We start from the raw sequence: 212,503 nt of genomic DNA, 5'->3' as shown, positions 1-212,503 counted from the left end.
GACTTTTTGCATGCATGAGGTCACAAAAAGTTGGACGTGACTGACACACACTTTCACACTTTTAGCAGTGTCAGGTTTTCCAGGAATGGGTGTTCTGTGTTTTAGCAGAGGCGCAGGTGCTCACGAGTGCTCCCTTTCATCTCCTGATAAATTCAACCTGGGCTAGATTGTTGAGAGCCTTGCCAATAAAAGGAAAATTGCTCAGATAATAAAGCCAGCGTAGAACTGCTTTCAAGAACGGTTAGGCAGTGAAGGTACTTAGAATAAAATAGCACCTGGTACATTGGAAGGACTGATGCTGAAGCTGAAACTCCCAATACTTTGGCCACCTGATGCGAAGAGCTGACTCATTGGAAAAGACCCTGATTCTGGGGAAAGATTGAGGGCAGGAGGAGAAGGGGACAACAGAGGATGAGATGGTTGGATGGCAACACCGACTCAATGGACATGAGTTTGAGTAAACTCCGGGAATTGGTGATGGACAGGGAGGCATGCTGTGGTTCGTGGGGTCACAAACAATCGGACACGACTGAGCAACTGAACTGAACCAAAGAGAAAATAGTGATTCCCTGTGGACACAGGGCTAACCAGTGTCTATAATGAAAACTTGACCTTACTTCAAACTTTTCTAAGCTTGGGTGAAGCTGGTTGGGGGCAGGGGTGGTGGATTTAAAAATCTAGATTGCTCTAGGCAAACGTTCCCTTTGACTTCAGTAATGACGGACAAAAGCAGAGGTTACTGAAAATTCTTTTACCCTCCCTTGATGCCCTGTGTACAGTTAAAGGAAGCTTGCCGAAATCTGTGTGGTGCTTGGAGTGTGAAAAAAAAAAAAAAAAAAGCGATTATCCACTTCACTTCCCCTGTTGGGGATGGGAGGCTGCTGGTGTGAACTTTGAGTTTTAAAATAGTTTTTGCTGCCATTCTGATCATTGTTAACAGTTTGTAAGTCAAATAGAGGAAAGAAATTACCTTCTAACATCTGAAGTTACAGATGTAAAACAAAGCAAGGAATAAATACTTGTCCAGAAATATATAAGTAAATGAAACAAACCCACAGTATTAGGGGAAACTGCAGTCTTTAAATCTTATTTTGGTAGGAAATGTTTTATTTCTTCAAAGTTCTTAAAAGTGATAACTAATGTTCTGTGTACTGTTTCAAACTTAATACAGACGAAAACTGTGATGTATAGTCCTTCCAAAGAAAATACTGCCATTGACATTCTTGTATATATTTAATAGATTTCTCAAGAACATATGTACATGTCTATAAATATAAGCATATCAGCAAGGACATAGATTTAAAAGATAAATATGTAGCAAGGATTGGGAAGAACATGATTCTAGCCTAGAAGGGGAACTGTACTTAATCAGATACCAGGAGCAACTTAAATGTCATCAAAATATACCTCGACTGCAAACTCCTGACTGTAAGTTTTCCATGCTTTTATTTTATGGGGATTATCCAATTCACTTCTTGAAAGATAAAGCCTAGAAGAGAGAAAAAAAATTTTTTTTTACATTTTATTTTAGGGCTAACAGAAAAACCATGCTGTAGGGCACCCTTGTTTTAAAGACTCGCTGGCCACCATCAGTCTCAGCTCCTCTGCATCTAGTTAGCTTTCTAAGCTCACCTCTCTATTAAGAGACAAAGTATAATAACCTTGAGTCACAATGTGTCACTGATTCTTCTAATATTGCCTTTGGAATTAACATCTGTACTTAATAAATTGTTATGGGACAAATCAGACTGGATGTATATTAAAACCCAGTATAAACAAGTGTCTTTTTAAATTATGAAGTGGGCATTTTGGATGAATTAAGTCTTATAATACAAACAGCTTCACTCAGTAGTATAGAAATCTAAATGTTAAATCTTGAGGAACTATATAAAAGCGAGGAGAAACGTGATGGAACTTGTTGCCTCTCTAATACAACCATGGTGTCTTAAAGGAAAAAACTGTCCCTCAGCAAGAACCGCTTTGCAGAAGTAGCACAAAATGAAATTCCACCCAGATGTCGATTTTGAGGGATTTTGCTCATGAGTCAAAGTTTTCCATCTGTGAAACGGGGGCTTCCCTGGTGGGTCCATAGTAAAGAATCTGCTGGCCAGTGCAGGAGACTTGGTCAGCCAGGAAATTTAACATTTTAGATTTCCATACTACTGGGTGAAGCTGTTTGTATTACGAGACTTCATGCATCCAAAATGCCCACTTCATAATTTAAAAGACACTTCGATCCCTGGGTCGGGAATATTCCCTGGAGAAGGGAATGGCAACCCACTCCAGTATTCGTGCCTAGAGAATCCCACGGACAGAGGAGCCTGGTGGGTTATACAGTGCACGGGGTTGCAGAAAGTCGAACATGACTGATCACAAGCACATCCAAGTGGAAAAAAATCGGTAAAGTTCCATCACATCTAAAGTGCATTCTGTCGAAATCCACTAAGTGTGTGTGAGTGTTGTAGGTGTATTGTTGCCTTCCTGGAACTTGAGGTGGGAAGAGAGGGCATCCAGATTTGAAGAAAAAGCTAGAATTGTATGTCAAGAGAACTATCAACTCAGGCCATATATAATCACAACCACTTCTTCAAAACTCCTGTACGATTTTTTGTATATTGTTTTTCCTGGGATGGGATGGGATGGTGATACCAATCCAAACTTTCAGCACCAAGGACAAGAGAAGTGGGGAACTTCTAGATGTAGGAATGAGGTTCAGATATGATAGGGGTTCTTTGGCATAATCTTCAAATCAGTAGATTATCCAATTATTAGAACATTTTTTATGGGAGACTATTCATAATTTTTTTAAGCTGTCTTCATCAGTACTTACTGTGGATTATAACTTTTGCCCTACATATAGAAGTGTAAAATAGAAGTGTGTCAGCCAGCTTTTAAACTAGCCAAAGCCTCCCTGGGTGATGCCTTACTATGGTGTAGAATATGGTATTGGTTGGTCATCAGTAAATCAGCATGTACTGAGGACCTGCCATATTTGAGGTGCTAAACAGATTCATATTGAACTTTCACAGGAAGGACTTGTTACCAGTCAAGATCTGGTTACAGGATGTTTTATAGCAGTCCTACGGCACGGATCTTGAGGATAATGCATCAGTGGATCTCAAGAATAGCCCCATTTTTAAAAATAACCAGATCACAATAAATAAGGCAGTAAAAACGGGGATTTAAAAGAATTTTTGGTATCTATAAACTGGGTTTGAGTAATTAGCAAAAGACTTGTCAGGGACTTCCCTGGTGGCGCAGTGATTAAGAACCTGCCTTAAAATGCAGGTTCGATCTTTGGTCGGGGAACTAAGATCCCACACGCCACGGAGCAGTCCCACAGGTGGCAACTAAGCCTGTGTGCCACAGTTAAGACCCAACACAGCCAAGTAAGATAACTTTAAAATAAAGGCTTGTCATTACCCCTTACGTAGTCATTGGAGACTAAGCCGTTCCTACTGGATTATGCCACGGCCATACCTGTTATTTTGTATAAAAGACATATGGAACCAGAAGAAGAATGCACAGTTGTCGTAGTATTTAGGAAGAGCCTAAAAAGACATGGTTTAAAACAACGATTAGTTCTCAGTATCCATGTAACTGTGAAAAATAGTCATTCCAGAGGGATTAAAATTTCTTCCTTCATTTGTGTGTTCATCAAATAGTTGTAGTTATTAAAATGCAGCACTTCTAGTCAACATTATACTCAAGACACCTAGGAGGAGACTTTAAGAGATTACCATTCCTTTCTCTTGTCGTTTCCAGCAAAATTTTCAAGGAAATGTATTTTCTCTATGACAGATATTTATAAATTTAGACACTGGTATTTTAATCTGGTTTGGATAGTGCCAAACAGAAGCTACTAAGGACTATGCGGATTTCTGCCCCAGCGTATCATCCATTTTTACAAAGAACAGCTACATTAGATAATTAACCGCTATCGATAATGATGATAGAAATAGCTAGAATTTCCAAAACAGCTTTCATCTCACGGGCCTGAAAATCACAAAGGCCAGATGAAACCAACATCCCCACATTAGCACTTCTGCTTAGAGACCACTGATGAAGAGAACTCAGACTGGCTCCATTACTCAAGGGGAACTTTCCAAGTCACTTGCTTCAACACATTTACTGCTTCAAACTTAGTCAGTTCTCCCCCAACGGGGAGCAACCGGGGGATGAAGGAAATAAGCTTTAAATTGAGCAACACAGTTATCTGTTGGCAGTTTGGTTGATGATATTATAGGAAAATGAACTGGCAATTGAGGCTTAGAAGTTTACTATATACAGATTATTGCCATATACAGAATAATCAGACATTTGCTAACTGGTCAACATAATTATACCCTCATGATAATGTAATGACTGTGGCAGACATTATATTTCATAAATATTGGATTAAATATACTATTTTAAATGAATTATACATCAATTCCGAGGAAAGCAAAACCTCCCTCCCGTTAAAGTATTTTATAAGTTATGGGGAGAAATGTGTTTTAAAGATACAAAGCAAAAATATGATCACTGCTATGTAGTAAGATATACATTGTTTTGTTTTTAACATCCTGGTTTTTGTATTTTTTTCTTACTCGAAAATGAACACATGCAAATTGTACAGAATTTAGAAAATAAGCAAAAAGGGTTTCCTTACATATTTTCTGATTTTAAAAAATTCTTTATATTAATCTGACTTGTTTTCTTCCCCTCCCCAACTTGGGGTTGACATTGCCTGTCATCTCGCTTATTGGGAATTATAGTCAAGGAAATCCCAAATCGGAATCATTCACAAGACTAGATGAGATGAACAGCATAGGTTGTTTCTTGATTACTCACCGAAGAAGACAAAAATTTCACTTTTACCTCATCATACAGAGGTGGGCAGTTAGAGAGCAAGATGATTACTCTGTCTGTTTCAGCATCATGAAATATCTGGATGAACACATAGAATTCAGAATTATCAACCTGATAATGAGACAATGAAGTTCATGTTCACTTTATGCAGCTTCTAATATTTAATCAAGTACTCTTGTCATGTAGCTCAGTGACTAGTAATCTTTAAAGTTGCAATACTGTGGTTTACATTTTTAATAGGCCAATGTGATTGAAGGTTATGGTGCAGCACTGTTGTAAAGTGTCCAGTTTTCCATTAGACTTCAACCAGGTTAACATTACGGTTGAATGTCTATCATCTGATTTTCCTATGTTGAGAATACATTAGAAGTTCAATTTTAAAGCTAGTATGCACATTCAAAAAGCAATGCCTAACGGGTCACATTTTATAAAAGATGTATTTGCTGATGGGATTATTGGCCTTGTCTGTAGCAAACAGTTAGATGGAATAACCAAGGATAGGCCAAGTTTCTGGAATGAATGACTTTGATGCTATACTATTTCTTTGTTCTTGATACACCCTTGGGTGAGGATGGCACCCATAGTGGGAAAGGTCTGTGCTTGGTCCTGTGGAAAAAATTACAAAAGGAGGTGCAGACTCTGATGATGAGTTAAGCACGCAAGGAGCAATAGCAGAATGGCAGGTAATCACGTGTCAAGCTGGAAGATAAAGACTGAGGGTGCCATTGTGGGCTTCAGGGAGGTTAACAGGAGGTGAAGAATGAGAGCGCTTCCCTGAGGCGGCAGATGCTGAGCTGGGCATGGAAGGATGTGTGTCGGTGAAGAGGAGCACTGAGGCAGGATCAAGATGGTGGAGGAGGAGGGTGCCCAGCTCACCGGCCCCCACAGACACACCAAAACTACAGCTACCTACGGGACGACTCTGTGAATGACCTGAAGACTAGCAGGACAACTCTGCTACAAATGCAGATATGAAGAGAAATCCACGCTGAGACAGCAGGGCAGAGATGGGTGGTCTTAGACCTGTACGCCCTGCTTGACTACTACCCGCAAGTGGGGGGGGCTCACCAAGGTGGAAGTTCTCCCTGTGGAGAGGAGGGGTTCGAGCCCCTCTCATCAGGCACCCCAGCTCTGGGGAAGATGAGCCCCCAGAACATCCGGTTCCAAAAACCAGTAGGGCTTATATCCAGGAGAGCAGGAGGGTGGTGGGAAATGAAACTCCTGCTCTTCTGACCAGAGACGTAATAATACGTCTTCTGCTACCCAGATGTTATTGATCAGAGACGTTTCAATATTCATTTACATGACAAATCACCGGCCACAGGCATTAGTTATCTGCAGAAATCCCCCAGTCGATAATGTGTTAAAGGCCACGTGCACAAACTCCCTCACGAGGAGCCCCAGTGCGGAGGCTGTACTTCGAAAGGGGCCCTGGCCATATGTGAAGTACGTGTATAAACTTCAGGGTGAGTGCCACAGGGGCAGAAGCTTCCTCTGGAGAACAAAGTGCTGGCAGGCATCGTGTAAAAAATTCCCCCTCCACCTAGCTGGCCCAGGTGGCGGGTGCCACTTCAAGCGTCTGCCATCTACCTGGCTAGCACCATGCACCCCACCCCGGTGTTCTCTTGCAGACTCGCCCTGCCCCACGTGCTCACCCTAGGGGCCAGTCCTCCAAAGCACCTCCCACCCTAAGGGACCAAGCTCATCACAACTGTATCTGCAACTGTTGTGGCTGGGCGCCAAGCCAGCCACACTGAGGCCCTCCCTGCCCACCAGTGAACCTGCAGCAGGCCAGGCCTCATAGGCAGCCAGCCTGGGGGCCAGCGCCATCCACTCGTGTGTCTGCAGCTACAGTGGCGCTACACAACAGGTGGGCACATACAGCCCACGCTAAAAACATCCCTGGCTCTGGTGACGAGCCAGGATTGCTCTTCTCAGTCCCATAGGAAACCCTCTACCTAAGGCCAATTCTTCAAAACCTGATGTCGGTGATCCACCTAATTCATAGAAACAAACTCAGAGTCAGGGAAAATGAGGAGATGGGAATATGTCCCAAATGAGAGAAAAAGACAAGACCTCAGAAAAAGAACCAACAAAATGGACATAAGGGATCAACCTGATAAAGTATTCAGAGTCATGCCCATAAGGAAATTCAGACTTGAAAGAAGAATGAACACAGTAAGAACTTCAAAAAGAGATATTAAAAAGAACCAATTAGCACTAAATACAATCACTGAAAGTAGCAATACTTTCATCAGACAAAATAGACTTCAAAACAAAGGCCGTAGAACAGCTATGTGTAAAAGAACATTTTCTAACACCCTGTACAAAAATAAACTCAGAATGGATTAAAATCTAAATGTAAGACCTGATACTATAAAACTCCTAGAGGAAAACACAGGCTGAACACTCTTTGATGTAAATTGTGGCAATAATTCTTTGAATTCCTTGGATCTGTCTCTTAAATGAAAGGAAACAAGCAAAAAGGAATGAATGGGACCTAATTAAACATACATGCTGCTGCTGCTGGTGCTGTTGCTGCTGCTAATTCGCTTCAGTCGTGTCCGACTCTGTGCGACCCCAGAGACGGCAGCCCACCAGGCTCCCCCGTCCCTGGGATTCTTCAGGCAAGAACACTGGAGTGGGTTGCCATTTCCTTCTCCAATGCATGAAAGTGAAAAGTGAAAGGGAAGTCGCTCAGTCGTATCCGACTCTTCGCGACCCCATGGACTGCAGCCTACCAGGCTCCTCCATCCATGGGATTTTCCAGGCAAGAGTACTGGAGTGGGGTGCCATTGCCTTCTCCGAACATACATGCTCTTGCACAGCAAAGCACACTATCGACAATACAGAGACAACCAAAACGGAAAAAATATTTGCAAATGATTTGACTGATAAAGTGTTAACATCCGAAATATATAAGCAGCTCCTGCAACATTAAACAAGAAACCAAAACAAGCAACCTAATTAAAAAGTGGGCAGAAGATCTGAATAGACATTTTTCCAGCGGACATCCAGATGGCCAACAGGCACACGAAAAGATGCTCAACATTGTTAACTACCAGATAAATACAAACTAAAACCACAATGAGCTATCACCTCAAACCCATCAGAATGGCTATCATCAAGATGACAAATAACAAATGTTGGTGAGGACGTGGAGAAAAGTGAAACTTCAAAAACTGTTGGAAAAGTAAATTGATGCCGCCACTGTGCAAACAGTATGGAGGTTTCTCAAAAAAACAAAAATATAAAACTATGACCCAGCAATCTACTTCTTGGTATATATCTGGAAAAAAAACCATTAATTTAAAAATATACATGCACCCCAATGTTCATAGCAGCATTATTTACAATTGCCAAGATATGGAAGCAGGTGATTTTCATGGGCACTGAAATTTCAGAATCAGTGCCATATAATACAATGACCAGGAAGAACAGGACATGGCTAAAAGTGACCAGAGGCATGAATTTAAAACTCTGATAGGTTTCTGGGAACATGCTTAGCATCTGTGGAAAAGTGAAGGGCAAAGCACCACTCTGAACCAAAAGTGTATTCTGGAAAACACCCTGAAAACAATATTGAACAATCAGTGTAACACCTGACTCACATCCAAACCCAGGGACACCAAGTTGGATGGTAACCAGAAAGCGACATGGCCTTTCCCTATGGTGATAAATGGTTTGGGGAGGTCAGTGTGCCGATTTGAGATTTAAAACAAATACCAGACTTTTCAGTTCACGTGCTTTCTCTTACCCTACAGTTTCTGGAAGCAGAACAGAAAAAGACAGTCTTTCGTTGCATTATTATTTGTACTTTTAGATCATGTCCATTGCCTTTTCCAACACCTGAATGAAATTAAAGGTTTAGACCGGTTAGAGCAAAGACCAGAATGTCTAAAAATCAACAATATGAATTAGAAAGAGGAAAAATGAACCCAGCTAACACTGAGTTAATACTGAATCATTTGGATCTTGCCTGGATTTTGTCTTTGAAAGACAAAGCTTCAATCCAATTCTGTCCCCCAGGCAGAGTTTATAAGGCTGGAGGGAAAAAAAAAAAAAAAAACCCCAAAACAAAAAGGACACAGTTCAGCTTCTAAGACTTAGAATCTTACTGCTCACCTACCTAGCAAAAAAATTAAAAAATTAGGGACGGGGACTTGAAACTTTTCTTACTGATGTATAGCTTTCAATCATGATGTTTCTTAATAATAAACTAAAACTCCTCTTGCCTTAAGTCCAGTTTATGCAAAACACAGGATAGCTGTATCCAAACATTCCTGCTGTGTTCAGTATATATTTACAGACAAATGGTTTTTTGCCCCACTCTGGTTTTTCCAATTTAATCGACCCACTTATTTTAGTATTTCCTCAAAGAGTTGGTTTCTCAAACCTCCAATTATCTTGTCTTGCTTTTGTTTCAACCCTGTATATTTCATTTAAAGATGCACAGAACCAAAGGCATAGAACTAAAACAAATATTCTAACAAAGTCATTTATCGATCATTCTTGATTATTTTCTCATATTGTTTCATGTTCATTTAATTTTGTTCTCACTGACACTGAAATACTCATTTGTCATTAGGAGCCATGGCTTTGCCTCAGTTCTCTCTGTCATATCCAGTTGCAGAACTCGTTTCGACTAATATTAACTAGAATTCAGGAAATGCAGAGCTAAACATTAAGATATTTATCAAGGGACAAGGGCTTTGTTTGATGAGCTTGAATTCCCACACATTAAAAAGTTTTAAAATACTGTAAGTATATCACATGATTTAAAAATAAAATATAAAGATGAAGAGTGTCCATTTCACCTATCTCCCACCTGTTTAGTTTGCCAGCCCCAACAGATAACTCCTATTATTTAGATTCTGTTTTTATGTATGTATAATCAAATTTATTTTCTCCGAGTTTTATATATTTTATATGTGTATATATATACAAACAGGGCTTCCCCGATGGCTCAGCACATGAAAGAATCCAATGCAGGGGATGCAGGAGATGTGGGTTTGATCCCTGTGTTGGGAAGATCCCCGAGAGAGGGAAAAGGGCAACCCACTCAAGGATTCTTGCCTGAAAAGTCCCGCAGAGGAGCCTGGTGGGCTACAGTCCAAAGTATCACAACGAGTTGGACACGACTGAGCAACTAAGCATCATACATACAAACATAAATAAATATATATATATTGTTTTACAGAAATTGTTGCATACCATAGCACTGTCCTGTACTTGTACTTTTTTAACACGTCAAAAATCTTATTAAAAGAAAAACAGTCAAATCTTGTAGCTGGTTCAAAGTACTGCATTCGCGAGCAGATAAGGAATGATGAAATTAATTTACAAATAGATACCAAACAGGTCAATAAGCAATTGCATTCTACTAGACACAACTAATTTGCATTTCTATGCCTAAAAAGTTTGCATTATCATCATTTTTCTATGACTTAGAGTGGTAAAATAGCTTAAAGACCATGAGCGGTGAAGACAACCCTGGAGAAGCTACAAGCCTGGAGGAGATGCCGTCTGTCCCTTTTTCCCGACAGTCTCCCCACTCTCTCTCTGTTATGATCATAATCTCAAAGGAAGATTATTCTTTAGAGTTCTTACAGATTTTTTCCCTTGTTCTTTCCTCTGATACTCCTACCTCCTCATTGTGTTTAACTTGCTCTGTCTCTATGAAATCAGGTGAATCAGTTACCTATCCTGGTCTTGAAGGCGTGTCCTTGTGCGGAAGCATCCCTACCCAGCCTAGGTGTGCCCGGTGGCTTTGGTGGGACAGCTGGACCGGAAGCGAGCGTGGGTCCCATCTCTCCCCGAGATGCTCTGAGAGTCACCACCTTGGTGGGGGGTGGGGCTGGAGATGGAGAGGCTACAGCCAGAGCCAGGCGCAGCCCCGTGTGTGTGTGAATGAGTGAGATGGCAGTCTTCGCCTTGGTTTGGGACACATCAGGGGCTCAGGGCTTGTGTGCAGGCATGCTAAGTCTCTTCAGTTGTGTCCAGCTCCTTGCGACTCCGTGGACTGTAGTCCCTCAGGCTCCTCTGTCCATGGGATTCTCCAGGCCAGAACACTGGAGTGAGTTGTTTCCCTTCTCCAGGGGATCTTCCCAACCCAGGGATTGAACCCATGTCTCTTATGTCTCCTGCACTGGAGGAGTTCTTTACCACTAGTGCCCCAAGGGCTGGAGGCCACAATTCTATGCTGGTTTCACCTTTTGTCCCTGGTGAGAGGCTGGGTCGGGCTAGAGACGTTGGTGCCTCACTTCTGGGCTGGTTTCTGTCTCACCAGCAATGTCAGTCACTGCCCCGGAGTAGCTTTGCTCCTCCTAAATGTGGGTAGCAACAGAGTACTGGCCAAGGTTGCCTTCTCCCTGGTCAGTTTCCAGGCTGCTGCCTCGGTTGGGATGGTGTATTAGCCACCACTTTGCTCTTTAAGAGCAGGGCTCTCAGTGTTTCACAGCCTCCCCTCAGCCCCACTGGCTTTCAGACCTGCTAAGGGGATACAAAAGTGTGGCTGACACTTAGCTAACATAGAATCAGATGCATCTAAGCATTCCAGCATCATTTGTGTTCTGGTATGTGAGTTACCTCTCTACTAACATTTTCAATTCCAGAGACCACAGTGATTTGTTATTTTCAAGCTATACCATTCCACAAACAGACTGCAGATGCAGGATGACTATGTGTAATGATGTGGTGAGTCAGCCAATTTGAAGCTGACATTAGTGTTGCTTTAATAGGATTTAATAGTTTTTTAAAAAAACTGATTCTCAGGTAATGACTAAAGATAATTAAGTTAGTATTGAATTTTACATAGAATGGTAAATTGCAAATCAATAAAACCACTAATAAAAATAAAATATTAAAAAAAAAAAAAACAACCAGCCAAGGGGACCCATCTTCCTGGTGCTAGACCATGAGTTGGGGTGCAGCTCAAATCCCTCACTCCTCTGGGAGAATCCCTAAGCCCATGACACCACCCCTCTCCTCTTCTGGGTCTCCCACCAAGGGTGCAGGTCTTAATCAGATTGCTTCTCCTCCCTGCCAGACTCCAGAATTGTTTTCTTTACAGACTTGGCTGTAGAAGAGCTTATCTACCCTGGGTTGCTCCACAAGTTGTATTTTTGACGTGTTCTTGGCAGGGGGTGGGAGCAAGTAAACTCAGCACCCTCCTACTCTGCCATCTTGATCTCCCTCAAAGGAGAAAATTCTTATTCCAAATGAGGGCTGGTATCCCTGAGTTTGGCCTGCTTATTTATGTGGGCGCAGCAAGAATTTTAGCATGCCAGGCATGCCTTCCTAAGTCGGCACTGCCAGCCAAGTCCCACACCATAAGAACAGCTGCGAAGGGCACAAGCTTCTGTCTGGAAGCCTCTATGAGGGGTCTCAAAGTAGACTTTTAAAATCCACTACTTTATGTCAGCCTGAGAAGTGAAGTGCAAGTCGCTTAGTCTTGTCCAACTCTTTGCGACCCCATGGACCATACAGTCCATGGAATTCTCTGGGCCAGAATACTGGAGTGGGTAGCCTTTCCCTTCTTCAGGGAATCTTCCCAACACAGGGATTGTACCCAGGTCTCCCATACGACATGCGGATTCTTTACCACTGAGCCACCTGGGAAGCCCTGAGATGAGGAAACTAAACCCATAAATCTCTCCACCAGTTTTTGCCCTGCAGTGCTTATAAATTTGCATTAGTTCCAGATCTACACTTAACAGTTTTAAGAGTATCTCCACAGAGGTTAAGTAAAACTCAAAATATTAAGAACCGTCCACAGTCTTAGGACATGATATCAGACTGAGACAATTTATGAAACGCTAGAACTTGTTAAAACCATTTTCAAGCTTAGCATTTTGAGAAATGACTCCTCTTCTCATGGTTCATGTTTGAGCAATGCATCAAAACTCCATCAGACTAAATGCCTATTTGCCTGTTTGGAATAGCTTCATACTCACAGAGGTGTGTGCAGATACTGTTACAGGCATACCTCAGGGATACTGTGGGTTTGTTTCCAGACCACTACAACAAAGCGAATATCGCAATAAAGCGAGTCACGTGAATTTTTTTTCTGTTTCCCAGTGCATATAAAAATGTATATTTACACTGTACTGTAGTCTATTTACGTCTAAAAAACACTACATACATTCATTAAAAAAAGACTTGATTGCCAAATTGCTAAAAAATGGTAACCATCATCTGACAATGCAGAATTGTCACAAACCTTTGTTTTTGTTTTTTTTTTTAAAGCAACATCTGTGAAGTGAGATAAAGGAAAGCATGATAAAATGAGGTCTTCTCGGATTCTCATCATGCACCGAGAGGGCCCTGAGGGAGACGAGACACGCAGGTATAAACCAGGCTCTCATGCCGCCGACTTGGTTTTACAGCTGAGTTTAAAATTTCGAGAGAAAGCAATTGCTCCACCAGCCCCCTGTGTTGTCTCTCACACTGCAGAGAAGAGCAGTCTGGCTCTTTCTGCAGGGAACGATGCAGAGTGAACCACCCCTGTCCCTTCCTGCCCACGAGCCTGGCTTCACCCCAGGGAGGTCTGAGGGCAGCTGGCATTCCGAGCGAGACTCCACTCCAACCCTGTCCCTCATTCATCACACACACATGAGACGGTCAGAATGGACCTGTAAAGAACTCTGCAGTCCACAGAGCCTTCTCACAAACAGTTACTCCTTTATACACAGAGGCAGGCTTGTGCAGGGACAGGCTGGGTTTCCAGGGTCTGCCTGTGCAATGCTTGTTTGGAAATCTAGACCAAAATTGCCTATAGAACCCCTGCTCCTGGGTTGAAGTTTGTTTCTAGAAGCCAGAAACCCACGTGATCTGCTTGTGGTTGGCCCTCACAATTCCTCACCACCACTAGGAGGTGGTGGTGGTGATGTGAGGGTGTGTGGGTAGGGAGGGAGGAATATATAAATAATCTGAAAAAAAGCTTTTTCTATTTAATAATTGTAATTTTAACTATGCAATTTTTACATATATTTTGAAGGAGTCTCTTATTACTGAAGAATTGGATGAAGCATTAAAAAATGTCTAGAGAGTATTTTAGTGAAATGTCAGTCGCTCGGTCGTGTCCAGCTCTTTGTGACCCCATGGACTGTAGCCCACGAGGCTCCTCTGTCCATGAGATTTTCCAGGCCAAGAATACTGGAGTGGGTTGCCATTTCCTCTTCCAGAGGATCTTCCCAACCCAGGGATCGAACCTGGGTCTCCTGCACCGCAGGCAGATACTTTACCATCTGAGCGTCCAAGGAAGCCCTGATACTGGGGGAAATTGCAGGCAAAAGGAGAAGAGGGTGGCAGAGAATGAGATGGTTGGATAGCATCATCAACTCAATGGGCATGGATTTGAGTGAACTCTGGGAGATGGTGAAGGACAGGGGAGCCCAACGTGCTGCAGTCTATGGGGTCCTGAAGAATTGGACGCAACATAGAGACTGAACAACAGCAACAGACAGGATTTTGTGTGACTCCTCAGGGGACTAAAAACACGGGGCTGTCTGAGTGGAGACTAGCACCCTGGCCCCACACCACCCGGGAGACTCTAGCAACACCAGGTGCTCAAGCTGGTGATGCTTTCGGGGATCAGAGCCAGAAACGTCCCCTCCTGTCACACCCCTGGCAGTGGGGGAGCCCCATCCCTTCCACTGAGGGGTCTCCGTCTCCTGCCTCCCTGAGACCGTGAGGTGCAGGGAAGCCAGGCAGGTGAGAGAGAAATAGAACATGGGGCTTGACCTCTATTCCTCTCCCCCTCCTTCAAGTCCCAGAGATGAATGATCCGACCAGTCTCCCAGGGCGACAGCAGGTCCCTGCCTTTCTCCTTACATTCGTGAAGCAGGTACAGCCAGCTCTTTTGAAATTTAAAAGGATTTTTACTCCCAGTGAGAACTGGTAAGAGCTAGGGTACTGAGAGACAGGCCCCCAGAGACCAGGTGTCTCTGAACCCTTTTCCGTGTTCCTGTAGGTTCAGGGAAGGAAGACCCAAGTGCTGTCCTCTCCAGGAAACTTTCCAACACTGCTGTCAGCTCTCCATTCACGTACATTCCTCTCCTTTGCTTACCACTCACGGGCTCCAGAGAAACATGAGCCGGGGGCCTGACCCAAAGTAGTTCTTGGGAGTTATTCGTAAAAAAAAAAAAAAAAAAAAAAAAGAATCATGGTAACAAAATGCATCTGCTGTTCAGGTATTTAAGACATCCTGATGGAGTTTCTGGGGAGAGAGGGCTATAGGAGAGGAGGGTGGGTAAAGGGAGAAACTTTTGATGGTGAGCAGAAAGTCGAAGAAAACCAGATGATGAGGGGGGGAAAAAAAAAAAAAGGAGGATCTCTGAACGGAGAAGGAGAGAATGATCCAGGGATGTCTCCGCCAAGACAAACCCTGAGCCAGAGATGAGGTGTGAGAAAGAAGTGGTCTCCAGCCTCACGGGCCCGTACTCCCTTTAATCTCAGAGGTCCTTCTCTGAAAAGGATACTCTGGGCTGAGCCCAGAGCTGCAATGAGAATAGGAGAAAGGGAAGGGGGTGGATGGAGCCCCTTAAACTGGGAAAGGAAAGGAGAGGACATCCGAGTGGTGGTAATGTGGCCACAGGGCTTCCCAGGTGGCTCAAGGGTGAAGAATTCTCCTGCCATTGCAGAAGACGTGGGTTCGATCCCTGGGTCGGGAAGATCCCCTGGAGAAGGAAATGGGAACCCACTCCAGTATTCTTGCCTGGGAAATCCCACAGACAGAGGAGCCTGGCGGGCTGCAGTCCACAGGGCCACAAAAGAGTCAGACATGACTCAGCAACTGAACGATAGTGACAATCTGGCCACAGCAGTACAGGGCTAATGGGCAATTCCAGGGGGAGGAACTGTCTGTGTATATAACTGTGAGAAAACCCTCCCAAACAGTAAGAACACTGGCCCTCCTGCCCATTTCTCCAATTATACATTCAGCACTTACCATGAATTGAATAAATCACGATTTTTTTGATTGTGAGTTTTTTTATTGGAGGAAGAGTCAAATTGTAGATATTTTTCACCATTGCAAAATATCCAACGAATCTGTTCTGCAAAACAACAGAGGTCTCAATTTCAATGGAGGTGAAAATTCTAAAGTCAGTATCCCCGATTTTTTTTAAGGAAAGTCATGGCTGAAGGAAACATTGACTGGGGGCCATTAGAGAAGGCACTGTCATCTCATGGCTGTATATCGACCTTAAGGGGGAAAATACTGAACTAAAAGCAATGCAGAACAAGAAAGGGGCCCGGTGTCCTGAGAGGCAGCTGGGACCAAGAGCAACTAACCAGAACCAACAAAATAGCTACGACAGCATCACAGCAAGATGCAGTTAACCGCAAATGTAAGAGGGTAGGAGCTTTGTGGGGGCTGAGTTACAGGAAGGTTTGTGCCCTGCAGGGAGAAGGAGCAGCTCTTCAGATAAGAGAAGAGAAGATGTAAAAACTCAGGGGGAGGACCCCCCCACCCCACCCCAGGCCAGCAGCACATACGCATTCTTCTCCAGTCCCAGTCAGCAAGCAGTTCCCCACTGGCCATTTCCCCAATCCCATTTTTGCAGCAAAGCCCTGCAGATTCTCTCAGCCTAGTCCTCCTATGGCAAGTCGCTCACAAGCGCTCTGCTTGACCTTTTCTTCTAGAAGTCGAACAGTTCTGGATGGAATCAGCTGGACTGAAAAGTTCACAGGCTCTTCCCCACTCGTTGGGAAATATTAGTAAAAATTAACCACCATGCTCTTCATTGGAAAGGGCCAGTCAAGCTCTTCAGTCAGGGATGGGTGAAATGTGTGTAGTGCATGGAATGACCCACAAAGCAGGGCCAGGAGGGGATGGTGTCTGAGAATTACCGCCACACACACGCCCGAGAGCCGCAACTACTGAAGCCCAAGGACCTAGAGCCTGTGCTTTGCAGTAAAAGAAACCATCACAGTATGAAGCCCAGGCAACGCAGCTAGAGAGAGTCTGCACGCAGCAACGACCCAGAGCAGCCAAAAATTATTAAAAAAAAAAAAAAAAGAAAGAAAACAAAACCAAACCAGGAAATAGGTGCCAGTCTTAACCTAATTACCCAGAGTGATCCCTTTTAAAGAAAGAACACTTACCTGAGAAGGAGTCTCTACTCCCTGAAACTTACTGCTAGTGGATTTGTCTGTTCGCCGTTCTCCAAAATAATACAGGCTGTCCTATAAAAGAGGGGACAGTCCAGTCATGGGTCATCTGCACTTTCCTTTCCTGTAGAAGGCATTAGAAAGTTTCCAAGGACATGCGATTTCCTAAGGTCAGCGGTCTCTGGGCAGAGGCTACCCAAAATAACAGAACTAAGAAACACATCAAGGCCTACTCTCATTCAAAGATTCATAAAGACAGGGACTTTTAGAGCTGGAAAACTTCAGAGAGAATCTGGTCCTTCTTCCTTTCTTACTATTTTACAAGAAGAAGATTAGGACCAAAAGAAAATCAAGTGACCTACCATGGAGATGTATGTAACTGATCAGTCAAAGATAGCACAGGCCTGAACACTGGCCTCTGGCTCTATCCAGGGCTTCAGACCAATGGCTTTCAAACTTTTCTTTTCCTTTTTTCGGCCGCACACCACGTGGGATCTTAGTTCCCTGGCCGTCTGTGCTGGAAATGCGGCATCTTAACCACTGGACCATTAGGAAAGTCCTCAGACTTTTCACTTTCAAAGCTACAATCCACTTCCATAAACCTGGGAGATGCACACACACTCTCTCATGAACACACAACTGAAACGAAAGTTTCACAAAACAATACTCACCTTTTCTAATCTATCCCATCTTATAGGTAGATTTGGTTGCAAGTCACAACCCAATGAGTTGATTTCACAACTCACTGATAAACTCTGATCCACAGTGTGAAAAACACTGTCCTAGAGTATCCATTGTCCTAACCTGTGCGTCTCAAATTAGAAGCAAAGAGGAGGGTGGAATCAGAGCCCTGGACCCAGCGCATAACCCTCAGCTTCTCTTATCTGGGCGGCAGACCAAAAGAGGCCAAGAGATGCTGGGAGCATGCCCTTCTCCGTAAGATCACGGCAGAAAAAAGAGAATGAGATCCCTGCTTTAAGACACAGCAGCAGCCCATCCTGTCTTCTCAGAAATTCCCAGAGGGCACAGACCCCACAGCTATTGATTGTGCAAAGATAGTAATGTCCAGGGGAGCTTTTGTTCTGGGTTGGAAAATGAAGACTTTTACCTACTGAGCACTTCCAAGGATGTTCAAGGTCCTTTACAAAATTTCCCTAACCCATCTTCTTATTCTTGTGAGGAAAGCAGAAAGCCAGGAGTTGGTGGGATTCTATCAGAGCAGGGGTGGGTCTGGGGGTGGCATGTCAAGTTTCTGGATTGCTGAGGGTTTTTGTACTTGCATAACTCAATCTTACTCACTTCACATTAACCCTTCTTCTACTGGGTCCTGTCTTTAATCAAAATATTGACATGGTACTCATGATGAATGTGGGTGCATTAATTTTGATTTTATAAAAAAATATTGCGTTAGAAGATTATTGATCCTAATTACTGAGATTTTTGGCATTCTCTTAAATTTTGTGCCCAGGGTGAGCATCTCAGCAACTTTACCCTCATCCCAGCCCAGAGGAAGAGGCACTGAGGTCAGTTACCAACCAGTGCCAATTAAACAAGAAAGTATCCAAGCCAGGTGTTCTAAAACCACCTCTCCAATAACAATTCCATGAAGTACAGTGACTCAATGGACATGAGTTTGAGCAAACTCCGGGAGATAGTGAGGGACACTGAAGACTGGCATGAGGCAGTTCATGGGGTGCAAAGAGTCAGATACAACTTAGCGACTGAACAACGCACACACACCATGACTTAAGGAATCATCCTAATATCCTACCCATGAGCTTGCAAAGCTAGCAAACTCAATAAGCCTAAGACAGAGTTTATAGGAGCATCTTTCATACCTCCGCGGTGGCAAATATCTCACTGGCAAGGAGGTAGGCACAGATCATAGTTCCAGTTCTTCCTAGAAAAGAAGTTAGTCCATGAACCATTGTTCCTGAGGGCACTTGATATAAAACTACTCTCCAGAGTATTGAAAGAGCTCATTGTGGATTGATTTTTCTTTCATGCCACAAGTACAGGTTCCAAATATTTCAGTGCAGAGACAGCCGGAGCCGGGACACTGCTTGTTCTGAGGGTCTGCCTAGAGCTCTCCGTTGCTCTTGAATCATGACCCCTGGGGACTGCAGTAACAGCCTCTGCTCTAGGACTCTAAAGCTAAAGTGATGCTCACTGATCAAGAGCTAATTACACACCCTGTTTCTCTCCTAATGTAAATAAAAGAAGCTATAAAAGATAAAAGATGGACAGAACCCACACCACCACTTAGCATTCGTAATACCCACTCCTATTTCAGCTAGAGTTATTGTGTTGTAAAGTATACATGAAAATAGGAAGAACAGCGTAATAAGCCCGCATACACCTGTGCCCCAGAGTCCATAACGATTCACTGTTTTACTTGTTTCTTTTCTTCCCTTATCCTTCTCCCCCTCCTTCTTTCTATGCCCTTCCTGTAGCATCTTACTTTATTATTAACTAATTTTTATTGGGGTATAGTTGCTTTACAATGTAGTGTTAGCTTCTACTGCCCAGCAAAGTGACCCAGCAAAACGTACACATATAGCCCCCCTTTGGATTTCCCTCCATTTAGGTCACCACAGAGCATTAAGGAGAGTTGCTTGTGCCACACAGTAAGTTCCCGTCAGTTGTCTATTTTACACGTAGGATCAATAGTGTGTATATGTCAGTTCTCCCAGTTCCTCCCAATCCCACCCACCCTCACCCACCTTGTATCCGCACATTTGTTCTCTAGGTCCGTGCCTCTATTTTTGCTTTGCAAATAACCTCATCTACACCATTTCTAGATTCCACATATATGCTTTCATCCCCGTACCATCTTAAAGAAAACTTGATTTCATGTCATTTCAAGCTCAAAGTCTCATGCTTTTTGTCCAGGCACACAAAGTGTGAGCTGAAAAGTACGTTGCTTCTATTATTTCTACAATGACCTATGACTTTTGTCTTAGCTAGCGTATGCTGAACTTATTTTATGTAATTCCAAACTTAACCTTTTACCTTGAGATAGACTTTATTTTCTATTCTGTCCGTCAAAAGATGAATGTTTAAATTTATTTTCCAATCCATAGTTTGAAAAACACTACTCTAAGCCAATAACTTCCAAAGAAGGCTACTGACCATTAACAACCTGGCTCTCTCTAGGTTAACATTTCAAATTTGTTGGACATCTATGAGTCTCCACAACCCTTATATAGTCCCATTTGAAAAAAGAAAAACAAAACCAACTTTTGTAGATCCATGTCCTGGTGGCTGTGGATAAGCACACACACTCTGCCGTAGACGGAGATGCCACCCTCTCCTCCAAGCAAGGAATCATTAAAATGCTTTACATTTGTCTTCAGTATTTTAACTTAAAACATAGGTGTATATTTACTCACTAAAATTTCGCTATGGACAAAAGTTTTACCCCTTTAAGTATGATGAAAAGAATCTATGAAAATATGTACCAGATTTACCATATTAATGATGAAACGAATATAACATTCCTTCTAAAGCCAGGGACTAAACAAAATGTCACCATTGGCTGTTTCTATTTAACACTGTGCTACATGGCTCAGCCAGTGTTGTAAGGTAAGAAAAAGAAACAAAACGTATATGAATAAAAAAAGAAGAAACAAACTATTTGAAGACTAGAAAAATCCAAGTAACTCTATAGGCTAACTCCTAAAACTGATGACAAGCGTTCAGGAAGATACAAGGTCAACACTAAAAGAACAAACAAGCAAACAAAACCCCCAACAAACTCATGGCTAAATAAAGGATGTAGGTTGAAATCTTTAGAGTAATTCCTAAGGAATATAAAAAGAGTATATGACTTCCAAGCAAATGGTGGGGGTGGAAAGAAGTGAAAAATTCAATCAAAATATCAGTAAAGAGATAGAATATGTGAATAAAACAATGAACAAACAACCTAAGGGTACATATTGAACCCTGTTCAGAACAATGCATAATACACTTATTTTTCAAGTGCAGAGAAAACATTTGATAAAATTGACCAAATTCTGGGCCATAAAGCAGGTTTTAGAAAAGGCAGAGGAACCTGAGATCAAATTGACATCTGCTGGATCATCGAAGAAGCAAGAGAGTTTCAGAAAAACATCTATTTCTGCTTTGTTGACTATGCCAAAGCCTTTCACTGTGTGGATCACAATAAACTGTGGAAAATTCTGAAAGAGATGGGAATACAGACCACCTGACCTGCCTCTTGAGAAACCTATATGCAGGTCAGGAAGCAACAATTAGAACTGGACATGGAACAATGGACTGGTTCCAAGTAGGAAAAGGAGTACATCAAGGCTGTATATTGTCACCCTGCTTATTTAACTTCTATGCAGAGTACATCATGAGAAACTCTGGGCTGGAGGAAGCACAAGCTGGTATCAAGATTGCCAGGAGAAGTATCAATAACCTCAGATATACAGATGACACCACTCTTATGGCAGAAAGTGAAGAACTAAAAAGCCTCTTGATGAAAGTGAAAGAGGAGAGTGAAAAAGTTGGCTTAAAGCTCAACATTCAGAAAACTAAGATCATGGCATCCAGTCCCATCACTTCATGGGAAATAGATGGGGAAACAGTGGCTGACCTTATTTTTCTGGGCTCCAAAATCACTGCAGATGGTGATTCAGGCATGAAATTAAAACATGCTTACTCCTTGGAAGGAAAGTTATGACCAACCTAGACAGCATATTAAAAAGCAGAGGCATCAGTTTGTCAACAAAGGTCCATCTAGTCAAGGCTACGGTTTTTCCAGTGGTCATGTATGGATGTGAGAGTTGGACTGTGAAGAAGGTTGAGCGCCAAAGAATTGATGCTTTTGAATTGTGGTTGGACTTTTGAACTCCTTGGACTGCAAGGAGATCCAACCAGTCCATCTTAAAGTAGATCAGTCCTGGGTGTTCACTGGAAGGGCTGATGTTGAAGCTGAAACTCCAATACTTTGGCCAGCTGATGTGAAGAGCTGACTCATTGGAAAAGACCCTGGTGCTGGGAAAGATTGAGGGCAGGAGAAGAAGGGGACGATGGACTATGAGATGGTTGGATGGCATCACCGACTCAATGGACATGGGTTTGGGTAGACTCCGGGAGTTGGTGATGGACAGGGAGGCCTGGCAGGCTGCGGTTCATGGGGTTGCAAAGAGCTAGACATGACTGAGCGACTGAACTGAACTGAAACAAATTTCAAAGAACTGAAAAAATATATATGTTCTCTTACCACAATGCAATATAGACAGAAATCAGTAACTAGAAGACAATTACAAAATCCTCATGTTTGAAAATATAGTATATTTCTATATAACCCATGAGGCTAAAGAAACAAACACAATGGAAATTAGAAAATATTCTGAACTAAATAATAATGAGTACATATAAAAACTTGTGTGATGAAGCTTCACTAAAATCTTCATTAATTCTGATAACTTATCTGTAAATTCTTTTGCATTTTATTGCACAAGATTATATTGTGTGAAAATAAGGAACTATGTTTTTTCCTTTTCAATCTTTTTTTTCTTTAGCACTGGCTAGAACCTTTGGTACGGTGTTGAATTAGTAGTGATGATCACAGGCACCCTTGTTCTCCTACTCTCAAAGGAAAAGCTTTCAATAGCTCACCAATTACTTTAGCGGGCGTGTGTTTTTTACCACATTAAGGCATTCCTTTCATTTGCTAAGAGTTTTTATAATGAATGAATGTTGAATTTTATCAGAAACTTTTTCTGTATCTTTAAAATAATATGATTTTTTAGCTTTATTAATCTGGTTGATTACATGGATTGATAGTAAACTAACCTTGAATTCCTGGAATAGACACAATTTTGTTGTGCTGTAGTATTTTTTAATAAATTGCTGGTTTCTTACTATTTTCTTAAGAATTTTTCTATCCATGTCATGGGTAAGAGTAGCTTTAGTTTTCAGACTTTGGCTTCATAAACTAAAATTAAGTTGCACTTACTCTTTTTTTTCAGTCTTTGGATGAATTCGTGTAAGCTGACGTCTTTCCTCTCCTTCCTCTTTCCTTCTCTTCCTGCAGTCTTTTTATTTTTTAATCTAATTCATTTTTTAATTGGAGGAAAATTGCTTTACAGTGTTGTGTTGGTTTCTGTAGCGCAACAACTCAAATCAGCCATAATTATACATTCTTCCTTCACTCTTGAAGCTAATTTTTAAAAATGTCAACAGCAATTATTCCTGGTTCATAGCAGTACATATCTTGTTGATGTCCCTTATTAAATGTTTCAGATTTCTTTAGAAAAAGAGAAATAAAAAGAAGAAGGTCTTTACCTTTTCCTCCTTTACAGTGAACCACTATGATATTGTCCTTGTCTTGGGCCATCCACTCTCTCACTTCCATGCAGAACGCCACCATCTCACTGATTTCAAATGAAATATTTTTGGTTGAATTAAAATGCTTCCAAAGAAAACCAAGCCCTATGTATTTGACCCTCTTCTGTTAGTCAATTTGGCATCAAACATACCTCAGAGAGGGGACGTTGTGATCATCAATCAAGTATCGATGGACCCTATGATGGAAGTACTTAGGATCATAAGCTCTTTCACCTGAAATAAATGATGCATAGGTCATATCACTAACTCCAATTAACAGAGCAAATGAGCAAGGTGTGAGTAAGTTATACTTTTTAGAGACTCCTTATCTACTTTTAAAAAGAGATTTCTGACTGGCTCCTGCTGCTCCAAAAGGGTCTCAGAAACATAAGTGCTTTCTCCATCTTGAGTAACATGAGCCCAAATTATTTGGTTTGTTTTACTTTTGGTTTGCCTTACTTTTAATTTTCTTTTTACAAACACCTTTTCATTTTGTTTTGCGGTATAGCCAATTAACAATGCTCTGATAGTTTCAGGTGAACAGCGAAGGGACTCAGCCATACATATACATGTATCCATTCTCTCCCGAACTCCCCTCCATCCAGGCTGCCATATAACGTTGAGCAGAGTTCCATGTTCGATACAGTAGGTCCTTCTTACTTGTAATTTTCTAGCAGGCTACTCATTACTTTATCATAGGGTTACATAAGGCAGAAGCAAATGTGGCCACCAGAATAAACATTTGCCTCCTGAAAAATATCCATTTACTATATAGGAAGAGGTGAAACTGGAATATAATCTGTTTTCTACAAGGATTTGGATTTATTTTTTCCATCAGGGCCCTGGTCTCCTCACACCTCATCCCTAGTGGGTTAGAGCATGCAATTGTTGAATTGTCTTCCAAACACAAGCTGGCAGGAAAAACAGAAAAACTTTCCTAAACCTACCACCACAAGAGCTGACTCTTTCTAAAATGTCTCTGCCTCTAGTCTCCTGCCTCTCTCACAGGGTACGTTGTGCTGTTGAGCTTTCTTTTCCTACTAAATAGGGCCAGCATAAGATGGAGATTTTAAAAAATTCACTTCCTACCACCAAATACTTATGATTAAATGAAATGTAAAAACTCAATCATCTTCTTGCATGCAGTGACCTGTTTCCTATCATAGGAGCAAAACATGGAGTCGTGTACATACTGCAGAGGTTATAGACTTGATAGTGGTTTGGGTGCTTCGTGTCCAGGAACCGCACAACTTCCTAAAAAAGATGGACACACATCTTATACATGCCCATGGTGCACCAACATAAACCTTTCCCTCCTACTAACCTAGAATGATTATTACCTTTCATTCACTTGTCCCTCACTTAGCACCTTTTAGGGGAGATTCAATGACTAAAATGCATTCCAAGTTATATCCAAACCCTTTGCGAGTTTTGAAATAGCCCACAAAGTTGTACTTTTATACTCGCATTAGCGTTTACTATAAATACAGATTGTTTAAAGCTACCAGATAAGGAAATTAGATGGTTAATGAGCTTTAAGGAATTGTAATTTGTTCTAAACTTTGTAAGGAAGTAAGTGAAGTCACTCAGTCGTGTACTGACTCTTTGCGACCCCGTGGACTGTAGCCCACCAGGCTCCTCCATCCATGGGATTCTCCAGGCAAGAGTACCAGAGTGGGTTGCCATTTCCTTCTCCAGGGAATCTTCCTGACCCAGGGATCAAACCCACATTTGCAGGCAGACGCTTTAACCTCTGAGCCACCAGGGAAGCCTAAACTTTGTATGGAACCACAAAAGATTCCCAAAAGCCAATCTTCAGGAAGAAGAACAAAGCTAGAGCTTTACTGCTCCCTGATTTTATCATGCTCCCTGATTTTAGACTATTAATACAAAGTTGAAGTCATCAGAACAGTGTGGTACTGGCACAAAAACAGACACATAGATCAATGGAGCAGAATTGAGGGCCCAGAAATAAATCCACACATATATGAATAACTATGCAACTTAAAAAAAAAAAAGAAAAACAATTAAAAATGGGTAGAGGATCTTCTCTAAGGGATCTTCCTGAACCAGGGATCAAACCTGCATCATCTCTTAAGTCTCATACATTGGCAGGTGGGTTCTTTACCACTAGCACCACCTGGGAAGCCCCATATTGATAATTAACTTATGATAAAGGAGCAAAGAATATACAGAAAGGATGGTCTCTTTAACATACAGTGCTGAGAAAACTAGACAGCCACATGCAGCCATTATCTCACATTACACACAAAAATTAACTCAAAAAGGACTAAAGACTTGAATGTAAGATGCAAAAACATAAAATTCCTAGAAGAAAAAATGGCTGGTAACTTCCCTGACATTGGTCTTAGCAATATTTTTGTGGATCTGACTCCAAAGGCAAGGGAAACAAGCCAATATAAACAAATGGGGCTACGTCAAACTAAAAAACTCCTGTACAGTGATAGAGACTATTACCAAAACAAAAAGGGAGTCTAACTGAATGGGTGAAGATATCTGCAACTCATATATCCAGTAAAGGGTTAATATACAAAATTTGAGAACTATACAATTTAACAATAAACAAAGTCTACAAGCAATAAATGCTGGAGAGGGTGTGGAGAAAAGGGAACCTTCTTCCACTGTTGGTGGGAATGCAAACAAGTACAGCCACTATAGAGAACATTGTGGAGATTCCTTAAAAAACTGGAAATAGAACTGCCATATGACCCAGCAATCCCACTGCTGGGCATACACACCAAAGAAACCAGAATTGAAAGAGACACGTGTACCCCAATGTTCATCACAGCACTGTTTATAATAGCCAGGACATGGAAGAAACCTCGATGTCCATCAGCAGATGAATGGATAAGAAAGTGTGGTACATATACACAATGGAGTGTTACTTGGCCATTAAAAAGAATACATTTGAATCAGTTCTAATGAGGTGGATGAAACTGGAGCCTATTATACAGAGTGAAGTAAGCCAGAAAGAAAAACACCAATACAGTATACTAACGCATCTATATGGAATTTAGAAAGATGGTAACGATAACCCTATATGTGAGACAGCAAAAGAGACACAGATACATAGAACTGTCTTTTGGACTCTGTGGGAGAGGATGAGGGTGGGAAGATTTGGGAGAATGGCACTGAAACATGTATATTATCATATGTGAAACAAATCTCCAGTCCAAGTTCATTGCATGATACAGGGTGCTCGGGGCTGGTGCACTGGAATGACCCAGAGGGATGGAATGGGGAGGAATATGGGAAGAGGGTTCAGGATGGGGAACACATGTACACCTGTGGCAGATTCATGTCAATGTATGGCAAAACCAATACAATACTGTAAAAAATATATAATAAAGTCAGTTAAGTGAAAAAAAACAGGAAAAATTAAAAATAAAGAAAACAATAAAAAATAGGTAGAGGATCTGAACAGTTTTTCAAAGAAGATATACAGATGACCATCAAGCACATGAAAAAATGTTCAACATCACTAATCCATAGGGAAATGCGCATCAAGATATAACCTAACACCTGTTAGAATAGCTATTATCAAAAATAAGGAATAAAAATTGTTAAGAGAGGATGTAGAGAAAAGGGAATCCTTCAACACTATTGGTAGGACTGTAAATTGAAGTAACTTCTATGGAAAAAAGCATAGAGATTCCCCCCCCCCAAAATGAAGACTAGAACTACCATATGATCCCAGCTATTCCATTTATGGGTATATACCCAAAGAACACAAAAACACTAATTCCAAAAGATACATGCACCATTCACTGCAGCATTATTAACAATAGCCAAGATATGGAAACAACAAAAATGTCCATCGATGGATGAATAAAGATGTGATACACACAACCACACGTGTACACACACACACACACACACACACACACACACACTCCTTATTCAGTTATAAATGAAGTCCATCATTTGCAGCAACATGGATGGACCCTGCAAGCATTATGCTAAGTGAAATTGTCAGGCAGAGAAAGACAAACAGCATATGATTTCATTCACATGTGAATCTAAAAAAATAAAATGAACAAACAAAAGAGGACGAAACCAAGCATGGATACAGAGAACAGATTACCTGGTTACCAGAGGGGAAGGGGTTTGGGGTGTGCCTGAAATAAGCAACGAGGGTCAACTGTTATGGTGATAGATAGCAACTAGACTTGTGGCAGTGATCACTTTGTAGTGTATACAGATGTTGAATTATAATGTTGTACTCCTGAAATTTATTAGAAAGAGAGAAAGAGGAGAAAGAATAGGAGTGGAACAAAGGGAAGGAGGAAGTAGTAAGGGTTTGCCTGAGAGCACAGTCAGCAAAAGTTTTGACCAACTTATAGCATGATGAAGACGAAGATCACAGTGACTGACATCTGGATCAAAGGATTCCTCAGTAAGCCGTATAGAAAATAAACTTCCAAATGAAGATGGTCTGGAAGCTGAGGGGCATGAGGTTAAAAAAATACTCAAGTATGACAAAGAAAACGATGTCAGAGATGGCCAAGAAACTTCTAGGGACATGTTACGGCAAAAGAGACAGAAGAACCAGCTCCAACTAAAAATAAAGACAAAGCGGATGAAGAAGAAGAAAGTCTTAAACAACACCAACAGAAAAAAAAAAAATCAAGAAAAAGAATCTGATGATGCCTTAACTATAAATGAGTGACGGACCGCGCAGAAGCGTGGCCGAGAGGAGCTACCCCTCGCCGAAGGTCAGACGCGCGACCACGGAAGAGCAGCCGAGAGGAGGCACCGCACGTCCTACCTCGGGGGCGCCGAGAGAAGCTAGTCCACGACCCAGGTCAGGGGCGGCGGCCAGGAGGAGCAACCCCACGTCCAAGGAGCAGTGGCCGCGCGGGCGCAGGAGAGCCGAGAGGACCTACTCCATATTCAAGGTCAGGAGGGGTGGCCATGAGGAGATACCCCTCGTCCAAGGTAAGGAGCAGCGGCTGCACTTTGCTGGAGCAGCCATGAAGAGATAACCCACGTCCAAGGTAAGAGAAACCCAAGAGAACTGGAAAAGGTCGGTTTTAATTCCAATCCCAAAGAAAGGCAATGCCAAAGAATGCTCAAACTACCGCACAATTGCCCTCATCTCACACTCTAGTAATGCTCAAAATTCTTCAAGCCAGGCTTCAGCAATAGGTAAACCGTGAACTTCCAGATGTTCAGGCTAGTTTTAGAAAAGGTAGAGGAACCAGAGATCAAATCACCGACATCCTCTGGATCATGGAAAAGCAAGAGAGTTCCAGAAAAACATCTATTTCTGCTTTATTGACTATGCCAAAGCCTTTGACTGTGTGGATCACAATAAACTGTGGAAAATTCTGAAAGAGATGGGAATACCAGACCACCTGACCTGCCTCTTGAGAAACCTCTATGTAGGTCAGGAAGCAACAGTTAGAACTGGACATGGAACAACAGACTGGTTCCAAATAGGAAAAGGAGTACGTCAAGACTGTATATTGTCACCCTGCTTATTTAACTTATATGCAGAGTACATCTTGAGAAACGCTGGGCTGGATGAAGCACAAGCTGGAATCAAGATTGCCAAGAGAAATATCAATAACCTCAGATATGCAGATGACATCGCTCTTATGGCAGGAAGTGAAGAGGAACTAAAAAGCCCCTTGATGAAAGTGAAAGAGGAGAGTAAAAAGTTGGCTTCAAGCTCAACATTCAGAAAACGAAGATCATGGCATCCAAACCCATCACTTCATGGGAAATAGATGGGGAAACAGTGGAAACAGTGTCAGACTTTATTTTGGGGGGCTCCAAAATCACTGCAGATGGTGATTGCAGCCATGAAATTAAAAGACACTTACTCCTTGGAAGAAAAGTTATGACCAACCTAGAGAGCATATTCAAAAGCAGAGACATTACTTTCCCAACTAAGGTCCATCTAGTCAAGGCTATGGTTGTTCCTGTGGTCATGTATGGATGTGAGAGTTGGACTGTGAAGAAGGCTGAGCGCCAAAGAATTGCTTTTGAACTGTGGCATTGGAGAAGACTCTTGAGAGTCCCCTGGACTGCAAGGAGATTCAACCAGTCCATCCTAAAGGTGATCAACCCTGGGATTTCTTTGGAAAGAATGATGCTAAAGCTGAAACTCCAGTACTTTGGCCACCTCATGCAAAGAGTTGACTCATTAGAAAAGACTCTGATGCTGGGAGGGATTGGGGGCAGGAGGAGAAGGGGATGACCGAGGATGAGATGGCTGGATGGCATCACTGACTCAATGGACGTGAATCTGAGTGAACTCCGGGAGTTGGTGATGGACAGGGAGGTCTGGCGTGCTGTGATTCATGGGGTCGCAAAGAGTCTGACGCGACTGAGCTGAACTAACTATAAATGAAGAGACTTCTGTGGAAAATAATCAATGGAAGAATCTCCTCTGTCTCAGGATGAAAAAGACTAAGATTCTGCAGATAGTGAGAATAGAGGCCCTACAAGTAGGATTCCAACTGTCATGAGATAGAAGAACTAGGAGGATCCAGCGCCAGCAGAACTGGAGAGGCCCTCTCAGATCATCCACGGGAAATGGCTGTGAAGTCACAGAAGTCACCGATGAGCCGACGGAACAAGACTCTTTAGAGTCTTGCAGGAGACCACACTCAGTTCTAGTTTTACATTCTTTGAAATTTTTATGTAAACAAATGGAGTTTTAGTTTTACAAGAAAAGAAGGTCATAAAGTATTTCATGGGATAAATTCTGAAAGAGTTATTCATGTAGAAAACTATGAATATCAGCTCTACTGGGTCCTGCTTACTAAATACTTTTTGGAAGGTGGGAAAGGATCTGGTTAAATCAGCAACTCGTTTTTAGATTTTTTAAAGTTTAGAATTAAAGTGTTTAAACTGGAAAGTAATAATTACAGTCCTTAATTCTTTTGGAGAGTATTGTGTTCAGATAATACATATCCAAAAATCTTCCAGTCTTCTGACAGCTCTGGCAGTTTTTATATTTCAGTTGTAGTCACCATATGGTAACCATAGTTACCACAGTCACATTTACCATATGAGTTAAAGTGCTTCATGGTAGTTATATACAATTTTTATTTATAATATAAATTACATATATGTTCATCTCTTACAGAAATACAAAAATAAAAAATTTTCTCCCTTAGAATAATATATGTATATTTATGTGTGAAAAAGTATAAGTGTTAGCTGTTCAGTCATGTCCAATTCTTTGGGACCTCATGGACTACAGCCTGCCAGACTCCTCTGTCCATGGAATTCTCCAGGCAAGAATACTGGAATGGATTGTCATGCCCTTCTCCAGGTAATCTTTCTAACCTGGGGATCGAACTGAGGTCTCCTGCATTGCAGGCAGATTCTTTACCATTTGAGCCACCAGGGAAGCGCATATTTATGTGTAACATATTATATGTTATATATATATGTAAGATCATGCATAGCATATAAAATAAATATGATATATATTATATATAACAGAACATTAGAAAGAACTATGTATAATTATATAATTTCATATTATATAATATATAAATTATAAATTTGTATATACCGATAGTATTACATATATTAATATATTCAGAATATATGTATATTTGTATATTATATAAATGACAATTATATAATATAAAAACTATTATATAAGTTTATAATTTTATACTATATAGTATACATAATAAATCATATATAAATATACATATATTATTATAAAGGGGGAACTGTTATATTTTTGTTTCTATAAGAGTTGAAATGCATACTATATATGTAAATATTTATAGATGGAATATTAATGTTACATAAAATTGATATATATTTATATGTGATACATAATTATATATGATATAACATGATATATATTTAATATATTAATTTTTTATATGTTAACATATATTTAGGAGATCCAACCAGTCCATCCTAAAGGAGATCAGTCCTGAGTGTTCATTGGAAGGACTGATGCTGAAGCTGAAACTCCAATACTTTGGCCACCTGATGCAAAGAACTCACTCATTGAAAAACACCCTGATTCTGAGAAAGATTGAAGGCGGGAGGAGAAGGGTATGACAGAGGATGAGATGCTTGGATGTATTCACCGACTCAATGGACATGAGTTTGAGTGAACTCTGGGAGTTGGTGATGCACAGGGAGGCCTGGTATGCTGCAGTCCATGGGGTCACAAAGAGTTGGACATGACTGAGCACCAGAACTGAACTAAGTATATACTATAATGTATATTTTATTTAAATAGATATGATTTTAAGAGAAATATTATTTTAATATATCAATATATAATATACAACTGTATATTATCTAATTTATGATATACAGTATATATAATATATATTATATATCATTTACACACATTATTCTGAGGGGGAAATGCTGTGTTTTCTGTTTCTATAAGATACCATGCTGAAGCTGAAACTCCAATACTTTCGCCACCTGATGCGAAGAGTTGACTTGTTGGAAAAGACGCTGATGCTAGCAAAGATTGAAGGCAGGAGGAGAAGGGGATGACAGAGAACTAGATGGTTGGATGGCATCACCGACTTGATGGACAGAGTTTGAGCAAGCTCCAGGAGTTGGTGATGGACAGGGAGGTCTGGCGTGCTGCAGTCCATGGGGTTGCAAAGAGTCAGACATGACTGAGGGACTGAACTGAACTGATAAGATATGAATTGGATACTCTTTCTAGTTGGTAACAAAGGAGTAACATTTTTCAAGACAGATTCTCCTCTAAGTAATTTAAAATCTGATCCTTGTTAATGCTTGGAAACCTTAAGCCTGTTGAAATTATGAAGTTAAACACATTCTGAGAGATCTATTCAAACTAAAATTCTTTTTGTACACTTTTGTGGTGAGAAAAAGTCTTCATTATTTGTAAGAAAATGTGCTTTACCTTAGAAATAGTGTTCAAACATTAGCTTACTGTTTTGTAGAAGGAATGTGCTTATGAAGCTGACATGAGATTGTTTCAGACGAACTGGGCAGGTTTACAGTTTTTGCTTGCTTTTCTGCACATTTGCGAATATTATACATTTCTAACATATTCCAGAGTATGCAGATATTAATGTATGAAACACAAGTATACAGGAAAAATTAATAAATTACTTTAATGATGAACTTGAGCTAAATGACTGAATATCATATTCACAGATTTAAAGTCATGAGATGTGTACAACTTCTGCGTTAAAATTACTGGCTGCAAAATTTATATCTATTTCTTCAGATGCACCTCTTGGTATTTAGAATTTTGAATTTTCTGAATTTTTAGAATGTGATGTGTTGGCTGCTTTTGTGAAGCAATGTATAATTGTATAATTTCTGTAAGTAAACTGGATGCTTGGGCTTCCAATCAATATTCCAGAAGCAATAAATATTAATGTTATGCTATTTAGAAAGAACTGTACTTTATATAATTATATGTACAACTATTATATTACCGTACCCACAATAATACTGGACAAATCTCACGGAATTTATTGTAAGCATAAAAAGCTACAGTATGTGATTTCATTTATGTGAAATTTAAGAAAAAGTAGAACTAATCTGTTGTGACAGAAGTGAGAACAGGAATTACCTCCAGTATGTCAGGGTATTGACTGAAAAAGAGAAACAAGTGTTCCACATTTTGATAGGGGTGTTGGTTACCTGCATACATACCTATATATAATTTTAACCAAGATACACATTTAAGGTTAGTGCAATTTACAATCTTTGTTTGCCTCAAAGTATAAAAACATACCCACGTGTATATAGGTACACTGATATATAGACATACACACATATACATACATAATTACATTTTACTGAGATATAACAAATGGATAGACACTAATGTGTACACATCCACAGGGCTTCCCAGGTGGCCCAGAGGGTAAAGAATCTGCCTGCAACACAGAGACACATGTTCAGTCCCTGCGTCAAGAAGATCCCCTGGAGGAAGGCATGGCAACCCACTCTAGTATTCCTGTCTGGAGAATCCCAAGCACAGGGGAGCCCAGTGGGCTATTCTCCATGGGGTTGCAAAGAGCTGGACATGACTGAAGCAACCGAGCATGCGTGCATACACATCCACACACATATGAAAACTTCTCAAACAATTACTTTTAACTAGAATTTCATAGTAAACATCATTTGATGTTTGAACTTAATTTATTTAACCTATAGAACCTGAAGCAGTATGTATCCACTGTAATTTAGGATCTCAACCTAAGAACAGACATTTTTAGTTAATTCTCCATCTTTCCCCCTATGACAGACCATGAAAAATGGCCACAGTTCCCCACAGATACAACAGAGATGGTATCTGTTGTCTGTCTGAATCTGAACTGGGTTTGTAGCTGGCTTGTCTAATAGAATGAGGTAGAAGCCACATTACGCTAGTTTGGCGCCTGGGCCTTTGGAGGTTTGGCATTCTTTGGCTGGATAATAACGAGGTCCTTCCCACTGCTTTATGCGAACAAGCCTGAGCTAGCCTGTTGGAGAATGAGAACCAGATGGAGCTTCCAGGCATGCCATCTTAGACTAGCCAATCCTTAGATGCCCAGGTGCTGCCCACAGATGCATAAGTTAGCTCCGCCAAGATTAGTGAAGCCAGTTCCTGATTGGCAGAGCCAGCCAGTTAAGCCCAACTCAGATTTACAAACCACATTTTCACAAGCTAAGTCAATGTTTGCTGTTGGAAGTCACTGAAGTTTTGGGGTAATTCAACAATAAATTCATAAATTGGTAGGCAATTCACAGCAAAAGCTAACAGATAACAACCCATGATTATTATTATTTTTTTTAATCTGAAAGAGTACATTTTTAGGAGAGTACTGCTGTCTCTGGGCCAAGGTTATCTTATGACTCCAGAGTCTATGTTTGCTAAGAAATGTGAGCTTCTGTTAGATAAAAACCTTTACCTTAATGGGATTCCTGTAGAAAGACTGCTTTCCAGAAGATGGGAATGACATGGCAATAATACGCTCTGGAAGTCAAAACATTCACTATTACAAATGTTATAGGTGTGAAACAACATATGAAAACTCAATTTACATATAATCAGACTCCTTTTCCATAGAAAAGAATTCTCAGGATTGAGAATGACCAAAGAAAAAGCTAACTAACCCTCAGGATAATCAGCATAGCATATGAAAGTATTCACTATTTTGATCATTACACTTAATGTTTCCAAGACTCAAATGGTTCAAGACTTAAGCAACAGATTTGTCTGTTCAAATGGTTGAAGAATTAAGCAAAAACTTTAGTCTGGAGCACCCTCTATGGCTGGAATTGGTTTCTTAAACACCAAAAGAAAATGAGAGATCTGGGCTCCAACAACGTTAGGAACTCCTGGGATGTTTCCCAGTGTTCCCTTGACTCAGAAACCTGAGACCTAAAAGCAATGACCTCATCGCTAGGGTTCCAGCGAGAGAAGAGGTTTCTCTGAAAACCTTGAGACCAAGGATAACTACTAACACTTAATAAATTCTAAACCAAACAAATGGCTTCAGCTGAAAACCCATGCAACTTCCCATACTATAACCAAGTAGCCCTGACTGGAGATGAAAATTAAGAGTTTTCCATTGTCAGGGTTACACTCCAAATATGTCAGTGCCATAGTGGCGTAAGTCTTCATGGACAAAGAATGCTTTGCAAGAACATGGCTTAGGGCAAAAACTAAACATATAATTACTCACACACGCGAAAAATATGATGTTAATACGGGCAATCAACAGATAAACTTCACAAACCAGTAACATAAGTGAGGTCTAAGTCAAATCCATCCTTCTTGTACCGCCGTTTGTTTCCTGAAACCTAAGAGTTTATAACAGTCATTCACTTGTAATATATAAACCAACATTTTAAAAAAGAAACAAAGAATATATAGATATCTACACCCTAGACAGTATTTCCCAAAATACAAACATTTTTTTCTGAAAAGTAAGCATATTTCACCCACTTACCATCCTTCTGGTCAGCATTTCAAGATGTCTTTTTTGATAAGCCAGATGAAAAACTCTTATCAGAATGACAAGTCTTACAGGTCGTAAAACAATTCTCAACCTAACAATAAATTTAAAAGATCCAGTTTTGCTTTAGAAACAGAGGATTTTGTCAATATAGACTAAGTCTAGAGCAGCAGCTTCTTAACCAAGGGGCAATTTTACATACACCCTCCACCCCACCCCAGCTTCCCTCCTGCCCACCCAAGGCATATTTGGCAATGTTCAGAGACATTTCTAGTTGTCACAACAGCCTGTGGGTGGGGGTGCGGGGGGGGCGGTGTTGCTACTTGCATCTAGTGGGTAGAGGCTAAGGATGCTGGTCAATACCGATGCATAGGACAGCTCCCAATACTTGGACTTCCCTGGCAGTTCAGTGGTTAAGACTGTGTTTTCACTGCAGGGGAGCTTGGGTTCAACTCCTGGTTAGAGAACTAACCTACATGGTCAAAAGTTTAAAAAAAATTTTTTTTTAATTCAAAAATCAAAATATCAATAGTGCTGGGTTGAGAAAACTCTGGTTTAGAGAATTCCTGTTCATCTCTGTCACTCCCATGAGCAAAGGGGCTCACTAGAGCTGGGAACATGCATCACACAGGCAGCAGATTGAGTTACTTTCCAAGTGTGTCTCCTACTGTCGGGAGGAGACATGATGGCACAGAAGTGATGGTTTGGGTGAGTGCTTCTCTGACTCGAGCACACACACTGATTCAGGAGGTCGAGAGTGGGCCCTGACGTGGTACTGTTCTTGTATTTCTGATAAGCTCTTCACTGATCCTGACATTGCCTGTCTAAGGACTACACTGGCTTTGGCTATTTTAAGAAAATCTCCAAAAGCTTATCATATTAAATTTTGTTGGGACCTGAATGAAAGTCCTTAGATGCCAGAGTGCAAAAAGAGCAGTACACTATTTGACTCATGAATAAGCCTAGTGAGTCACCCAACAGCCACATCCCAGAACACTTTTCTTCTTTTTCTTGCTGCCACAGTAGAAAGAAGAGGAGGAAAAAGAAAAAAGCCATTGGTCTCTCACACATTTTTGTTTGATCCCTAACAGTTCTAACTTCATCTCAGCTTACATTTTGTCAGTTCAGTTCAGTTGTGTCCAACTCTTTGCGACCCCATGAATTGCAGCACGCCAGGCCTCCCTGTCCATCACCAACTCCCGGAGTTCACTCAAACTCATGTGCATCGGGTTGGTGATGCCATCCAGCCATCTCATCCTCTATCATCCCCTTCTACTCCTGCCCCCAATCCCTCCCAGCATCAGGGTCTTTTCCAATGAGTCAACTCTTCTCATGAGGTGGCCAAAGTATTGGAGTTTCAGCTTTAGCATCAGTCCTTCCAATGAACACCCAGGACTGATCTCTTTTAGGATGGACTGGTTGGATCTCCTTGCAGTCCAAGGGACCCTCAAGAGTCTTCTCCAACACCACAGTTCAAAAGCATCAATTCTTCGGCACTCAGCTTTCTTCACAGTCCAACTCTCACATCCATACGTGACCACTGCGAAAACCATAGCCTTGACTAGACAGACCTTGGTCGGCAAAGTAATGTCTCTGCTTTTGAATATGCTATCTAGGTTGGTCATAACTTTCCTTCCAAGGAGTAAGCGTCTTTTAATTTCATGGCTGCAATCACCATCTGCCGTGATTTTGGACCCCCAAAAATAAAGTCAGCCACTGTTTCCCCATCTATTTCCCATGAAGTGATGGGACCAGATGCCATGATCTTCGTTTTCTGAATGGTGAGCTTGAAGCCAACTTTTCACTCTCCTGTTTCACTTTCATCAAGAGGCTTTTTAGTTCCTCTTCACTTTCTGCCATAAGGGTGGTGTCATCTGCATATCTGAGGTTATTGATATTTCCCCTGGCAATCTTGATTCCAGCTTGTGCTTCTTCCAGCCCAGCATTTCTCATGATGTATTCTGCATAGAAGTTAAATAAGCAGGGTGACAATATACAGCCTTAACGTACTCCTTTTCCTATTTGGAACCAGTGTCTTGTTCCATGTCCAGTTCTAACTGTTGCTTCCTGACCTGCATATAGGTTTCTCAAGAGGCAGGTCAGCTGGTCTGGTATTCCCATCTCTTTCAGAATTTTCCACACTTTATTGTGATCCACACAGTCAAAGGCTTTGGCATAGTCAATAAAGCAGAAATAGATGTTTTTCTGGAACTCTCTTGCCTTTTCTATGATCCAGCAGATGTTGGCGATTTGATCTCTGGTTCCTCTGCCTTTTCGAAAACCAGCTTGAACATCTGGAAGTTCACGGTTCACATCATGTCAACTATACTGCAAAAATTCTACTTCTGTGCTGCCACCCAAGTCACCTGATTTTCTGTTCCATTTGTTCCTTTTTAGAGAATCATCATGGAAGTCGCTCAAATTTTGCATTAACTCAAACCAGTCCTCTCTGGGTTACAGGAAAAACCCAGGAATTTCACATGTGAGAAATCTGTGGTTGACACACAAGTGGAAACTTAGTGGGAAGTTCAAGTTAGGACAAGAGGCAAGTCCCCAGTTTCTTTTTTTTTGGAGGCACCATCTTCTTCATTCAGTGGAAGGTACTACCCTTTGCTGGCCCCTAAACACCACCATCCTTTTGTTTACAAGTATGTGGAAATTTATCTAAACATTTCATTTTGTAGCATATTTAGAACAGAATCAACACATTTACAGTTTAAAAAAGATTACATAAAATGAAAGTCACAGATACTAGCTTTTTAAAAAGAAAAACTTTGAGAGACAAAGCATATGTTTCTTACCTGGGGAAAATTTTACCAAGTGTAAAGTCATAAAAAAGATAAGCGATATCAACCAGTAGAGTCACAATAATAATGGCAGCATCTAAGGAGTTAAATATATCAGAAAAATATGGCCGTATCCTATAATAAAAACAAACAAAAAATGCAAGCTGATGCTTCCCCAAAGAAATCAGGATATTTTAAGAGGATAAATTTATTTGACTCATCCCCCCCCACCCCCAGCTTAATTCAGCTTTAATGAATGACTGAAAGTACATTGACCAGACTAAGAGAAAAAATATTCATACTCATTATTTTAGATTTACATATGACAAAAGCATCCATATTGCAAAGTAAATACAGTAAGAGGTATAACCAAACCCCTGAACAAGAGGCAAGCACTATCTTCACAACAGGTGGCAGAGAAAGATGAGATGGTGGGTTGAGCTATCAGGCAATGAAAGCTGAACATGTCACAGCTCTAGAAACACGGACTGTGAAGAGGGCACAAGAGGAGCCTGTGAGAAGGAGACATGTCCACTGCTTTGGCCAGCAGACTCATCCCTGGCTTCGTACCCACAGTGGGATTCCAGTGGGCCGGTGAGGCCTCCTCTGGGCAGAGGGGAACTTCTGGTGTCTGCAACTCCCTCCCCAACACTGGCCCCTTCAGCCATGGGCAATGAGGCTCCAGAGAAAGCCTTTTGCAATGCTGGAGTAGCCTTTTTTAGGCTGGGGGTAACCTGGGAGTGGGCAACTGTCCTAAGCCCAGAGATCTGAGAGCAGAGGGCTCAGCTGGAGAGGACCAAATGTTCTGGTGAAGTGAGGCTGGGGAACTGAGTCCCTGACTTCACAGCAGTGCAGCTCCGAGGCTGCATTCCCACCTTCTCAGGAAGCCAGAGGCCAAGAAGGCCAGTTGCTGCCTCTCTCCTGAGCACTACCCCGTACTGGGATGTGTGTCCCTCAGCTCTTCGGGGACCTTATTACAAGTTTCTATTTCAGCTGAGGTAGGGACCTGTTCGTGATCTATGACCTGGTATTTAATACACTGTCAGCTGATGCTGGGAAAGAGTGAAGGCTAAAAGGAGAAGGGGGTGGCAGGGGATAAGAGAGAGAGAGAGCATCACCGACTCAGTGGCCATGAATCTGAGCAAATTCCGGGAGATAGTGAAGGACAGGGAAGCCTGGCGTACTGAAGTCCATGGAGTCCCAAAGAGTCAGACGCGACTGAACAATGACAGCTTCTATTTACAGTCCACTCTTCATGATGCTACCAATATTTATGCTTCATATATATATTCCTCTTAATAATATGCATGTAGACATACTAGCTGCTTGGTCCCGTTCTTCAAACCCTTTAGCTTTATCTGTTAAAGGAACCATCTAGAATACATGGTTTGGAGACTAGAGTGCCAGTTGCAACCATAATATTAAAACAAAATCTAGTAGAAACTGGGATTTGGACTATCGTTTCTCTTGTTTCTCCATGCTTCAGAGAGATTTATTTTGACAAAGAGGGGCTTATTTGGTTGCACTGACCTGCTAATTACTTGGGGATGCCTCTTATAGTACAAAATAGTTCTATGTGTTTTTAAAAAAACTAGTAAAACTTACCCTTCTATAAACACTCGAAGAGAAATATCCATTAAAAAAAATGAAGCAATAGCAAAAGAAATTGAACGAGATTCCAAAGAACTATGTACCGTGCCACTAAGGAAAATTACATCTTTGATGATGAGGGTCATGTCCACAAAGATCAGCAGGATTGCAAATATTCTGTAACAAACAAACAGACTGAATAAGGATAAAGTGGTTTTTACACCGACAGACTAATTTCAGCCCAATGATCTGATATCAAAATGTCATTATTTTGAATTAAACTGTTCGGTAGTGGGGAGAAATGCTCGGCTTTAGAGTCTCAAATTACTCTGAATGAAGTTATGGTTGCCTGGGGGGAAGGATGCTTTTGATGCTTTTGAACTGTGGTGTCGGAGAAGACTCTTGACAGTCCCTTGGACTGCAAGGAGATCCAACTAGTCCATCCTAAATGAAATCAGTCCTGAATATTCATTGGAAGGACTGATGCTGAAGCTGAAATTCCAATACTTTGGCCACCTGATGCAAAGAACCAATTCATTGGAAAAGGCCCTGATGCTGCGAAAGATTGAAGGCAGGAGGAGAAGGGGAAGACAGAGGATGAGATGGCTGGGTGGCATCACTGACTGGATGAACATGAGTTTGAGCAAGTTTCGGAGTTGGTGATGGACAGGGAAGCCTGGCATGCTACACTCCATGGGGTCGCAAAGAGTTGGACGTGACTGAGCAACTGAACTGAACTGAGGAGGTAGGATGGGGGAAAGGGAGAGTTAGGGAGTTTGGGATGGATACACACACACTGCTATGTTTAAAATGCATAACCAACAAAGACCTACTGTAAGCACAGGGAAGGCTGCTCAATGTTATGTGGCAGCTTGGATGGGAGGGAAGTTTGGGGAGAATGGATACATGTATGTGTATGGCTGAGTCCCTTCACTGTTCACCTGAAACTATCACAGCATTGTTAATTGGTTATGCCCCAGTACAAAATGCACCATTGTTAATTGGCTATGTGTGTATAAGTCACTTCAGTCGTGTTCAACTCTCCGCTATGCTGCAGACTGTAGCCTGCCAGGCTCCTCGGTCCATGGGATTCTCCAGGCAAGAATACTCGAGTGGGTTACCATGCCCTCCTTCAGAGGGATCCTTCTGACCCAGAGATGGAGCCTTCGTCTCTTACATCTCCTGCCTTGGCAGGCGTGTTCTTTACCACCTGTGCCACCTTGGAAGCCCTAATCAGCTATACTCCAGCACAAAATAAAAAATGTTTAAAAAAATGAAAACATGATTTCTATTTTCAAAAAATAAATAAATGACTCTGTTTTCACTCAATAGAAGCAGTCATTAGGAAAATAAATTTCCACTAAACCACTTCATGGTATTGTGCCTTTTATAATAGACACATCAAACTAACACTCCAAGACAAAACAGGCAAACTACATTAAAATTACATGTCTCCACTTGTACACGCTTCAAATTTGAAACTGTCAGAAGCCTCCTACCAATTTTTCATAACAAATTAAACCTCATTAATCTTTATATTTTTATAGAATTTAGTAATAAAAAGTCAAGTGAAAGCATGGCTAACATAAGCCCTTAAAAAAAACACTTTGACCAGTAAGACTTATCATCAGTGAGATTACCAACAAATATGGGCTTCCTTGGTGTCTCAATGGTAAAGAAATCTGCCTGCCATACAGGAGACTCAAGATCAGTCCCTGAGTTGGGAAGACGCCATGGAGAAGGGAATGGCTACCCACTCCAGTATTCTTGCTTGGAGAATTACATAGAGCAGACTGTCGATTACATGTTAATGGATGGTTCTGGGCATGTAAGAAGGAATTCAATTCCATAAATACATACATGATTGAATTATAAAGAACCTCCTAAGCCTTTCTCTTATGTATGCTAAACCCATTGTCTATAAGTTGATTATACTATTTGTATAACCTGTGAAGATAATCTTCAAAGTACTTTTTCACAATTGTAATGCAAATTAAAATATTAGTACTTTAAAAGGAAGTAAGTCTATTGTGTGAATCTGTAACACAATATGAAATCTTACTATCATGTAGAAATGAACCATCTAAGTAAAATGAATCCAGAATTAAGGAGTAATTCTAGATGAATATTTACTAAAACACTTCCCTTATAACTATAGAATTTTGAAATGCACATTTCATTATTTTTACTTTTACAGGTAGAAAAAAGACATGTTAATGCATTACTATTAGACTTGGGCAAATCCAATTTTTTAGCAATTCTTAATATTCAGCTTCAATTAAAATTCCAAGATAAATTAGATTGCATTAAATGGGGCACAAAGGTTATTTAGCAACATGTTGACAGTGGAAGTGCCTTTCCCCCTCCCAAATCTTTCACCATAAAAAATATTGATAATAAATGTAATACATCCTTAATTACTTCCGTCTCTAAAGTCTCACATACCTAAAAGTGAAGGATGATATAATTAAGTACACAATTCTCTTTATCTTGTTGCTGCAAATGGAAGTAAAAATAAGATGTCAGAAATTATTTTTCAGGAAATTTTTTTTCAAGTGTATCAGATTTCTAACTTGTAGTATGAATTTAACCAACAAAGGCCTTTATATTAACAAATATAATTTTTAAAGTACCTAGAAATTGCCCAACAAAATGCTTATTAGTAACCATGGCCTTCGCTGGTGGCTCAGTGGCAGAGAACCTGCCTGCCAGTGCAGGAGACTCGTCGGGTTCAATCCCTGGGTCAGGAAGGAAATGGCAACTCACTCCAGTATTCTTGCCTGGGAAATCCCATGGACAGAGGAGTCTGGTGGGGCTACAGTCCATGGAGTCGCAAAGAGTCAGACACGACTTAATAGGTGAGCACAAGGACACATAAAAATGTTTCCTGGTTTTTTCTTTTACTTTCCTATATAGAATATATGTGAATAAAGCACTAAATTTTGAATGTTCAACAATACTTCTCTTGACTGTAAAGCCCTAACCCCAACTTTACAGTAAGATTAAGCTTAGGGTCATCAACCAAAGCAACATAGCATGGAAACAGAAGGCAATGGTATAAGCTCAGTCTCCCATGAGTAAACTGTGGCATCCTGCACAAGTCATCAAACCATGGCCAGACCTGTTCTATAGCAATAGAATAAGGGACTTCAGGGAAGCTCTCCTCTTGTAATATTTATTTCTTGAAATAAGCCACCCCATGAATATGACAGTTAACACTAATGAGACTCACACTGGGGGTGGTAAGTGCACTATGGGGGTAAGGAATTTTAATAAGATGCACTTCAAAGGAGAAACACCCTAGAGGCCAGGCTCCTTCAGTTAGTAGGAGAAGGAGACACTTCTATAGCAGCAGCAGTTAGGCTTCATTTTATCACATGACAGCAGACAAGGCAACCATCGGGGAACAATTTCTTGCCCTGCTAAAGCCTCCCACATGAGAGCCCAATTCCACCCCCAGTAGGATTTGATCCCAAAGCAGTGCTCACAGTCTGTGCCCAAGACCAGAGAAGGGAGAGGATGGAGGCTGCACAGAACTGGGGCACTGGCAAAATGGGCCACAGATGGATGCTCTGAGGCTAAGCTGAGTGGTGAGATCTCTCCACTCCCTTTAATTTCTCCCTTCTCCATCAGCACTCATCTTCCCTACCCAAGCTTGGGGAGCAAAGGTTGATGTTATCTGAGACAACAAAATCAGAAAAGCTGAGGAGGAAAAGATGGAACTTAGGTTTTTAAAAAATGTTTTGGTTCTTTGTAAATTACATCATATGTGTGAAGTGTGCTGAACTCAAAAGGCTGGAAAAAGCAAATAAAACAGATTCTGGAAAGACTCAAAGTAAAGACTCTAATAGAGATGGATTTGAAAGTCATTGAACAAGATATAAATTTTTTTCAATAATGGGTTCATTCATTCAAGCAAACTCAGTGAGTGCCTACTATGTGCCATGACGCCATTGGAAGCACTGGAGATACAGCAGTTAAAATGGACAAGATCTCCTTCCATCAGGATGTTTGCATTCTGTCTCATGCAGACAATATAATAAATATATTCCTGATATGTCACTAAGTAATAAGATTATTTCTAAAACAATGTAAGCATGATACCATACCCATAAACAAAAAATTTATAAGTCTGAAGAACCTAGAAGGGCATCTATTAAAAATTAGGGCTTCCCTGGTGGCTCAGATGGTTAAGCGTCTGCCTGCAATGCGGGACACCCAGGTTTGATCCCTGGGTTGGGAAGATCTGTGGGAGAAGGAAGTGGCAACTCACTCCAGTATTCTTGCCTGGAGAATCCCATGGATGGAGGAGCCTGGTGGGCTACCGTCCACGGGGTTGCAAAGAGTCAGACACGACTGAGTGACTTCACTTTCACTTTAAAAATTAAGAATGCCTATTTATTACTTGTATTTTCTGATTTTCCTAATAATTAACTTTTGTTGTTTGATTTTTGGTTTTTAGTGTAAAATGTATTTATGGTGCTTTAGCATTTCAAAAGCATTTACATATTATTCTACTTTTATTTTTAGAAGGTGGTAAGTGCAATAAGGATCACTAAATTAGGGCAAGGACAATGGAGGAAGGTACAGTCGTGATGCTGAGATAATGAGGTACTCACCTGGGAGAAAAGTAGATTCTTACATTTTAATACTTAATAGAAAAGAAATTCTGGGCAGATATTTTACTTTAATGTAGAAAATAAATTCAAAACAGATGAAATTTTGGAGAATATATTAGAATCATAGGTAGAGAAAGACTTTCTGACACTTAAAGCATAAATAATAAAGAAAGGTATAGATACATTTGACTGTGTGAGGATTATAAACTTCTATGGAGTGAAAAATCTAGGCAAAATGGGAAAAGCTACTTGCCCTTTTTGTGATATGAAAGTGATATATTTAACTTTTCTATCCAATGGCAGTGATAAACACCCCAATTTTAAATGGGCAAAGGTAGATTGAAGACAATGAAATAAAAGTTCTATGAAAATAAGTATAAACAAAAACAATGTCAAATGAGCATTAGAACAAACATTCATTGACAATGAAGAGATCATTGAGCTAGTGTGGGAAGGGAGAAAAAGAGTACACTGCCTCTTCGTGTGGAAAGGCACACGGAAATCAATAGCCTCACAAACATTTCCCTTGACAAAATTTCCACTAAGGAGAATTTTTATTTTAAAGAAATAAAATATACAGAGATTTGGTCTCAAAATTAGTCTTCATTTTTTTGTAATAGTAAATGTCCTAAACAGCTTAAATGTCCAGAAATATCTGACAATTTAAATAAACAACAATTTAAACATTTACCATGAATTATTATACAGCTGTCAAAAAGAAGATTGCAAGTTTAGAAATCAATAAATATATAATGGTGTAAATGCAAATGCATGGAAATATACTGATGATATATCACTAAGTAACAAGGTTATTTTTAAACAATGTATATCCATAAATAAATAATTCATAAGCCTAAAGAACCTTGAGGAGCATCTACTAAAAAATAAGAATGCCTATTTATGGGAGGATTTATTGCTTGTCTGTATTTTCTGATTTTCCTAAAAATTGACCTTTGTTGCTTTATTTTTAGTTTTTAGTATAAAATGTATTTATGGTGCTTCAGAGTTTTAAAAGCATTTACATTTGATTCTACTTTTATTTTTAGTGTTATTGTATGACACCCAGTAGATATTGTAGATAACATTATTATTAGTTTACAGATAAATGATCTAAAATTTAAAGTGGCTTAATATTTCACCAAGTGTCCAGTGTATATGAAATGCCAAAGTGTGTTTGTGTTAGTCGCTCAGTCATGTCTGACCCTTTGCCACCCCATGGACTGTAGCCCACCAGGTTCCTCTGTCCATGGGATTCTCCAAGCAAGAATACTGGAGTGGGTTGCCTGTCCCTTCTCCAGCAGATCTTCCCAACCCAGATATCGAACCTGGGTCTCCTGCATTACAGATGGATTCTTTACCAACTGAGCCACCAGGGAAGCCCATTTAGATACCACAGCCAAGCACCAATTCCAAGTCTTACTCCAAAATCGAGTATCTTCCCCCTAGCCTGAAACACCAGTGTCTCTCACACAGGGACTATTGCAAATGCCACACAAATCTATAGAAACATGTGTCATTTAAAAACCAAACTAACACTTTCTGTTTGTAAAAAGAAGGAAATGCTTGTCTTGCTCAGTCTTCTCAAATTTTGCCCCAGTCCTAGGCAGCCTCATTGCAGAAAATATAGTTAATACGCAGACACATCATTTAATTAAGTAGCAGAGTGAACTCTTCATTGATGGCCCATGATGAAAAGACATAGAAAAAGGAAATTCACGGGTATGTTGAAGAACTATTTGTATTCATGAGTCACCCCTTTATTTTTCATTTTATCTTTGTCTAGACACCAACAGATTGTACCAGTAACCAGTTAATTTCTTCCTTAGTGCTACTCACTTTCCACCACAAATTCGAGTTGCTGAGTGGTTAAATAACTGGCCAAGAGGAGGAAAAATCTCAATGAATAATTCTGAAGTCCAGACATATAGGATTTTTTAATTGTGGTATAATTGATTTACAACATTATATTACTTTCAGGGGTATAGCACAGTGATTAATAATTTTATAGATTGTATTCTATTTAAAGTCACTGCAAAATAATGGCTATATTTCCTTGTGCTATACAATATATCCTTGTTGCTTATTTTATACATAGTAGCTTGGGGGAAAGGTCGAGTCAGACACATGAGATTTTAAAAATGTGTCCTTGCAGTCGAGTACAGATGAAAAAATGCCTTCAGATGAGTGCAACAAGAAGTACTCTCATGAGATTACTCAGAAACAAGTCAAAATTAATAAAATCCCAGTGGACATGAAGAGGTCCTTAATCAGCAAAAAAAATTTGCTTTTGCCGTCAGTCCTATTTACTCTTAGACAAAATCAGTAAAACTAGGAATTAGAACATACCCAAATGGCAACCCACTCCTGTACTCTTGCCTGGAAAATTCCATGGACAGAGGAGCCTTGTAGGCTACAGTCCATGGGGTCACAAAGAGTCCGACACGACTGAGCGACTTTACTTCACTTCAACAAAAATGAGAAAGGAACACAACTGAAGAGTAAGTAGCGTTCTGGATCCTTGATTAAGAAATTTTGTAGGACAATTCATATCTACTGAGAATATGTCCACATTTAAAAACTAGAAGAATATTCCACTTATGAATATGTAGAAATATTTTTTCAAGCATGGTACTTATAGGCAAATTCAAATACTCTCTACCCTCTGTCCCAAACATTTTGCCATCTTGCCACAGTTTTCCTTTTCACCTCAGCATGAGCCCCATCTTCCAAAAGGTAAGAAATCCATCAACAGCTCCCTTCCTCCAAACTTCAAATGGACTTACTGTTGTGGATTGAGAAAGTCAATGTCTTCATCAGCATCACTAATCTTGGACAGCTGTTCTATTATACTTCAACCACCAACAAATGCAAAAATACATCATTAGAGACTTGCTGCGTGGAAGAGTGATGTGAAAAATCTACTTGAACAAAAAGAATTCCTTAAATCTAAAGGGTAGTCAACATGACTTAGCTCACTGGAAGACCCAATCTTACAGAAAGAAATGTAGAATTATTGTCTAGAAAATTCTGTATTCCTAAGAATCCTTCCAAGACTGAATTTTGCAAATCTGTATTTCTCCCTCCGTCACTATAAGTCTGTATAAATCTCTGCCTTTCTCACTTTTTCTAAGTAGACTGAGAGATTAATACTCTCTAGAGAGCACTGGCCCAGGTAAATGATCTGAACAGTCTTGGATGGCACTGTCATTGAAATAGAAGCTATAACAGAGTAGTCAAAGACCTTTGATGTCAATTTATTCAGGTCAATATAAAACGTTAAAAATGAACCTAGCATCAAATGACTTAACTTTTTTGGCTGAAATTGGATACAGTTGCTCTAGAACTTAAAAACTGATTAAGCTCTAATATATTTATGTTACTTAGCCATTTGGAACCTGGGTCCCTGCACCACCTACTTTTCACATATGGATATCTTGTTTTCTCCTGGAATCAGGAGACTGCCTAAGATGGGGACTCTGACTAATTGGATTTCATGAATTCCACTGTCCTCCTTCCCCTTTCCCCCATTTGTATCTCACCTTTCATCGATGTCTCTCATATTACACAAGACAGAGCTAAAGGATTAAAATGGACAAAGTAAGACTCCATATGTTTTATAGATTTTTAAATACAAGTTAGCTATAATTACTCTGCAATTGATAGTCTAGTTATCTGAAAAATAGCATTCTAATCAGTTATTTAAAACCTGGTATTTCATTTTTCTGTAGAAATGAACATTATATCTCAGTAATGAAAAATCCTAGTCATGTGGAAAAACTTAATACATCAAATGTATGTACTTTACCCCTGAACCCAATCCCCAAGGGTAACACCATTTTGTGATGAAATTTGCTTCAAAATTCACCTTTGGTGTGTAGGTACTCATCTCACTGGTTCTATCATTTTCTGCCTTCTCAAGTCCCTTCACTGTCCAGTAACCCCTCATGAATCATAGATGTCTTTCCTGCCCTTGAGATACGGTCAAGACAAGGCAGGGGCTCCCTCCAACGCAATGGTGGGTTTGGGTTACCAGCCTCACACAGAGGCAGAGCTCTGGAAGGACCTATGAGATACATATTTTTCCTGCTAAGGGCTCCCCTCTGCTCTCTGTCCACCAAGACCTTCTCCTGTCCTCTCCTGGCCCATGCATGGGCAATCTGATACTTTCCTCAGGGCTGTGGCTGATCCTAACTAACAGTAAGAAAACAGACCAGCAGTAAGCACACTCCTTTTATGACCTGTTTATTTTCCCCCAAATAGATCCACAAAAGAAAGTAGCATGTTGAGGCTGGAAAAAACAAACAAAAATCTTAGCTAAAGTGTCCTGTTAACTCTGTATTGCCAGTAGCTGCTTCTCAGCATAAATTTCACAAATCTCAATACCCACCCCTTACTCTTATCTATATATATATCTCACCTTTCATTGAAGGACTCAGGATAAGTTACTTTTTTCACCTTGCTCTGGTCACAGCTAAAGGATCATAAATGCACACAGTAAGACTTTACATGTCTCCCTAGACTTATTTTTAAATGCAAATTAACTACAGAAAGAATAGTAGACTTAGTCACTCAGTTTTGTCTGACTCTTTGCACCAATCCCATGGACTACAGACCACCAGGCTCCTCCATCCATGGCATTCTCCAGATAAGAATACTGGAGTGAGTTGCCATTTTTTTCTCCAGGGGATCTTCCCAACCCAGGGATCTGCAGATTACCTACAATTACTCTACAATTTGGGCTTCCCAGGTGGCCCAGTGGTAAAGAATCTGCCTGCCAGTGCAGAAGACCCGGGTTCAATCCCTGAGTCAGAAAGATCCCTGACAGGCTACAGTCCATGGGGTTGCAAAGACACACGCGCAGACACACACAGACACAGATACACACACACACTACAATTTAAAACCTAGTTGTCCCCAAAATAACACTCTAATCAGTCATTTGAAACCTGTTAACCAGGCTTTATATGATTATAATGAAAATCTTGGTCCTGTGGGGAGAATGGATCAAGTTTATGGGTATTTCTTGACACCTGAGCCCCTTCAGGAGTACAACCTTCTCCTTGCTTCAAAATAAGTTTCTCTCCTTTCTTGGCCCACTTTAGTAGAGCTTCACACAGGCATTTGGATAGCTTCCTAGGGGGTTTGACTGCTCCTAAGAAAGAAAAGGGGCTTTCCTGGTGGGTCAGTAGTAAAGAATCCGCTCTCCAACGCAGGAGATACGGCTTCAATCTCCAATCCTTGAAGAAGGGAAAGGCTACCCACTGCAGTATTCTTGCCCGGAAAATCCCATGGACAGAGGCGCCTGGCAGGCCACAGACCATGGGGTCGCAAAAGCAACACAACTTAGCGACAAAACAATGAGAGAGAAACAGATGATTAAGAAGCATCTCTGTTATGACCTGTTTCTCTTTTATCCGACAAGATGTTTTTAAAAAGATAAGAAAGATATTTACACAGGCTACAGCGAAAAGATTCAGAAATAACATCAAAGGTGCTGTTATATCATGAATACTCCTAAAAATGAACCTCTCAAATAGCAACCTCTCTCCCCTTTCCTCTGTTTCTCTCTCTCCTGGGTGCTCTCTCTCTGCATTTATGTGTTTTTTTAAACACTTGTGTTTAAATCTATCTTTGTTTCTATCTCACATTTCAGTGGTAGGTCCATCAGTGGTAGGTTTTCCTGCTGTCAATTCAGTCAAGGTAGTGCTGAAGGATTAAAAAGGCACATAGTCAGATGCCAAATAATTTTCCAGATTAAACCTTTTGGTTCAAATTAGTTTAAATTATTAGTTATTATTATTAGCTTTAACTTACAAACCAGATAACCCTTTAAAAACCAGTGTGTAAATCTATTATTTGAGGCCTGGTATGTTATTTCCCCAGAAATGAGGCTTTATGAAAAGTCACATATATTTAATAGGGTTTCCCTGATGGCTCAGCCGTAAAGAATCTGTCTACAGTGAAGGAGACAAGGGTTCAATCCCTGAGTCAGGAAGATCCCCTAGGGAAGGAACTAGCAACCCACTCCAGTATTCTTGCCTGGGAAATTCCATGGACAGAGGAGTCTGGCAGATTAAGTCCACGGGGTTGCAAGAGAGTTGGCCTCAGCAACTAAACAACAACGAATATCTTAAACCTCTTAAAAAGGTAACGACTCAAGATTTAAGTTCAGTTCTTTACTACTGAACCTGACCGAATGTATAACAGCCTTTAGGGGTGGAATTTATTTCACATTCATTTCGTAGGTACCCATCTTTCTTGACCAACCTAACTTCCTGACCATGTCTGTGTTCTGTAGGAAACATGCTGGTTTTTCCTGCCCCGAGATACGGTCAAGTAACCACAGGTCTGAGTCAGAGTCTCCATCCAAAGTGATCATGGGCTTGGATTTGCATTATCAGCCTCACGTGGTGGCTGAATCTGGAGGCTAAGGGACAGATCTGGGTCTATTAGCTCCATTTTTTTCTGTTAAGGCCACCTCTGCTTCCTGTCCACACTGTTATGCTCTTACTTACTAGTTAAAATTTACTATTATTCTCCTTGCTCCGGACAAGCTTTTCTCTTCCCCCGACCCACTCCAGCAGAGTTTCAGACATGGGCAATCTGATAGATAGTTTCCCAAGACTTTGCCTGCTAGTAACTGAGATGTTAAGACCAGGAGTAAGAAGACTCCATGTCTTGCGTCTCCTTTTCTACTTCATTTCAAAAGACAAAGAATAGGGACTTCCCTAGTCGTGCAGTGGATAAGAGTCTGCCTGCCAACACAGGGGACCTGGGTTCTACCCCTGGTCCAGGAAGATCGCACGTGTCTTGGAGCAGCTAAGCCCGTAAGTCACAACCACTGGAGCCCGCATGCCCTCGAGTCTGTGCTCTGCGATAAAAGCAGCCCCTGCAGTGAGAAGCCTGCGCACCACAAGGAGGAGGAGCTCTTGCTGGCAACAATTAGAGAAAGCCTGCAGGCAGCAGTAAAGACCCAGCACAGTCAAAAAATAAATAATTTTTTTTATAAAAGACAAAGAATATTCCACATAGAATCTCATCATGAGAGCACATCAGAAACAGTATCAAGGGAACTCTATACCCCCATGGGTGCTTTAAAGGTGAGCATCGCAAATCTTAATCTCTCTGTGTTAAGAGAGATATATTATAATTAAGATATATTATGCATGTATGTGCATATGTGTGTACATATTATATATGTATTTATTGTATCTCACTTTGCCATTTGGAATCTTGCAGATGCTGCTCCTGTCAATTCAGTGAGGGCAGTGCTAAAGGATGAAAACCAGAGACAGTAAGATATCATATGACTTCCAGACTTTTACTTTTTTAGCTCAAATCTGCCACTGTTACTCTTGAACTTACTCTTAAACTGGCTGGCTCATAGGAAATATGCATACAAATCAGTTCCTTGGAATCTGATATCTCATTTTCCCTAGAAATGATTCTATATAGTTGGTAATAAATATTTTTGACCTATCAAAACAGTTAATGACTCACGAATAAGTGCATTTCTTTACTACTGAATCTAACCCAACGTACAGCAACCTTTTGGGGTGGCACTTCTTTCAAGTTCAACTTCAATTTGCAAGTATACATCCCTCCTCCTCCACATAATTTCCTGTTTCTCGCGTCCCTTCATCACCCTCTAACTCCCACCTATCATGGTTGTCTTTCCTGGCTCTCAGACACTGTAGATTAACTGCAGGCCTAAATCAGGGGCCCCTTCTATGTGATGTGGGTTTGGGTTTGGGGTACCAGTCTCACATGGTGAAAAGCTCTGGAGGGTCATGGACAAACTGGGTTCTATTAGCTCCATTCTTTTGCTGGAGATTCCTCTGCTCCCTGTCCACAACTAATTCCTCCTTACTTGAAAAAGTTTCTCTCCTCCCTTAACCCAGTCTCGTAGAGTGTCACTCATGGTAATCAAAGGTGAGAAACGTTAGAATTAAAAAGACCCCCTCTGGGACTTGCCTCGTGGTCCACTAGTTAAGAATATGCCTGCCAATGCAGGGGACACAGGTTCAGTCCCTGATCTGGGACAGTTCCACATACTGCCAGGCAACTAAACCTGAGCACCGCAGCTACTGAACCCATGCACGCGAGAGCCCATGCTCCTCAACGAAAGAATCCACTTCAGTGAGAAGCCTGTGCACTGAAATGAAGAGTAGCCCCGCTCACCACAACCAGAGACAGACCCTTGCACAGCAACAAAGACCCAGTGCAGCCAAAAATAAACATAAAAATTTTTAAAAGACCCCCTTTATGACCTGTCCATCTTTTTTCTACTTCAATTCAAAAGACAGGTGGGAGGGAGGTTTAAGAGCAAGGGGACATACGTATACCTACGGCTGATTCATGTTGATGTATGGCAGAAGCCAACACAATATGGTAAAGTAATTATTCTCCAATTAAAATTAAAAAACAAAAATTTTTCAAAGACAAAGAATGTTAGATATAGAATCTTACCATGAGAGAACTTCAGAAACAATATCAAGGGAACTCTGGGTTCCCGTGGATGCTCCTAAAGGTGAACATCCAAATCTCAACCTCTCTGTATATGTGTATTATGAATGTATGTGTGTGTGCATATTACGTATTTACTCATCATGGCTCACTTTGCATTGGAGAGTACTTCAGAGGATGCTGTTGTCCATATACTCGGGGAAATGCTAAAGGATTAAAAATAGACAAAATAAGATACCACAAGACTTGTAGACTGCAACCTCTTTAGTTCAGGTTGGCTATAATTGCCCTTGCACTTATAAACTGGATAACTCTTAGAAATTTAGAAAATTCACATGTAAATCAGTTATTTGGAATCTTATATCTCATTTTTCCTAGACATGATTCCATATACATTTGTAATAAATATATTTGACCTGTCAAAAAAGTTAATGACTCAAGAATTGGCTAGTAGTTACTAGGAGGAAGGATTCCTCTTATGACCTGCTCCTCTTTTATTCAACTAGATTCAAGAAAGATAGAAAGTTACCAATAGGTATTACAGTGAGAAGATTTAATAACAATGTCAAAACACCTTGTCATAGATACTCCTAAGAATGAATTTGAAAATTTCACCTCTTTTTCTTCCATATTTGTGTTTATATATTTGTGTTTGTATTGGTAGAGTATATGTGTATACATGTACACATAAAATGTACTGATCTTTAAAATTCATTTATATTTCATGTTTCATTGGTGGCTTCCTCCTAGGTTTCTGATGTCCATTCATTCAGGGCAGTGCTAAAGGATTAAAAAGATACATGGTTCACAGTATTTGCAGGGCAGCAGTGGAGATGCAGACATACAGAACAGACTTGTGGACACAAGAGGGAAGGAGAGGGTGGGACAAATGGAGAGAATGGCATGGAAACATACGCACGACCATATGTAAAATAGCTAGCCAACGGGAACGTGCTGTATGACTCAGGAGCTCAAACCTGGTGCTGTGACTGATTCACGTATGACTGATCCACGTTGATGTATGACAGAAACCAACACAATATTGTAAAGCAATTAACCTTCAGTTAAAAAATAAATTTAAAAAAAACTAAAAAAAAAGAATACATGGTTCACACACAACATGTAATTCTAGACTTCCTTTAACCATCATCATACTGTCTTGATTATCATAGCTTAATACTAAATTAAGTTGGCATTGTCAGTCCTCTGACTTTGCTCTTCAATATGTGGGGGCTATTCTGGGTCTTTTGCCTTCCCATTTTTTTTTCTTTTTTTTTTACTTTACAATACTGTATTCGTTTTTCCATACATTGACATGAATCTGCCATGGGTGTACATGAGTTCCCAACCCTGAACCCCCCTCCTACCACCCTCCCCATATCATCTCTCTGGGTCATCCCAGTGCACCAGCCCCTAGCATCCTGTATCCTGTATCGAACCTAGACTGGCGATTCATTTCTTACATGGTAGTATACATGTTTCAACTTTAGAATCAGTTTGCTAATACCCCAAAAATAACTTTCTGGGATTTTGATTCAGATTGCATTGAATCTACAATTTGGAAGAATCAACATCTTTACAATACTGAGACTTCCTTTACAGAAGATAAAGTCTCTGCCATGTATTTAGTTAATTTCATTCATAAGAACTTATTTCTCCTCATATACATCTTGCACATTTTACTGGGTAAATATATATTTAGGTATAAATCTATTTGGGGGATTCTAATTTAAATGGTTCTCTGCTTTTAATTTCAAATTCCACTTGTTTGTTACTGGTATATGGGAGAGTAATCAGTTTTTGTATCAATATATTAAAGCAATTAGACAAGATTACAGGACACAAGCTTATTAGGCCCAGAAGTTTTTTTTTTAATCTATTCTTTTGGATTTTTCTTCATAGACAATCATGTCATCTGTGAACAAAGACGTTTGTTTCCATTCCATTGTGCATACTTTGATTCTTTCTCATTGCTCATTACTATAATTCTCCTTGGAATTTTGAGTATGATGTTAAAAAGGAGTGATGGGGCAGGGAGCATCCTTGCCTTGTACCTGTCTCTGCAGAAAAGTTTAAAGTTTCTCACCATCACATATGATGCTACCTGTAGAGATGGCTGGATGGCATCACTGACTCGACAGACGTGAGTCTGAGTGAACTCCGGGAGCCGGTGATGGACAGGCAGACCTGGCGTGCTGCGATTCATGGGGTCACAAAGAGTTGGACACGACTGAGCCACTGAGCAGAACTGTAGGGGTTTTGGAGAAGGCAATGGCACCCCACTCCAGTACTCTTGCCTGGAAAATCCCATGGATGGAAAAGCCTGGAAGGCTGCAGTCCATGGGGTCGCTGAGGATTGGACACGACTGAGCAACTTCACTTTCACTTTCATGCACTGGAGAAGGAAATGGCAACCCGCTCCAATGTTCTTGCCCAGAGAATCCCAGGGATGGGGGAGCCTGGTGGGCTGCCGTCTATGGGGTCGCACAGAGTTGGACATGACTGAAGTGACTTAGCAGCAGCAGAAGTAGGGGTTTTATGGCTGGTTGTTTTTTTTTTTAATCAAGTTGAAAACATTCCTCTCTATTCCTAGTTTGCTGAGTTGTGTTTTTTTTTTTTTAATCATGAGTGTTAGATTTTGTCAAATGCTTTTTCTGCATCAATCATTTTCTTTTCAGCCTGTTGATGTGATGGATTACATTGACTGACTTTCAAATGTTGAACCAGCCTTGTCCATCCAAGTCCCACTTGGTCTGGGTATAAAATTTTTTATTCACATTGTAGGATTCAACTTGGCAACATTTCGTTTAGGATTTTTGCCTCTTATGTCCTATGCTTTTTTTTTTTTTTTTTGTAATGTTCTTATCTGGTTTTGGTAATGCTGACTTTAGACAATGAGTTAAATTTTCCTTCCGTGCTTCTACTTTCTGGAACAGTTTAGAAAACTGACATCATTTCTTCCTTGAATGTCTGGTGGAATCGACCAGTGAAGCCATCTAGGCCTAGGGTGTGTTATGGAAGGTTTAGTCACTGATTCAATTTCTTTAACAGATTCAGGCCTATTCAGGATGATCTTTGTATGAGCTTTGGTAATATCTTTTAAAGCATTATTCCATTTCATGTAAGTTATCAACTTCGTGGGCTTGGAGTTGTTCATAATATTCCTTTATTATCCTTTCAATGTCCTGTGATCAGTCATGATCATCTTCATTTCTGACAACAGCAATTTGTGTCTTCTGTCTCTTGTTTCTGTTAGTTTGGCCAAAGAGATACAAATTTTATTGCTTTTCAAAGAACCAGCTTTTGGCTTTGTTGATATTCTCTATTGCTTTTTTGATTCCAGTCTCATTGATTTCTGTTCTTTTATTATCTCCTTCTGCTTTTTTTAGGTTTATACTGGTCTTCTTTGTTCAGAAGGAGAAGGGGATGATGGAGGATGAGATGGCTGGATGGCATCACTGACTTGATGGATGTGCGTCTAGGTGAACTCCAGGAATTGGTGATGGACAGAGAGGCCTGGCATGCTGTGATTCATGAGGTTGCAAAGAGTCGGATATGACTGAGCAACTGAACCAAACCGAACCAAACTTCACTGTGGTCTGACAGCAAATATTGTGTGATTCCTCTTCTTTTAAATTTGCTAAGGTGGGTTTCATGTCCCAGAATGTGATCTATATTGGGGACCGTTTCATGTGAGCTTAAGCAGAATATATTGAGTTGGCAAAAAAAATTGTTCAGGCTTTTCCATAGGCTGTTATGGAAAAATCTGAATGAACTTCTGGGCCAACCCAACATTCTCTGCTCTTGTTAAACGAGCTGTTCTATAAATGTCAATTAGATGCAGTTGACTGGAGGTGCTGTTCAGTGCCACTATCTTTATTCTCCATAGTTATCTCTTTTCTTCTTGCCTCAGCATAAGAATGAAGCATCTCCCCAATGATGATATCCACCAACAATTCCCGCCCTTCAAAACTTCACACTGACTTATTCCTATGAATTACCAAACTTAGGGGCTTCCCTGGTGGCTCAGATGGCAAAGATTCTGCCCACAATGTGGGAGACCAAGGTTTGACTGTTGAGTTGAGAAGATCCCCTGGAGAAGGGAATGGCAACCCACACCAGTATTCTTGCCCAGAGAATTCCATGGACAGAGGAGCCTGGCAAGTCCACGGGGTCACAAAGGGTTGGACACAAGTAACTAACACTTTCACGGAAGTTAACATCTTCATTACCACCATCAAGAAGAATTGTTCTATTTTACTTTAAATACCAATAGATAGAGAAACATCTCATTAAAGATAGTCTACATGGAATAGTGATATAATGAATTTATCTGAATAACGATTCCTCGAATCTAAAATACATAGTAAACATAACTGACTGAAATTCCTATCTTTATAGAAAGAATTCTAGATCGTTGTCCAGAAAATTCTTCATTGCCATGGATAATCCCAAGACTAAATGTCTCCACCCCATCCTCCTGGACCCCTCACCCCTCAATAAATACCTCACCTTTCATAGATGGTATCATCATGGGTTCCTGATGTCAGTTCAGCTGAGTTATCTCTAAGGAATTAAAAGCATACCATCAAACTCGAAATGACTTCATAGAGTTAACTAGCTACAAATAGTCTTCAATTTGTAAACTGGTTTTTAACTCTAAAGATCTGTTTGAAATTTAGTTATTTGGCAATCAGTATTTCAATTTTCACTACAAACAGGGCTTTATTATAGTTGTAATGAGAACTTAGGGCTGTCTAAGCAGCCTGGCAAAGTACAATTCTTTACCTCTAAACCTAACATTATGTCTAACTGCATCAAGGCTGCGTTTACTTAAAATTCAACTTCACTGTGCAGGTCTACTATCTTCCAGCCCCTTCTAGGTTCCCGATTATCAAGTCCCTCCCCTGTATCCTTACTTTTCTCGTATCCTGTAGTCCTTTCCTCAGTTTGGATTAAAGAGCTACAAGCCTGGGGCAGGGACTCTCCATCATGACGGTGGGTTTACAGTTGGGACACCAGCTTTAGATGGGAGCAGGGCCCTGGAGGGTGAGGGCTAGAGCTGAGATCTATTAGGGTTTGCTCCTTTCTGCCTCTTTCCTCCTCTCCTGGCGCTCTGTAGCAGAGTCTCTCACACACACTCTTATAGTTTCCCAGGAGTTTTGGCTACTAGTGAATCAGGGTCACAAACAAGACTGTGAGTAAGGATTCTCCCACTTATGATCTCTTTTTTCCCATCTAGACCCCTAAATAAAGTTACTTATAAGAATATCCAGTCTTTTATGAAAAGAAACCTTCCTTGGCCATCAACACTCCCAATACTTTTTCACCACCCACATCACGCACCTCTTGTCAGCGCTGTCAGAGGGAACTAAAGAGGCATCCATAACTCTGCCAAAGAGTGAAAACAACATACAAAAATATAAAGTCAGGGAAGGCAATTAGTTTCTTCTTTCCAATAGAATTTCAGAACATGAAATGTAAAATCATGAATATGGAAAAAATTGAAGAAAGAGTTTCAGGGTACAGCACTGGACTTCTGGAGACCACATCTGCGCTATGTGTGTTTGTGAATATACTGGAAAGAGAAGGAAAGAAGGGAGGTGTAGCATTAATTATTAAACCTTTCTTTCCTATTTTGCAAACCATTCACACACTTGGGAATCAATTTGGGAAACCAGAAAGAGCTGAGAGTGTAGGAACGGGGAGATGGATCCAGTTGATAACTAGTAAAGGGATACAGGAAAAAATAAAATGCCAGAATGACAAATATTCCAATGGCAAGGACTTGTCCTTGGTCACCATTTGGTAGAGAAGAAAGGTAAGTAGGTAAGTAGGTCAAGGATGGCCTACATAAAACTTTAATTTTTTTTTTTTTCTGACGTGGAAGTAGAGCATATTTATAATGATTCCTTTTTATTCTTCTCTGAATTATTCCAAAAACACACCTGGTTATATTATCCAAAATCAAGACTTCCCACCACCAAATCACTGGCTTTATTAATTTAATCTCTCTACAACTGAAGTTTCTCATGTGTAAAGTAAGACACATGAAAATGCACTTTGCATCCATCAACTTCAGAAAATAGTATTGAATAGTCACCATTTCACAAATAGCGGGTTTTAGGCAGCCTACCTTCTTCAAATGTCATGCCCCAAAAACTCAGTATATATTTTAAATTTCAAAAACACCTCAAGATTCTAAAATAATAACACTTCCATAATTCCCTGGGAAATGCTGGGTTTCTATCCAAGATGAGAAATAGCCCAAAACTACTGATACCAAAGTCAAATGAAAGTATGGATTCCAAGAAATAACACAAACCCTGGAAGGCTAAGAAGTACCTTAGCTGGTGGACAGACAGGGGCAGTCTGGAGTAGCCAGGTGGGAGGGGAAATTTTAAGTTCAGTTCATGCCTTTCCCTTGAGTTGCTTGGAGACAATAAATGCCTTCTCAGAAACCAGTAGCAATTACCCAGATATTGTTAATATAAAACGAGGGTAGCAGGGCTTTCCTGGTGGTCAAGTGGTCAAGAATCCACCTGCCAATGCAGGGGACACAGGTTTGATCCCTGGTCTGGGAAGATCCTACATGCCTCAGGGCAACTAAGCCTGTGCTCCGCAGCTACTGATCCTGCACTCTGCAGCCTAAGCTGCTGCTGCAGTGAGAAACCTGCACACAGCTAGGTAAAAACGGCCCCCCGCCCAAGCTCACTTCAGCCAGAGAAAGCCGGAGTGCAGCAACGAGACCCAGCGCAGCCATAAATAAATAGGCAAAAGTGTTAAAAAGAAAAATCAAAAGAGGGTAACATTAGGTTAGGTGATGAAAACAGGGAGGGGCCGAAGAGCAATACTTCATCCTCCCCTCCACCTCCCTCCCATCTCCTAAGCTCCAAATGACAACCTAGGGTGACTACCTTCTCCCAAGTTTCCTTGCCCAGAGCTTAAAGGTGGCGGTATGAATTGATGCTTTCAAATTGTTGTGCTGGAGAAGACTCTTGAGAATTCCTTGGACAGCAAGGAGATCCAACCAAACAATCCTAAAGGAAATCAACCCTGAACATTCATTGGAAGGACTGAGGCTGAAGCTCCAATACTTGGGCCACATGGTGCAAAGAGCCGACTCATTGGAAAAGACCTTGATGCTGGGAAAGATTAAAGGCTAAAGGAGAAGGGGTCAGCAGAGGATGAGATGGTTCGATAGCATCCTTGACTCAATGGACATGAATTTGAGCAAACTCTAGGAAGATTCCAGATGCCACAGAGCAACTAAGCCCATGTGCCGCAACTATTAAGCCTGTGCCTCAAAGCCTGTGCTCTGCAACAAGAGAAGCCATTGCAATGAGAAGCCCATGCTCTGCTGCTAGAGAGCAGCCCCCGCTCCCTGCAACTAGAGAAAGCCCGCGCAGCAACAAAGACCCCGTGCAGTCAAAAATAAAATCATTAAATAAAAGAAAGAGAAAACCCAAGAGGAAATGTTAAGTGTAAACGTAGAATTGTTGGATATAAAGAATCCATTCATGGGATATTAAGTAGTTTGGGTACATGTCAAAAGCAAAATAGAGTTGGAAAGTGAGATTGAGAAGCTCCCAGAAAATAGTAGAAAAGAATAAACAGAATGTCAATGGGTTATGTTCTTAGCCTCCGTATCTAACGTCTGGAATACAGACATCTGAGAATGAGAAAACACGGAAAAGAAAAGGCTGAGAAAAAATAAAGATAAATTTCCCCAAATTATGCCAAGAAATTATCTTTCGCCTTACATTTTTCTTCAAATGTACAATCCAGGGATTTAATCAATTATAGAACATTTTCATCCCTTATGTTCACTTATAATTAATCCTCTTCCCACCCCTAGCCAACTGTGAATCTACTTTGTCTCCATAGATTTGTCTTTCCTAGACATTTCATATAAGTGGAATCACACAATATACGGTCTCTTGCATCTGACTTCATTTCACTTCACAAAATGTTTGAGGCTCACCCATGACATAACATGGATATAGTCTACTCCTTGTAATTGCTGAACTGTAATCCCAATGTTCACTTTACAAATATTTAAATGATATTTACTAAAAAGTGCCAAGCATTATGCTGATACTTCCCAAATACTACCGCAATTGGACCTCAATACATCTCTTCTTCATGGATAGTTACAATTCATGGATCTCAAAAATTTGTGTATTTCCAACACCCATTAAGCGGGATTGGAAAATCTCACTAATAAAAACGCATTTGCAGGAATTAGCAATGTTTCAGGTTTTCAAGGAAATAGAACAACTGAAGCCCTTGTTGTGGCCACCCTTGGAAATGTTCACCACCCTAGACCGAAATTCCTCCAGTAAGGCAACCAGTCACCCCTAGAGAAGTTTACAGGGGCTATGACTGCCACGTGTATGTTATTACTGGTACACTGCTTAAGCTGTGGTATTTTTAAGGAAAATACAGGCATACAACAAGGTCTTTAAATTTTGAATTTGCCAAGTCATTTTCACACAGTTTACATTTATTATAAAAGAAGGTACAGGTATATTCCCTATTCTATTAAGGGCTGAGAATTATGCTTAAAATTCAGCAAATTTGAATCTTATCACTTACTTATTTTCTGGATGCATGAGCCAGGCATTTAAAGAATTCTTCTTTACTCCCTGCATGGTTTGTTTCACGGTTGAATTTAATCTACAGTTAATCTAAGAAAAGCAAAAGCACACATCCATTATATATTTGATATGTTTAAAACACATATGATATCCCCCAAATTGGGAAGAAAGTCACACATAGGACTTACTAGGTAAGGATCAGCATTTCTGAAGTCTTGAGTCCACAAATACAAAATCTGCAATACTGTGCAATTTTATATATCCTGTGAGACACGCATTGTGCATTTGCCCTTAGAATTTTAGCTCAAAAGATAGAGGGAAACATTTTGTGTGTGTGTTCAATAAAATCTAAGTTTAGCTCAAGCACAGTTCAGTTCAGTCGCTCAGTCGTATCTGACTCTTTGCGACCCCATGGACTGCAGCATGTCAGGCTTCCCTGTCTATCCCAAACTCCCAGAGCTTTCTCAAACTCATGTCCATCCAGTCAGTAATGCCATCCAACCATCTCATCCTCTGTCGTCCCCTTCTCCTTCTGCCTTCAATCGTTCCCAGCATCAGGATCTTTTCCAATGAGTCAGTTCTTTGCATCAGGTGGCCAAAGGACTGGAGCTCAAGCACAGGACTCTAAAAAAAATACCCACTTGCTACCTGGTACCCAGAAAGTGAAACAAAACCATTTCAAACCAATTTTACATCAGAGTGACTTATATTTCCATCCTAGAATATTCTCTGTAGTATAAATCACAGTAATGAGAAAGCAAAAAAATGGGAACCTCAGCATTTCACAGGGCAGATTTCATGCACAAAAACTGTAAGTCGCAGAATAAAAGCCACTGCCAAGTATTAATACATCCCCAAGTTAACAAGTAGTAATATTATGTCCACCTGAGGCAAGGAGAAATGTGCCACAAGCCCCTCAATTCTGGGCAAGGAGAGAAAAATAAACAAATAGAACAGAAATTTTCCCCCACAACAGACCAATTTGTCCATCAATGTTGACTTTGAGGCTTGGGGTCCAGCCATCTGTGAATTCCAAACCTTTGAGGGACACTAGCTCATGCGCAGTGGGAGTATGGAGCCCAAAGTTTGGACGCTGTGGCCCCGAGAGCCCAGATGGCCATGGGAAAGCCAGCCTGGTTCTGGGGGGCCCCACCCCTCCCTGCTGGCATGGCATCTGCTTACCTGCAGGCGAGGCTGTTTTAGTGGAGGCGGTGCGTCTTGGACGGAGCTGGGGCTGCGGGGCGGTGGGGTGCATTTTGTGACTTGGGTACTTTTCCTAAGCAGGAGCGAACTTTACTCAAGATCCTGGTAGCAATTTCTCTCCTGCTGCCTTTCAGGATAATGCCTCCCTCCCCGCATCCTTTTTCCCATTCTTTCCTATTTTTTAATGTCCCCAGATCAAGTGCGGTAAGTCCAATCTCAGCCTAATTCCACAAAGTTACTGTTAGTTGCTCCTACAGAAGCCTAGTGCCCCTACTCCCTCCACGCCCATGACCCCTGAGGGTGAGATAGGGGGGCTCTGCAAATGCCCTGGGAGGGGAGATGAATGATAATTAGTGTTCCCCACAGCTAAGCACAAGGCAAGCCTTCCTGTCAGCGGGCCCAAAGACCCCCATCCTGACCCTTCCCCCGATCCTTCCTCTTCCCCCTACCCTCCATCTGTCCCTGTAAAATGTTCTATTCCTCTTACTCTGTGAGGGTGAAAGGGCAACATTAGCTACATAAAGGGCAGAGGGTGTGATGGGACGTCCTCAGCCAGAGGCCCCCACACTAGGTCTTTACCTGCTGCTGCTAACAAGGCAGTACTAGAATAAGAACCCTGTGTCCATGGCAACCCTAGACAACAGATTCCAGGTGGTCCTGAGATGGAGTAGAGTGAGGAATGCAATGAACTTGGTTCCAGGCGGCAGTGACTTAAAAAGAGACTTTTCCTTAAAGATGGGTGTAGGGGTACCAAGATCAAAGATCCCAGGATAAGCATCTCAGAGCCCATCTTCTCTCCTGTTACTTTCCCTTTTGCAGCTAATGAAGGGGCTTCTTCTTCCATATTCTGATTCTGAAGATTATATTGAGCTTTTGGCTTCCCCATAGGTTGGAGAGAATGGCCAGCGAGCTGAATATTTTCTGGCTAATATTAACTTTAAGTAAAATAGATTGATATAGGAATAGGTTGATATAGGAATGAGGAGCACAAAAATTCATTTTACTCAAGCTATCAATTCATAAGATTGAAAAGAAGCAGTCAAATATTAGTTGTAAATTAAAACTATACCCATTTTCCTGGTAGAGTAAATCTGAAAGGTGTAAATGAATACCAAACAAATGAAAAAAATGTGGAAAAAAAGCTTTTACATTTCAGGTTTTTTTTTGGCTTTTTTTTTTTTTGGCCACCCAACTTGTGGGATCTTAGTTCCCCAACCAGGGATTGAACCCAGGCCATGGAAGAGAAAGAACCAAGTCCTAACTGATGGATTGCCAGTGAATTTCTGGGGGAAAAAAAAAAAGTTTTTAAAACCTTAGTGAAACATTAGCAATTTTGTATGGAAACTACAATATAAAAGTTACCCCCAAAAGAAGAATAAAGATCAGTTTGACAGTCTGTGTTGGTACATGTTATGAAGCTGTAAGTGGTCAGTTGAAGAGATAGAAAAGAGATTAAAGTCATATTAATTTAGTAGTATATCTATAAAGCACTTTGCAAGTTACAAAAATTAATAAAACATGGTCACTGACTTCAGTGTCAGATTGACGACCTTAAGGCCAGACCATTTTGAAATATGCCAGAGCATCCTACTTCCTGTGAGAAAGACCTGCCCTAAAGAAAACTCGACCAGAGCCTCATCTGACCTTGAAGAACAGTAACACAAGCCCAGCCCATCCAGCTTTTCCATCTCACATAAGAGAACGGAAAAAAAACTAAGAAACCCTTCTGAAGATCACTGCCCTTGTTTATGTCTTAATTTTTTTGTTGTTCAAAACTAGACTTTTAAAATAAATGTAATAACTAAAAATCAGATTTCCCCTTTTCTCTAGGGTTTATTGCTGTTTGTTGTTAAGTGACTTTTCTGAACTCTGTTCTTCGTACAGTATGACCACTGAAGTCAGCTTGGTCAGCTAGTAATTAGAGATTCCCTCAGGTGCCCAGAACCAGTAAGTCTCTCAGTGGTTACCATTCCAGAAAGAGAAACTGGCTCCAGGCGCTATCTTGTCTCTCTCTCTCGGCTCCTTGTGCTTAGACCTCTGGGGCCATCTTCTCCCTTCTATGCTACCTGCTCCTCCTCTCTACCCTCACTTCCCCACACTAATTCTTGCTTAATTTTGCTTTTTCTCTTAAACTCTCCCCCGTCTCCCTTTTCCTCTGAACTTTTCAGAACCCATCCCTATAAAATTAGGCCTACTGAGGATCCAGAGACCAAACCCTTAATTTCTTCTACTCTCTGAACTAAAGCTGAACTTTGAGCTATAGTCATGGATTTTTTTCCCTCCACAGTAACCCAAAGAATCTCACAGACTTACAGAGGAATTTTATGTTACTCAAATTTAGCAACCTGGTATCTCTGACTTTTACCAGCTAGTTCATATGCTTCTTGGCTAAGGATAGGCCCAGCATTGAATTAAAACTGCTAACTGGGAAAATGCTGAAAGGTACCTAGAAATACAACTGGTAAGGTGTTACTGAACCAAGGTTGTTTGCCCAACATGCAGCAAGCCAAATGCTGAGACACCGAAGTTTGCAGCAAAGAAAAGGTTTACTTACAAGGTGGCCAAGCGAGAAGATGGAAGTCTCAAATCCACTTCCTCAAAGGCAAGGGGCTGGGGGTATTCTTTGGGATAAAACTGAGGCTAATTGGAGACAAGAAAATGTGAGGTGATCTTCATTCTGGCCTAGATACAACTAAGCTACAGGCTTCTTCACAATACTATACTCAGAACATGCTCTGCGGATGGAGTTTTCAGCCCTCTGAAGTCAAAAGGTCACGGAGCATGCCCAGTTGAAGGGTCAGTGGTCTTAACTAGTTAGAGCTCAAATTGTGCTCAGCTGATTCCAAGTTCCTGGAAAACAACTCAGGCAAACCGCTTTTGTTTAGGCTACTTGACTCTTGGAAGATCTGCATGTTTTTATAAAAACAATTAAAAGGAACTTAATCAGTAGAAGCAGGTTTCAGGAGTAACAGATCTGATGACTACCTTCTGTTTCGAGACTAGCCTGCTAACTCATACAATCAGGCTCAACAATCACTAGATGGCTTCCTAGGGCATTCCTAGGGTTTTTCCAAAGCCTGTTGAACAAATTTCAGTTTTGCAGACAAAAATCTGATGAGCCTGTTCATGAGTATTACGGTCAATTTCAGATAGTTTTAAATGATAATTCTGACCTTCCTTCAGATGCTAATTCTAATCAGGTAGATTTTAACTCTATTTACAGGCTAAACCAGGACATTTCCCTGCTAGTAAAAAGGACCAAGAGAAATAAGAAACTATGTCCACTCCAAATTTAATTAATCTGACAAACCAGCTCTCTTGAGTACTACAGGAGTCACCTGAGCGGAAGGCCACCAAAAGTCTTAATCTTCAACTCCAGCAAATGAAAAGCAAGACCCTCCTAGTTTCTGCTAGGATTGCAGAGAGCCAGGACTTTGGGAAAGAGACAGTTAAACTCTTCAGGTACTTGTAACCCTCTAAGGGGCCTTTCCAGCTAGCTCTCACTTCTCAATGATGGAGCCCTGAGGAGTGACACAGGCTCTTCGCAAGCCTCCCTCCAAGTGGTTTAGAGACACGTTTCTCTAAATTGGGGCTGAATCTCCTCCAGTCCTAATTGACATCTGAGTCATGCTCATGGTGTACAAGCCCACTACTATAAAGCAGCCCCTGCCCTGGAGTAATAGAACAGTTCAAACAGTGGAGACCCCAGTGAACCTCGAGATGCTTCTGTCTCTGAACCTACTTGCTTCTGTTTAGGACCTTTGAGAGACACACACCCTTTCCTCCTTAGTTCTCCCACTGCTATCCCTGTATAAGCCTGAGACTTCTTAAAGAAGTATCATGCCAGAATTTCCTTCTCTCAAAAGGAGGGGGTGGGGAGATGATTCTATAATTTGACAGTACTTATCAAAGCAGCCAATCAGATGAGTTAAATGGTGCTGTGACATCTTTTTTTGCTCTGTCTAGAGCTGATCCTGGGAACACTGATTATTTGTCCCTATTGAATCAGCTATCACCCTCCTTACAGACAAAATCTCCACTGATATTGGCAAAATTCACAGTGTACCTCCCATCAGGATTCAAAGAGATCCCTGAAAACCACTCCCCAGAATTAATCAATAGCCTATGAGTAAAGAAGCCCTTCAAGGCACAAAGCCCCTAATAGAAGATTCCAGATTCCAGAGTCTCTTTCTCGCTTTTATTAATCCCTGTAATATTCTTATTTCACCTATGAGGAAACCTAAGGGTGAGGGTGGAAGTTTTTCTAGGACTTCTGAACAAGAAATAACATTGTTCTACCTAGACACCATAGTGTTCTTAACCTTCATATATCACTATCATCCACTTCCACTGGGAGCAAATTCTTTACATAACAGTTTTTTTTAAGGTTTTTATATATCTTTATTTTTATTGACATTTAGTTGATTTACAACATTTTGAGTTTCGGGTGTACAACACAGTGGTTGAATTTTTCAAGGTTATACTCCATTTTATAGTTACTCTAAAATATTGGCTGTATTTCCTACTTTGCCATTTTCACTGATACTACTTCCCAAAGTACTTTTAAATACATTACTAAATTCATAAGAAAGTAAAGGAAGTACTAAATAATCACACAGACATAGTCACACTTACTTATACTTGAAAGTCGCTCAGTCGTGTCAGAATTCTCTAGGCCAGAATACTGGAGTGGGTAGCCTTTCCCTTCTCCAGGGGATCTTCCCAACCCAGGTCTCCCACAATTGTGGGCAGATTCTTTACCAGCTGAGCCACAAGGAAAGCCCAAGAATACTGGAGTGGGTAGCCTATCCCTTCTCCAGCAGCTCTTCCCGACCCAGGAATCGAACCAGGGTCTCCTGCATTGCAGGTGAATTCTTTACCAACTGAGCTATCAGGGAAGCTCTACTTATACTTACTCAAGTGTCAAATCAACAGAAAAACAAGGAATGTCCTGGAAGTGTTCTAAAACCCCAAATCTAGAGTTCTGTGGTTTAATATTGTGGTTGCCTGAAGTGGTAGATAGGAACTGAGGCAAACAATAGGCTAAACATAATGTTTACAAAAAAAAAAAAAAAAGTGAAATGAGATATCAGAGAGGACTTTGACACATTCCTGGGAATATAGAGTTCTGTTAGTTAACCGAGTAACAGGATTTGAACCTGACAAAGTGGGCAGCTGAATCCAGCACCTACACATAGATTACACATAGATCCAGGCACCCAAATTGGCTATATATATTAATTTCCTCAGTATATTTTCTGGAGACTGGAAGTCCAAGGTCAAAGTGTCAGCAAGGGTGGTCTCTCCGAACACCTCTCTCCTTGGCTTGCAGACACCTTCTTTCTGGTTCTCAGAGTGCATGGCTTTTCCTCAGTGCACACTTTTCTAATGGTGTGTTTTGTTATTTTTTGATTGGGCTAAGTGGCTTTATTAGAGAAAGCCAGGATTACAAAGGATTTGGGAGTTGACATCGGGGCCTTTCTTCTTGCCAAAGGTGGGCACAATATTGACAAAGCTCCGGTTGTACCGCATACGCCTCTTGGCCCGGCCCATCTCTTTCTCCTGTTTGGCCACCTTGGGAGTCTGACGTCTTACTTACCCAGCACCAGCCAGGTGCCACCAGGATATGGTGGCAAAGTGAACCAACAAACAAATCAGTCTCTCTCTGCTGACAGTGGGTTTAAAAGTATTAATAAATTTATAACCTTCCCCAATGTTTTGTAGCTAGCTTGACTCTCATGCTGGGATTTGATTTTACTCCACCTTCAGAAATAGAACTACCATATGATCCGGAAATTCCACTGCTGGGTATATATTCAAAGAAGGAAAAAACATTAATTTAAAAATAATTCATCCCAATGTTCACAGCAGCATTATTTACAATAGTCATGGAAGCAACCTAAGTGTCCATTGACAGATGAATAGATAAAGAAGATGTGGTGTGTATATATATATATGATTGAATACTGCTGCTGCTGCTGCTGCTGCGTCGCTTCAGTCGTGTCCGACTCTGTGCAGCCCCACAGATGGCAGCCCACCAGGCTCCCCCGTCCCTGGGATTACTCAGCCATAAAAGAAAAAAAATGGAATTTTGCCATTTGCAACAAGATAGAGGGGTTTGGAGGATGTGCTTAGTGAAACGAGTCAGAGCAAGGCAAATACTGTATGACATTACTTACATGCAGAATCCAAAACATAAAACAAACTAGTGAATATAATACAAAAGAAACAGACTCACAGATATAGAGAACGACGCAGGGACTCGAAGAAATGAAAGTGTTAGTTGCTTATTGGTGTTCAACTCCTTGCGACCCCCATGGACTGTAGCCGGCCAGGCTCTTTTGTCCATGGAATTCTTCCGGTAAGAATGCAGGAGTGGGTAGCCATTCCCTTCTCCAGGGGATCTTCCTGACCCTGGGATCAAACCCGGGTCTCCTGCATTGCAAACCCAGGTCTCCTGCATGAGCAGGCAGATTCTTTACCATCTGAGCCACTAGGGAAAATCACATAGTGATTACTAGCAGGATTTAGAGAGAAATGCTGGGCACAGGGAGGAGGATGTGGGGTTTAATGGGGTTAGAAAATTAAGAGCTACAAATTACTATGTACAGAATGAATACATTACAAGGATGTATGGCACAGCACACCAGCAGAGTGGCGCAGCGGAAGCGTGCTGGGCCCATAACCCAGAGGTCGATGGATCGAAACCATCCTCTGCTAAGGTGGGGCTCTTTTCCTCCTGAAGAGATCTTTAGGAGTAGAGAAGAGAGTTTATTAAGAAAATTTGCCACTGTATATCTTCTTTAGTGAAGTGTTTAGGTAACTGTTCTGGGCTTCCCTGGTGGCTCAGATGGTAAAGAATTTGCCTGAAATCCAGGAGACCAGGGTTTGATCCCTGGGTTGGGAAGATCTCCTGGAGAAGGGAATGGCTACTTACTCCAATATTCTTGCCTGGAGAACCCCATGGGCAGAGGAGCCTGGCAGGCTATAGTCCATGGGGTCGCAAAGAATCAGACACAACTGAGTGACTAACACTCTCACTTCACTTTTCACAGGGAATATAGCCAATATTTTGTAATGACTGTAAATGGAATATGTAACTTTAAAATGGAACCACTATGTTGTACACTTGAAACTCATATAGTATTGCAAATCAACTACACATCAACAATGATAAATAAAAATATATAAAAACTTTAAAAACATTTAAAAATAAATTAAAAAAAATTATTGATGGAACAACTACCAAAAGATACTAAAATTTTGGACTGAAGAAAATCCTATGGAACATTGTGTTCTTTACATTCTTAAAGCCCTATATGAAAGAATTGTATTTGCCTCTTTTTTTATGCTACTAGACTTTCTCCACCTTGTCATATTCAGTGTTATTTTATTAGCATAATATGCCTTATTATAAGTATGCTTATGTATCTATTTATACCAAACAATGTTTGTTAAAATATCACTTGACGTTTTTTGTTTTAAAGCATAGCTTTTATTGAAGCATAGCATATGGTAATGCTCATAATATTTATCATCAAATTTTGCATTTATGAAAACCTAATATATATCACACTTAGCTGAGTCCCAAAGTAGAATGTATATGGAGCTTACATCGTAACTATTTATTTCTTTTGTTTAATTTTTCTTTCTTTCTTTTTTATGCATATCCTTATATATTGGTCCTTCATTTCTCTAAGAATATTTCTCAAAAGTGGAATTATTGGATCAAAAAATATGTACATTGAAGTTTCGAAGCATAACAATAAAATAAAAATCCACGTGCCCATGACCTCACACAGAATGAAAACATTTCCAATCCTGCGGCAGCCACTGGACGTTTTACTCTGATCCATTCCTCTTGTCTCTCCACAGAGGCGACCACTCTTCTGAAGGTTTGTTTTCTGGTAGTTTGTCTCTAATTTTTTGGCAATGCTGCGTACCATGAAGGATCTTAGTTCCCTGACCAAGGATCGATCCTGAGCCCCCCTGCAGTGGGAGCGTGGAGTCCTGACCACTGGACCACGAGGTAAGTCACTCTGCTGAAGTACTTCATGTTCATGACTCCCGTGCTTTGCCTTATAGTCTAAGAAGACAGATATTTAAACAATACACCATTTTGCTATGATATTTTTAAGTTTTACAATAATGGGTATCATGATGCGATGATATTTATCCTGAAGCACATTTCAATCACTAAAAACCACTTGATAAATATTAATTAAATTGGGGACTTCCCTGGTGTTCCGTGGCTAAGACTTTGCCTTCCAGGGCAGGGGGTGTGGGTTTGATCCCTGGTCAAGGAGCTAAGATCCCACATGCCTTGTGGCCAAAAAACCAAAACATAAAACAGAAACGATATTATAACAAATTCAATAAAGGCTTTATTTTTTTTCTATTTTTAGTTTTTATTTTTCTTTTATTTTATTATTTTTTAATTTTAAAATTATTATACTTTTTTAAATCTTTTTTTTTTTTGCTCTTTATTTTTAATTTTTTTTTACTTTACAATACTGTATTGGTTTTGCCATACATTGACATGAATCCGCCACGGGTATACATGAGTTCCCAATCCTGAACCCCCCCTCCCACCACCCTCCCCATATCATCTCTCTGGGTCATCCCAGTGCACCAGCCCCAAGCATCCTGTATCCTGTATCGAACCTAGACTGGCGATTCGTTTCTTACATGATAGCATACATGTTTCAATGCCATTCTCCCAAATCATCCCACCCTCTCCCTCTCCCACAGCGTCCAAAAGTCTGTTCTATACATCTGTTTATAATAGCCAGGACATGGAAGCAACCTAGATGTCCATCAGCAGACGAATGGATAAGAAAGCTGTGGTACATATACACAATGGAGGATTACTCAGCCATTAAAGAGAATACATTTGAATCAGTTCTAATGAGGTAGATGAAACTGGAGCCGATTATACAGAGTGAAGTAAGCCAGAAAGAAAAACACCAATACAGTATACTAAGACACATATATGGAATTTACAAAGATGGTAATAAAGACTTTAAAAATGGTCCACATTAAAAAAAAGACTCAAAAAATTAAATTGCTGGGGGTTTTGCATTGTTTACAAAAATGTTATTCCATAAAATATCTAAATAGTATTTTGTGTTAATAAATATCAGTGGCTCTTTGATTTAAAGGCAGTAAAATATAAGCTAATTGTAAAAGTTTTCCATATGTTCATATTATTTTCCAGTGACATGACACTGCCCATATATTTAGAAATAGGTTATTTTGGCAAGAAAAAGACTGTTGAATTCTAGAAAGTACAAAGTAGACACAAATGAAGGTTTTTGAACCTAGAAAGGGAAGGGTCATTTTCTATAGATGATTTTTTCACTGTTTCTCAATGGTACCCCACTCCAGCACTCTTGCCTGGAAAATCCCATGGACGGAGGAGCCTGGTGGGCTGCAGTCCATGGGGTCACTAAGAGTCGGACACAACTGAGCGACTTCACTTTCACTTTAGACTTTCATGCATTGGAGAAGGAAATGGCAACGCACTCCAGTGTTCTTGCCTGGAGAATCCCAGGGACGGCGGAGCCTGGTGGGCTGCCGTCTAGGGGGTCACACAGAGTCGGACACGACTGAAGCGACTTAGCAGCAGCAGCAGCAGCAGCATATTCATGCAGTTATCTTAATTACTGTCTTGCCAGTTGGCTTCACTAGATGGAGCTATGGCTGTGCTGTGCTTAGTCGCTCAGTCCTGTGTGACTCTTGGCTACCCTATGGACTGCATGAAGCCAGCCAGGCTACTTGGTTCATGGGCCTCTCCAGGCGAAAATACTGGGGTGGGTTGCCATGCTCTCCTTCAGGGGATCTTCCCAAGCCAGGAAGCAAACCCAGGTCCCCCGCACTACGGGCAGATTCTTTTCCATCTGCGCCCCCAGGGAAGCCCAGATGGAACCACAGGCATAACTACAAATGCCTTCAAAAAGTAAAAATAACTCAATATCCTGAGATTATTATTTGTAGAGGAGAAACTATCACTTGTAGATATCATTTTAAAGGATATAATCTTCTATCACGCGGTTTGTCATGAATTGTCCGCTCCAGGGAGAAACATCTGCTTGGGGTTGACAATGAGGAGTTTACTAGTTAGTAACAGTTCTTTAATGAATTGAGCAGACTTCTTCATTTATTCACCTGGGCATTTATTTTTTCATTCACTGACCAAGCATTTATCAAGCACTGAATGTGCCCAGCCCTGATAGGCACTGGGGATATAGAAATAAACCCCACTGGGACTGTAGACACAATCCCAGTCTTCAAGAACCTCACAGCCTAAGTCAAGTATGGGAGGTGAGTACACAAAGCATCAATCACAGTATATTTGGGAGAGAATGATAGAATCAGTTAACACAAGATTCAGTGGTGGCATCAAGAAAGAAATGGCCAGCTCTGACCGAGTAGGAAGACATGCCTAGAATGAATTTTAAGGGATGAATAATTCAGAGACAGTCAAAGACGGAAAGAAACCTTGGTGAATGCTGAACCAACTTAGTACTCATGGGGACAGAAAGGTGATGAGGAGGAGGAGACAGGTTATGCTGGACATAATGGCTAAATGATTGTGGGGATCAGAGGGGAGGAAGAAACTCCCTAAATCCTTCAAGACAAGTGCTGAGGGTGTCAGGATAAAAATTCAACGTGACTCTGAGAAATTGAAAATGATTTTAAGAAAGCACCTCTTTCATATCTTAAATCATAGACAGCCTCCCCACCCTTCCCCTGTTCTTGGGATCTCACTCCATTCTTTGTTTACTCTGGCGTGTGAATTTGTTCTTTCTGCCAAATGAGTCAGTGTCAGATTTGTGCTGACATGTATTAAATTTCCTGTAAGAAACCAGTGTGTCATATCTCTTTCACTGTTCTCTCTCTCTTTGAGTTTCTTTCTCTCTGTCACACACACACACACACACACACACACACACAGGAGCAGGTATGTAGAAGAAAATGCAGTGTCATTTGAAGACAGTTAAAAAGATATAGAAGCACTGTTCCTACAACAGCAAAACCATCCCTCACTAAAACCCCAGAACTACTGTATTTGTTACCCTTACGTGTTCTTGAATCTTGGAATGGCACATGGGCTTTATTGCATATATTCACATTATGATACATATTCATCTCTTTGAAGTTTTCTACGTTGTTTTTAAGTTGCATTATTTATGAAAAAGATTAGAAAACCAGAAGTTTCATTTCTATTTTTCCAGTCTTCCTTTTAATTTCCACTGTGAATGTAGCTCTGTTTTCAATTAACATCTCTATGTATAACTTTATCCATCCCCTAACACAGGGAGTGTAATAACACTTCCTCAATGACTGTGTGAGACTTAGCCAGAAACCAACTTGCCGCGACCCCAAAAATCAGTTCGAACAGCTGCTGGAGGCAAGAGAGAGAAAGGGAGAGAAGGAAGAGAAGCCAGACTCACAAAGAGCAACTTCCCTACAGGCAGAGTGGATCAAGTGCCAGAAAAATTAAGGACTTCGCTGGTGGTCCAGCGGTTGGGATTCCATGTGTCTGCTACAGGGGCACAGGTTCGATCCCTGGTCAGGGAAGATCCTTCATGCCACTCAGCGTGGCCCTCCTCCCGCCACCCCAAGAAAAACCAAACCAATAGAATGGCATGATCAAGTTTGTTCATTATAGCCACGGACTCAAGAACACATTGAAAATCACTGAGGAAAGTACATCAACTATACGTCAGTTTAAACAAACAAAAACCTTGGACTGAAAAAAACAAAACAAAAACTTAAAACTTCAAAAACTCCAACTTCCTTTTGCAATGTTTGTAGATTTTCAGATCTGCCTAGTCGTGTAGCAGAAAGAACTCAGATATGCATATTTGAGTCTCGTGCAGGGTCTCCCAGCCTCCGCCTCCATTTCTTCATCGATATCCACACCGTCTCCTTTTCTGTCCTCCAGCCACTTCTCTGTCCTCCCACCCTCCTGCTACCTCAGGCCCGGATCATCCACAATTAACGTGGACAGAGGAGCATCAGTAGTAACCACAAGCCGGTGCTGAATGACAACTACAAACCCCACCTACCTGTATAGTGTGTTTCTGAGAAAAGTGTACTAAACGGTCAAGTCAAATGTGTTTAAGACATAACATGAGCTGAGGGAAGGAGCATAAGATGCTTATGACAAAAAGTCTTGGCTCAGAGGGTTCTTCAGAGAAGCAGTTGATTCTAGGGCTGGGGTAGGCAGAATGTAATTGAGCCTGGAAAATCATGTGTCAGAAAATAAAGAAGTACTCGAACTTCCCTGGTGGTCCAGCAACTAAGACTCTGTTCTCCCAATGCAGGGGGCTGGATTCAATCCCTGGTCAGGGAACTAGGTCCCACATGCTGCAACTGAGACCCAGCACAGCCAAATAAAGAAATTGAAAATTTAAAAACATAGTCTTTAGAAAAAGAAATGAAGAAAATAATGAAGTACTCAAACCAGCAACATAGTCCCACAAGCAACATAACCCCACAATGATGAGGCATGACAAAAGGATATATGAGCCAACCTAAAGGACACCCCAGTGGCCAAAAGTTGGAACAATTTGAGCAACAAAGTAAATAATGATAACACTGGGTTATGATCCACAGAATAAAATAAATATCCATCCAGCTATTAGTACAAAGATATCTCTATTTCCATCTGTCTATAACAAAATCACTATTAGGTAAACATTATAATAATAATTGTTGCAGGTAGCATCCACTGCTGCTGCTGCTGCTACTAAGTTGCTTCAGTCGTGTCCGACTCTGTGCGACCCCATGGACAGCAGCCCTCCAGGCTCTTCTGTCCACAGGATTCTCCAGGCAAGAACACTGGAGTGGGTTGCCATTTCCTTCTCCAACGGATAAATACTAAAATCTATAGGTGAAAGTTTGAGGAAAATTAGGATATTAGCATCATCTCAATGTAACTCCACTAAGATATTCATCAATTACAAAGGGGAAAATAATAAGAGTAGCGAAACCTGACAGATACCATCTCAACCAAGTGATCAAGGATAATATCACCAGTAACAGGACATACCAACGTTGTATATTTTCCAATATAATGTACTGAGAAGGACACTTTGCCTCATGCATAAACTCGGTCTAATGGTGAGGAAACATTAGACAAACCCCAAATGAATGACATTCTACAAAATATCTGGCCAGTACTATTCAACAGTGTCAAGGTCATGGAAGACAAAGATTGAGGAGTTCTCCCTCACTGGAAGAAACTAAGGAGGTATAATAATTCAGTGCAATGTGAGATTCTGAATTGGATCCCAGAATGACAAAGAGAGGCTAGGGGGGAAAATGATGAAATTCAAAGGTCTGTAGTTTAATTAATAGTACTGTAACAATGTTTTCTGATTTTGATCACTGAACTGTGGTTGTCTGTTAACATTAAGAGGGGGTTAGAGGAAGGTAGCAGAGAAGGCAATGGCACCCTACTCCAGTACTCTTGCCTGGAAAATCCCATGGACGGAGGAGCCTGGTAGCCTGCAGTCCATGGGGTCGCTAAGAGTAGGACACGACTGAGCGACTTCACTTTCATGCATTGGAGAAGGAAATGGCAACCCACTCCAGTGTTCTTGCCTGGAGAATCCTAGGGATGGGGGAGCCTGGTGGGCTGCTGTCTATGGGGTCGCACAGAGTTGGACACGACTGAAGCAACTTAGCAGCAGCAGCAGCAGAGAAAGGTAGATTTGAATTTTTTTCTAAAAATCTAAAATTATTTAAAATTAAAAATTTTTAACACCTTGGGTCAAATCTCAACAACAGAATTTATTAGTTCTATGACCTTTCTGGGCCTCATTTTTCTTACTAATAACAGGGAGTTAGGAAGGATGATCCCTAAGCCCATTCTGGAAAGTGAAGTGAAAGTGAAAGTCGTGTCAGACTCATTGTGACCCCTGGAGTGGGTAGCTGTTCTCTTCTCCAGGGGATCTTCCCAACCCAGAGATTGAACCCAGGTCTCCCACACTGCAGCTGAGCCACAAGGAAAGCCCAAGAATACTGGAGTGGGTAGCCCACCCTCTCTCCAGCAGATCTTCCCAGCCCAGGAATAAAACTGGGGTCTCCTGCTTTGCAGGTGGATCTTCACCAACTGAGCTACCAGGGAAGCTCATTCTGAAGAACAGCAGAATCGCTTTCTTGCCCACAGTGTTTGACTTGCTTTACTTCTGCAGACCACATGCAGCGGATGTTGAAAGTGGGGAATCTTGAAAACAGTCGTGAAATAATAATTGCAGATAATTCCTCTTTGCAGTTCAAGTGTCCAGTTTAAGGCAGAATGATACAGGACTGGAGAATTGTTCCCAGCTCATTAGGATTTAGAAGCTGCTTCAATAGAGATCATGCCAAGAGGAAACTTACTCACTCAAAAGTACTGCTAGAGAAAGAGAGTTTTAGTTTTAGTCCAGAAGAAAACATAGAAAAATAGAATATTAGCTGTTGAAGAGTAAAGGAATTATGAGAAGTCACTTTGTTTCAAAGTTTCCTTAATGTCACCATTGTCTTTTTAGAATTAAAGATACATCTGCCAAAATTTTTTCTTAGTTCTTGTACTTGTAATGGATAAACGTACTGTTGAAACTTGCCATCTCTCTAATCCCAGCATCTTGGAAGAATGTCCTAGGAATGCTTTGGTAGTTAAAATACAAATCAACTTGGCAGTGTTCATTTCCCCTGATACCCTCCCACACACCCACACATGCATTTCTCTTGACCACTAGGACATTCCAGCTCTCTCCTTCCAACAGCATCTGCCTCCTCGCTCTCATTCTCCTGCGGGCCCTTCATCCCTGAGAACACACGGCATTCTATCCAAGCGTGAATCTGAACTCAAGATGTTGTTGTTTAGTTGCTCAGTTCAGTTCAGTCACTCAGTTGTGTCTGACTCTTTGCGACCCCATGGACTGGAACACGCCAGGCTCCTCGGTCCATGGGATTTCCCACCCAAGAATAGTTCTTCTCCAGGGATCGTCCTGAACCAGGGATTGAACCTACATCTCCTGCATTGCCAGGCAAATTCTTTACTGCTGAACCACCAGGGAAGCCCAAGGATACGACAACTCAAACTAGGCAAGATCCCTCTTTTATTATACTTTCCAAGTTCAGCAAGGTTTTCTTTAGTCGCTGACAGTCAGAAATTTCCGTCTTATTTATCTACCTTTTTCTTTCACCATTTCAAAGTTCTACTCATCCAGGGTCTTTCTCAATCGAACAAAAGCCAATTGTTTTTGTACACTTTCTAAGTGTTATAGGAAGTTGAGTTTTAAGTTTACTGGAAATTTTCTGCAATCAAATCTCTGTAGAGTATGAATTACCCAGAAAACTCTCCAGGAGCCCATTTAGAATTATTTACTTTCAGAAAAACTAGCAAGACCTTCTCATGAGTCTTACCCTATGGGGTTTTCATAACCAGATGGCCCACAGAAAATGCATGTTTGCAGTATTACTCAGCATCCTTATAGGGTAAGAAAGCTCCATGTTGGTGATAAAGGTGTTAAATCAGAGCTTATTGGGATTACATGACCCCTTTCAGTTGCCTGGGACTCCGCCTGGTTGTGTAATAATAGCCATCTACCCAAAGGCAGCTCCTTTGCCACCAGTCCTGGTTCTACCAGGGACTGGCTTTCATCCCAGACTGGATTAATCTGGCTATTTGAAGATTTATCCCTTCATGCACCAAAAAAGAAATATGATTTAAATTGTTCTCTATGAAATGTTCATGTATTTACCCTTTGCTTTTAAAATAGAAGATCAGTTCAGTTCAGTTCAGTCGCTCAGTCATCTCCGACTGTTTGCGACCCCTTGGACTGCAGCACGCTTGGCCTCCCTGTGCATCACCAATTCCTGGAATTTACTCAGACTCATGTCCATTGAGTCGGTGATGCCATCCAACCATCTCATTCTCTGTTGTCCCCTTCTCCTCCTGCCTTCAATCTTTCCCGGCATCACGGTCTTTTCAAATGAGTCAGTTCTTCGCATTAGGTGGCCAAAGTATTGGAGTTTCAGCTTCAACATCAGACCTTCCAATGAACACCTGGGACTGATCTCCTTTAGGATGGACTGGTTGGATCCACTTGCAGTGCAAGGGACTCTCAAGAGTCTTCTCCAACACCACAGTTCAAAAGCATCAATTCTTTGGCGCTCAAATTTCTTTATAATCCAACTCTCACATCCATACATGACTACTGGAAAAACCATAGCTTTGAATATACTGCATATGATTTACCTAGGTTTAAATAGAATATACTGCATATGATTTAACATTTCTGGATGAACCCTATGACAAAACGTGATGCCCTGTGACTACGGAAATGTATAACATTGTCTGATTTTGTTTCAATCATTCCAGGCTCACACTCTTTTGGATTCTTAGGTCATACTTTCAGTTTTTTCTCCTTCACTGCCAAGATGTCACTGTCACCACTGTGCCTTCTAGTGTACACTGCAGCTACTTCTTATCCCCTATGGGTGAGGGAATGAGATGTCTGTTATCACAATACCACATATATTAAGAAAATAAGTCTATCGATCCAGAGGGAAGCCTGGTAACCTCTCACATGATTAACATACATGAGATTTGAGTATGATTCAAAAGAAGTGACGGAAGCTACAAAGGAAATAGAATGATGCGTTGGAGTTGATTATGGAAAAATCTCTTTGAGCAGCCAAATTACAAAAACATAAGACTGCATTGTTCTTTAATTAAGGTGTATTGCATACACAACACAATGTGCACATCTTCAGTATACAGTTTAATGTTTTGACAAATGTACACACCTGTGCGTGCATGCTAAGTCACTTCAGTCGTGTCTGACTCTTTACGACTCCATGGATCATAGCCCACCAGGCTCTTCTGTCCATGAGATTCTCCAGGCAAGAATACTGGAGTGGGTTGCCATGCCCTCCTCCAGGGGATCTTCCTGACCCAGGGGTTGAACCCACGTCTCTTATGTCTCCTGCACGGGCAGGTGGGTTCTTTACCACTAGTACCACCTGGGAAATCCAGTATATACTTATGTAACCCCATTACTCAAAGCAAGATTCAGACCATTTCCAAGATGCAGAAGTTCCTTTGTGCCCTTTCAAGCCAATGCCCTTCCCCCTGCCATCACACATCCCCAAAGACAACGGTTGTTCTGATTTCTGGTGCTATAGTATTTATTTGCCTGTCCTTGGACTTTACATAAATGGAATCATGCAATATACTCTCTTCTATGTCTGGCTTCTTTTGTTTAATATAATGTTTTGGAGGTTCAAGCTGCTGCATGTATTGGTGGCTTATTCTTTTTTATTGTTGAGTAGTGGTGAATTACAGGGCTTCCCAGGTGACACAGGGGTAAAGAATCTGCCTGCAATACAGGAAACATGTGTTGAGTCCCTAGGTTGGGAAGATCCCCTGGGGAAGGAAATGGCAACCCACCCCAGTATTCTTGCCTGAGAAATCTCATGGACGGAGGAGACTGGTTGGCTACAGTCCATGGGGTTGCCAAGAACTGGACATGACTGAGTGACTGAGCGCACATGGTAGGGCATTATACATATACAGCTCAATCTGTTTATCCAGCCTTCTGTTGATGGAATTTGGTTTATTTCTAGCTTGGTGCTATTATGACTAGAGCCCTATAAATATTTAAATATAGGTCATTTGTGGACATGTTTTTATTTCTCTTGGGTAAATACCTAAGAGTGGAATTTTTTTAAATAGGCCAATCTTACTACTTGTATTTATAATGACTTCATATACATAATCATTTCTTAAACGTTATTGATTGGCTTTTCATTTTTAGTTAATCTATAACAAAGCCAGTGAAATGTAACTAGAGTTACAGGAGAGAGAAAACAGCAGAGAAGAGAGTATAGTAAGTAGAAGGAACAACACTTGCAAAGGCCCCGAGGAGGAAAATATCTGATGTATCTGGGGAGTTGCGTGAAAGCTTTGTGGCTGGAGCAAATAACGTCTGAAGGAAATGGTAGTAGGAATCGAAGCTGATGGGACGGAGGGGTCAGACTACATAGGGTTTAGTAGGTTGCATTAAGCATGCTAGATTTGGGAATTCTCTGGTAGTCCAGTGGTTAAGCGGAGAAGGCAATGGCACCCCACTCCAGTACTCTTGCCTGGAGAATCCCATGGACGGAGGAGCCTGGAAGGCTGCAGTCCATGGGGTCTCTGAGGGTCAGACATGACTGAGCGCCTTCACTTTCACTTTTCACTTTCATGCACTGGAGAAGGAAATGGCAACCCACTCCAGTGTTCTTGCCTGGAGAATCCCAGGGACGGGGGAGCCTGGTGGGCTGCCGTCTCTGGGGTCGCAGAGTCGGACACGACTGACGTGACTTAGCCTTAGCCTAGCCAGTGGTTAAGACTGCATTTTCACTGCCAAAGGCCCAGGGAATTAAGCTGCAAGGCCAAGAAAAACCAATGCTAGATTTTATCTTAAGATAAGTGCATGCAACCAGTGATTTCAGGGGGTCAAATAATATTTCAGGGGAGGAGATGGAAGTATATAAAGGAAGAAGCAGACAGAGCTCCTTAGTAAAGCTTTGGAGAGATGGGCAGGGCCATAGTTGGACTAGAGATGAAGAAATATGGGCTTATTGGAGACATTTTGGAAAAAGAACTTGAGCGCATGGCATCTACCAAGTAAATATCGATGTTAAAAAAAAAAATAGAGCAAAATTTCAAGAAAATTTCCAAGCATTATTTTTAAAATCTTAAATTCACCATCTCTTTTGGTGTGGGCTGATTTTCTGTGAGACATTAAAGGTATTGCCAGGACAGCTGAAACAAATGAGACTAAGGAGAAAAAGTAAATAAAAGAGCAAAGAGTGAGAGAGAGCAAGAGATTGTTCATTTAATTTCAAGTATTAGGAAGCCAGCACTAAAACAGAGAAGTGGGATGACAATGAATGATACCTTATCGTAGCCCAGGCTCATTAAGTTTTCTAAATGGCTGGGCTCAGAGACCTATTTCTTCTTTTGGTTTCACATCTGCATCTTCAGTGAAATAGGGAAACATCCAAGCCCTTTACTACACAGTGGTGTAGAAGTGATAATGTTCCCAAAATACATTTATAGCATGTGCATCTGAAATCACTCTAAAACACATTTTTTTTTACAGTGAAACAGGTCAGACAAAGAAAGACAAATACTATATTGTATCACTTGTATGTCAAACCTAAAAAAGCTGCACTCACAGAAACAGACTAGAATGGTGGTCACCAGGAGCTGAGTGGTCGGGGAAAAGGAGGTGTTGGTCAAATAGTATTAATGCAACCTACCAGTTACAGGATGAATAAGTTCTGGGGATGTAAGGTACAGCTCGGTGATCATAGTTAATAGTAATGTAGTATATACTCGGTAGTTGATAAGAAAAGTAGATCGTAAATGTTCCCACCACAAAACAAAAAAGAAAATGACATCACATAAAAGAAATGGGAAGTATGCGACAGGATGCAAGTATTAACTAATGCGATGGTGGCAATCGCTTTGCAATGAGTGTTTCCGATCAACACTCGTACACCTGAAACTTACACAATGACAAATGTCAATTATGTTTCAATAAAGCTGGAAAAAGTAAGAAAGCACATATATTTCACTGGATTCATGCAATTGGAATCAACCAGTGGCAGTGCCAAAAGGGTAGAATAAGGAAGCTTTAGTCACCCCCATAATCTTCATTACCCCTATCAAAGCCCCCCCAAAAATATACAATCTAAAGAAGGACAAACATGCTCTACAAATGAACTTCCCTCGTCCGGCCCTGACCACAGAAACACTTAACCACTGGGAGGGCATGAGCACTGCAAGGACACTGCCTATAAATAACCAATAGGGGTATCCTAGCATGGACTGCGGGTACCACATACACATCTGCCCTCCTCCATCCACTCATTTTCCTCCGAACTCTGATAACATTTCTTGTTTACTGCTGTCTCCTGCCCATTCTGCTTGTCCTTAGGTGCATGTGTCTTGTTGCACTGCTTTACTATCATTTGGTGGGATTTCAGTATGCATTGAAAAGCTATGTTTAGCAAAAAGTCTACAAGATGCTCTATTCTGTTATCACATTTGCTCCTTATACCACCCTTACGAGAAAGGTATTATTGCGGAGAGTGAAAAAGTTGGCTTAAAGCTCAACATTCAGAAAACGAAGATCATGACATCTGGTCCCATCACTTCATGGCAAATAGATGGGGACACAGTGGAAACAGTGCCAGACTTTATTTTGGGGGGGGCTCCAAAATCACTGCAGATGGTGATTGCAGCCATGAAATTAAAAGACGCTTACTCATTGGAAGGAAAGTTACGACCAACCTAGATAGCATATTCAAAAGCAGAGACATGACTTTGCCAACAAAGGTCTGTCTAGTCAAGGCTATGGTTTTCCAGTGGTCATGTATGTGAGAGTTGGACTATGAAGAAAAATGAGCGCTGAAGAATTGATGCTTTTGGAGTGTGGTGTTGAAGAAGACTCTTGAGAGTCCCTTGGACTGCAAGGAGATCCAACCAGTCCATCCTAAAGGAAATCAGTCCTGAATGTTCATTGGAAGGACTGATGCTGAAGCTGAAACTCCAATACTTTGGCCACCTGATGCGAAGAGCTGACTCATTTGAGAAGACTGTGATACAGGGAAAGATAGGAGGCTGAAGGAGAAGGGGACGACAGGGGATGAGATGGTTGGATGGCATCACTGACTCAATCAACATGAGTGTGAGTAAACTCTGGGAGTTGGTGATGGACAGGGAGGCCTGGAGTGCTGCAGTCCATGAGGTCACAAAGAGTCAGACACGACTGAGTGACTGAACTGAACATAAGGAAACCAAGGTACAAGCATGATTACAATTCCTACTCAAGGTCGGATATTAATAATTATAATGGAACAATATTCAAATTAGTCAATCTGGTGACAAAGTCTATGCTCTTTCCTCCCAAAGAAGCATCTCCCAACATGCATGGATGTGATTGCTATACTTCTCTCTCCATATTAATATGCTTTCCCCAAACTTCTGCTAGTATCATGTTTTTCAGAAGTGGATCAACTGTCCACTTGTATCAGAAGCATTTGGATGTGATTATTTCAAATGCGAATTCTGAGTTCCACCCCAGGGCTACTGAACCTCGACCTCAAGGAGGCTGGGGGTGGGGATTTGCATTTTAAGCTATTCTCTAGATGATAATGCCCAGACAATGTTGAGAAGCATTGCTCTAATTAATGCATGCCTCTGCAAAGCAATAACACCCACCATTCCTTTCTGGCCTGAATTCCTTTTGCTGTTGGGATAATGTATTTATATCTTGATAAATCCAAGCTGTTTCACAGTAATATTAGAGAAGACCATGTCAGATAATTGAGGGGAAATATCGAGGAGTAAACATTCCGTCACTTTTTCCAGTATAGAGTATCTAAAAATGCTGCTACCAAAAACTGTAAGTATGTTACAACAGAAAACATAATTTTAAAAGCTAGATGGGGTCCAAAATCACTGCAGATGGTGACTGCAGCCATGAAATTAAAAGACACTTGCTCCTTGGAAGAAAAGCTAGGACCAACCTAGACAGCATATTAAAAAGCAGAGACATTACTTTGCCAACAAAGGTCTGTCTAGTCAAAGCTATGGTTTTTATGTATGGATGTGGGAGTTGGACTATAAAGTTGAGCGCTGAAGAATTGATGCTTTTGAATTGAGAAGACTCTTGAGAGTCCCTTAAACTGCAAGGAGATCCAACCAGTCCATCCTAAAGTCCATCCGATCAGTCTTGATATATTCATTGGAAGGACTGATGCTGAAACCAAAACTCCAATACTTTGGCCACCTGATGTGAAGAACCGACTCACTGGAAAAGACCCTGATGCTGGGAAAGATTGAAGGCAGGAGGAGAAGGGGACGACAGAGGATGAGATGGTTGGATGGCATCACTAACTCCATGGACACGAGTCTGAGCAAACTCCGGGAGTTGGTGATAGACAGTGAGGCCTGGTGAGCTGCAGTCCATGGGGTTGACATGTCCAAGCGACTGCACTAAATTGAGACTGGGATAAAACTAGTAAGAGGACCAGAAAGGACTAGAAAACAAATCCAACGGATAAGCTAATGTTCACACCAATCCTGCTGGCTGGAACATCCCTGGGAGCCAGCAGACACAGTCCGAGGATTGAGCAGCTGGGACTAAGGCTGTACCCCACACAAAGCCAGGCTGAAGGAGGCATCTTAGTGAATGAACTGGTCACGCACCCTGCTAATGTTGGTCGTGAATCTGTTAGGAGAGCGCGTGTGTGTGCTAAGTCACTTCCGTTGTGTCCAACTCCACCAGGCTCCTCTGTGCATGGGATTCTCCAGGCAAGAACTGAAGTGGGTTGCCATGCCCTCCTCCAGGGGATCGTCCCAACCCAGGGATCAAACCCGCGTCTCTATGTCTCCTGCAGTCAGGCAGGCTCCTTATGACTAGCGCCACCGGGGAAGCCCCTAGGAAGGGATTCTGTGAATAACTTTGCTGTGAGTCCTTTCAGGGGTGAGCATCCCTGATTCACCATGCTAGAAGCCACGCATCGGAGAGGCAGATCTAACCCTGGCTAACAGTGAGAGCTCTGGAGGAAATGGCTGGAGTACTAGCTTGATTCCATCATTCTCCCAGTGTGAACTTGGACGAGCTCTTGACCCTCGCTGGGTCTCAGTGTCCTTGTCTGAAAACATGTACCTGACAAGGTTGATGTAAAGATTAAATTATTTAACACATGTAAGTGCCTTTACCAATGTCTCATAAGTAGCAAGCTCCCAACAGATATCAACTGTGTTAGAGTCAAACACTGGTCCCTGCAGCAAATCCCAAGCAGACAAGCCTCTTTGGACTTAACCTTTAAATGTCCAAGTTATACCCATTGAGTTCTAACATTTAGATATAAAAACAGTGGTATTGATCTTTGGTACAAACACTGGCAGGTTATTTCTTTAACATTCTGGAAATCTAAGTATATATAGTATATCACTTTGCAGCTACTTTTCCATAGAAGTGTAACTCTACATGCTAATTTCAAGCATTTCAAGCTAATTTCATTTATTCCAACTTGGCCTAGCACCTCCTTCCTGTCCTCCATTCTTATCTCCAGTCACTGGCCCATTGCTGCCAAACACTGCCTCGGGAGGGTTTCCAGCCCCTCCCAAATTCAAACGTTCCCCAGTACTGCTGCTGCTGGAGTTTTTTTTCCAGCTTTGTTGTTGGTCAGTTGCTCAGTCATGTCCGACTCTTTGCCACCCCATGAACTGCAGCACGCCAAGCTTCCCTGTCCATCACCATCTCCTGGAGTTTGCTCAAACTCATGTCCATTGAGTCAGTACTGACATCCAACCGTCTCACCCTCTGGTGCCCCCTTCTCCTCTTGCCCTCAATCTTTCCCAGCATCAGGGTCTTTTCCAGTGAGATGGCTCTTCACATCAGGTGGCCAAAGTATTGGAGCTTCAGCTTCAGCATCAGTCCTTCCAGTGAATATTCAGGGTTGATTTCCTTTAGGATTAACTACTTTGGTCTCCTTGCAGTCCAACGGACTCTCAAGAGCCTTCTCTAGCACCACAATTCAAAACCGACAATTCTTCGGTGTTCACGTTCTTTACGGTCCAACTCTCACATCCGTACATGACTACTTGCTTAGCTTTTTAAAAAATACTCTCAGAATTTCTGCTTTGCCAAGCTTGTATAACTTCTGCCTACAGTTAATAAGCAGCTGTTTTTATAGTTACCACACCCTTTTAAACTCTAGAAAACAGTCAAAATTCCATGAAAGTAAATTTTGTGCTTTAAGATTGTTTATAAATGGGGGAAAGCCTCCTCTTTCACTTAAGTTGTTTCTTATGGGATGGGTCATAAAACTTAAACTAGGTAATAGAACTTTGGATAGGTCATCCTAGCACCAAAATTATATCCTGTATTCCATCCACTAATCACTTCCTGATGTTATTAGAGGCTGGACAGGAACACCCCAAAATGAAAAGCAGTGTTAGGGATCTGGGATATCTTTTCTCTTCTTCAAAAGCTTCCTTGAGTCTTAAACCAGATTTTAAATATATGAAAATTAAGTTAAAATTACTTATAATGACTTTTCTCTCTTGACTCATGTAAATTTCAAACATTCACTATTCATGACTCTTACCTCTTTAAACATCAGAATCAATTGGTTTTTTTTAAAGGTAGGTCAAACAAGCATCTTTGTCATAACATATTTTTTTTTTTAACGACAGTGAGCGAGGAACCCATAGTAAGTTCCTGCTACCCCTCCTATTTTAGAAGAAGTCTTTCCTGCAATAGCTCAAACTAGAAATTTAAATTTTTTTTCCTGGGACTTCCCTGGTGGTCCAGTGTTTGGGACTTCGCCTTCCAACGCAGGGGGTGCAGATTCCATCCCTTGTCGGGGAGCTAAGACTCCATACGCCTCTCAGCCAAAACAACAAAACAGGAAACAGGAACAATATTGTAACACGTTGAATAAAGACTTCAAAAATGGTCCACATAAAAAAAAAGAAAATCTTAAAAAAATAATAATAATAAAATAATATTTTTTTTCTGTCATGCTAAAATCCAAAGGGGTCACACGACTGATTGAGAACACAGCACAAATGCCTCAGACGAATTGTGTTTTAATAAAGCATGGCTCAAAATAGCCAAAGTCCAACCTCCATAAAATACTGCTCTGCCTGGATGTTCTTGAACAAAGAAATTTCAGTTGGAAAACATTCATTGCAGGGTCTGTGCTCGGAGGTTTGGAGCATCTGGACTCAGCGATGGTTGGACAGAAACAGCTGGTGATCTACTGGGAGCAGGGCTGGGGCTCTTGCACTGCTGATCACGTATAGATTATAAAATTACTCTTCTGCTCTTTAGTCAGCTCAGCCGCTCAGTGGTGTCTCTGTGACCCCATGGACTGCAGCATGCCAGGCTTCCCTGTCCATCACCAACTTTCACTTTTCAGCGTCCCCCAGAATGATGGGAAATCATGTGCTGCCTCAGGGACCTGTGGAAAGAACATGGTATTTCGTCCAGGAGACCGTTCCTGGCCTGGACGATGGTTGTACCGTTGAGCAAATTCTTGTTCTCTGAGCCTTCCACGGCCACACAAATTCAATAAGACAGCATACACCTATGCAGCTACCTATTAATAGAAACACACAATAAGTGCATCTTCATTACTGGGAAAAAAACATGTCTCTGTAGGGTCTTCTGGGAAATCACTCATAACAAGCCCTTCTTTGTAAACTGTTTCCATAGGTTGTAGCAGTCAACAAAGCTCTTAAGAGAAATCAGATAAAGACACAATGCCCATAAGTTCTGAAATCTCGACTAAACTAATGTTGAAGACTAAATTCTAATTTTAGGCCAGTTTGATGCCCAGAGGTCCCTCTCTGGTTTCTGCTTCCTGTAAGCCTGGGTTTCCTGCCTTCAGGAGTCTTGTGCAGTCTGTAAATGAGTGAAGCAAGATCACAGGGAGTATTAGGAACTATGGAAAACTGGACTGTTATCGGCCCCATCAGAAAAAAAAAAAAGATTCTAATTTAAACATTTTGTCCAAAACTCACCTGTAGGCTAAGGCCAAGTCTCAGGCAAGCAGACATTAGCTTTTCAAAAAATTTTTTATTTACTTATGGCTGTACTGGGTCATTGCTGCTGTGCTCAGGCTTTCTCTAGTTGCGGTGAGCAGGGGCTACTCTAGTTGCGATTCACAGGCTTCTCCCTGTGGTGGCTCCTCTTGTTGCGGAGCACGGGGCTCTAGGGTACATGGGCTCAGCAGTTGTGGCACACAGACTCAGCTGTCTTGTGACACATGGGATGTTCTCGGACCAGGGACTGAACCTGTGTCCAGTGCAAATTCTTAGCCCCTGGACCACCAGGGAAGCCCTGCTTTTGTTCTTTAATGGGTATACCTTAACAGGATGAAGTGGGCATTAACTGACATTCAGTCTCGTAGTCATACACAGTGCTTTGCTAAACTTTGAGTACTAAATTCCTAGATGCTTACTCAGGTTTGGCCTTTCTCCTCCTCCATCATCTAGCCAGTATGCTAACACGTCTTGCAGCTGCCAGCAGGAAGACATTATTAAAGGATGTGTGGCCAGCTGGGAGCTCATTCAAGCCTTATCCGGAGGAGTAACTGGACTAATTCAACAGGAATTTGTAGAGCACCTACCCTGAGCAGAACCACACACCACACATGCATCTAGGCAGGTTTCCCTACTTTTCAGCCCCTATTTTACTCCAAGGATTTAGATTTAGCAAGATTAGCAAGTCATGTCATCGGTTTCTTATTCCTTTAAATCAACAGGCACCTTCCAGTTATCAGCAGCAAAATGTTTTGTTGTTGTTATTTATAAGTAGAATCACAGCAAATCTGCTTCTAATCTTGTCATTTCTTTTGTTTTTTAAATATTTATTTTATTTATCTGGCTGCACCAGGTCTTAAGTTGCGGCAGATGAACTTTAGCATACGAAATCTTAGGTGGGGCATGCAGGATCTAGCTCCCTGGCCAGGGATCGAACCCTGGCCCCCTGCATTGGCAGCGCAGAGTCTTAGCCACTGTACCACCAGAGAAATTCCTCATCTTGCCCTTTCTGAGCTTGCTTGAAAGTTGTTCTGAACTCTGCTTAAGTCACCCCAGCCAGTAGAAACGATGCACCAGGCACTCTGCTCAAGCACTGCAAGGCTTTACGCCCTGCTGGAGTTTGTGATCTGACATGACCACCTATGACTCTGGTGAGCACAAAATGGATAAACGGACTTATAAATGCCCTACAAAAGCAGGCAAAATACAGAGAGTTTAGAATGGTAAGATGTATACACTGGTGTCACAATACACCTGTTGGGATGCAATGTAAAATAATGACTATAAAGTTCCAGTGAGCAAGGGCAAAGACCTTGAAATTAGAGTGATTTTTTTACTGGATCTCAGTTTCAGTCTACTGGAGGTAAAAGCCAGATGCAATGAACTGAAGAGGGAGTGGGGCAGGGAGAGAAGAAAAGAGCTGATAAAAGGGGAGAAAATAGCATAGATAACTCCTCCAAGAAGCCCAGTGGGATCAGAGAAGGCATGCGATCCTTAGCACAGGTAGAAGGGACAGCAAAAATGTAAACTGAGAAGGGTTTGGAAGCAGACAGTTAGTAGTTGGAGACCAGGAAGCAGGGCTTCGAGGTTGCACAGCTCCTGAGGACTTGGTTCACGGTGTAGACAGTGGGCGTGTTGTGCCCCAGAGTTGTGAAACTGGGTGTTTCCATCTCACTCTCTCCATTAACTCCATTTTCGCTCTAAATTAAGAAGTAAGAAGAAAAAAAGAAGTAAGAACACCTATTTCCAACAGAGAGCACAGGGATAATCATGATGGTAGTTGCCTGGTTGGGACAAGGTAATAAAGAAATATGATCTCTTTCATGTTTTCCTGGTGGCTCATACGATATCAAATCTGCCTGCCAATGCAGGAGACCTGAGTTTTGATCCCTGGGTCAGGAAGAAGATCCCCTGGAGAAGGGAATGCCTACCCACTCCAGTATTCTTGCTTGGAGAATTCTACGGACAGAGGAACCAGTGGGCTATATTTATAGTCCATGGGGTCGCAAAGGGTCAGACACAACTGAGTGACTAAAACTATACTTTCAAATATGTCAAGTCTATCAAAAGAGTTGATGTCATGGGAGGACATGGGAGTTAATCTTGGGACAAGTCAAATGGTGGCCAAGGGACACCAAGAGCTTGGAAGATGGCTGGACCACACGCCGGGGTCCTTCACTCACAACTTCTCACTCAATAGTATCAACAGTCTAGCAAGAAGAGATGGTTCTTCCTTTATGGATAAGAAACCTGAAGTCCATAGTGGTGAAGTCCACACGCAAGTTCATGCAGTTGGGGAACTTGGCAGAGCCAAGACCCCAGAGACAATGAACCTTCCCCCTTTGAGTGCTTCAAGTGCTGCTTGAGACACAGAGGAATAGTGTGTCCGATCCCTGCCCCCAGCTCTCACATGCTGTTGGGAACAATAGCATATGAATAACCATAAAGCAATGAGATGAATACCAAACTGGTTTATGAGCAAAGTACTGTGGGAACACAGGTTTAGAAATTCTCCCAGGCAGCTGTATACTTGGCAGGGAGGGAGAGTGAGAAAGGGATAAATGATTATAAAATATTGACTTTTTAAAACCCCATGAGTTTATGGAGAGGGAAGGTGGCCATCACCACTTTCATCGAGTGTTTCAGCATCGCTAATTATGGGACACCTGTGCCTCCTGCTGTGATGGGACACAGAACACCCCAACTCCCCAGGAGTCTTCAAATGAATCCAAGCAGGGCTTTAGACATGACTTCCTGGTTACAAGAAAGACAGAGAAAGAGGAACACATTACCGCCGTCAGCAGGCAATCAGACAAATCTACACTTGACAGGACAACTGGCAAAGTCAGCGTCATTTTTTTATGTATGTGGAGGAACAATCCAGGACACAAGAAAATATAATCAAATGCAAAGCAAGAACCTCAACTACATTCTGAGTCAGAAAAAGACTTTTAGGGGACAACTGGGGAAATCTGACATGGACTGGATATTATTTGGAGGAATCATTTTCTTTGTTGTTCAGTTGCTCAGTGTCCGACTCTACAACCTCACAGACTGCAGCACACCAGGCTTCTCTGTCCTTCACCATCTCCCGGAATTTGCTCAAACTCATGTCCATTGAGTCAGTGATGCCATCCAACCATCTCATCCTCTGTCGTCCCCATCTCCTCCTGCCTTCAATCCTTCCCAGCATCAGGGTCTTGTTTTCTTATGTGTGATAATAATATGGGTTTTGTAGAAGAATGTCTTTATTGTTAGTAGATACATTTTAAAGGATCATGTGTCTCCGCAACATATTATTTTTCCTTTTCATTTTCTTTCTTGGTCACACCTTAGAGTTTGTGGGCACTTAGTTCCCCAAGATTAGGGATGGAACCCCTGTACCCTGCAGTAGAAGCGTGGAATCCCAACCACTGGAATTCCAGGGAATTCCATGCAACGTAGTTTTAAATTGTTCAGTAACACACACACACACACACAGGATTGAACTATAGGAAATTATTTATATTCAACTATTTTCTATTACAATTTCATGTGGTCCAACCTAATGAATAGAAGAAATTTCCCAGTTGGAGCAAAAATATGTAAAACATGAAAGTATGGAACAGACACACACACAAGATCAATCCAGGGGGTCCAATAAGAGAGAAATAACAATTCCAGGAAGAACAGAGAAGACTGAGGGGAGAAAGACACCAAAGACACATCACAAAGAAAAATTTCAGAACTAAAGAGACATGCTTTCCATTAAAAAGGGCCTCCTGAGTTTTAATTAGGGGGAATGGAAAAAGCCACATTTCATTTGGAAGATATTAAGGAGGTTTTACAAGAGAGGTCTTAAGAGTTTTTCTGGGACTGGGAAAAATCAACTTCTACAAGAAAGAAGGGGCTTCCCCGGTGGCTCAGTGGTAAATAATCTGCCTGCCAACGCAGAAGACTCATATTCAATCCCTGGGTCAGGAAGATCCCCTGGATTAGGAAATGACAACCCACGGACAGAGGAGCCTGGGAAGTTACAGTCCAAGGAGTTGCAAGAATTGGACAGAATTTAACGACTGAACAAGAAGAAGAAACAAGGTTAACAGTGGTATTTGATTTCTCATTAGCTACACTAGAAGCACAGGTCTAATAGCTTCAGAATTCAGGGGGAACACTGGTTTTCAATCTGGAAAACCCATACCTAGTCAAATTAGTTGTGAGGGCAAAATGGAAGATTTTTTTAGTCGTGCAAATACTCAGAAAGCTTCCTTGCCACAAACCTTTTCTTGAGAAGTTATCTGAGCACCTACTCCATCAGCAGAACAACGTGACCAAGATCGTCTGCTGTTTGAGTAGATGAGCCACCAGTTCATAGTTGAGCCAAGAGAAGGGCTCCAGGAAAGAAAGGGGTTTCATAAGATATAGAATCAAAAGAACTTACACATGCACTACAAGCAGAGGATGTCTGGAAAGAAGAAAAGCAACTAGAATTTCTTTTAAAGACTCTAGACAAAAGTCCCAGTACAAATATCAATCAAGTTAGAAGAGGAAATCAACGGACTTCAAAAAGGAAAAAAAAATTATTCCAAGCAATAGATAGAATGGGAAGAAGGTACAGATGTCCTCTTTCAACAAGAAAACACTAGGAAAAGAAAAAAAAAATTAACCTTGATTTTGAGCACTTGAGAAGCATAGGGTTGTGATATGTTACAGAGCAGGAAACGTACTTCTCGTCTCTGCAATGAATTTATATCATCAACAAATTAGCCATCATGCTGTTTATTGGTTACTGTCAGACTAGACCTGACAGTAGAGGCTACTAGACTCTCACCTGAGGACAAATTTTCTAAGACTTAACTGTGCTCACACACTAGAATGCAAATATCCTCAGCCACAGAAATCTGAGAGTTAGAGCACAGCTTGATGAAAAGTTTGGAGGTGGAAGGATAGGTGGAGAGTCTAGAAGTCAGGAGCTCAAATACCCTCTTCTCATGAAATAGAAAGCCAAGAGATGTTGTCTATATTTAGGAGAAGAAAAAACAAAAGTTCAAGGAAATTAAAGTTGCAAAAGTAAACAACAGAGCTAAAAATAGTGATGTAACAATCATGTGTACAGGGGTGATATGAAGATGAATCTTTATCAACAGGAGTCAGTAAGCAATGTCATAAAATAGCAGCTCCATCATTTTAACACAGTTGGAGAGCTGCAGCATTGGTGCCCTTGCAAAGTGGAACTGAGGCTTCGGAATTAAAAGGAACCATTGCTTCCTGTTGTAAATTTTCCTGTACTATTTGTCTTTTTAAAAACTCTGACCAGACCAAACCAAACATAATAATCATATCTTACAGGGTTATGGGGACAGTCAGGGATAATCTATTATGAAAGCCTGGAACTTTAATCAGGGCCATCTTGTAACTGTTAGGAGTGGGATTTTCTCCTAGTGTTATTATTGGATGTCCAACCTCCCTCATCCTACATTTGTTCCTTCCCTGGGGATCCCAGATGGCTCCACTGCCCAGCTGCCCTGTCAAGCCTACTGTTTCTGCAGCACTCCAGCTTTGAGAATGGTCTCTCACTTCCCACCTCTACTCTGATGCCACCTCCGCTGCTGGAGTGAGTGAGTTCCCATCCTGTGCTTACAGCTCCTGCCACTTGTCTCCCTCAACTGTTGCCAACGCACATCAAGCTGTGTCTTACTATTACACATTGACTGATATAAATTTATCTGTTCAAATGCATGCACTTGAAAACTTAACTTTAGCGTACATTTTGTTTAGTTGCTAAGTCATGTCCGACTCTCTGCGATCCTATGTACTGTAGCCCTCCAGGCTCCTCCGTCCATGGGATCCTCCCAGCCAGAATACTGGAATGGATTGCCATTTCCTCCTCCACACCATCATATAAATACTCAATTAAAAGTAGAGCTAATAATATACAACACTTCATAGCAGTTTTTGCTGTTTCTGAACTTTACCCCAAAGGACTGCTTTAAAAGAATCTCTCCTTTCAAATAAAGCAATATAAGCTCACTATCATTTGAAAAAAACATAATTGCTTCATTCCTCTTCATCAGCTTGGGATACAAGCAGACGTCCTGTTTTGTTAAAATTAGATGACTCGGAGTCCCTACACCACTTTTACAGAAGAGGTCATTCTTTCCTCTTTGAATCCTGTGTCCTGAAATGATTCCCATCCCCCTTTGGATTCTTACAGCTCCTCTTCCTGAGATGTCATGCTGGCCAGAAATTTAGAAGCCATGCTTTCCTCTTCACTCTTCAGATTTGCTCAACACTAGGTCCTTGGGTAAATTAAGTACTTCACCCAGGTCACACAGCTTTTGGTGGGTGGGCTTTAGGAGCCAAAATCTAGTGTTTAGGTTGGTTCCAAAACATGCTGTTCTTATGCTTCTGGGGAGGCGTCATGGGGGCGCCATGGAGAATCTGGGTAGAATCAAGCGTTCCCCAGTTCCCCTTCCCTCCCCAAGAACCTTCTTCCCTTGGCATCACTGCTGTCATACAGCTGTGTGTGTGTGTATGCTCAGTTGTGTCAACTCTTTGCCACCCATCAAGCTCCTCTTGTCCATGGAAATTATCTAAGCAAGAATACTGGAGTGAGTTACCATTTCCTCTTCCAGGGCATTTTCCTGACCTAGGGAATTGAACCTGTGTCTCCTGCATTGGCAGGCATATTGTTTACCACTGAGCCACCTGGGAAGTCCTATCATACAGCTACTAAGTGTCAAAAGCAAGACAGTGCATTTTTATGTGAAACTATTACCTTTTTTTAAATTTTGCTATTTCAAAGTTTTATTAATGAAATTCCCAAGTATCCAGAAAAGCTGGAAAAAAAATAGTACAATAATACAGACATCCACCAGGAGACTTCAACAACTGTAAACATTTGCTGCGCTTGTTTCATTCATCTACTGATCTAGCTGTTGAGCTCGAGTTCCTTTCCCAAGGGTTCCTTCTCATTTTGACTCTTCCTTTTCACAGCATCATGTTTTTGTTTAACAGATGTAACGTCATTTCACATCTCTTTAGTGATAAGTAATTCATTTTGTAGGGTTTTTATTTGATTCTTCTCATATTCCCTGAATTATACATTTCTTCTGGGGTCAGTTTTTCTCTTTTTAAAGACCTTTCTTTGCCATACTGTTCTCAAATGTTTCATGAATCCAGTAGTTGTCAGGCTCTTCTTATGAATGAGCGAGGAGAAAAGCCGACTAGGACACCAAGTACATGTGCAGGACGTGCTGAGCGGCAGGCTTCAGCTGAGGGTGAACAGTCTGAGATCTGAGTGCTGAGGCTTCTCAAATGCTGGAATGAGATGGCTTTGTGCCAGGTTACCAATGACAACTACTGCTGTTCAAGTTTCCTTGGAAACAGGCTTTGCTGTCTTTATAAAACTCCTCTCTGGTCATTGGTTGGTTGGTTGGTTTTGGTTTGGTCTGTGGTTGAACATCCAGTTGCTGGGAGCTCTTGGCACCAGTGCTGAAGAGTAGGAATGGAGGATGACCGTTTCGTACAGAGATCTTCACTATTCTTCCATCTTCTCTTCACTCCAATGACTTTTCTGAGTCCCCAACCTCAGTGAAGGGCTAGCACAGAGGTAGGGCCCCCATCTTCTGGAAGACCCTCTAAACACATCCTGGGCTAGAGCTTCTTCCATTTCGTGTTCTTCCATGAACTTTGTTCTCTAGAAATCCATGGAAATCACTTCATCTCTTATTCTCTCAACTGCTTTTGGTATTATATGTTTTATATTCGAATCCTAGGAGGGTGAGGAAATAAATATATATGCTGAAGTCCTCATCTTGAACCAGGAATGAACATTTCCATTTTACAGAGGCTCATGTGATTAAGTGACTTACCTAAGATCACACAGCTAGAAAGGGAGGGGCCAGAATTAAACCTGTGTGCTTTTGACTATGCCAAATACTTCTTTTTGTACAAATTATGACTCAGCTGGTATGACCTGGAGAAACAAGCCCTTACATAATATGATATGTTTAAAATACACTGTCATCTGTGTATAAAAATGACTCATAAACTTCCCAGACTAAAAATTGTACAATTTTTACAAGTTATGTATCTAGAATAAAATTTAAAAAAAATCATAAAAGTAGTAAAACAGCAGTTTGATATTTTTTGGGTCAGGTTGGAGTGGAACAGACCTTGAGGAGAGAAAATTGGGAGGAAGCATAGGTCATCATTTGGGCAGTAGTGGCAAGGGCTTGGCACACTGAGTGTTCTTGGTTCTATGAAATAAATCCCCTTTAGAAGTCACATCTGGACAGCAACTGACCAAACGAGATGGTGTGGACTCCAGGCAGTGGGGTGAGAAGAAGACTTGCTAGGAAGACAGGGCACCCTGTCCATGTGGAAGCCACTCTCTCATATACACTCAATACTTCCTTACTTGCACAGACACTGCAAAATGCTCTACAGATGCCCTCATCTCTTTGCTAAAGCATTATCTGGAAAAGTTAAGGATTTCTTCATTTGGGGATGCTTCCAGAAATTAAAAAACCCACATCTCACAGGAACCCATCCCATTCAGAATGGTTTAAGATTTAAAGTGTCTTAAGAATTGTCCCAATTCAACCACAAATACAGTTTGAGGGCTTTTGAATAGCTGGTCATTTATTCAACAAATCTTTATGGAGCTCCTACTCTACGGCAGCCACTGGGGCTAGGACCCAGGGACATTGTGGTGAGGAATAGGAGATTATTTCTAAGGAAGTTAACCACTTCTCCATCGAAGACAGTGCTGAAACATCCACTTTTCTCTTTTTCAGACAGAGGCCAAATTAGCTTAATTCTGAAACGTAGAGACTGACCCACAGAAAACTGGGCTAGGTGGTAGGTGAATATATTACATGTCGTTATCAACTCCCTGTGACATTAACACACTGTGACATTAATTTAGATGCATGATATACAGGGGAAAGACATAAGTTAACAGAAAATCTTTCCGTTCACAGTGTTTTTCTCTAATTTTCACCTTCCCCATAGCTGCTTTTACCTCAGTCAGATGAAAACAATTTTTTGGAAATCCATCGTGAAGTCCAGAAGAAGCAAGCACACCCTCTGTTAAAGGTTGGCACATAATCCTGTGAGCTCGGAAAGAGAACAGAGCTTTCCAGTAGGACAAACAAAGAAAAGGGAGGTTAAGAAGTCTGATTTCCTCCTCTTCCCATCAGCTGTCAGATACCACTGAATAATCGATTTCTCTTGTTCCTGAAAAGTAGATAGCTATTATTAAAGCATTTCCAAAAGGAAATATATTTTGGTTTTCATTAATAATAGAACAAATGAAGTGGTACTGTGACAAAATAAACTTTTTAAGGTACACTAATTGCATTTGTGATTTTTCCTTTTCCCCATCTAACTGCACTCTCTCCAATGGTCCCTGAAACCTAGCCAGCAGGCTGACAGCCTGATAAACTCTAAAAGGAAGAAGGAAAACAGAGTCTAAAAGGCAGGGTGGGTGCGGCAGCTAACAAAGGTCAAGATGAACAAAGAAGAAAGTGCAGTCACTCAAGTGTGTGCAGATAAGGCGTCAAGTTCAAGGTCTGAGAGGAAGTACAGCAGATTGCAGTGGCCACATGGCACCTGATGACAGGCCTTCAGGGATGGAGCCCAACCTCTAGTTTCTTCTCAAACAGGAGGGAAGGGGGCAAGCACAGCATTTAAAAGAATGACACACTCCGAGGACTGGACATAAACTGATTAGAACCAAATAGGTCCAAGACGGCAGACGAGTCCAGTTCCACTAGACTTTGAGCCTCAGTGTATGCTCATTGTAACACATCAGCATGCTAAATGCCACACTCACAGGCATCATGACAGTTCCAAGGCTGATCATAAAGATCAAAAAGTGGGTGGTGGCCCAATTTCTGGAAATCCCCACCTCTTTCCAAAATAGCTGGAAAACTCCTTCCACTTCTTAGCTTATGAAATTACCCACCCCTATAAAAACTATCTTTCCAGGTGGCACTAGTGGTAAAGAACCTGTCTGCCAGTGCAAGAGACACAAAAGACATGGGTTCGATCCCTGGGTTGGGAAGATCCTCTGGAGTAGGAAAAGGCAACCCACTCCAGCCTTTTTGCCTGCCAAGTTCTATGGACAGAGGAGCCTGGCAGCTACAGTCTATGGGGTGACAAAGAGTCAAACATGACTGAGTGACAACATGTGTGCTAAGTTGCTCAGTTGTGTCCAACTCTGCAACCCTATGGACAGCAGCCCGCCAGGCTCCTCTGTCCATGGGATTCTCCAGGAGTGGGTAGCCATTGCCTTCTCCAGGGGATCTTCCCAATCCAGGGATTGAACCCGGGTCTCCATAATTGCAGGCAGAATCTTTATAGTCTGAGCCACCAGGGAGGCTCAGACATCACCCAATTCTCACCTGAAAGCTATTCTGGAATATCTATGGTATCATTATTTCTAGGTAGCCTAGAAATAGTCATCAATGACAATCAGCCAAATATGAAACCTATTCAATACCGCCTGTGCAGGAGTCAAATTCTGAAATGTTTCTAACTTAATAAATTACAATTCACAGTTGTGTTAGCGAGCTTACTTTGTTCCAGCACTTCTTACAGTTGAAACGCTCAGATGTGTTTCCAGTTGGAAGCTGCCAACGAAGTGTTCGTAGCATTTCACACTCACATGCTGTATCTTGTCATTTTTCATGCTCACATGAGAGACCGAGCCCTATTTTGCTCTTGTTTAAATTTTATTATCATAGTTAGTAGTGATAAGCTGACAGAAACAGGCTAAGGAAGGGAAGAAGTTTGAGATAACTTCTTATAAACTGAAACACACGTGCACACTTGTGAGTTACCACCTGGCCCACATCCTGCCCTGCTGTACTGAAGAGTCCACACTAAAAAGAGTCCACAGAACATTGTAAGCAGCCGATTCCTGGATCTGGGCCCAGGACCCCGCTGTGTGAAGTCTCGGGGGTGAGGTTGGTCTAGATAACCAGCTTCTCCACACTCAGCGTACTTGTGGTTTCATCCTCTTCATTTGACCCAAAGTATCCCGGGAGATCCAGCATCCGCTGCTCTGCCTCGGTGAGGCCGAAGGATGTATTGTCGTAGAAGGCGAACTCCGGGTGGGCGGGGAAGCTCTGACACTTGTCTTTTCTGCCCTGAGAAGGGCTCAGAGGGCTGACCCTCTGGTAACCATCTTTGGGCGCCGGGGGGGAAGGCTGCTTCCTTGAGACACTCCTGTGACTGGGGGACGGCCCCCTCCGAGCCCGGGGAGGCTCCGGTCTCTCACCTGCCCCCACGAATCCGGCCTGGCGATCCCCCAGGTCCGGTTTCCTTGGGGGCGGTCCCAGGGAGTGGGGTTTGGGGAGAGGGCTTAAGGGACCACTGGCCCCCGCGGCCCCTGGGCCGTGGTCCCGCTTCTCCGGGAACAGCGCAGCGCCTCGACTCGGAGGCCGGCCTCGTTCTCCGGCCTGGTCCCAGGTCCAGGCCCTGGGGCCGTGGGCGGGGGTCGGCCGAGGGGTCAGGGTGGACAGGCTCCTCTCCCGGAACGGCCGGGCCTGCCTGGCCTCGTGGAAGCTCGCCGTCCTGCGAAAGTGGGACCCCCGGGAGTGGCTCCTCACCTGCGACTTGCGGAGGAGGGTCTGGCTGGGGCTGACCGCGCAGCTGGCCGCCGAGAGTGGATGGTCCAGCCGGGAGGGGGGCCTGTCTCCGGCGCCCACTGCAGGGGGCTGCTCCAGGAACGGGGATTTGATCCGGAACTTGCCGGCCGTGGCTTCCTCGGGGCTCTCGGGCCCTCCAGGGGATGCTGCTGCTGCGGCGGCAGCGGCGGCAGCATCGATGGCCGTGTCCGTCAGGGGGCTCTGGGACACGTGGTACACCTTGGTGGTCTCCGTCAGGCCTTTCTTCTTCATCTCCTTTAGCTGCTGCTGGGCCAGGCGGTAGCTGAACAAGGGCGGGATGATCTTCTGGGCGTTGGCCTGGAAGCTCTCGCTCCCCGAGGCTTCGTCATCGGGGGGCGCTGGCACGCTCCGCCGGTAGGTCAGCGGGATGCCCGGGTCCCCGGGGCTCCCCGCCGGCCCGTCACCCACATCCGAGAAGCTGCCGCGCGGCTCGCTCAGCTCACAGATGTTCTCCTCGTCGGAGTTCTTCCGGCAGCCCGGCCCGTGCAGCGAGTTGTGGCGGGCGGGCGTGCTGCACTTGGGGGCGCGGCCCAGCTTCCGCCAGAGCGTGATGAGCACGGTGGCCACGATGATGAACAGGCACAGGGATATGCCGGTGACCGTCACGACGTTGTTGGACTTCATGGGAGCCTGGGGCTGGAGAGGAGATGGGCTGGATGGTTGGAAAGCTACCAAAAAAAAAAAAAAGGACAAATGCATCCTCTGGTATCTTTCTCTCTGCATGGGTCTAAGGTCTCTGGGTGACTGGCTCTAATTATCTGGCACTTAAAGAAAGAAGTGAAATAAGCAAGGACTAGGACTTCTGGTCATACGTATTTCTACAGACAACTTAAGTCAAACTGAAAAACACAGACCCGTAGAAAGAAGTGCGGTGCCCAGATGGGCCACAGTCAGGGTGACTCCTGGCCACACTCAGCGTCTGCTGACACTTGAGCCCAAATTTCTACATAGAAGCCTCAGGAGGAGTCTTTCAAGGTAAAAAATCAAGGTTTTTCACTTAAGGTAAGGTAAATATGGGCTTCCCCGGTGGCTCAGTGGTAAAGAATCTGTGTGCAATGCAGGAGACTTAGGAGATGTGGGTTCAATCCCTGAGCGGGGAAGATCCCCTGGAGGAGGAAACGGCAAGCCACTCCAGTATTCTTGCCTGAAAAACTCCTTGGACAGAGGAGCCTGGCGGGCTATAGTCCAAAGGGTTGCAGAGAGTTGGACACCAGTGAGCACTGGGCTGCTGCTGCTGCTGCTAAGTCACTTCAGTCGTGTCCGACTCTGTGCGACCCCAGAGACGGCAGCCCAGCAGGCTCCCCCATCCCTGGGATTCTCCAGGCAAGAACACTGGAGTGGATTGCCATTGCCTTCTCTGCAACTGAGCACTGCTACTGCTAAGTCACTTCAGTCGTGTCCGACTCTGTGTGACCCCACAGACGGCAGCCCACTAGGCTCCACTGTCCCTGGGATTCTCCAGGCAAGAACACTGGAGTGGGTTGCCATTTCCTTCTCCAATGCATTAAAGTGAAAAGGGAAAGTGAAGTCGCTCAGTCGTGTCCGACTCTTCGCGAACCAATGGACTGCAGCCTACCAGGCTCCTCCGTCCATGGGATTTTCCAGGCAAGAGTACTGAGTGGGGTGCCATTGCCTTCTCCGAAACATGGGAAGAGTTAAATGTACCTTTGAGATGAATGTTGGAAAATTTCCAGTAACACTTGAAATGCAAAGTAATTTAGACAGGTTGCAGCTACATGCGCACATCTCAAGAGAAACTGATAGGTGAAAATAGGTCTTTTGGCAATATACTACAACTCAATTTTTCTCTCCCATGTCCAGGAACTGTCTTTCCTAGGTACTGGAGCCTCTGTTTTCCCACTTCTGCTTTCTCAGCTCTCTTATCTCCTCACTGCCTTCCACGTGGTGCTGATTTTCCTCCTTCTTCCCTGGTCTCTCAATCTGGTGTGTCCCACAGTCATCAAAATGTTTCACCAAGACTCAGACACCACCTGGGACCTCAGCCTGTACTGCCACTAAAGTACTCAGGAACCTGAGCCCACCCAGTTCCACCCGGCAGGACCTCTCTTTCAACTCTTAGGCCACTGTCCATCATTTAAACCCTTCCAATCACCTGTCCCCTCTCTCTTATGTGGTGTGCTGTGATTCATGGGGTCACAAAGAGTCAGACACAAATGAGCAACTGAACTGAACTGAATTAATGTATGCATAAGGAGCAATCAGGGTCTTGCAAGTCATGATCACGTAGAGCCATTAACCACGAATCATGCAAGCTCCAATCACCACATTCTATTCTGCCCTCCAAAAGGGGGAACAGGTAAGGATTAGCCTACCAGATGATTTTTTAAATTTACTTTTAATTGGAGGGTAATTGCTTCACAGCCACAACGCTGTGCTGGTTTCGTCTGGTGTCTTTCTCCCCCAGTCGTACCCCCAGCTGTGTGAGTCATCTCCTGGACCCATCCCCAATGCTTCCCTCCCCTTTCCACTGCACCCTATGAGACACCTATAGGCAAAGACCTCACCATCCAGAAACTTTCCACAAAACACTGTTTGTCTACTTGCCTGACCTGAGGATGGGCCCTCCCGCAGGGCAGAGCCTCCTCCACCCACTCTTGGGTGGGAGCTTTATTAGAAGCAGAGCCAGCGGCAGGGCGTGTCCCTCAGCCTCCTCATCCCTGGCTGCCATCTCAACCAACCCTTTCACCTCCGTGTATAAGTTCTACTCTTCTGATGCCCGTGTCCATCTGCCTAGACACTCCCCTACCCCTCCCTCAACTCTTGTCATCTCCCCACTTCCAGGCACTCATCAGTCAGAGGTACCCGGGTCCAGTCTCCCTCACCATCCCCAGAGCTGGGACCCATCCATGCAGTTGCCAGCAACAGAATCCTAACTTTCACCTGGGATGCTCCCCTCTCCATGCTTGCCACATCCAGAGTTGCTAAATCCTCTCCTCCGCATCCCACTGCCTTGGGTCACTGACAAACTCTTTTAATAGGCCTCCCTGTAGCCATTCCTGCCCCTTCTGATTTCTACTCCACACTGCAGCAGAAAAAGCCCTCTACAGCACAGGTCCAATCTTTCAGGGGCACTTAGGATCTGGCTTGTCCAGCCTCATTGTGTGTGTGTGTGTATTTTGCAACGCTGTGCAGCCTGCAACATCTTAGTTCCCTGACCAGGGATTGAACCCAGGCCCTTGGCAGTGAAAACACCGAGTCCTAATCACTGGACTGCCAGGGAATCCCCCTGTCCAGCCTCATTTTTATCCCTCTTTCCTGACACTGTCCTGCAGCCACATCAAACTGTTGTCTGTTCTCTGGGTTTCTTAAGGTGCCCATCATTTGCCGAACTTTCATCCATTGCTCCCTTTCCTAAAACTCCCTTTCTCACCTCGTACACCAGGTGACACTTATTCAGCTTTCAAACTTCAGCTCCCATATCACTTCTTCCAAGAACAGAGGTGTTCCCAGCCTGGGTTGTCACCAAGTATCCACAGCAAGCTGTGGATATCTTCTATTGTACTGGACGCTACACCTGCTTCTGTGTCTGCTAAGTTACTATATCATCCGCCTCTTCCAGAGAGACATGGCTTACCTATATATTTCCAACTCTAGTCAATAACTGGCACAGAGCTGGTACTCAATCAATGTTAACATTCAGTAATTGATTCATTATTTTAAAGGTAGTAACAAAATGTTCAACATCCCATCTGATGGAATGTGGGTACATGGCAACTGAATCCACCCACTGCTGCGGTGAACAAGAAGGGCCAAATTAATGTAGAACTTCACTCAGACCTTGGCATAAAAACATCCTTTCAAAACCAAACAGAACTCTAGACTTTGAAACAAGTGAAAATAGTCACATGATGAAAGATTTGTTTCCTGGCTGATCATGTCTTCGTCTGCAGCGGCTGCCCCATCAGTGGCAAACGTACATGACAGACCTCTTAGCTGTCACCTTGGATTCTGGTTGGAATCCTTCAAAACCACAGCTGGAAAAAAGCCCCAGAGGTGCTGACCTCACCCATCTCTGCCTCATCTCATCTTTCCCTGAAGTGAAGGAGAGCTTCCTGATGCTAAGCAGCCTGCAAACAGGTCTTTACACTTCCAAGGAGTGGAAAACAGCCTAAACCGGAGACAGAAACACTTGGGAGAAATGATCATTTTTATCCACATGAGCATTTATCTGAGGACCACTGATGGTAGAAGCAGGGTGTTTGTAATACTTACCCTTTTTGCTAATTTATAATGCACAAATTTCTAGTTCCCACCCAGGATTAAAGAGATTAAGATGCCAGAACATGAAATAATACCACACAGCCGCAAAAACTGATTGCTAATTCCAGGATGCTTTTAGAAAGCTAGACTGACCTGTAATATTTAGAGGCAAAGTATTCAAGTTAGGGAGCTTAGGGTGAGGCCAGATCTAGTCCCTTGCTTTCTAGCTCTATGGCCTTAGGCAGGCGGCTTATCCTCTCTCTGCTACAAAGTTCTTACCTGCATATGGAGACAATAATGGACCGACTTTATACATGCAAGGCACTTAAAAAAAAAAATGCCTGGCAGCATCAAGCTCTCAAGATCTGAGCCCAGCATAAGAATCCTTGTCTTGTAGAATTATTATGAGTTTTGAGTGAGACATGTAATAAATGGTTGATATTGCTGTTGCTGCTAAAGGTGCAGCAGAAGTCAGGGGCAGTTGATTTTTAATTCATTTGAGTATCATGGAACTCTAGATGGAATAGCTTAACACAGCATGCCCTCCCAGAATGAAAAGCAAGAAGTTACACACAAGGAAGGCGCTATGGAGAGTAAGGGGACTTATAAAGAAAAGGGCAGATGGAGCAGAAAGCCTTAGAAGACAGTATGAGACACAACTGGAAAAACAGATTTGGGGTGGGGCCCAGGGCTGCTGAAAGAGGGCGGGAAAGCTGGGGCCTGGGAGGAGAGCCTGCATCTGAAGCTGTAATCGGAAAACCACAGAAGACAGAATGGCCTTCGGAGGCTGGAATAAAGGGAACAAGGCCTCCAGCACTTGCTGCAAAGAGGAGACAGCAGGATTCTGGAAGGTCACAGGTGAGGACACCGGTCAAGGTGCTGCCAGATGCTGGTGGTTTGCTCAACAAGGTGCTCTGAGATCAAACACAGAAAACATCTAACTCCTCCAGGCCCCAAAGGGGCAGGAACTGGGGATGGTTTTCAACCTGGAGTTAGAGAATGAAAGAAGTCAGGACTGGAGAGAGGGGCCTCACCTAACGGTCAGGACCAGAGCAAAGGCTGGTCAACTAAATGGGGAGCTGGCTGTGTCTCAGATGGGGGATGGTGTGTGCAAAGAGCAAAGATTCCCTTTTACTGTAACCTGTGGGAAATGAATGGGATTCAGCTCCATAAGCTGCGGCAAACCCAGCTGAGTGACCTGAGCACCCCACCACAGACCATCCACATCAAGTCCTCACTGAGCACCTGCTGGTGTGGGCCTTCGAGATGCTCAGGAGGATGAAGGACGGGCCAGTCTCCAGGTGATGGTAACATGAAATGCCCCACCTTCTCCTCCTGGGCAGGGGAGTGAAGAATAAATATAGGGCCCTTCAGGGGATAAGGCAGGGCATCTTGCCTCATTTTGGACAATTGATCTATATGGTTCCCTGGGACTTCTTGGAGATGAGGAGGAGAAAAACAATTTTTTAATGTTTCCCCACAGTTTTGATGGAGAGAAGTTAAAGGAGGGAGAAACAGCAAGAAATCCTGGGAGAAATGATCATCCCTCCCACTTTTTGCATTTTAAAAAATGATTTTGTATGTCTGAACCTTTCATTTAGACCGATGTCCTTGTCACGTTCCCATTTGACAGTGTTACGTCCCGGAAGCCAGCCCCAGCTGCGGACACACTGAGGGGCAGAGTCCGTGCAGCCAGCAGCAGCGACAGTGCAGCTGAGTCCACTCCTGAACTCAGCCTGGTGGCGACTGCCAGGCAGGCCTGAGTGCAGCAGCCCCTCCGGGAGAGGCTCGGGCGGGAGGATGGATACCTACCAGCACAGTCCTCCAGGGAACACAGGGAGGTCTCCGAGGACATTCCGGGGCAGCCAGGTCGGGAGGGGGAGGAGGTCAGGCACACACGGCGACGCTCTCTGACACCATCCCCGCACGAGGCGCTACACTGGCTCCACGGCTGCCACAGCCCCCAAGTTTCTGCAAGGACACCGGCCAGGCTTTTAATGCCAACTCACTTGGAGAATCAGAATGTCAGCGCACCCAAAGAAAGCGGCAAAACTCAAATCTCAGGCCACGAAAAGTCAGTAACATGGAACATTCCCAAAGATGGGCAAAGCTGGAATATTGCTGCTACCCTTACGAAAAAGGAAAGTGAAAATGTGAGTAGCTCAGTTGTGTCTGACTCTGTGCGACCCCATGTGCCCTCCAGGCTCCTCTGTCCCTGGGATTCTCCAGGCAAGGACACTGGAGTGGGTGGCCATTCCCTTCTCCAGGGGATCTTCCCGACCCGGAGATCAAACCCAGGTTCTCCTGCATTGCAGGCGGATTCTTTACCATCTGAGCCACCAGGGAAGCCTGCATAATTTATAAAATAGCAACCATTCTAGAACTCATCAGTCAGCAAAGGTCACAGGACAACCAAATGGCCTGAATTATAAGGAAAGACAGACTCCTCCAAGGAAAGTCAGGATGAAACATTATTTCCTGGGGCAGACGCCAGGCCTCACACTAGCTGGTGAAAAGAAGTCATCTAAAAATGTAACGAAGGGGCTTCCCAGGTGGCTCAGTGGTGAAGAATCCACCTGCCAATGCAGGGTACACGGGTTCGATCCCTGGTCTGGGAAGATCCCACACTAGGCCTGTGAGCCACAGCTACTGAGCCCGCATGCTGTAACCACTGAAGCCTGCAGGCCCAAGAGCCCGTGCTCCACAATGAGAGAAAGCACTACAGTGAGAAGCCCAACAGAGCTTACCGCCATCGGAGAAGGTCCACACGCAGCAACGAAGACCCCGCAGGGCCATAAATTAATTAATTAAGTTAAAAAAAAAGTAACAAACTGTCAGAGGCCTGGCGCAGGCTAGTAGGAGAATACAGAACCCCCAGGAGCCACACTACCCACGGGGGATTTGTACCCACTGGCAGGCTCTTTGCCACCGAGCTCACCAGATGTTCACAAGGAGGTCTGAGGGCAGGTTCAAGACCGGAGACAGCCTCCCTGAGGCGGAGGCCGAGGAGGGGAGGAGCAGCTTGTGGGAAAGACAGACCTCATCCAGATCCTCCTCTGCATCTGTCAACAAGAGCCCCAGCCACTAGGGACAGGGCGGGAAACCCCGTCATTCTAAGAGCACCAGCTGAGACCTAGTGCTCTCAAGGAATGGAAAAAGAAGAGAAAGCTTCACCCTTAGAGACGAGACCCAGGGCCGAGACTAACACAGAGTTTCTACCCCTGGGGAGGGGCGGCATCATCACAAAGACCCCACCTGGTGATAATGTTAAACATAAATAACCAAACCAAACCAAAAGACAAAGATTGTGCAGCTGGATAAAAAAGCATAACCCAGGGACTTCCTGGTGGCCCGGTGGTTAAGATTCCACACTTTCACTGCAGGGGGCACAAGTTCAATCCCCGGTCAGGGAACTAAGACACCTGCAAGCTGCCCAGCGTAGCCAAAAAAAATGATACAACTACATGCTGTTTAAAAGAAACACACTTTAAGTATAAATACAGAAACAGGTTAAAAGTAAAAGGATAGAACAAGTTATACTTCATAAACATTAATGAAAAGAAAACTCAGTGGCTATATTAATATCAGACAAAGTAGCCTGCAGAACAAGGAGTATTAGAAAGAAAGTGAAGTTGCTCAGTCAAGTCTGATTCTTTGCAACCCCATGGACTGTATAGCCTACCAGGCTTCTCTGTCCATGGGATTTTCCACGCAAGAGTACCGGGGTGGGTTGCCATTTCCTTCTCCAGGGGCTCTTCCCAACCCAGGGATCAAACCCAGGTCTTCCGCATTGCAGGCAGACCACTTTTTACCCTCTGAGCCACCAGGGATGCCCACTGCAGAACAAGGAGTATTACCAGGGATAAAGAAAGACATTTACATAATGATAAAAGGGTCAATTCAGCAAGGAGACTTAACAACCCTAAATAGGGATGCACCTAACACCAGAGGGCTTGCAGAGAGTCAAGACATCTGAGTGATTGAGCACACGCACTAACATCAGAGCTTCAAAATACATACAGAACACATCCAACACAGTCATTATTGATTGGCAAATGCAACCTTCTTCCCCAAGCATACACGTAATCACTGCCAGATAGAATAATTGAATAACCCCCTATAAATAATTATCCTTCGTCCCTTCTCTATCAACACCCATTCAATCCCAAGATCTATCAGGTCATGCCCACACTAGGCACCAAAACATCCTGTGCATAAAAGTCTCTCTTCATTACAGACAAAAACTCATCATGCAGTCAAGGGTCTAGAAAGCACTACAAAACCATAAGGAGAACACACAGGGCAGATACATTCTCAGGAGAGCCAAGTGGTGCAATCCTTGGAGTGAGTCACGGAATATGACTTCTTTACAGCAATTAAAAGTCTCGGATTTTCACAAGAGTGGGAGCATTACCAACCAGTAGCCTGGACCAATGTCAAGTAAGGTGTGGTAATTATGTTCCATCCAGAGTTCCAACTGAACACAATATTGGTTCTGTGTCTCCCAGATCACACCGCAGCTCCTCAAATGGCTGAACAACAAGCCAGCTTTGTCCTCGAGCTTCAGAGCTGTTCAGACACTAAGCTTCCAGGGCTTGTAAAGCTTTGGGGAAGCTCCTAGTAAGTCTCTCTGAGCTAAAGTACTGTGATTTATTTCTGAAAAACCTCCTGGGAATTCCACTACTGTGACCTCTAAATAGCAAATTAAGTCAATGTATAGTTTATCCTTCTCTTGTGCTTGTATTTAAGACCACAAAAGGTAAACTACAAAAGCCAAGAATCCTTTTGTTATTCTTTCTTAACTCTTCTACTTTACATGCGCTGTTTTCATTTTTTAATCTCTTAAGTCCCGTCCGACTCTTTTGGGACCCTATGGACTTGTAGCCTGCCAGGCTCCTCTGTCCATGGGATTTCCAGGCAAGAACACTGGAGTAGGTTGCCATTCCCTTCTCCAGGGTATCTTCCCAAACCAGGAATCGAACCCAAATCTCTTGCATTGGCAGGCAGATTCTTTACCATTGAGCCACCAGGGAAGCCTACCCTTTATATTACATAGATATTATTTAAATACATGGTCATATGTCAAACCAAAAACAAAAATTCCATTAGTATGAGCCAGAAAAAAAAAAAAATCAAAGTTCTGGTAAAAGCATGAATCTTAATGTCAAAAATCTCATTATGAAATGTGCCTTTTTCCTTTGAAAGTAAAATCATGACTGGTAGGATCATTAGCCAATGGAAAAAAATAAACATTTAAACTAAGTTTTAGTTCTTAAACTTCTAAACCAAATTAATCGAACAGAAAACAAGAGAAATCACTCAAAGCAATAAACAAATTAAATCAGGCAAAATGTTTAATGCCTTAAATAACTCTATCTGTTCCCTAAAGATGTCTGTTAAGAACACTGAAGAAAATACTTAGCAAAATGGGGACTGACTGGATAGCTGTAATAAACATGGTAGAAATGAAGAGTAAGATGACCAATTTTCTAAATAGTCTTCCTTCATGAATGACAGGGTGTTTGTTTTGTCCTGTTTAGATGTCCATACATCATACTACATAGCAAACCTGTTTGGCCAGGATAAATGCTTTACAGGCCACTCTATAGGATATTAAATCTGAATGAGCAAAATGTGTTCAGAATATGAAAAGGGAGATTTGTTTCCACTCCAAGCATATTTGAAGAGTGGGAAATATTCACATTTGCAAGACATTTTGCTTACGAGTCTAACATAACCAAACAAAACATGCTTATAAGAAAATTCAAGAGACTTCAGTGAGTAGCTAAGAGCAGCCATGGGAGCAAAGACTCTTGGATCAGCAGTTCAGATTTTCTGTGGAGGACACAGGCTCAGTCACATGGGACCACGCATGCTTATACCTGGGCCAGCGGGTTCCAAAGTGGGTAAGATGTCTTCAAGAGGGGTGGGCAGCACAAGACGGACCAATGAGGTGCGGAGGAAAATACTGGAACTTTTTTCAATCAAAAAGTTTCCTATTACTTAATATCTGGATTGATAGATGACTGTATAGTAGGCAGCACGTAATATCGGTAATGTAACAAATGCTGGACTTCCCTGGTGGCAATCCACCTGCCAATTCAGGGGACATGGGTTCGATCCTTGGTCCAGGAAGATTCCACATGCCACAGGGCACCTAAGCCTGTGTGACACATTACGGAGGCTGCACCCTAGAGCATGTGCTCTGCAACGAGAAGCCACTGCAACTAGAGAGGGGCCCCTACTTGCCACAACTAGAGAAAGTCTGCACGTGGCAATGAAGACCCAGCACAGCCAAAAAAAGGCTCAAGCCAGCTAGTCACCAGCAGTTTTTAAGCCACCAACCTAACCTTTCTATGCCTCCCTTTCTTTACCTGTACGGTTGACAATAAAATAAACCTAACCATACAGTTATTGCAAGGATTAAATGGGCTAATATTCATAAAGCACCCAAAACAGCTCTTGGTGCAAAGTAATCACTATATAAATGTGATTATGCCAAATGGTCACATAGAGAATGTCAGCTATTCTTAAAAAATCCCAAAGGAAGAGCAGGAGTTCCACCAAGTGGAAGGGTTTACTGGTTCCTTCATTGTCAGAGAACTGCAGAGTATTTAAGCATCTAAGGGCCTGCTTATATTAAATTGTATTTTCCAGTTTTAGGTAAACTAACTGGATGAGTAGTTTAAAAAGATCCTGGCAAAGAATTAAAGATGAAACAGTGATTAAGCGCCTGCAAATAAGACAACAATAACAGGATGACAGTACTCCTGTTCTTGACAAAAGTTCTTGTCCAGTCACACTGGGAATGAAAAATAAGACCATCTATCTAATCAGAGAAGCAAGAAGATAGCCAACAGACTTAAATTATCAAGAAAACTATGTGCTGAACATTTACAATTTTTACTTGTCAAAAACACTATGTGACTATGAATTTATACCCTCTATCAGTAATTCTCAACTTAGCCCTAAATATATGTATTACATATATATTTGCCTTGAGAAACAGGATCCATTATCCCTTATCTGACACCATTGGGGCAGATGAGTCCAGAATTTAGAATTTCTCAATTTAGATTTTTGCATATTACTGCAGCACCTGTGCCCGATATTACTAACACTCCCCTCGCAGCATCTCGTAACCACACATATAACATTTCTGCAGAGAAACTCATAAACATTCACACTAAGTAGGATAAATGAAGATCGCAAATAATCATTTTTGACATTATCCTATTCCTATAATTTAGTATGTACATGTTTAAGGTCCTAAGACATATTTGGAAAAACAGAGAAACATATCAAACCCATTTTCCCTTTTCAAAAGGAACTAATGGGAAATGCACTGTGCGTCAGTGAATCACAGCTCATGATGGGCTCAGTGGGGGTGGGGGGGCCCCTGAATGATGCCATTTGGCAACAAGGACAGTCTTTACTGGTCAGAGCCGGGAATTTAAATGGAAAATGAAAAGAACTTGATTTAGTCATTAACTTTTATACCAGAAACAACAAAGGCACTGAGTTTCCATCACTAGCATAAATTTCATTGACCAGCCAAGCAGAGCCCTGCTGGGTGGCCACACACAGAGAATCTGGGGTTTCCAGGACCGTTTAGCCCCTCAAGGTTCTCCTTCCAGCCCTACTGCCCAATTGTGTCTAGTGGCTGCAGCCCCAGAGGGAACCCTGAGCACCCTCAGCCTGGACACAGCTCTACTCCCTGTTCTGCCCACCCCCCACCCCAGGGTCTTCCCTCTGCCGCTGGGGGGCACTCAGTCTTTAGACGCCAGTGGAGGAGTCAGCGGGAAGCCCCACAGTTGGGAGAACAAACCAACACGGAGACCTCCTGCTCCCAGGGTCCTTCAAGTGGCCTGAACGCCTTTGCCCGCCCATGGTTTGTTTCCTTTGTGTGTGTGCTCAGGTGCACAGTCATGTCCGACTCTTTGCAACCCCATGGACTGTAGCCCACCAGACTCCTCTGTCCGTGGGATTTCCCAAGCAAGAATACTGGAGTGGGTTGCCGTTTCCTTCTCCAGGGGGTTCTTCCCGACCCAGGGATTGAACCCGAGTCTCTTACGTTTCCTGCAATGGCAAGCAGGTTCTTTACCGTGGGAAAGGGCCACCTGGGAAGCCCTTGCTTCCATTAAATTCAGTCAACTAGAATTTTTTTTTCCCCTCTTAGCAACTTCTTTTGAGACGGCAACCACATCTTGAATGATTAAATTAACATAATTGTTTTCCCATCGACACCTAGCTTAGACCTGTCACATCAGAGTACAACTTTCCCTTTACTAAATATGTACTGAGCACCTGTTAATGTGCCAGGTATATAAAGTGGGCCAAACAAAGATCATAAATAGCTTCATGGCAGCACAAGTCGGCTTTTGTCACCAAATGAGCTTCTGCAACCTGGAGTTCAGGGAGGTGTGGAAATGTGGGAGAAGGACACTGGACAAGCAGTGACAGACGGGTAAATGCCAGGAAGCAGGGTCTACGGACGCTGGGCCAGTTCATACCAGGGAGTTTACTGAGCCTGGGATCGAGGAAGAGTGCCCAGGAGGAGACTTGGGGGATGGGTTCATGTAACCAAGTGAAGGTAGGCAGAGGGGTACCCAGTCTCCAGCCCATGGATGGTGACTGTAGGAGGTGGGGGGCAGCTGGCCACGGAGAGAGCATGGATGCTCATCCTCACAGGTGAGGTGTCAAGTGAGGTGATTGGCAAGTTTCAAGGAAGAGAATAGCCCTCAGTTGACCTGAATTTTCAACAATCCCTCTCTGGCTGCCTGGAGAGAATGAAGGGGATGGGGGAAAAACACTAAGGGATCTATTAAAAGAGTCCAGGTGAGGAGCTTCCCAAATGGTGCTAGTGGTAAAGAACCCGCCTCCCAGTGCAGGAGATGAGATGTGGGTTTGATCCCTGGGTGGGGAAGATCCCCTGGAGGAGGGCATGGCAACCCACTCCAGCATTCTTGCCTGGAGAATCCCACGGACAGAGGAGCCTGGCGGGCTACAGCCCATGGGGTCGCAAAGAGTCAGACAGGATGGAAGCACCCGAGCACACACGCACTGGGAACTAAGATCCCACAAGCCGCACAGCACAGCCAAAAACAGAGGCCAGCTGGGAGATGGTGGAGGCTTAAAGCAAGGGGTGTTGGTGGAAATGAAGAGACATGGAGAGACTCAGGGATTTTTTTGAAGAGACAAAATCCATAGGACCTAGTGATTCATTCATAGGAGGTGAAGAAGAGGAAGGCTCCTGAGTTTGGGGTTCAAACAATGAAATGGGCAGAGCCTTGTACTGAGGAGCAGTGTTGGGGGGTAAGCTGCTGAGTCCAATTCCACGCTGCTTCTGAGGGGCCTGGAAGACATCTGTTCAGCTCTTAAGATGCAGGCGAGAGACGCTAGCCTGGAGCCGTCAGCAACAGGACAGCGATCACCTAGCAACTGTGAGAAGAATGAAAAAACGCAGAGGTTCCGATAGAAGATGCAGAAGGCCAAACAGAAGACTCGGAAGTCTGAGGCTTAAGGGATGTGACGAGTGGCAGAACAGGCTGGCAAGGGAAGGAACAGCCAGGGAGGCAGGAGGCAAACAGTCGAGTGTGATGTCCTAGAATCAAGGTCAGCGAAGACACTGACGAGAAGCATCCCAGGTCTGGGGGCCTTGAAGTCATTCACTGGCTGCTTTATTGAGAGCATTTGCAGGGCAGGCGTGTGAGTCAGGAATGGGGTGCAAAGTGAACGGGGGTGAGGAAGTAAAGCCCAAAGCACAGCTGACTTTTTCAAGACTCGGGGCTACACAAGGAAGACGAGAGGAAGACGGAGTGTTCTGGGGAGAATGAAGAGGCGAGGGGCAAGTTTGTTTTGTTCTCAGATGAGATGACTAAGGACATCTCAAAGTGGATGCGGATGAGCCAGTAAAGAAGGGACAGTTAGAGATGGGGGAGAGGAGGGTAATCACGATTAACAGAAGGTTCTGGAGAGAGCAGAGGGGCTGGGGTCCCCAGGGGAGAGGAGGGCTGACCTTGCACTGCAGGAATGACACTGCTTCTCTGGGGACAGCAAAGGAGAGGACAGGACGGCTGCCGGCAGGCTCATGGGGATCTCAGTAGGAGAGTGAGAGGCACGCCCCTGATGGCTTCCAGCTGCTCTGTGTGGCTGAGTGAGCTCTGAGTGTGAGGCAGGGGTGGGGGTGAGGACAGGGGAGGGCGAGCAGAGCAGCAGGGGCGCGAGCGGCAGGGGCTGGTATGCTGGGTCCAGCAGGAGTGGAGGCACATGCACCCCCAGGGGCCCCCTCCGCCTGGGTGCAGAGGGCAGCTGGCAGGGGCATCAAGACAACGAGGCAGGGGCGTTTGGGGTATTGGTAGGGGAGCTGTCAAAGGAACAGGCCGCGGAACTTAAGCTAGAGAGAGGTAACCACAAGCAGGGAAGCGCCAGTGGTAGGGACGGAGTCACAAGCATCTCTCAGGAGAAGTAAGCAAATCTGGAGCAAGAAACACGTGGAGCACCAAAGATCCTCAGAGGCCTGGGCCATCAGGGAGCACAGGGCCTAGTGGGAAAGTAGATAAGGGAATGTGTACGTGATCAGGAACGTCTCTGCTGGATTAACCTCTTGCCAAGACGAGGCCTGCACCCAGGAAAAGAGAAAGAAATGCAAAGAGGAGCCTGGGGCCTGGGTGGAACCATAATAACCCTACTTCTTTGTGCAAAGAATTAAGAATCTGAAGAAGTTTCTAAAAATCTGCCTGTGAACTCTCACTAAAGAGGTGTCATTCTTATAACAAGGGACGCATGACAGCAAAGAGACAACCTTGAAGACACTCTCTAGAGGAGACACAACATTACTCACTACAATTTGGGATTTAGCTTTGAATTCTGACTTGCCATAGGCAGACGCTTTAACCTCTGAGCCACCAGGGAAGCCCCATGATGTAATCATATAATCTTTAAATACATACAAAAGGATGAAACTAGAACATTCTCTAAAACCATACACAAAAACAAACTCAAAATGGATTAAAGACCTAAATGTAAGACAGGCTACTATAAAACGCTTAGAGGAAAACACAGGCAGAACACTTTGATATAAATTTCAGTAATATCTTTTTGGATCCACGTTCTAGTGTAGTGAAAATATACACGAAAATAAACAAATGGGAACTAATTAAGCGTAAAAGCTTTTGCACAGCAAAGGAAACCATAAACAAAATGAAAAACAACCCACAGAATGGGAGAAAATATTTGCAAATGAAGCAACGGACTCCAAAATACACAAATCGCTCATGTAGCTCAATATCAAACAAACAACCCAATCAAAAAGTGGGCAGAAAATCGAAACAGACATTTCTCCAAGGAAGACATGCAGATGACCAATAAACATATGAAAAGATGCTCAATATCACTAATTATTAGAGAAGCGCAAACTTAAACTTCAATGAGGTATCACTTCACACCGGTCAGAATGGTTATCACCAAAAAATCTACAAATAATAAATGCTGGAGAGGGTGCAGGGAAATCCTCCTACACTGTTGGTGGGAACGTAAATTGGTACAACCACTAGGGAGAACTGTACGGAGATTCCTTAAAAAACTAAAATTGGAACCACCATGTGACCCAGCAGTCACACTCCAGGGCATGTATCTGGAGCAAACTGTAATTCAAAGATACATGCACCCCAAGGTTCATGCAGCGCCATTCACAATAGCCAAGACATGAATGCAACCTAAATGTCCATCAACAGAGAGATGAATAAAAAGACGTGCTACAAATCAAAGCAGCCAATCCTAAAGGAAATAAACCCTGAATACTCATTGGAAGGACTGATGCTGAAGATGAAGCTCCAATACTTTGGCCACTTGATGCAAAGAGCCAACTCACTAGAAAAGACCCTGATTCTGGGAATGATTGAAGGTAAAAGGAGAAGTGGGCAGCAGAGGTTGAGATGGTTGGATAGCATCACCAATTCAATGGACATGAACTTGGGCAATCTCTGGGAGATAGTGACAGAGAGCCCTGGTGTGCTGCAGTCCATGGGGTCACAAAGAGTTGGACATGACTTAGTGACTGAACAACAGCAACGCTATATATACAATGGAATACTACTCAGCCACAAAAAAGAATGAAATCATGCCATCTGCAGCAACATGGATGGACCTAGAGATTATCATCCTAAACGAAGTAAATCCAGAGAAAGACAAGTATCATATGATCTGACTTATATGTGGAATTGAAAAAAATGATACAAATAAACTTATTTGCAAAGCAGAAAACAGACCTACCAACTTTTAAAACAAACTTATGGTTACTAAAGCGGAAAGGTGGCGGGAGGATAAATTAGAAGGTTGGGATTAACATGTACACACTATATATAAAAAAGATGATCAACAAGAACCTACTGCATAGCACAGGGAACTCAGTATTCTTTAATAACCTGTATGGGAAAAGAATCTGAAAAACAAGGGAGATAAACATACATACATACATACATACATACATATATATATATATATATATATCTGATTTATTTTGCTGTACACCTGAACCTAATATTGTAAATCAGCTATACTCCAATATACAATAAAAGGACAAACATACCTAAAAAATAAAATACAGTGTAATCATAGCTGAAGTTTATCAGTGCTTCCTACATGCTAGGCACCATACTAAGAAATGTACACACTGATTCCCCTTAATTCTCACAACTCTCCGAGGCAGATACTCTTATTATCCCCACTTTACTGATGGGGAACCTGAGACCTGCAGCAGTTAGCAGTGAGCTGGGTATGCCTAGCAATATTCTTCATTTTTCAGATAAGGATGTTAACATCATTTGGAACATTACGAGGAGTGAACCATAAAACTGATGGCACAGTTCACAGAACATTCAGGCATGACCTAAATCAAATCCCTTATGATTATACAGTGGAAGTGGGAAATAGATTTAAGGGCCTAGATCTGATACACAGAGTGCCTGATGAACTATGGACGGAGGTTTGTGACATTGTACAGGAGACAGGGAGCAAGACCATCCCCAAGAAAAAGAAATGCAAAAAAGCAAAATGGCTGTTTGAGGAGGCCTTACAAATAGCTGTGAAAAGAAGAAAAGCAAAAAGCAAAGGAGAAAAGGAAAGATATACCCATTTGAATGCAGACTTCCAAAGAATAGCAAGGAGAGATAAGAAAGCTTTCCTCAGCGATCAATGCAAAGAAACAGAGGAAAACGACAGAATGGGAAAGACTAGAGATCTCTTCAAGAAAATTAGAGCTACCAAGGGAACATTTCATGCAAAGATGGGCTCGATAAAGGGCAGAAATGGTATGGACCTAACAGAAGCAGAAGATATTAAGAAGAGGTGGCAAGAATACATGGAAGAACTGTACAAAAAAGAGCTTCACGATGCAGGTAATCATGAAGGTGTGATCACTCACAGTCACCTCTGCCAGACATCCTGGAGTGTGAAGTCAAGTGGGCCTTAGGAAGCATCACTATGAACAAAGCTAGTGGAGGCGATGGAATTCCAGTTGAGCTATTTCAAATCCTAAAAGAGGATGCCGTGAAACTGCTGCACTCACTATGCCAGCAAATTTGGAAAACTCAGCAGTGGCCACAGGACTGGAAAAGGTCACTTTTCATTCCAATCCCAAAGAAAGGCAATGCCAAAGAATGCTCCAGCTACCACACAATTGCACTCATCTCACTAGCTAGTAAAGTAATGCTCAAAATTCTCCAAGCCAGGCTTCAGCAATACGTGAACCATGAACTTTCAGACGTTCAAGCTGGTTTTAGAAAAGGCAGAGGAACCAGAGATCAAATTGCCAACATCTGCTGGATCATGGAAAAAGCAAGAGAGTTCCAGAAAAACATCTATTTCTGCTTTATTGACTATGCCAAAGCCTTTCACTGTCTGGATCACAATAAAGTGTGGAAAATTCTGAAAGAGATGGGAATACCAGACCACCTGACCTACCTCTTAAGAACCGATATGCAGGTCAGGAAGCAACAGTTAGAACTGGACATGGAACAACAGACTGGTTCCAAGTAGGAAAAGGAGTACGTCAGGGCTGTATATTGTCACCCTGCTTATTTAACTTCTATGCAGAGTACATCATGAGAAACGCTGGGCTGGAGGAAGCACAAGCTGGAATCAAGACTGCTGGGAGAAATATCAATAACCTCAGATATGCAGATGATACCACCCTTACGGCAGAAAGTGAAGAACTGAAGAGCCTCTTGATGAAAGTGAAAGAGTTTAAGAGCTGGCTTAAAGCTCCGCATTCAGAAAACGAAGATCATGGCATCTGGTCCCATCACTTCATGGGAAATAGATGGGGAAACAGTGGAAACAGTGTCAGACTATTTTTCTGGGCTCCAAAATCACTGCAGATGGTGACTGCAGCCATGAAAATTAGAAGACACTTACTCCTTGGAAGGAAAGTTATGACCAACCTAGACAGCATATTAAAAAGCAGAGACATTACTTTACTAACAAAGGTCCATCTAGTCAAGGCTATGGTTTTTCCAGTAGTTATATATGGACGTGAGAGTTGGACTATAAAAAAGCTGAGCGGAGAACTGATGCTTTTGAACTGTGGTGTCGGAGAAGACTCTTGAGAGTCCCTTGGACTGCAAGGAGATCCAACCAGTCCATTCTGAAGGAGATCAGTCCTGGGTGTTCATTGGAAGGACTGATGTTGAAGCTGAAACTCCAATACTTTGGCCACCTGATGCAAAGAGCTGACTCATTTGAAAAGATCCTGATGCTGGGAAAGATTGAGGGCAGGAGGAGTAGGGGACGACGGAGGATGAGATGGTTGGATGGCATCACCGACACAATGGACATGGGTTTGGGTGGACTCTGGGAGTTGGTGATGGACAGGGAGGCCTGCCATGCTACGGTTCATGGGGTCGCAAAGAGTCGGACACGACTGAGTGACTGTACTGAAGTTCAGAGAGAATCAAGTTCATCTAAATTCAAAAGAATAATTTTGATTGCATGAAGATACCAATTTCATTTAAAAAAAAAAAAGGTTTTAAAATTGCAATACCAACCTATACTTCTCCGAATTAGCATGCACTCCTTCTCCTTTGCAGAAAACTGGCTTCGGCTTGAAACACCAAAGTCAAAGCAGTATTTATTCCTCCCCATGTCAAACAAAGTGCAGTTGAATACTGTTCTCCTCTCTCCCAAGGCCAGGCTGTTTTCAGCCAACCGATTGGTCCTCTCCCCGGGGAGTCTGGGGGCTTCCTTGAAGACGGTGATCACCCCTTGGACGAAGATGCACGGCGGGGGCAGCACCGTGACCTCCACCCCGGCCTCGCAGGTGAGCTCCGGCTCCATCACCAGTTTGTACCCAAATTTCTGGGCCAGGTCAATGGGGCCTGTGGACATAATGACCGAGTCTCGGCCCAGCAGCTTCAGCACCACGGTGACCGTGATGTAGGCTTCCGGCCCCACAGGGGGACAATCAAACTCAACCCACTGGCCTTGAGCGAGTGCCACCCTCTTGCTGGCCCTAATCTCCAGCGGCAGGGCCTGATTCGCCCTCGCCTCCGGGAGGCTGTTGGTGAAGGTGACCTCCAACAAGATGTCGGGCTTGTCCCCGGGGAACGGGCACAGTGGCTGACTGGTGAAAAGGCCCACCTGGAAGGTGCCTTCAGCTGCCTTGGACGTCCTGCTCAGGTCAACGTGGAAGACGGGCCATTCCACCTTGAGAAAGGCGCTCCTCTCCCTCGAGGGGACTGGGAGGCTGCTGTTTGTCGCTTCCCGGGTCATCATGAACCAGTAGTCGCCTGCCTCCTTGAAGTAGAAGCACTCAAACTCGAGGGTCCCCTGGGACTGGTTGGTCAGGAGGTATTTGGTGGTAAGAGTCTGGTTGGAGCTGGCCTCCACCAGCAGGACAGAGACATTCCTCAGCGTCCCGTTGGCACCATGGAAATCCACAGTCACCGTGCTGTTGCTCAGTGCTACATGGCCCGGCTCCCCCAGCACGAGATACTCAGCCTCTCCAAGAACTGAAAGGAAACGGTCATAGTGAGTTTTAAAAAGGGACATCTGAGCGGCAGTACTGGTGACATCAAGGAAAACAGCATTTTAGACACAGGAGAAGTTTGAACTGAGCCAAGGATGACCTAAAATGGTGTTGAGTGCTAACCCTGGGAGCTGGGCCCTGAGCCTCTCCCATTCTAAAATGGCTCAGGTCCTTCATCTCCATCTTTCATGATTCTCGTTCAAAATAATGACTAGATACTCTGAATTCTCAACAGTCAACAGTGGAATCTATCCGTGAAGAAAACCTAATAAGGCAAGAGTAACAATTGACAACTCTCATGATAAAACTCCAACACTTCACTTTGCTCACTTTAGTCATATTGCAGGATTTAGGTATTTGCAGGAAATAGGTTTACAGCGAGGGCTTCCCCAGTGGTCAAGAATCCATCTGTAACGCTGGAGACACAGGAGGCGCAGGTTTGATCCCTGGGTCAGGAAGATCCCCTGGAGGAGGGCATGGCAACCCACTCCAGCACTCCTGCCTGGAGAATCCCATGGACAGAGGAGCCTGGCGGGCTACAGTCCATAGGGTTGCCAAGAGTCGGACATGACTGAAGCGACTTAGCACGTGCGTGCACACACACACACACACATCCACAGGTTTACGGTGAAGTGAAAGAAAGCCTGATTTAAATGACAGAATATGAAGTGCTCTAGATTACTTAACATGGACGATTCTAAATATACAGTTGATGCTTGAACAACACGGATATTAGGATGCTTGAACTGCAAGGGTCCACTTATGCCCAGATTTGTTCCAACAGTAAATAGTAACTTGATGATCCGTGGTTGGCTGAATCTGCAGATGCAAACAGCAGATATGGAGGGCCAACTATAAGTTATATCAGGATTTTCAACTGTGCAGAGGATTAGACTCCTTAAACCCCACGTTGTCCAATGATCAGCCGTACCTGTAAGTTACTGCTTTCTGACATTGAAGATAGGTGTGTGAGTATTTTTACCAGTAAAGAAACTGCCTTTTGTTTGTATAAGGTAGAAATTTTTAGATGAATAAGAAATGTTGACATTCTATCCTACATGGATTAATCCAGGGGACAGAGTGAACATTCACGGAATAGCTAAGCATGTCCTTGGTGATTTTAATGACATTATAGTAACAGGCCTAGACAAGATAGATGACTACTGGCCCAAAAGTATCACTTAGTTAGGATAATCATTTTTTTTTTTTTAAAAGAGACCCACTGGAGCAGCTGAATTAAAAAGCAGAAAGAACACAGACACACAAGAATCCTTGTTTCTATTTTGAACCCTATCCAAATACATACCAAAGAGACAGAATCTGGCAATACAACAATCAACTGGCCTGTGGCTAGGGTAAGAAGCATTCTAGATTTGAGAAAGTGCAGTGCCCTTTGGTCTGAAAAACAACATGTAAGTAGGAATTTGTAAGTCTTCTTCTATATACATGATAATAAAATATATTAATATAATAACAATAATTATATATGTCATATATGTCCAAAGGACCTCAATGTGTTATCTGGGCTGGTGGTCCTTAAATACATTTAATCTACAGCAGAGTCTGACATAGTATTGTAAATCAACTATACTTCAATACAAAATAAATTAAATTCACTTGGCTATACAGCAGAAAACAATGAACACTGTAAATCAACAATACGCCAATAAAAATTTTTTTCAAAAAGAAAAAGTAGACGATTCAAGGATATTAAAAAATGGTTATTAGGATCAGCACATGAAATACTGGCCCATGAAGGTTTGTTTTGATTGCCTCAGCACTTCACTCATTTCTTATTTAAGATAAGGGGAAATAAGATGTATAAAACTTGGATAGATCTGGACACTTGAAAGATCATAATAGGTTTTTTTTTTTCATCAACAGACAAATTGAGGAATACTCCCTGTTGGATGAGGGTGACTCAGGGTTAAGGAAGGCGGTCGCTTTTGATGCAGCTTCTGTGCGGGTTCAGAGCTGACCTCCAGTGCTCACTGTAGCCCAAGGAAGGAGTAAGGACTGGGAACAAAGCTTATATTCATTTGCATCCGATGGGGCAGAATGGTTCTGTGATGCATTTTAGGACTGAGAAGCACACCACACTTAGTTAATTAATGAAAACCTATTGTCAAGGATACGGTTACCACACAGGCAGATCAGATTCTAATTTGCTGGGCAGCTAGTCAATGAAAGAGACACACATGTCTGCTTTTTTTTTTTTTTTAACACATGTCCCTTTGGAAATGGACAGGAAAGAGACAACTGATGAATCTCAACAGCAGCAGATAGAAGAGGTGTACTGAAGAGGGAACTTGGCTGCTTTACACTTGAACTCTAGTCTCTACAGGCAAGAATATATTCTCATTTAGAAAACTATGATTTGGTCATACCATCAAATTCACTACTATAGTTCAGTTTTCTCCATTCATTCATTTCCTTTCTCCCATTCCTTTAAAGGAACTGGTGCCTCAATATAAGCATGTGGATTTCAAAAGAAATCTAACTGGTAACGGTGTGTTTTGATCAATTTCAAATGGAGAAGGGGATAAAACCCCACATATATGAAAATACCTCCATTTTTTAGTAGCAGCCTTGGCACTCAACTTTTATGCTTTATTTTCTGCTCATCAACTTTTTTGTGTGCCGGTAAAATATTTTGTTCTCAACAATAACAAGCATCCTTGCAGACTATTTGAATAGAAATTTTTGATGTCTTTATCTGTATGAAACAAAGTACCCTTTTATAGTTTTTTGTATAAGGCTGTTAGATGCAGAGCAATGCTTTCCTCAGTGGCTCAGTGGTAAAGAATCTGCCTGCAATGCAGGAGACGCAGGTTCGATCTGTGGGTTGGGAAGATCCCCTGGAGAAGGAAATAGCAACCCACCCCAGAATTCTTGCCTGGAGAATCCCATGGACGGAGGAGTCTGGCAGGCTACAGTCCAGGGGGTTGCAGAGTCAGATACAACTGAAGCAACTGAGCATACACAAGTATGCACACAAAAAGAAATGAATCCCAGGGACTTCCCTGGCGGTCAAGCGGTTAAGACTCAGTGTTTCCACTGCAGGGGGTGTGGGTTCAATCCCCGGTTGGGGAACTAAGATCCCACATGCTTTGAGACACAGTGAAAACAAACAAACAAAAACAAAACTAAAAGACAGCACACACACAAATGTGTAATACTGAAACACTAGGAGATCAATCAAAGTGAGGGCAACATGTTTGTCTCCAACTTGTGAAAATGAGTTAAAAAAAAAAAACCTTTAAAATATATTTTAAATGAAATTTGAATTAATAATGCAGAACCTTAAGAGAACCTAGGGTTGCAAGAATCATGGTTTAAAAGGCACTGAACTGGAGTCCCTGCCCTGCCTCCTTCATAGAGAGGCATCAACATTCATGCATTTAAAAACCTCCCATTTCTGTTTCTTCACTGAGACCCACAGGATAAGTGCACTCGACACTTACCATAGTCACAGAGCACCACCAGCAATAGATTTGAAAAGTCTTTCAACGTTTGTTTCATTCTGATCAGCAAAATCCCAGGTCTTTGGTCTCCTCATGTCCTTTCTCACATCCGAATTGTGGAGTCTTCGTTCAAAAACACCTGCAAGGAGAACCTCAAAGAAATATTGGCTCTGTTCAATGTGATTCATAAAATAGTAACCCTGAGATGACAAAACCATTCTAAGAAGTCAGACTTCCTCGTTAATACTGAAAAGAAAACGGGAAGGACATTACTGTTGCCCCCAGGGAAATGATCAGTAATTATACACGTTCCGTTCCTCTCATTATAGCTCACCTGCTAAGAACATTTAGGTCTGCCCACAGTAAGACTTTCTCTGCAAAACACCATGCCTTTTATCTTTATAGCAGACCCTTAAGTGGACAGTTGGTTGCTCTTTGCTTAATTTTATTGAAGCTCATAGCCAACCTTGATAATATATCTTCGCACATTTATATGCATGGCATAGCAGGCTAACCAACTGACTAACATTTTGCCAAATTTTTGCATCTGTTGTGTAGACCCACCCTGCTTCCACAAATGGACTTATATTAACATTGTCTGTCTTACACAACTGGTGTGTTATCTGGATTGCTCCATTTCTTTATGCCTAGGAGCTATATCAAAATTATTAAGCCTTTAAAAAAAAGGTACTCAGATTATCGCAATTAAATGTGAACTTCATGTGGCCCTGACTTCCCTTGGTTAGGGCATTCTAAAGACAAAACAGCTATCATCTTTGGCAGCCTTCCAATACTTGTTGCTGCTGGCTGGCATGCGGCAGGAGATGTATGCTTTCAGGCAGCAATCTTCCCAGACCACCTAGGAGGGCACGGGAGACCTTGATGGCCCGTGGTTCAGAATGATTTGTGAGAAGTGGCACTTACTTTGATATAAACAGACTATTACACAACAGAATGAGATGCAGGGCATTTAAGAGCCAGGCTTTTTCATACTTGAGTCTAGGAAACTATTGGATGCTAAACATTACCAAATAGATATTTCCTTAATGTCTACATTCCCCCCTATTATGCACAGTTAATCTACTTTTAGTAAGTTTTTAAAAAGCATATTATATTCAAAATATATGTATGTCACATCCCTTCAGATAAGGCAGGAATTAAGGGAATTAAGAAGATTGATTGAAATAATCAGAAATTCAGTGGAAAGGAAACAGGTCTGTCTCTATTCGCTTTCTCTCTGTAAGAGCTGGTTGAGCAAAAGGAAATGCTGGACTTCCTCAAGGAGAAGCAGAGATATAAAGTGTAATTATGCAGACAATTAGGGCTCTCACCCTCTCCAAAAACAACCAAAAAAGAAAATTCAGTTTTGTTGAAATTAGGCATAGATTTGACCCAATCCTTTCCTTTTACATGAATTGGGAACCTGGCCAAAGACAGCAGATGAGCGTCACCGCATCTCTGGGGCAAGCGTGGGCACATAGGGGCAATTAAAATGCTTCCTTTAAGGCACTGATACTCAGTAACCAAAGTAAGAAGAAACAAGCAATTTTTGGCCCCCAAAAGTGGAACTGACTCCTCCCAAATTCCTTGTTTCCGCATGACAAACAGGCTTCCTTGGTGGCTCAGATGGTAAAGAATCCACTGGCAATGCAAGAGACCTGGGTTTGATTCCTGGGTTGGCAAGATCCCCTGGAGAAAGGAATGGCTACCCGCTACATTCTTCTTGCCTGGGAAATCCTACGGACAGAGGAGCCTGGTGGGCTAGTCCACTGGGTCCCCAAAGAACTGGCCGGCAACTGAGCAACTAACACTTCACTTCACCATGCCATGACAAACATTTTCAAAGAAGTTCTTAACCACAACTGATTTTCTGATTATAACACATTTTCTTTCTTATGAAAAAGATCAGTAAAACGGAATAGTGATCATCTATATTTAGAGCTATGTGGAAATGGAATTATAAAATAATCCAGGCTATCTGAAACCAGGCTGTTTTATTTTATAAGACATAATATGGTTTGCATACTATGGATTTTTAAAAAATACTCTCAAGCTTTTGACAATAAATCCTGATTTTTTTCATTAATATGAAGATGTTAACAGAGCACTCTAGAATGTCATGGACTGCTGGGTTTAAAAAAGCACTACTTTTTTTTTTTTTTTTTTTAAAGAAAACAGCGAGCTTCTTTAATTTGTTTTAAACCTTGCTTATTTTCTTTCAAAAGGTGTTCCCAATACCATGACTGGCTACTTAGAGTGTTTGGCTTGATAATCGTTTTTTGAGAAAATAAGAACTTGGGCATCCTTTATACACATTTAAAGAAAAAAACTTACACAGAGCATTCACATACAGAAATGTTTAGAGACATTCTAAACATAGCAGCTACAGGGTAGAGGCATATTCTCAGCGGCTAATGACATGACGCAGAACTTAGATCCCAGTACTTTTGCTGAAATCTGCTAAGATAAACGCTTATCTGTCCCCTAGGGCGTCTTCAGAACTCAGAAAAAGAAACTGAATTACGCTGAGGTTCAGGAGACCAATGACTTAGGAAAAGAATAAAAGGAAAAGTGATCCTATCCCTTCTGACAAACGTGCACACGCTCGTGTGTACGTCTAATGATATTTATTAAGAGGAAATCCCTAAATTCCAAGCAGGGTGCATCTATGCATTTGGCCGAGTCGGCGGTGCCTGTCCCCGCGTCCACCCAGCTTTTCCCAGGCCCGCAGGTCAAGGTCACTGTTGGAAATCTAAGGCGGCCGGTATCCTCAGCCCAAATCCTCCTTAAACGGCATGTATCTCATACTGCTTGTATCCCAGAAAGGATTTCTTTCTGGAAAGACGCAAGCCAGTTCTGAAACGCAGAATATCCAAGAGGCTGATTTTCAAGTGTCCCAAACTGTCCGGACTCAACGCCCATCTACCTGCGGTCAGCCTGAGTCCCTCGGCCACGCCTGCGCCAGGTGCAGCTTGAAGTCGGGCCTCGGAGAGGCGGAGACGACACTTTTTAACGCGCCCCGGGGAGCCAGGGTCGCAGGCTGGGTGCGTGGAGGGGGCAGTACCGTCCACCTGCGCGTTCCGGCGGCGGGGAGTGGGGCGGCCGGGTCCCGGGAGGCTCCGGGAACCCCGCGGCGAGGGCGCACCCCAAGTCGCTTCCGGGAGGTCCCTCTTACCTCTGGGACGGGCGGGCGGGAAGGCGAGGCGGGCGGAGGGCGAGCGGCTTCACGGGCGGCGAGGAAGCCGGCGGAGCATCCCGCGTCCCGGGACTGCGCCCGGGGCCGCCGCGCCGCTCCCGCAGCCCCGCCCGGGACCGCCCCCGACGGCGCGGGGAGGGCGGCACCCGGCGGGCGGGGACCTCCGGGAGCCCGCCAGAGCCGCCCCGCCCGCTCCCAGCCGCGCATCCTTTCCTGCCCGCGCCCGGCTGGCCCGCGGCTGGACAGGAAACCCGGCAGGAAACGCGCGGCCGGCCGGGCCCTGCGGGGAGGAGGCGCGGACCCCCACCCCGCGACCCGGAGCCGGGTTTAAGGGCGAGCCGCCGCGTCTCCCAGCATTTGCGATCCAGTCTCTTCTCCCCCGCCCACCTCCTCCCCCGCTTGTCATTATCTCCTGGGGGACCACCAGGCAGTCATTGAAGTTGGCTGTAAGCTTGGTTTCCCAGACGTCATTGAAGAGCTTCAAAAGAGAAGAGCTCACGAAGGTGCCTCTTCGTTTTTCTCCGGAGCCAGAAGCGGTTATTTACATTAAAAATAACGTTTTAAAAACTCTAATCCGGAAGTGTTCAAGTTGTGTTTTTGAAACAATAGAAGAGGATAGAGTTCCACCTTAACAGCTGGGCTTGTTTTTGAATAGGGTGTAATGTGCAAGACAGTTTACCATTAGCATACCAATGTGTGGTAAGGAAATCGGAGCCCAGATTTGGTGGTCCCTGGGGAGCAGGTGATTGGAACGAGGCTCCAGGAATCTGTGCGGGGATGGGGGTGGTGTGTGTGGAGTGGCGATAGATACATTCTGTTGGTTGAGGTGTGAATTACACGGATTCATTACGTGTTTGTCAAAACACCCAACTTAAGATTCGTGCATTTCACTGTTTGTAAATTTTACCTCCATTTTTAACTCAGAAGTGTGCCATTTGCAGGTCCTTGAATCTAATCACTTAATCTTTTAAAAGGTAGCCCAATTATTCGGTTATCAGAGGTTATCAGAGGTACCAAATTTGCAAAGCATTGTACTGATTCAATCCAGCCAGATTAAAAAAAGGCTGTAATATGTGGAATGAAAAAAATATTCAGTGTGAGAGTTGTGAGTTGTTTTTATTTGGAGAAAAATGAGGACTAAAGCCCAGGATTCACCTCTCAGATAGCTCTGAGGAAATGCTCCCAAGAGGTAGGGTGGGAGGTCTGTATATATACCTGGTTTGTGCTAGTCACCAGGCACGGATGTCTCTGTTAATAATTTTAGTGCTATTCTAGATATAAGAGGCAAGAAACTGAGCTCATAAAATCTTCTGAAAAATACCTAATTATCTGAAGGCCTGTCCTGCCATTATTTCCCAACGCACATGTGTGCGTGCATGCTCAGTCATGTCCCACACTTTGTGACCCCATGGACTGTAGCCCATCAGGCTCCTCTGTCCATGGGATTCTCCAGGCCAGAATACTGGAGTTGGTTGCCATACCCTCCTCCAGGAGATCTTCCCGACCCAGGGATCGAACCCCTATCTCCTGCATCTAGCTTCCTGAAGGCTGATTCTTTACTGCTATGCCACCCGGGTAGCCTTCCAGGGCAGTGTCATTCTTGATCTCCACCCTAAACTCCTTTCAAGGGTGTGTTAGGGTCAGTGATTGCAGGGACAGGTGACCAAATCCTTGCAGAGGCAGGTAGCAGGTGACAATTTAGTTGGCAAAGGTCACCATCCAATTTCAGGGTCAGAATTATCTAGTCCAACATCTATTCATCAAAGTGAGAACTCCTTTTAAATACATGCCACAAGCCCTGCCATTTTTGGTTTTGAAAGCAAGAGCTCATTTTAAAAGTGGGACTTAGATGCAGCAGAAATAAAGCCCAGCCTTGACTCCATCACTCAGTTTAGTTCAGTTCAGTTGCTCAGTCGTGTCTGACTCTTTGTGACCCCATGAATCGTAGCACTCCAGGCCTCCCTGTCCATCACCAACTCCCAGAGTTCACTCAAACTCATGTCTATCGAGTCGGTGATGCCATCCAGCCATCTCATCCTCTGTCGTCCCCTTCTACTCCTGCCACCAATCCCTCCCAGCATCAGGGTCTTTCCAATGAGTCATTTCTTCGTATGAGGTGGCCAAAGGATTGGAGTTTCAGCTTTAGCATCAGTCCTTCCAATGAACACCCAGGACTGATCTCCTTCAGAATGGACTGGTTGGATCTCCTTGCAGTCCAAGGGACCCTCAAGAGTCTTCTCCAACACCACAGTTCAAAAGCATCAATTCTTCGGCGCCCAGCTTTCTTCACAGTCCAACTCTCACATCTGTACACGACCACTGGAAAAACCAAAACCTTGACTAGACGGACCTTTGTTGGCAAAATAATGTCTCTGCTTTTGAATATGCTATCTAGGTTGGTCATAACTCTCCTTTCAAGGAGTAAGCGTCTTTTAATTTCATGGCTGCAATCACCATCTGCAGTGATTTTGGAGCCCAAAAAATAAAGTCTGACACTGTTTCCACTGTTTCCCCATCTATTTCCCATTAAGTGATGGGACCAGATGCCATGACCTTAGTTTTCTGAATGTTAAGCTTCAGGCCAACTTTTTCACTCTCCACTTTCACTTTCATCAAGAGGCTCTGTAGTTTCTCTTCACTTTGCCTCCGTAACCTTGGGCAAATACTTAACCCCTCCTTTCCTCCACTGCAAAAGACATCTAATATACTGAAGTTTTGTGGTGATTGAGTGAAATGTATAGAAAGCAACTTGGTAAGTGTTGATCTCTCAGACACACACTCTTCCTAGAAACCCACTCTGCCTCAATCGAAGTGCAAGGGCCTGGGATCAACGTGAGATCATTGATCAAAGCAGAGACATTACTTTGCCAACAAAGGTCCGTCTAGTCAAGGCTATGGGTTTTCCTGTGGTCATGTATGGGTTTGAGAGTTGGACTGTGAAGAAAGCTGAGCACTGAAGAATTGATGCTTTTGAACTGTGGTGTTGGAGAAGACTCTTGGTCAGTTTTTAAATAAGAGCATTATTGAGATGTTTGGTCATTTTTGCTTTAATTTGAATTCTTGCCAAACTGTTTGCTAGACAGTTAAGACAGTTTAATCCTTTCTAAAAAGAAGCCAACAGGAATTTAAAGGAAAAAAGCTTTCAAAAGAACCGTGGTATGGTCTTAGCTGTATTAAACTAAAACAAGCTGGCTGACAAAGATATCTTGAGTAAGTGACTGGTCAAGGGATCTTTTGCAAATTGTGTAAAATGTGTTCACTATCTCAATAACACCCTTTATATAAATAGGGAGATTTTTTCCCCCTAGATAACACTGAGAGACAAGCTTTAACTGACTCATCATTATTAGAGCACAAGAAAGAAAGTGATTGACCCAATTGTCACACTGTGAAAATAAGACCTTACATGTGTGTTAATCTAACTTTTCTGGAATGCTTCCCACATCATGGCCCGTGTCATGGAATTTGAATAAGACAGCGTATCTCAGACAGGCTGAGACCGGACAAGTGTGGATAAGAAGCCTCTTGGAAAGAGGGTAAAGGACACAGACTAAGGCTTCAGACTCAACTCAAGACACACTATAATTCAAAAGCCACTCAACTGAATGAATACTTAACCAGGAATCTACCATGTATAATCATTGATGTAGGTCACTGGGAATTCCAAAGAGGTGTCATGTGATATTCCTTATAACTTAAAGAAATCGAATTTCTCTGTTTTCTTGTGGCATTGAGATAACAGAGAACAAGATAAAAGACAGTCAAGTGTTGGGCTGGCCTAAAAGTTCGCAAAAGCTTATGGAAAAACCCAAATGAACTTTTGGACCAACCCAATATATGGTTAATTGGGTTTCGGAATAATAGAGTTGTGCCCTGGAAACAGATTTTTCTAGAGCAGGTGGGAACGAGAAAAGTATAGTTTTGATTATTAGGGTGGGGGTGGGTAGATGGGAGGAGATAACAAAGGGATGTCTGAACAAGGACAGTGTGGCCCAGGAAGAGGAAGGGCCTGACCCAATGCCTTCCCCCGACCATCTCTTGGTTCTCTTGAGCCCAATGGATCAGCTCCTCCTCTCCCACCAGACCTTCTCAGACTGTCCTCCATCAGAACAGAAGCCTCCCTCCTCTGTCCTCCAAGCATGGAACCCGTGCCCCTGCAATGGCACAGACTTCATTCCCATCTTCAGTTAAGGCTGCTCACATGTCTATGTCCCTCTTAAAAGCAGGGGCTGCATCTTATTCACTTCTGTATCCCCCAGTGGCTCAGTTCCTCACACAAAGTCAACAGGCATTCAAAAATGTTTCTTTTTATTGAATTCAATGAGATGAAAGTAGGGTGAAGTGAAGCCCATTTATAAGCAGGCACACACACTGGAGGTCACTCGCTTGGTAGTCATTTTGTTGTATGCTTACTGTGTGCCAGGCCTCACTCTAGGCTCTGAGGGCACATCCGTGAACAAAGCAGATAAAAATCCCTGCCCCCGTGGAGCTGGCACTTAAGATCCATCATAAGGAGTAGGATCAGAAATACATTTACATAAATTCAACCATACCTATCAGCATAGTGAAGAAAAAGGAAAAAAAACAGACACATTTAAGTACTTTAATTATTGGTACTACAAAAGTCTACTGTTGATATGTAGTCTTTTATTATATATTTTACTTGCTATAGTCATAAAATCTTCATAGCCATGTATCACTTTACAGCCATTCTACTTGTAAGATTAATATATAGAGAACTTTATTGGCAATTTCAGAGATTTTCACGGATCATTTTGAGCATGCTTGATTCCATCCTTAAGCATAGTCCTTAAAACCTACCTATCTTATAAGGGGTGACCCTACTGTATCAGACGGAAACTCGGAGGTTGTTGGGCAAGGAAGAACCATTCTAAGTATCTGAACATGAGAATAATGACATGATAAATCCATGTCTGGTTGGCTGAGTCTGGTAACAGGGAACAAGAGATAGTACCTTCACATAAATACACATGGTCAATCAACAGTGGAATTCACATCAAGAATTAAAAAAAATAAAAAAGAACAGTTCATGAGTCATTTCCCATTTTTTAAAGATAACTAAAATAGTAAGACCTTGAGGTCAAAAATATTTATAATCAACTCGATTATAAAATATAAAAGAAAAAATCTTAACATACTGGCTTATTCTGACTAAACCTTTATCATTTTCATACATTTTTCAAAGAGTATTTAAAAAGAACACCAAGTTAAGAAAAATCATTTTTAAATTTTGCAATAATTTTACTCTATATACATTAATACCAATCATTTAACCCTGAAAACATTCTTCACTTGTACAATGTACAAAGGTTGGACAGTATGTGACTAGAAATATTCCATTATCATAAAGCTACAGATTCGTGCTCCAAAGAGCAAAGTTAGAAAGCAAAAATAATAATATAACAGTGATAAGCACCAAGAAGACAGAACTTTTTTTGCACTTAGGGCCTGACTGGTTGTATTTAAACATAACCTCTTCCAACAAAGGAATGAAAATGACACCTTATTTGGCAAAAACAAAACAAAAAGAACAAAAATATACATATAGAGGTCTGGAAACAGTGAAGAATGCCCACTTTAAAACAATAAAATCAATCATACCTGTTTTTTAAATAATGTGACATTTGCAAACCTAGATTCATGTCACTTTAGCTCACTTTATATAATTCAGACTGCTCCATTTTTGTTAATGTGTTGTCACACTAGGATAAATAAATATGCTGACTCATGAGTCTGCTGTAATGAATCGACACCATTACAGCTAGAAGACCTAGTAGCTCTAACAATCTTAGCTGCAACTCATTCCAACTGGTGAAACAGATTATTTATCTGTGTAATTTTTAAAAACCTTGGCCAGATGAGATATTGAGTGAATGAGATGAGTGTGTATGTGTGTGTGAGACAGAGTGCTTCCCAGAGAGGAGTGACACGCAAACAACCATACACCATGGCTCCAAAGACTTGGGCAGCCAGACACTGAACTTCCCCCCAAACAAAGGAGAGGGGATGTTAAGGGGTGTATCATCACCACATGGAATCAGCGACGGACTTGGAACTAAGGCAGGATGCCTCAGCCACGAAGTTCCCGTGACACTGGAGGATGTGAAGCAGCAACAGGGATCAGGCAGGGGTCAGGGATCGACTCTGGCTGCATGTGGAGGGTTTCCCTGGGTCTGCAGCTGAGCGTCCCCGGACCTTGCCCACAGGGCATCTGCAGCGGCCCGGCAGTGGTCCTCCACTTCTTAGTGAGGATGTCTCAGGGAGCCCAGAGTCTCAGGCTGAGCATTCCCGCCTCCTGCTCTCAAAGGTTCTCTCAGTACAGATACCACCCCTTTTAGAGGCTTGGTCAAAACCCATCAGTGACCTTCCACTGCCAACTCCGCCTTGAAAGGGGCTCTCCTTCTCTCCCTGTGGTGTCCCTGAGTTTGAGGTAATGCCAACGGACTGTACGCCGTGTTGCAGTAATGAAGTCAGGCGGTCCACTAGAAAACTCAAGCGATCTAGATTCTATATTTGCCAGTCATCTCAGTAATACTTTCTAGTGAGAGAGTTTCTCCACACAACTTATAATGTGTGGAGCAAAGGAAAAATATATTGCTAGAGGATGATAGAGTTTCTAAAAGTTCAGCAGTGAAACTCCTTAAGGGAAGGAAAAGGAGACATATTATCATTTCCACTTTCTATTTGTCCATCCTTGGCTTTGAGGTAAAAGAGCACCAAAGTTCATGTAAAGCTAGTTAAAAGGTTCTTCCAGGCCCCTCCACCCACATAACAATCTGAGGGAAATCCTGAACCGTCTACTTTACAAATTTGTAACCGTATCTCCGGGCATGTCCATACAGCTCTTTAATTCACTAGCAAAATCCACAGCAGTTTTTAAAACAGAATGACATAGTTGCATTCTTTAAATGCAAGCCATGAAATCATCACTTTAAAAAAAAGAAAAAGAAACTAGTCAGATTATATATATGGAAGTCAAGCAAAATTCTCTCTTTTTTTTTAAGCTGCTTTATTTGGTCTGCTGAAGACATGCCTATGGCTGCTTCTAAAAAGCCCTTAGGAAGAGCCTCACGTGACATACTGCAGTTGGATGTTGTCAGGTTCTTACACTACACTGTAGGTCTAAACTTCTTCATGAAAATCCCCCAAAGGTCCACACTAAATGCAAAGAAAAACTTCTTTCATAATTCAGTGAATTTCAGTCACACCAAAATAACATCTAACCTGTCCAAACACGCAACTTCTCTTTCTTCCCCCATGAACTAAATTCTTTTCTTTAAAAAATGATCAGATTTGAAGATCAAGTTAAAATCCACCAAATTTCCAGTTAAACTCTGAGGGTTTCTATACAATGGTAGCATGATTTTGAATTAATATTGGCATTCAACTTTCTGTATTTTTCCTATATATATCCTAGAGAAGCTTCCTGGATCATAATATTTAGGGAGAAATTAAAAGGATCTTGTATGATACTGCAAAGTTCCAGTAAATTCTGTTTATCAGGGTTTACCCTTAGCTCAATGGCATTCAACCTCTCCATGATGCAAGTATCTGGATAACAAGTTATTTCAGATACAAAACTCTTAGCTCTGTGTCATAAATAAATTTGGGTAAAACCGCAAGCCTTCCACTGAATCATCTCGGCAAAGATGGCCCATCTTCTCGGCAAGAAGCAACCTAGGAGTCAAGGGGGAAAAAAACACCATCATCCATCCATCCATTCAGAAACACAAATGACAGCCATAAGTGAGCAGCAGAGACCTCGCTTACCTCTCTTTAGCCAGAAGGACAGACATTCCCACGAGCTTAGCAAACTCTTCTGATGTTAACGATCCCTTCTCTGAAACCTAACAGAAACACAGAGCAGGAAAAAAAATGTGATCATTTAGGCCACCTCAGTACTAACCTGAGGAGAATATCTATGTGTATCTACTGTGAAATAATTGACTGAATTTTCTACTAAAATCACTCCAGAACTAAATCTTCTTCACTAATGCTTAAGTCTACAAAAGTGGAAGGACCCAAAACAAACACTGTAAGCTAAAACATTGTGTAATAGGGCAATGTGTATGTGTGTGTGCAGTCACATAAGTGGTGTCCAACTCTTTGGGAACCCATTGGCTGTAACCTGACAGGCTCCTCTGTCCATGGAATTTTCTAGGCAAGGATGCTGGAGTGGGTTGCCATGCCCTCCTTGAGGGGATCCTCCCGACCCAGGGATTGAACTCGTGTCTCTTAAGTACCCTGCATCGGCAGGCGGGTTCTTTACCACTAGCGCCACATGGGAAGCCCAATAAAGGCAGCAAACGTCATAGTCTAAAAAGGAACAGACAACAAATTCTAACCGAGTGCATAGCACACGCTCCAGTGAAGGACCCTTATACACAGGATTGGTTTTAAGTATGTGATTGGAATATGTATAGTCTTGAAACTTTCATCAAGTTTAAAATAAGAGGTATAATAAATGTGAGTTATTCTAATTACACAGGCTCACCACAGAAGCTAAGAGGCAGTAATATTTCAAGGTCCTAACAAATGATCAGTTTGGCCAGCAAAATCCACCTAAACTACAGTTGCTTCTTTCCATATTTTTTTGAAGCAATTATTTCACAAAACAATTTGCAATGTTTCCAATGCAGCTTACACGGGTATGGCTAAAAGAAAAAGTTCAATCATGGGTGACACTCTGACAAAGTTAAAAACTTACTCTCAAGGCTGAGTCTCAAACAAAAAGGGAGTAAGCACCTCCCTCATTCTAGCTCCCCTTACTTACAAGACGTTATGAGCGCTGGCAAGTTTCAAAGAGCTTTCAAAGTATAAATGTGATGAACAGGCACTCATTGGTAATGATCAACCGTTTTCAATTGGGTCTGTGAACATTACTTTTTAGCAAAGTTGAATTCAAAAGGAAATCCTGTTTCTTAAGTTGCTAAGCACTGGGGGCTTCGGGGGGGCAAGCTCTAACGAGGGAGGGAGGAAGCCGGGTCCCCGTACCGTCTCCAAGGCTGAGGCCACCATTTCCTCCTCCTTGTGGGACTGCAGCTCAATGACCATGACGCCGCTGTCAAACACGCGGAGTCTAAAAGTCGCAGAAGGGAGAACAAAGCCGTGAGCACCTGGGGTCTTGGACCCTCGGGGAGGCGAAAACATTTTTGTACTTTCATTTATGCCCAGGTCTGAGGGCAATATTAACACAAAACAGCATTTCAAATATAACGACCATGGGTAACTAAGGCATAACCAAAAAAGCTCATGAATAAACAGCTCATGAAATTCTGAACTATAATCCACACGCTAAGTAAAATATGCCTGGCTACTATTTTTTTAAACCTGAGGATAAGGAAAATACAATTCACAGCTGAATGTTTGTACTTCCAGGTCTCCAGAGACTAAGACAGAAAAAACTGTGTAAGGACAGAAAGACTGGTCGCTGTGACCTCATGGGAGGGGCCCACATTGGCAAGAGCCTGAGCACCTGCCCCTGAGGCCCTGCACAGCCCGGAGAAGGATGGAAGCTGGGATGACAGGTGCCCATGGTGCCAGGTGATTTCTGCCCACATGTGAGAGAAACTTCCAGAAGAGTGATGCATATGCTGGCTCACCACGCAGGAGGACAGACCTACAGGGCTGTTCTGTCTACTCAGGGTGGAACTGTGACAACAGATGGCAAACTTCCAGCAAGGTTCGTTTACCTCAGAGGTAATTTCAGTGCTTCCAGCATCTTGCACGCATTTACTAAATCTTCTGGTGAAAGCAACTAGAGAGGGGGGGAAAAATCCAAGTTTACCATTTACACTGCAAATTTAATAGAGTGATGCTATGTAATTATGATGACCACTCAAACAGAAGAGCTAAGTGTAAAATGCTCATGCATCAAGGATTTTAGGTGGCTTAGTCACGTACAAGGCAAAAAGGATTAACAAAGAAGCAAAGACGTCTATTCACTAGAGCAGTACTATCCAAAGAAATATAATACAAGTCATATATGTAGCTTAAAACCTTCTAGTAGCCACATTAAAAAATATACAGGTGAAATTAATTATAATGCATATATTTTATTCAACACAACAGAGCCAAAAATTTGCCATGTAATTGATATAAAAATCATTAATAAGATAGTTAACACTTCTTTATACAAAGTCTTCTAAATCCAGGGTGTAATTTACACTTCCAGCACACTTCAATTTGGACTACCTGCATTTCAAGTTTACGATCGTCCCCTGTAGCTACCTAGTGGCTACCCTTCTGGATCACAGAGCCTTGAAGAATCAGCTCAGTACGGTGGTGACCAGCAGCTCTGAGTCACACGGAATAGCTCCGGAGCCAGTCCAGCCTGCGTCCCAATCTCTGTCAAAAGACTGTCTCCAGGTAGAGCCATGGTCAGGCTCTTTGAATCTTTCTGAGCCTCAGTGTCCTCATCCCCGAACTGTCCCCCAGATGGGGAGAGTAACAGTAGCTACCACACTGAGTGATGGGGAGAATAAACAGAGAACACACGCAGAGCGCCTGGTGGATAGTAAGCACCCACTGGGGATGATTACTATGACTGCTCAAATTAAAACACAGAGCAGAGGGACCTCCCTGGTGGTCCAGTGGTTAAGACTCCACACTTCCAATGCAGGGGAGTGTGGGTTCAATTCCTGGTTGGGGAGCTAAGATCCCGCATGCCGTGTGGCACAGTCAAAAAATTCAAAAAAAAACACAAAAAAGCACAGAGCAGAGCCTTGACTTGGGGAACCTGGGTGAGCACTGGAGATGCACATGTGAGCCGTCTGCGTGGAGGGCAGAGAGAGTGCACAGACAGAGCCTTGGAGGCTAAGGACAGGTAGGTCCTTAGGAAAGGACAGCCAGAGCTGAGGGGCTGATTCTAAGCCAAAGGAACGGGGCAGCTTTCCCGCTGTGTTATCCACAGGCAATCTGAGTCCAGCCAGGTTCATTCAAAACAGTTAACAATCACAGAGTAAGGTCACCAGGCATAGTCTTGCTCATCATGACACAAACATAGGCTATTAGAATGCTAAGGTATCACTCAATTTAAACCCTATCATAAAGGTAAAAAACCTGTGTTCCAGAGAGGTTAAGGAAGCTACTCAAAGTCACTGAGCAAAACCAGGGACAGAATCGACCCTCTAGATCCCAGGGCAGTGTTCCTCTCACTGCACCACACTGCTTCTCAAAATATCAATACTTTTGATATTCACAGCCCTTCCTCAGATTGTATTCATTGTAGGAGAATTTGTATTCTATCAAGAAAGTCTATATTTAGCCAAAAGCGTATCTAAAACTTACTTCCATTCCTCGAGCTCGGTTTACCAAACAGTACACCTCCGTAAGTGACATTATTCCCCCTCGTTCCTGTTGAAATATGAAATAAAAAGAAACATTATAATTAGCGCTAGTTAGCACTTCCTAATGGAAATCATAATCAGAGCAAAATCAGAAATTATAAAATTTCTTAAGAAGCTTTTGAAAACTCTATTTACACACCAGGAACCTGTTCAGATACCAGGAGGCACTTCAAATTCCCTATTTGGACTTTAATGCCATAATTACTGTTTTAACATTTACTTAAATAAAAAGAGGGGTTGGACACTATGTTTCAAAAAGTGTATTTAAATGTTTTAAGTTATTCCAGCTAATAACTAAATAAATGATGGACTTAAATAAGAATATCACCATTTTGCAACCCCTAATGAAGTAACAGATACAGATAATGACTGACAGTAGCTATTAATATCACACAAAAAAGATAATCAGATATAACATACCTCCTGATGGAAATGCACAAAACCCTCTATGAAATATTCTTATTAGGACAAAAAAAAGAACTTCTAGATATAACTACCAGTTTACAGGGAACGCATAAGACAGTGAAGCATGGTAACTTACAGTTAGCAAAATCCAACTCTGAAACACTCTATAAGATAAACTAGCTTCTTCAGTAAATAAATCGTATGATGGGAAAAAAGAGATGGAAGAGGGAAAAACCCATAGAATTAAAAAAAAAAACAAAACCTTGAGAGAAACCAAACATTTGCAATGTATCTTGGCTTGAACAAATCAACTGCAACAGAAAATGTGAATACTAACTAGGTATTCGATAATACTAAAAAATTATTTTTAAATTTTTAGGTGTGAAATGGAATTATAATCACATTTAAAGGCATGTTTATCACTATAGTTACATAGTTAAATGTTTACAGGTAAAGGGATATGATGGCTGGGATTCTCTTTAAAATAATTTTGAGTGGAGCTGGATAATGGGGGCATAGGATTCATTATGCTATCCTACTCTGTCATATGTTTGAAGTATTTCTTAACACAGGTGCTTTCATAAAGTTTGATTCCCTGAATAATGTTAAACTAGAATATGAAACTTTATTATGAAGTTATTAATAGTACACATTATATGAAAAAATGTGTCTAAAATATATACAGATTATATATTTCCTTTTGAAAATAAGAGAGACTTTTTGTATCAAACAGATTTAGATATCTAAAATGGAAATTAAAAACAATTTAGAAAATTATTGACAAAGAATCACTGAACTAGTTTAATTTATTACTGCAAGGAAAAATAACATGTTGGTTGAATAGTAGACACATCATGAAAGGAGTTAAGCTCTTAAGACCTCTGATGACACAAAAATAATTTAACACAATTTAAAGAGACCATTAAGATTTTGTTTTTTACCTCCAAAGGTGCCTGCAGTATTCCAGCCAGCTGTTTGGCCAGCTGCATGTGGTACTGTGTGCCGGAGCCATAGGTTTCCCTGGTAACTGGGTTAGCTATCCCCATGCTCAGCAAATAGGATTTAAACCTGATGGTCTATAATGAGAGGAAAAGATACACGAAAAGACTATGCAGATTTAGTCTCTCTACCCAGCATCTGAAATCCATCAGACATTCAGTTCCACTCATCTACCCATCTCTTCTACTGTGTTTCTATGTTGTGAAATATATGAGTGGACTCCTAGTATTTCCTGGCATAAATTGGATTATTACTCTTTTCCTGCCTTAGTATCACCATCCCTATTTACCCCACAGGCTTGGTGGCAGATGAGACTCAGATAACAACCATCCTCTGTTTAATGTCAACCAAGTGATAAAACCAAAAACCTAGGAAAATGGCTGTGACCAGATTGTAGACAAATTTAATGAAACATATCAAACTTAAGGGTATATCGAGAACAATCACTTCTTCCACATTTCAGTATCTCTTATTTTCTACACTCCAGGAAAAAGTACTGAAATATCCTTTAATTCTGCTAGAGCTATCAAAGTTTTTATGGCTGACTTTTTCTTCCACATTGTCATATATTCTCAAGTCCTAAAAGAAATCAAACACTATTTTAAGAAACAGCATGCTGGTAAACCACCAAAATGCCCTTGTATTATCTCTGTAATCTAGTTCCCAAAGCCTTAAAGAGGCCACCTGTGTACCTCATCTTCTGTGATGTCACCTTGCTTGTCTTTGATCTTATTAGCAATGGACTTTGATAACTCCACCATTTCCTTAGCCTGTCAAGAGAACAGAAAAAGAGTAAAAAGAAGTAATGTCCCTAAATGTCTGCTAACAAAATATATTTTCAAAAGTGTATTATAATTGGTATGAATTTAATAGATGTAAATGACATATACCTTGACCATTAGCTTGCTGAGGTCTTCAAAGGCCTGAAATGAGAAATGAGATTTCGTTGGAATCTGTCTAAAGAACTGAGATGTTTTAAAGCAATGAAGCATTCTATTTTCTTTCCTATGATAGAAATTTATGAAAATTCCTGACAAATATCAATTTATTTATATGAATAGTTATATGTCATAAATCTACCTTATCCTAAAGAATTCAGTTTAGCTTAGAAGCTGTCAAATTTCCAAAACCAACTACAGAAAACAAATTTTCAGAAAGAAAACAGTTACTGGTTAAACAAACAAAAGGTGACATAATAGTTTAGAAAATATTATTTCTTTGACACAAGTAAGAAAATTTGTCACCAGTTTTTCCCAGATAAGAGGTCAGAAATCACAGGTGTTATACAGTTTTCCTGGTTGAAAATGGCAACATGCAGCTGCAGGAATACTTCTTTGGGTCCAACAATTTCGGCTTTAATAGCAGGTGTGATTAACCAAAACCATAAACCTCAGCCTTGAATATTACACAGATTGTACTTGTAGCCTTGGCTAAACTGGATATCACAAAAGAACATTCAAATACCACCAAAACATATCTAAATAAAACCCATCAACTGTTTGATTTACTACAATGAACGTCCATCCCCTCCAAAGGCCTCTTCAAACTTAATCAGATACATTTATAATTCAAGTATTTGTGGCTCAATGATAAAGAAGTTGCCTGCCAATGCAGGAGATGTCGGTTCGATCCCTGGGTCAGGAAGATCCCCTGGACGAAGGCATGGCAACCCACTCCAGTATTCTTGCCTGGAGAATCCCATGGACAGAGGAACCTGGCGGGCTACAGTCCATAAGGTCACAAAAGAGTTGGACACAGCTGAGCACACACTCACATACTTCCAGCGCAGAACAGCATCTAACTGATGTGCACAGATGTGATTTTTTAAAACCAAGTAAGCAGCTTATCATTAATTGAAAACTCAATCCACCGAGAACAGTGGTCCCCGGGTTCAGCCTGGCTGGTGCCCGTCTTAATGACATGCAGGAGCGTATCCCCCATCTGCAGAAAGATTTTGCTAAAAGAACAGAGTGCTGTGTACAGTTCTTATGGTCAACTCACTGGGCTGCTACTGAAAACAAAGGGGAACAAATGTGCACACACCTAACAGGAACTTCCTCAGATAAACAAAAGGCTTAAACACTGGATTCTTATCAGCAGCGGCCAGCAGATGCAGGAAACCTTTTGTGGGAAACTTTGGGCAACGGCCCTGAAACTAAGGCTATTCGAATGTTTAAATGGAGGGCAAACCACATACCAGCCTCATTTTCAAATAAAATTAAAATGCAGACACTTCACACACTGAAGACTTTTACTTTGCGTATACAGTTACTAGATTTCTTTTACCTAAGTGAAAAGAAAAGACAACATTTCTAAATTTTTATATGGTAAGTCATTTTATTTACTGTATTATATTTTCATAGAAAAAGTCTGCTGAAAATAATGGTAAGTCTACGTAGAATACACAAGTTAACTCTTAATGTGCCTAGTCCATAAAAAATAAATACAAATATTTTAGTATTTTGGAAGAAGTGCCTATAAAAAATTCTAGGTAATTATAAAGCATAATTAAAAGCATCCTCACTTCTATTTCTATTATTATTCTAAAACTTGGTATTAGCGTTGAACATGTTAGTCGCTCAGCTGTGTCTGACTTCTTGTGACCCCATGGACTGTAGCCCACCAGCTCCTTTGTCCATGGAATCTGCCAGGCAAGAATACTAGAGTGGTTTGCCACTTTCTACTCCAGGGGATCTTCCCAATCCAGGGATCAAACCCACATCCCCTTGTGCCTCCTGCATTGGCAGGTGGGTTCTTTACCACTGCGCCACCTGGGAAGCGGAGGAAGGACCATCTGGTGACAAGATCAATGACCTGCACAAGAGCCCAATGCTTGCGTAGACTCCTCTGACTATGCAACTCTGAAAACCACACTGAAGTGGAATAACAGTGCATAAGTCAAGAAAAACGCTATTCTGAACACCAGGTTAGTATGGCAGCCTTTAGAAACAGGAATACTGATAATGCAAAACTGGTTCATTGCCCCATGCCACCTCCAAGTGTCACACAGAAGGATGACTACGGAAGCCACCGCGAGAGGACAGCAACAGCACCTTCTGGGTGGCAGAGAGCGCTCGGGACGCAGCAGACCACACTTAGAGTCTAAGAATCAGGAAACCCGAGTCCTCATGACCCTGGTTCCAAGTCGCGTCACCAGCCCTGAGATGATTCCCTCTCTGGATAGTAAGAAGCCTTCTGTCTCGTGAGAAAATGCTGGAATTTTATGGGACTAGAGGATTCTGGGAAGATGCGGGCTGTGGCAGCATCATTTTTGAATCTCTCCAAATCCCACCATGAAAATGGGGCAACGAGATCTCAAAACCTCTAAGACCCACAGGCGACATATATGAAGAAGCTGAGTGACGAGACCTCCACAAGAGCCCCAAGACACAAGCTAGCGGAGACAAGCCACCGAGAGCCCCAAGAGCTGCCTGATCTTAACAGTGAGGCAGAGAGAAAAAAGGGAGGCGACAGAGCAACCGACAGACCCGAGGAGGGGAGACCCCGAGCCAGCCAGCGGGCGTCACTCGAGAGCAGGCGGGCACCCTGAGGTCAGGGACTGAGACGCGGAGAGCTCTGCCCACTGCAGCAGCGCGTGTGGGCAAGGGGTCCTCAGGCTGGGCTGAAGCAGCCTGTAAACTCTGGAAAGGGCCCCCCCGCACCCCCAGGCTTCCCGGCCAGGACAGGAGCCCACACTGGGAGAAACTATCGAGACAGGAATCAAAACCTGAGTGAGGCAGGGACTGGAGAAGGCAACGGCGCCCCACTCAGTACTCTTGCCTGGAAAATCCCATGCACGGAGGAGCCTGGTAGGCTGCAGTCCATGGGGTCGCACAGAGTCAGACACGTCTGAGTGACTTCACTTTCACTTTTCACTTTCATGCATTGGAGGAGGAAATGGCAACCCACTCCAGTGTTCTTGCCTGGAGAATCCCAGGGACGGGGGAGCCTGGTGGGCTGCCGTCTGTGGGGTCGCACAGAGTCGGACACGACTGAAGCAACTTAGCAGCAGCAGCAGAGGCAGGGATAACAGAGGAAGCGGGGAAACGGGCAGCTAAAAGCAGGGGTGGATACGGGGCTAGGAAACCACGGATGGCAAGTCACCTCCCTTGTGCATCCTGCATGAACAGAGCGCAAGAGTGAGCTCTGTGGAGTAAGAGATGCCGCCCTGAGCCAGGCCTTCCTCTAAAAATTCAGGAAAACTAATTTTACACGAAAATTAGGAACAGCAAAGTATCAAGGTCAAATCCCACACAAGGTTATTACAAGAAAAAAAGAAAATCAGGAGCCGAGTAACATTACAGATAATGAAAGAAAGCCAGAAAGACACTTTCACAGATGGGATCAAAAATTAACCTTCGGTTTCCAAATGAGCTGATAGATGTTAAGAAAACGATAGAAGTTGTGAAAGAACAACAAATCAAGAATGAATTTTTAAAAATCATTTTTAAAATAAAGCCTATACTAGGGACTTCCCTGGTGGTCCAGTGGTTAAAGCTCTGTGCTTCCAATGCAAGGGGACCCCAAGTTCGATCCCTGGTCAGGGAACTAAGATCCCACATCTAGCAGGCCACGCGGTGTGGCCAAAAATAAATAAATAAAATGAAAAGTTAAAGAAAAAAAAAAAAGACTATACTACTAGATGAACACAAGAGGAATAAACACAGCAGATAATATCTTAAGAGGAACAACAGGGGAAAAAGAGGACATTTTTCTAAAATAAAAAAGCTGAAAAGGGTTGGAAAGAAAGTCACAAAGAGTGAAGACTGGCAATAAAGCTGCAACATACAGCTAATAGGAGTCTCAGAGGAAAAAAATACCAAAGCGATTATTGAAAATTATAGAAAAACTTCTCTGAAATGAAAACATGTCTGAAACCAAACACAAAAGCATACTGTGTCCCTGAGAATAACAATCCAGAATGACTAACACTTAGACATTCTAGTAAAACGACAAAAGCTTTCTTTAAAAAAAAAAAAAAAAAAACATCCTTTGAGCATCTAGAAAAAACAGCAAGTAACTTTAAAGAATGGAGAATATCAGGTTTTCACTACTCTGGCGGCAACACTTCATGTCAGATGAAAAAGAGAAAGTGACATATTGAAGGCACTCAGGAAAGCAAATGTGAGCCAAGGACTATAAATCCAGCAAAACTGCCCTTTGTGTACAAGGAACACAGGTGCCAGAATTCAGGGAATATTATTCCCATGAGCACTTTCTGAAACATCTACGAGAGGATGAGCATCAGGCAACAGAAATGAACAGAGGGAAGTGAACGTGAGGACGAGGGGTATCATACACAGTTATTTTCACGCATGAGGCTGAATGACAGGGGAAGTGCAAGAGGGTGCATGGTGGCTGAATGCACAGACTGTATTAACAGATACAGCACACCTATGTTTTACATTTGGGAAGAAAGGGAGAACACATACAAAAAAAAAAATATATATATATATATATATATACTTTTTAACTGCTTTAGTAATTCTTCGCTAGTGTAGTCCTGAATTTGAATAAGAAGCATCAGTGTGACCTCTTGAAGCACTTTTACTAAAAAAAAAAAAAAAAAAAAAAATCCTAGCTTTTTCCAGTGGAAATGGCTACAAATAAAGATCAACTCAATTAGAGATGCAAATTTCTAGCAGGCAGATTATGGTTTTGAAATACTACTTCTCCTTAAAAGAAACGTTGACTAACACAAGTATCTGGTAACTATTTGCAGTTTGGACTTTTATTTGATCGAGGTAAATCTTTGAAATTCTATGAACAGCACTCATCAACAGAATTTTACTTACAAACTGTGATAAAATTTTAAAAAATTACTTCATAAAATCATTTCATAAAAATGCAAGACCATTTTCATATAAACATGGGAAAACTGATGCTATGTTTTAAATGTATTAACTGACTGCCCAGATCTAATGCATTGCTCATTTTTTAAACTAGAGTTCCCTCCCCTTTACTTGCTGCTGCCGCTAAGTCGCTTCAGTCGTGTCTGACTCTGTGTGACCCCATAAGTGGCAGCCCACCAGGCTCCCCCGTCCCTGGGATTCTCAAGGCAAGAACACTGGAGTGGGTTTCCTTCTCCAATGCATGAAAGTGAAAAGTGAAAGTGAAGTTGCTCAGTCGTGTCCGACTCTTAGTTACCCTGTGGACTGCAGCCCACCAGGCTCCTCCGTCCATTGATTTTCCAGGCAAGAGTACTGGAGTGGGGTGCCATTGCCTTCTCCTCCCCTTTACTTGAATTTCCTCAAATATGATGAGGTTTCAGAAACACCAAAGTGCAAGCTGTGCTCCTAGAAGACGTAATGTGCTGGTCTGAACCACTCTTACTATCTCCATGCCTGGTCCTGAGTGGTCCTCAGTGCAGAAGCGGGTGGTATCCAATCAGACTCAAGGGCCGCAGAATAGCATTTGCCCTTTAACTAAGTTAACCAAACATTCAAAATAATTATACAGGGGACCTTGAATTCATTATGAGTACCGTCCAGTCAATGCCACCTAGAGTTTAAAATATATGCACAATAATTCATGACGTTTTCTAACATCACAAAATCAATCTGTATTTCTTTTTTATTCCTTTCTGGAAAACCTTTTTAAAACACATTTGGGCTTAATTATGCCAACCTGAAGTAGACGCATTCAATGGAAACTGTGGCTTCAGGAAAGCTATATTCCAATACACAGAATGGAGGCAGCCACAGCTGTATCCCAAAGAATAAGCAAGATGGCTGAGAAAGACAGCTGACAGGAACTTGTATAAGAATTACCTCAGAAATGTTTTTGTCAGTTTCTTTTCTTTTTTCTTCCAGTTTCCTTTCAATACCTACGATTCCTACAGCCCTTATTCTTCCTGGCTGAAAAACAAAAGTAGAAAATAAAACGTCCCAAATAGGAAGAACACACTCTTTTGTAACCCCACCACACTGTGTGTTCAATGGCGAAAGAGGACTCACAAAGAACCCAAGAAAAACAGCACACAATTACATCCATTTCCTTTTAAAACGTTTGTTGGTTTATGGCCACATATAATGACCTTCAAATCATTATAAATAAAAACTGAACACAACAATAGATGGCATATTTTTACTCTGTATTTCAGGTATAAATTAAATTTCCTATTCATTTTTGTTTTCTAGCAAGTCATCATGTATGTATCAGATATTTAATAGGGCCTCAAATGTGCAAAAAATGAAGAGTTAAAATTCTGGTACTTGACAGTTATTATACAAGCTACTTTTACACATTTGAGTGTCTGTCCAGAGTTGGGGGTGAATGAGACTGGCTTGGAAAATGTCACCCCGTGGTACTACTGTCTGTTCTCTCAGATGCCACACTAATTATGAAGAACAGAATGCCAGAAGATGGAATCTAACTTGGTAAGTAGTTGATCATGTGTTATTTCTGGGTCTACTGTCTATAGAGTACTAAGTCAGGTTCTGTGAAAACAAGGTTCTAATTAGAACATCACCATTTTGGTTCTGGCGAGCTCTAAAATCAGAGAATTCTTTTCCCTTTAATGACGATGCAAAGACAGAGCTGAAAACACTGGATTAGGAAACAGTTAAATACCTGGGGTCCTCGATTTGCTTGTAATGACTGGGAAACTGGCATATTCTCCCATCTTCGCTGTGTCATCTCCTCTGATAGACGCCTGTAAAACTGTTATGCACATACAAACACTTTATTTTTAAAATTTGTTTAATTCTTTTTAATTGAAGGACAACTGCCTTGCCACACTGTGCTGGATTCTGCCATACATCAACATGAATCAGCCGTAGGTGTACATATGTCCCCCCCCTCCTGAACCTCCCCCTCCCAACCATCCCACCCCTCTAGGTTGCCGCAGAGCGCTGAGCTGAGCTTCCTCGGCCGATCTAATTTTACATATGGGAGTGCATATGTTTCAACGCTACTCTCAATTTGTCCTGCCCCTCCTTCCCCCACTGTGTCCACAAGTCTGCATTTCCACCACTGCCCTGCAAATGGGTTCATCAGTGCCACCTTTCAAGATTCCATATATATGTGTTAATACACGATACTGAATCAGGCAGGCTGTGGCATCCTCATACACATCATTACTTAACATTTGTTTAGTTGAGAGGTCTGTTCGGTCATTTGTGACAAGCCTAGAATTCTCAGAGACATCAAAGGAAATCAAAGGAAGTTCTTTTCTTGGATCAACTTCAGAAAACACAAAGGAAAAAAAAAAAAGAAGGAACTGACCTTCTACAATAAAGTGAACTATTCTCAACAAAGAGATGAGTGACAATGAAATAAATAGACTGACTTTAAACAATCCTCCATGTGCGGATTGTTTTCGATCCATACTGAAACTGACCCAGTGCCAAGAAAAATACACAACCATTATCCATGAAGGAAGCAGAGAATAATTTGTCTAGTTAAAATGTGAGGTCAGATATTAGGGCCAAAACATGCCTATGCTTGTAAAAAAAAAAAACAACAACAACAACTGTATCTTTCAACTACAGTGAGAATGACTTGAGTTAGTCACTTCAATTTGCTCAGAGCCTGTGGATTGAGAACACTGGGTCAGATGCTATAAAGAAAAAGAACATAAACACTTTATGATCCTGGTGGGGAGATAAACACAGGCTTATCAATGTCTAAAGAATATTTACATACCAACTTATTAGCCAGAAGATATAAACCATGATACCGTGGAATAAGAACTTACAACAGTGTGGAGTTAATACTGGTAGACTGCCTGGTGCAAGGCTGGTGAACTTTCAGGCAGAGAGGAAGTTACACATTTCACTGCATCATCCTCTGTCCCTTCATCCAAACAAACAGCACCAAATACTTCACTAGTCACCTAGTGCCACGACTTAGCTCATTTCCAGCCTCCGATCTTTCCTGTTCCCACATCCTCCTGCTTCCTGTTCCCACTGAAACCTAAACTTCATATTCTTCTCTGATCAGGTTTAAGAGATGATAAAAACTTTATTGGAAACTTATGGTGGAAACTGGTACCTTGAGCAATACTGCCTTCCACCCTATAAACAAACAACAACCAGAATTCATACAAATGCACTTTCCTAGTTCAGTTTTTTTCATAAGGAGACTTACCTCAATCTGGCCATGTTCCTTGAAGGAGAGCTTGATGTAGGAGTTCTTACTGCTCTGGAACGGGCCAGGTTCTTTGTTAGAAGCAGCTGGGTGAAGATGAACCACTATTTTCGCACTGAAGAAAGAGCAGATGGAATGTATTTAATTGCCTTTAAAGAATCACTAATTTGGCAGCTTCTTGGGTGGTCCAGTGGCTAAGAATCCACCATGCAACTAAGGGGATACGGGTTTGATCCCCGGTCCGGGAAGATCCCACATGCCACAGAGCAACTAAGCCCATGCACCACAACTACTGAGCCTGCGCCAGAGAGCCCGGGAGCGCCAACTACTGAGCCTGCGCCCGAGAGCCCGGGGGGCGCCAACTACTGAGCCTGCGCCCGAGAGCCCGGGGGGCGCCAACTACTGAGCCTGCGCCCGAGAGCCCGGGGGGCGCCAACTACTGAGCCTGCGCCCGAGAGCCCGGGGGCGCCAACTACTGAGCCTGCGCCTGAGAGCCCGGGGGCACCAACTACTGAGCCTGCGCTAGACAGCCTGCGAGCGCCAACTACGGAGCCCACGTGCCCTAGAGCCTGTGCTCTGCCACAAGAGAGGCCACCACAATGAGAAGCCCCCACTCACCCCAGCTAGAGAAAGCCCACCTGCAGCAACGGAGACCCAGTGCAGTAAAAAAAAAAAAACAAAAAAACAACTAATTCTATTTTTGTAACTTTTAACATATTTCAGATCACTTAAAAAATTCACGTAGAAACAAAGAACATCCTGAAAGGAATCCTTTCAAAGTCTGTATCAATTCAGTATTAATGAACCTCTCAAAAATCTCTCTACTTAAAATGTATACGCTATGCACCAAAAAATTCAAGTTACCAGCTCTATAGATTAAATAAAAATGTGGTTTTAGGAAATCAGTTCAAAATAAACTTGCAGAAATGGGGCGGTTTATGATGCTGGTTGACAATCAGGTTTTCCACCCCGTCATCTCCAAAGGTGACTAGGGGGCCGATTATCTCTGCCAAGGCATACGACCTTACTCATTTGAAAACAAAATATGAAAACTTATCTGCGTAAAACTGGCCAGCTGACATTTTATTAAAACTTCATCCAAAACTAACATTCCACAGTGTCATTTTTGGAAAATGCCACTCAGTCAATGACATGATTCAGAGAGATATCCTGCAGCAAAAACAATTCTCAAAACGCTGCTGCCCCAGGATCACAAACTGCTATGATCTTTATGACAACTGCTATCTTCTAGGCCATTAAAAACACCACTGTATTTGTTCAGTTCTATGTCTTTTTTTCCCCAACCAGCTCAATAAACAATCCCCTACCAACATGAGCAAAACTGAAAAACTCAAAGTATCTTGCATACCCAGCTCAGACCTTTTTCTCTATGACCACATTATATTGGGTTGGCCACAACGTTTGTTTGAGCTTTCCTATAACATCTTCTAGAACAACCCAAATGAACTTTTGGGCCAACACAAGGGATATACCGATTACGCAGTATTACTTTGTTTAGATCCATAGAGCTGCCTAAATATCATCCTAAAATTGAACAACCATGTGTGGGGCCTCCTTGATGTCACAAATGCTTTGGTTAGTGAACTGGGGCTAGGCGTGGATGGACTCTCCATGGGTTCCTTCTTGGGGACTATCTTTAAGTGAAGCAAGCAAATAAAGCCGTGTAACCAGAATCCCAAGACTGTTTGAAATGAAACAAACTATGACAATCAGAATCAGGAGTGAGCACACGCACCATACAGCCTTTAAAACTAAAAAACCTGGAGCCCTAACTACCAGGACTTTTCAAAGGAAACTCAATGAAAAGCTGAAAGATGATACAAAATGAAGTGTAAACAAAGTCAGCATAAAAAGAGTCATGCTGGAAATTCCCTGCTAGTCCGGTGGTTAGGACCCTGTGCTCTCGCTGCTGAGGCACCCGGTTCTTTGACTGCAGGATCTGACTACGTGAAAGCTAAAGATAAGCCCAGGTAGGGGAAAAACTCCTTACCAGCAATATTTGTTTGCAAGTTGTCCTCAATTACACGCGCCCCCAAGTATATATAAGCCAAAATGTCTTATATACTTGAATAAACAGAAACATTTCAACCTGTGGCTTTAAACCAGGGTGACTACATCTCCTGGTTTGCTTGGGGACAGTCCTGTTTTTTATACTTCCCTGGTCTAACGATAAGTAAGGTCCCCTATTATTCTAATAAATGTCCCAGTTTGGATAATAACTCTTGTGACGCCCTATTCAACACTGATGCCTAAAAAGTTGATGCTGAGAAACTTATGGTCAACTAGAATTAGGAGTAAAGTCAGGCCCTTTGCTCAGATGGGTCACTTCTGATCTTAAGTGCTGAATGAGAGATGTTACTGTTGCTCAGCTATTAAGTCATGCCAGACTCTGTGCCTCCATGATCTGCACCATGCCAGGATCCTCTGTCTGCCACCATCTCCCAGAGTTTGCTCAAACTCGTGTCCATTGGGTCGGTGATGCTATCTAACCATCTCATCTCGTCCCCTTCTCCTCCTGCCTTCCATCTTTTCCAGCATCAGGGTCTTTTCCGAAGAGTCAGCTCTTCGCATCAGGTGACCATGAGAGATACAGAGATGCGTAAAAGCCAATGTCAGGGGAGTTCCCTGGTGGTCCAGTGGCTGGGACTCTGCACTTTCACCGCCAGGGGCCTGGGTTCAATCCCTGGTCGAGGAACTAAGATCCTGCAAGCCATCTGTCAGGGCAAAAAAAACGATTCAACTGCCTGAAAATACATTCAGTGACAGCTGACCCACCCTTATTTATTATGACCCGAGGATACTACAACAACCTTAGTACTTGATTCACGCTTTAAGAATGACTTCCATTTATCAATGAGTTTAAAGTAGGATAACATCTTTTTGTAAACATAGATATTTTCCCCCAGTTTTGAGATATAACTGACATACAACACTAGAAGTTTAAGGTGTGGGGCATAATGATTTGAGTTACACATATCATGAAACAATTACCAGAGTAAATTCAGTGAACATCCAATACAAAATTAAATAGAAAAAAAAATTTTTTTTTTCCCTTATGAGGAGAACTCTTAGGACTTACTCTCAACAACTCTCATATATAGTGTACAGCAGTGGTAATTATATTCGGCATGTCATACATCATATCCCTATTGCTTATTTATATTATTACTGGAAGTCTGTGCCTTTTGACCACTTTCATCCAATTTTCCCTTCCCTCCCCGCCCCACCTCTGGCAACCACAAATCTGATCTCTTTTTCCATGAATTTAGTTGAAGTATAACTGACCTCCAACACTATGTTGGTTTCTGTTACACAACAGACAGGTTTGATGTTTCTATACATTTCAAAACCATCCCATGATAAGTCTAGTTATTACATGAAAGTGAAACTTGCTCAGCTGTGTCCAACTCTTTGCCACCCCATAGACTGTAGCCCTCCAGGCTCTGTCCACGGAATTCTCCAGGCAAGAATACTGGAGTGGTTACCATGCCCTTTTCCAGGGATCTTCCTGGTCCAAGGATCAAACCCAGGCCTCCCACATTGCAAGCAAACTCTTTACCGTTTGAGCTACTCAGGAGTCTGCCTATTACATGACACCGTACAAAGAGATGACCTAATTTTTTACTATATTCCCCACACCGTCCCTTTCATTCCCATGACTCAGTTATTTTGTAACTAGAAGTTTATGCCTCTTAACCTTCCTCGCCTATTTCTCTATTCCCCCAGGACAATACCTTCTCAAGGTAAACACAACCAACAGATTCGCTCGCATATAGGCATCACGGCCATGACTGACTGGTCAATGACGACCAAGGTAATGAGGATGGCTTGACTGGAGACACTTTTGTGCATAAAGACTGTCATATACGGACCTTACCTTTTTCCAATTCCAGCTGCCTGTTCTTCAATGAACACGATTTGGGAAAGAGGAATGGCCATGCAGCATTCCTGGGAGGGAATCAAGAGAAAACAGGACCCATAAGATTCCTCAGAAGTCCTTGTTTTATAAATTCATGGGGTGTGTGGCAAGTTGAGAAACTTATGATCAACTAGAAATAGGAATAAAGTTCTGTGATGACTTTTCCTTTCATTATGAATGACTGGCCATTGAACAAGTCTAATGATAGCCATATTAGCTTCCTTCCATGATAATCAAAAAAATTATACTAAGAATAATTTACAAATATATGGCTTGAGGACAGCTATCCCTCCAAAAAAAGATGTCTTTCTTGAATGCTTATTTCTTTAAAAATAAAGAATTACGCAAATTACCAGTTCTGAGGTATGCATTATCAACAAGGGCAATATTACCAAGGGGGAAAAAATTGGTTCTTGCAGGGCAAAAAGAGACAGAATTTGCACTGGTTAGTGACCTTTCCAAGAGCCTCAGTACAATGGATAGTTTACCTGTAGAAGTAAAATTTCATGGGGTTGGGGGCCATGCTGTGTTGCTTCTTTCACACGACAGAAACTTACACACAGAGACACACACACACACTTTCAAGTTAAAACTCTTTGAAATAAAGATGTCAGGTCTATACTATAACTGAAATGCAGAAATGGGGCCGGAGGGGCTCTCTCCTCTTGCTGAGTGACCCAGAGGCAGTTCCCCTCAACATCTAGGTGGAAGCATGCCCTTGGCAGCAGGCGCCCTCCTCCTGTTTCTCAACAACAATCAGGGAGACTGGGTTGCTTTAAGGACTGCTGACTGATGGGGACACTCGAATGCGGGGGAGGATCTGATTTGGACTTAAAATCCAGGAGTCACCAAGACTCTCTGTACAGTAATTTTCAGAGAAAAACTCTCAGGGTTGAATGAGAGGCTAGAACTTAACTCCTCTATCTGCACTCCATCAAGAGAGACCACGGGACACATTCTCCTGACATCGGAAAGCAAAAATTTATCGCATCTACTTATAGCTTTGCCAGAAAGAAAAAATGAAAGAAATTAGTGACTTAAAACCTAAAACTGATGCAAATAATTCAAACTTACATGATTCTTCTGATCTCTCCAAATTAGACGGTGCGTACTAAGAAGGAGGGTCCCGGGATCAAATTTTATCTAGAAAAACAAGATCATCACAAACTATTAACAACATATCACACAACATGGTCCAGATTTTCTTCCCCATCAACTGCCCGATAGTAAGTCAATCACATAAACATTTTAGAATTAAGTTTGTCATAAGTCAAAGAGAAGCAATGCTACACACTTCATAAGCCTTGCTAAAATTAGGAAAAAAAAAATTGCAAACCACCTAGCTATGTAACAGTAGGGGAGTGGCTAAATCAGGAGTGATACATTCATGCTATGAAATCCAGGCAGAGATGAATAAGAATGATGAGGTGGAGCTATATAAACTATCATGAAACTGAGACAAAGGATGAGAGGGGAAGAAAGAAACCAAAGGATACTGCATACAACGTAATTAGACAAATAGACAGATATAAACATCAATAAACTCCATATTTCTCAAACTGCATGTGAGCTATATCTATAGACAGATAGATAGATGTGTATATGTGCTATGAACACAGATAAATAGTAGAAAAAGGTCTAAATGGGATCGATACTCAATGATCTGTTAATATCATCTCAGAAAAAGTATGAAAGAGTGGAAGAAAGAGAAGCAAAGGGCCCTTTTCCAAAACCATCTATCTCACTATTGGTTGAATTTTTACCATGAGACTGAAGGTGTATAACACTCATATACATTTTTAAATGGTCTTTAAATAACAAGAAAATCCAGAAAAAACACAAACACATGCAAAATAAGTGTGGATGGAGAGTCAACAAAGGGCACTAAGACACTTGGGTTGCTCAGCAGGGACCAAAAAAAAAAAAAAAAAAAAACAACAAAGGATTTATACCTAACACAACGTACCAAAATAAATTCTGGACAGAGTTAAAAAATTGAAAATGTATTTAAAAAATTATAAAATTATTTGAGTTAAAAATTATAAAAGCTAGAAAAATCATAAGAGAATTTTTGAAATCACTTCGGAGGGGAGGAAATCTTTCTAAGAAAAACAGTAAACCCATAAGCGTTAGAGGAAAAGATGGAACAGTTCACCTGCACACACACACACACACACACACACACACACACACACACACACACACATTTTTCACGGCAAAAATCATCAAGAGCAAAGACGGCAGACTGGAAGAAACAGCTGTCACTCACATCAGAGACAAACATGTACGTCTCCCTTAATATATAAAATACTCTTACAAATCAGTACGAAAATGTTCTATAATCCATTGGACAAATGGGCAAAGACTATTAACAGAAAGTTCACAGAAAAGGAACTACAAATGACTCTTAAACACGTTAACTGATGGTTAACCTCACTGATGATAAGAAAAAGGCAAATTGAGAGAACGCCAGGCTACCCTTTTCATCCATGAGATGGGCAGAAGTTCAAAAGTTCAGTGACACTGAGCTGCTGACAAGTTGGGGAAATAAGCATTTACACACATTGCTGGAGGGCAGTGTATCGTCATCTATCAAAAATATAAATACACCAACCCTTTGATCCAATCAATGTCCTTCTAGAAATGTATCCCACTGATGAATTTACACACGCACTCGTTGCTGTTTTTTAAAAGCAAAAGATAGGAAACAATTTAAATGTCCATCACCAGGGAAATGTACATCCACACAAGGAATGACAAGTTAGTCATTAAAAAGAAGGAGGAGACTCTTTGTGTATTTATTGTATTTGATAAAATCTAGATGTCATTCAGAGAAGGCAATGGCACCCCACTCCAGTACTCTTGCCTGGAAAATCCCATGGACGGAGGAGCCTGGTAGGCTGCAGTCCATGGGGCCGGTAAGAGTCGGACACTACTGAGCGACTTCACTTTCACTCTTCACTTTCATGCATTGGAGAAGGAAATGGCAACCCACTCCAATGTTCTTGCCTGGAGAATCCCAGGGACAGGGGAGTCTGATGGACTGCCATCTATGGGGTCACACAGAGTCAGACACGACTGGAGCGACTTAGCAGCAGCAGCAGCAGCAGCAAGATGCCATTAATTATAAGATACATCTGGCTTCCAGAGTTGTTAAAATGTATGTGGGGGGGAAGGGGGTTGAGGGGAATGTACATTTAGAATTAATGAAATATGGTAGATTCTCTACATAGATTAAGTGAAAAAAGCAAAGTGTCAGAACTTTGTATGCACAGTATAAGTTGATACTTTAACAGGGAAAAGACTGTACTTTACATGAACACCTGTGGATAACACAAATGCATAACTCTAGAATGAAGCACTGGTGACTTCTGAGGGGGCACAGGGGGACAAAGTCTCCCTCCTAGGATGGGAAGGGAGACTTTCAACTTTTTATTTTTTATCATGGAATCGTGTCATTCATGCGAAATACAAATGCTAAAATGTTTTTAAAAACTATAACACAATCACAAAAAAAGCCAGCTAGGTCTTTAGAACCAAACTTTTAATCTTCATAATTTGTTACTACGCACTGGAAGTATTTTGCAAAGTACTCGACTGAGTGACTAACGAACATGTAGGGTGGGTTCTTGATATACACTGTAAATTATATAAATAAACAAATTTTGGAGTTGGAACCCAAAAAGACTGAAAAGCCAAACCTCTTCATTTGTGTCGAAAGCAAGAAATACATTGGAAGCGTCTATTCACTCTAATTGCTAGAGAGTAGAACTGGCCATAGGTAGGACATGCTCATATCCTTTTGAGGAGCAGTTATTTCAAAAGATACAAGCTTGATCTTATTTGTAAAATAGAAACTCAAAGGAAAGGATTTTAGTAAGGGTCCAGATTATTACAAATAATAAGTCTTTTGAGTTTAAGGTAATGTGGTTAAAAATGTATACCAAGTAAATAACCAATTGCTGCTGCTGCTGCTAAGTCGCTTCAGTCATGTCCGACTCTGTGCGACCCCATGGACTGCAGCCCACCAGGCTCTTCTGCCCATTGGATTTTCCAGGCAAGAGTACTGGAGTGGGGTGCCATTGCCTTCTCTGAAATAACCAATTAGAACATTATTATATATCATTCTTAAGTAAAAATATACATAAATGCACTTATATACGCACTTGACAATATATTACAAGATACTCTTGATATGAATAAAGAAGGAAGCAACACACATAGCATGGTTACACACACACGTGCACAATCACACAGACAGAATGTGCCAAAAGTAACTGTTTATGGGTAAGGAATACTGATTATCTCAAGCTACTTCTTTCAGCTTACCCATCTTAAAATAACTTTATTCAATAAGAAAAGACAAAGGAATTTGTTACAGGTATATATGACTTCATGGAACTCTGAAATGTATATAAATTATTTTTTATTAAATCAAACATAAGCAGAAACACTTTTTTTGTCAGAAGTCCTTTTCTAATACATGGAATTCTCCAGGCAAGAATACTGGAGTGAATTGCCATTGCCTTCTCCAGGGGATCTTTCCAACCTAGGGATCAAACCTGGGTCTTCTGCATTGCAGGCAGATTTTTGACCATCTGAGCCACCAGGGGCTTCTCCTAATACATAACCAATACTTTTTAACATGAGTTTTAAAAAATTATTTTCTAAGAGTAACACTGACTGTATCGGTGCTGCTGCTGCTAAGTCGCTTCAGTCGTGTCCGACTCTGTGCGACCCCATAGACGGCAGCCGAGCAGGCTCCCCCGTCCCAGGGATTCTCCAGGCAAGAACACTGGAGTGGGTTGCCATTTCCTTCTCCAATGCATGAAAGTGAAAAGTGAAAGTGCAGTTGCTCAGTCGTGTCCGACTCTTAGCGACCCCATAGACTGCAGCCTACCAGGCTCCTCCATCCATGGGGTTCTCCAGGCAAGAGTGCTGGAGTAGGGTGCCATTGCCTTCTCCGACTGACTGTATTACTAATATCTTAACATTGGCGACTTTAAATAATATGGTTAACAAGCATGCATGGGAAGAAACCTGCACTGCCTGGCTGAAGACACTCTGAGAGAGAGCACTCCACCAAGCACTCCAGCATCTCAGAGAAGTAACATCTGAAGTAACACATACTCATTCCTGGCACCTATTTTGGTCTGGCTTCGAATGTTTTGGTTAATGTGGCATACACAAAACCAAATGATTGAGTTAAGCTACTTTTAAACATCTCTTTTTTGCCAATGAGTGAGACTGCCCTTTCCCAGAAGCAAATATTTTGTCAGCTTGAGAGTACCTGATGCCACATTACACAGCATAACTGCCTAATAGTCCTGATTAAGAAACTGCACCTTATCTGTCTGGAATCCAAGCATCAGGCTGCGAGTTGAAAGCTGAAGCCAGAGGACGTTTCATTGCTACGGGGGGAGCAATGCGCACACGCAATGCGTACAAGCGTTGCTGCCCTCAGTGAAGACGTTGCGTAATAATCGTTGGCTGCAGGGATTGCAAGGGATTACGAGCTCAAGCCCACAGACAAGTTTAGGCTGGTTTGTGCTTACCACTCAGAGCTAGAATAATTTCAACTACTTAAAAGTTAGTAGTGAAAATAACTTAGGCATTCGCTGAATAAGCTCTTACTGTTTTAACATTTCTCTGTCATAAAAGTAATATGCTGTTGAAAACAATTTTTTAAGTCTGAAAACAAAAATGAAATCATTCATAATTAGACCAGCTAGGATGTGTGGATATAAACTTAAAATGAGGCCATGCTATTTATAATTTTATAACTTGCTTTTTTCCCTTAGCAGCCTATTGTTAGTCATTCCTCAAGCTGGTTAGGGCATGCCATATTTAATTAACCAAGCCCCATGGTGGACATTCAGATTGCCTCCAATTTTTCCCTATATTGCAGAATAATAAATTATATATATATGCTATGTGCTGTGTAAGTTGCTTCAGTCGTGTCTGACCCTTTGTGACCCAGTGGACTGTAGACCGCCAGGCTCCTCTGTCCATGGGATTCTCCAGGCAAGAATACTGGAGTGGGTTGCCATGCCCTCTTCCAGGGGAACTTCCCAACCCAGGGATCGAACTCTTGCATTAACCACTAGCGCCACCTGGAAAGCCTATGTATATCTATATATACACAGAGAGAGAGATATGCCTATATCTATCTATACATATAATATTGCTGATATGCACATGTGCATTTCATTATAGTTTTTATAGTTTTATGCATCCCTGACTATTTCCCAAGGGTAAATTCCTAAAATTTAGGAAGATCAAACCAGTCAATCCTGAAGGAAACCAGTTCTGAATATTCATTGGAAGGACTGATGCTGAAGCTGAAACTCCAATACTTTGGCCACCTGATGCGAAGAACTGACTCATTGGAAAAGACCTTGATGCTGGGAAAGACTGAAGGCAGGAGGAGAAGGGGATGACAGAGGATGAGATGGTTGGATGGCATCACCGACTCCATGGACATGAGTCTGAGCAAATTTCAGGAGTTGGTGATGGACAGAGAAGCCTGGCATGCTGTAGTCCATGGGGTCGCAAAGAGTCGGACACAACTGAGCGACTGAACTGACCTGAAATTCCTAAAAAGTGAAATAGCCAGCTTAAGAAAATACATTTTCTAAATCTTCTAGTATAAGCTGGCAACTTGCCACCTTACACACCACTAACCTTCTTACATTACTTTTTAAATTAGCTGAGGCTAACAGACGCCTCTGTGAATTGAAACAAATGACCTGTCTACAACGCTTACGAAAACAACACATTATCCGGTCATAAGGAGCCCATGAAAACTGTGCCTGTATAAACAAGCAAAAGGCACCTGGGCGGTGGGAAGAGCAATGGTCTGGCTCCACCATTACCAACTGGGTGACCTTGGACAGGTTGCAGTTTTCCCAACCACCCACTGAAGGTCTCGGCGTCCTCATTTTCAGAGGATACACTATTTCATAAACACACTGCATGTGGAAGATACACATTAGGACAGAAAGCGGCTGGCACTGGTGACTGCTGTGCTTTGAAGCGCTCCAGCACCGTGAATAAAGCACAGGCTCTGGGAATCTGATCAGCAGAGATTTAACCCCTGGCTCTGTGGTAACCCAGGTTCAATCCCTGGGTCGGGAAGATCCCCTGGAGAAGGAAATGGCAACCCACTCCAGTATTCTTGCCTGAGAAATCCCATGGACAGGGGAGCCTGGTCCCTTATAGTTCATAGGGTCTCAAAGAGTTGGACTCAACTGAGCACACACGTTTCTGGTAATCTACTTCAGCGGATCTTAGGCAAATTGTTACCTCTGAGACGTCTCTTCTCATTCAGTAAAACAGTCACCTCATATGCCCACTGAGATGATTAAATTATGAAAAGCTTCTGGCACATAGTAGGTACTATGTCTATTCAAGGTGTGCTTGCTTTAATGTATTTCACACTCACAAAGAGCCAGAAGATACAAGGTTGAATAGAGAGCACCCACTGGTCTTAGCCCTGAGCCTGCTGGCTGGGGGAATGGGTTGAGTGGAAAGCTGAGAAGGCTGGGAGGTCTGCACTGCGGTGCTGAGACGAGGGGGCAAGTGAGAGATTCTGAAAGGGCTCCTGCTCACATATGGAAGCTGATGCGCAGCTTCCTGGAGTCCTCAGACCATGGGCCATCTGGACACCTTCCAGCAGAGGGAGGAAGCCAGGACACAAGACTGCCCCTGGGACTCAGGTTGGCCTTAGGTGATACTCGAGAAGGCTCAGCAGTGACTGAGCAGATCTGGCCTGGGGACCACAGTGCCTTAGAGCTCTGCTTCGATTCCAAGACCCGTACAGCCCTCCTGCAGCACCCCCAGCTTGCAGAACAGTCACGAATTCTTGACTAATAACAAGGACCTACTGTATAGCACAGAGAACTATGTATCTCATAATAACTTCATTGGAAAAGACCCTGATGCTGGGAAAGATTGAGGGCAGGAGAAGTGGGCGACAGAGGATGAGATGGGTGGATGGCATCATTGACTCAATGGATATGAATTTGAGCAAACTCTGGGAGACGGTGAAGGACAGGGAGGCCTCGAATGCTGCAGTCCATGGGGTCACAGAGTCTCACATGACTGAGCAACTGAACAACAACAAATAGCCTGTAATATAACAATTGAATCACTGTGCTGCATACCTGAAACTGACAGAGCATTGTAAATTAACTATACTTCAGTAACAAGAATTGGTTATTTTTTAAAAAAAGAATGGACTTCAAAGGCTCAACTAAGTTTTTCCCATAACTTTTTTCTTAATCCTCTGATACCTGTATCTACTTGTCCCGAAAACAAGCAGAAATACAAATAAAGGAAAAACTAAAATTTGCTGATTCAGCAATGGTTTTTTTTTCATATCCAACTACTAATAGTTTTGATTTTTAATTGTTTTAAAGATATTACAGTTATATTGTGTGTTAGCCAAGATGTCTCTAATTTGCATATTGGAATTACGGTAGAACAAAACTGCCGTGATCTGCAAAAGCAAGACTGCTGTCAGAGGGTGACTTTGGAGCTGTGTTTGAAAACCAGTTGTGTGGGGAAGTTCCAGTCCCCTGAGGAAGGGGACGTTGATTAAGCTTCTCAGTCACCACAGTTCCAAACATGGAACCTTGGTTTACAAAAACAAAGACATTTAGCTAATCATGCCAAGCAAAAGATGCAAACCCAATTTGAGATCAAGTTCATAAAAGTATTGAAGCAGTAAAAAGAGCTGTTGTTTAGTTCCATAACCCGTGTCTGCCTCTTCGACCCCAGGGACTGTAGCCCACCAGGCTCCTCTGTCCATGGGATCCTCCAGGCAAGAATACTGGAGAGGGTAGCCATTCCCTTCTCTGGGGGAATCTTTCTGACCCAGGGATTGAACCCATGTTTCCTGCCTTAGCAGGCAGATTATTAACCAGCTGAGCCATGGAGGAAGCCAGGAAACAGTTGCTGCTGCTGCTGCTGCTAAGTCGCTTCAGTCGACCCACTCTGTGCAACCCCATAGATGGCAGCCCACCAGGCTCCCCCGTCCCTGGGAGTCTCCAGGCAAGAACACTAGAGTGGGTTGCCATTTCCTCCAATGCATGAAAGTGGAAAGTGAAAGTGAAGTTGCTCAGTCGTGTTGGACTCTTAGCGACCCCATGGACTGCAGCCCACCAGGCTCCTCCGTCCATGGGATTTTCCGAGCAAGAGTACTGGAGTGGGGTGCCATTGCCTTCTCCGAAAGAGAGTTTGTAAGTCCAAACAAAAGAAAAGATCTCGACCCAATAATGGAAACATGCAAAAATGCCCTCGAGGAGGCAGGGCACCAGGGTCCCCAGGCATGTCAGCGGTGCCTGGGTGGCTGTGTAAGCCCCGCCCTGGAAGGAAGGAGGCCTCAAGCTACTCTCAAGTACAGACAGGAAAAGCTCTGGGTCAGGCAACGAGTTCCAAAGTACAGGAGGAAGTTTCTCTCTAAGGAAACTGCAAGGAAGGACAAGGTAGCAAGTGAAAACTTCTGGAAACTAAAAATGCCGATAAACAATTTTTTCCCCCTAATTCCAGCTCATACATTTCATTCAGAACAGGATGATCGTTCGTAGTATGACGGTAGTCTCCAATGAATGTTAACGTGTCCGTGAAACACAGGTAATATTTCTCCTTGCCATCTGCAAACACAGCTCTTTATGGTTTACGTTTGGATTACCAGGCACGGCCTGTTCCATCACTCGACAAAACAATCAAACCTCCTCTGCCGGACCACGAGCAATCCACACACACAGAGCCTCTGGCCGAGGCGTCCCAGGAGAGGCGGGCTTTTCTCTTCGGAAATCCTTTCGGTTCGCCCCGCTCCCGCTCCGGCCAGGACCGCCCTGTCCCCCCGGTTCCCCCAGGTCCCGGCGCCCGAAGCCACGCCCAGTTCGGGAGCGCAGCACCCGGCGGCCTCGGGACAAAGGCGGAACCGGCCTGCCCGGCGCGATCGGGGGCGAGGACTCGGGGTTCCCTGCCCGCGTCCGCCGTGCCGCCCGGAGCGGGGGTCTCTGCCCGGGCTGGGAGAGGGGCGCCGCCCGCGCGCTCCCCCCGGGAGCCGTTTCCGAGTCGGGCCGGAGCCGGGCGCCGGGCGGGCGTGGACAGCGGGGGCGGCGCCGATCGGCGAGGCCAGCCGGGGAGCTGGGGTCGCGGAGCGAGGCCCGGCCGGCCGCAGCCCTACCTTCTCCTCGCCGTCGTAGATGCGTACCCCCCGTTGCTGGATCACCAGCGTCTCGTTGATCTCCAGGAGGCCGCTGGTCCACACGAAGCGGTCCATGGCCGCCGCCTGGCCGGCCTCCGCCGCTCGCCCGCGCTGGCGCTCCGGGACGGCGAGCCGCGCCGCCGGGCAGCCTGCGGCGCCCCCTGGCGGCGGGCGGGGCGGAGGCCGGCAGGGAGGGAGCTGTCTGGCCTCGGAGCCCTGCGGAGCGCGCGCGGCCGCGGGGCGCCCGGGGACGTGGAGACGTGCTTGGTGCGCCCTCTGGCGGTTCATCGGCCACAGTCCCAATGGGGACGTCCACCCTATCCTTTGTCCTTGTTCAGTCGCTCCGTCGTGTCGGACTCTGCGACACCATGGACTGCAGCACACCAGGCTTCCCTGTCCTTCACCATCTCCCGGAGCTTGCTCAAACTCGTGTCCATCGAGTCAGTGATGCCATCCAACCATCTCGTCCTCTGTCGTCCCCTTCTCCTGCCTTGAATCTCTCCCAGCATCAGGGTCTTTTCTAATGAGTCGGCTCTTTGGCTCTTCGCAGCCGGTGGTCAAAGTATTGGAGCTTCAGCTTCAGTCCTTCCAATGAATATTCACGATTGACTTCCTTTAGGATTGACTGGCTTGATCTCCTTGCAGTCCAAGAGACCCTCAAGAGTCTTTGTCCTCAGCCGCAAACCCAGAGATTACAGGAGACTTTTAGGGAGCCTAGAACGCAGCTTGGACTTTCTGATTGTACACTATTCCTGCATATTTGTGCCCTTTTCTTGTCACTTCCCAGCATGCTGCCGCGTTCATTAAAGCCTGTCATTGAATACTTTTTTCCCAGATGAATATTTATGACTGATTTGTTTTCACACAGCTTCAATCAATATGTAAGTACTATTTTGTAAAAAAAAAAAAAAAAGTACTATTTTCTGCCCCACTTTTTTTCCAATTAAAATCCTTTTCATTTAAACATTTCCAGTATTAACACAGACTTCACAAATTTACTCTAGATAGTATTTCAGGACTATATAGATCTATTATAATTTACCTGTGGATGGGTCTCTGCAAACCAGTGCCTGACTGCCACTCCCACCTGCTGGGCCTTGGCTGCTGTCCCTTTCATTTCTTTCTCTACCTTGCGTTATAAATGAAGCACCTGTATTTGTCCTTCTACAACTGATATGTATTTTCCCCTTTAGGATTATTTGCTTAGAGTGTCTTCCCAAAGTAGGATGACTGCTTTTAAGAGTTTGAACCCATGTTTTGCAAACCTGCTACATATTGGGAACTTATTGAGGCAGAACGTAGTGCCACCAGCAAATTGTTCTTCATCCAAGCCAAGTTACCCTGGCTACATTAGATGTTATAATTTTTTTTTTTTTTGCCACTTGACAATTATTATTTTAATTTACTTTAATTGGAGGATAATTACTTTACAATATCATATTGGTTTTGGCCATATATCCACATGAATCGGCCAAGGGATAGATGTGACCCCCACATCCTGAACCCCCTCCACCCAACTCCCCTCTATTCTTTTTTCCTATTTTCACTTACCAATGAGACAATTTCTCAATACCTTTGAATCAAAAGAAGATCTTCATCCTGAAGGGTGGCTAACACTGTGGACAACTCCTGCTCAGGAGCTGGGGAATATTCATTTACACCGAAGCATACAGGTCAGGGGAGGAAGGGGTGTGGAGAAAGAGATGGAGAAGAAGCTGCTTGCAGGTGAGGTAGGGAGACAACCAGGAGGGTGTGGGGTTCTGGAAGCCAAGAGAAGAGGGGGTGCCGCGAGGAGGAAAGGCGGGCTGTGACAATTCTGCTGGTGGGGCAGGTGCTGGGGGACTGATCCCTGTTTTTCTCACGTGGACATTTTGGTGGCCTTGGCAGGAGTGGTCCAGTGGGGTGGTGGAAGAAAAAATCCTCATGATCTGATTTTAAAAGAGAAAAAGAGGAGGGGACTTACAGACAGGGAGCATAGATGATCCTTTTGAGGAATTTTTCTGCCAAGGAAAGCAAAGAAATGGGTTGGTTTCTTTGCTCAAAAACAGAAGGGGAAGTGAGATTGTGTGAGAGTTAGGCTGGTTTTTGTTGTTGTTGTTATTGTTTTGGCCTGGCCTTGCACCATGTGGGATCTTAGGTCCCTGACGGGGAATCGAACCTCTGCCCCTGCAGTGCCACACAGAGTCCTAACCACTGGACTGCCAGGGAATTCCCAGAGTCCGGATCATTTCTTGATGCCCTTCCCAGTGATAAATTCTACGATCTGAGTTTCTGGAAGATACATTTTGGGTCATTACAACAAAATGCTTTATCCTACTCGGAAATTTCAACGTGGGAAAGGACCGCTTCTACATCGATTTCTTTTCCAGGCTGTACGTGAGCATTGGCGACTGGAGACCCTAAGAGTGACAACTCGGACTGAACATCTGCGAGTCTCATAAAAGATGATTTTCAGAGCCCTATGCAAATGAATGTGAAAACTTGATTGCAGTGGGTGCTGGGAGACCATGAACGTTCAAATTAACCCCAGAAAAGGATTTTTAAAGCCTAAAATTGAGAAAGTTATCAAAGAGTTACCAAAAAAAAAAAAAAAAATAGAAAACACTTCAGGTCCAAACAGATTCACAGGTGAATTCTTTAAAACCTTGACAGAAAAAAATAATTCTTTTAGCAGTTAAAGTTTTCCAGAGCATAAAAAAGGAAAGTTTTCAAATTCTGTTTGTGAAGCCAGAAAAACACTAATCCCAAAACTCAACAAAAATACCACAGGAATCTATATTAAAAAACAGTCACGTTAGTATGAATGCAAAAGTATATATTAAAATATTAATAGTAAAATTAAGAAAACAGAACAGTAAAAGAATGACAGCGCAATTCAAGTGCAGTTTATCTAAGGAGTAACAAATACAATTCAGTATTAGGAAAGCTATTATCAAAATTTAACCCATTGAATATGTGTATATATAGATGGCTGGGGCTTCCCACATGGCGCTAGTGGTAAAGAACCCACCTCCCAATGCAGGAGACACAAGAGACTTGGGTTCGATCCCTGGGTCGGGAAGATCCGCTGGAGCAGGAAGTGGCAACCCACTCCAGTATCCTTGCCTGGAGAATCCCATGGACAGAAGAGCCTGGTGGGCTATAGCCCAGGGGCCCCAAAGAATCAGACACAACCGAGTGACTGAGCATATACTCAGGACGTATATATGACTGAGTCCCTCTACCTGAAACTATCACAAAATTGTTAACTGTCTATGCTTCAAAATAAAAAATTTTTTAAAAAGTGCTAACAAACAAAAAATTTAACTCACTGATAGATCACAGAAGAAAATTAAATGATCACCAAAGAAATTGTAAAAGACATTTGATGCAATTCAACATTGAGAGTCTTGCCCAAAAATACAGTTGAGCACAATTTCCTTCCTTCTCTTTTGGGTTCTTGTATTTATTTAGGTATAATTTATATACAATAAAACTTACCAGTTTTTAAATATGCAATTTGATGAGTTTTAACTACCAGTACACATATATGTATATGTGTGTGTGTAGCCATTATGAAGAGAATATTACCATCACACCAGAAAGTTTCCTTGGATCCCTTTGTATTCAAATCCCCCCACACATACTTCCTGGCATCTAAGAATCACTGATCTGCTTTTTATCACTATTGTCTTGCCTTTTCTAGAATTTCATATAAATGAAATTATAAGGTTTGTAGTCCTTTGCATCTGACTTCTTAAACATAATGTCATGTTTTTGAGATGCATCCATTGTCAGATAGAAAATACATATTGGTCTCTGCCCCAGGAACCTGGCATAGAACTGAAACCCTAGTAAATTCCATAGTGATGATAGCAGTAGGAGTATATCTTGTTTTAATGAGATGACTCCAGGTGGGTTCCTGGATGGCTCCTGAATGAGGGCTGATCACCAGAAAGACAGATCCATGAATAGAAGTTTGAAAATTTCAGCCCTTCTACTTCGTTTCAAAACGTTTCCATTACTTCAAAGTAAAGCCCTTAACCTGTTGTCTGTCCTAACTTCCCTCTGACCCCAGTTCTTGGCAGCCCCCAATCTGGGTTATGTCTCTTTGCGACCCCTTGGACAGTAGCCCGCCAGGCTCCTCTACCCATGAAATTCTCCAGGCAAGAATACTGGATTGGGTAGCCATTTCCTTCTTGGGGGCATTTGCCCAACCCGAGGATCAAACCCTGGTTTCCTGAATCGCAGGCAGATTCTTTACCATCTGAGCCACCAGGGAAGCCCTATGTCTCTATGGATTTATCTGTTCTGGATATTTTATGTAAATGGAATCATACCAAGTATGTGACCTTTTGTGGCTAGCTTCTTTTGTTTAGCGTAATGCTTTGGAGGATCAAGTCACTTTTTAACTGTTCTATTTTGTTAAACTGTTTTCTGTCACTTAATGGGAATCCCTGGTGACCCAACCTGTCTGCTGAAACTTTAGTAAATAATCAACAATACTCACAGTAATATCTAAACAGCAGTGATGTCTTAGGGCTGGTGATGGTGCTGTTTGACTGTTGGTTCTCCCAAAGATGGCCTTAAGTGTAGGCAAAGTTACACTAAAAATGGGATATTTCAACGAGAAAAAACAAAACTACAGAATATCCCAAAATAACTTCCCAAACTAATTTAGCAAGATTCTAGCATAAAATGCCTGAAGGAAAAAAAAAGAGAAAGATGGGAAAAACTGACCACAGTTGACAGCCATCTGTGGAGCCCTCTAACATGGGCAGGGAAGACTGGAATTGCATCTTCCGGTCCCTTTCTCCACCTTTAAAATCTGGTTGAAACATTCCAGCCAAACCTAGGTTCAGTGATCAAGCAAGGCAGAGAAAAGGTATGATTACTGTACTCAAAACCAGAAAGGCACAGCCCAGAACTCTCCCTATTTCTCCATCCACTCATCATTCAGAAAACCATCTAGGTCTAAATTATTTCCTCTCATCCATTAGGTGTCTGCGAGTGTTTTATGAAGTTAATATTTTTGAATGAGGACTGAAAGATTATGGCAGCACAATTAAACGTACAAATACACAAAATGCCTATGAGAAACGCCGGTTTTGCCTTCCCAGGATAAAACAAGGGTCTATCCTCATTTTAAACTTTTCTCTTCCTCTCCCCTTTTTCGCACCTGATAATTGTGTAGTACAGAGGAAAAAGTGAAAGAAAAGTGTTAGTCGTTCGGTGGTGTCCAGTTCTTTGCGATCCCATGGGCGGTGGCCGGCCAGGCTCCTCTGTCCATGGGATTCTTTAGGCAAGAGTACAGGAGTGAGTTGCCATTTCCTTCTCCAGGGAATCTTCTCAGGGATGGAACCTGCGTCTCTTGCATTGTAGGAAGAGTAGACCCTCAATTGCAGTTCCTCTTTGCAATCTGTGCCAACGTGGACATGTAACTACTGAGCCTGATAACTTCCCACTTCAGGGCGGTGATGGGGCAATGAATATTAGTGAAAGGGAAATACACACGCTCTGGGTACAGCAGTGGGCGCTTATAACCCTCAGTAAACACACCAGACAACGCTTTTCTCCTCTGCCTTCCTCAATGCAGTGTGAGCGTCTAAAGAAGAGATCTATCTGCTACTGAGCAGAGACGTAGCAGGCCGACTCCTCTCACATGGCCAAGTCCAAGCCCAAGCCCAAGCCCAAGCCCAAGCACGCTGTTTAGGTTTGAAAACCCACGGACTCAGTCCAGAGCGGTCCTAACCGAAGTAGGGAGACGCAAGCCCCGCCTCTGCAACTGTAGCTCAGGCCCCGCCCCTCTGCGCCCATTGGCTCGTTCAATTCACGCCGAGCACCAATGGGCGGCCGCGCTGTCTAAGGCAGAGCCCGCGGGCCGGGAGGCAGAGAACAGAACAGCATTGGTGTCCGCAGGAAGTCTACGCCAGAGACGCGTACCCCGCTGCCCCGAGCTGTGATGAGCACCCCAGCCATCCCCCAGGGCCTGCAGCTGAACCCGAGTCAGAGGGCCCAGTCCGCATTCAGAGGTGAGGCCCGCGGGGTGGCATGAGCCGGACCGTGGATCGTTTGCCTGAGGGGCCGGGGCGGCCGCGGGGGCGGGATGGCTCGGGCAAGGCCGTCAGGGCCGCGGGGCTGCAGACCGGCTTCCCTCGCCCCCAACCCCCGTACGGTTGTGTGAGAAGCCCGCACGGGGCGCTTGGCCTCTCGCGGCCGCGTTCTCGGCGCTTATGAACTGGACAATCGGAGTGGTGCCCGCTCTGTGGTGTTGTGTATGGGCTGAGCGTCTTGCGTACGGTCGTGACCCGCGGGCGGGGGAGACGCGCCACAGGTGAGAGAATCCGTTTAGCCGGGGGGCAGGGTAAGTGCGAGTGTGCGGGGCTCCGGGCCCGCGGGGCGGGGCGGGGCGGGGCGGGGCGGGGCGGGGCGGGGCGGGGCCGGGCCGGGCCGGGCCGCGTCCGCCCGGGGAGCTGCGCCTGCGCAGGGCCATCCCGCCTCCCGAGTCTGGAGTTCATTTCTGCAGCGAAGGTGTGCGCGTTTGATGCTTCAGATTGAAGGCATATTGCCTTCGAGTTAAGAGAGACCTAGAGTTGTCCACTCTCGCCTCCCGAGTCGGGAGTTCATTTCTGGAGCGAAGGGTGTGCGTATCTGATGCTTCGGATCGAATGCATGTTGCCTTCGAGTTCAGAGAAATCTCGAGTTGTCCGGGTCTTCAGAAATAATAGCTATTTCTTGGCCTATGGATGGGAAAACAAATTCTCACCTACTTCTGGTAAATTAGAACTTGGAGTCAAGTGTCTCATCTCTACCATTTAGCTCTTGAAACTTGGCCTTCAGGAACTGTATGTCGACAGTGATGCTCTCCAGACTAGTCACTTTCGGACCCTAGGGAATGTTATTCTTGTACAAAGTGGTAATGGGGACCGGTTATAGGAACAGTCATTTAAAAATATGATTATTTCCCAAAGGCAGTATTGAAGTTGGAAATTTTCGGTTATAGACAATGTGTGATTTCAAGTAGAATATTTTTCGAAGTTAAATCAGTATTTTATTTGGTATTATCGAAGCTGATGTTGACCTGTAGCTCTTTTGTTATTTAGAGCAAAGAAGACAAAAACTCAAGGAGCATCTGTTAAAAAGAAAAACTTCCTTTGCCTGCAAACAGGAAAATCAGTTACTCAGGTGAGGTCAAATTTTTTTCAATTCACATCTGTCAAATTAGAGCTGTCTAGTAAAGATGTAATGTGAGCCACATGTGTAATTTAAAATTTTATAGTGGCCACATTTTTAAAGAGGAAATGAATTTTAATAACATTTTATTTAATCCAGTATTTTAATTTGCATTTCTTTATAATAGGTACTGTATTTATTGATATAGTTTGTCTTGATGAAGGCTTCATACCCTTCTCCAGGGTGGAAACTTCTGCTTATATTTAGGACATAGAGCTGGCAGGACTTGGTGATGGATTAGCTGTGGTATATAAAAGAAAAAATAGAGTCAGAGATGATCCTGAATGTCCAGGTTAAAGAAGGCTAAAGAGATATGACCACTAAGTTCAACCTGACTCTTATACTGTGTTTGATAGTGGAAAAGGAAATACTATGAAGGACATTATTAGGTCAGTTTTCAACTGTGAACAGTAAGGTAGTAAATCAAGGTAAACTTAAGAATTTGATAACTGTTCTGTGAGTATATAAAATTCCTGTTTTTAGGAATTAAACATCAAAGCATTTAGTGGTAAAGAGCCATCATGTATATAACTTAACTTGAAAGGTTCTGGTAAAAAGTTGTATATATTCTACACGTAGATATGTTCAGAAAGAGTGCAAATGATATTTCAAATGAGATAAAATGTTAACAGTAGGCAAATCTGGGTAAAGAATATATGCAGGTTCTTTATTTATTATAATTTTGCAACTTTATATAAGTTTAGCATTGTTCCCAAATAAAAATTTAAAAAAATTTTTGTGCATTAATTAGTTTCAGTTCAGTTCAGTCACTCAGTTGTGTCCGACTTTTTGTGACCCCGTGAATCACAGCACGCTGGGCCTCCCTGTCCATCACCAACTCCCGGAATTCATTCAAACTCATGTCCATCGAGTCGGTGATGCCATTCAGCCATCTCATCCTCGGTCGTTCCCTTCTCCTCCTGCCCCCAATCCCTCCCAGCATCAGGGTCTTTTCCAATGAGTCAGCTCTTCACATGAGGTGGCCAAAGTATTGGAGTTTCAGCTTTAGCATCAGTCCTTCCAATGATGGACTGGTTGGATCTCCTTGCAGTCCAAGGGACTCTCAAGAATCTTCTCCAACACCACAGTTCAAAAGCATCAATTCTTTGGCGCTCAGCTTTCTTCGCAGTCCAACTCTCACATCCATACATGACCACTGGAAAAACCGTAGCCTTGACTAGATGGACGTTTGTTGGCAAAGTAATGTCTCTGCTTTTTAATATGCTATTTAGGTTGGTCATAACTTTCTTTCCAAGGAGAAAGCGTCTTTTAATTTAATGGCTGCAATCACTATCTGCAGTGATTTTGGAGCCCAAAAAAATAGTCTGACGCTCTTTCCACTGTTTCCCCATCTATTTCCCATGAAGTGATGGGACCAGGTGCCATGATCTTCGTTTTCTGAATGTTGAGCTTTAAGCCTACTTTTTTCACTCTCCTCTTTCACTTTCATCAAGAGGCTTTTTAATTCCTCTTCAGTTTCTGCCACAAGGGTGGTGTTATCTGCATATCTGAGGTGATTGGTATTTCTCCTGGCAATCTTGATTCCAACTTGTGCTTCCTCCAGCCCAGCATTTTATTTTAGAATAAACATTTTCTTTCACAAATCCCAATTTTTTTGTTCAAGACAAAAAGATGATCCTAGACTTTTGATTTGAATAACTGGGTGGATGGTGATCCTGTATATTGAGATGGGAAGCATGAGGGAAGAGTGGGAGAATCCAGAGCTCTGTTTGACCATGATAAGTTTGAGGTAGCAAGGAGACATCTAAGTGGAGATGCCAAACAGTGATGTGTCTGAAGTTCGGGGGTGAGAATCGGACTAGAGATAAAAACTTGGGAGTTGTCAGGGTGTAGATGGTATTTATTTAAGACCTTGAGGTGGAATTAAATTAATAGAGGGAAAGCAGAGGAAGAACATTAATTCAAATGTGACTGTGACTCTCAAGTACTTAGTTAAATAAGGAATCCAACTGGGTTATGGGGTTTAGAGTACTCTTATACATAATGGGAAGAAAAGAACATTCTAAATTCAACTGTAGAGCTCTCAAACCCTGTTGACCCTAAAATATACATTTTGTTCACATTTTTATATTTCTGAAGTTGAAATCTGACTTAGAATCAAAGGGATGTCCAACTGACCCTTTTTTTCCCCACTCTATTCACAGACTACGAAATCACTTGCTAAGAGAGTCTCACAGCCTGTACTAACTCTGTAAAAAGAAGTTTGGGTTTAATTCTTTTTTTTTTTTTAATTGAATGATAATTGCTTTACAGAATTTTGTTGTTTTCTGTTAAACCTCAACATGAATCAGCCAGAGGTACACATATATCCCCTACCTTTTGAAACCTTCCTCCTATCTCCCTCTGCATCCCACCCTTCTAGGTTGATACAGAACCCCTCTTTGAGTTTCCTGAGCCATACAGCAAATTCCCATTGGCTGTCTTTTACATATGCTAATGTAAGTTTCCATGTTATTCTTTCCGTACATCTCACTCTGTCCCCTCCTCTCCCCATGTCCATAAGTCTATTCTTCATGTCTCCGTTAGTGAAGTCGGTTAGTTGTGTCCTACTCTTTGCGACCCGGTGGACTATAGCCTACCAGGCTCCTCTGTCCATAGGATTCTCCATGCAAGAATACTGGAGTGGGTTGCCATTGACTTCTCCAGGGGATCTTCCCAACCCAGGAATTGAACCCGGGTCTTCTGCATTGCAGGCAGACGTTTTAGCCTCTGAGCCACTAGGGAAGCCCCATCGCTGCCCTGTAAATAAATTCTTCAGTACCGTTTTTGTAGGTTCTGTATATGTGCATTGGAATATATTTGTTTTTCTCTTTCTGACTCACTTCATTCTGTATAATAGGTTCTAGGTTCATCCACCTCATCAGAACTGACTCAAATGCGTTCCATTTTACGGCTGAGTAATATTCCATTGTGTTTATGTACCACAACTTCTTTATCCAGTCATCTGTCGATGGACATCTAGGTTGCTTCCATGTTCTAGCTGTTGTAAATAGTGCTGCAGTGAACAATGGGATACATGTGTCTTTTTCAATTTTGGTTTCCTCAGGGTGTATGCCAGGAGTGGGATTGCTGGGTCATATGGTGGTTTTATTCCTAGTTTTTTAAGGAATCTCCATACTGTCTTCCATAGTGGTGGTATCAGTTTACATTCACACCAACAGTGCAAGAGCATTCCCTTTTCTCCACACCCTCTCCAGCATTTATTGTTTGTAGACTTTTTGATGATGGCAGTTCTGACTGGTTTGAGATGGTATCTCATTGTGGTTTTGATTTGCATTTCTCTAATAATGAGCGATGTTGAGCATCTTTTCATGTGTTTGTTAGCCATCTGTAGGTCTTCTTTGGAGAAACGTCTATTTAGGTCTTTTTCCCACTTTTTGATTGGGTTGTTTGTTTTTCTGGTATTGAGTTGTATGAGCTGCTTGTATATTTTGGAAATTAATGCTTTGTCATTTGTTTTATTTGCTTTTATTTTCTCCCATTCTGAAGGTTGTGTTTTCACCTTGCTTATAGTTTCCTTTGCTGTGCAAAAGCTTTTAAATTTAATCAGGTCCCACTTCTTTACTTTTGTTTTTATTTCCTTTACCCTAGGAGGTGGGTTATAGAGGATCTTGCTTTGATTTATGTCATCAAGTATTCTATGTTTTCCTCTAAAAATTTTATAGTTTCTGGTCTTACATTTAGGTCTTTAATCCATTTTGAGTTTATCTTTGTGTATGGTGTTAGGAGGTGTTCTAACTTCATTCTTTTACATGTAGCTGTCCAGTTTTCCCAGCACCATTTATTGAAGAGGCTGTCTTTCCCCACTGTGTATTCTTGCCTTCTTTGTCAAAAATAAGGTACCCATAGGTGCATGGGTTTATTTCTGGGCTTTCTATCTTGTTCCATTGGTCTATGTTTCTGTTTTCATGCCAGTCCCATACTGTCCTGATGACCGTAGCTTTGTAGTATAATCTGAAGTCAGGAAGGTTGATTCCTCCAGCTCCATTCTTCTTTCTCAAGACTGCTTCAGCTCTTCAGGGTCTTTTGTGTTTCCATATGAATTGTGAAATTTTTTGCTCTAGTTCTGTGAAAAATGCCATTGGTAATTTGATAGGAATCACACTCAATCTGTAGACTGCATTTGGTAGTATAGTCATTTTCACAATATTGATTCTTCCTACCCAGGAACATAGAGTATCTCTCCGTCTGTTTATGTCATCTTTGATTTCTTTCATCAGTGTCTTATAATTTTCTATGTACAGTTCTTTTGTCTCCTTATGTAAGTTTACTTCTAGATATTCTTTTTTGTTGCAGTGGTGAATGGGATCGATTCCTTAATTTTTCTGATTTTTCATTGTTAGTATATAGAAATGCAAATGACTTCTGTATATTGATTTTGTATCCTGTAACTTTGTAAATTCACTGATTAGCTCTAGTAATTTTCTGATACTATCTTTAGGGTTTTCTATGTACAGTATCGTGTCATCTGTGAACAGTGAGAGCTTCTTCTTTTCTGATCTGGATTCCTTTTATTTCTTTTTCTTCTCTGATTGCTGTAGCTAGGACTTCCAAACTATGTTGAATAATAGAGGTGAAAGTGGACACCCTTGTCTTGTTCCTGATCTTAGGGGAATTGCTTTCAGTTTTTCATCATTGAAAATAATGCTTGCTGTAGGCTTATCATGTATGGCCTTTACTATGTTGAGGTAGGTTCCCTCTGTGCCCATTTTTTGAAGAGTTTTAATGATAAATGGGTGCTGAATTTTTTCAAAGGCTTTTTCTGCATCTATTGAGATTATCATATGGTTTTTATCTTTTAATTTGTTAATATGGTGTATCACATCGATTGATTTGCATATATTGAAGAATCCTTGCATTCCTGGAATAAACCCAACTTGATCATGGTGTGTGAGCTTTTTGATGTGTTGCTGAATTCTGTCTGCTAATGTTTTGTTGAGGATTTGTGCATCTATGTTCATCAGTGATATTGGCCTGTAGTTTTCTTTTTTTGTGTTGTCTTTGGTTTTGGTATCAGGGTGATTGGTGGCCTCATAGAATTGAGTTTGGAAGTGTTCCTTCTTCTGTAATATTTTGAAAGAGTTTTTTGAAGGATAGGCATTAGCTCTTCTCAAAATATTTGATAGAATTCTCCTGTGAAGCCATCTGGTCCTGGCCTTTTGTTTTTTGGAAGATTTTTTATCACAGCTTCAATTTCAGTGCTTGTAATTGGGTTGTTCATAATTTCTATTTCTTCCTGGTTCAGTCCTGGAAGATTGAACTTTTCTAAGAATCTGTCCATTTCTTCCAGGTTATCCATTTTATTTCCATATTGTTGTTCATAATAGTCTCTTATAATCCTTTGTATTTCTGCATTGTCTGTTGTAACCTCTCCTTTTTCATTTCTAATTGTGTTGATTTGATTCTTCTCTTTTTTTCTTGATGAGTCTGGCTAAAGGTTTGTCAATTTTGTTTATCTTCTCAAAGAACCAGCTTTTAGTTTTATTAATCTTTGCTATTGTTTCTTTCTTTCTTTCTTTTTTTTTTTTCATTTATTTCTGCTTGGATCTTTATGTTTCTTTCCTTCTACTAATTTTTTGGGTTCTTTGCTCTTATTTTTCCAGTTGTTTTAGGTGTAAAGTTAGCTTGTCTATTCAATGTTTTTCTTGTTTCTTGAGGTAGGATTGTATTGCTATAAACTTCCCTCTTAGAACTACAGCAAAAGCTGCTCCCATAGGTTTTGACTTGTGTTTTCATTGTCATTTGTTTCTAGAAATTTTTTGATTTCCATTTTGATTTCTTCAGGAACCTGTTGGTTATTTAGAAACGTGTTGTTTAATCTCCATGTGTTTATGTTTCTTACAGTTTTTTTCTTGTAATTGATATCTAGTCTCATAGCATTGTGATCAGAGAAGATGCTTGCTACGACTTCAGTTTTCTTAAATTTATTGAAGTTTGATCTGTGACCCAAAATGTGGTCTATCCTGGAGAATGTTCCATGTGCACTTGAGAAGAAGGTGTATTCTTCTACATTTGGATGGAATATCCTGAAGATACTAATGAGATCCAGCTCATCTAGTGTATCATTTAAGACTTCTGTTTTCTTATTAATTTTGTTTTGATGATCTGTGCATTGGTGTGAGTGGGGTGTTGAAGTCTCCTACTATTATTGTGTTCCTGTCCATTTCTCTTTTTGTGTCTGTTAGTGTTTGTCTTATGTACTGAGGTGCTCCTATGTGGGGTGCATAGATATTTACAATTGTTATGTCTTCCTTTTGGATCCATCCCTTGATCATTATGCAGTGTCTTTCCTTATATTTTGTAATCTTTATTTTAAAGTCTGTTTTGTCTGATATGAGGATTGCTACTCCAGCTTTCTTTTGCTTCCCATTTGCATGGAATATATTTTCCCATCCTCTCACTTTCCGTCTATATGTGTCTTTAGGTCTGAAGTGGGTTTCTTATAGACAGCATTTGTATGGGTCTTGTTTTTGTATCCATTCAGCCAGTCTGTGTCTTTTGGTTGGAGCATTGAATCCATTTACATTTAAAGTAATTATTAATACATATGTCCCTGTTGACATTTTCTTAATGGTTTGGGGTTGATTTTGTAAATCTTTTGCTTTTTCTTGTATTTCTTGACTATATAAGCCCTTTTAACATTTGGTGTAAAGCAGGTACTGAATTCTCTTAACTTTTGCTTGTCTGAGAAACTTTTTATTTCTCCATCAATTTTGAATGAGATCTTTGCTAGGTACAGTAATCTTGATTGTAGATTTTTCTTTTTCCCTTTCAGTACTTTAAATATATCCTGCCATTCCCTTCTGGCCTGCAGAGTTTCTGCTGAAAGATCAGCTGTTAAGCATAAGGGGTTTCCCTTGTATGTTACTTGTTGCTTCTCCCTTGCTGCTTTTAATATTCTTTCTTTGTGTTTCGTCTCTGTCAGTTTAATTATTATGTGTCTTGGCATATTCCTCCTTGGGTTTATCCTGTATGGGGCTCTTTATGCCTCTTGGACTTGATTGACTATTTCTTTTACCACGTTGGGGAAATTTTTATAATCTCTTCAAAATTTTTCTCATACTCTCTTTTTCTCTTCTTCTGGGACCCATATAATTTGAATGTTGGTGCGTTTGATATTGTTCCAGATGTCTCTGAGAATATCAGTTCTTTTCTGAAGTTATTTCCACCACTTTATCTTGCAGCTCACTGATTCATTATTCTGTTTCAGATATTCTGCTATTGATTCCTTCTAGAATATTTTTAAATTCATTAATTGTGTTATTTGTCTCTGTATGTTTATTCTTTAATTCTTCTAGGTCTTTGTTAATTGATTCTTGCATTTTCTCCATTTTGTTTTTAACTTATTGTGTTTGAAGTCTCCTTTTCCCAGGCTTTAAGGTTGAATTCTTTCTTCCTTTTGGTTTCTGCCCTTCTAAGGTTGGTCCAATGGTTTGTGTAAGCTTCTTATAGGGTGAGATTTGTGCTGAGTCTTTGTTTTTCCTCTGATGGGCAAGGCTGAGTGAGGTGGTAATCCTGCTGATGATTGGGTTTGTATTTTTGTTTTGTTTGTTGTTTAGATGAGGCCTCCTGCACAGGGTGCTACTGTTGGTTGGGAATTGTATTCAGGCGGTTTCCTTTGTGTGAGTTCTCACTGTTTGATACTCCCTGAGGTTACTCTGGTAGTCTAGGGTCAGTGCTCCCACTCCTAAGGCTCAAGGCTTGATCTCCGGTCAGGATCGAAGATTCTACAAGTGGTTTGTTATGGCATTAAGTGAGATAAAAACAAATATCCAAAAACGAGGGACCAAAGATGAACTCCAGACAAACGGCAATTACAAAATCAGTCAAATAATAATTAGAATAATGGAATATACATATATTGTAATATAATATATGGAATATACCCATGAGCAAAATCAAAATAGTCCAACAAAAGTAAAGTACAATAGATTGACCCAGAGAACAAAGGAAATAAAAAATTATATTTACCAGTTAAGAATAAAACTAACTAAAGCACAAACTGGAAAACAAAACTAGAGCAAGGTGTCAAGTGGGTAATAAAGCAATGAAAACAAAACTAACAAGTATTTTGAGAGGAAAGAAAAGAAAGAATAGATATGCAAAGTTAAATAGAGGTATATTAGGAAAGATTAATTGCAAGAGGAAAGAACAGTAGGAAAGGCAAACAAAGGAATAAATGTAGAAAAAAATGTTAAAAAATTTTAAGTTAAAATTATAAAAAAAAGAGAAAAGAAAAGAAAGAAGAAAGAAAAAAAGCATAACTCAACAGAATTGCAAAAGCCCAATGCAAAGGCAGAGGTTTGTAACAATAATAAAAATAAAAGTGTGATTGAATATACACATATATACCCATAAGCAAAATGAAAACAGTCCAACAAAAATAAAATGCAGCAGATTGACCCAGCAGACAAAGGAAACCAAAAATTATCTCTACCAGAACAAAACTATCTAAAGAACAAACTGGAAAACAAAACTAAAGCGAGGTGCCAATTGGGGAATGAAGCAATGAAAACTAACAAATATGTTGAGAGGAAAAGAGAGAAAGAATAGATATGCAAGGCTAAACAGAGGCAGGTAAAGATGATTTATATACATTCAAGATGAACTGCAAGGAAAAAAGAACAGTAGGAAAAGCCAGCAAAGGAATAAATGTAGGAAAAATAATAATAGGTTTAAAAAATCTTAAAAAGAGAAAAGAAAAAAAAACTCTCCAGAACTGCAAAAGCCCAATGTAGAGGCAGAGGTTTATACAACAATAAAAAATGTGACTGAGAAGAAAAAGAATAAAAAAGCTCAAAAGCTCAATTAGATTTCATAGTGCCAATAAAATTGACAACTACAAAAGAGGGGAGAAAAAAGAAAAAAAATAGACTCTACAGAACAAGTCAAAACATAAGAATAATAAATGTTTTTCTTGAGGCACTGCTGTCAGAGTCCTTTCCCTCCCTGGGAGTGACAGTCCACCTCACCTGCCTAGGATGCCCTCCAACACTGTGCTGATCCCTGGACCTGCTGTGGGCTCAGATGCTAATCTGGTCTTACTCTGTGTTCCTGCCTCCAATGTCCACAGCTGTCAGAACTAGTACGTTTTCTTTTGTGGGAGCTCTCAATGACCTTTTATATATTCCATAGATAGAGTCTACATAGTTGATCCTGTGGATTTAATCTGCAGCTGTACAGCTGCTGGGAAGGTTTTGGGTCTTCTTCCTTAGCCACATTGCCCCTGGGTTTCCATTGTGGTTTTATTCCCACCTCTGCATGTGGGTCGTCCACTGGGGTTTACTCCTGAGGCTGCCCTGGAGGACTTGGGTTTGCCCTGTGAGGGCCACGTGTGGAGGTGGTGCATGGGTCACAGGGGTCCTGGCAGCACCAGGTACTCGGGAGTTGGCGGCTAGGGCAGCAGGGAATATTGTGCTCTAGAAGGGTATGGCAACCCGCCCTGGCCAATACACTCCAGTATTCTTGCGTGGAGAACCCCTCCATGACAGAGAAGCCTGGCAGGCCACAGTCTACAGAGTTGCAGAGTTGGACACTACCAAAGCAACCCTGTGCGGAAAGACACAAGGCTTTTGTGCCTGTGGCAGCTCTGCCCCCGTGAGAGTTGAGCGTGAAGGTGGCGCAGCTGCTTGACTTGGGGGACCCTGGTGGCACCAGTATGCAGGGGCACGGACTGCCTCTGTCACAGGAGTTATGGCCCTATCAGGGTCTTTTTTCAAGCCTCTTGTAGCTGGCGATCAGAAGGCTTCTTTGGCCAGTCTTTCTCTATAGCTCTGCTCCTTCAGGCACTTAGAGGGCTCCCTTGCCTGGGGTCCTTCTCTGTTGTTCGGGGCATCAGGCACATAGAGGGGCCCCCCCTGGCTGGGGCCCTACTCTATAGACTGGTGCATCAGGCACTTAAAGGGGCACCCTGGGTGGGATCCTGCTCTCTAGTTCAGTGCATCAGGCGTTTGACGGGCCAGCCTCTCTTGTTCAGCGGACAGTGCTGGCCTGTGGCAGGAGAGAGGCTATGGTGATGGCTGCACCTCCTTCACGGGACTCAGCAGTATCGCCCTGCTTCCATGGCTGCCTGGCTTTCCTCCGCAGGCGTTTCCCACCACAGTCTCTTCCCTCACATCCCCTCAACCCGTCTCTCTGCAGTCAGCAGCAGCCCTTGCCCTGGGATTGCTCCAGCTCCCAGCCGCTGCGCCTTCCAGGGGATCTATGGCCCTGTCTGGGGGATGTATGGCTGCAGCAAGGACTGTCTGAGTCTCATTCCGTTTAGGCTGCCACAGATCAGCTGTTTCACTCTCAGCCTTAAATGTTTCTCCTCTGACTCAGACAGTTGCCCCAGTGTGGGGATCAGACCCGTGTTGCAGTTCCCCCACCCACTTAGGGCAGGCCCTGTCCTAACTAACACTCCTGTTTTTCCTTCTAGTTCCTTCATTCTACTGAGTTTTGCGTGGGTCTGTATATTCTTTACACTGGTCAGGGACTCCTGTCCGCTCTCAGCTGGTGTTCTGCATGCACTTCTGTGTCTGAAGGTGTATTCCTGATGTATCTGTGGAGAGAGAGAGACTCCACGTCCACCTGCTCATCTGCCATCTTATTCCTAGGTTTAATTCTTGAAGAACCCTTTGCTTGGGATGTATAGTCTAAATGCAATGCCATCTAGAAACTAAAATACACATTAATTAATAAATTGTGTGTTTGAAAATTTTTGGATTTCTTTTGGGAGAGCTGTTTTAAAATAATTTTTTTCAAGGTAAGTCTGGTACCAGGTACTTAAAACTAACCAAAGAAAGTGTTGCTTAACAAAGATTTTTGAAGACTTGTTTGAACAACTAGAGAATGGTTTAGAATGAGATTGTGGGGGGAGGGTTTAAGATCTTGTAAGAAAATATCTTTACTTTTTCCCTAGCCATGTTGTTTACGCTTTAAATCACCCTACAATAAAGAAAAGTTTTGCTTAGAACAAGTCAATCTCAGCTCAGTTCTTGCCTCAATTTAGAACTACCAAGTCAGAGAATAGTTACATGATCCTATACCTCCCCCCAAAAAGGAAGCATTATCTAAAAGCATGTGGATTTTTTTTTTTAAAGTGATGGAGATCAGAGAGTCAGGACATCTGAAGGCCAGATCCAAGAAGGGAAAAAAGTTCTGAAAATAAAGACAAAAATGGTAAGATACGGAGTAGCTCTCCATCCCTTTTCCCTCATCCCTAAAGAAGGTTTTTTCCCCTACACTCTTTCTAAAAGAAAGAAATTCTAAAATACTGATTTGTCTTAAATAACTCTTTTAGGCTGATAAAGAGAATGTCGGTAGACCTATCGGGATCAAAAATAATTTAACAGTGGAAAAAAACTGTATTCCTTTAAAACCTTCTAATGAATTAACCAATTCAACCATAGCCACGGATCCACCTAATTCTGAGGATAATAATCAAACTCTGCCATCGTTACCAGTTAAAGATGACCCGCAAGGTCAACATAGAACATTAAGCCAAACATTTCACCTTAAAAACAACAGTAAAAAAAACACAGTGATTACAGAAAAACCAAAGCACGATGCTAACGTGCCCAAGAAACCTGTGCTTGGAGCATATCGTGGCCAAATTGTCCAGTCTAAGATTAATTCCTTTAGAAAACCACTGCAAGTCAAAGATGAGAGTTCTGCAACAACCAAGAAACTTCCAGCGACTGTCTCTAAAGCCACCAAGCCTCAGCCTGGAGACGTCAGCAGCGTAACAGTGAAAAGTGATAGAGCCTCACATATGACATCTGCCACTAAATTTGCAAGCACTACATCTCAGATCCGACACCTTGTGCGACCTCCTATTAGAAGTCAGCACAATAAAGCCCAGGACGCCATGAAACCGGGCAGCAGCAGGATGTCAGCCAATGTCACAGTTCGGAAAGGGCCTCGAGAGAAGGAGTTAAATACAGTTTTGTCTGGCATCAAGACCAGTTCTTCGCAGGACATGAAAGGAGATAAGACACTATCAAAAAGCATGGCAGCTGGAATGGCGGCCAGGCCTGCTTCATCTGCTAATACTAAACTGATAGAAAAGTCAAAGAGTGCTGAGCAGCGCAGACACACTACGGTGAAAGCAGCTGTTGACAGTAGATGGACTCAGCCCAGAGAAACTGCGGAGGAGAGAAAGTAAGTAGATGTGATTTTATTAGCGCAATTTTCAGTAGAGTACCATTTGTAAGTTCAGCTTATCATTTCCTTGATATTAGAGTATTCAAGTCTTTTGTACATGGATTCTCTTCATATGCAGATCAGTCTAAGCCTATTTATATTGTGGAACAGTATATCCTAAGTTACTATGCTTGAGTATGTTTAATGGGGCTTCCCTGGTGGCTCAGTGGTAAAGAATCCACCTGTGATGCAGAAGACACAGGTTTGATCCCTGGGTTGGGAAGAAACCCTGCAGAAGGAAATGGCAACCCACTCCAGTATTCTTGCCAGGATAATCCCATGGACAGAGGAGCCTGATGGGTTACAGTCCATGGGGTTGCAAAGAGTCAGATATGACTTAGCGACTAAAACCAAACCAAAACATGTTTAATTAGGTTGTTTTATGCAGTCAAAGTTAAAATGGTAATGAAATTGGGAAACGATTTATAACCTCTCCATTTAAAAATGCATTCTTGGGGTCTTTGCGCATATAGTTAACATTGGTATGTTCCCTGTTTATCTTCAAACCCGTGAACTATACCTGTGCACTAGTGTAGGATTAAAGACTGGAAGTGGTGTCCAGCTTTCGGTGTGCTTGACAGAATTCTGTCATCAGTGTCACAGTAATGTTTATATGCTGCCTCTGACTGTAGAGCTCGTTTGAGTGAGTGGAAAGCTGGCAAAGGAAGAATTCTGAAGCGTCCTCCGAGCTCAGCAGTTACCCGGCCTGAGCCCGAAACACAAAATGAACAACCTGTTGGATCCTTCTGGACTACCATGGCAGAAGAAGATGAGCAACGACTGTTTACCGAAAAAGTGAACAAGACATTTTCCGAATGCCTGAACCTGATTAATGAGGTAGAGTCTTTATCTTATATTTGTTTATAGCTTATAACTTAATAGCTTATAAATTAAGTTTATAGCTTACAAATCACCTTCATGAGTGTTATCTCATTAAGTTATATCATCAGTCTTTTTTGACCAATTAATGTGTCAGCAGTGTTATGGAGACTTAATTGTGAAATTGTGTGTCTTTAGCCTTTAATAGGCTACATTCTAATTGAGTTCCTATAAATGTATCAAAGGGATACTTAGATTTTTTTTTTCCATTGAGTTTATAAATATTGTATTTCTCTAAGATATTAATATAGAGTGGGCTGGGGGTGAGTATTTGCTCTGATACTTCTGTTTTTTACATTCAATCAACATATTTACAAATTGTTTTTTCTACTCATTCTATACTTTACCAAAGATTAGCAACACAAATTATTATCACAGATTAAATTTAACTAAAATATTTGCAAACCAAATCCCATTAATCTAAACCAACATGGTCTTGAACTGTAGAATTTAATGATTTGGACCTGAATCCTATGAGTATGATAATTTCAGAGTGTGTGTGTGTGTGTGTGTGTATTTTTTTCTCCTGACGCTCCTTAATCTTGCTTTGGTCACTCACTAGTGTCTAAACATAACAAGACTAATGAATATACAGAGTGTGATTTCAAACCTTTCTCTAGTCTTTATGAATACCTTTAAACTTTTTGTAGTTCTGAAAGCCAGTGAAAATTATGGTCAGGGAAACTGATTCTATTCCTATCTACTCTACTGAGGTTTTTTATTGATACCATGGAATTTTCTGCCCAACTACTTACCTATACATAGCTGTTAATTACATAAGCCATTACAGATTCATTTTTAAAATCTTACTATCAAAACCTGACACAGATAATCAGGGGAAAAAACAAACTAGTGAGCTGTTTCCACAAGCATTTGGTAGGTTAAAAAATTATAAATAAAGTAATAACAAATAGGGACTCCCTTGGGGGTCCAGTGGCTAGGACCCTGCGCTCCCGATGGCAGGGAACCTGCGTTCCATCTCTGGTCGGGAAACTGGATCCCACTTGCTGCAACGAGAAGATCCTGCAAGCCACAGCGGAGACCAGGCACAGGCGGAAGGAAGTGTATATGGACACACACCAACAAATCGATTCTGTAACACACAAGAGGGCAAACATGAAGACTGAGCAGCATGTTAGCCGTTTTTGTTACTAATTTTTTTCTCAACTAATGTTTCTTTTTTCTAACTCTTGACTGATCTACTTCTTGCTAACCATTCAGAATAAGTTTGGAGTAAGGAAAACAATGGTGACTATATTATGAATAATTTTCCACCAGCCTTTTTTTCTCTTTGCCGCTGATCCTGATTGTAGTAGGCTTACTTAATTGTTCACAGTTTGTAGACTAAACAGCCTCATTCACTTTATTTCTTGCTGTTTTAGGGGTGCCCAAAAGAAGAAGTATTAGTTACACTAAATGACCTGATTAGAAATATTCCGGATGCCAAAAAGCTGGTTAAATATTGGATATGCCTTGCACATATTGAATCACTCACAAGTCCTATTGAAAATATTATCGCAATCTATGAGAAGGCCATTCTGGCAGGAGCTCAGGTGAGATGATAACTTACAGGTCATTATTATTTCAGTGTAAATAATTCAGAATTATTTTGGAACACATCACCATATAACTTGATACAATTTTGCTTATTTATGTGGCAGTAATGAATGTTTAAAGACCACAAAATTACATATTATGGAGGCTGTTTCTTACCCTTCTAAAACTTGCTCATGTACTAGGGATAGTCAGACCTTAGAAAATGGATATAAGCTGAAATATGCATTCCCTAAAATGTGATGTGAGAAATAGTTTACCACAACATGTCATTTTGGACATCCTCTAGTGGAGAAATCTACTGAAAGACTGAATTTTCAGTTTTAAAAAGTATTTATTTAATAGAAAGCAAAGGGAATTAAATTAACTTTTAAAATGTTAGCAAGCTCTCTAACCAGAGAACTCTCACTTTACAAGTCTGTGGACTCCCATTTTTATGCCATATGTTTGGTCTAATCACATATAGAAAATGGCAATAAACTAATTTCCATATCTGTTACCTCTTCCCATTGTGCTACTACAAAAAAAGCCCTGGGGTATAGAATAAGTCATATCTGAACTTTTATTTGGTTGGTTTTTTGTTTTTATGGGCAGATATTCCTAAATGTATTTCCTTCTGGCCAAGTTTCTCAGAAGTGCATTCTTGGAAATTGTTTATAAAGAGAGTTTTAAAAAACTTTTCTTTTTCAGCCTTTCTTTAAGAAAGGTCTATATCCTTTAGTATCAGCAAAGCCAACAAATACTATTTGATCTTTCACCTGAATTAAAATATCATATATTCAGCAGGTATTCTCTCTAAATGTGTAAGACACTTTGCTGAAGGATAACTGTATTCCACCGAACTTTACCTGGAAGAGAATGTTAGGTCCCTACTACATTGAGCCAGAAGGGACGTTACTTAATGGTGCTTATGACAGTATAGCTAGGATGCAAAACTAGAGCCAGGCATTCATAGAGAAAGCAGTAAAGAGATGTGAGACCAGAGCAGAAGTTGGGGAACAGGGATCAAAACTGGGCAAGAAAACTGAACACCTGATGGGTGAGTCCTTCAGGACTAAGTTCAAGAATTAACAATGTGACCCTGAGGTTCCCTTTTGTATCATACTTTGAATATACTCCATTAGTAGGCACTGTGGTTCAAGGGAATATAGTAAGTACTTACACTATATGACATTTAATGCATAGTTGCTGAACTGCTGAATTTTTGAATAAATGAAATGTTAGACTAATCTACTTTGAACTCTTCAAAGATGCATTTAATAGCATGTGAAACAAAAATATAACCATGGGCTGGAATGTAGGAGAAAAGGAATAAAGTAATATAAATTTAGAGTAAAAAATATAATCAGCTGTTTGATAGATATTAATAGTCTTAATTTGCTACTTGTTCATTCATTTTGTTCCTGTCAAGCAAGCAGTAATAGTTACCATAGGCTTAAGAAAAATTAACAGGGAAATTTTTTAAACTGATGAAATTCTATCCCTTAACCCTGGTGGCTCAGAGGGTAAAGCATCTGCCTGCAATATGGGAGACCTGGGTTCAGTCCCTGGGTCCGGAAGATCCCCTGGAGAAGGAAATGGCAACCACTCCAGTATTCTTGCCTAGAGAATCCCATGAACAGAGAAGCGTGGTGGGCTACAGTCCATGGGGTCACAAACAGTCGGACACGACTGAGCGACTTCACTTTCACTTTTCACTTTCATGCCTTGGAGAAGGAAATGGCAACCCACTCCAGTGTTCTTGCCTGGAGAATCCCAGGGACGGGGGAGCCCAGTGGGCTGCTGTCTATGGGGTTGCACAGAGTTGGACACGACTGAAGTGACTTAGCAGCAGCAGCAGCAAGAATTCTGAGAAAAATGGTCTAAGAACCATTGCTTTCTCTTAAAATATGTAACTTAATCACTGGTTTTAATATTTTCAACTTGGATAACCTAGTTAATGTCTGAGAATATAAAATTTATATGGGTCTGCTTTCTTCATTAAAATAAAATTAAGCCCATGGAAGAGATGCGACATACAATTGTTGACATTCTGACAAAGAAGAGTCAAGAAAAACTTAAATTTGGTAAGTTAGTTTCTTTTCTTTCCTTCAGGTAAATTGTGATTTAATTTTAAATTTCTTTGCTGGATTATTTTTATCTTTTTAAACTTTTTAATATTTAAGTTGGTTCTTTCCTCATACTTCTGTTGATTTACCTCTGAAATTCATTGACTCTACATAGTATAAGTAATTCTTAACTAGGAGATCTGGTTCAAAATTGTTATCATGTATCTGTGAAAGTTACCTTACCTCTCTAAGCCTTTTCCTGTCTTGATCAGGAAGGTCTCCTGGAGTAGGGCATGGCAACCCACTCCAATATTCTTGCCTGGAGAATCCCATGGACAGGAGCCTGGCAGGTTACGGTCCATGGGTTGCAAAGAGTCAGATATACTTTCACTTTTTTGACTAGGTGATCTCTATAAAGATTTTTTAGTCCAACAGAGAATATTTCTATTTATGATTGCTGTTAATAAGTACCAGTGGCACATACAGGAGATGTATATGATCTGATCTTAAAGGCTGTATTTAATGAAGGAGCTTAAGAGGGAATGGGCTTCCCTGGTGGCTCAGATGGTAAAGAATCTGCCTGCCGTGCAGAGATCTGGGTTTGATCCCTGGGTCAGGAAGATCCCCTGGAGAAGGAATGGCAACCCACTCCAGTATTCTTGTCTGGAGAATCCCATGGACAGAGGAGTCTGACAGGCTACAGTCCGTGGGGTGCAAAGAATCAGACACGACTGAGCAACTAATACACACGTTAAGAGGGAGTGATCAGGGTGACAGAAGGAAAACCAGGAAAGACTAGTGTATCACAAACCAAGGGCAGAGGAAGGTCTAAGAATAGCCTAACCCACTGAAATGGGTGAAGGGAGGTCAACAGACACAAACTACCAGTTATAAAATAAACAAGTCCTGGGGATACAAAATACAGTGTTCTATCTGAAGTAATAACACTGTATTGCATATTTGAAAGTTGTTGAGAGAGTAAACCTTAGAAGTCCTCATCACAAGAAAAAGATTTGTAACTCTGTATGGGGACAGATGTTATCATTTCACAATGTATTGTGGTCGTCATTTCACGATATATACAAATATCAAATCATTATGTTGTACACTTGAAACAAATATTATATGCCAATTATACTGCAGTTTTTAAAAATTTATATATTCTAAGCACGCTGGCCCTTTAATTTTGTCTTAGTAGATCATTTTCAAGCTTCATACCAAGATTGTCTTCCTTCTGTCTTGTACTCATTTTTCAAGACCCCATGTAAATGTCATTTGTGAAGCCTTCCTTTGCCATCTCCCTATCCCTCAAGCAAATTCAGTTATTTCTTTGTATGGGTTCTCGTGACCCTTTGTTTTTTTAACCTCATGTATCGCATTTTCCACCTAATTATTTTAAAGCATGTCTCTTCCACAGAATGTGAACTTCTTAAAGGGTGTGGGTGATTTCCTTTTGGTATTCATTTCTGTAATCCCTGACACGTAGGAAATATTAGATATTTGTTAAATAATTGTTAGCAGCATCTGCTTAGAAAAAGTAAATGGTTACAAGATGGCAGTGTGGTTCTTTGATTTTGCAAATTCGGCTAACTGTAAATAAACTTGTCTTCTGAATTTGTTCTTTATATTCAAACAAAAATTTCGTCTATAAATCTCTCTGTAGGAGAAAATATTGAGGAGACTTGTGCAGCCAAAGAAGAAATCCAAGAAGCCCACACTGATACAGGTGTTGATCTAGAACCAGAAAAACTGGAAATGGAAAATAAGCATCCTAGAAATGTGGTGTTTCAAGACTGTGAGAAAGAGGAAGATGACAAAGTAAAAGACCCAACCAGTGATGTTAAAACCCCAAGTACAAACACTAGGGCAGGTTGCTTAATTAAATATAATGTGTCTACTACGCCATACTTGCAAAGGTAAACTTTTAAAATGTAGTGTGCTCTTTTTTTTATGCTTAGGGATAGTGCATGTGGTATTTTGAAATCTTTAAGCTCCCGATTAGAACTATTTGTTAATAGAAAGGTTTCAAACAAAATGTGAATGGAACATTTCACCTGTACTTGCTTTGCTTTTTCCTAAATATTACCATTTTAAAAAAGAAAAACTTTAATTTCTGGGTATTACTAATAACAGTGGGTTTTGGAATTGAGCAATTAGCCAATTCTATAGGTATTCAAGTATCTAGTGTGTCCAAGTTGTAACAAACAACAAATGGAAAAATGCAAAAGTTCCTGATTTCAGGGAGCTGGCAGGCCCTCTCTGTAGGACAAGTCACATGGATAAATATTTAGTATAAAAATATGAAGTGAAAATGGAAATAATTTTGTGGGTCATTCTTTTTTAGTGTAAAAAAGAAGATGCAGTTTGATGAAACAAATTCAGCATATAAAGAGCTAAAGTTTCTAACACCAGTTAGACGTTCTCGACGTCTTCAAGAGAAGACTTCTAAACTGCCAGATATGTTAAAAGACCATTATCCTTGTGTGTCTTCGTTGGAACAGTTAACAGAGTTGGGACGTGAAACTGATGCTTTCGTGTGCCGCCCCAACACAGCCCTGTGCAGAATGTTCTCTGAACATGACCCAACAGAAGAGGAGTGAAGTTCTAATAAGGAATGGAGTTATATTATATTCCAAGAGTGGTTGGCTGGTTGGTTGGTTGTGGTTTTGTATGTCCTTAGGTCAGGAGTTGCCAAGTACCTAAGTATTCACGGCAGAAAGTTAATCCTGCCTTGTTAATCTCAACAGACCGAGTTTTTCTCTGAGATAGTGATTTGTTAAGGCCGAGTTAGCTCACCCTGTTGCCCAGTTCTGTGGTCTCCTGTGTCCCCACCTGCTCACTGCCGCTCTCCATCAGCGCCGGTGGCTGCATCTGTGGTCTCTTGACTGCTTTCTTTTTATTATAGCCAAGGTCATAAGAAGGATAGTTAACCTACTCCATTTCTAAGGGAAAATGATTTGTGGTAAGGAAGAAAACGTGCCAAAGCTGATGGGTCTTTGGAACTTTAAATCTGAGTTCCTTTCTTAAGTTCCTTTTCTAACTTGACTATCTAAAATGCTAAAAAAATTTTAACCCCATCGCTTCGTTTGATAAGTTTATATAGACTATTAAAATGGAATTAGAGAAGGAATATATACTGTTTCATAAATGTCATTCTAGTTTAAGTAGTATTTCTAAAATAACTAATAACTTCAAACTGATTTCTTCCTTGTAATGTTAATATAAAAACTTCACTGTTAAGTCACATCTCCTAAAACATGCTAATCATACACAGTAGTAGGACTCCTCACACATAAATACCACCAAGTAAAGCTGTTCTGAAAGTCTCCAAACTAACACCTAAGTGGCGTGTATCCTTCATCAGCTCTACAGTTTCAATAAGGATTTGGTCATTGTAAAAGATTAGATAGTTTTAAAACTGCATAATATGAATATAGTTAAAAATCACTACTTATTTATGTTCATGAATTCCATTTATATAATAGTGCCAATCTTTGTTCTATTTACTGTCTCACGTTCTAGAGAGTAGGAGTTTTATTCCTTTTAAACTATGTATCTACTATATATACAATAAAGTAAAATATCTCTATAACGATATTGGAATGATATTTCTTTCAACAAATATAAAATGCAATTTAAGCACACTGAGTAAGTTTGAACCCTTGCCTTTTGAAATACATTACAGTCAGACTGGACTTTAGGTTTTTCAACACTTATAAAAAAAAGTGTGTGTTTAATGGTGTGTTTCCTTTTGAAAATTAATCTATGTATCAAAACTTTTACCTTATTCTTTTTTCATACTTTATATAAATGGTGCAAAACATGCCATTTTGAAAGAAATTTTCGAAATGTAGCTGGCCTGTACTGTCACCTTTACACAATCCATACCATATGCATTACGCCATGTAACATAGCTTATATCTCAGTGAAAGAGAGCTAAACTGTTCTCTGTTTGAATAGGTTTTGTAGAGTGGGTTTTTTTCCTTCAACTGAGAGGAAATCTATCTAAATAGTCATAGTTCTAACACTTAAGAGATATAACTTCTTTTCATATGCTTAAGAAGTTGGGACTTCCCTGGTGACTCAGAGGTTAAAGCATCTGCAACGCGGGAGACCTGGGTCGGGAAGATCCTCTGGAGAAGGAAATGGCAACCCACTCCAGTATTCTTGCCTGGAGAATCCCATGGACGGAGGAGCCTGGTGGGCTACAGTCCACGGGGTGGCATAGAGTCAGACACAACTGAGCGACTTCACTTTCACTTTCTTTCATTTTAAGAACAGTTAACACCTGTCTGATCTAGGTTTGATCCAAGCTAAATATCTCCCAAGAATATGATGGATGGTGTATGAACCTTGGAGCCCAATAGATCTATGTTCAAAATCTCTCCTCTGGAGTCTGAAGCTGGAATTCTATGCCCAAGTTATTATTCAAGTTTGAGGGCATTTTCAAACATTCGAAGATTCAGTTGACCACTCATGATCTTACCTGAAAGTCTCCTTAAAGGTTTTCCTCCCATGAAATTTAAAAGCATCAGTAAGTACACCAAATCAAATAAACAGAAGTCTATCTAACCATAGACTATAAAACATTGTATAAAATGAAAATACTCCAATGATTTCAACAGGAGAGGTGTGGAAGAAGAAACGAAAGAATTGAAACTAATTATCTTGGCAACAAGCTTGTCATGTTCTGGTGCAGGATACAGAAATTCACCTTTACTCTCACCAGCTAGTAGCAATTTAAGTGTTATATAAAGAGTAAGACGACGCAATTCATCCCTAAGTATCCGGAGAAATGAAAACATGCCCTCACAAAGCTATTCATAATTGTTTTATATTAGCCCAAACTGGAAAAAAAAACACCGAAGCCCATCAACTGGTACTTGAGATTGTATGCTATATCCATTTGATGGAAATTTAGCAAAAGAAAACAGGCATTAAGAAAAAGAAGCTACTGAACACAGCAATACAGATGAATCTCAAAAACACTAAGTAAAAGAAGTGAGAAAAATTACATACTATATGATTTCATTTATGTGAAATTCTAGGAAAGACAATTTCCATATCTTGATAAAGCAGATCAGTGGTTACCTCGTGCTGAGAGGAGACTGCAAAAGGACAAGGTGAAAGTTGTGGGCAAAATGGAAGTGTTCTGTACCTTAACGGTAGTTACACGGTTATGCTTTTGTCAAAACTCACGGAAGTGTACACTTAAGATGGGAGTATTTTTTATTATATGTAAAATATACCTCAAAAGGGACTTCCCCAGGCGGCATAGTGGTAAAGAATCCACCTGTTTTCTGACTCATTGGAAAAGACCCTGATGCTGGGAAAGATTGAAGGCATGAGGAGAAAGGGACGACAGAGGATGAGATGGTTGGATGACATCACCAACTCAATGGACATGAGTTTGAGTAAACTCCAGGAGTTGGTGATGGACAGGGAGGCCTGGCGTGCTGCAGCCCGTGGGGTCGCAAAGAGTCGGATGACTGAGCGAATGAGCTGACTGAAAGAATCCACCTGCAGTGTTGGAGATGTGGGTTAGATCCTTAGGTCAGGAAGATCTGGAGAAGGAAACAGCAACCCACTCCAATATTCTTGCCTGGGAAATCCCATAGACAGAGGAGCCTGGTGGGCTACAGTCCATGGGGTTGCAAAGAGGACATGACTTAGCGACTAAAACAACAATACCTCTAAAGAATATACCCTTATATTTAAAAATACAAGGATCCCATCCGAAAAATAAAAATGTAACTGCAGCCACTACAGAGGAGCAGGTATTTGGGGTGATGGGGTTTTCATCTCCAGAGTTAAGCTCACGGAGCCAGAAGGCTTAGCGCCAGCCACTCTAGCCCCCTGGCCCAAGTGCCAGCCATGGGTGAGCGAGCGCTCAGATGGCTGTAACTCCCAGCCTTCAAGCTACCCCAGCTGACACCAAGTGGAGCTGATCCTCAAGTCTGAACAATTCCCTTCCTTTTTGTCAGTGTTTCAGAAGTACAGAAGTTTCATGCTTGCTTGAAACTGCCCTTCTAACCTTCCTCATTTCTGAATACATTGCTTCCAGTGAAACTATGCTATCACCTAACTCACCTGATACACAGGGTGGAGCTTATAAAATTAAGACAATCTTTTTTTTTTTTTTTTCAATAAGGCCTGGAGTTTGAAACTATTATCTCATGAGGAACTCAGGAAAATTAACTTTGAGATTCAAAGGTCATTAGGCATCATTATCAGTTTAATATTTTGAAAATGTTGCAACTACATGGCTTATCAGGACAGAAACTAGACTGTAGTTGGTTCCTACTTGCTCATTGTATACCCATTTGCTGCAAAGCTGAAGGTGGTGCCTGCAACTGCCTGCATGCATGCTCAGTCGCTTCAGTCGTGTCTGATTTTGCAACTCCATGGACTGTAGCTTGCCAGGCTCCTCTCTGTCCATGGGATTCTCCAGGCAAGAATACTGGAGTGGGTTGCCATTTCCTTCTCCAGGGGACCTTTCTGACTCAGGGATCGAACCCGGGTCTCTTGTGTCTCCTGCATTGGCAAGTGGGTTCTTTACCACTAGCGCCACCTGGGACGCCTACTATGCAATCGCCTACTATGTTATTATCACCTAAAGAACATTTCTTTTCCTAGACTAACAGTGGTGATCATTTTGAAATGTATGGAGGACTACCTCGGTGGACTAGTGGATAAGACTTATTTCTTGTTCAGTCGCTGAGTTGGGTCCTACTCTTTGCGACCCCACAGATATAGCCCACCAGCCTCCTCTGTCCATAGAACACGCCACACAAGAATCCTGGGGTGGGTTGCCATTGCCTTCTCCAGGGGAATCTTCCTGACCCAGAGATCGAACCCAGGTGTCCTGCATCGCAGGCAGACTCTTTACCACCTCAGCCACCAGGGAAGTCCTAGTGAAGTCGCTCAGTCCTGTCTGACTCTGCGACCCCATGGACTGTAACCTATCAGGCTCCTCCAACCATGGGATTTTCCAGGCAAGAATACTGGAGTGGGGTGCCTTTTCCTTCTCCAGAGGGAAGTCCTAGAGATACTGCTAAACAACCTAAAAAGCACAAGGCAACCACCCCTCCCCCACCACCATAACAAAGAATTATCCAGTCCAAACTGTCAACAAGCCTGAGAGAAACCCCGAACCAGCTCATCTCTCCCTGGTAATGCCCTCCGATGAATCTCCCCTCTCACTTCAATGAACTGTGCCTCCCACCTCAGCAATTCCTACACGGATTCCTACACGGATTTTGGGTCCCAAAGACTGGCACCACCTCTGAAATCCTAAGACTATGGTCCCTTTCTCTTCATGACTCCTCTCCTGCCAGCTGTCTCCCTTGCCCCCTCCATGGTGGTTCTTTGACTTCATTCAAACCTAGTTCATCATAGGGACCATTTAGGCCAATTTCTATTTTCATTTATTTTTTGTTTGTACCAAGTAGCTTGTGGGATTTTAGTTTACCGACCAGAGATTAAATCTGAGCCCTTGGCAGTGAGAGCACAGAGCCCTAACCATTGCACCACCAGGAATTCCCTCTAGTATTTTTTAAAAGATAAACAAAAAAACCCAGATACAATTAAATTTCATCATGTTTTATTCAAAATGTCAGTATTAATCAATATGAAGTGAAGTCACGCAGTCATGTTCGACTCTTTGTGATCCCATGGACACCAGGGTCTTCTATCCATGGGATTCTCCATGCAAGAATACTGGAGTGGGTAGCTATTCCCTTCTCTAGGGGATCTTCCCGACTTAGGGGTCGAACCTAGGTCTCCTGCATTGCAGGCAGATTCTTTACCGTCTGAGCCACCAGGGAAGCTCATTAATCAATACACAAAATGATCAATGGAACATTTAACTCTTTTTTTTGAATTTTGGGCCCAGATGGCTCAGATGGTAAAGAATCTGCTTGCAATGCAGGAGACTCCAGTTTCGATTCCTGCGTTTAGAAGATCCCCTTGGAGAAGGAAATGGCAACCCACTTCAGTATTCTTGCCTGGACAGAAGAGCCTGGCAGGCTACAGGCCAGGCGGTTGCAAAGAGTCGGACACAACTGAGCAACCGACGCTTTCACTTTGATATTTTACTTTTTTCTAAACTGGCATAAATAAACGCAATAAAATTTTGAGCATTATCTTTCATCTACTAGTCTCGCCAAATTCATTTAGTAACTAACATTTGTAGGTTATTTTTCACACATATAATCGTATCATTTGTGAGCAATGACAATATTATTTCTTTCATTCTAATATTTATGCCTTTTCTTTCTCTTATGAGCAAGTTAAACCGCCCCGCCCCCGCCCCGCCCCCTCCGCCCCCGCCCCGGCCGGTAGAATGCTGATAGGAGTGGGCTGGCAAGAGCTCTTGCCTTGTTCTCAGCCACCAGAGAGGAATTCTGTGGCCAGCCATCACCACCTGATTTTGTTTTCTTAAGTGCTGGGGCACTCTGAAATCCTGTGTGTATTTTACTCTTACAGCACATTTCTGTTTGCACCAGCAGTATTTTCCATGTGCTCAGGAGCCACGCATGTCTAGAGCCTACAGACTGGATGGTGCCGTTCTCCACTTCACTTCCTTCACAGGGATATTTGGTCTAGACCCTGAGGTGTGTCACGTCAGTCACCCTAACATCAGCACCCTAAGCTCCCTAGTCCTAATATGCTTGTGTTCAGTAGCTTCAGTCGTGTCCAACTCTTTGCAACCCCATGGACTGTAGCCCACCAGGCTCCTCTGTCCATGGGATTCTCCAGGCAAGAATACTGGAATGCGTTGCCATGCCCTTCTTCAGGGGAATCTTCCTGACCCAGCGATTGAAAACTGCGTCTCCTGGGTCTCCTGCATTGCAAACAGTTTCCTTACTGCTGAGCCACTGGGGAAGCCCAGTCCTAGTATAGTTCTGTTAACTGCATAATCCCAGGTTCGGGATGATTCAAAATTCTCACTCCTGGAAACACCTACATAACTGTAAACTGGAATCACCTCTTAGCTGCTCTATCACCTTTGCTCACAATAGCTTCACTTTGCGTTTTGAAAACAATACTCAAAACTTCACCACTCAGAATTTTACTGTATAAAATAAATAAGTATAAGAACTAATAAATAAATAAAAATCCTGACTTAAAAAAATCTGCTTCAAGATTTCCATAGTCTATAGATGACGATTTTCTGTTTCACAGAGAAAACAGAGACTGTCGAGATTCCTTCTCCTTCTTTTTCTCTAATATTATGTACATCCATCCACATTTTTACTTTCTCTGCTGGTCTCCAAAGCAAACGTGTTTGTTCCTCATCTAGTCCAATGCTAATCCTCTTCCTGGGCTCTGGAAGCCACCTCTTCATCTCAAGCAGACCTTCCTGGTTCCCTTGCCTCTAGCATTTTCAGCCTCTCTTTCCTTTTCATCGGTTTATATTATCCGTCAACATATAACTACGATTTCCCCATTAACAGAATACTTGTGTATAAGCTTGTGCTTTCCTCTACCCCATGGTTATCACCCTTTCTCCTTCTCTTTATGGGTAAGTTTGTTTTTTTTTTGGTCGCTCCAGGTGTTAGTGGCACCAAGTGGGATCTATTCCTCTGACAAGGGATCAAATCCCGGCTCCCTGCTTTGGGAGCCCAGAGTCCTAACCACTGGACCACATGGCCAATCCCTATGGCCAAGTAGCTTGAAAATATCCTACGCTCCTGGATTCCTCTGACAGTCCCACTTCAACTATTGTAATCTTCTCCCTCATCGCATCCAGACTACTTTCTTCAAGATCACTTATGACGTTGTGTTGCTAAACACAATAGGCTCTCTTCAGACTTTGTAACTCGGCCAACTTTTGAGACTAGGTGAACTTGAGTGCTGCGCCCATGAAACTTACCTACATGCACTGTTGGCTTAAACTGGAGACAGAACTTAGGTTATGAGAAGGACTCTTCTGCTCAGTATTACTGGCACTGTTCTGGAGCGACGTGGAACACCTCTTAGAAAACGCACCCTTCGTGGGCCCGGCTGCGCTGACAACAGCGCCGCCCGCCCGACCGATCCGGGACGCTTCCTTCGCCGGCAACCCGAGAGACTACCCGCTGGCCCGCCCCCCGGAAGCGCTCCCGGCTCGGGACCCGGGAGCCGACCGGGGTCGCAGGGGAAGCGGGTGAGCGGTCCGGCCGGACAAACCCCCTCCGCGGGCGCGAGAGCGGCGGGCGGCGCACACGAGGGGAGGGGGCAAGCGGGACCCGCGCATCCGCGATTGCGGACCCAGGCCCGGGGGTGGCGGGGCCAGCGCGGGCCGGGCTGCGAGGCGGACCGGCTTCTCGTGCAGTGAGGATCGGACCGCGCACACATCCTATGCTGCTGCTGCTGCTGCTGCTGCTGCTAAGTCGCTTCAGTCGTGTCCGACTCTGTGCGACCCCATTGGCGTCCTATATTTGCATTTGCAAATCACTGTATTAGCTTTTGATGGGTATAGTCTTGAGAAGGGACATTTTTTGTCACATTCAGAGCATACACTGTACAGTTTGTTGTTTTTTAATGAGTTTGTTGTTTACCCTCCCGGCTCCTCTGTCCATGGGATTCTCCAGGCAAGAACACTGGAGTGGGTTGCCATTTCCTCCTTCAGAGGATCTTCTCGACCCAGGGATCGAACCCCGCTCCCCTGCATTGCAGGCGGATTCTTTATCGGGGCTGCTGGGGAAGCCCTTAATGAATTTATGGGTGTATCACTGAGTAACAGGGGCAAATGTGGGCAGCAGGGGCCAAATGTAATTTTCAGCTAAGAAAAGTCAGAGGTTGCTGTTGCTTATTATTTATTGTCCATTCATGGAATAAAGACCCCAAGTAAACAACAACAACAAAATACATGGGAAAACTAGATCTCTTTGTCAAATCATGTAATGCCAGGGGTCACTTAGAAGAGCGGCAAATAACTTTTTCCCTTCAGGTCATATGCTGAGAGACCTAACTGTCTTAGACAGGAATTGTTTTTGAAGACCGTGCACTTGATTTCGTTATATGGAGAAAATATTTCTATTTTCCTAGTGAGAGTTTCCTAGTAAGAACTGTAGGTTTTGGTTTGTGGTTTTGCTTTACCGGACCTCATAAATCTTTGTGATATGATTTTTACGAAAATAAAACACTCCAAGTAAGTTTTGTGACAACTGAATAAGCTCATTCCAGTGTGTTTTGGTAATGGAAAAAAAAAAAAAAGCATCACCTTTCTAAGGTTTAATACTAATAATGTGTGCTCAGTTGTGTCTGACTCTGTGACCCCAGGGACTGTAGCCCACCAGATTCCTCTGTCAGTGGGATTTTCCAGAATTCTGGAGTAGGTTGCCGTTTCCTTCTCCAGGGGCCCTTCCCGACCCAGGGATGGAACCCACGTCTCCTGTGTCCTATATTGACAGTGATTCTTTATCACTAGGTGCCATCTGGGAAGCCCCCAAATACTAATAATAGCTGCCATTTATTCAGGGCCCCCTAGGTACCAGGGAATATTCATCTTCTCTAATGTATTAGGAGATCCAGAAGCTGCTTCACCCAGGAAATATAAAGGAAGACTGAGGCTCAAGGACTCTGTTTAACATGTCTTTGTCCCAGGCACCTCCAACTCAGCATATCCCCAGAGAAGCACGTCTCCTCCACATCTTTCCCCACCACACCCTACCAGACTCCCACGGTCAGAAAAATCAAACCAAAAAACAGGCGTGCAACCATCATGCCTTTCCTTTTTCTTAGAGAATGGTATCAATACTTGCCCAGTTTACACCAGAAACCGGAGTCTCCTTAGTCCCCTTCTCCCTACTTGTCTCCCAGAAATACGTTACCCAGAATCTTGCTAGTTCTTTTATAAGTTTCTTTCCTGTTGTCTTCATCCCCATTTTGTGTGTGTGTGTGTGTGTGTGTGTGCGCGCTCAGTCGTGCCAGACTCTGCGACCCCATGGACTGTAGCCCACCAGCTTCCTCTGTCCATGGGATTTCCCAAGCAAGAATACTGGAGTGGGTTGCCATTCCCTTCTTTGGGGGATCTTCCTGACCCAGGGATCAAACCCAGGTCTCTCGCATTGGCAGGCAGATTCTATACCACTGAGCCACCAGGGAAGCCCCCTTCATCCCCACTGTCACCGCCCTATTCCGTTCCGTCATCACATTCCTGCCTTTTCTATGGTAGGAGTCCTGCTCTGGCCCTCCTCCCCTCTCCCCTGTCTGGTCCATTGCTCTGCAGCCAGCATGAGTAATTTTTCTAAGATGTAAACCTGCTCTCTCAGTTTAAACCGTTCAGAGAGCTCGTTCATCACTACAGGATAAAAATCCACCAACCTGAGTTTAGCTTACTAGGCCCAGTCTGCCTTACCTGCCTTACTGCCCTCTTTCAATTTCTTGAATTGAAACAATCTCTTTTGCTCTTAAATAGGCTATTCCCTCCTGCGTCCATCACTCTTCCTCTTTGACTAGATATCTTCCATTCAGGCTTCAGCCTGAGTATCATCTTCCTAATTCCCCAGGATACCTCTACCAGAGGCCAGCGTGGCTTTTCCTGTAAGACCTGCTATCCTGCATTTTTGAGGTCCGTGGTCTCACCTGGAATGTGAGTGATGGCTGGGGCCATGAGAGATTTTTTTCAGGATTATAAAACCTGGCATGGATACTCCATGTCCACCTGTTGAATGAATAAAGGGAATAAGCTGTTCTATCATGAGGATAGAGCTACTTTGAATTCATTCTGCCTTTTGAAAATAAATTGAATTCCCCCTTGTTTCTGATTTTGAATGCAGGTTGGGAGAGCCGGCGGTGACTGCGGGAGTAGGCCCAGCTGTGCGCTGCCCAGCATGGATGGCTACAGGGTCCTGAGAGTCATCGGGGAGGGCTCCTTCGGCAGAGCCCTTTTGGTTCAGCAGGAGAGCAGTAATCGGATGTTTGCCATGAAGGAAATAAGGCTTCCCAAGGTCACTGCTAAAGCAGTTAGCTCATGTTGAAAGTGGACATGTTGTTTGTATCGGAAAGCAAGTTCTTGAAATTTAACATGGGATCGTTCTTTTGTGCGAAAGATTTAACAGGTTTATTCACTAGCTTTACAGGGTCTTGATCTGTCTTCTGTGCTTCTGCTTCTGCTCAGTCGCTTCAGTTGTGTCTGATTCTGTGACCCCAGGGACTGTAGCCCACCAGGCTTCTCTGTCCATGGGATTCTCCAGGCAAGAATACTGGAGTGGGTTACTATGGCCCCCTCCAGGGAATTCCCCACCAAGGAAGCTCCTATGGTTGATGGCATACTGCCCCTAAGCATAAGTCAGCTTATGCTTCAGTTCAGTTCAGTTCCGTCACTCAGTTCAGTTCAGTCACTCAGTTGTGTCCGACGCTTTGCGACCCCATGAACTGCAGCATGCCAGGCCTCCCTGTCCATCACCATCTCCTGGAGTTCACTCAGACTCAGGTCCATTGAGTCAGTGATGCCATCCAGCCATCTCATCCTCTGTCGTCCCCTTCTCCTCCTGCCCCCAATCCCTCTGTGCTTAGGTTAATGTTAAAACTAGTTTACATTCTATACTCGTAAAGGTGTAAGAGGTCAGCTTAAGCAGGCAAAATACGTATAGCCATAGTTGAAAAATCCCCACGTGTTTCCCCGTGGGATTTGATAAACTTAAGTTGGGTCAAAGTACAGTGCTCGCAAAGAGTCAGACACGACTGAGCGACTGAACTGAACTGAACTGAACTGAACAGCGCTATAAAATTATGCCTGAATGAAAGAGACACAGTTTCAACTGTGTCACATTAAAATATCATACAAACTACTATAATACTGTTTTACTGTCAGTTTTTAAATGACGTACTACATTTACACTTCTTTAAACCTTCTTCTAGTCTTTGTCTGACACACGGATTTCTAGGAAGGAGGCTGTTCTGTTAGCCAAAATGAAACACCCCAATATTGTTGCCTTTAAAGAATCATTTGAAGGTAAATATGAATTTCCCCCAATACATGCATTTCTGAATTTCATTCAGAATTCACGACCACTGGGACTTTCCTAAGAGTCTTTAATTTGTTGCAGCTGAAGGACATCTGTACATTGTAATGGAATATTGTGATGGAGGGGACCTAATGCAGAAGATAAAACATCAGAAAGGGAAGTTGTTTCCTGAAGATATGGTAAGAGACTAACTTACATAAGTCTCCCTCAAGGTTTGTTTGTTTTAATTCTTTTTTTCTTTTTGGCCATACCAGGTAGCATGAAAGTGAAAGTTGCTCAGTCGTGTCCAGCTCTTTTCCCTTCTCCAGGGGAATCTTCCCAACCCAGGGATCGAATCCAGGTTTCCCACATTGCAGGCGGATTCTTTACCAGCTTAGCCAGCAGGGAAGCCCACCAGGCAGCATACAGGATCTTAGTTCCCTGACCAGGGATCAAGCTCATGTGCCCTGCAGTGGGGGCAGAGTCTTAACCACTGAACCACCAGGGAAGTCCCCAGGTTTCCCTCAAGGTTTAGAAGCAACTTTTCTCATAAAATTTGAATAAGTTAAAAACATTGCTGTCTGTGGTTACCTAGCACATCAGTTAGTAATGACTTTGTGTATCCATGATGTTCGTTAGTGTATTGTCAGGATGTGACTGCCTGGGATGTTTTTAAGAGGTAAAGTAAGTATAGGCTTATGAAATATCAAAGAATAACCATTTCTGTGTTTAGAATTTCACAGTTGTCTTACCCATCATATTTTGTACTAGATATTTAAAATTTTTACTTTTTGTATTGAAATTTTAGAAGGCACATGGATTTCTTTTGTAATTCTCCATCATCTGAAGGATGAAACCTGCATTTCTGGTTTTCAGGAGTCCCTATTCTTCGTCTCTTTTCTTTCACAGTTTAGCATATTCTCTTTAAATGCTTAGTGCCTTTTTAGTGGAAAGTTGCATATTAAATATTATTGGAATGAATTGACCAAGGAAAATATTTAAATAAATAGCTTTACTGGGGCTAAGTTTGATATAGGGTATAACATGTTTTAAGAGTATATTAGTATAAATATTTTTCATTTAGAAGTTGTATTGTTAAGAATATGGGTTCCATTGTAGGAGGCCAGCCTTGGCTTCCAAAGATTGTTGGAAATATAATGAAATATTTTAATGTTAATATCTGAATATTCTGAAAAAGGGAATGAAATCTGATGTAATGATTACACTATAAAAAGTTATAGCATATTCATTTTAAGTGGTGAACTACTCTCATATGTGTATTTAAGAAATTTTTTATTTGGTTAAACACAAGAAAAATATAGTGGGAGTTTTATTAAAATAAACTGTTGGAAATTCCCTGGCTGTCCGATGGTTAGGACTCCACCCTTTCACTGCTGAGGACCCTGGTTCAATCCCTGGTCAGAGAACTAAGACCCTGCAAGCTGCACGGCAGGGCCAAATAAATAAATTGTTGTTTGGATCATTCATGAGATGACACATTGGGATTGAGTCACAGCTTTTCTCAATTTCTCCAGACAGCAATGAATCTTACTTAGTTGAACTATGTAATTTTAAATTCTGTATTTACATTATGTAAAACCCAGGTCAGCTAAGGCCTAAAGATGATTCTTTAGAATATGGGGTTTCCATGCCCCAGTTATTGCATTCTTGCATGCTTTTTTTTTTTTTTTCAGATACTTCATTGGTTTACACAGATGTGTCTTGGAGTAAATCACATTCACAAGAAACGTGTGTTACACAGAGACATCAAGTCCAAGGTAAATAGAACACATTTGGGGCCTAAAAAATAACTGAAAACTATTTCTTTCAATCCTTTTTCTGTTTTATTCTATTTTCTTTTGGGTGCATTTTAAACTTTAGAAATATTTCTTTTTTTGCCTGCACCCCGAGGGATGTGGTATCTTAGTTCCCCAACCATGGATTCAGCCCATGAGCCCTGCATTGGAAGCACTGATTCTTAACCCCTGGACTGCCAAGGAAGTCCAGAAATATTTCTTAATATAATATTCATGCTAGCACAATAAGGTACGACCTGAAAATGGGTCAGTAAATCTCTTTAGTAGTGTATGTTAATATGTTCCAGCTCTCTTAGAGGCTACTTCCTAAGACCATGTATTCTCAGATGGAAAATGATTGAGACTGGAGCCTGCCATCTGGAGTTACCCTGAACAGGCTCCCTGCCTGGTTGATCAGGGTCTGCTGATACGGTATGACGCTTGCCTTAGATTTCTAAGCAGTCATCCTAAATTCCCAAGCAGAGGAGTGTCGCTGTCCAGAGGATGTCTCATTGTTTTGTGTTCCATTCGGGGACTCAGCTGTCAGTGTTTCTACATATAATCTCCACCATCAGCAGGCTTTGAAAGACAGCTTCTCTCGGAGCTCTCTGCCTTATGTTTGAAATATGGCAGATGTGATCTGAGCTCTTCTTTTTCAATGCAGAATGTCTTCCTCACCCAAGACGGAAAAGTAAAACTGGGTGATTTTGGATCTGCCCGTCTTCTCGCGAGGTATGTGTGTGTCTTTGTCTTGTGTAGTAGTGACTGTTGCCAAAACATCATTATTCAGAAATGCTCTGTAATCGTTCTGTACCTTTTTATGGTTTTAGCCCCATGGCGTTTGCTTGTACATACGTGGGAACACCTTATTATGTGCCCCCAGAAATTTGGGAAAACATGCCTTATAACAATAAAAGGTAAGTGATGTATGTAGTTGCTGAAGGGGTGACTGTTTGGTGCTAGTATTGCAGCCTACAGATGAAGTCTGGTTGTTAAAAGAAAGCAGTGTAGAATTGAAGTTCCCAGGCCTCTAGGTGAAAGTCATAAATTTTCCAGCTGTTTTCATCAGAGCTGAGAGGAGCTACATGTAAATGCTGAAAGAAAAGTTAATCATTTCTGGGGATAGTATGAATTATATTACTGCTTCTCTTATTTTGCTGCTCTTGACTTTAAAAATCCTGAAGCTCAGGTCATAGCCATACCAGTTAAATATGAATGTCTGGAAGTGGGAACCAGGTATCAGTCATTTTCCAGGATCACCAAGTAATTCCTACGTGCAGCAAAATTTGGGAACCAAATGTCATTGAGGTGACATGTAAAGGGCTAGATAATAAGCACTTGACTGATAGGTTCGTTGATCATGGGAAGATAGTATGAAGTCCTTATAATTTAAAATGTGATTTTTTTTCTGAATGCAAGTAAAATGTGCTCATTGATGGACTGGATGTGCAGTGGGTGGGTTGGAAATGTAGAGATATACAAGAAAGGACATGGTGATCACCCAGTTTTACAGAAACTATTGATAACATTTTGGGTTTTTTCCCCATCCATCCTCTTTTTTCCCTAAACTTAGTTTATATACTCTATATAATTTACTATCCTATTTTTTCACTTTGCATTATATCATATTCATTTTACCCTGTATTTATACTCTTCATGATTATTGTTAATGATTGCATAATATTTTAATATATGGCTCTTCCAAAATTTATTTCACATTCCTCTGTTGTTGGCTTTTTGATGTGGTTCTAGTTTTCAGTGTCCTAAATTCCTACAGACTCTGAATTACTATGCCTTTTAATACATAAAAGTGTCACATTCTTGGCATGAATTCCTAGAAGTAGAAACACCTAAAGGCTTTTGTTACCTCCTGCCAAGTTGTTTCTAAAAAGGGTATGGCAGTCCATACTATGGGCTTTCCCAGGTGTCTCAGTGGTAAAGAATCCACCTGCCCATACAGAAAATGTGGGTGTGATCCCCGGGTTGTGCAAGATTCCCTGGAGAAGGAAATGGCAGCTTGCCTGGAGAATCCCATGGACAGAGGAGCCTGGCGGGCTGCAGTCCATGGGGTTGCAAAAGAGTCGGACACAACTTAGCAACTAAAAACGAGAGCAACACTCCATACTAAACAGACTCCTATAAGGTGACGTTGACTGAACTGGAGACAGAACAGCTATGAAGGAACTTCCTGGGATAATTGGGGAAACCTGAGTTTGAACAAAATACTAGATAATAGTATTGAATTAAGGTTCGATTCAACAGGGATCGAGCTCAACATCCAGAAAACGAAGATCATGGCATCCGGTCCCATCACTTCATGGGAAATAGATGGGGAAACAGTAGAAACAGTGTCAGACTTTATTTTGGGGGGCTCCAAAATCACTGCAGATGGTGACTGCAGCCATGAAATTAAAATACGCTTACTCTTGGAAGAAAAGTTATGACCAACCTAGATAGTATATTCAAAAGCAGAGACATTACTTTGCCGACTAAGGTCCGTCTAGTCAAGGCTATGGTTTTTCCTGTGGTCATGTATGGATGTGAGAGTTGGACTGTGAAGAAGGCTGAGCGCCAAAGAATTGCTTTTGAAGTGTGGTGTTGGAGAAGACTCTTGAGAGTCCCTTGGACTGCAAGGAGATCCAACCAGTCCATTCTGAAGGAGATCAGCCCTGGGATTTCTTTGGAAGGACTGATGCTAAAGCTGAAACTCCAGTACTTTGGCCACCTCATGCGAAGAGTTGACTCATTGGAAAAGACTCTGATGCTGGGAGGGATTGGGGGCAGGAGGAGAAGGGGACGACAGAGGATGAGATGGCTGGATGGCATCACTGACTCGATGGACGTGAGTCTGAGTAAACTCCGGGAGATGGTGATGGACAGGGAGGCCTGGCGTGCTGTGATTCATGGGGTCGCAAAGAGTCAGACACGACTGAGCGACTGAACTGAACTGAACTGAAGGTTCGATTTCTTGGATGCGATAATGGTACTGTATTCATGCAGGAGAGTGTCCTTGCTCTTAGGCTGTATATGCTGATATGCTTAGGGGTGAAGTGTTTGACATCTGAAACCTTTCTTTCAGAGGTTCAGATGTAGACAGAAGAGGGGCCAGCAGGGAGATGCTAATGACTGAGGATATTAAGAAGGAGCGTTTGGGCCTTTAAAACTTTTCTGTAGGTTTCAAGCTTTGAAAAATTAAAAGTTGGGGGAAATAATTGGTTTAAAAAAAAACCTTGTTAAAATGAAAAGGCTATCATCTAGAAAAAGTCTGGAGGATGACAACTAAGTGGTGAGAATGATGGAGGAAAGTGGAGGTGTTGAGTCTGAAAAAGGGTGGGCGTGTAGGGCAAAGTGTAGAACTCAGCTGAGCTCTGAAGAGCTTTTGTGGAAGAATAAGAATGCGCCCCCTAGAGGCAGCCAGGGGAAACACTGAGCTGTCAATCAGGAGTGAAGTGAAGTCGCTCAGTTGTGTCTGACTCTTTGCGACCCTTGGGCTGTAGCCCACCAGGCTCCTCCGTCCATGGGATTCTCCAGGCAAGAATACTGGAGTGGGTTGCCATTTCCTTCTCCAGGGGATCTTCCCAACCCAGGGATCAAAGCGGGGTCACCCACATTGCAGGCAGACGCTTTAACCTCTGCACCACCAGGGAAGCAAAGGCCTGGTGAGCCCAGAGGGTCTGGAGGCTGTACAGGATGACTTCTAAAGCCTTTCTTTCAACTATGGTAATCTGAGTTCGCGGATATTCCTCTTACCCCAAGTACTACTGAAGTGATACCTAAACCACTGGATTTGGAGGGGCAGGGTTTGGGCAGCAGGGAGTTTTTCTGTGAACATCACTGTGAGTAAGTGGTCTAAGTGTTCGATCAAACTTGCTGCATATTTTATTTCAGTAACTAAGAAGTCCTTATGATATCTGTTCTTATTAAAGGTAGGGTAATTTTTCATTTTGGAGTATTAGAAAATACATATATTTTGTGTGATAACTCATAACCCACTCATTACATTGCTTCTTTTGCTTCCAGTGACATCTGGTCCTTGGGATGCATTCTCTATGAACTTTGTACCCTTAAGCATCCAGTAAGTATGGCATGCAGCATGGAAAAGGCAGCGTTTGGTTGTGCTGGGCTAAGTCCTTTTTCATGTCTTCACTTGTATGTATTAGTAGGGTGATACACCCCCAAGGCAGAATGCCATCATGTTCTCACATAAGTGATGCTAAGGCTGAAACCTGATGTTAATTGCAGTATGTTTATTATACAGGGAAAACTTTTAAAATGTTATTCTGGTGTGTCATTTTATATCCCACTCTATTACTTGTCAAACCATAATAACTACCTTGATGACATGCAAGGCAAAAAGGATTTTGCAGCAGAAGTTTAAAATGGGAAAAGTCTAAAGTGCATTTTGTCAGGGAGCAGACCTGGGGATTTTTGAGGAGGAGGGAAGTGAAGAAACGTTGCAGTTACTGTTAGCCCTAGGGTCATTTGAATTTTTAAAAGCCCGTAAGTATGTATTATTGATGCTTTGATTTTTAAAATATATTAAAAATGTGTATCTGCAAAAGTACTGATTTGAGTAATAAAGCACCCACGCGGGGACTGATGGTAAGACTTCCTCAAGATGCGAGCATCTTTAACTATTTATGTTTACCTTTTTCCTGAACAACCATAAGATTTTAGAATAGTACAGGGGTAGGGGTGGGGGAGTTTGGGACTAGCAGATGCAAACTACTATATTTGCATTAAACAACAAGGTCCTGCTATATAGCATGGGGAACTATATTCAGTATCCTGTGATAAAACCATAATGGTGCTGGTGCTAAGTTGCTTCAGTCATGTCGGACTCTGTGCAGCCCCACTGACTGCAGCCCACCAGGCTCCTCTGTCCATGGGATTCTCCAGGCAAGAATACTGGAGTGGCTTGCCATAATGGAAAATAGTATAAAAAGGAATGTATACACATGTATAACTGAATTACTTTGCTATATAGCAGCAGTTAACACCATGTAAATCAACTATACTTCAATAAAATACAATTTTTGAAAGTACTAACAAAAGTATGATTAACAACAACAAAAAATCAGGATAGTACCCTAACAACACATCTAGAAAGAAAAAAAATTTTTTAATTAAAATAATTCATATGAATTCAGTTCAGCTGGTATTTTCTTATTTCCATTCTCTTTCCCAGTATCTGCTTTTACAGTTCAATTTTGCTTTTTAGTTTCAGGCAAATAGTTGGAAAAGTCTTATCCTTAAAATATGTCAGGGGTCCATGAACCCACTGCCATCCCATTATTCCTATGAGCTGCAGCATCTGATCAAGCAGATATTTAAAAAGAATCCCTCCCATCGTCCTTCAGCTACAACACTTCTCTCTAGAGGCTCTTTAGCTCGGCTTATCCAGAAGTGCCTACCCCCAGAGGTACAGTGTGTGTGGAACTGACTGTGAACAGTTTTCAAGTGTTTGTTTTCTTTTAAACAGAATTACATGTTACACATGCTCATAACAATTCAAATAATGCAGATGTGATTAAAAAAACTAAAAGCTTGAAGCTTCCTTTCCCTCTTCTTTTCACAATGCTATTCCTCAAACATAATCATGGATATAATTTGCATTATCCCTCCAGATCTTCCTGGACCTGGATTTTTAAAATGGCATTTTTCCTTTTCAACTTTATTACTGTGGGGAAGAACATTGATAATTGAATGACATTATGGTGGTGTCTAAAGAAAATCATCTTTCATGTCTTTAAATTCTCTGCTTTAAATTTTCAGATCATCACAGAATATGGTGAACAGGTGTTAGAAGAAACCAAAAAATCTATGCATAGTACACCAAGAAAAAAGGGTAAGAATTTTGAAAAGCTTATTTTAAGTGTTCATTTAAAAATATAGTCTAACAAAAAGGAAAAAAATATAATTTCAAGTTATTAGAGATGATTTTCAGAGATACTCCTCACATCAAAATTTTTTACTTGTTCCTTCAGACATAAATCCAAACTGAATCTTACACATTTAGTTTGCCAGGGATCAAAAAAGAAGCCTAGTTTGAAGATTGTAGTGATGTAAAAGTTGTTCTCTGCTTCATTATTAGACCTGTATTTAGTTTGTTTTGGGTCAGATAGAAGGCTTCTGTGGGCTCACCTAGGAATCTAACCATGAAAATATAACAGGAAATGTTATCCCTAAGATCTTATAAACAATTTTTTTTAATGAAGTCATTTTGAAAGTTGGAACTGCCCACATTACAACTGCATAAAATTTCCATACACGGATAGTCAATCCTGAGCAAATTTCACATGTAATTTATTGTCTCTTGGAAGTTGTCATCTCTATTTTCAAAGTTATTTTTGTTCCTTTTCCTTTGACATCAGTGACTCAGATCTTCCATCTGAAGAAATCTAACAATGACCAGAGTAAGAGAGAAGAGTTAAGATGAGTGAAAGACCACCCACTGTAGGGAGATGTTGTAAAACCTCCTTTATCAGTGCCTCTTATCTTAGTGTTCTATACCATAAAAGAAACATTTTTATTTATTTTTTAAGTTTTTTTTTTAAGTGTAGTTGATTTACTGTGTCCTGTTGGTTTCAACAGAAACTTTTCTAAACTATACTGTTTTCTTAAAGTTAAATTCTAAATGTTCCTTTGGTAAGAACGTAAATCCTCCAGTCTTACAATTCAGCCTTTTCTCCTTTATGTAAGAGGTAGCCACTTACCTTTGCTTCAGCAGTTTGTTTTAGTGTTTATTTTATTTTACGTACCGTTTCATAACTTCGGTTCACATCCCAGGGGATGTGGGAAATTAGTTTTAAAATACTGGGCAACAGAAACACCAAAAACAGTCTAAGAAAAGTTTCAAGATAGTGTAGTTTCAAGATAGGAACGTGTAGTCTTACAATTTCTAAAAAAAAAGAGTAAGCCAGTGGGGAGGGCCACCATGTCCAGAGCACGAGTCGGGTGGCATCTCCATCGAGAATGCAGACAGTGAGACGTCAGAACAATGAAGGCTGGCTGAGGGCAGGGACCGTGTCAAATGTGCTCCCTCTTGTAGCCTCAGTGCCATCATCACAGATGCTCAGTAGCAATTGCTTAAAATGCTGAATGAATGGGGAAAGACGGACCCCAGGCTCTGGCAGCAGAAAATCAGGCAAGAGCCATCCTCACCCAAGGGGTGGGTTGCCGGGGTTTTCCCTGACTGCTGCTGGCTCCTCGTCAGGGAATAAGCAGCTGGCTTTGGAAGGGTTAGCTATTCCACCTGCTATTATAGCTGTCAGGAAAATCACAGTCAGGTAGCTCTTGGGCTGAAGATGATAATAACCTTTCGAGTATGTAGAGTGTCTTACCTCCTAAAGCCTAAATGGGTTGGCATAAATGAATTAGAGATGTCTTAACGTTGAGATGTTCACAGTCAGAATAAAGCAGCAGAAATAATCTCTAACAGCTGAGGTGTGTTATTAGGTGATTAAAGCTTGATATCACTATACAGGCTAATGCTTCGGTTCTTTGACTTTAAAAACTTCCTTTTGTCTCTCAAGCTTTATGCAGATCACATTAGAAGCCTTTTTTGTGTTTTCTTTTTACCTTCTATTTTCTCTTTGAGCAGATCCCAGCAGAACCAGAATAACTTTGGGAAATGAAGCAAGCACAGTGGTAAGTGCTTTAAAGGTAAATTTCCTGGGACTTTCCTGGCAGTCCAGGGCCTTCTAATGCAGGGGATGTGGGTTCAATCCCTGGCCTGGGAGCAAAGATCCCACATGCCTGTGGCCAAAAAGCTAAAACATAAAACAAAAGCAAAATTGTAACAAACTCAATAAAGACTAAAAATGGTCCACATAAAAAAAAAATCTATAAAAAATGTTAAATTTCTGAAATCATCTCCTGGGGTACCTGGCATCATTGGGTGCTGTGAGATATTTGGAAGTCTGTTGCCTGGTCCCTAGGTTCAGGGGTTTTTTGTCTTTGGGCCTGTGAAGTAGTTGATGACTGTCTTCTGTGCTGCCAACCAAGCCACTTTAGACCAGCATTTATTTTATTTTGTTTTGTCATTTCTAATCATTGATGACAAGTGGTTTCAATCTAGATGTGAACAACTTAGCTCTGCTTACAGACATGAAAGTCTTGTTTTAGCCGTGGTTGGTTGGTTTCCTTGTGGTAAAATTTATATAACATACAACTTATCATTTCAGCCATTTTAAGCATAGAATTCAATGACATTAATTACATTCACAATACTTTTTCGTTATCCCAAACAGCAACCCAATGAACAGTAACTATCCATTCCTCCCTACCCCGACTCCCACCCCAGGCCCTGATAACCTCTTTTCTGCTTTCTGTCTCTATGAAAGAAACATTATTTGCTTATTCTAGATATTTCAGGTAAGTGGAATCACACAATATTTGTCCTTTTATATCTGGCCTCTTTTGTTTAGCTTTATATTTTTAAGGTTCATGCGTGTTACAGCATATATCAGAATTTCCTTCCTTTTTATGACTATATAATATGTAGATGGCTAATGTAATCTGCGAAGGATTGAAGGCAGAAAGAGAAGAAGGCAACAGGATGAGATGGTTGGATGGCATCACCAATGCAATGGACATAAACTTGGGCAAACTCTGGGAGATGGTGAGGGACAGGGAAGCCTGGCCTGCTGCAGTCCATGTGGTCACGTGGAGTCATACATGACCTGGTGACTGAACAACAACAATATGGTCTTGACATTTTTCTGTTCAAAAACTTTTAGTGCCTCCCCATTCTCCCTGATAGCTCAATTAGTAAAGACTCTTCCTGCAATGCAGGAGACCCCGGTTCGATTCCTGAGTTGGGAAGATCCGCTGGAGAAGGGATAGGCTACCTACTTCAGTATTCTTGGGCTTCCTTTGTGACTCAGCTGGTAAAGAATCTGCCTGCAATGCAGGAAACCTGGGTTTAATCCCTGGGTTGGGAAGATCCCTGGAGAAGGGAACAGCTACCCACTCCAGTATTCTGGCCTGGAGAATTCCATGGACTGTATAGTCCATGGGGTCGCAAAGAGTCCAGCACGACTGAGTGACTTTCACTTCACTCACTATTATCCCATGAACTGAGTGGACATTTTTTAGCCTAGTTTTCAAGGTCCTGTTCATCTTGTTTGGCCTTAGGCATCTGTGCCCTTTTACATGTTAGCTGCAGTTAAGTCATGAATAGTAACAGCCAATCCACTTCTAGTTGCCAGTAACTAGATGTCCTACTCCAGTAACTCATGTCCTATTGATAGTTTTTTCTTTCTTAATCATTTGATCCACCTTTTTTAACTCCCAAAGGAAAAGATGTAGTAACAACAAGCAATTCTGTTTATGGTATATAGTAGTAACTAAACTTGTAAATTTTTGAATGAACCTTAGGTTGTAAATAAATAACCCCATACCCCTTTATATTGCTACAAATGGACTCTATTCTGCCCCTATGTTTTTTTATTTGCATAGTATCTGTTTATTTCCAGCTTTACTGAGGCCTAATTTATATGCAATAAAAGTTACTCATTTTTAGCATGCAATTTGATGAATTTTGGTGATTGTATGTGGTCATGTAACCACCACCACAATCAAGATGTAGAAATCCGATCCCCCCAGATGAAAATGCATTTAATGCACCTAACTTACCAAACTTCCTAACTTAGCTTAATCTACCTTACATGTGCTCAGAACACTTCCATTAGCCTCTGCTGCTGCTGCTGCTGCTGCTGCTGCTGCTAAGTCGCTTCAGTCGGTCTGACTCTGTGTGACCCATAGATGGCAGCCCAACAGGCTCCCCCCGTCCCTGGGATTCTCCAGGCAAGAACACTGGAGTGGGTTGCCATTTCCTTCTCCAATGCATGAAAGTGAAAAGTGAAAGTGAAGTTGCTCAGTCGTGTCTGACTCTTTGCGACCCCATGGACTGCAGCCTACCAGGCTCCTCCGTGCATGGGATTTTCCAGGCAAGAGTACTTCCGTCCATTAGCCTCTAGTTGGGCAAAATCATCTAACACAAAGCCTATTTTATAATAAAGTGCTGACTAAGCCTCTTGATGAAAGTGAAAGTGGAGAGTGAAAAAGTTGGCTTAAAGCTAAACGTTCAGAAAACGAAGATCATGGCTTCTGGTCCCATCACTTCATGGGAAATAGATG

The 212,503-nt window shown here is 42.1% G+C and overlaps 5 protein-coding genes and 2 non-coding genes across 23 annotated transcripts in view; 3 read left to right on the top strand and 4 right to left on the bottom strand.

The window, feature by feature from the left end:
* Positions 1-1,214: 1,214 nt before the first annotated feature.
* On the bottom strand, positions 1,215-65,285 carry LOC101107613 (phosphatidylinositol 3,4,5-trisphosphate 3-phosphatase TPTE2-like). Its single transcript, XM_060394381.1, has 18 exons — positions 65,080-65,285; positions 61,321-61,412; positions 42,083-42,133; positions 39,653-39,814; positions 38,063-38,182; positions 35,256-35,355; positions 35,043-35,106; positions 34,212-34,276; positions 24,498-24,558; positions 23,457-23,538; positions 23,263-23,351; positions 18,804-18,865; positions 16,960-17,040; positions 15,803-15,908; positions 8,609-8,700; positions 4,834-4,929; positions 3,481-3,551; positions 1,215-1,489 (listed from the first exon to the last, which is right to left on the bottom strand). The coding sequence occupies exons 2-18, from the start codon at positions 61,374-61,376 to the stop codon at positions 1,387-1,389; spliced, it is 1,461 nt and encodes a 486-aa protein (XP_060250364.1). The 5' UTR covers positions 61,377-61,412; positions 65,080-65,285; the 3' UTR covers positions 1,215-1,386.
* A 3,888-nt stretch (positions 65,286-69,173) lies between these two features.
* TRNAM-CAU (transfer RNA methionine (anticodon CAU)) lies at positions 69,174-69,245 on the top strand. Its single transcript has one exon. It is a non-coding gene; the product is annotated as a tRNA-Met (tRNA).
* Positions 69,246-90,980: 21,735 nt separating this feature from the next.
* Positions 90,981-126,784, bottom strand: THSD1 (thrombospondin type 1 domain containing 1). Of its 6 annotated transcripts, XR_009595214.1 has the most exons (7): positions 126,688-126,784; positions 123,513-123,651; positions 119,069-120,031; positions 105,837-105,995; positions 98,709-100,471; positions 97,151-97,365; positions 90,981-95,896 (listed from the first exon to the last, which is right to left on the bottom strand). XR_009595214.1 is itself a non-coding variant. In XM_027973588.3 (5 exons), exons 2-5 carry the CDS (start codon positions 123,568-123,570, stop codon positions 99,105-99,107), a joined length of 2,547 nt encoding a protein of 848 aa, XP_027829389.2. In that variant the 5' UTR covers positions 123,571-123,651; positions 126,439-126,784; the 3' UTR covers positions 90,981-99,104. The 6 variants fall into 6 exon arrangements, 3 of the variants coding, with proteins under 3 accessions (XP_027829389.2, XP_027829388.2, XP_042110712.1); XR_009595213.1 differs by having other exon boundaries at positions 97,151-100,471; XR_009595212.1 differs by having other exon boundaries at positions 90,981-97,365.
* Positions 102,008-102,143, bottom strand: LOC114116757 (U8 small nucleolar RNA). The gene has a single exon (XR_003590579.1). It is a non-coding gene; the product is annotated as a U8 small nucleolar RNA (small nucleolar RNA).
* A 4,215-nt stretch (positions 126,785-130,999) lies between the features above and the next one.
* On the bottom strand, positions 131,000-162,856 carry VPS36 (vacuolar protein sorting 36 homolog). The gene is made up of 14 exons (XM_015098092.4): positions 162,710-162,856; positions 153,586-153,654; positions 152,470-152,540; positions 148,572-148,686; positions 147,054-147,143; positions 146,252-146,338; positions 140,372-140,404; positions 140,174-140,251; positions 139,424-139,558; positions 138,019-138,084; positions 136,422-136,486; positions 135,724-135,808; positions 134,500-134,576; positions 131,000-134,406 (listed from the first exon to the last, which is right to left on the bottom strand). The coding sequence occupies exons 1-14, from the start codon at positions 162,803-162,805 to the stop codon at positions 134,313-134,315; spliced, it is 1,161 nt and encodes a 386-aa protein (XP_014953578.1). The 5' UTR covers positions 162,806-162,856; the 3' UTR covers positions 131,000-134,312.
* Positions 162,857-168,578: 5,722 nt separating this feature from the next.
* On the top strand, positions 168,579-190,219 carry CKAP2 (cytoskeleton associated protein 2). The gene is made up of 9 exons (XM_004023410.6): positions 168,579-168,741; positions 169,813-169,894; positions 181,045-181,123; positions 181,245-182,104; positions 182,779-182,983; positions 184,408-184,578; positions 186,576-186,645; positions 188,291-188,543; positions 188,972-190,219. Exons 1-9 carry the CDS (start codon positions 168,672-168,674, stop codon positions 189,225-189,227), a joined length of 2,046 nt encoding a protein of 681 aa, XP_004023459.2. The 5' UTR covers positions 168,579-168,671; the 3' UTR covers positions 189,228-190,219.
* A 6,521-nt stretch (positions 190,220-196,740) lies between these two features.
* The window catches only part of NEK3 (NIMA related kinase 3), a 22,081-nt gene continuing 6,318 nt past the window's right edge, over positions 196,741-212,503 (top strand). For 5 of the 12 annotated variants that reach the window (XM_042254772.2, XM_042254771.2, XM_042254773.2 and 2 more), the window contains exons 1-11: positions 196,741-196,777; positions 199,395-199,565; positions 200,479-200,572; positions 200,667-200,764; positions 202,259-202,342; positions 203,025-203,092; positions 203,191-203,277; positions 206,381-206,435; positions 207,582-207,782; positions 208,136-208,208; positions 209,964-210,025. In XM_042254772.2, the coding sequence (XP_042110706.1) occupies positions 199,449-199,565; positions 200,479-200,572; positions 200,667-200,764; positions 202,259-202,342; positions 203,025-203,092; positions 203,191-203,277; positions 206,381-206,435; positions 207,582-207,782; positions 208,136-208,208; positions 209,964-210,025 (939 nt within the window). In that variant the 5' untranslated portion in view covers positions 196,741-196,777; positions 199,395-199,448. Of the gene's footprint in view, positions 196,778-199,394; positions 199,677-200,478; positions 200,573-200,666; positions 200,765-202,258; positions 202,343-203,024; positions 203,093-203,190; positions 203,278-206,380; positions 206,436-207,581; positions 207,783-208,135; positions 208,209-209,963; positions 210,026-212,503 lie in introns of all 12 variants that reach the window. The other 7 variants (XM_060394379.1, XM_004012092.6, XM_027973581.3 and 4 more) reach the window with 4 other exon arrangements.

Source organism: Ovis aries, chromosome 10 (genome assembly GCF_016772045.2).
Source record: "Ovis aries strain OAR_USU_Benz2616 breed Rambouillet chromosome 10, ARS-UI_Ramb_v3.0, whole genome shotgun sequence".
Taxonomy (NCBI): Eukaryota; Metazoa; Chordata; class Mammalia; order Artiodactyla; family Bovidae; genus Ovis; species Ovis aries.
This window is presented reverse-complemented; position numbering and strand designations above follow the sequence as displayed.

What these genes read in the sequence shown, in the direction of transcription:
- VPS36 (XM_015098092.4), bottom strand. Translation starts at nt 162,805, where the DNA reads ATGGACCGCTTCGTGTGGACCAGCGGCCTCCTGGAGATCAACGAGACG. An exon ending in TACTGCAGGCACCTTTGGAG is followed by an intron (nt 138,085 to 139,423) that starts GTAAAAAACAAA and finishes ATATTTCAACAG; the next exon opens with GAACGAGGGGGAATAATGTC. An exon ending in GTCCTTCTGGCTAAAGAGAG is followed by an intron (nt 134,407 to 134,499) that starts GTAAGCGAGGTC and finishes CTTGACTCCTAG; the next exon opens with GTTGCTTCTTGCCGAGAAGA.
- THSD1 (XM_027973588.3), bottom strand. Translation starts at nt 123,570, where the DNA reads ATGAAACAAACGTTGAAAGACTTTTCAAATCTATTGCTGGTGGTGCTC. An exon ending in GGTGGTGCTCTGTGACTATG is followed by an intron (nt 120,032 to 123,512) that starts GTAAGTGTCGAG and finishes GTTTCCTTTCAG; the next exon opens with TTCTTGGAGAGGCTGAGTAT. An exon ending in GCTAATTCGGAGAAGTATAG is followed by an intron (nt 105,996 to 119,068) that starts GTTGGTATTGCA and finishes GTGTCCTTGCAG; the next exon opens with AAACTTGGGGGCTGTGGCAG.
- LOC101107613 (XM_060394381.1), bottom strand. Translation starts at nt 61,376, where the DNA reads ATGCAGGGAGTAAAGAAGAATTCTTTAAATGCCTGGCTCATGCATCCA. An exon ending in CTTGGTAAAATTTTCCCCAG is followed by an intron (nt 35,356 to 38,062) that starts GTAAGAAACATA and finishes ATTTATTGTTAG; the next exon opens with GTTGAGAATTGTTTTACGAC. An exon ending in AAATGCTGACCAGAAGGATG is followed by an intron (nt 35,107 to 35,255) that starts GTAAGTGGGTGA and finishes ATAAACTCTTAG; the next exon opens with GTTTCAGGAAACAAACGGCG.
- CKAP2 (XM_004023410.6), top strand. Translation starts at nt 168,672, where the DNA reads ATGAGCACCCCAGCCATCCCCCAGGGCCTGCAGCTGAACCCGAGTCAG. An exon ending in CAGGAAAATCAGTTACTCAG is followed by an intron (nt 169,895 to 181,044) that starts GTGAGGTCAAAT and finishes TTTTTTTTAAAG; the next exon opens with TGATGGAGATCAGAGAGTCA. An exon ending in GAAACTGCGGAGGAGAGAAA is followed by an intron (nt 182,105 to 182,778) that starts GTAAGTAGATGT and finishes CTCTGACTGTAG; the next exon opens with AGCTCGTTTGAGTGAGTGGA.